At 42.2% G+C, this 270,847-nt stretch overlaps 8 protein-coding genes and 3 pseudogenes across 17 annotated transcripts; all 11 read right to left on the reverse strand.

Annotated features, from left to right (window-relative positions):
* Positions 1 to 10,000: 10,000 nt before the first annotated feature.
* Positions 10,001 to 25,238, reverse strand: LOC129039050 (glutathione S-transferase A5-like). Its single transcript, XM_063666922.1, has 9 exons — positions 25,235 to 25,238; positions 22,650 to 22,703; positions 21,639 to 21,771; positions 19,578 to 19,771; positions 17,648 to 17,847; positions 15,219 to 15,250; positions 13,212 to 13,339; positions 10,388 to 10,479; positions 10,001 to 10,126 (listed from the first exon to the last, which is right to left on the reverse strand). Exons 1-9 carry the CDS (start codon positions 25,236 to 25,238, stop codon positions 10,001 to 10,003), a joined length of 963 nt encoding a protein of 320 aa, XP_063522992.1.
* Positions 25,239 to 28,304: 3,066 nt separating this feature from the next.
* On the reverse strand, positions 28,305 to 41,568 carry LOC129038789 (glutathione S-transferase A2). Of its 3 annotated transcripts, XM_054492199.2 has the most exons (7): positions 41,432 to 41,568; positions 35,855 to 35,971; positions 34,245 to 34,296; positions 32,924 to 33,056; positions 30,854 to 30,995; positions 29,572 to 29,703; positions 28,305 to 28,695 (listed from the first exon to the last, which is right to left on the reverse strand). In XM_054492199.2, the coding sequence occupies exons 2-7, from the start codon at positions 35,939 to 35,941 to the stop codon at positions 28,573 to 28,575; spliced, it is 669 nt and encodes a 222-aa protein (XP_054348174.2). In that variant the 5' UTR covers positions 35,942 to 35,971; positions 41,432 to 41,568; the 3' UTR covers positions 28,305 to 28,572. The 3 variants fall into 3 exon arrangements, with proteins under 3 accessions (XP_054348174.2, XP_054348176.2, XP_054348175.2); XM_054492201.2 differs by lacking the exons at positions 32,924 to 33,056; positions 35,855 to 35,971; positions 41,432 to 41,568; XM_054492200.2 differs by lacking the exons at positions 32,924 to 33,056; positions 34,245 to 34,296; positions 35,855 to 35,971; positions 41,432 to 41,568 and adding an exon at positions 32,810 to 32,919.
* Positions 41,569 to 43,258: 1,690 nt separating this feature from the next.
* LOC129038562 (glutathione S-transferase A1-like) lies at positions 43,259 to 55,973 on the reverse strand. Its single transcript, XM_054491727.2, has 5 exons — positions 55,846 to 55,973; positions 48,193 to 48,197; positions 47,120 to 47,261; positions 44,271 to 44,402; positions 43,259 to 43,402 (listed from the first exon to the last, which is right to left on the reverse strand). The coding sequence occupies exons 1-5, from the start codon at positions 55,960 to 55,962 to the stop codon at positions 43,259 to 43,261; spliced, it is 540 nt and encodes a 179-aa protein (XP_054347702.2). The 5' UTR covers positions 55,963 to 55,973.
* Positions 55,974 to 68,873: 12,900 nt separating this feature from the next.
* Positions 68,874 to 81,065, reverse strand: LOC129039292 (glutathione S-transferase A1). Its single transcript, XM_054492961.2, has 7 exons — positions 80,946 to 81,065; positions 76,380 to 76,496; positions 74,786 to 74,837; positions 73,465 to 73,597; positions 71,404 to 71,545; positions 70,131 to 70,262; positions 68,874 to 69,259 (listed from the first exon to the last, which is right to left on the reverse strand). The coding sequence occupies exons 2-7, from the start codon at positions 76,464 to 76,466 to the stop codon at positions 69,137 to 69,139; spliced, it is 669 nt and encodes a 222-aa protein (XP_054348936.1). The 5' UTR covers positions 76,467 to 76,496; positions 80,946 to 81,065; the 3' UTR covers positions 68,874 to 69,136.
* A 1,643-nt stretch (positions 81,066 to 82,708) lies between these two features.
* On the reverse strand, positions 82,709 to 90,598 carry LOC129039051 (glutathione S-transferase A1-like). Its single transcript, XM_054492595.2, has 6 exons — positions 90,526 to 90,598; positions 89,410 to 89,537; positions 87,636 to 87,640; positions 86,582 to 86,723; positions 83,721 to 83,852; positions 82,709 to 82,852 (listed from the first exon to the last, which is right to left on the reverse strand). Exons 1-6 carry the CDS (start codon positions 90,596 to 90,598, stop codon positions 82,709 to 82,711), a joined length of 624 nt encoding a protein of 207 aa, XP_054348570.2.
* Positions 90,599 to 107,824: 17,226 nt separating this feature from the next.
* On the reverse strand, positions 107,825 to 122,281 carry LOC129038374 (glutathione S-transferase A5). Of its 4 annotated transcripts, XM_054491301.2 has the most exons (8): positions 122,200 to 122,281; positions 117,119 to 117,252; positions 116,907 to 117,023; positions 113,740 to 113,791; positions 112,416 to 112,548; positions 110,356 to 110,497; positions 109,105 to 109,236; positions 107,825 to 108,216 (listed from the first exon to the last, which is right to left on the reverse strand). In XM_054491301.2, the coding sequence occupies exons 3-8, from the start codon at positions 116,946 to 116,948 to the stop codon at positions 108,094 to 108,096; spliced, it is 624 nt and encodes a 207-aa protein (XP_054347276.2). In that variant the 5' UTR covers positions 116,949 to 117,023; positions 117,119 to 117,252; positions 122,200 to 122,281; the 3' UTR covers positions 107,825 to 108,093. The 4 variants fall into 4 exon arrangements, with proteins under 4 accessions (XP_054347276.2, XP_054347278.2, XP_054347281.2 ...); XM_054491303.2 differs by lacking the exons at positions 113,740 to 113,791; positions 117,119 to 117,252 and having other exon boundaries at positions 122,200 to 122,218; XM_054491306.2 differs by lacking the exons at positions 113,740 to 113,791; positions 122,200 to 122,281 and having other exon boundaries at positions 117,119 to 117,135.
* A 1,766-nt stretch (positions 122,282 to 124,047) lies between these two features.
* LOC129038958 (glutathione S-transferase A1-like) lies at positions 124,048 to 146,391 on the reverse strand (annotated as a pseudogene).
* Positions 146,392 to 149,040: 2,649 nt separating this feature from the next.
* LOC129039052 (glutathione S-transferase A3-like) lies at positions 149,041 to 166,781 on the reverse strand (annotated as a pseudogene).
* A 5,852-nt stretch (positions 166,782 to 172,633) lies between these two features.
* LOC129038957 (glutathione S-transferase A3) lies at positions 172,634 to 184,113 on the reverse strand. 3 transcript variants are annotated; one of them, XM_054492506.2, is made up of 7 exons: positions 183,965 to 184,113; positions 181,684 to 181,791; positions 179,600 to 179,651; positions 178,266 to 178,398; positions 175,864 to 176,005; positions 173,821 to 173,952; positions 172,634 to 172,923 (listed from the first exon to the last, which is right to left on the reverse strand). In XM_054492506.2, exons 2-7 carry the CDS (start codon positions 181,768 to 181,770, stop codon positions 172,801 to 172,803), a joined length of 669 nt encoding a protein of 222 aa, XP_054348481.2. In that variant the 5' UTR covers positions 181,771 to 181,791; positions 183,965 to 184,113; the 3' UTR covers positions 172,634 to 172,800. The 3 variants fall into 3 exon arrangements, with proteins under 3 accessions (XP_054348481.2, XP_054348483.2, XP_054348482.2); XM_054492508.2 differs by lacking the exons at positions 178,266 to 178,398; positions 179,600 to 179,651; XM_054492507.2 differs by lacking the exons at positions 179,600 to 179,651; positions 183,965 to 184,113 and having other exon boundaries at positions 181,684 to 181,787.
* A 29,191-nt stretch (positions 184,114 to 213,304) lies between these two features.
* On the reverse strand, positions 213,305 to 229,487 carry LOC129039053 (glutathione S-transferase alpha-4-like; annotated as a pseudogene).
* A 20,756-nt stretch (positions 229,488 to 250,243) lies between these two features.
* On the reverse strand, positions 250,244 to 267,577 carry LOC129038800 (glutathione S-transferase A4). 3 transcript variants are annotated; one of them, XM_054492224.2, is made up of 7 exons: positions 267,446 to 267,577; positions 266,357 to 266,461; positions 259,571 to 259,622; positions 257,703 to 257,835; positions 256,718 to 256,859; positions 254,856 to 254,987; positions 250,244 to 250,848 (listed from the first exon to the last, which is right to left on the reverse strand). In XM_054492224.2, the coding sequence occupies exons 2-7, from the start codon at positions 266,441 to 266,443 to the stop codon at positions 250,726 to 250,728; spliced, it is 669 nt and encodes a 222-aa protein (XP_054348199.1). In that variant the 5' UTR covers positions 266,444 to 266,461; positions 267,446 to 267,577; the 3' UTR covers positions 250,244 to 250,725. The 3 variants fall into 3 exon arrangements, with proteins under 3 accessions (XP_054348199.1, XP_054348201.1, XP_054348200.1); XM_054492226.2 differs by having other exon boundaries at positions 266,357 to 266,521; positions 267,446 to 267,558; XM_054492225.2 differs by having other exon boundaries at positions 267,177 to 267,461.
* Positions 267,578 to 270,847: the final 3,270 nt, after the last annotated feature.

Consider the following 270,847-nt stretch of genomic DNA (forward strand, 5'->3'; position numbering starts at 1 on the left):
TGTAATCCCAGCTACTTGGGAGGCTGAGGCAGGCGAATCACTTGAACCTGGGAGAGGGAGGTTGCAGTGAGCTGAGATCAGGCCACTGCACTCCAGTCTGGGCCACAAGAGCTAGACACTGTCTCAAAAAAAACAAAGTGTACACAGTTAAGTGTACAACTGGTTAAGTTTTTCAGTTTTGTTTTTGTTTTTGAGACGAGACTCACTCTGTTGTCCCCAGGCTGGAATGCAGTGGTGTGACCTCGGCTCACTACAACCTCCACCTCCTGAGTTCAAGTGATTCTCATGCCTCAGCCTCCCAAGTAGCTGGGACTACAAGAGTGTGCCATCACACCTGGTTAATTTTTGTATTTTTAGTAGAAATGGGGTTTTGCCATGTTGGCAAGGCTGGTCTTGAACTCCTGGCCTCAAGTGATCCGTCTGCTTCGGCTTCCCAAAGTACTAGGATTACAGGAGTGAGCCACCATGCCCAGCCTCAATTGGATAAGTTTTAACATACATATACACCTATGAGACTATCATCATGATCATGATAATGAACTTATTGACATCCTCATGCCCTTTGGAAATCCCTTTCTCCTGCCTGGCCCCATACCACTCATCTGCTTTTTGTCACAATGAGTTAGTTTGCATTTTCTAGAAGTTTATATAATTAGAAGCATACAGCAGGTATTTTGTTTGTTTGGTGTCTTTCACACAGCACAATTATTTTGAAATTCATCTATGCTTTTGTATGTATTCATTCCTTTTTTTATTGCAAAGTAGTTGAATTCTTTTCCTGTGGCCACTCTAACAAATTACCACAAACTGGGTGGCTTAGACAGCAGAAATTATTCTTGCACAAGTCTAGACGCTAGAAGTCCGGAATCCAGATGTCAGCAAAGCTGGTTCTTTCTGGAAGCTCTAAGGGAGAATCTGTTCCCAGCCTCTCTCCTGGTTTCTGGTGGCTGCCAGCAATCTTTGGTGTTTCTTGGCTTATAGTTGCATCGTTAGATTCTGCATCATAGAAACGGACAGTGGAAAAGGAAACACAGAGAGACTCATGGATTAAGGTGAAGAGGATGAGGGAATAAGAAAGACAAAATGGAATAAATTGGAAGGGGTTAAAAGGAAGTGAGGAGAACTTTGCACCTCTGCCTTTCAGTCAGCATTTTTTAGTTGTTCTTTTGGCAATTTACTCCAACTTGGATTTAAAATTTATGAGAAAAAAATCTCTGTTCCAGCAAAGGGATTGCCGAACCTACTGTCAGTCTAACGCTGACTCCATGACTGAGCACCAGATGGCGCACTGCCCAGAGCCAAAGGACCTCCCGGTGGTGGCTGTAAAGAGTTCAGTGCACAGCCTCAGCCACTCTTAGGTGACTTTCCACAATTGCAAATGAAACTGAGCCCAGCCTACTCAACCTTCCCTTCCTCTTTTAGATCACTGAGAAAGTCTACTGTCCCAACCATATGCCCTTTTTCGGAGCAAAAGTTCTCAAAACGGCTGTCAGTAGCTGCTCTCTCCTCTACCTCACGTCCCATTTTCTCCTCAACCCACTCCAGTCAGGCTTGTGTCCCCATCTTCTCTCCTCGGGTCAGCAGTAGCCTCCGTGGTACCAAATTCAATGTCCACTCTTCCATCCTCTTGCTGGACTGTTGACCTCATGATGCCACACTTTCTTGGACTTCCTTCTACTTCACTGACCCCTCCTCCTCAGACGCCTTGGCTGGCTCCACCCAGCCTTCTCTTCTCCAACTGCTCTCTCCCCCGAGGCGAAGTCCTCAGCCCTTCTCTATCATCAGAGGTGTAACTTCCAATACTAGGTCATAAAAGACATTGTAGTTTCCCTCTTGCTTACATGCTCCAGGGGAAGTTAGCTGCCATGTCCTGAGGACACTCAAGCAGTCCTACAGAGAAGCAGGCATGCCAAAGAAGTGAGATGTATTGTCAACTTTCAGAGAGGAACTGAGGCCTCTGCCAACAGCCATGTGAGTGAGCCATCGTGGAAACAGATCCCAGTCAAGCCCTCAGCTGACGCAGCCTGTTAGTGACTTGATTGCAGCGTCCTGAGAAATGCTGATTCAGAACCACCCGGCTAAGCTGCTCCCAGATTCCTGACCTTCAGATAATAAATATTTGTTGCTTTAAGTCCCTAAACTTCGGGGTGAGTTGGTATACAACAATTGATAACTAATACACCCATGCTGCCCTCATCTTTCAATACTTCCTCACCATGTTCCCACAACACTAGTGTACCTAAAACACACCCAACTTGTTCCTGACCAACACCCTGTCTCATTGTTCCCTCTGACTAAGATCCTCTCACACTGGATCTTCTGGTTCCTGTCATTCAGGACTTAGTCTTTCTGGCATTCTCTGTGCCTAAAACAATTTGGGGAACAAAGTAGGTGCTTTATAAACTTTTATTGAATAGAACTATGAATAAAATACTTGAAACAGTATTTATTGGAACCATAATCCTTGAGAAGATTTTGTCAATTTCTGAGGTTAAAGTCTAATTTTTCTGCTAGATATGCTTAGCTGCCCTGTTAACTTAGAATGTTGCAACTGTATTCAAAGTTTCAAAGGACAAATATATTGAAACATAGCTGCTGAGTGCAGAGGGAAGGTAAAGATTGGAGAAAGGTAGGAGGCAAGGCAGAGCAAAGTCAACACAGATTAAATTTGTGCTGACTCACAGCTGCCTCATCTAAGCAGCTCTGATTGGCAGAATGTTGCTAAAACATATTTGTTCTTCAAGAATATCCCAGAAAACTGGCAAGTCAATATACCTAATGGCTCAAATATTGACCCAATTCCCCCAGTGCAGAGAAATTAATATCCACTTCAGTTATATATACACACACACATATATATATAAACTCACTATGAAAATGGTGGATGGTGCAAGTGTTAAATACCAAATGTTAATTACTTCTTAACAAAAATCTTCATACTTTTATGTCACAGACTACCCAGGAGTGATAGAATGTTTAACATCTGGTATGGTAAATATAATATATAAATCTGTATATATACCCAAAATTAAAAATAATTTCCCTTTATTTTCTAGCTATGCTAAACTATATATAGCATAAAATGGATAACACTTTACAGCAAATCAGTAGTAAATTATTGTCATAATGTCCAGTCATTTATAAACTGACCGTGTCTTCAGGGCTACTTAGGTTGACAGTGGATCTCTCTCTGTGAAAGCCATCAGCTCCTGTTGGTGCAGACTTTTCCTGCAGCTGTGACTCTCAGTGTTTTCCTAGATCCCTGTACTGCTTTCTGCTCTTGTCTCAATGAGGGCCGGGGGAAGGAGAGCCTCAGAGTGCTTCATCATCTGTTGTAATAGCTTAACCCTTCCCCAGTTTGTAAATAGGTGATATGGTTTGGCTGTGTCCCCACCCAAATCTCAGCTTGACTTGTAGTTCTCATAATCCCCATGTGTCATGGGAAGGACCATGTGGAGATAATTGGATCATGGGGGCAGTTTCCCCCATTCTGTTCTCATGATAGTGAGTTAGTTCTCACGAGATCTGATGGTTTTATAAGGGGCTTCCCCATTCTCTGAGCATTCATTCTCTCCCCTGCCGCCCTGTAAAGAGGTGACTTCTACCATGATTCTAAGTTTCCTGAGGCCTCTCCAGCCATGTGAAACTGTGAGTCAATTAAACCTCTTTCCCTCATAAATTACCTAGTCTTGGGTATTTCTTCATAGCAGCATGAGGACAGACTAATACAATAGATATTTCATTAAACTTTCTTCAGCCACTCTTTTTGTGTGTTTGGTTGGTCTTTTTTGAGATGGTGTCTTGCTCTGTCACCCACGCTGGAGTGCAGTGGCACAATCTTGGTTCATTGCAACCTCCACCTCCTGGCTCAAGCGATTCTTTGCCTCAGCCTCCAGAATAGCTGAGAGTAGAGGTGTGTGGCACCATGCCGGGTAATTTTTGTATTTTTAGTAGAGACAGGGTTTTGCCATGTTGGTCAGGGTGATCTCAAACTCCTAACCTCAACTTATCCACTTGCCTCGGCCTCCCAAAGTGCTGCGATTACAGGCATGAGCTACTGCACCTGGCCTCTTCAGCCACTCTTTTTGAGTGGTCATTTTGCCCCCTGCAGGAACCTTCTTTAATAAAAATTTACATATTGACTCGTAATTCTTTATATGCAAATCTTTTTCCTCGGGGTTAGTTATGCACCCCTCAAAGTCTAGGATTATTATACCTTATTCATCTTGTATTCCCAGCAGCAACCATTGTGAGGTAAATCTTATAAAGTTCACTTCAGGATGACAATAATAATAATAAATTATAAAATATCTGTTGTAAACTGGGGAAGGCTAGGTATGATCAGGTTGAAAACTCTATTGCAGAGTGAGAGTATAAGAGTCTACCTTTGGGATATTTGTCTGCTGAAGAGGGAGCAGGTAAATGTGCAAAGGGAACTGGGAACCTCTTAGGAAAATATCTTGGAATATCTTGGTTGAGCTGAATTGACCTAACCCTTAGTAGATGTAAAAGACATGAGCCATGAGTCCCATGTCTCTTTCTGCCCTAACACACCCAATTGTGGCAAAGCTCACATTATGAAAATGTGCAATCGGGACCAGTGCCCTGGGTCTAACCTCCTAGATCTTAGATTTTCTGGGGAAGCATAAGTTATGGGCTCAGTATACGGCTGAAGCTAGAAATTGCTCCATCCTCATCTCTCCTGGACAGTGGCATGCCAGAGAAAAATGACTCTATATATCCACCTACATTTTGAGATCCCAGGCCTGAGGGATAGCAGGGAGGGAGACTTCCTCTTTCTTCTTGTGACGGGACAGAGAATGAAGATTCTGGGACTCATGTGGACAAATTGTGGCCAGTGTTTCAACCAAACCACCTCAGATCATGAAGTCTATGGGACAACAGGAACTCCATGTGGCAGATAGCAGCAGAGACTGATAGAATTTTCTACTGGTCTCAGGGCTACTTGACTCCTTGAATGGAATTAGCCCCTACGTTGTTGGATTTAATGTGGGTATTAATTAATTAGGAGGCCAGTAGGCTGAGATGTCCCCAATGCCTTGAGTCTTATGTAAGCAAGCTAAAGCTCAACTCAGCATGAAGGTCATATCCTAGGAAAACAAGAAACTTAAACTTAACCTATCAGAAACTGCCAACTAACTTCTAACTAGTGACTTTTCACCTTAACCAAGCAAATATTTTCTTTGTTTTGCTTCCGTAAACACGTTATCAAAGTTCTCCCCTCACATCCCCTCAGTGAAGTCCAAATTGCTTGTGGTTTGGCACTGCCCGATTCATGAATGTCTCTCTGCTCAAAATAAACTCTTTAAAATTTTAATGTGCCTAAGTTTATCTTTTAACATAGGAAAGAGACTCCCAGAGGGAAAGAATGTTCTTGCTATTCTGAGATGGATGCTTAAGTGACTGAAAATGAATATTTAAAAGCTTTGATTTTATTTTATTGATGCCATTGTGGCAAAGCAAGGTGTATACTTCCACAGCTCCCTCTTTTCTCAGGACAAAATCCAAACTTCTTGTCATGGCCTTCAAAGTCCTTAGGCCTGCGGGCCTTGTTCCCGGATCCTACCTCATCATCACTCCTGCTACCTCCTGCTTTAATGCTTCACTCAGACTGAGTGTCTTCTCTATCTTTGAATACACCTTGCTCAGTCTCTCTCTTTTACACCATTAACCGTGCCGAGCCTCCATCAGGATTCCACCCCTGCTGCCCAACTATAGCTCTGCCTCACAACTGCAACTTGTCTTGCCTGCAAATCTCAAGTCAGATATGACTGCCCTTCCTGAGAATCCACCTCTGACCCGTGAAGTCCAGCTGAGGTGGCCTGACCAGGTGCACCCCCAGCATTGTCTCATCCCTTAGCATGGAGTTGTAGGTTAAATTTTGTTCCCCAAGAAGAGTATGTTGAGTATCTTCAAGTCCTAACCCCAGATACAAATAAGGTCTCTGGAGGTGTAATCTAGTTAAGATGAAGTCACACTGGATAAGGGTGGCTCCTAATCCAATTCCTGATGTCCTTATAAGGAGATCATTTCTTATTACTACTTATTTTTTCATCCCACCAAACTGAAGGCTGGACTACCCCAAAAGTGGCAGAGGAGAATTCCCACAATTTCATTCTGAGGTGGGCCAGTTGGGATTCCCAAGAAAGAAGCACTAAATGCTAAGGTGATCAGTCCAATGCATTTACTAGGGGAACTTACAGTACTGCAGCAGTCCTCATGACAGATGAGAGAAAAGGCATGTTCTACCAAGAAATGTCTGCAGTGAGGGGGTCAGGGTATGGAATCCATGTGAAAGTTTAAGGAGTTTGGCTCAGAACCAGGATCAGTTTCTTTTCGTATTTGGAGCAACAACCTAGATATCTTTATCAGTGTCTGGAAATGTTCAAGGCCCTGGTTTAGCTTTAAGCCTGCTGGGAAAAACCTGCAGCTGGTTGGGTCATGGAGGGGCCAAGGCACTCTGATTTGCAGTCAGGAAACAGAAAGAAAGTGAGGGAACTGGAGGACCCTACAATCTACCTCTCTGACTGGCTCTTACAATTTCACAGGGCCACCGTTTTTGTGATGTTTCCTAAGCAGGCAGAAAAGGGTGGAATCTCCTATAAGGTCCTTTTCCCCTAAGTTTATGAAACACTGCCAACAAAACCTACACCAACAGTAAATACAGATGCACATGACAAGACCTAAAATCACAATTCCCAAAAGGCTTACTAGGAGGGCTTTCCACCAAGGACTGCATCCCCCAAACCATGATATAGACCACTAGGAGTCATCCACCCTGTGGCCGATTAGCTGTAATTGCTTTTGTAAATGAGAGATGAATTTATTAACTTCAGCTTCTTTAGGATGCATACACAACATTCAGTTTTTAAAAGGGCACAGGTCTTGTGGTCAGTAAAGAATGTCACGTTCTAACAGGTCTGAAAGCTCCGAGTTTATCTTGGGACCTCAAGTGGAGAGGATCACCCAACTCACAGGTATTTGAGGACACAAACCCATGACTGGGTTCAGCTTTAAAAGTCTTATCTCTTGGGAGGCCAAGGTGGGCAGATCACGAGGTCAGGAGATCGAGACCATCCTGGCTAACACGGTGAAACCCTGTCTCTACTAAAAATACAAAAAATTAGCCAGGCTTAGTGGTGGGCACCTGTAGTCCCAGCTACTTGGGTGGCTGAGGCAGGAGAATGGCATGAGCCTGGGAGGTGGAGGTTACAGTGAGTGGAGATTGCACCAGTGCACTCCAGCCTGGGTGACAGAGCAAGACTCCATCTCAAAAAAAAAAAAAAAGTCTTATCTGAAATTCCTTGTGGAACAGAATTTCATCAAAGCCAATCCAAAAGGCCTATGTAGAAATAACCATTCTTGCTGCACTTTATGCAAATCATTAGGCCAAGTAGGAGACTAAAGTTTATTCTACGAACAACATATACGGTCCTATCATAATTTGTTTTTACCAAAAATGAGGACTGGAGAGAAAAATTGTACTCCAAAGCTTATCATACATTTGTCATTAAATCCTAGTCTCATTAATTGTTTTTAAGCCTTTTGCCTACATTTTAGACTAACCCTGCTTATTCCTGTCAATCAAGTGGTGATTTCCTGCAGCTTGGAAGAAAGAAAAAGGGATGGGTAATGTAAAAAATCTGGATTAATATGCTAGTTCTGGGCAATTATCCTGCAAATTTTGCCAGGTAATGAAAGAGGAGGGTGCCCATAACCCAGAGGTTTCTTTGGGAAAATAAAACCAAGGAACTTCATAGACCCCCAAAGGGAAATTCTATATCTTGGATTAACACCTCTAGTAAAGTAGAGGACAATCTACAGGCACTTAAAGATCAAATCAAAATCATTGACAGGCTCAGGGAAAATGCAGGCTTCAGCCCTGGGTGCCTACAATCCCTCCTTAATGAATTCCAGTCTTCTTTATGGAATTGGTTAACCCCTTTATTAAGCCCTCTCTTGCTTATATGTCTCGTATTGATATTTGGACCCTGTATACTCAATACTATAACTTGAATTGTTTCTTCTCGCCTAGGGGCAATCAAACTCCAAATGGTGCTGCAAACTGAACCACACATGAACATGGCATTCTTCTGAGGACCCTTAGATAGACCCCAGGAGAAGCCCTAGCTGCTGTTCCTTACTCGACACTCCTTTTCAGCAGGAAGTAGCCAGAAAGAGTCATTGCCCACCTAGCTGCTGTTCCTTACTCGACACCCCTTTTCAGCAGGAAGTAGCCAGAAAGAGTCATCGCCCAAAACCCCCTAACAGCAGTTAGTGTGACATCTCCACAGAGGGGAATGTTGTAGGAGTTATTAAGAAATTATTTTAGGCAGATAGAGAGGAAAAGGGGTCCTTGAGAAGTGTTTATTTTTAAAGCTGCTCTGGAAATGTTTCTTGTAAAGCCCTGGCAGAGCCAGGCAGGCAACCTTTGATATGCAAATGCAGGCCATTAGAAACTAGGTCCACTCAAACACAGCAATTCCTGCCTTCTTCTTGCCCTTGCTCCATGATGTGCCTAGCAGCATGGTTGCCCCCACGTATCCCCATGTGTGTAGAACATCATGGTGCCCTGTATTTGCATATTAAAAGGTTAGGGTGGGAGGGCCAGCTTTTTCCACAGGCTACGTGAATGACATGCCTGGTCAAACCAATCCCCTGAGCCCTGTGCAAATCAGCACTACCTCCTCCAGACAACTCATAAAAATGGCTGGTATCTGTGGCACTTGGGGCCTCCTCTTTCAGCTTTGGAGACCTTCTCCCTCTGTCTCTGTACAGGGGAGCCTCTTCCTTCTGCCTGCTCTTTTCTTTCTTGCCTATTAATCTCTCTGCTCCTTAAAACCAAAAAAAAAAAAAAAAAAAAAAGACACAAATGCCTCCTTGCACGGCTGTTAGCATGTCTAGAGCTACTCCCCTCTGTAGACCACTTTCCTCATTGCAGCTGTCTCAATGTTCAAGGCCTTCTAACCACGCTCAGTGTCATTCAAAGCTATGGAGACAAATCTTTGAAGGGTTTCCATCTTCTGCATGATATCAGTAGAGCCTCTTGGAGGCACAAGAGGTACAGTCAATAAGTAATACCATAAAGAAAAAATAGACCTATTCCATTAAACCTTCCAGATGGGCTGACTGAGGGGGATGGGTATGGTGTGAATCTGGAGTGCACCCATGGGAAGCCAAGGGTACACCATCTAAGCCATCCCCGGGGGAAGCCAGGACCAAAAGTGAGTAGCACAGAGCCACTGGGAGCCATTTGGGGCAATTCAATACATTCCTGGCCTAGGAGACCAGTCTGTAACAGACCAATCAGTGTCTCTAAGTGTGAAGATGTGTTGGCATTGGGCAGTTGGGAGGAACGCTAGGTACCTGTGTGCTCTTAGAGGAACTATGTTATTCCCAATAGAGCTCTGCCACCCAGGAGAGCATTCGTGTTATAGGGGTGAGCCATAGAAAGCCATCCCGCACTTGCCGGCATGATCCCCATTGCTGGGTTGTGTGTTTTTCAGGGCAGTTCTGACTTTGGTGCTTGCCTCCCTGCAGGATATGTTTAGAGAAAACCTTACATTATGTCCAGGATTGCTCAGTGTCACATCCCATGTTTGAGTGTGTGATGTCAGAGGTGTCTAGGAAACCCCTTTCCTTACATTGTTCAGTTATCCACATTTGCGGAGATCCAGTTTTCACTCAGTAGCAATTCAATCCACCATGGAGTTTCTCCTTGGCTGCTTAGGGATATAAGACCACATACCCAGCAGTTAGATTGGGCTTGCATACAGGCTGGGTGATGGGCCTAGCCCAGGAAAATGTCCTCTGAGGATATCCAAGCTCTAGTGGGAATGATATAACAGAAAAGGAGAAGGCTGCTGAAGCTAATAGCAAAAATATAAGGCTGCTGAGATTATTGCAGAGGGAAGGTCTGGTACTAGTTTTGTTATACAGGTGGGACACGAGGCTGTGGGAATCTCTCCTGGAGGCTGTACTAGACCTCTGTCCCAGTGTGGGAGGAGCTACTGACTCCACAGTGACAGGGCTGGGTGAGATCCACCGGACTAGTGCCCATCAGTATGGGGTACTGCGTGCCCACTGCCAGTGCATCTACCAGGGCCTTTATCATAAAGGAAAGTGGGGGTCAGGTTTAGGGAAAGGGTGCTCCCTACCTCAAGGAAAGAAGGACACCAGTCTAGCCTGGTGGCACTTTCTACACTTGATCTTAGCCAAAAGGCCAAGAAGCGATGGCACTTTCTATCCCAGGTCTAATCTCAAAGTTCCCTGGATCAGGTGTTATGGGACAAGAGGAGTGCAAAATCAGGGCATTCTGTGTGGAACTGAGTTCTGTTCTGAAGACAATGTCTGATTTTCTCCATACCTGCACGGCTTGCACCAGGTTCTTTACATCTTCCTGATGTTCATAAGCAGACATTTTTCCCACAACAGGGGCCACACTCAAGGCACGAACAGCTTCCATGAAAACCACAACCCAACTTCTCAGTGAGGAGAGTCCTATCAAGAGCTTAAAATTGTTCCTTTAGGAGGCCATTTTTTTCTCTCTATAAATCCCACTCCCTGTTGGTGGTAGGGCAGATAAAGTTGCCTCTTTTTCAGTTCCATCTTGGATTAGGGAGGCTGTGCAGTGTGTTCTTTGATCACTGGTGATGGTTCTTGGGGTACCATACATGAGTTGCAAGCGTTGCAAACACTGTATAGTCCATGTCTGATTTACTTTTCCACAGGGGAACGCGTGCAAGAGGCCACTCACAGTGTCTGTGCTTGTGAGTGCATATCGATATCCCTTACTCTTAGGGAATGAGCCAATATAATCTATTTGCCATGTGTCCATGGCTTTCTCCCTTCTTGTTATGTTTCTGGTGGCCCCTGGCACTTGCCAAGGTTGGGCTTGGCAATTTTGTATTATCTTTTCTATTTCTTGTGTGGACACTGGCAAACCAGCTTGTTGGGCCAGTTTCCAAGTAGTATGCAGCCTGCTATGACCTCCCCTCCAATGTATCCAATGTGCTACATCTGCATCTTCAGAGGTGACCACTGACCTGGCTTGGGCGAGAGTATCTGCATCTATATTTCCACTGGGGGATGATTGTTGGTGAGATGCTATGTGGAACACTGTGACTTCAGCCCCTGGTTGGTGTAATTGATCCCAAATGCTTGCCCATAGTTCTGCCTCCCACAACAGCTTTCCATGTATGGACCATTGATCCTTTTCCCATTGGTTATCCACAGTGTCAATCCCTTCATGACTGCCTGGGAATCAACATACAGGGCTACTGGGTATGACTATCTCTTTATAGCAATGCCATTCTTGCATTGCTATAAAGAAACACCTGAGACTGGGTAACTTATACAGAAAAGAGGTTTAATTGGCCCATGTTTCTGCAGGCTGTACAGGAGGAATAGCACCAACATCTGCTTCTGGGGAGGCCTCAGGAAGCTTTTACTCATGGCAGAGGGTAAAGGGGGAGCTTACCTGCCACGTGGCAAAAGTAGGAGCAAGAGACAGAGTTTGGTTGTAGGGAGTGGAGGTGTTATATACTATGTGAACTCAGAGTGAGAGCTCACTTATCACCAGGGAGATGGCCCACGCCATTTGTAATTATGTCAAAGTTGATTGGATTGAAGGATGCCTAGATAGCTGGGAAAGTATTATTTCTGGGTGTGTCTGTGAGGGTGTTGCCGGAGGAGATTCACAGTTGAATCAGTAGGACTGGCAGAGGAAGACCCATCTTCAATGTGGGCGGGGGGGCACCATCACTTTGGCTGCCAGCATGGCTAGAACGAAGCCAGTAGAAAAAGGTGGGATAATCTTGCTTGCTGAGTCCTCTGGCTGCCTTCTTTCTCCCGTGCTGGATTTTTCCTCGTGCTCCTCTTGCCGTTGTCATTAGACTCCAGGTTCTTTGGCCTTTGGACTCTGGGACTTGCACCAGTGGCTTGCTGGGAGCTCTCGGGCTTTTGGTCACAGACTGAAGGCTGCACTGTTGGCTTCCCTGGTGTGAGGCTTTCAGACTCAGACTGAGCCACTACTGGTTCTCTCTTCCCCAGCTTGCAGGTGGCCTATTGTGGGACTTAGCCTGTAATTATGTGAGCCAACTCTCCCTAATAGACTCATATATAGGAGATGTATATCTATCTCTCTACCTTACCAGTTCTGTCCCTCTAGAGAACCCCAACTAATACACCATTCATGAGGGATCTGCCCACAAGACCCAGATACCTCCCACCAGGCTCCACTTCCGACATTGGGGATTACAGTTCAACATGAGTTTGGGCAGGGACAAATATCCAAACTATATCAGGCTTTTCCATAACCACTAACTGGGTATCTTGTAACTCTGCCCACCCCATTCCAGGTTCCACCTGCATCATATCAGTGGCTAGTTGAATTGCCACTGCAGTCCACCTGGGTGGCTGACCCACGCTGGAGCCATCTCTGTACCTAGCATCCTTGGGTGGGTTCCTATCTCTGTCCTTTATTTGATGGGGTTTCTCTGGGGGCAGTGTTGGGATTGATTTGAAATCTATCAGTATGTTGTGCAGGTCCCAGCAGGACCTGTAGTTCTATAGACAGAGGGCTGGCTGGAAGGTGTCTTCTCTGCTCAAGATATGCATACCATCTATGCATACTATCTAAACAGAATCCTGTTTTTCTATGGCTGATGTAGGTCTGGCAAATAGACCATCAATCCAACCCCTAATAGGATAGTCTGTTTTTACTTCCACTGGCATATCTCCAGGTAGGGGCTCTGTTTGCAAGAGGACTTGGAAAACTGCAAGGAGTTTTCATTTTTTCCAACAGGGTATAGTATTGCTGGGATCCTCTTAACAATCATGACCAAAAGCCAATGGGCATTTGTTGGTTACCCTCCCTCTGCCAGAGGGTCCAACCCATTGTTTTCCTCAGTCACAGAAACATTGAATTCAAATGGTCTCTCAGGGGTGACCATTTACAGGGCTTGTGCTTGCATCACTAAGGCCTTTGCCTGAGTAAATGAGGCTTCTTTAGTGCCCCAGACCCCATGTGCTCCCTTCTTTATCAGGAGCTATAATGGTCTGAGACATTGGGCCAAGAGGGGAACACAGGTCCGCCAATATTCCAACAGGCCTTCAAACGGTAGTAATTCCATAATGGTGTGAGGCCATGGGTATACCTGTATCTTGTCAATCATGGCTGTTGGTCTTACCCAACCAGATCACATCCAGGAATTTTACAGTGCTCCCTGGCCCCTGGACTTTCTTTGGGTTGCTAGTCCATCCTCTTGATTGCAGGTACTCTGGAGTCTTTTGGGCACCTTCTGCAAAGGACTCAAATCTGTAGAAGTTAGCAAAATATCTCCACATAATGATTTCAGAGACTGCCAGACATACCACTCAAAATGGCCAGGTCTCTGGGTACCAAGCCATGGCAGATAGTGGGACTATGCAAGTACCCCTGGGGGAACACCTGAAAGGTCCTCCCAGGTGAAGAAAATCATGTTCTGGGACTTTGGGTCTAAGGGTGCTAAAGAAAGCATTTGCTAAATCCGGGACAGTATGCCATATACCTAAACAAGTAGCCAGCCTTTCCAGTATTTGAGCCACATTTGGAACAGTGTCATGTCTGGCAAAAGTCATCTTATTTAGTTCCCAGCAATCAGCCATCATCCTCCAGGTCCCATCAGGCTTTTCTGCCCACCATACAGGGCTGTTGTATGAGCTCTGTGTAGAATGCACAAACCCCATTCTCTCCAGTCCTTGAAGAGTAGCTGTTGTCTCTTTGTGCCCACCTGGGAGAAGAAAGAGTTGGCAGCACCAGCACACTCCTCCTGCTGATGCCACCTGTGGGAGTTCCACAGCCCCTCATTCTCAGCCTGCAGGAGCCAGCCCCCACCCAGCTGCCCCACCAGTGCCCCGCCTGGCCTGCCTGTCCACACCATGGCGGTGACTGCTGCTGCTGACTCCACTTCTGTCCAGCACAACCTGACCATGTGTGATGGTTAATACTGAGTGTCAACTTGATTGGCTCAAAGGATGTAAAGTATTATTCCTGGGTGTGTCTGTGAGGCTGTTGCCAGAGGAGATTCACATTTGAGTCAGTGGACTGGGAGAGGAAGACCCATCCTCAATGTGGTTGGGCACCAGCGAATCAGCTGCCAGCACAGCTATCAAAAGACTGGCTTTCTGAGTCTTCTGGCCTTCATCTTTCTCCTGTGCTGGATGCTTCCTTGAACATCACACTCCAGGATCTTCAGCCTTTGGACTCTTGGACTTATATCAGTGGTCGCTGGCAAACCACTGAAGGCTGCACTGTCTGCTTCCCTACTTTTGAGGTTTTGGGACTTGGACTGAGCCACTACTGGCTTCCTAGCTCTTCAGCTTGCAGATGGCCTATCGTGGGACTTCACCTTATGATCGTGTGAGTCAGTTCTCTTTAATAAATTCCCTTTCATATGTACATCTATCCTATTAGTTCTTTCCCTCTGGAGAACCCTGACTAATACGCCAGGCCACTACTGTAGCCACTATCCACCCCTGGCCACTAACGAGTGGGTCTCCTGGCACCTCCTCTTTTCCCTTTTTTTCTTTTATTTTCTTCTCTGACTCTCCACCACCTGCAGGTGGGACTCAGAGCTGCCACCACACCCAAAGCTCCCGTGGTGGCAAAACTGAGACTGCAGACTCCTCAGGCACTTCTCTGCAGAGTGCCCTTTCTCCATTTTTTCCCATTGGGTGTGTATGTAACTAACAGAGTGGTGGTGCTGTGCATGCCTCTTTCCAGCTGTAATTCCTCCTCTACCTTGGGATCCTTGCTTGGCTGCCAGCTGAGCCTCTGTTGCCAGCCAGACTGCCCTATCCCCACCACTATGCCATGATTTTTTTTTTTTTTTTGAAGACGGAGTCTCGCTTTTTCACCCAGGCCAGAGTACAGTGGCACAATCTCGGCTCACGGCAACCTCTACCTCCCAGGTTTAAGCGATTCCCCTGCCTCAGCCTCCCGAGCAGCTGGGATTACAGGCACGCACCATCACACCTGGGTAATGTTTGTATTTTTGGTGCTAATGTTTGTATTTTTGCTAGGGACGAGGTTTTACCATGTTGGCCAGGCTGATCTCAAACTCCTGACCTCAAGTGATCTGCCTGCTTCAGCCTCCCAAAGTGCTGGAATTACAGGTGTGAGCCACCAGGCCCAGCCTAGCACCGGACTTCTTTACCCAATATTTGCAATTTTAAGCCCTCCATCAGCCTAGGAGGTGTGGGGCAAGCATTTAGCAAGCTGACCACAAAGCTCCACATAGAGCTCTGTGGCCATCCTGGGACTTCCCTAGTCAGTTCCTCTTCCTCAGCCCATTTCTTTTGAATCCTCCTGATGATGCCAATTGTTTCATTCCAATGAACTCTTGGCTTGGAAATTCCCACAAGGGAGTGCCCCAAACCTTCTCAAGATGGGACCGGTTGGGATTCTAAAGAACCAGCACTAAACACCAGAGTGATGAGTCCAAAGCATTTATGAGGGAAACATAACAATGGGCTGCAGTAATGCTCACGACAGACAGTGAGAGAAAAGGGCTGTTCTACCTAGGTATGTCTGCAGCAAGGAGCTTAGGATATGAGGTTCACATGAGGGTTTAAGGAGTCTGGCTCAAGGCCAGGGCCAGTTTCTTTCAATGTTTTGGGCAACAACCAAGACACCTTTATCAGTGCCTGGAAATGTTCAAGGCCTCCGTTTGGGTTCAAGCCTGCTGGGAAAAAACTAAAGCTTGGCTGGGTCAGAGTGGTCAAGACACTATGATTTTCAGTCAGGACCCAGAAAGAAAACAGGAAAACTGGAGGACAAAACGCTTGTTATTATTTATAATGCTATTACTAGTGTCCTTAGAGGAAAATTTGGATGGAGACACACACAGGGAGAATGACCTGTGATGATGGAGGCATAGATTAGAGTGATGCATGAAACAAACCAAAGAATGGCAACGATGGCCAAGAACCATCAGAGGAAAGAAAAACAAAGAAGAATTCCCTAAGGCCTTCAGAGAGAACACCACCCTGCTCACACCTCAATTTTGGATTCATAGCCTCCAGAACTGTGAAAGAATAAATTTCTATTGTTTTAAGTCACCAAGTTTGTAGTAATTTTTTCTAGCAGTCCTAGGAATGGGATACTTATGGTATGCATGACTTTTTATTAGAGTTACCTATTTTTGTGTCTCTCTCACTAAAGTAACCCGATTATGGCTTGTTAATCATTATTTATCCAGCTCCTGGAACATTGAGTATTTTATATTAGATAAAAATAGATATTGTTTCCCTAATTAAACAGGAAAAATATTGGGTGCCCGGAGGAAAATGGTTCTTAAAAAAAGCTTTTCAAAACACAAAAGGAAAAGCCTATTTTTGTATAACCCAAATAGTTATATGAAAATTTCTATGTAATTCTTTGACAAGCTATGTAACAGTTGTTGTATGATGACTGTCTTTTGTTAACAGGTCAGAGTCCAAGTAACTTTCTCACCTGTTATTTAAATCCAAAGTGACATTCTAGGCATGATTTTACATTTGGTCAATGCCAAGTAAGACTGCATTGCAACCACATCTGCATAGTTGAGCTTTAACTAAATTAGCATATACTTTGGAAAACTTTATTGGCCTCACAATAATCAGAATCAACACTTAAGTAAATCACTTCATTGTTGCAGAACTTTAGAAAATTGGTCTTGCAAAATGCTCATCATCACTGGCCATCAGAGAAATGCAAATCAAAACCACAATGAGATACCAGCTCACACCAGTTAGAATGGCAATCATTAAAAAGTCAGGAAACAACAGGTGCTGGAGAGGATGTGGAGAAATAGGAACACTTTTACACTGTTGGTGGGACTGTAAACGAGTTCAAGCATTGTGGAAGTCAGTGTGGCGATTCCTCAGGGATCTAGAACTAGAAATACCATTTGACCCAGCCATCCCATTACTGGGTACATACCCAAAGGACTATAAATCATGCTGCTATAAAGACACATGCACACGTATGTTTATTGAGGCACTATTCACAATAGCAAAGACTTGGAACCAACCCAAATGTCCAACAATGATAGACTGGATTAAGAAAATGTGGCACATATACACCATGGAATACTATGCAGCCATAAAAAATGATGAGTTCATGTCCTTTGTAGGGACATGGATGAAATTGGAAACCATCATCCTCAGTAAACTATCGCAAAGAAGAAAAACCAAACACCGCATGTTCTCACTCACAGATGGGAATTGAACAATGAGAACACATGGACACAGGAAGGGGAACATCACACTCGGGGGACAGTTGTGGGGTGGGGGCAGGGGGGAGGGATAGCATTAGGAGATATACTTAATGCTAAATGATGAGTTAATGGGTGCAGCACACCAGCATGGCACATGTATACATACGTAACTAACCTGCACATTGTGCACATGTACCCTAAAACTTAAAGTATAATAATAAAAAAAACCAAAAAACCCAAAAAGGAGTAGATCATGCAAAAAATAAAAATAAAAAAATAAAATAAAATTGGGTCACATCGTACATCGTACACCAAAAAAAAAAAAAAAAAAAAAAAAAGAAAATTGGTCTTGCATGTGCTTGGCCTCGATGGCTTCTTTTTCAAACCTTGAAAGTCTTCCTTGCTTCTTCTAAAGCTTTCACATCTATGGGAGGCCTCCTCTGGCTGCCAGGCTGCAGAAACTTCTTCACTGTGGGGAGGTTGCTGATTCTGGTTTTCAGGGCCTGCAATGCATGATAATGCAGCCTCAGAGTGAAGCCAAGGGCCAACACCATCATAAACACAACCCAGGAAATCTGAGTCCCTCCTACACAAAGACCAGCTGAGTCCCCTCCATCAACACCAGTGTAGAGACAGGGAAACAGACACCCAGCTGGAAGCAAAGATAAGAGGAAGAACATGTAGCTCGCTAGCATTTTCCCCAAAGATGTCTTTAAGACTACTCAATTCAGTCTCCCTACACACTTCCTTACACATTAATCCTGTAAATTCATGGCTTTTGTATAAGACAAGAAAAAACCATGTGCCTGTGAGATATAAGCACAGATCAGTCTCTAGGCAGAAGTGAAACTACAGGAAAATTGAGTCAGAAATGAAGATAGGAAATATTAAAGGCAAATTATGAGGCTACTTTTTCCCACTGAGGGATACAAGGTTGGAGGCAGTGTGTTGGGAGAGCTGTGCAGAGAGAAACGCAATGTCTGACAGTGGGAGCTGAAGCCCAGGGAGAAAACCAGATGGAAAGGGCCCTGCTCAGACATACTCGGTGTGGGAAGACAAGGGCACATCTGGGATAAAGGGCATCACAGAGAACTCAGGAACAGAAACCACAGGGGAATAGAGGGATGGGGAGAGATGCTGGGCCCTGGGTCCTTTCCATGATAAGAGGCAAAATGCTCTTCCTGAGGTAGCAGAGATCCTGAACTTTGTTTATGGTCTCTGATTCAATGACAGAGTGAGAACTAGGGCTCTGCTCATTCCTTACTTGGACTCCAGGCTCCCATTTTCTCTTCTTATTCCACATCACTGTGGCATCCACACCACCCACCCAGCTTACATCTTCCACAAGGGCCAGGGGCCCGGCACCTGCTGCTGCATGTTCGGTTTGCCCCAGGCTCAACAGCATGCAGCCGTGACGTTCAGGACGTGGCTCTATGCTCTGCACTGTCCCTCTCCAATCTCTCTTGGGCAGTGACTCCACCTTCATGACAGCACTCCTCCCCCAGGAGTAGACTATTTCAGAGTCATTTCTTCTTGTCTGCTCTCCTCATTTCCTGCTCTCTCTGAGATCTGAAGTAAACCTCGGTGAACTTGAATTCATCATCTTTCTTGCAACGTTGGCTCTGACTCCTAACCTACAGTTATAATCTGCAAATTGAAGTGTCTAGGGGGAACTGCACTGATGTCTGCAACTTTGAAATGGGTAAAAATATCTTCCTCTCCATCCCACTGCCACCCTCCCTTTTTGGATACTTATCCCTGAAACACCCCACAGTAACAAACACCCCACAATAACAAAACAATGGGCAGATGGTCTCGTGTCTTCCTATGCATGGTGCCAGAATATTTTCTGATGTATTCCATTCATCATGTTCCTTTTAAATCAAATCCAGTGTTGTTCTGAAGACTGTAGACCAAATTCTACTGTGGCTCAGAGCCTCTCACAGCCCATGTTCTAATTATGAACATGAAATTTTATTAAATAAAGAATTTATATTGGAGTCTAGTGAATTGTAATTTTACGATAACAGCCTGGGCAACATTGAGAGACTTCATCTCTTAAAAAATTCTAAAAATTAGACAGGCACAGTGGGGCATGCCTGTAATCTTAGCTACTCGGAAGGTGGCTAAGGTGGGAGGATCACATAAGCCCAGGAGTTCCAGGCTGCAGTGATCTACTGCACTAAAGCCTGGGAGACAGAAGAAGATATCATCTCCTAAAAAATAAAGAAAAATAAAACAAAACTTTGCTGGAAAATTATAGCTTGGGTGTAAGTGGTACAATTGTTGGCCAGTGCCCCAGGAATGCCAAGCCACTGTTATTGTCCTCAAAATGAAGTGTTCCAAAACGCTGAATGACTTCACTTACTTTCTCAAAGGTAGGGAAATAGCAATTTTTCATTCTCTCTTTGATCAAGGCAAGTTTGACATCTTTTTCCTCAGGTTGACATATGGGCAGAAGAAGGATCATTTCATTCAAATCTGCCATACCTTCTATATACATATCAATCCTGAAAGATAAAAACAACCAAACTATCTAATGCCTTTTGCCTTAGATTTTATAGCTTAAAAATCTAAGAGGATAGAGCATCAGGTGGTGGTAAAGCAATTTACCTCCAGTGAGTGCCTTTCATAGTCTAGTCATTATGCTCTGATTTTTACAGGTACATTAACATTTATTTTTTTAAAACAACCTATTGAGGTAGATAGATCTCTAAATTTTGTTACACTCATGACCTAATACAGGTAAAAAGAGCGTTGGTGATCACAGTCATGACAGAAACTGGTGGAATCACTGCCAGTACCTACTGATGCTATGCCAGGACTGACCATCTCTACTGTGGTTTGTTCTGTGCATGAACTTAGTGTGAGTCAAATGGCCAAAGACCTGCCTCCTAAGTAATCCCAAGAGAGTCCCTGGCACAGCCATCTCAGTCATGTTCCTTGTTCTGTCTCATCATTTTACATCTTCCAGGCCCACTTCTATGCCCAGTATTAGCAGTTTTTCCAGTTACTCCCATGAAACATAATTCTACAGCCCTCTCCATGTGCTGTTGCCTGACTCTAGCCACATGTGCCTTACTTGAGACCCCACCTAAAAGATCCCCTTCCTTGGTGAAATTATTTATACGGTTACAACCAGTGCAAACTTTTCCTTTTGTGTCAAACTCAGGTTTCACAATACTTTTTAAAACAACAGCTTATTGACATACAGCCACATTCAGTGCTTTTTAGCACATTCACAGAACTCTGCAAAAATCATCACATTCTAATTCTAGAATATTTTTTATGACCCCAATAAGGACATCTGTACCATTAGCAGTGTTCTTCATTTTTCTCCAGGCCCCACTCCTTTAGCCCCAGGCAACACTAATCTACTTTCTGCCTCTATGGATTTGCACATTCTGGATGTTTCATATGAAAAGAATCCTATAATATGTGGCTTTCTGTGTCTTGTTTCTTTTATGTAACGTCTTTATGGTTTAGCCATCTTGTAGCATGCATCAGTACTTCATTCTGTTTCATGACAGTATCATTCCATCACATGGCTAAAGCATATTTTGCCCCTCCATTTATTGATTGATGGATATTTGCCTTGTTTCCACTTTTTGAATACTATGAATATTGTTATTTGCATTGTACATTTATGTTCAATATTTAGTGTGGTTGTATTTTTTATTCTTTTGGGAATATATCTAGTTGAGGAATTGTTGGGTCATTGGTAATACTGCAGGAAAATTTTGGAGGGGCTGCCAACAGTTCCATTCAGGATTTATCTGGAATCATGCAGTTTTATCACAATAGTGAGGAAACCCTTTGGCTTTGCTGGTATTGAATCAATCTGGCTGTTTCAGCCTTGTATCCACGTGTCAAGATAATCCCAGCATCCTTGGTGCTAGCCTCTACTAGCCCTGCTTCTACTAGCCCAGCCATATAATTGGCTGGTAACTTAGGTCCCTCGTCATCATTCTTGGATTTACTGGAACCTGAGATTCAGCTCCTTTGTAACCTTTTCTCCCCAGGCTTTCACCCACAGACTCTCAAACATTCTATGCCTTGTCCTAAGCTGTTGGCTGCAGTCCAGCATCTGAAGGCCTGAGCACCTGGAGTCATGATTCCCCATCCTCCTCAGTTCATGGTTCATCTGTGTTTGGAAACCTCTGTCAGGGTGCTGGATCCATGGACTAGATCCTCTTCTAGAATCCCCATCGCCTGAGCCCACCTCATGTTCACTGTTCCCTCATCTCCATGAGACTCTGCAATGCTAGACCTTAGCGTACATGCCGAAGGCCCCTACCATGTCCCACCCACTCAGGGAAGGATCTAAATCATTCCTGTGTTAAATCTGTTGATGGAAGAACAGAAACTATACCATACAGGGCTCTCTCCTTTGTGTCTTTCCCATAAAGGTTGTATTTGCTGGCAATGTAGTTGAGAATGGCTCTGGTCTGCACCAGCTTCATCCTGTCAATCTCAACGATTGACACTAGCTGGAACATCAAACTCCCATCTTTACGAAGAAGGAAAAAAAAGGAAAGTGAAATGACTATGAATCCCACTCTTTCAGGATGAAAAAAATGGTTGTGAAAATGACTAAATTTGTACATGAAAAAGAAATTATTGCCTGGTAAGATTTCACTTGAAAGTGCATTTTTAAAAAGCTTCCTGTAGTCCTTCTTTTTGTTAATAAGCTTCTTTCTACTTTTTATCATGTTGCTTCATTTTTGTTTTTATTTCTCCTCCAGATACATAGTAGAACTCTTGTCTTTTTTTTGTGTTGATTTATGTTCATGGATACTTCAGGAAGATGTTGGGATAGGTTACAACAGGACTGCCAACACGATGTCATTTAAAATGAGAAGTTCCCAGAATAAGTCTCATATTTGTGACATTTAAGGCAGGTTCTGAGAGGTTTTTATGTAAGTGTCCCTTTCTGTGCTCTTCAAAGCCTGCAATATTGCTACAATATTACCTTGTCCACCGCCCATGAAAGAACAAAGACTCAAGACAATGGTCACATCTATTTCTCCTCCTTTCATCTAATCTATGTCCTTGAGTGTCCTTGGATGGGGAGGCCTGTATGGGATCCTGAGCTGATCAACACAGCTCATTCATCATGCCCAAAGCATGAAAATAAGGATAGGGCATTCTCAGGGAGCTGGGGATGGTTCCTCTAGCAAATACTCTGAGAAGTCTAGTTATTTTAGCCTGGAGAGAGTTGCCAGACCTGATCAAGGAGCCACATCCCTTCCATTTTAACCACTTTCTCCCTCTACACCATGCCCAAATACCACCCCCCACACACATAGGCATTGCTTGCTGTTCAAAATTCCTTGTGTGCCTTCTATTAGATACCCGCATCAGAGGTACTTACAGACTTCATCTTACCATTTCTTAACTTGTCCAATTCTTCTGTAGATTCTACAAATTTCTCATCAAACTCTAGACAGAAAGAGTAAATGAGTTTTTGTTAGTTCATTCCATAGCATTATAAACTTCTGACTTTGAATAGCCCCTATCTGGTGCATCATTTGGAGAATATAAGATTTCTGAGTTTGGCAGTGCGCACAGAGGGACTGGTTGGGGCCATTTGTAAATTTAGACTAGATTCATCAGGGGAATGGCATGGGTAACAGCACATAGCTTCTCAGTCTTCTAGTTCACTTCATCTCCACCCTGATCTCATGACTATGATTAAGTCATGTTTTGAGAGGGGATGTCAGTGGAGAGACGGCACTGAGCAGTTCTTCTACTTATGGTGTTGTCATATCTTAGGAAAGCCTGTGTCTCCAAGTGAGATCAGACCGCAACCTTGTGTGACCCCAGCATGGGGTATGCCATGGGCTAATGGCCATCAAAGATTCTGCCACCAAGAGGCCTCTTCTGTAATTTACCTCACCCCACTTTTTAGAATCCTGCTAAGGGTGAAATAGGTCATAGCTATTGCAAAGCTTTAACTCTTGCAACTATAATTTCCTTTTTCTGGGGTAAATGGGACACCATGGGGTAGAATCTCAATTTAAGAAAGGAATTAGAGTCCCCACACTAACATTATTTTTAACCACAATCTCTGGTTTCTGAACTGGTTTTGTGGGTTCAATATCACCATTTTCATATATTGGCTTCTTGGCTTTGGACACATTACTGAATCTCTCTGTGACTGAGTATTCTAATCTATGAAATGGACATACTTGTGGTACCTATGGTACAGATTGGTAGGTTGGTATGAAGATTAAATTGCAAAGTCATGCAAAGCACTTAGAAAAGTAGCAGGTCTCTAGTAAGTGCTCATTAAATATAACTAATCATTAGAAGTTTGAGAGATAGCTGCTATTTCAGCATGACATCCTTTAAAAAAATCTAAATCAATCTAATATTGATCAAACTATTCTTTGTTATTGATCTACATCCAGTAACTTAAACCTTGGAGTAAATTACACCTTGTCCTGAGACAAGGGACATTGGTTGGAATGGCAGCCAGCAACAAGGCTGTCTCAATTTGATCAGAAGCTCGGAGTGGATGCAGGTATTTAATATAAATAGGAAAATCAGTTGTTACACAACCTTTTACAAAGGTCATCAAAACCTTTCACAAAAAATACTCCTGAAAGGGCATCTGTCCAGCAACTGCCTGTTCAAACTTGGCCTGGTGTCACCCTTGTTATTGATGTTTGTAGTGAATGATAAGTATTTCAAACCATTTACTTAATCCTTCGTATTCTCTTGCTTTAAAAGCCTTTTTCTTCCTTTGTCTCCCTAAGGACATACATGGTTTACTATGGTACACACATACCCATTACAAAACTTTGTTCCCATATAAAGAGTCTCTTTCTGTTTATTGAGTTGACACAATATATCCAAAAGCAGCTGAATGCACAACTCAAACTGTCATCCAAGCACACAAAGAAGGCATTGATGTGAGTATTAAACAGTTTTTTTTATTGTACTAAGGACACATTTAAAAATATTTTTCTGGTGACCTAGATGAGATGGTGTGGGGCAGTGTAGAAAGATTTCTAAGATCAGTACTTACTTTGTTAAAGGTTGTCACCCTCATGGCTCAACAACTTAATTTGAGGTCCTAATGTGGTTTATAAACTACACATTCATTTCAGTAGCTCCCTCCCATTGAAAGGAATAGACTCAAGTTAAAAACAGCCACTCCCACATGTGTCAGGGCCGCAGGACTGCCTACTAGATTCTAAGAAAAATGGCAAGTCATCCTCTTATCACAAGGTAAGTTGCAATAAAAGTTTAACCAAAAATTTCAGCAGATTTTGCTCTCTTTATAAGTCAGTAGAAACTGGCTTTTTGAAGAAACTCACTTTTCGTGATTTGGATGTAAGGACTAAGGCAGATGAGAAATCTCTGCTGGGAGCATAGCTGGGAGGGGATGTCTGTGAAGGGCAGGCTGATGGCACTCTGGAAGGCACTGGGTTGCCACATAAAATACAGGGCACCCAGGTAAATGTGAATTCCAGGCAAAGGATCAGTCACTTTTCAGTATAAGTATGTCCCAAACACTGTAGGAAACATGTTTATACTAAAAAAGTATTGCTTGTTTATCTAAAATTCTCATTTATTTTGCTGTTCTGTATCTTATCCGCCAAATCTGGCAACCCTATTTTTATGTTCTTTCCTCTCTGCATTGCTCAAATCACCCTTCCTGGCCTCTGGGCCTTTGCACATGGCATTTGTCCTGACTGGAATATTCTATTTTCAGCTCCTACTGTATTTTCTCTATTGTGTCTTTCCCTACATTAATTTGACATGACATATTCAATATCAGATTTCCCCTTAGACCTTGAGTTCTTGAGAGCAGAGCCTTCTTCTTGTTTGAGTCCAGTCCTTATTGTCTGGGACAAAACATGGACATCATAGGAGCTCCTAAAATAAGATAGTTTTAAAATTTACATGGAAAAATTCTAGCAAATACAAAAGTAGAGGGAATAATATAACAAGCTTGAAGGTACCCATGACCAGGATTCATCAATTGCCAGCAACATTTCTTCATCTATACCAGGCAGTGGATTAAGTTATGTTGGCTCCCAAGAAAGAGAGGTCCATGTCCAAATCCTTGAGTCCTTTAAATGTGACCTTATTTGGAAAACGGCTCTTTGCAGATGAGGTCAAGGAATTGAGATGAGATCATCCTGGTATATCCAGATAGGCCCTACATCCAATGACAAATGTCCCTGCAACATAGAGAACAGAAGACACAGACACACAGAGGGTGAGGTGCTGGAAGCACCAGGCAGAAAGTAGAGTGATGTGGCCACGATCCATGAAAGTGCAGAAATGCCAAGAGCCCCCAGAAGCTGTAGGAGGCAGGGAACGATTGTTCTCTAGTACTTCCAGGGGAATGTGGCCCTACTCACACCCTGACTTCAGACTTCTGGCCTTCAGAATTGTAAGAAAACGCATTTCTGATGTTTCAAGTCACCCAGTTTGTAGGAATCTGTGACAGGAGCTACAAGAAAATGATACAAACTCCCATGTACTCCCTCCGCTACCAGGGGATTCTTTTCAAGCAAATCCCAGACAGCATATCATTTCATCTGTAAATACTAGTATTCATCTCTAGAAAGGAAGAACTTCTTTTCTAAACACAATCACACTATGATTGTGTTTAATATGATAATCTCTTATCATATTAAAATTCAATAATTCCCTAATTTCATCAAAGCTTCAGCATTCTAGTTCATGTAAGTGTCCCATAAAAATTTCTTAGCAGTTTGTTTATTTTGGTCAGCATGCAAGCAGAGTCCTTATAAAGCATGTGAGGGATATGAGTCCATTTTTTAAAGAAATTAATGAATGAATAGAGACAGGTAGAGAGTGTGGGGGTTTGTGAGTTCTCAAAGCCCAGTCTCATATACCCAGGTTCTGGAGGTGCATAGAGCTGTGCATGGGTCTGTGCAGATGTCATTGTCCATTGGTGATGAAGCACTGGGGACCCAGCAGGCCAAGCCCCACACCATGAGCTCACAGTACAGGGGAGCAGACACAGTGGCCCTCAGGTGTTATTAGAGGTGAAGGGGTGGCCTGCTCCTCCACACCTGCGGGTATTTCTAGTCGGGTGGGATGAGAGACTGAGAAAAGAAATAAGACACAGAGACAAAGTATAGAGAAACAATAGCAGGCCCAGGGGACCGGTGCTCAGCATACCAAGGACCTGAGCTGGCACCGACCTCTGAGTTCCCTCAGTTTTTATTGATTTTTATTTTCATTATTTCAGCAAAAAGGAATGTAGTGGGAGAGCAGGGTGATAATAAGAAGGTCAGCAAAAAACATGTGAGCAAAAGAATATATGTCATAATTAAATTCAAGGGAAGGTTCTATGACTGGACGTGCACGTAAGCCAGATTTATGTTTCTCTCCACCCAAACATCTCAGTGGAGTAAAGAATAACAAAGCAGCATTACTGCAAACATGTCTCACCTCCCACCATAGGGCGGTTTTTCTCTTATCTCAGAATTGAACAAATGTGCAATCGGGTTTTATACCGAGATATTCAGTTCCCAGGGGCAGGCAGGAGACAATGGCCTTCCTCTATCTCAACTGCAAGAGGCTTTCCTCTTTTACTAATCCACCTCAGCACAGACCCTTTACGAGTGTCAGGCTGGGGGATGGTCAGGTCTTTCTCATCCCATGAGGCCATATTTCAGACTATCACATGGGGAGAAACCTTGGACAATACCCTGCTTTCAAGGGCAGAGGTCCCTGTGGCTTTCCACAGTGCATTGTGCCGCTGGTTTATTGAGACTAGAGAATGGCAATGACTTTTACCAAGTATACTGCTTGTAAACATTTTGTTAACAAGGCACATCCTGCACAGCCCTAGATCCCTTAAACCTTGATTTCATACAACACATGTTTTTGTGAGCTCCAGGTTGGGTCAAAGTGGCTGGGGCAAAGCTACAAATTAACAACATCTCAGCAAAGCAATTGTTTAAAGTACAGGTCTTTTCAAAATGGAGTCTCTTATGTCTTCCCTTTCTACATAGACACAGTAACAGTCTGATCTCTCTTTCTTTTCCCTACAAGAAGCTCACTGGGGCTCTGTGGAGGGCAGAGGACAGCCCAGCGCTCCTGGGAAGCAATGAGGTAGTGTGAAGTGTGTCCACTGCTAAGGAGCTTGCCAGGCAGGGCTAGCAAATGCACCCAGGCAGGAAGGCAAGAGGCCCCACCATGCTCAGAGAGTTGACTGGGCTGAAGATCAAGGGGTGAGGACAGGTGTGAGGATGCATTTTATATGCAGTCAGGATTCACTGAAGAATTCTGTCATTTTTTTTTCCAATTTGCATTTTAGAAAAACTACTCTGGTTGTAAATGGAGAAGAGACTAGAGCAAAGTGAAGCTGCAGGTAGGAAGCCTGTGTGTCTGTCTGCTCCCTCAGCCACCTCTGCCAGCTGTAGGGAAGCTCCCTCTAAGAGAAGGAGAGCTCAAATTGTGGAAGCCCAGGTGTCCTGGGAGAGATTAGCATTACAGGACCAGTATGGGGGTGGAGCTAGAAAGCACTCCTCATCTAAGCACTCTGGCACAATGACACACCAGGGAAAAATGATTTTGCATATAGTTATATGTATGTAATTCACATATACCATCTGTATCTTGGCAGCCCATGCCTGAGTGGCACTGAGGGAGCTGAGAGAAGGCTCATGCCTGGGACCCCACGGCGACTTAAGGAGCAGAGTGAGGATGAGCCAGGAGCACACACACTGTAAGGGACAACAAGGTGGCCTGAGAGAAGAGGGTGAGTCTGTTTGCTCTTCAATATTTCCTCATCTGCTAGAAAACTGAGGAATCCACAGCAGACAGAATCATTGTTTTGCAAATGCATCAGAAAGAATGCTTTTATCAGAAATAAAATGACTGTTCAGGAAAAGAAAAAAATGTCTTTATGCCATTACCCAGGATGGTAACTCTTCTCCTGTGCATACCTGAAAATGTCAGGAGTGCATTTCTACATTGACATTTTAATAGATTGTATGACAAATGTTACAGGACAATTCTTGAAAAAGTCAAACAAACCACACAATGTATAGTTTCCATTTTTACTGAATTTGTAATTCCAAGAAAATTGTTGGCTAGGAGGAGATTGGAAATCTGAATTCACATCAGATCCTAATGAGAAGAAATCAATTTTAACTAAGTGGGCAAATAGGAGTTGTATTATTTAATTAGCATATAATTTGAAAGAGTTCATTAGCTTCACAACAGGCACAATCAACACTTAGGTAAAGCACTTTATTGTTGCAAAACTTTAGAATATTGGTCTTGCATGTTCTTGACCTCTATGGCTGCTTTATTAAAACCTGAAAATCTTCCTTGATTCTTCTAAAGATTTTGCATCCATGGGAGGCTTCCTTGGACTGCCAGGCTGTAGAAACTTCTTCACCGTGGGCAGGTTGCTGATTCTGGTTTTCAGGGCCTGTAATCCACAAAGCACAGCCTCACTAAAACAACAAGTCAAGGGCTGACACCACCATTAACATGACCCAGGGAATCTGAGTCCCTCCTGCCAAAGACCAAGTGAGTCGCTTCCACTTGGGTGAAGGCAGAAACAGACACCCAGTGAGAAATGAAGAGAAGAGGAAGAACATGTAGCTCACTTTATTTTCCCCAAAGATGTCTTGAAGTTTTAATCAGTTCAGTCATCTCTATCTTTCTTCTTACATATTAATCCTGTAGATTAGTGACTCTTGTATAAGACAAGAAAAACTAATGTGCTTGTGTGATATCAGCACAGACCAGTCTCTAAGCAGAAGTGAAAATATGGGAAAATGAATTGGAAAGGAAAATGTTATAGAAAATAGTAAAGACAAACCATGGGACCACCTTTTCTCAGTGAGAGATACATTGTGGGGGGCAGAGTGCTGGAGAGCTGTGCAGAGAAGAACACAATGTCATACAGCAGGAGCCAGAGCCCAGGGAAGAAACCAGATGGAAAGGGCTCTGCTCAGACTGACTCAATGTGGGCACATATGGGATAAAGGACATCACAGAGAACTCAGGAACAAAAACCACATTGAAATAGAGGGATAGGGAGCCATACTGGGCCCTGGGTCCTTTCCATAATAAAAGGCAAAATACTCTTTGGGGGCAGCATGCACCACGAATTTCCTTTCCATAACAAAAGTGTTTTCATTCCTCAAAATTGGAGCCTGGAAGCTCATTTTGGAGAGCTTGGGGCACTGAAGGCCTGGAGAAGGCTGGGGTCAAAACTTGTTCAGTTGTAGGGCCCAGATACAAGATCCCAAGATGGGAGATGTGGGGCTGCCTCTCTGAGGACTGTGAAATGGGTCACCTTCAGCAGAGGGAAGCTGGAAATAAGGCTAGAGTCAAGCTCTTCCACATAGTAGAGGAGTTCCACCAGGTGAATGTCAGCCCGGCTCAGCTTGTTGCCAACAAGGTAGTCTTGTCCATGGCTCTTTAAAATCTGGAGAATGGGAGGAATCAGATCAGGAACACATGCCCACCCAGGCTGGGACCCCTGCTTCTTTCAGAGTCTCTCCACCCTGACTTTCCCCACCTCTGTTGCCTTACTGCATGGGTGCAGAAATCCCAAGCTTTCTCCACGTTATCTGAATGAATGAGATAGTAAAAAGTGTAACTCTACTCACTCCTCAGTTGTAGCTCAGGCTCCCATTTTCTCTTTTCATCCACATCACTGTGGCATCTACACCACCCATGCAGCTTGCTTCTTCCACATGGGCCAAGGGCTTAGCACCTGCCACTGCATGTTCTGTCTGCCCCAGGCCCTACAGTGTGGAGCCCTCACATTCAGGACATGGCTTTACATTCTGCTGTCTCCCTCTCCAATCTCCCTTGGGCAGCGACTCCACCTTCATGACAACACTCTTCTCCCAGAAGGAGACTATTTCAGAGTCTTCATTTCTCCTTCTCTGCTCTGCTCATTCCCTGCTCTATCTCCCTGGGATCTGTAGGAAACCTGGGTGAACCTGAATTCATCATCTTTCTTACAGCATCGACTCTGGTTCCTAAACAGCATTATGTTATAATCTGCAAGCTGAAGCATTTAGGAGTGAATTGCACTGATGTCTGCAACTTACTAAAAAATGCATTTTATAGAATCTTCCTGTGCATCCCACAGTCACTCTCCTTTTATAAAATACCCATCCCTGAAACACTGCAATATTCTCTGGTTGGGCAATTGGTCTCCTGTCTTCCTGCATATGGTGCCAGAATGTTTTCTGATGGATCACTTTCATCACGCCCCTGATCAATCAAAGTCCATGGAGTTCCATAGACTGAACAGCAACCTCTAGTGTGGTCCAGAGCCTTCCACAGCCCACATTCTACTTATGAACATGAAGTTTTGTTGAACAGATAATTCCATGTTGGGGTTCAGTAAATTAAAATTTTACTGGAAAATTATAGCTTGGGTATAAGTGATACAATTGTTTCTCCAAGTCTATTTTCATAAAATGCCTTGAGAGTCAGAGTGCTGCATTGGTGTTCAGGAAGTCTCACTGAAAGTGAAGGTCAGTGCCCCAGGAATGCCCAGCCACTATTTTTCTACTGCCCTCTAAACTCAGTTCCCCAAAACACTGAACAGCTTCACTTACTTTTTCAAAGGCAGGGAAGTAGCGATTTTTTGTTTTTTCTTTGATCAAGGCAAGGTTGGCACCTTGTTCCTCAGGTTGACTAAAGGGCAGAAGAAGGATCATTTCACCCAAATCTGCTATACCTTCTATATACATATCAATCCTGAAAGACAAAAATAACCAAATGGTCAAATATCTTTTGCCCTAGATTTTATAGGTTTATAAAAACCTAACAGAGTAGAGTATCAGGTGATGGCAAAATAATTCACCTCCGGTGAGTGCCTTTTATAGTCTAGTCATTATGCTCTGAGTTTTACAGGTATATTAACATTTATCTCTTAAAACAACCTATCAAGGTAGATAGATCTCCAAATTGTGTTACATGCATGACCTAATACAGGTAAAAAGAGCATCGGTGGTCACAGTCAACAGAGAAATTGGCAGAATCACTGCCAGTGCCTACTGATGCTGTGCCAAGATTTATCATCTCCATTGTGGTTTGTTCTGTGCATGAACTTAGTGTGAGTCAAATGGCCAAAGACCTGCTTCCTAAGTAATCCTAACAGAGTCCGTGGCACAGCCATCTCAGTCATATTCCTTGTCCTCTCTCATCATTTTACACCATCCAGGGCTGCTTCTATGCCCCATATTTGCAGTTCTTCCAATTACACCCATGAAACACATTTCCACAGCCCTCTCCATGTGCTGTTGCCCAACTCTAGCCATGTGTGCCTTTCCTGAGACCCCACCTAAGAATCCCCTTCCCTGGTGAAATTCTCTATAAAGTTACAACCAGTGCAAACTTTTCTTCTTTTGTGTCAAACTGGAGTTTCACAATACTTTTTAAAAAAAAGAGCTTTATTGATGCATATTCACATACTATAATTGCCACCAGTTATATTATACTATTGAGTGGTTTTTAGTGCACTCACAGAAATCTGTAAAAATAACTACAGTCTAATTCCAGAATTATTTTGGTCACCCTGATAAGGACATCTGTACCATTAGCAGTATTCTTCATTTTTCTCCAAGCCCCACTCCTTTAGCCCCAGGCAACCACTAATCTACTTTCTACCTCTATGGATTTGAATATCTGGACATTTCATATGAAAAGAATCCTATAATATGTGGCCTTCTGTGTCTTGTGTATTTTATGTAACATATCTTTATGGTTTAACCGTCTTGTAGCATGCATTCGTACTTCATTCCTTTTCGTGACCAAATATCTTTCCATTGCATGGCTAAGGCGCATTTTTCTCCTCCCTTTATTGATTGATGGATATTTGGGTTGTTTCCACTTTTTGAATTCTATGAATATTGTTATTTGCATTATTCACTTATGTAAAATACATAGTGTGGATGTATTTTTGATTGTTTGGGGATATACCTCTTAGAGGAACTGCTGGGTCATTGGTAATACCATATTAAAGTTTTTGAGGAGCTGCCAGCAGTTTCATTCAGGATTTATTTGGAATCATGCAGTCTCATCACAACAGCAAGGAGACCCCTTGGCTTTGCTGGTATTGAATCCATCTGGCTGTTTCGGCCTTCTATCCATGTGTCAAGGTAACCCTAGCATCCTTGGTGCCAGCTTCTACTAGCGCTGCTCAAGTATTCCAGTTGATATAATTGATTGGTAATTTAGGTTCCTGGTCATCATACTTGGAATTACTGGGACCTTAGACTCGGCTTCTTTGCAGCTTTCCCTCCCCAGTCCTTCATCTACAGACTCTCACATATTCTACACCTCTCCTAAGCCATTGGCCAGGGTCCAGCCTCTGAAATCCTGAGCACCTGGAAACATGATTCCCCATCTTCCTCAGTTCATTGGGTTTATGAGTATTTGGAAACCTTTGTCAGGGTGCTGTGTCCATGGACTGCATCCTCTTCTAGACTCACCCTCACCTGAACCCTCCCCATGTTCACTGTTCCCTCATCTCCATGGGACTCTGCAATACTGAACCTCAGCATACATACCCAAGGCCCAGCCTGCTGCTGGTCTTGATGCCCTGCCATGGTCCTACCCACTCAAGGAAGGACCTAAATCACTCTGTTTTCTCTGTGGATGGAAGAACAGAAAATATACCGTACAGGGCTCTCTCCTTTATGTCTTTCCCATAGAGATTGTATTTGCTGGCAATGTAGTTGAGAATGGCTCTGGTCTGCACCAGCTTCATCCCGTCAATCTCAACCATTGGCACTTGCTGGAACATCAAACATCCATCTTTAGAAGGGAGAAAAAAAAGGAGAGTGAAATGTCTATGAAACTCACCCTTTCAGGATGAAAAAAATGGTTGTTGAAATGACTAAATTTGTAAAACGAAAAAGAAATTACTGCTTGGTAAGATTTCACTTGAAACAACTTTTTTTTTTTTTTTTTTTTTTTTTTTTTAGGCAGAGTATCATTCTGTTGTCCAGGCTGGAGTGGAGTGGCATGATCTTGGCTCACTGTAACCTCTGCCTCCCAGGTTCAAGCGATTCTCCTACCTCAGCCTCTCAATAGCTGAGATTACAGGCATGCACCACTGCACATGGCTAATTTTTGTATTTTTGAAGAGATGGGGTCTCACCTTGGCCAAACTGGTCTTGAATTCCTGAACTGAAATCATCCACCCACCTCAGCCTCCCAAATTGGGATTACAGGAGTGAGCCACTGCACCCAGTCCAAACAACATGTTTATAAGGCTTCCTGTAGTTCTTCTTTTTCTTAAGAAGCTTCCTTTTACTTTTTATCCATTTATTTCATGTATTTTTTATTGCCCCACCAGATACATAGTGGGACTCTTGAATTTTTTGTGTTGATTTATCTTCATGGATATTTTAGGAAGAGGTTGGGACAAGTTACAGTAGGATGGGCAACAAGATGCCATTTAAAACAGGACGTCCCCAGAGTAAGTCTCATGGTGTTTGTGACATTTAAGGCAGGTTCTGAGAGGTTTTTATGTAAGGGTCCCTTTCTGTGCTCTTCAAAGTCTGCGATATTGCTACAGTGTTACCTTGTCCCACCCCCCACATGAAAGAAAAAACTCAAGACAGTGGCCACTTCTATTCCTCCTCCTTTTGTCTAATGCATGTTCTTGCATGTGCTTGGATGGGGAGGGCTGTATGGGATCCTGTGCTGATGACCACCGCTCATTCACGGTGCCCCAAGCATGAAAACAAAGAAGGGGCTTTCTCAGGGTGTGGGAGATGATTCATCTAGCAAATACTCTGAGAGGTCTGGTCCTTTTAGCCTGGAGAGAGTTGCCAGACTTGATCAAGGAACCACATCCCTTCCATTTTAACCACTTTCTCCCTCTGCACCATGTACAAATACCACACCCCACACACATAGACATTGCTGGCTGCACAAACCTCCCTGTGTACCTTCTGCTAGATACCCTCATCAGAGGAACTTAGAGATTGATCTTACCATTTCTTAACTTGTCCAAATCTTCTGCAGATTTTATAAATTTCTCTTCAAACTGGAAGCAGAAACAGTAAATATGTTCTTGTTAGTTCATTCTATTACAGAGTTGTGAACTTCAATGGCCTCTATCTGGTGCATCATTTGGAGAATATAAGATTTCTGAGTTTGGCAGGGTACACAGAGGGGGCTGGTCACGGCCATTTGGAAATTTAGACCTAATTCATTCAGAAAAGTGCATGGGTCACAGCACACAGCTGCTCAATCTTCTAGTTCACTTCACCTCCACCCTGATATGAATGTCTATGATTAGGTCATGTTTTGAGAGGGGACATCACTGGAGAAAAGGCACTGAGTAGTTAGTTCTTCTAGTTATGGTGTTGTCATATCTTAGGAAAGCCTGTGTCTCCAAGTGAGATCAGACCACAGCCTTCTGTGTCCCCAGCATGAGGCATGACATGGGCTAATGTCCATCAAATATTCTGCCACCAAGGAGCCTCTACTGTAATTTGTATCACCCCACTTCTCAGGAACCCTGCTAAGGGTGAAATAGGTCGCTGCTGTTGCACAGCTTTCACACTTGCAACTATAATTTTCTCTTCTGAAGTACATGAGACACAATAGGGTAAAATTCTCAATTTAATAAAGGAATTAGAGTCCCACACTAACATTATTTTTAAGGAAAACCTCTGGTTTCTGATGTGGTTTTGTGGCATTGGGGAATGCTTGTGTGTTCTAGAAGCCTCCTCCCATCATTTTAACCATGTGTTTATTTCTCTGCATCCTCATAGACACGTAGGCTGCCCCAGGGCAGGGACTGTGTCTGTCTTGCTCACTATATCCATGACCGAGTACAGAACATGGAATTAATAAGTGCTCAAGCAAATAATTGCTGTGAATGTAGTCAATCTTCAATAGGTAGTTTGTTACAATCCACTCCCTTCCATCTCTCATTTGTAGTTTGCATTTTACTTCTAATTACAACCATTTTTTAATATTATGCATTTTTATTTTTTTATTGTGGAAATTATGAACATGAATAAATATAATCAGAAAAGCATAATGATTCTCCTTATACTTCTCACCTAGAATCAATAATTATCAATCAAAATCAATATGGTTTCATCTATATGCCCACCTACTTCTCCTCTTGTAATAATTCCAAAGAAATCCCAGATCCATATGATTAATCCTTAAATACTTCAATGTGTTTTCCTAAAACACATTAACTATTCTAAAGACAGCCATAGTACATTATCACACATGAAATATTAACAATAATTATTTCATGTTCTCAAATATTCAATCGATATTCATGTTTCTAATTGTTGTATAAATGCCATAAATTATTTTTTACAGTTTGTTTAAATTCTAATCCACTTAAGTTCTATGCACTTTGTGATTAGTGTCTTAAATGTATTTTAATATGTATGCTTTTAGAAGAGAAGAAATTTTAAGAATTACTAGGTCAAATCTGTTCATCTTTTTCTTAATTACAGTCCATTTTTATTTAAGGCACAATGCTTCAGTAAGTAATCATCTCATAGTTTCTGTGGGAAAAGTATGTGATAATGCTATTGTAAATCCAACTTAGGATGACCTAACTCAGAACCTACCTCTACTCCAGCTGCAGCCAGGAGCCACCGGGTGGACTCCATTCTGCCCCGTATATTGGAGTAGTGGAGCTTGGGCTTCTCTGCCATGGTAGCAGTTTCCTGGAGGTTTCTCTAAGCCTGAATGAATGAATGAATGAATGAATGAATGAATGAATAATTTAACCCTAGAATCAAAAATGTACTTTAGGATGTATGATTGAAAACCACAAACAATGCTGAAGAAGAACCTGCCTTCTTCATGACTGTGTTGGAGGAGTTCCCAGAACGTTTTCTTGGCTCAAATTGTTACCCATCAGTGGCCACCCTCAGATTCCAGCAAACCAGTCTCAAGTTTTCACTGTTTAACTCTGAATTTTCTTGGCAGCCTAAGAGGTGAGAGTATGTGGTGATAATACATGTATAGGAGTTGATGGGAAGAGGAAGAATTCAAGAACTAATATTTATTGAAAACTTCCTAGTGATCCTTCCCCAATGCTAGTTGCTTTCAATATTTTATATCTTTAACCCTCCTTATAGTCCTATGAAATGGTTATTATCTCCATTTTTTAGTTAATGAAATGGAACATCGGAGAAATACAATGTTCACAGTCACACTCCAGTTGGTGATGGACGTGAATATCTATACCAAGGACTAAAATGAAGTCACGTCTGGAAGCCAGCTGGGTGAAGGCCCTGGGAACTCATGAACTGGCCATGAAACCACAGGATGTCACTGACAGGGAGGACCAGCTGGGAGATAAGTCACTCTTCAGCTCTTGGGCTGTGAGACTGCATTTGATCAAAACCAGAAATTAGGCCTCAGACTTGTTTAACTGTAGCTAGAAGATCCAAATTCTTTCAACAGACAGAGATTGTTAATCCCTTGCTTCTTTTGGAATTCTGTATCCTAACTCTATGGGGTGCATTTTGTTTTATAAGCTGGAAGAAGAGATGTTGCTGCATTAATTTTGCAATATGGAAGGAGCTAGCATTTGTTCAACGTCAGTCACACACTGGTCATTCTTCTAAACTTCTCTTTGTTTTATCCTACAAAAATCACCTAAGGTTATTGTGGTTGTTATTCTCATTTTACATTTGAGGATACTGAGGTTTTTAAAGTAACTTGCTCAGGGTAAATGATAGATCTGGGATGCAGGCTCACTGCTGTTAAAAACCAAAGACTGAGTCTTAATTTCTATGTTAGTGTTTTTCAAATATGCATGGTAATCTTTCAGCAGATTATGAAATCCCATTACTTTAAAAAATAAATAGAAAAGAAAAGAATAGAAAATATCAGTGAGCATGACATGTTGAAGGGTAAGTAATGTTTCATGAGTTGTTAGTTTCAGTTATTTGTATACTGTGTGTATGGAGGTTTGCATGTGTGCATGCTCACTTGGTCATTGTAAATGGTTAGAGACTGGGCTCATCAGTGAAGTTTGATAGCCCTTGCTCTATCCCAGGCTGTTTGGGAGGTGGAATATAGCAGAGTATCAGAGAATGAAAACCAGTGGCTGCAGGGACAGATGCAATTAATTGTATCATGAATGTGAATGGAAAGACACAGGACTCATTGAAAGAAGGAGTTCCAGTGCCAGGACTTAGGAACAGTTGCATTTTCTCACCAAACCCCCAGCTCTGTTATTAAACATTAAGATTCTTCTTGCAAGTTTTGTGGTTGTTGAGTGTGGAACAAAAATATGCTTGCCTTTAACAACTAATGTATTTATTTGTTATTATTATTATTTTTTGAGACAGAGTTTTGCTGTTTTTGCCCAGGCTGCAGTGCAATGGCGCAATCTTGGCTTACTACAACCTCACCTTCCCAGGTTCAAGTGATTCTCCTGCCTCAGCATCCTGAGTAGCTGGGATTACAGGCACATGCCACCGCACCCGGATAATTTTGCATTTTTGGTGGAGACAGGGTTTCAGCATTTTGGCCAGTCTGGTCTCAAAAGCCTGACCTCAGGTGATCCACTCACCTCAGCCTCCCAAAATGCTGGGATTACAGGCATGAGCCACTGCACCCGGCCTCACCTAATGTATTTCTAAAAAAGTATGCATGATTTAAATTAGGCATCAAAATCTTTTAAATGTCTACATTTTAAAATATGGGAGTCAATAGTTTAACCTTTGGAAAGTAAAGAATTCTTTGAAATCATACTGAATCAACTCACCTGTTTTGTAATGAGATATTTTGACATTGTACTTTTTATGATAACTCCAGGAGTAAATTAAAGTAACTTGGGAAATGGAAATAGCATAATTCGGCAGAATGGAAGGGAGAGTGAAGTTCACATGAAAGTGTACGGTGTGCTTGTTTAATTGTTATGGACTAGAGTTCACAGTGTTGTAATTCCAATCCCCAAAATAAACTCTCTTAGCCATTGATTGAGGATCATGTTTCAAAAGGAAGTGAAATTTTATCTTACATAATGTTTTATCACAACACTCCTGCTGATAACTAACATATCACTTTCTCAATGTGAGGTTTCCAAGGTCAGGCTAAGACTGAGACATAGGTTACCATTGAGCTTTGTTGGGTCAACAGAAAATGAGAACCAGAGAGCTCAAGGATTTGCCATGGGTCATACACACATGCTCCTCATTCATGGTCAATATCTAGGGAGTGTGTTTACCTTCTGCAACAACCCTGGGAAATGGTTTCTATTATCCTAATTAAAGATGGGCACACTGAATTTCAGAGAGCTAAAACACCTGTCTCATGGTGCACACTTGGTGAGTGTTGGGTCAGCCTGAACTTCTGATTGCAGGTCCAGAGCTTTTCCACTCCACCTCGTAACCTGGCTCTCAGCTCCTGTCTGAGAAGTTGTTTTATATTTTCCTATTCAATGTATATTAGCCAAATAAATGTTGGAAAGAGAGGACAAGAGGAGAACATCTAATTCCTGAGTTCCTCCTGTTAGCAACTTTTCAGGGGCTTGCTTGGAAGAAAAAATTAATAAAAGCATGCCTTTCTCTACTTTGACAACCTAAAAACCAGAGTGAGTTGAGGACTAGTATAATTACTTTACATAAATAATTAATTTACATCAATTAAAAAATGGGCTTGTTTTGAAAGGAATATAAGCTCTCATATTTCCAGGAGTAAATTAAAGGGGTTACATCTCTGAGGTGGTCCCAATGACACTGTTTCTTATCGGAGAGAAGGGAGAATGAGATAAACCATGACTCCTCCCATTATCAGATTCATAAACACAGTAGATTGTTTAATCTCTGAGCCTCAATTTTCTCTTCTTAGAATAGAGATAGTTATTTCCACTTTTGAGGGTTGTTGAGAAAGTTAAGTGAGATAATGTACAAAAAATTCATAGTAGGAACTCAACAATGGGTGTTTGCTATGGTCCTAGTGCTTGGAAGATGGGTGAGTCTCTGGACACACTGAGTAGCCCATGGATCCTCTTTCTTTGATCTATCTATCCATCAGTTATTTTACCTATAGGCAATCTATGTATATGTATCTATTTATAATCCCTGTCTACCCATCCATGTATGTATTATTTTATATATCAATTGTTCTATGTATCTATGTATCTGTAATCTGTCTCTTCGTCATCTATTATCTATCTTCTATCCATTTCTCTAGTTCTCTATATTTTGTCCATAGAACTCTAGTAGGAATAAATTTTTATATGAATCCAGACTTATATCAAATCTGTCAAATGATGGCTCTCTGTTTCTCTCTCTCTTTGGTTTTTAGCCCCTGTACAGAGGTCAATGATATTCACTAATGAATCCACCTGGATTAACAGGAAGTTTTCAGTGAATGTCCAAGCAGTGGGGCACATCAGTAACAACACCTTGCTTAGCCCCATGAGGTCATGTAGTCCCATGGTTCTCAACCAGGGGGATTTCGCTCCTCTGCTCCAGAGGACATTGAGCAAGGGATAGAGACATTTTGGATTGTTACATCTGCAGAGAGGGAGAGGGGGCTACAAATCAGATAGGTAGAGGGCAGGGATGTGTGGGGAAAAGAAAGAGAGATCAGACTGGTACTATGTCTATGTAGAAAGAAGTAGACATAAGAGACCCCATTTTGTTCTGTACTAAGAGAAATTCTTCTGCTTTGAGATGCTGTTAATCTGTAACCCTACCCCCAGCCCTGTGCTCACAGAAATATGTGCTGTGTTGACTCAAGGTTTAATGGATTTAGGGCTATGCAGGATGTGCTTTGTTAAACAAATGCTTGAAGGCAGTATGCTTGTTAAATGTCATCACCACTCCGTAATCTCAAGTACCCAGGGACACAAAACACTGCGGAAGGCCACAGGGACCTCTGCCTAGGAAAGCCAGTTATTGTCCAAGGTTTCTCCCCATGTGATAGTCTGAAATATGGCCTCATGGGAAGGGAAAGACCTGACAGTCCCCCAGCCTGACATCCATAAAGGGTCTGTGCTGAGGAGGATTAGTAAAAGAGGAAGGCCTCTTTGCCATTGAGATAAGAGGAAGGCATCTGTCTCCTGCTCGTCCCTGGGCAATGGAATGTCTTGGTGTAAAACCCAGTTGTGTGTTCCATCTACTGAGATAGGAGAAAACTGCCTTAAGGCTGGAGGTGAGACATGCTGGCTGCAATACTGCTCTTTAATGCACCAGATATGTTTATGTATGTGCACATCAAAACACAGCACATTTTCTAACCTTGTTTATGACACAGAGACGTTTGTTCACATGTTTTCCTGCTGACCCTCTCCCCACTATTATCCTATTGTCCTGCCACATCCCCCTCTCTGAGATGGTAGAGATAATGATCACTAAATACTGAGGGAACTCAGAACTGGTGCCAGCGCCGGTCCTCCATATGCTGAGTGCCGGTTCCCTGGACCCACTTTTCTTTCTCTATACTTTGTCTCTGTGTCTCTTTCTTTTCTCAGTCTCCCATCCCACCCAACAAGAAACACCCACAGGTGTGGAGGGGCAGGCCACATCTTCAGGGATGCTTAGAAATATCCTAGAGTGGGCAGGACAGATCTCCATTCAAAGAATTACACAGTTCACAGCAACAGTCAGAGCCTCTTTCTTAGCTATCCTCTAGATTTGCCATGAGTTGGTAGTACTCCAGAGACAGAATATGACTTGTCATCAAGCTAATTAGTGGCAGAGGCTCAACTAGAATCTAGTCCTTCTAACATTCAAACTAATTTATTCTAATTATAATAAACCTTAGTTTTGAATTTTCACAGCCAATATAGAATTACAGTGTCACAATTTACAATTGTGTGTTGACTATATATATATAAAGAAATTTTTGCATACATTGCCACTTCTTCCAGCACTGATTGTTCTCAGATTGTTTAAACTGCTACCATTTCTTTTTTCTCCTCATGTCATTGTTTCCCATACCATTAAATGCAGAGGCCCTGGTTTTCTAAATTCTTCATTTTTACATTTCTGTAAAGATGTATCCAACAGAAAAGAAATAAACAATTCTTGAACTGTCACCCAAACACACCAAGATGGCACGATATGAGTAAAAACAGATTTTTCCTTGTGCTAAGGACACATATTAGCATATTTTTCTAGGAGGATAGAGAGGAGGGTGTGAGGCAATGTAGAGAGATTTATAAGATCAGTACTTACTTTGTTAAACGCTGTCACCGTCCTGGCTCGACAACTGAATTCCAGTTCCTAATGTATTTATAAGCACTTTGTTCCTCTCAATAGTTCCCTCCCACTGAAAGAAGCATCAGGTTAGGGAAAAGCAACTCCCACACATTTCATGGCCAAGGGGCCACCTACTGGATTCTAAGACATGAGGCAAGTGATCTGTTTATCAGAAGAAACTGGTCAATATGTTCCTTTTCAAGGTTGGCAATTAAAGTTTAAACAACACACTTCACCCAGATTTTGCTCTTTTTGCAAGTCAGCAGAAACTGGCTTTTTAAAGATGCTTTTTTTCACGAGTTGGATGCAAAGACTAGGGCAACTGAAAAATCTCTATTGTGAGCATAGCTGGGAGGGGATGTCTGTGAAGGGCAAGCTGATGCCACCCTTTTCTTACTGGGTTGCCAAATAAAATATAGGACATCCATGTAAATGTGAATTTCAGGCAAACAATCAATAATTTTTAGTTATAGCTATGTTCCAAACACAGTATGGAACCTGATTATACTGAAATATTATTTATTGTTTATCTGAAAATCACATTTAGGTGGGTACCGTGTATTTTATCTGCCAAATCCAGAGACCCTATTTGCATATGCTATCCTCTTTGTGTCACTCAAATTGCCCATAATATAACAAGTCTGAAAGTATCTATCACCTGGATTCATCAATTGCAAATAATCTTTCTTCATCTATACCACGTAGGGGGTTATGTTGGCCCCCAAGAAAGACAGGTCCATATAGAAATCCCTAGATCCTGTGAACTTGATCTTATTTGGAAAAAGGCTCTTTGCAGATGTAATGAAGTAAAAGAATTTGAGATGAGATCATCTTGGTATATCTGGATAGGCCCCAAATCCAATAACAATTGTCCTCACAGCAGAGAGAAGACACAACACACAGAGGGTGAGGTGCTGGAACACAGAGGCAGAAATTAGAGTGATGTGGTCATGATCCATGAAAGTCCAGAAAGGCCAAGAACCCCCAGAAGCTAGAAGACGCAGGGAAGGATTCCTGGAAATCACTTCTAATTCAAACACGCTGGCACAATGACACACCAGGGAAAAATAATTTTACATATAGTTACTTATATGTAATTCACATATACCATCTGTATCTTAGAAGCCAGGCCTGAGTGGCACTGAAGGAACTGAGGGAAGGCTCATGCCTGGGATCACACAGAGCCTTAAGGAGGAGAGTGAGAATGAGCCAGGAGCACATGCACCGTAAGGGACAACAAGATGGCCTGAGAGCAGAGGGTGGGTTTGTTTGCTCTTCAATATTTCCTCACCTCCTAGAAAACTGAAGGATCCATAGCAGGCAGAATGGTTGTTTGAAAATGCATAAGAAAAAGTGTTTTCATCAGAAATAAAATGGATGTCAAGGAAGAAAAAGAAAATTTCATTTTGCCATTCCCCAGAATGATAACCCTTTTCTTGTGCAAAATATCAGAAGTAAATTTCTATACCTGACTTTTTGATAGGCCATGTGACAAATGCTGCAGGACAATTCTTGAAAAAGTCAAACAAACCACACAGTCTACATTTTACTTTTTTAGTAAATTTTTAATTCCAAGAAAATTTATGGGGAGTTTGGAAATCTGATTTCATATCAGATACTAATGAAAAGAAATCAATTTTAACTAAATCTGGTCATAGGCGTTTTACTATGTAATTAGCATATAATTTTTAAAAAGTTTATTAACTTCACAATAGCCACAACCAACATTTAGATAAAGCAATTTATTGTTGCAAAACTTTAGAATATTGGTATTGCATGTTCTTGGCATCCATGCCTGCTTTATTAAACCTTGAAAATCTTCGTTGCTTCTTCTAAACCTTTTGCATCTGTGGGAAGCTTCCTCAGGCTGCCAGGCTGCAAAAACTTCCTCACTGTGGGGAGTTTGCTGATTCTGAGTTTCAGGGCCCACAATGCACAAAGCACAGCCTCAGAGTGAAGCCAAGGGCTGACACCGCCATTAACACAACCCAGGGAATCTGCGCCCCTCCTACACAAAGACCAACTGAGTTCCCTCTATCAGCACCAGTAGGGAGGCAGAAAGAGACACTAATTGAGAAATGAAGATAAGAGGAAGAACATGCAGCTCACTAGCCTTTTCCCAAACAATGTCTTTAAGACTTTATTCAGTTCAGTCTTCCTACCCTCTTTCTTACACATGAATCTTGTAGATTCATGGCTCTTGTAGAAGATGAGAAAGAACAATGTGCCTGTGAGATATCAGCACAGATCAGTCTCTAAGCAGAAGAAGTGAAGATATGAGAAAATTGAGTTAGAAATGAAAATAGAAAGTGTTAAAGACAAACCAAGGGGCCACTTTTTCCCATAGAGAAATATAGCTTTGAGGGGCAGCGTGTTGGGAGAGCTGTGCACAAGGAACTCAATTATCTGACAGCAGGAGCCAGAGCATAAGGAAGGAACCAGATGGAAAGGGCCCTGCTCAGACACACTTGGTGTGGGAAGATAAGGGCATATTGAGATAAAGGGCATCACAGAGAACCCAGGAACAGAAACCACAGTGAAATAGAAGGATGAGGAGAGATGCTGGGCCCTGGGTCCTTGGCGTTATAAAAAGTGAAATATTCTTGGGGTAGCATGCACATCAAATTTCCTTGGCATAACAAGAAGGCATTTCCATGCCTCGGGATCAGGACTTGGAAGCTCATTTTGGAGACTTGGGGGGTCCTGAAGACCTGGAGAAGGCTGAGGTCAGAATGTGGCCAGTTCAAGGGCCCAGATACTAGGTCCCAAGATGGGCGATGAGGAGCTGCCTCTTGAGGACTGGGAAATGGGTCACCTTCAGCAGAGGGAAGTTGGAGATGAGGCTGGAGTCAAGCTCTTCCATGTGGTAGAGAAGTTCGACCAGGTGAATGTCAGCCTGGCTCAGCTTATTGCCAAAGAGGTAGTCTTGTTCATGGCTCTTCAACACCTGGAGAATCGGAGGAATCGGATCAGGAACACATGTGCAGTGAGGCTGGGGCCTCTGCTTCTCCCTGAGTTTGTCCAGCCTGACTCTCCCTCTCCCACCTCTGCTTCCTTACTGGGCAGGTGCAAAGATCCAGACCTTTCTCCATGTTACCTGATTCAATGAGAGAGTAAAAACTGTGGCTCTGCTCACTCCTTGTTTGGAGCCCAGGGTCCCATTTTCTCTTCTCATTCCACATCACTGTGGCATCCACAGCACCCACCCAGCTTGCATCTTCCACATGGGCCAGGGGCTTATCCCCTGCTGCAGCATGTTCTGTCTGCCCCAGGCCCTACAGTGTGCAGCCCTGATGTTCAGTGGCTCTACACACCCTCTCTCTCCAGTCTCTCTTGGGCAGTGACTCCACCTTCATAACAGCACTCTTCTCCCAGGAGTAGACTATTTCAGAATCCTCATTTCTCCTCATCTGCTCTCCTCATTTCCTGCTCTGGGATCTGAAATAAGTCTGGGTGAACTTTAATTCATCCTCTTTCTTGCAATGGTGGTTCTTACTGCTTTGACTGTGTTATAATCTGCTTGCCACTGTGTCCCGGGGTGAACTGCAAAGATGTCTGCAACTTACTTTGAAATGCAAAAATAATCAATAATAGTAATAATAATATGTTTGAGTGAGGCAAACAGGGGTGGAGTGACTGACTTGTGATAAAGCAAAGATAAAAGGTTAACTTTGCTCTTTAGATCCTTGGTGTATATATGTTCATAAAACATTTCTTTGGACTACACTAGATCTATACATTTGTAATAATAAAATTTTTGAGTGGTACATAATATTTATTAAAATATCTCAGCCCATTGACATCATAACTAATAAAAAGAGAAAACACATGGCAACATTGATTTAAGATAATATTTTGGCAAATACATTTTCACACTATGTATACATACAAATGTATGGATAATTACTTGGTACACAAACAAAACAACTTCAATGTTATATTGTAATATACATTGTTCAAATGCACATATCAAGGGGTATTTGGTAGAACTGGTAGAATTCTTATTCATAGTCTATTTTTATACCATGCCTTGAGAGTCAGGTGCTCCATTAACATCAAGGAAAGCTTTTTGGAAGTGAAGGTCAATGCCCCCAAAATACACAGGCACTATTTTATTTTTCTGTTGCCTTGTGTTATGGACTGAATGTTTATGTTTCCCAAAAATTCAAATGTTGAGATCCTGACCCCCAAATCTGTAGAAGAGATCCCTAAAAATATATTCTTTCAAGCCATTAGTAGGTGGGGGTTTCAGGAGTTGATCAAGTCATGAGGGTGGAGCTCTCATGAATGACATTAGTCCCCTTATAAAAGGGATCTTAGAGAACTCCCTTGGCATGTTTGCCATGTGAGGACACAGCCAGAGATTGGCTGTCTATGCACCAAGGAACAGGTGCTCCCCAGATGTGAAATCTGCTGGCACATTGATCTTGTACTTCCCAGCCTGCAGAGCTGTGAGATAGAAATATCTGTTCTTTAAGCTACCCAGTCTATGGTATTTTGTTATTGCAGCCAAACTGCTAAGAAACCCTTTAAACTGTTAGTGCCTTTATTGACTAAACAGCTTCTATCATGACCTTTACAACAGTCAGTCAAATACACCAGCATTTGGTCAATAACTGCCAGCTTCCCTAATTTTTGCCTCTATTTTCAATTTATGACCAACCACAGAAAGCAAAATACGGATCTCTGACTAATCCCATAGAAATCCACGCTTCTAGTTAGCCAGCTTACAGCATCCCTAGGCCAGCAACCTGCAATCAGGACATAACTTTTTCTACCATGAATCTCTCAGACTTTCCTGCCTACCTCTGAATCTCTGACAAATGCAAGTGATGGTGGCTGACTTCCTTTCTATAGCAAGCTCTGTATAAACACCTTTTGCTTATTCTCATTTGGATTGTCTTCACTTCCACAGTTTTTTTGGAGGTTCCAACAAGACATGGTCTATGTTGCCCATTTCCACGGACCCCAGCCATCAAACAGGTGCAGTATCCACAAAGGCTCCTTGTGCCTTGTGGCAAGCCCACACCTGGGTGGAACTCTTTTCTCTTTGCATTGAGCTCTTTTACTTTATTCTCAGGTTGGTCCTTGGTTTTGGTATTGGTTCTCATCTGCTTAGCATCCTTTGTAGAATCAGGACTTTCTTTTCATTTCTTTTGTAGTCTTTTTTGTTACTGTTTTTTGTCATGTGATCTAAAGGTGTTGTCATAAAAGAAGCAGCATAAGAGCAGAAGCCCAGAAGCCTGTTTTTCAAGATAGCCTCACAGTACATTAAGTTTGAGGTTCTCACTGGACCTCTTTCCATTTGTCAAACTTTGCTGTGGGTCACCTCTAAAACCGAATGAAGTTCTTCTCTGTTGTTTTTTGGTTCTTGTTGTTCTGCAAACTTGGCAGTGATCCAGACAGAAACATCACAGTTTCCACTTGGGACAGAGTATTGACTATGACTTTAGATTTAATTTATCCTTGTTAGGTGATAATCCATATAACTGACTGAATAATTCTCTATTGTAGTTTTGAGGCTTAAATCATATAGCCACTAAAAAGCTGAAGAAATGCCTAGCACGAGATCTGGGGAAGGGGCATGGAGCTTCCATGCCTTCCCTGGACAGGCCACCCTCCAAGAAGCTCCGTGTGTTCAGCTATCCAGAAGCTCCCAGGTACAGTTTCAAAGACAGGAAAATAATGGCTTGTTGTTCCCTCTTTGATCAGGGCAAGCTTTGCATCTTTTTCCTCAGGTGGATGCAATGAGTAATGAAGAAGCTTTTCACTCAAACCTGCCATACGTTCTATATACAAATCGACCCTGTAAGACAAAAATAACCAAACTGCTAAGTGCCTTCTGCCTTAGATTTTTATGGTTTAAACACTTGAGACAATGGAGCATTAGGTGATAGGAAAGTAATTCAGCTCCATTGGGTGCCTTTTATATGATTTTTATATATATATTTATATTTTTATAAAATATATTTTTATAAATTAGGCTATGATTTTTATAAATATATTTACATTTATTTCTCAGAACACTCTACTGTGGTAGATTTATATCTAAAATGTTTGTTATACACATGACCAAATACAGGTACAAGAAACATTGGTGACCTGTCCAGCGTCCCAGTCATGACAGAAATTAGTGGAATCACTGCAAGTAACCACTGATGCTACAAATAGGGTTTGCTCACTCTGCTGTGGTTTGTTCTATACATAAGCTTAGTGTGATTCGTATGGCTAAAGATCTGCCATTTACATAATCCCAAGGCAGCCTCCCCAGCACAGTCATCTCGAATGTGTCCGTTTTCCTCTCTCATCATACTACACATCCCAGGCTCACTTTTATGCCCAATATTAGAAGTTCTTAAAAAAGAAAAAATTAAAATAAATAAATGAAAAACTAGGAAATAAGGTATGTCTTTAAAAGATATCCCTAAAAAATATATTGTTTCAAGCAAGCTAGTAATTTTCAAAAAAAAAGAGGGAGTTCTCTCAATTGTTTTCCATAAAACATTGTTCCATTACATTCTCTACATGATATTGGCCAATTCTAGTCATGATTGTGTATCAAGACCTCACCTAATATTCCCATAGTAACATGGGAAAATTGTTTACATGGTAAAATTGTTAAACATGGTAAAATTATTCATATAGTTAAAGCCAGTGCATACCATAGGACATCTTCTTTCTTCTCATTTCAAACTGTATTTCCTACAAAACTTTTGTTTGCTTGTTTGTTTTGAGACAGAGCCTCTTTCTGTCACCAGGCCAGAGTGCAGTGGCGCGATCTCCTCTCACTGCAACCTCCACCTCCCAGATTCAAGCGATTCTCCTACCTCAGCCTCCCGAGTAGCTGGGATTACAGACACCTGCCACTACGCCTGGCTAATTTTTGTATTTTGAGTAGAGATGGGGTTTCGCCATGTTGGCCAGGCAGGTCTTGAACTCCTGACCTCAGGTGATCTGCCTGCTTCGGCCTCCCAATGTGCTGGGATTACAAGCGTGAGCCACTGTACCTGGTGAATACTTTTAAAATAACAGCTGTATTGACAAGTATTCACATACCATAATTGCCACCCCTTTATAGAATATTATTCAGTAATTTGTAGTACATTTACAGAATTCTGCAAATACTATCACTGTCTAATTCCAGAACATTTTTATCACCTGGGAAAGCAGTAGCACATACTTTGGCAGCCATTCCCCATTGCCCCCTTTCTCCATACCCTGTCAACAACTGATTTTCTTTCTGGACTCAAATGGTCTGGATGGTTCATACAAAAGAATTCATGTCGCATGTGGCCTTTGGTGTCTGGTTTCTTTTACAGCACATGTTTTCAAGGCTCATCCATGTTGGAGCATGCATCAGTACTTCATCCCCTTTTTTAAAAAAATTTATTATTATTATAATACTTTAAGTTTTAGGGTACATGTGCACAACGTGCATGTTTGTTACATATGTATACATGTGCCATGTTGATGTGCTGCACCCATTACCTCATCATTTAGCATTAGGTATATCTCCTAATGCTATCCCTCTACCATCCCCCCACCCCATAACAGGCCCCAGTGTGTGATGCTCCCCTTCCTGTATCCATGTGTTCTCATTGTTCAATTCCCACCTCTGAGTGAGAACATGCGGTGTTTGGTTTTTTGTCCTTGTGATGGTTTGCTGAGAATGATAGTTTCCAGCTTCATCTATGTCCCTACAAAGGAAATGAACTCATCATTTTTTGTGGCTGCATAGTATTCCATGGTGTATATGTGCCACATGTTCTTAATCCAGCTTATCATTGTTGGACATTTGGGTTGGTTCCAAGTCTTTGCTATTGTGAATAGTGCTGCAATAAACATACGTGTGCATGTGTCTTTATAGTAGCATGATTTATAATCCTTTGGGTATATACCCAGTAATGGGATGGCTGGGTCAAATGATATTTCTAGTTCTAGATCCCTGAGGAATCACCACACTGACTTCCACAATGGTTGAACTAGTTTACAGTCCCACCAGCAGTGTAAAAGTGTTCCTATTTCTCCACATCCTCTCCAGCACCTGTTGTTTCCTGACTTTTTAATGATCACCATTCTAACTGGTGTGTGATGGTATCTCATTGTGGTTTTGATTTGCATTTCTCTGACGGTCAGTGATGATGAGCATTTTTTCATGTGTTTTTTTTTTTTGGCTGCATAAATGTCTTCTTTTGAGAAGTGTCTGTTCATATCCCTCATCCACTTTTTGATGGGGTTGTTTGTTTTTTTCTTGTAAATTTGTTGGAGTTCATTGTAGATTCTGGATATTACCCCTTTGTCAGATGAGTAGGTTGCAAAAATTTTCTCCCATTCTGTAGGTTGCCTGCTCACTCTGGTGGTAGTTTGTTTTGCTGTGCAGAAGCTCTTTAGTTTAATTAGATCTCTTTTGTCAATTTTGGCTTTTGTTGCCATTGCTTTTGGTGTTTTAGACATGAAGTCCTTGCCCATGCCTATGTCCTGAATGGTATTGCCTAGGTTTTCTTCTAGAGTTTTTATGGTTTTAGGTCTAACATGTAAGCCTTTAATCCATCTTGAATTAATTTTTGTATAAGGTGTAAGGAAAGGATCCAGATTCAGCTTTCTACATATGGCTAGCCAGTTTCCCCAGCACCATTTATTAAATAGGGAATCTTTCCCCATTGCTTGTTTTTGTCAGGTTTGTCAAAGATCAGATAGTTGTAGATATGCAGCATTATTTCTGAGGGCTCTGTTCTATTCCATTCGTCTATATCTCTGTTTTGGTACCAGTACCATGCTGTTTTGGTTACTGTAGCCTTGTAGTATAGTTTGAAGACAGGTGGCGTGATGCCTCCAGCTTTGTTCACTTGGCTTAGATTTGACTTGGCAATGCAGGCTCTTTTTTGGTGCCATAGGAACTTTAAAGTAGTTTTTTCCAATTCTGTGAAGAAAGTCATTGGTAGCTTGATGGGGATGGCATTGAATCTATAAATTACCTTGGGCAGTATGGCCATTTTCACGATATAGATTTTTCCTACACATGAGCATGGAATGTTCTTCCATTTGTTTGTATCCTCTTTTACTTTATTGAGCAGTGGTTTGTAGTTCTCTTTGTAGATGTCCTTCACCTCTCTTGTAAGTTAGATTCCTAGGTATTTTATTCTCTTTGAAGCAATTGTGAATGGGAGTTCACTCATGGTTTGGCTCTCTGTCTGTTATTGGTGTATAAGAATGCTTGTGATTTTGGCACATTGATTTTGTATCCTGAGACTTTGCTGAAGTTGCTTATCAGCTTAAGGAGATTTTGGGCTGAGACAATGGGGTTTTCTAGATATACAATCATGTCATCTGCAAACAGGGACAATTTGACTTCATCTTTTCCTAACTGAATGCCCTTTATTTCCTTCTCCTGCCTGATTGCCCTGGCCAGAACTTCCAACACTATGTTGAATAGGAGTGATAAGAGAGGGCATCCCTGTCTTGTGCCAGTTTTCAAAGGGAATGCGTCCAGTTTTTGTCCATTCAATACGATATTGGCTGTGGGTTTTGTCATAGATAGCTCTTATTATTTTGAGATACATCCCATCAATACCTAATTTATTGAGAGTTTTTAGCATGAAGTGTTGTTGAATTTTGTCAAAGGCCTTTTCTGCATCTATTGAGATAATCATGTGGTTTTTGTCTTTGGTTCTGTTTTTATGCTGGATTACATTGATTGATTTCTGTATGTTGAACCAGCCTTGCATCCCAGGGATGAAGCCCACTTGATCATGGTGGATAAGCTTTTTGATGTGCTGCTGGATTTGGTTTGCCAGTATTTTACTGAGGATTTTTGCATCAATATTCATCAAGGATATTAGTCTAAAATTCTCTTTTTTTGTTGTGTCTCTGCCAGGCTTTGGTATCAGGATGATGCTGGCCTCATAAAATGAGTTAGGGAGGATTCCCTCTTTTTCTATTGATTGGAATAGTTTCAGAAGGAATGGTACCAGTTCCTCCTTGTACCTCTGGTAGAATTCGGCTGTGAATCCATCTGGTCCTGGACTTTTTTTTGTTGGTAACCTATTAATTATTGCCTCAATTTCAGAGCCTGTTATTGGCCTATTCAGAGATTCAACTTCTTCCTGGTTTAGTCTTGGGAGAGTGTATGTGTCAAAGAATATATCCATTTCTTCTAGATTTTCTAGTTTATTTGCATAGAGGTGTTTATAGTATTCTCTGATGGTAGGTTGTATTTCTGTGGGATCGGTGGTGATATCCCCTTTATCATTTTTTATTGCATCTATTTGATTCTTCTCTCTTTTCTTCTTTATTAGTCCTGCTAGCAGTCTATCAATTTTGTTGATCCTTTCAAAAAACCAGCTCCTGGATTCATTGATTTTTTGAAGGGTTTTTTGTGTCTCTATTTCCTTCAGTTCTGCTCTGATCTTAGTTATTTCTTGCCTTCTGCTAGCTTTGGAATGTGTTTGCTCTTGCTTCTCTAGTTCTTTTAATTGTGATAATAGGGTGTCAATTTTAGATCTTTCCTGCTTTCTCTTGTAGGCATTTAGTGCTATAAATTTCCCTGTACACACTTCTTTGAATGTGTCCCAGAGATTCTGCTATGTTGTGTCTTTGTTCTCATTGGTTTCAAAGAACATCTTTATTTCTGCCTTCATTTTTTTATGTACCCAGTAGTCTTTGAGGAGCAGGTTGTTCAGTTTCCATGTAGTTGAGTGGTTTTGAGTGAGTTTCTTAATCCTGAGTTCTAGTTTGATTGCACTGTGGTCTGAGAGACAGTTTGTTATAATTTCTGTTCTTTTACATTTGCTGAGGAATACTTTACTTCCAACTATGTAGTCAATTTTGGAATAGGTGTGGTGTGGTGCTGAAAACAATGTATATTCTGTTGATTTGGGGTGGAGAGTTCTGTAGATGCCTATTAGGTCCACTTGGTGCAGAGCTGAGTTCAATTCCTGGATATCCTTGTTAACTTCCTGTCTCAATGATCTGTCTAATGTTGACAGTGGGGTGATAAAGACTCCCATTATTATTGTATGGGAGTCTAAGTCTCTTTGTAGGTCACTAAAGAATTGCTTTATGAATCTGGGTGCTCCTGTATTGGGTGCATATATATTTAGGATAGTTAGTTCTTCTTGTTGAATTGATCCCTTTACCATTATGTAATGCCCTTCTTTGTCTCTTTTGATCTTTGTTGGTTTAAAGTCTGTTTTATCAGAGACTAGGATTGCAACCCCTGCCTTTTTTTTGTTTTCCATTTGCTTGGTGGATCTTCCTCCATCCCTTTATTTTGAGCCTATATGTGTCTCTGCACCTGAGATGGGTTTCCTGAATACAGCACACTGATGGATCTTGACTCTTTATCCAATTTGCCAGTCTGTGTCTTTTAATTGGAGCATTTAGCCCATTTACGTTTATGGTTAATATTGTTATGTGTGAATTTGATCCTGTCTTTATGATGTTAGCTGGTTATTTTGCTCGTTAGTTGATGCAGTTTCTTCCTAGCCTTGATGGTCTTCACGATTTGGCATGTTTCTGCAGTGGCTGGTACTGGTTGTTCCTTTCCATGTTTAGTGCTTCCTTCAGGAGCTCTTGTAGGGCAGGCCTGGTGGTGACAAAACCTCTCAGCACTTGCTTGTCTGTGAAGGATTTTATTTCTCCTTCACTTATGAAGCTTAGTTTGGCTGGATATGAAATTCTGGGTTGAAAATCATTTTCTTTAAGAATGTTGAATATTGGCCCCCACTCTTTTCTGGCTGTAGAGTTTCTGCCGAGACATCAGCAGTTAGTCTGATGGGCTTCCCTTTGTGGGTAACCTGACCTTTCTCTCTGGCTGCCCTTAACATTTTTTCCTTCGTTTCAACTTTGGTGAATCTGACAATTATGTGTCTTGGAGGTGCTCTTCTTGAGGAGTATCTTTGTGTTGTTCTCTGCATTTCCTAAATTTGAATGTTGGCCTGCCTTGCTAGATTGGGGAAGTTCTCCTGGATAATATCCTGCAGAGTGTTTTCCAACTTGGTTCCATTCTCCCCGTGACTTTCAGGTACACCAATCAGATGTAGATTTGGTCTTTTCACATAGTCCCATATTTCTTGGAGGCTTTGTACATTTCTTTTTATTCCTTTTTCTCTAAACTTCTCTTCTCACTTCATTTCGTTCATTTCATCTTCCATCGCTGATACCCTTTCTTCCAGTTGATTGCATTGGCTACTGAGGCTTGTGGTTTAGTCACATAGTTCTCGTGCCATGGTTTTCAGCTCCATCAGGTACTTTAAGAACTTCTCTGCATTGGTTATTTTAGTTAGCCATTCATCTAATTTTTTTCAAGGTTTTTAACTTCTTTGCCATTGGTTCAAATTTCCTCCTTTAGCTCAGAGTAATTTGATCTTCTGAAGCCTTTTTCTCTCAACTCATCAAAGTTATTCTCCATCCAGCTTTGTTCTGTTGCTGGTGAGGAGGTGCATTCCTTTGGAGGTGGAGAGGAGCTCTGATTTTTAGAGTTTCTGGTTTTTCTGTACTGTTTTTTCCCCAACTTTTTGGTTTTATCTACCTTTGGTCTTTGATGATTGTGACATACAGATGGGTTTTTGGTATGGATGTCCTTTCTGTTTGTTAGTTTTCCTTCTAACAATCAGGACCCTCAGATGCAAGTCTGTTGGAGTTTGCTGGAGGTCCACTCCAGACCCTGTTTGCCTGAGTATCAGCAGCGGTGGCTGCTGAACAGCAGTTATTGGTGAACCGCAAATGCTGCTGCCTGATCATTCCTCTGGAAGTTTTGTCTCAGAAGAGTACCTGGATCTGTGAGGTGTCAGACCACCCCTACTGGGGGGTGCCTCCCAGTTAGGCTACTCGGGGGTCAGGGACCCACTTGAGAAGGCAGTCTGACTGTTTTCAGATCTCAAGCTGCATGCTGGGAGAACCACTACTCTCTTCAAAGCTGTCAGACAGGGACATTTAAGTCTGCAAAGGTTACTCTTCCTTTTGTTTGTCTGTGCCCTGCCCCCAGAGGTGGAGCCTATGGAGGCAGGCAGGCCTCCTTGAGCTGTGGTGGGCGCCACCCAGTTCTAGCTTGGGTTGCTTTGTTTACCTACTCAATCCTGGGCAATGGTGGGCGCCCCTCCCCCAGCCTTGCTGCCACCTTGCAGTTTGATCTCAGACTGCTGTGCTAGCAATGAGTGAGGTTCTGTGGGTGTAGGACCCTCTGAGCCAGGTGCAGGATAAAATCTCCTAGTGTGCTGTTTGTTAAGCCCATTGGAAAAGTTCAGTATTAGGGTGGGAGTGACCCGATTTTCCAGGTGCTGTCTGTCACTGCTTTCTTTGACTAGGAAAGGGAATTCCCTGACCCCTTGCACTTCCCGGGTGAGGTGATGCCTCTCCCTGCTTTGGCTTATGCATGGTGCACTGCACCCACTGTCCTGCACCCACTGTCTGGCACTCCCCAGTGAGATGAACCTGGTACCTCATTTGGAAATGCAGAAATCACCTGTCTTCTGCACTGCTCATGCTGGGAGCTGTAGACTGGAGCTGTTCCTATTCAGCCATCTTGGCTCCACCCCTTCATCCCTTTTCATAGCCCAAGAATATTCCATTGTCTCCTATAGCACATCTTGTTCCTCCATTCATCCATGGGTGGACATTTGGGTTGTTTCCACCTTTTGCATATCATGAATAATTCTCCTATGAACGTTTCTGTGCATGGATTAGTAAGGATGTGTTTTCCTTTCTCCTGGATGTAGACCTGGTAGTGGAATTGCTAGGTCATTTGTAACTCTATGTTGGACTTTTCAAGGAACTGCCAACAAGGGAGAAGACCCCTCCTCCCAGCTTTGCTGATGCAAAATCAGTCTGGCTGCTTAGGTCTGTATCAAATGTTTCACTTTAGGTAAGCCTAGTATCTTGGGCATCAGCTTCTCAAACCTTAGTCAAGTTGACCAGTTCATATAATTGGCTGGAAACTTAGGTTCCTGGTCATCATTCTTGGAATTACTGGAACCTGAGATTCAGCTCCTTTGCAGCATTCTCTCCCCAGGCCTTCATCTACAGACTCTCAAGCATTCTATGCCTTGTCCTAAGCTGTTGGCTGGAGTCCGGCCTCTGAAGTCCTGAGCACCTGGAATCATGATTCCCCATCCTCCTGAGTTCATGGTTCATCAGCGTTTGGAAACCTCTGTCAGGGTGCTAGATCCATAGGCTGCATTGTCTTCTAGAATCACATTCGCCTGAACCCTCCCCATATTTACTCTTTTCTCATCTCCATGGGACTCTGCAATACTGGACACCAGCATATAGGCCCAAGGCCCAGCCTGCTGCTAGTTATGATGCTCCTTCCGCAGTCCTGCCCATTCACAGAAGGACCTAAATCACTCTGTGTTCTGTGTTGATTGAAGAACAGAAAATATACTATATGGGGCTCTCTCCTTTATGTCTTTCCCACAGAGGTTGTATTTGCTGGCAATGTAGTTGAGAATGGCTCTGGTCAGCACCAGCTTCATCCTGTCAATCTCAACCATTGGCATTTGCTGGAACATAAAACTCTCATCTTTAGAAAATAGAAAAAAAAAGGCAGAGTGAAATTTCTATGAATCCCACCCTTTCAGGATGAAAAAGTGTTTGTGGAAATGACTAAATGTATAAAATGAAAAAAAATTACCTGGAAACTGTTCAAATGAAATAGGAATTTGTTTTTAGCTTCTGGAAGTGCTTTTTTTTCATTTACAAATGTTTATTAAATGTCAGTAATTTTTACAAAGCAAATATTAACAACAAGAGGCAAATGTTTTGCAAAATATGTAGAAAAGTAAAAAGCTGTAATGAACTAGCAACTCATTTTATAAAATCAAACCATTCTCTCCAATTTTAGACCTCCTTTAGAAATAATTTATTGCCCATCCTGAACTAAAGCACTGACAAAAAAATGTACAATTATCAGATAATGTGCTGAGTTCCTGGAAAGTTATAAAAAGATATATGTAAAAAAAAAAAAAACCCTAAACCACAAATATTTTATAGAGCTAATACAAATCATGTTTTGTTAGGTACAGTATCTATGGGGTTATTACAAAATATACTTTTTTATAAGGCTTCTTGTGCTAAATTAGCTCCCACCAGAGTAGTACAGAAAAGCCATTTCAAACGTTTTGTGATTCTGCCTTTAAGTAAGAGGTAAATGGCATAGTTTGTTGCACTGTTGCATATACTTTGCAAGAATTATTCTCTACCCCTTTCTTTCCTAGTGCCATCAAATAGGCATGATTAAGGACAAATTTATCACTTACTATGGCAAGAAATATTATAAACAAATCAAATATTATAAACAAACCAAACATTATAAAACAAACCAAAGTCACATACCAAGTGAGTAGTACATGACTTTCAGTGATATTCACCGACTGAAACATTTATGCATAGTGAGTTCCAGCATACTCTGATCCATCTGTAAACTTTCATCAACAGCAGAATTGTATAGGTCACAAAACTCTCCTTATCAAGACATAAAATATTGACATATCATTCATGCTTTCAAAACAATGATCCATATAAGCTCTTGCATTTGAAACCAGGTGGTTAGACCTGAATGCTGCAAAAGTGAACATAATTTAAATGCTAACTATACATTCAAGTACAGACATGAGTGCTGATGGTAGTAACACTGTACTTCAAATAATGTTGTTAATCACCTACCAGCCTAAGGCTAGTATCTACTTGATGGAACTTGAAAAAGCTACAAAGTCCAACTTGTTTAAAATGTTCAGACTTAGACTTATACTTCAAGCTCTAGTATACATTTATTAAGCCCTAACCTTGTACCATAAAAAAATGGGCATCTGCTATATTTGGGACGTGCAGACACACCCACACCCACCCACAATCTCTCCCTCCTCCTGTTCACTAGACTGAAAAGCCACCCTGTATCCTATCATTAAAAAAAAACAAAACTGTGCTTTTAGTCAAGCAGCACAACACAAGGATGGATCATCTGTGATTAACAGAAGCGAACACCTTAAAATGATGGGGGAGAGACAAATTAACCAGGTACTAAGTCAGATTTCCAAGTGAAAAAGACATGAGCAAAACTTCTGGTCTTAATTCCTCAAATAAAACTAAAATAAATAAAATGGTAACAGAGTGACTTTCTCTAAATTTTTTAGGGAGTTTGTTACAAACCTTTGGGGCTTTACAGGCATGATTTCATGGATTCAAACAAGAAATTAACACTGATATTTAGCCTTCTCATGACACACACGAAAATATCATCGCTACAAATTGCAATGGAGGGAATCTTGTTTCAAATGGCTTAGTTTGGGGTTTTGTCTAAATGTATCATTACATAATGAAAGCACCAACTAGAGGGTTTCTCAAATAGTGATTTGAATTTTAGGACATAACAGTATAACATGGTACCTTTATTGTTCATATAAAAATAAGGCATAATTGGATGTGTAATAATGCTGAAAATACATTTTATCAAAAGCATAAATACAAGTATTTGGGTACACATTGATCCTGTTATTTCATTTATGTTTTTATCCCCCCATCCAGCTACAAAATAGGTCACTTGTATTGTCTGTGTTGATTTATCTTCATGATATCTTAGGAAGAAGTTGTGAGAGACTGCAACAGGCCACCAGCCAGATACCATTTAACATGGGAATTTCTCAAAGTAAGTCTCATGCTGTTGAAGACATTAAATACAGTTCTGAGAGAAGTTTCCATGTAGGCTCTTTGTGTGCTCTTCAATACCTCCATTAGACAGTGTGTGCAGGGCAGGCTCTGTGTCTCTTACCCCATGGCTGCTACCCTGAATCATGTCCCTCTTCACCCTCTGACCTGCACATCCAACCAATTCAACACTGTCTCGTTATCTAAGTGTACAACATTGAAAAAATATCACCTTGTCAAACTTATAAGAGAAACAAATTCAAAATGGACCTATTTCAACTCCTTTTGTCTAAAATCTGTCCTTGCATGTCCTTGAATGGGGTGGGCTATATGGGATCCTGAGCTGATGACCACAGCTCACTCATGGTGCCAAAAGCAGGAAAGCAAGAAAAGGGCATCTGCAGGGTGCTACAGATGGTTCTCCAGCAAATACAAAGAGAAGTCTGGCCCTTTTTAGCCTGGAAAGAGTTGCCAGACCTGGTCTAAGAGCCCACCCTTTCCATTTTATTGATTTTCTCCCTCTCCACCATCACCAACTACAACCTTACATACACAAAGCATTGCCTGGCTGTTCAAACCTCCCTGTGTACCTTCTACTAGATACCTTCCTTAGAGGCACTTAGAGGATTGATCTTACCATTTCTTAACTTTTCCAAATCTTTTGCAGATTCCAGAAATTTCTCTTCAAACTGGAAGCAGAAACAGTAAATGGGCTCTTGTTAATTCATTCCATAGCATTGTAGACCTTTAACCTTGAATGGCTTCTGTCTGGTACATAATTTGGAAAATATAACACTTCGGGGCTTGGCAGAGCACACAGAGGAGGCTGGTGGTGGCCATTTTGAAATTTACACTAGATCATTAAGAAAAGGGCATGGATCACAGCACATAGTCGCTCAATATTCTAGTTCACTTTACTTCCACCTTGATCGCTCCCATGTCCATGATTAGGTCATGATTTGACAGGGGATGTCACTGGAGTTAAGGGATCAGGCAGTTCTTCTAATTATGATGTTGTCATATCTTAGGAAAGCATATGTCTTTGAGTGAGATCAGACCACAACCTTTGGGTCCCCAGCATGGGCATGCCATCGGCCAATGGCCACCAAAGATTCTGCCACCAAGGGCCCTCTGCTATAATTTACATCAGCTCAGTTTGTAGGAGCCCTGCTAAGGGTGAAATAGGTCATAGCTGTTGCACAGTTATAACTCTTGCAATTATAATTTCCCCTCCTGGAGTACATGGGACACAATAGAACAGAATTCTTAATTTTAGGAAGGAATGAAAGTCCCCACAGTAACATTATTTTTAATGAAAATCTCTGGCATGTGACATGGCTGTGTGGGTTTAATATCCTGTCATGTCCTGGCTTCTTGACTTTGGACACATTGTAGACTCCCTCTGTGTCTTAGTATCCTAACCTATGAAGTGGGTATACCTATGGTACCTATGTTACAGGTTGTATGAAGATTAAATTACAAAGTTATGCAAAGCACTCAGAAAAGTAGCAAGTGTATAAGTGCTCATTAAATAGACACTATTAGGATTCTGAGAGATGGCTGCTATTTCATATCATCATTAAAAAATTAAATCAATCTAATATAGATGATAATATATTCCATTGCTGATCTATATCCAGTGATTTAAACTTTGAAATAAATCACACCTTGTCCTGAGTGTAGTTACTTTGGTTGGAATGGCAGCCAGCAATAAGGCTGTCTCAATCTGATCAGAAGCTCTGAGTGGATGCAAGTATTTAATACAAATATGAAAACCAGTTATTGCATAACAATGCAGTTGACTTAATAGGCAGAATCTATAAAAATAAAAGTCAAAGTAGACACTTATCAAGATTTTCTGTATTTCACTGTTGATATGATCTGGTACCAATCTTAACTCTGCCTCAAAATAGCTGTGTGATCTGGGAATCATCACTTAACATCTTCAAGCCTTAGTTTCCTCATCTGCAAAATGGGGATAGAACATTTTCTTAAACAGAATATTGCAATGTTTTCAAAATGCATGATACAGGGCCTGACACACATACATCAAGTAATAAATGGTAGTTGTGTTTGCTGTGGTTACTTATAGTTTAATGGAGTTCTTTATGGTGAAAGCTCAAGAATTTGGGGGTTTCTAGCTTGCTCCATGGAACAGAGTTTGTTGTGGATCTATGATTGCACAGGAGCAGGATCTAGAGATCATGGGGGGTGTGTGCCAGCAATTAATAAAGCGTCCAATTCAGGACAAACCTAAGGAATGGTAGCTGGTCCTGGCAGGAGGGTAACTGAGGTGGGGTTGGATTGGCAAGTGGGATGTGCTTGTGAGGCTGAGGACTGGGTTGTGATCATCAGCCTTAGGGCACTGAGACCCCAGAATCCTGAGTAAGGTCTGCAGTCAGCCCTGCCCCTGCCTTCAGTCAAGCTGGATGGAGGCCAGGGAGCCTGGGTTCCTCTCAGCCTTGCCCCTCCCTCCCTCCTGCTGAACTCTTCCTACCTGGGCTCTGAACACATCCCTGAGCTGCAGAGCTGATGTCTGGGTGACAGTGAAACAGGGTATTCATTTGTACAAAGAAAACAACCTGGAATGGCAGTGTTTGGATTTCTTGTGTGCTTATTTCCTCATAGGATTGAGAAAGGGTGAGGCTAAAGGGTCTGGCCCACAAAATCATTATTCTCTCCCAGGCCTCTAGACCTATGATGCAAGGGGCTGTCACGAAGCCATGGGCATGCCCTGGAGACATTTTCCCCATTGCCTTTGCTGTTAACATTTGGCTACTTTTGCAAATTTCCAAACTTTTGCAAAAGGAGCAGTATGTTAATAACCGAGACTTTTCAAATTTCTGCTGCTGGCTTGATTTCATCCCCTGAAAGTGGGGTTTCCTTTTCTACCACATGATCAGACTGCAAATTTTCCAAACTTTTATCCTCTTCTTCCCTTTTAAATATTAAGTTTCAATTTCACATTGATTCATTTGGATTCAATGACAGATTTCAGATCATGTCTTTGTGAACACATATGAACATGTGCTGTTAGAAACAGCCAGGCTAAATCTTGAATGCTTTGCAGCTTAGAAATTTCTTCTACCAGATACCCTAAATCATCTCTCAAGTAAAAAGTCTCAGATCTCTAGAGCAGAGGCACAATGCCACCAGTCTTTTTGCTAAGGCATAGCAAGAGTGACTTTCACTCCCATTCCCAAAAACTTTCTCATCTCCATCTGAGACCTCAGCCTGGACTTCACTGTCCAAATCACTATCAGCATTTTGATCACAACCTTTCAACTAGTTTCTAGGAAGTTCCAAGCTTACCCTCATTTTCCTGCCTTCTTCTGAGCCCTCCAAACTGTTCCAGCCTCTGCTACTTACCCAATTTTAAAGCTGCTTCCACATTTTCAGGTATCTTCATAGGAATGTCCCACTTTTCTGGTACCAGTTTCTTGTATTAGTCCATTCTCATACTGCTATAAAGACATACCTGAAACTGGGTAATTGATAAAGAAAAGAGGTTTAATCAGCTCACAGTTCTGCAGGCTGTATAGGCTTCTGCTTCTGTGGAGGCCTTAGGAAGCTTACAATCATGATGGAAGGCAAATGGGAAGCAAGCACATATTTACACGGCTGGCAGGAGAAAGAGAGAGTGAACAGGAAGGTGCTATACACTCTCAAACAACCATATCTCATGAAAACTCTATCAGAAGACAGCACTAGGGTGATGATGCAAAACCATTAGAAAACACCCCATGGTCCAATCACCTCCCACCAGGCCCCACCTCCAACACTGGGGATAACAATTCAGCATGAGATTTGGGTGGGGACACAGAGCTAAACTATATCAGGTGTCATATTTTTTTCCTGTGAATTATTTCATAGCCTGGACAGGTCTCACATCTGGATCCAAAAGGAGGACATCACTGAAGCTCCTAATCTTTCCTTCACATTTTTCCCCACTATTAAACATTTATTCTGGGACATTGTTGACTTATATTCTAATGGCACCATACATATTAGCTGGGTTCCTTTAGGTGCATTTTAAAAACTAGTTATAAAGGCTGGGTATGGTCACTCACACCTGTAATCCCAGCACTTTGGGAGACAGCGGTGGGAGGATCACTTGAGCCAGGAGCTTGAGTGCAGCATGAGCAACCTAGCAGACCACGTCTCTACAAAAAAAACCAAATTAGTCAGGTGCAATAGCGTGCACCTGTGGTCCCAGCTACTCAGTAGACTGAGCTGGGAGGACTGATTGAGCCCAGGAGGTGGTGATTGCAGTGAGCCATGATTGTGCCACTGCCCTCCAGCCTGGGCCATGGAGCAAGACCCTGTCTCTAAAACAAAGAAAAACAAAGCTAGTTATATGCTGCAGTAATTATTTAGTTATTCTATCAGCTTCTGAATTTTAATACTTGAGAAGTCATGTAGTCTGCAGATTCCAAACCAGAAAACATTTTGCTCCCATACCCCAGAAGACATTCAGAATATCTGGAGACATTCTTGGTTGTCACATCAAGGCAGAAGGTGGTGGGTAGTGCTTCAACATAGGTAGGTGGAGGCCGGTGATGCCTTGGAACATCCTATCCTGAACAGGACAGCCCCTGCACCCAAAGAATTACCCATCCCAAGGGGTGCCAAGGGTAAGATGAGAGACTTTTCCTTAGCCATTTTCAAGGTTTGCTGTGAGTTGGTTGAACCCTAGATAGACAATGTGACTTGTCGTTTAGCTAATTAGTGGGAAAGACTGATTCAGATTCTAGTTTTCCTGACATTCAGAAACTAATTTTTTCCTATTATAAATCAACCTTAATTTTGAATTTTCACAGCTATAAAGTATTACAGTTACTTATACACACATTGTGTCCCTACTAAATTGTGAGGTTCCCAAAGAGCAGAGAAGTCTCACAGTATGTTTTAGCACAGTGTATTGCACATGGTAGTATCACAATATCACTGATACTTGGATAGGTCACACAGCAATGCTAGACATTTTAGCAGTCACAGAGATTTCTATAATTTCATCTTTTGAACTTCCTTGAGAAAATCAAATGATAAAGAAAAAATTAAATACAAAAGTTAAATAATAGATTCAAGATAATGGATCAGCCAATCCTGATTATCAGACTCAATTTTCTACAATTTTACAGAATTAATAAAGATATGGGTGTGGCTCACTGAGTAGACCCAGAAGGACTAAGGAAAGAGGAATCTGGAAAGAGCAAGGTTATCATGCAAGTGTTTAATTGGGCAAAGGACAAGATTAACAGATATTTGTTGACTCAGGAATCTGAAAATTCACAAGAGAGAAGGGCATTATTGTTTTTAATTTTGTTAATCATTAATCTAGGTCATCTTGCTTTATAGAACTAAAAGTTCTAAAGACTTAGATTCACCTGTAAGTTCTAGAAAATTGCTCTCAAAACATTCTGCCTGCCTTTTGGAGCATAACAACCTTAAAGAAATATTGAAAAGCCAATGGCATCAACACTTGACAACGAATCACAAAGCACTTCCTGAAGGAAGCATTAATGCGTGATATCTACCATCAAGTTGTAAATTAGAATTGTGCTTGGCAGGTGTCGATGGCTCTCTGCTCAGCAGGAGATGGAGGTTTGGAGAAGCAACTGCAGACACGGAACTGCCCAGTTGTATGTCCCTTTTACCAGTCACTGGGAATTCCCAAGTCTGTGATCTTGCCAAATGTAAGTTCACAATAATTGTGTGTTGATTACTTGTCTAGAAACTGTCACTTTAGCATAAACACGTACCTTTCCTCTGGCAATGATCATATTCTGATGACCTAAAATGACATTGAGTGGTGACAGTGTGCTGGCAGCCCCTCGCAGCCCTGGGCGCCTCCTCGGCCTTGGCGCCCACTCTGGCCATGCTTGAGGAGCCCTTCAGCCCGCGGCTGCACTGTGGGAGCCCCTTTTTGGGCTGGCCAAGGCGGAAGCCGGCTCCCTTAGCTTGCAGAGAGGTGTGGAGGGAGAGGCACGGGCGAGAACCTGGGCTGCAGGCCAGGCTTTCAGGCCAGCGCGAGTTCCAGGTGGGCGTGGGCTCGGCGGGCCAGCACTCCAAGCAGCTGGCCGGCCCTGCTGGCCCTGGGCAGTGAGGGGCTTAGCACCTGGGTCAGCAGCTGCTGTGCTCGACTTCTCACCGGGCCTTAGCTGCCTCCCGTGGGGCAGGGCTCGGGACCTGCAGCCACCATGCCTGAGCCTCTCCCCCTAACCCCCGGACCCTGGGCTCCTGCATGGCCCGAGCCTCCCCGACGAGCGTTGCCCCCTGCTCCAGGGCGCGGAGTCCCACCAACCGCCCAAGGGCTGAGGAATGCAGGCGCACACACGGGACTGGCAGGCAGCTCCACCTGCAGCCCCAGTGCCCGATCCACTGGGTGAAGCCAGCTGGGTTCCTGAGTCTGGTGGGGACTTGGAGAATCTTTATGTCTAGCTAAGGGATCGTAAATACACCAATCAGCACTCTGTATCCAGCTCAAGGTTTGTAAACACACCAATCAGCACCCTGTGTCTAGCTCAGGGTTTGTAAATACACCAATCAACACTCTGCATCTAGCTAATCTAGTGGGGACCTGGAGAACTTTTGTGTCTAGCTCAGGGATTGTAAACGCACCAATCAGCTCTCTGTAAAACAGACCAATCGGCTCTCTGTAAAATGGACCAATCAGCAGGATGTGGGTGGGGCCCAATAAGAGAATAGAAGCAGGCTGTCCCAGCCTGCAGTGGCAACAGGCTGGGGTTCCAGGTTCCCTTCCACACTGTGGAAGCTTTGTTCTTTCACTCTTTGCAATAAATCTTGCTGCTGCTCACTCTTTGGGTCCACATTGCCTTTATGAGCTGTAACACTCACCGCAAAGGTCTGCAGCTTCACTCCTGAGCCAGCGAGACCACGAACCCACCAGAAGGAAGAAACTCTGAACACATCCGGACATCAGAAGGAACAAACTCTGGACACGCCTCCTTTAAGAACTGTGACACCGCAAGGGTCCACGGCTTCATTCTTGAAGTCAGTGAGACCAAGAACCCACCAATTCTGGACACAACATCGTGACTATTTTTTCCCCTCATGGTATTACTTTTTCTACTATAATTCTCATAGTCTAGTTTTCTAAATTCTTCATTTTTGCATTTCTTTAATGATTGTGAGAGTTGTCAGAGTCAAAAGGAGTCACAATGTTAGGAAAACTCTGACAACGGAGCTGAAAAAGGCCATAAAGAGAATGTTCTTACTCTTTATCTGATAACAAAACAAACTAGGAAAAACAACTTTGAACAAAGGCCATCGCAATCTTATAAAAGAATCTGTTAGGACACTTGCCCAGCAACTACCTGTTTAAACTTGGCCTGGCATTACCCTTGTTGTTGATATTTGTAGTGACTGATAAGTATTTCAAAACGTTTATTTGATCCTCATTTTTTTCTATGAAAAACTTTGTCTTCCTTAACTTCCCTGAATACATACATAGTTTACTATGACAAACACATACCCATTACAACACTTAATTCTCAAATAAATATCTATTATTTGAAAGGGTCTCTGTTTATTATTTAAGTTGAAACAATGTATCCAAAAGCAGGTGAATGCAGAACTTTTAAACTGTCATCCAAGCACACAGAGAAGGCACTAATATGAGTATAAAACAGATTTTTCTTGTGCCAAGGACACATTTTAAAGTATTTTTCTAGTGACCTAGATGGGATGACATGAGGTAATGTAGGCAGATTTCTAAGATCAGTATTTACTTTGTTAAAGGCTGTCACCCTTGTGGCTCAACAACTTAATTTGAGGTCCTAATGTGGTGTATAAACTACCTGTTCATTTCAATAGCTTCCTCCCACTGAAAGGAATAGAGTCAAGTTAAAAACAGCCACTCCCACACGTTTCAGGGCCACAGGACTGCCTACTAGATTCTAAGAAAAATGGCAAGTCATCCTCTTATCACAAGGTAACTGGTTAATATGTTCCTTTTCAAGGTTGGCAATAAAAATCTAATCACAAATTTCAGCAGATTTTGCTTTCTTTACAGTAAGTCGGTAGAAACTGGCTTTTTGAAGATGCTCATTTTTAATGACTTGGATGTAAGGACTAAGCCAGATGAGAAATCTCTGCTGGGAGCATAGCTGGGAGGGGATGTCTGTGAAGGGCAGGCTGATGGCACTCTGGAAGGCTTCTCTTACTGGGTTGCCACACAAAATACAGGGCACCCAGGTAAATATGAATTCCAGGCAAAGGATCAGTCATTTCTTAGTATAAGTATGTCCCAAACACTGCAGGAAACATGTTTATACTAAAAAAGTATTGCTTGTTTATCTAAAAATTCACATTTATTTGGGTGTCCTGTATCTTATCCGCCAAATCCGGCCACCCTGTTTTTATGTTCTTTCCTCTCTGCATTGCTCTAATCACCCTTCCTGGCCTCTGGGCCTTTGCACATGGCATTTGTCCTGACTGGAATATTCTACTTTCAGCTCCTACTGTATTTTCTCTATTGTGTCTTTCCCTACATTAATTTACATGATGTATTCAATATCAGATTTCTCCCTAGACCTTGAGCTCCTGAGAGCAGAGCCTTCTTCTTGTTTGAGTCCAGTCCTTATTGTCTGGGACAAAACATGGACATCATAGGAGCTCCTAAAATAAGATAGTTTTAAAATTTACATGGAAAAATTCTAGCAAATACAAAAGTAGAGGGAATAATATAACAAGCTTGAAGGTACCCATGACCAGGATTCATCAATTGCCAGCAACATTTCTTCATCTATACCAGGTAGTGAATTAAGTTATGTTGGCTCCCAAGAAAGAGAGGTCCATGTCCAAATCCTTGAGTCCTTTAAATGTGACCTTATTTGGAAAAAGGCTCTTTGCAGATGAGATTAAGGAACTTCAGATGAGATCATCCTGGTATATCCAGATAGGCCCTACATCCAAAGACAAATGTCCCTGCAACATAGAGAATAGAAGACACAGACACGCAGAGGGTGAGGTGCTGGAAGCACCAGGCAGAAAGTAGAGTGATGTGGCCATGATCCATGAAAGTGCAGAAATGCCAAGAGCCCCCAGAAGCTGTAGGAGGCAGGGAAGGATTGTTCTCTAGTACTTCCAGGGGATGTGGCCCTACTCACACCCTGACTTCAGACTTCTGGCCTTCAGAATTGTAAGAAAATGCATTTCTGATGTTTCAAGTCACCCAGTTTGTAGGAATCTGTGACAGGAGCTACAAGAAAATGATACAAACTCCCATGTACTCCCTCCGCTACCGGGGGATTCTTTTCAAGCAAATCCCAGACAGCATATCATTTCATCTGTAAATACTAGTATTCATCTCTAGAAAGGAAGAACTTCTTTTCTAAACATAATCACACTATGATTATGTTTAATATGATACTCTCTTATCGTATGAAAATTCTATAATTCCCTAATTTCATCAAAGCTTCAGCATTCTAGTTCATGTAAGTGTCCCATAAAAATTTCTTAGCAATTTGTCTTTTTTGGTCAGCATGCAAGCAGGGTCCTTACAAAGCATTTGAGGGATATGAGCCAATTTTTTTTTTTTTAGAAATTAATGAATGGAGACAGATAGAGAGTGTGGGGGTTTGTGAGTTCTCAAAGCCCAGTCTCATATACCCAGGTTCTGGAGGTGCATAGAGCTGTGCATGGGTCTGTGCAGATGTCATTGTCCATTGGTGATGAAGCACTGGGGACCCAGCAGGCCAAGCCCCACACCACAAGCTCACGGTACAGGGGAGCAGACACAGTGGCCCTCAGGTGTTATTAGAGGCTCACTGGGACTCTGTGGAGGGCAGAGGACAGCCCAGCGCTCCTGGGAAGCAATGAGATAGTGTGAAGTGTGTCCACTGGGAAGGAGCTTGCCAGGCAGGGCTAGCAAGTGCACCCAGACAGGAAGGCAAGAGGCCCCACCATGCTCAGAGAGTGACTGGGCTGGAGACCAAGGAGTGAGGACAGGTGTGAGGATGCATTCTATATGCAGTCAGGACTCACTGAAGAATTCTGTGATTTTTTTCCAATTTGCATTTTAGAAAAACTACTCTGGTTGTAAGTGGAGAAGAGACTAGAGCAAAGTGAAGCTGCAGGTAGGAAGCCTGTGTGTCTGTCTGCTCCCTCAACCACCTCTGCCAACTGTGGGGAAACTCCTTCTAAGAGGAGAGCGCAAATTGCAGAAGCCCTGCTGTCCTGGGAGAGATTAGCATTATAGGACCAGTATGGGGGTGGAGCTAGAAAGCACTCATAATCTAAGCATTCTGGCACAGTGACACACCAGGGAAAAATGATTTTGCATATAGTTATTTGTAATTCACATATACCATCTGTATCTTGGCAACCCAGGCCTGAGTGGCACTGAAGGAACTAAGAGAAGGCTCATGCCTGGGACCCCACAGAGCCTTGTGGAGCAGAGTGAAGATGAGCCAGGAGCATACACACTGTAAGGGACAACAGGGTGGCCTGAGAGCAGAGGGTGGGTCTGTTTGCTCTTCAATATTTCCTCACCTCCTAGAAAACTGAGGAATCCACAGCAGACAGAATCATTGTTTTGCAAATGCATCAGAAAGAATGCTTTTATCAGAAATAAAATGACTGTCCAGGAAAAGAAGAAAATGTCTTTATGCCATTATCCAGGATGGTAACTCTTCTCCTGTGCATACCTGAAAATGTCAGAAGCGCATTTCTACATTGACATTTTAATAGATTATATGACAAATTGTATGTTACAGGACAATTCTTCGAAAAGTCAAACAAACCACATAATCTATAGTTTCCTTTTTTACTGAATTTTTAATTCCCAGAAAATGGTTGGCTAGGAGGAGATTGGATATCTGAATTCACATCAGATCCTAATGAAAACAAATCAATTTTAACTAAGTCAGCAAATAGGAGTTGTATTATTTAATTAGTATATAATCTGAAAGAGTTCATTAGCTTCACAACAGGCACAATCAACACTTAGGTAAAGCCATTTACTGTCACAAAACCTTAGAATATTGGTCTTGCAAGTTCTTGGCCTCCATGACTGCGTTATTAAAACCTGAAAATCTTCCTTGCTTCTTCTAAAGATTTCGCATCCATGGGAGGCTTCCTTGGGCTGCCAGGCTGTAGAAACTTCTTCACCGTGGGCAGGTTGCTGATTCTGGTTTTCAGGGCCTGTAATTCATAAAGCACAGCCTCAGAGTGAAGCCAAGGGCTGAAACCACCATTAACATGACCCAGGGAATATGAGCTCCTCCTGCAAAGACCAAGTGAGTCCGTTCCATCAGCACAAGCATGGAGGCAGAAAGAGACACCCAGTGAGAAATGAAGATAAGAGGAAGAACATGTAGCTCACTTTATTTTCCCCAAAGATGTCTTGAAGTTTTAATCAGTTCAGTCATCTCTATCTTTCTCCTTACATACTAATCCTATAATGACTCTTGTATAAGACAAGAAAAAATAATGTACCTGTGAGATATCAACACAGATGAGTCTCTAAGCAGAAGTGAAAATATGGGGAAATTAGTTTGGAAGGGAATAGTTATAGAAAATATTGAAGACAAACCATGGGACCACCTTTACTCAGTGAGAGATACAGTGTGGGGGGCCAGTGTGCTGGAGAGCTGTGCAGAGAGGAACACAATGTCAGACAACAGGAGCCGGAGCCCAGGGAGGAAACCAAATGGAAAGGGCTCTGCTCAGACTGGCTCAATGTGGGCACATATGGGATAAAGGACATCACAGAGAACTCGGGAACAGAAACCACATTGAAATAGAGGGATGGGGAGAGATGCTGGGCCCTGGGTTCTTTCCATAATAAAGGGCAAAATACTCTTTGTGGGGTAGCATGCACCACAAATTTCCTTTCCAAAACAAAAGTGTTTTCGTTCTTCAAAATTGGAGCCTGCAAGCTCATTTTGGAGACCTCGGGGCACTGAAGGCCTGGAGAAGGCTGGGGTCAAAACGTGGTCAGTTGCAGGGCCCAGATACAAGATCCCAAGATGGGAGATGTGGGGCTGGCTCTCTGGGCTGTGAAATGCGTCACCTTCAGCAGAGGGAAGCTGGAAATAAGGCTAGAGTCAAGCTCTTCCACGTAGTAGAGAAGTTCCACTAGATGAATGTCAGCCCGGCTCAGCTTGTTGCCAACAAGGTAGTCTTGTCCATGGCTCTTTAAGACCTGGGGAATGGGAGGAATCAGATCAGGAACACATACACAACCAGGCTAGGACTCCTGCTTCTTTCAGAGCCTCTCCACCCTGACTTTCCCCACCTCTGCTGCCTTACTACATGGGTGCAGAAATCCAGAGCTTTCTCCACATTTTCTGAATGAATGAGAGAGTAAGAACTGTAACTCTACTCACTCCTCAGTTGTAGCTCAGGCTCCCATTTTCTCTTCTCATTCTACATCACTGTGGCATCTACAACACCCACACAGCTTGCTTCTTCCACATGGGCCAGGGGCTTAGCACCTGCCGCCATGTGTTCTGTCTGCCCCAGGCCCTACAGCATGGAGCCCTCACATTCAGGACATGGCTCTACATTCTGCTTTCTCCCTCTCCAATCTCCCTTGGGCAGCGACTCCACCTTCATGACAACACTCTTCCCCCAGGAGGAGACTATTTCAGAGTCCTCATTTCTCCTTCTCTGCTCTCCTCATTCCCTGCTCTATCTCCCTGTGATCTGTAGGAAACCTGGGTGAACCTGAATTCATCATCTTTCTTACAGCATTGACTCTCACTCCCAACTGGCACTATGTTATAATCTGCAAGCTGAACAGTTTAGGGGTGAACTGCACTGATGTCTACAACTTACTATAAAATCCATTTTACAAAATCTTCCTCTGCATCCCACAATCACTCTCCTTTTAAAAAATACCCATCCCTGAATCACTACAGTATTCTCTGGTTGGGCAGTTGGTCTCCTATTTTCCTGCACATGGTGCCAGAATGTTTTCTGATGGATGGCTTTCATCACGCCCCTGTTCAGTCAAAATCCATGGGGTTCCATAGACTCAACAGCAACCTCCAGTGTGGTCCAGAGCCCACATTCTACTTATGAACATGAAATTTTGTTGAACAGGTAATTCCATGTTGGGGTCCAGTAAATTAAAATTTTACTGGAAAATTATAGCTTGCGTATAAGTGATACAATTGTTTCTCCAAGTCTATTTTCATAAAATGCCTTGAGAATCAGAGTGCTGCATTGGTGTTCAGGAAGTCTCACTGAAAGTGAAGGTCAGTGCTCCAGGAATGCCCAGCCACTATTTTTCTACTGGCCTCTAAACTCAGTTCCCCAAAACACTGAACAGCTTCACTTACTTTTTCGAAGGCAGGGAAGTAGCGATTTATTATTTTCTCTTTGATCAAGGCAATCTTGGCATCTTTTTCCTCAGGTGGACATATGGGCAGAAGGAGGATCATTTCACCCAAATCTGCTATACCTTCTGTATACATATCAATCCTGGAAGACAGAAACAACCAAATGGTCAAATACCTTTTGCCTTAGATTTTATAGGTTTATAAAAACCTAACAGAGTAGAGTATCAGGTGATGGCAAAATAATTCACCTCCAGTGAGTGCCTTTTATAGTCTAGTCATTATGCTCTGAGTTTTACAGGTATATTAACATTTATCTCTTAAAACAACCTATCAAGGTAGATAGATCTCCAAATTGTGTTACATGCATGACCTAATACAGGTAAAAAGAGCATCGGTGGTCACAGTCAACAGAGAAATTGGCGGAATCACTGCCAGTGCCTACTGATGCTGTGCCAAGATTTATCATCTCCATTGTGGTTTGTTCTGTGCATGAACTTAGTGTGAGTCAAATGGCCAAAGACCTGCTTCCTAAGTAATCCTAAGAGAGTCCGTGGCAGAGCCATCTCAGTCATATTCCTTGTCCTCTCTCATCATTTTACACCTTCCAGGGCTGCTTCTATGCCCCATATTTGCAGTTCTTCCAATTACACCCATGAAACACATTTCCACAGCCCTCTCCATGTGCTGTTGCCCAACTCTAGCCATGTGTGCCTTTCCTGAGACCCCACCTAAGAATCCCCTTCCCTGGTGAAATTCTCTATAAAGTTACAACCAGTGCAAACTTTTCTTCTTTTGTGTCAAACTGGAGTTTCACAATACTTTTTAAAAAAAGAGCTTTATTGATGCATATTCACATACTATAATTGCCACCAGTTATATTATACTATTGAGTGGTTTTTAGTGCACTCACAGAAATCTGTAAAAATAACTACAGTCTAATTCCAGAATTATTTTGGTCACCCTGATAAGGACATCTGTACCATTAGCAGTATTCTTCATTTTTCTCCAAGCCCCACTCCTTTAGCCCCAGGCAACCACTAATCTACTTTCTACCTCTATGGATTTGAATATCTGGACATTTCATATGAAAAGAATCCTATAATATGTGGCCTTCTGTGTCTTGTGTATTTTATGTAACATGTCTTATGGTTTAACCCTCTTGTAGCATGCATTGGTACTTCATTCTTTTTCGTGACCAAATATCTTTCCATTGCATGGCTAAGGCACATTTTTCTCCTCCATTTATTGATCGATGGATATTTGGGTTGTTTCCACTTTTTGAATTCTATGAATATTGTTATTTGCATTATTCACTTATGTAAAGTATATAGTGTGGATGTATTTTCGATTGTTTGGGGATATACCTGTTAGAGGAACTGCTGGGTCATTGGTAATACCATATTAAAGTTTTTGAGGAGCTGCCAGCAGTTTCATTCAGGATTTATTTGGAATCATGCAGTCTCATCACAACAGCAAGGAGACCCCTTGGCTTTGCTGGTATGGAATCAATCTGGCTGTTTTGGCCTTCTATCCATGTGTCAAGGTAACCCCAGGATCCTTGGTGCCAGCCTCTAATAGCCCTGCTCAAGTATTCCAGTTGATATAATTGGTTGGTAATTTAGGTTCCTGGTCATCTTTCTTGGAATTACTGGGATCTTAGATTCGGCTTCTTTGCAGCTTTCCCTCCCCAGTCCTTCATCTACAGACTCTCACATATTCTATGCCTGTCCTAAACTGTTGGCCAGAGTCCAGCCTCTGAAGTCCTGAGCACCTGGAATCATGATTCCCCATCCTCCTGAGTTCATGGTTCGTCAATATTTGGAAACCTCTGTCAGGGTGCTGGATCCATGGACTGCATCCTCTTCTAGACTCACCCTCACCTGAACCCTCCCCATGTTCACTGTTCCCTCATCTCCATGGGACTGTGCAATACTGGACCTCAGCGTGCATGCCCAAGGCCCAGCCTGCTGCATGATGCTCTGCCATGGTCCCACCCACTCAAGGAAGGACCTAAATCACTCTGTGTTCTCTGTGGATGGAAGAACAGAAAATATACCGTACAGGGCTCTCTCCTTTATGTCTTTCCCATAGAGATTGTATTTGCTGGCAATGTAGTTGAGAATGGCTCTGGTCTGCACCAGCTTCATCCCATCAATCTCAACCATTGGCACTTGCTGGAACATCAAATATCCATCTTTAGAAGGAAGAAAAAAAAGGAGAGTGAAGTGTCTCTGAAACTCACCCTTTTGGGATGAACAAAATGGTTGTGGAAATGACTAAATTTGTAAAATGAAAATGAAATTACTGCCTGGTAAGATTTCACTTGAAACAAAAACTTTTTTTTTTTTTTTTTTTTTGGGCAGAGTATCATTCTGTCACCCAGGCTGGAGTGGAGTGGCCTGATCCTGGCTCACTGTAACCTCTGCCTCCCAGGTTCAAGTGATTCTCCTACCTCAGCCTCCCAATAGCTGGGATTACAGCCATGCACCACTGCACATGGCTAATTTTTGTATTTTTACAAGCGATAGGGTCTCACCATGTTGGCCAAACTGGTTTTGAATTCCTGAACTGAAATGATCTACCCACCTCAGCCTCCCAAATTGAGATTACAGGCGTGAGCCACTGCACCCAGTCCAAACAACATGTTTAAAAAGCTTCCTGTAGTTCTTCTTTTTCTTAAGAAGCTTCCTTTTACTTTTTATACATTTATTTCATATATGTTTTTATTGCCCCTCCAGATACATAGTGGGACTCTTGAATTTTTTGTGTTGATTTATCTTCATGGTTATTTTAGGAAGAGGTTGGGACAAGTTACAATAGGACTGGCAACAAGGTGCCATTTAAAACAGAAAGTTCCCAGAGTAAGTTTCATGGTGTTTGTGACATTTAAGGCAGGTTCTGAGAGGTTTTTATGTAAGGGTCCCTTTCTGTGCTCTTCAAAGTCTGCGATATTGCTACAGTGTTACCTTGTCACACTCCCCACATGAAAGAAAAAACTCGAGACAGTGGCCACATCTATTTCTCCTCCTTTTGTCTAATGCATGTTCTTGCATGTGCTTGGATGGGGAGGGCTGTGTGGGATCCTGTGCTGATGACCACCACTCATTCACAATGCCCCAAGCATGAAAACAAAGAAAGGGCTTTCTCAGGGCGTGGGAGATGATTCCTCTAGCAAATACTCTGAGAGGTCTGGTCCTTTTAGCCTGGAGAGAGTTGCCAGACTTGATCAAGGAGCCACATCCCTTCCATTTTAACCACTTTCTCCCTCTGCACCATGTACAAATACCACACCCCACACACATAGACATTGCCAGCTGTGCAAAGCTCCCCGTGTACCTTCTACTAGATACCCTCATCAGAGGAACTTAGAGATTGATCTTACCATTTCTTAACTTGTCCAAATCTTCTGCAGATTTCATAAATTTCTCTTCAAACTGGAAGCAGAAACAGTAAACGAGTTCTTGTTAATTCATTCTGTTATAGACTTGTGGCCTTGAATGGCCCCATCTGGTGCATCATTTGGAGAATATAAGATTTCTGAGTTTGGCAGAGTACACAGAGGGGGCTGGTCATGGCCATTTGGAAATTTAGACCTAATTCATTGAGAAAAGTGCATGAGTCACAGCACACAGCTGCTCAATCTTCTAGTTCACTTCACCTCCACCCTGATATGAATGTCTATGATTAGGTCATGTTTTGAGAGGGGACATCACTGGAGAAAAGGCACAAAGCAGTTCTTCTAGTTATGGTGTTGTCATATCTTAGGAAAGCCTGTGTCTCCAAGTGAGATCAGACCACAGCCTTGTGTGTTCCCAGCATGGGGCATGCCATGGGCTAATGGATATCAAATATTCTGCCACCAAGGAGCCTCTGCTATAATTTGTATCGCCCCACTTCTCAGGAACCCTGCTAAGGGTGAAATAGGTCGCTGCTGTTGCACAGCTTTCACACTTGCAACTATAATTTTCTCTTCTGAAGTACGTGAGACACAATAGGGTAAAATTCTCAATTTAATAAAGGAATTAGAGTCCCACACTAACATTATTTTTAAGGAAAACCTCTGGTTTCTGATGTGGTTTTGTGGCATTGGGGAATGCTTGTGTGTTCTAGAAGCCTCCTCCCATCATTTTAACCATGTGTTTATTTCCCTGCATCCTCATAGACATGTAGGCTGCCCCAGGGCAGGGACTGTGTCTGTCTTGTTCACTATTTCCATGACCGAGTACAGAACCTGGAATTAATAAGTGCTCAAGCAAATAATTGCTGTGAATGTAGTCAATCTTTAATAGGTAGTTTATTACAATCCACTCCCTTCCGTCTCTCATTTGTAGTTTGCATTTTACCTCTAATTACAACCATTTTTTAATATTATGCATTTTTATTTTTTTATTGTGGAAATTATGAACATGAATAATATAAACAGAAAAGCATAATGATTCTCCTTATACTTGTTGCATAGAATCAATAATTATCAATCAAAATCAATATGGTTTCATCTATATGCCCACCTACTTCTCCTCTTGTAATAATTCCAAGGAAATCCCAGATCTATATGATTAATCCTTAAATACTTCAGTGTGTTTTCCTAAAACACATTAACTATTCCAAAGACAGCCATAGTACATTATCACACATGAAATATTAACAATAATTATTTAATGTCCTCAAATATTCAGTTTCATGTTTCTAATTGTATAAATGCTATAAATTATTTTTTACAGTTTGTTTAAATTCTAATCCACTTAAGTTCTGCACTTTGTGATTAGTGTCTTAATTGTATTTTAATATGTTTGCTTTTAGATGAGAAGACATTTTAAGAATTACTAGGTCAAATCTGTTCATCTTTTTCTTAATTATAGTCCATTTTTATTTAAGGCACAATGCTTCAGTAAGCAATCATCTCATAGTTTCTGTGGGAAAAGTATGTGATAATGCAATCGTAAATCCGACTTAAGATGACCTAACTCAGAACCTACCTCTACTCCAGCTGCAGCCAGGAGCCACCGGGTGGACTCCATTCTGCCCCGTGCATTGAAGTAATGGAGCCTGGGCTTCTCTGCCATGATAGCAGTCTCCTGGAGGTTTCTCTAAGCCTGAATGAATGAATGAATGAATAATTGAAACCATAGAATCAAAAATGTACTTTAGGATGTGTAGCTGAAAACCACGAAAAATACCGAAGAAGAACCTGCCTTCTTCATGACTGTGTTGAAAGAGTTCCTGGAATGTTTTCTTGGCTCAAATTGTTACCCATCAGTGACCACCCTCAGATTCCAGCAAACCAGTCTCAAGTCTTCATTGGCTAACTGTGACTTTTCTTGGCAGCATAAGAGGTGAGAGTATGTGATAATAATATATGTATATAGGAGTTAATGGAAGAGGAAGAATTCAAGAACGAATATTTATTGAAAACTTCCTAGTGATCCTTCCTCAATGCTAGTCCCTTTCAATATCTTATATCTTTAATCCTCCTTATAGTCCCATGAAATGACTGTTATCTCCATTTTTTAGTTAATGAAATGGAACATCAGAGAAATACAATGTTCACAGTCATACTCCGGTTGGTGATGGACATGAATATCTACACCAAGGACTAAAATGAAGTCATGCCTGGAAGCCAGCTGGGTGAAGGCCCTGGGAACCCATGAACTGGCCGTGGAACCAGAGGATGTCTCTGACAGGGAGGACTGGCTGGGAGCTAAGTCACTCTTCAGCTCTTTGGCTGTGAGACTGCATTTGATCAAAACCAGAAATTAGGCCTCAGACTTGGTTAACTGTAGCTAGAAGATCCAAAATCTATCAACAGACAGAGAATGTTAATCCCTTGCAGCTTTTGGAATTCTGTATTCTAACTCTGTGGGGTGCATTTTGTTATATAAGCTGGAAGAAGAGATGTTGCTGCATTAATTTTGCAATATGGAAGGAGCTAGCATTTGTTCAACATCAGTTACACACTGGTCATTCTTCTAAATTTCTCTTTGTTTTATCCCACAAAAATCACCTAAGATGAATGCAGTTGTTATTCTCATTTTACATTTGAAAATACTGAGGTTTTTAAAGTAACTTGCTCAGAGTAAATGATGGATCTGGGATGCAGACTCACTGCTATTAAAAACCAAGGACTGAGTCTTATTTTCTATGTTAGTGTTTCTCAAATATGCATGGTAACCTTTCAGCAGATTGTGAAAGCCCATTACTCTTAAAAATAAAATAGAAAAGAATAGAAAATATCAGTGAGCATGACATGTTGAAGGGTAAGTAATGTTTGATGAGTTGTTAGTTTCAGTTATTTGTATATTGTGTGTATGCATGTTTGCATGTGTGCATGCTCACTTGCTCATTGTAAATGGTTAGAGATAAATTGACTGGGCTCATCAGTGAAGTTTGATAGCCCTTGCTCTATCCCAGGCTGTTTGGAAGGTGGAACATAGCAAAGTATCAGAGAATGAAAACCAGTGGCTGCAGGGACAGATGCAACTAATTGTATTATGAATGTGAATGGAAGGACTCAGAACTCATTGAAAGCAGAAGTTCCAGTGCCAAGACTTTGGAACGGTTGCATTTTCTCTCCAAACCCCCAGCTCTGATATTAAACATTCAGATTCTTCTTGCAAAGTTTTGTGGTTGTTGAGTGTGGAACAAAAATATATTTGCCTTTAACAACCAATTTATTTATTTATTTATTTATTTATCATTAATTTTGAGATGGAGTTTCACTGTTTTTGCCCAGGCTGGAGTGCAATGGTGCAATCTTGGCTCACTGCAACCTCAGCTTCCCAGGTTCTAGTGATTCTCCTCCCTCAGCCTCCTGAGTAGCTGGGATAACAGGCACATGCCACCACACCCGGATAATTTTGTATTTTTAGTGGAGAAAGGGTTTCAGCGTGTTGTCCAGTCTGGTCTCGAACACCTGACCTCAGCCTCAGCCTCCCAAAGTGTTGGGATTACAGGAGTGAGCCACCGCACCCAGCCTCAACTAATGTATTTCTAAAAAGGTATGTATGACTAAAATTAGGCATCAAAATCTTTTAAATGTCTCATTTTAAAATATGGGAGTAAATAATTAACCTTTGGAAAGTAAAGAATTCTTTGAAATCATACTGAATCAACTCACCTGTTTTGTAATGAGATATTTTGACATTGTACTTTCTATGATAACTCCAGGAGTAAATTAAAGTAACTTGCGAAATGGAAATAGCATAATTCGGCAGAATGAAAGGGAGAGTGAAGTTCACATGAAAGCATGGGGTGTGCTTGTTTAATTGTTATGGACTAGAGTTCACAGTGTCATAATTCCAATCCCCAAAGTAAACTCTGTTAGCCATTGATTGAGGATCATGTTTCAAAAGGAAGTGAAATTTTATCTTACATAATATTTTATCACAACACTTCTGCTGATAACTAACATATCACTTTCTCAATGTGAGATTTCCAAGGGTCGGGCTAAGACTGAGACATAGGTTACCATTGAGCTTTGTTGGGTCAACAGAAAATGAAAACTAGAGAGATCAAGGATTTGCCATGGGTCACATACACATGCTCCTCATTCATAGTCAATATCTAGGGAATGTGTCTACCTTCTGCAACAACCCTGGGAAATGGCTCCTATTATCTGAATTAAAGATGGGCACACTGAATTTCAGAGAGCTAAAGCCTGTCTCATGCTGCACACTTGGTGAGTGTTGGGTCAGCCTGAACTTCTGATTGCAGGTCCAGAGCTTTTCCACTCCACCTCGTAACCTGGCTCTCAGCTCCTGTCTGAGAAGTTGTTTTATATTTTCCTATTCAATGTATATTAGCCAAATAAATGTTGGAAAGAGAGGGCAAGAGGAGAACATCTAATTCCTGAGTTCCTCCTGTTAGCAACTTTTCAGGGGCTTGCTTGGAAGAAAAAATTAATACAAGTGTGCCTTTCTCTGATTTGACAACCTAAAAACCAGAGTGAGTTGAGGACTAGTATAACTGCATTTACATCAATCAAAAAATGGGCTTGGTTTGTAAGAAATATAAGCTCTCATAATTCCAGGAGTAAATTAAAGGAGTTACATTTACATCTCTGAGGTGGTCCCAATGACACTGCTTCTTATCAGAGAGAAGGGAGAATGAGATAAACCATGACTCCTTCCATTACAAGATTCATAAATGCAGTAGGTTGTTTAATCTCTGAGCCTCAATTTTCTCTTCTTAGAATAGAGATAGTTATTTCTACTTTTGAGGGTTGTTGAGAAAGTTAAGTGAGATAATGTATAAAAAATTCATAGTAGGAACACAGCAATGGGTGTTTGCTCTTTTCCCAGTGCTTGGAAGATGGATGAGTCTCTGGACACATTGAGTAGCCCATGGATCTTCTTTCTTTGATCTATCTATCCATCAATTATTTTACCTACCAACAATCTATGTATATGTATCTATTTACAATCTCTGTCTACCCATCCATGTATGTATTATTTTAACTATCAATCGTTCTTCGTATCTATCTCTCTGTAATCTGTCTCTTCGTCATCTATTATCTATCTTGTATCCATTTCTCTGGTTGTCTATATTTTATCCATAGAACTCTAGTAGGAATAAGATTTTATATGAATCCAGACTTAAATCTGTCATATGATGGCTCTCTGTTTCTCTATCTCTTTCCTTTTTAGTTCCTGTACAGAGGTTATTGATATTCACTAATCAGTCCACCTGGATTAACAGGAAATTTTCAGTGAATGTCCAAGCAGTGGGGCACATCAGTAACACAGCCTTGCTTAGCCCCATGAAGTCATGTAGTCCCATGGTTCTCAACCAGGGGGATTTTTCTCCTCTGCTCCAGAGGACATTCAGCAAGGTCTAGAGATATTTTGGGTTGTTACATCTGCAGAGAGGGAGAGGGGGCTACAAATCAGATAGGTAGAGGCCAGGGATGCCTAGAAACATCCTAGAGTGGGCAGGACAGATCTCCCTTCAAAGAATTACACAATTTGAAGGGCAGCAACAGTCAGAGCCTCTTTCTTAGCTATCCTCTATATTGGCCATGAGTTGGTAGAACTCCAGAGACAGAATATGACTTGTCTTTGAGCTAACTAGTGGTAAAGGCTCAACTAGAATCTAGTCCTCCTGACATTCAAACTAATTTATTCTAATTATAATAAACCTGAGTTTTGTATTTTCACAGCCAATATAGAATTACAGTGTCACAGTTTACAATTGTGTGTTGACTACTTACACAGAGAAAGAAATTTTTGCATACATTGCCACTTCTTCCAGCACTGATTATTGTTCAAAATGCTACCATTTCTTTTTTCTCTTGTCATTATTTCCCATACCATTAAATGCTGAAGCCCTGGTTTTCTAAATTCTTCATTTTTACATTTCTGTAAAGATGTATCCAACAGAAAAGAAATAAACAATTCTTGAAGTGTCACCCAAACACACCAAGATGGCACAATATGAGTAAAAACAGATTTTTCCTTGTGCTAAGGATACATATTAGCATATTTTTCTAGGAGGCTAGAGAGGAGCGTGTGAGGCAACGTAGAGAGATTTATAAGATCAGTACTTACTTTGTTAAACGCTGTCACTGTCCGGGCTCGACAACTGAATTCCAGGTCCTAATGTATTTATAAGCACTTTGTTCCTTTCAATAGTTGCCTCCCACTGGAAGAAGGGTCAAGTTAGGGAAAAGCAACTCCCACACATTTCATGGCCAAGGGGCCACCTACTGGATTCTAAGACATGAGGCAAGTGATCTGCTTATCAGAAGAAACTAGTTAATATGTTCCTTTTCAAGGTTGGCAATTAAAGTTCAAACAATATATTTCACCCAGATTTTGCTCTTTTTGCAAGTCATCAGAAACTGGCTTTTTAAAGATGCTTTTTTTCACGAGTTGGATGCAAAGATTAGGGCAACTGAAAAATCTCTATTGTGAGCATAGCTGGGAGGGGATGTCTGTGAAGGGCAAGCTGATGCCACCCTTTTCTTACTGGGTTGCCAAATAAAATATAGGACATCCATGTAAATGTGAATTTCAGGCAAACAATCAATAATTTTTTAGTTATAGCTATGTTCCAAACACAGTATGAAACCAGATTATATTGAAATATTATTTATCGTTTATCTGAAATTCACATTTAGGTGAGTATCCTGTATTTTATCTGCCAAATCCAGAGACCCTATTTGCATATGCTATCCTCTTTGTGTCACTCAAATTGCCCATAATATAGCAAATCAGAAGGTATTCATCACCTGGATTCATCAACTGCAAATAATCTTTCTTCATAGATGAAGATAGATACCAGGTAGGGGGTTATGTTGGCCCCCAAGAAAGACAGGTCCATATAGAAATCCCTAGATCCTGTGAACTTGATCTTATTTGGAAAAAGGCTCTTTGCAGATGTAATGAAGTAAAAGAATTTGAGATGAGATCATCTTGGTATATCTGGATAGGCCCCAAATCCAATAACAATTGTCCTCACAGCAGAGAGAAGAGAAGACACAGCACACAGGGGGTGAGGTGCTGGAACACAGAGGCAGAAATTAGAGTGATGTGGTCACGATCCATGAAAGTCCAGAAAGGCCAAGAGCCCAGAAGCTAGAAGACGCAGGGAAAGATTCCTGGAAAACACTTAATCCAAACCCGATGGCAGCCCAGGCCTGAGTAGCACTGAAGGAACTGATGGAAGGCTCATACCCGGGGCCCCACAGAGCCTTAAGGAGGAGAGTGAGGATGAGCCAGGAGCACATGCACTGTAAGGGACAATAAGATGGCCTGAGAGCAGAGGGGTGGGTCTGTTTGCACTTCAATATTTCCTCACCTCCTAGAAAACTGAGGGATCCATAGCAGACAGAATGGTTGTTTGAAAATGCATAAGAAAAAGTGTTTTCATCAGAAATAAAATGGATGTCAAGGAAAAAAAGAAAATTTCATTTTGCCATTCCCCAGAATGATAACTGTTTTCTTGTGCAGAATGTCAGAAGTAAATTTCTATACCTGACTTTTTGATAGGCCATGTGACAAATGCTGCAGGACAATTCTTGAAAAAGTCAAACAAATCACACAGTCTACATTTTACTTTTTTACTAAATTTTTAATTCCAAGAAAATTTATGGGGAGTTTGGAAATCTGATTTCATATCAGATACTAATGAAAAGAAATCAATTTTAACTAAATCTGGTCATAGGCGTTTTACTATGTAATTAGCATATAATTTTTAAAAAGTTTATTAACTTCACAATAGCCACAACCAACATTTAGATAAAGCAATTTATTGTTGCAAAACTTTAGAATATTGGTATTGCATGTTCTTGGCATCCATGCCTGCTTTATTAAACCTTGAAAATCTTCGTTGCTTCTTCTAAACCTTTCGCATCTGTGGGAAGCTTCCTCAGGCTGCCAGGCTGCAAAAACTTCTTCACTGTGGGGAGTTTGCTGATTCTGATTTTCAGGGCCCACAATGCACAAAGCACAGCCTCAGAGTGAAGCCAAGGGCTGACACCACCATTAACACAACCCAGGGAATCTGCGCCCCTCCTACACAAAGACCAACTGAGTTCCCTCTATCAGCACCAGTAGGGAGGCAGAAAGAGACACTAAGTGAGAAATGAAGATAGGAGGAAGAACATGCAGCTCACTAGCCGTTTCCCAAACAATGTCTTTAAGACTTTATTCAGTTCAGTCTTCCTACCCTCTTTCTTACACATGAATCTTGTAGATTCATGGCTCTTGTAGAAGATGAGAAAGAACAATGTGCCTGTGAGATATCAGCACAGATCAGTCTCTAAGCAGAAGAAGTGAAGATATGAGAAAATTGAGTTAGAAATGAAAATAGAAAGTGTTAAAGACAAACCAAGGGGCCACTTTTTCCCATAGAGAAATATAGCTTTGGGGGGTAGTGTGTTGGGAGAGCTGTGCACAAGGAACTCAATTATCTGACAGCAGGAGCCAGAGCATAAGGAAGGAACCAGATGGAAAGGGCCCTGCTCAGACACACTTGGTGTGGGAAGATAAGGGCATATTGGGATAAAGGGCATCACAGAGAACTCAGGAACAGAAACCACAGTGAAATAGAGGGATGAGGAGAGATGCTGGGCCCTGGGTCCTTGGTGTTATAAAAAGTGAAATATTCTTGGGGTAGCATGCACATCAAATTTCCTTGGCATAATAAGAAGGAATTTCCATGCCTCAGAATGAGGACCTGGAAGCTCAATTTGGAGACCTGGGGGGCCCTGAAGACCTGGAGAAGGCTGAGGTCAGAATGTGGCCAGTTCAAGGGCCCAGATACTAGGTCCCAAGATGGGCGATGAGGAGCTGCCTCTTGAGGACTGGGAAATGGGTCACCTTCAGCAGAGGGAAGTTGGAGATGAGGCTGGAGTCAAGCTCTTCCATGTGGTAGAGAAGTTTGACCAGGTGAATGTCAGCCTGGCTCAGCTTGTTGCCAAAGAGGTAGTCTTGTTCATGGCTCTTCAACACCTGGAGAATCGGAGGAATCGGATCAGGAACACATGTGTAGTGAGGCTGGGGCCTCTGCTTCTCCCTGAGTTTGTCCAGCCTGACTCTCCCTCTCCCACCTCTGCTTCCTTACTGGGCAGGTGCAAAGATCCAGACCTTTCTCCATGTTACCTGATTCAGTGAGAGAGTAAGAAGTGTGGCCCTGCTCATTCCTTGTTTGCATCCCAGGCTCCCATTTTCTCCTCTCATTCCACATCACTGTGGCATCCACAGCACCCACCCAGCTTGCATCTTCCACATGGGCCAGGGGCTTATCCCCTGCTGCAGCATGTTTTGTCTGCCCCAGGCCCTACAGTGTGCAGCCCTGATGTTCAGTGGCTCTACACACCCTCTCTCTCCAGTCTCTCTTGGGCAGCGACTCCACTTTCATGGCAGCACTCCTCTCCCAGGAGTAAACTATTTCAGAATCCTCATTTCTCCTCATCTGCTCTCCTCATTTCCTGCTCTGGGATCTGAAATAAGCCTGGGTGAACTTTAATTCATCCTCTTTCTTGCAATGGTGGTTCTTACTGCTTTGACTGTGTTATAATCTGCATGCCACTGTGTCCCGGGGTGAACTGCAAAGATGTCTGCAACTTACTTTGAAATGCAATAATAATAATAATAATAATAATAATAATAATAATAATAATGTGTTTGAGTGAGGCAAACAGGGGTGGAGTGAGTGACTTGTGATAAAGCAAAGATAAAAGGTTAACTTTGCTCTTTAGATCCTTGGTGTATATATGTTCATAAAACATTTCTTTGGACTACACTAGATCTATACATTTGTAATAATAAAATTTTTGACTGATATATGATATTTATTAAAATATCTCAGCACATTGACATCATAAATAATAAAAAGAGAAAACATATGGCAACATTGATTTGAGATAATATTTTGACAAGTACATTTTCACACTATGTATACATACAAATGTATGGATAATTACTTGGTACACAAACAAAACAACTTCAATGCTATATTGTAATATACATTGTTCAAATGCACATATCATGGGCTCTTTGGTAGAACTGGTAGAATTCTTATTCACAGTCTATTTTTATACAGTGCCTTGAGAGTCAGGTGCTCCATTAACATCAAAGAAAGCTTTTTGGAAGTGAAGGTCAATGCCCCCAAAATACACAGGCACTATTTTATTTTTCTGTTGCCTTGTGTTATGGACTGACTGTTTATGTTTCCCAAAAATTCATATGTTGAGATCCTGACCCCCAAATCTGTAGAAGAGATCCCTAAGAAATATATTCTTTCAAGCCATTGGTAGGTGGGGGTTTCAGGAGTTGATCAAGTCATGAGGGTGGAGCTCTCATGAATGACATTAGTCCCCTTATAAAAGGGATCTTAGAGAACTCCCTTGGCATGTTTGCCATGTGAGGACACAGCCAGGGTTTGGCTGTCTATGAACCAAGGAACAGGTGCTCCCCAGATGTGAAATCTGCTGGCACATTGATCTTGTACTTCCCAGCCTGCAGAGCTGTGAGATAGAAACATCTGTTCTTTAAGCTACCCAGTCTATGGTATTTTGTTATTGCAGCCAAACTGCTAAGAAACCTTCTAAACTCTTAGTGCCCTTATAGACTAAACAGCTTCTATCATGACCTTTACAACAGTCAGTCAAATACACCAGCATTTGGTCAATAACTGCCAGCTTCCCTAATTTTTGCCTCTATTTTCAATTTATGACCAACCACAGAAAGCAAAATACGGATCTCTGACTAATCCCATAGAAATCCACGCTTCTAGTTAGCCAGCTTACAGCATCCCTAGGCCAGCAACCTGCAATCAGGACATAACTTTTTCTACCATGAATCTCTCAGACTTTCCTGCCTACCTCTGAATCTCTGACAAATGCAAGTGATGGTGGCTGACTTCCTTTCTATAGCAAGCTCTGTATAAACACCTTTTGCTTATTCTCATTTGGATTGTCTTCACTTCCACAGTTTTTCTGGAAGTTGCAACAAGACATGATCTATGTTGCCAATTGCCATGGACTCCAGCCGTCAACCAGGTGCAGTATCCACAAAGGCTCCTTGTGTCTTGTGGCAAGTCAGCACCTGGGCTGAACTCTCTTCTCTTTGCATTGAGCTCTTTCACTTTTTATTCTCAGGTTGGTCCTTGGTTTTGGTATCGGTTCTCATCTGCTTAGCATCCTTTGTAGAATCAGGACTTTCTTTTCATTCCTTTTGTGTTACTTATTTTTGTTGTGCGATCTAAAGGTGTTGTTTGTCATAAAAGAAGCAGCATAAGAGCAGAGGCCCAGGAGCCTGTTTTTCAAGATAGCCTCACAGTACATTAAGTTTGAGGTTCTCACTGGACCTCTTTCCATTTGTACAAACTTTGCTGTGGGTCACCTCTAAAACCGAATGAAGTTCTTCTCTGTTGATTTTTGGTTATTGTTGTTCTGCAAACTTGGCAGTGATCCAGACAGAAACATCACAGTTTCCACTTGGGGCAGAGTATTGACAATGACTTTAGATTTACTTTATCCTTGTTAGGTGGTAATCCATATAACTGACTGAATAATTCTCTATTGTAGTTTTGAGGCTTAAATCATGTAGCCACCAAAAAGCTGAAGAAATGCCTAGGGTGAGATCTGGGGAAGGGGCATGAAGCTTCCATGCCTTCCCTGGACAGGCCACCCTCCAAGAAGCTCCATGTGTTCAGCTATCCAGAAGCTCCCAGGTACAGCTTCAAAGACAGGAAAATAATGGCTTGTTGTTCCTTCTTTGATCAGGGCAAGCTTTGTATCTTTTTCCTCAGGTGGATGCAATGAGTAATGCAGAAGCTTTTCACTCAAACCTGCCCTACCTTCCATATACATATTGACCCTGTAAGACAAAAATAACCAAACTGCTAAGTGTCTTCTGCCTTAGAGTTTATGTTTAAACACTTGAGACAATGGAGCATTAGGTGACAGGAAAGTAATTCAGCTCCATTGGGTGACTTTTATATGCCAGTCGTTAGGCTATGATTTGTATATTTACATTTATTTCTCAGAACACTCTACTGTGGTAGATCTATATCTAAAATGTTTGTTATACACGTGACCAAATACAGGTACAAGAAACATCGGTGACCTGTCCAGCGTCACAGTCATGAGAGAAATTAGTGGAATCACTGCAAGTAACCACTGATGCTACAAATAGGATTTGCTCACTCTGCTGTGGTTTGTTCTATACATAAGCTTAGCTTGATTCATATGGCTAAAGACCTGCCATTTACATAATCCCAAGACAGCCTCCCCAGCAGCCATCTCGAACGTGTCCGTTTTCCTCTCTCATCACACTATACATCCCAGGCTCATTTTTATGCCCAATATTAGAAGTTCTTAAAAAAGAAAAAAATAAAATTAATAAAGGAAAAACTAGGAAATAAGGTATGTCTTTAAAAGATATCCCTAAATAATATATTGTTTCAAGTAAGCTAGTAATTTTCAAAAAAAAACAAACAAAAAAAAGAAGCTCTCTCAATTATTTTCCATAAAACATTGTTCCATTACCTTCTCCATATGATGTTGGCCAATTCTAGTCATGATTGTGTTTCAAGACCTCACCTAATATTCCCATGGTAACATGGGAAAATTGTTTACATGGTAAAATTGGTAAACATGGTAAAATTATTCATATAGTTAAAGCCAGTGCATACCATAGGACATCTTCTTTCTTCTCATTTCAAACTGTGTTTCCTACAAAACTTTTATTTATTCATTTATTTATTTATTTATTTATTTATTTTGAGACAGAGCCTCACTCTGTCACCAGGCTGGAGTGCAGTGGGGCAATCTCGGCTCACTGCAACCTGTGCTTCCTGGGTTCAGGTGATTCTCCTGCCTCAGCCTCCCGAGTAGCTGGGACCTTAGGTGCACGCCACCACACCTGGCTAATTTTTGTAATTTTAGTAGAGACTGGGTTTCACCATGATGGCCAGGAGGGTCTTGATCTCTTGACCTGGTGATCCACTTGCCTCGGCCTCTCAAAGTGCTGGGATTACAGGCATGAGCCACTGTGCCTGGCCCTGTATTTTATTTTTCTTTGAGACAGAGTCTTGCTCTGTCACCCAGGCTGGAGTGCAGTGGTGCGATCCTGGCTCACTGCAACTTTTGCCTCCCATATTCATGTGATTCTCTTGCCTCAGCCTCCCAAGTAGCTGGGATTACAGACACCCGCCACTACGCCTGGCTAATTTTTGTATGAGTAGAGATAGGGTTTTGCCATGTTGGCCAGGCTGGTCTTGAACTCCTGACCTCAGGTGATCTGCCTGCCTCAGCCTCCCAAAGTGCTGATTATAGGTGTGAGCCACCATACCTGGTGAATACTTTTAAATAACAGCTTTATTGACATGTATTCACATACCATAATTGCCACCCCTTAACAGAATATTATTCAGTAATTTTTAGTACATTTACAAAATTCTGCAAATACTATCACTGTCTAATTCCAGAATATTTTTATCACCTGGGAAAGCAGTAGCACATGCTTTGGCAGCCATTCCCCATTGTCCCCTTTCTCCAGCCCCTGTCAACAACTGATTTCCTCTCTGGACTCAAATGGTCTGGATGGTTCATACAAAAGAATTCATGTCACATGTGGACTTTGGTGTCTGGTTTCTTTTATAGCACATGTTTTCAAGGCTCACCCATGTTGTAACATGCATTAGTACTTCATTCCTTTTCATAGCCCAAGAATATTCCATTGTCTGCTACAGCACATCTTATTCCTCCATTCATCCATGTGTGGACATTTGGGTTGTTTCCACCTTTTGCATATCATGAATAATTCTCCTATGAACATTTCTGTGCATGGATTAGTAAGGATGTGTTTTCCTTTCTCCTGGATGTAGACCTGGTAGTGGAATTGCTAGGTCATTGGTAACTCTATGTTGGACTTTTCAAGGAACTGCAAGCAAAGGAGAAGACCCCTCCTCCCAGCTTTGCTGATGCAAAATCAGTCTGACTGCTTAGGTCTGCATCAAATGCTCCACTTTAGGTAACCCTGGTATCTTGGGCACCAGCCTCTCAAACCTTAATCAAGTTGACCAGTTCATATAATTGGCTGGAAACTTAGGTTCCTGGTCACCATTCTTGGAATTAATGGAATCTGAGATTCAACTCCTCTGCAGCATTCTCTCCCCAGGCCTTCATCTACAGACTCTCAAGCATTCTATGCCTTGTCCTAAGCTGTTGGCTGCAGTCTGGCCTCTGAAGTCCTGAGCACCTGGAATCATGATTCCCCATCCTCCTGAGTTCATGGTTCATCAGCGTTTGGAAACCTCTGTCAGGGTGCTGGATCTATAGGCTGCATTGTCTTCTAGAATCGCACTCGCCTGAACCCTCCCCATATTCACTGTTTCCTCATCTCCATGGGACTCTGCAATACTGGACACCAGCGTATATGCCCAAGGCCCAGGCTGCTGCTAGTCGTAATGCTCCTTCCATGGTCCCGCCCACTCACAGAAGGACATAAATCACTCTGTGTTCTCTGTTGATTGAAGAACAGAAAATATACTATATGGGGCTCTCTCCTTTATGTCTTTCCCACAGAGGTTGTATTTGCTGGCAATGTAGTTGAGAATGGCTCTGGTCAGCACCAGCTTCATCCTGTCAATCTCAACCATTGGCACTTGGTGGAACAACAAACTCCCATCTTTAGAAAATAGAAAAAAAAAAAAGGCAGGTGAAATTTCTATGAATTCCACCCTTTCAGGATGAAAAAGTGGTTGTGGAAATGACTAAATGTATAAAAGGAAAAAAAAATTACCTGGCAACTCTTCAAATGAAATAGGAATTTGTTTTTAGCTTCTGGAAGTGCTTTTTCTTACCAAGCTTTCTTTTACTTTTTATACTGTTATTTCATTTATGTTTTTATTCCCCATCCAGCTACAAAGTAGGTCACTTGTATTGTCTGTGTTGATTTATCTTCATGATATCTTAGGAAGAAGTTGGGAGAGACTGCAACAGGCCACCAGCCAGATGCCATTTAACATGGGAATTTCTCAAAGTAAGTCTCATGCTGTTGAAGACATTAAATACAGTTCTGAGAGAAGTTTCTGTGTAGGTTGTTTGTGTGCTCTTCAATACCCCCATTAGACAGTGTGTGCAGGGCAGGCTCTGTGTTTCTTACCCCATGGCTGCTACCCTGGCTCATGTCCCTCCTCACCCTCTGACCTGGACTTCCAACCAATTCAACACTGTCTCGTTATCTAAGTGGACAATATTGCAAAGATATCACCTTGTCAAACTTAAAAGAGAAACAATTCAAAATGGACCTATTTCAACTCCTTTTGTCTAAAACATGTCCTTGCGTGTCTTTGGATGGGGTGGTCTATATGAGATCCTGAGCTGATGACCACAGCTCACTCATGATGCCAAAAGTAGGAAAACAAGAAAAGAGATCCTCAGGGTGCTGGAGATGGTTCTCCAGCAAATACAAAGAGAAGACTAGCCCTTTTTAGCCTGGAAAGAGTTGCCAGACCTGCTTTAGGAGCCCATCCTTTCCATTTTATGATTTTCTCCCTCTCCACCATCACCAACTACAACCCTACACACATGTAAGCATTGCCTGGCTGTTCAAACCTCCCTGTGTACCTTCTACTAGATACCCTCCTCAGCGGCACTTAGAGGCTTGATCTTACCATTTCTTAACTTTTCCAAATCTTTTGCAGATTCCAGAAATTTCTCTTCAAACTGGAAGCAGAAACAGTACATGGGCTCTTGTTAATTCATTCCATAGCATTGTAGACCTTTAACCTTGAATGGCTTCTGTCTGGTACATAATTTGGAAAATATAACACTTCGGGGCTTGGCAGAGCACACAGAGGAGGCTGGTGGTGGCCATTTTGAAATTTACACTAGATCATCAAGAAAAAGGCATGGATCACAGCACATAGTTGCTCGATCTTCTAGTTCACTTTACTTCCACCTTGATCGCTCCCATGTCCCTGATTAGGTCATGATTTGACAGGGGATGTCACTGGAGTTAAGGGATCAGGCAGTTCTTCTAATTATGATGTTGTCATATCTTAGGAAAGCATATGTCTCTGAGTGACATCAGACCACAACCTTTGTGTCTCCAGCATGGGTATGCCATGGGCCAATGGCCACCAAAGATTCTGCCACCAAGGGCCCTCTGCTATAATTTACATCAGTTCAGTTTGTAGGAGCCCTGCTAAGGGTGAAATAGGTCATAGCTGTTGCACAGTTATAACTCTTGCAATTACAATTTCCCTCCTGGAGTATATGGGACACAATAGAATAGAATTCTCAATTTCAGGAAGGAATGAAAGTCCCCAAAGTAACATTACTTTTAGTGAAAATCTCTGGCTCGTGACATGGCTGTGTGGGTTTAATATCACTGTTGTCACATCCTGGCTTCTTGACTTTGGACACATTGTTAAATCTCTCTGTGTCTCAGTATCCTAATCTATGAAATGGGTATACTTATGGTACCTATGTTATAGGTTGGTATGAAGATTAAATTACAAAGTCATGCAAAGCACTCAGAAAAGTAGCAAGTGTATAAGTACTCATTAAACATACACTATTAGGATTCTGAGGTATGGCTATTTCATATCATCCTTAAAAAAATTAAATCAATCTAATATTCATGAAAATATACTGTACTGTTGATCTATATCCAGTGATTTAAACTTTGAAATAAATCACACCCTGTCCTGAGAGTAGTCACTTTGGTTGGAATGACAGCCAGCAATAAGGCTGTCTCAATCTGATGAGAAGCTCTGAGTGGATGCGGGTATTTAATACAAATATGAAAACCAGTTATTGCATAACAATGCAGTTGACTTAATAGGCAGAATCTGTAAAAAACAAAAGTCAAAGTAGACACTTATCAACATTTCCTGTATTTCACTGTTGATATGATCTGGTACCAATCTTAACTCTGCCTCAAAATAGCTGTGTGATCTGGGAATCATCACTTAACATCTTCAAGCCTTAGTTTCCTCATCTGCAAAATGGGGATAGAACATTTTCTTAAACAGAATATTGTAATGTTTTCAAAATGCGTGATACAGGGCCTGACCCGCATGCATCAACATCAAGTAATAAATGGTAGTTGTGTTTGCAGTGGTTACTTACAGTTTAATGGAGTTCTTTATGGTGAAAATTCAGGAATTTGGGGGTATCTACCTTGCTCCATGGAACAGACTTTGTTGTGGATCTATGATCACACAGTACCAGGATCTAGAGATCATGGGGGGTGTGTGCCAGCAATTAATAAAGTGTCCAATTCAGGACAAATCTAAGAAATGGTGAGTGGTCCTGGCAGGAGGATGATCGAGGTGGGTTGGGGTTGGCAAGTGAGATGTGCTTGTGAGGCTGAGGACTGGGTTGTGATCATCAGCCTTAGGGCACTGAGACCCCAGAATCCTGAGTAAGGTCTGCAGTCAGCCCTGCCCCCGCCTTCAGTCAGGCTGGATGGAGGCCAGGGAGCCTGGGTTCCTCCCAGCCTTGACCCTCCCTCCCTCCTGCTGAACTCTTCCTACCCGGGCTCTGAACACATCCTTGAGCTGCAGAGCTGATGTCTAGGTGACAGTGAAACAGGATATTCATTTGTACAAAGAAAACAACCTGGAAAGGCAGTGTTTGGATTTCTTGTGTGCTTATTTCCTCACAGGATTGAGAAAGGGTGAGGCTAAAGTCCCACGCCCTCGTGAAGCAATGGACAAAGTGCCGTCCCGAGGTTCAGGTCCACACGGCGCTGTGAGGCGGAAGGAGCACGCTAGAAGTTCCCTTCACAGGATGCTACCTCGCCTGAAACCTTCCTTTTCTGCTGCCACCCGAGGGACAAGATTTGCTGAGTTTATCCATGAGTTACCCCCGAGGAAAACCCTCAGGCAGTTACTGAGGGACTCTGGTCTGGACTGGGAAGTGTTTTTCTCAGTGACACCTCTACAGGGCAGCACTTAGCAGAGTTCCACTGACATCTTCCAGCATTTCCTGCTCAAACACTAGAATAATGACCTGGTAAAGTTGGGGAATGCTTGGGTGTTCTCCTGGAAGCTCCTGATTTTAATCACCTGTTTACTTGTCTCCATTTTTATAGGTATGTAGGCTACTCGAGAGCAGGAACTGAGTCTGTCTTGTTCACCATCAGAACCTCACACAGTACCTGGCACTTACTAGGTGCACAACAAAATAATCATCGAATTAATATACTCAGTCTTTAACAGGTTATTTGTTAGAATCCACTGTCTTCCACCTTTCATGTGTGGTATGCATTTTAACTTTACGTTCACTTACTGATATACATTTTATCCCCTTATTATATAAATTTCTAACATGTATCAAAATAACACAAAAGTATCATAACCTTCCTTGTATTCCTCTCATAGAATCAGTAACTACCAATGTTAGTGAAAAGAGCCAAACTTTGTAAAATATTTGAAGATTTATTCTGGGCCAAATATGAGTGTCCAGTGCCTGAGATACAGCCCTCAGGAGATTCTGAGAACGTGTGGTCAAGGTGGTGAGGGTACAGCTTAATTTTACACATTTTAGGGATACATGAGACATCAATCAAATATATATAGATGTACATTGGTTTGGTCTGGAAAGGGGGGACAACTGGAAGTGTGGGCTTCCAGGTTGTGTGTAGATTTAAAATTTGTGTGATTGGCAATTGGTTGAAAGGGTTAAGTTACTATCTAACCACCTGGAATCAATAGAAAGGAATGTCTAGTTTAGGATAATAAGTGGTTGTAGAGAACAAAGTTTTATCCTGCAAAGGAAGACACCTGGTAGCAAGTTTCAGCGAAAATGATTGTACATGTTTCTTATCAGGCTAAAAGAGTTTGTTCTGTTAGTAATTCCAAAAGAGATGAGGTATAATGAGGCTTATCCACCCCCATCCCTTTCCCGTCATGGCCTGAATTCGTTTTTCAGGTTAGTTTTGGAATGGCCTTGCTGAAAAGAGAGGTCCATTCAGATGGTCAGAGTGAGGGAGGGGGCTTAGAATTTTATATTTGGTTTACACCAACTAAAGCCAATGTGTTTTCATATACATGCCCACCCACTTCCCCCATCTTGTAATAATGTAAGGAAATCCCAAATACCATATATTCCATCCTTACATCCTTCAAAGAGTTTCCCTAAAACATAAAAACTATGATTCCAGCAAACCAGTCTCAGATTCCAGCAAACCAGTCTCATGTGCCCATTGGTTAAATGTGACCATTCTCGCCATGCTAAGAGGTGAGAGTGTGTGGTAATAATGAATGTACAGAAGTTAGTGGGAAGAGGAAGAATTCAAGAACTAATATTTATTGAAAACTTTCGACTGATCCTTCCTTCCCCAATGCTAGTCTCTTTCAATATGTTGTATCTTGACTCCTCCTTATAGTCCCATGAAATGCTTGTTATTATCTCCATTCCTTAGTTAGTGAAATGGAACATCAGAAAAGTTAAATGCAATGTCTGCTATCACACTCCACGTGGTGATGAACTTGAAAATCTACACCCAGGACGAAAATGAAGGTAGGCCTAGAACCCACCCAGGTAAAGGCCTGGGGAACCCATGAAGTGGCTGTGAAACCAGAGGATGTCACTGGCAAGGAGGACCACCTCTTTGGCTGTTTGGCTGAATTTGATGAAAAGCAGAAATTAGGCCTCAGGCTTGCTTAAATGTAGCTCAAAAAACCAAATTCTTTCAACAGACAGAGGACCCTAATTTCTTGCTTCTTTTGGTTTTCTGTATTCTACCTCTTTGGGGTACATTTTGTTTTATAACCTGGAAAAACATATGTTGCCTCATCAACTTTGCAGGCTTGAAAAGGAGATAGTATTTATTCAGCATCAGTCACACACTGGCCATTCCTCCAAATTTATCTTCATTTTATCTTACAAAAATCACCTAAGTTGAATGTTATTATTATTCTCATTTTACAACTGGTGATACTGAGATTTTTAAAGCAACTCGTTCAGAGTAAGTGGTGGATCTGGGATTCAAACCCATTGCTATTCAAAACCAATGACTGAGCCTTATTTTCTGTTAGTGTTTCTCAAATATGTATGCTAATTTTTCAGCAAATTGTGAAATCTACATATTTTTTAAAGAAAATAGGAAAGAATAAAAAATACCAGAGAGCATGACATGCTGGAGAGTAAGTAATGTTTCATGAGTTTTTAGTTTCAGTTACATGTATGTTTTGTGTATGGATATTTGCATGTGTGCACGTTCATTTGGCCATTGCAAATGGTTAGAGATAAATTCACCAGGGATCAACAAGGAAGTTTGATGGCCCTTGCTCTATCCCAGCCTGCTTGGGAGGTAGAACATAGCAGAGAACCAGAAAATGAAAACCAAGTGTACAGGGACAGGCCATAAATAATTGTATCATGAATGTGAGTGGAAACACACAGGACTCATTGAAAGCAGGAGTTCCAAGACTTAGGAACAGTGGCATTTTCTCTCCAAACTCCCAACTCTGTTATAACATATTAAGATTCTTCTTGCAAAGTTTTGTGGTCATTGAGGTTGATACATTTGTACAAAAATATACTTGTCTTTACCAACAGATGTATTTCTAAGAAAGTATGTATGACTTGAATTTACACATTAAAATATTTTAAAAGTCTACATTTTAAAATGTGGAATGCAACAGTCTAACTTTTAGAAAGTAAATAATTATTTGAAACATACTTAATCAACTCATCTGTCTTGTAATTAGAGACTTTGCACATTGCACTTTCCTCTCATTGGAAATGGAAATAGCATGATTCAGCAGAAGGAAAGGGAGAGTGAACCTCACAGAGAGTGGGGTGTGCTTCTTTAATTGTTATGGACTAGAGTGCACAAAGTGATTCAAATCGCACACTTGCACCCTTAGCCATTACCAAGGATCATGTTTCAAAGGGAAATGAATTATTATTATCTCACATAACATTTTATAATAATGCTCTCGCTTATATGTAACATACCACCTTCACTATATGAGGTTTCCAAAGGCCAGGCCAACACTGAGGCAAAGGTTACCACTGAGCTTTGTTGGGTCAACAGAAAATGAGAACCAGAGAGGCTCAAAGATTTACCATGGGTCACACACACATTCTCCTCATTCATGGTCAATATCTAGGGAGTGTGTCTACCTTCTGCAATAACCCTGGGAAACGGCTCCTAATATCCTAATTAAAGATGGGCACACTGAGGTTCAGAGAGCTAAAGTGACTGGCCCACGCTGCACACTTGGTGAGTGTTGAGTCAGCCTGAACTCCTTCTGATTGCAGGTCCAGAGCTTTTCTACTCCACCCTGTAAGCTTGGCTCTGCTTCTATCTCAGAAATTGTTTCATATTTTCCCATACAGACTCCATTAACCAACTAAAGATTGGAAGGGAAGGGTGAGAAGGGGACATCTGAATCTTGAGTTCCTTTCTGTTAGCAACTTTTTAGGAGCGTGATTGGAGAAAATGATAATAATAAAAATGTTTCTTTCTCTACTTTGGCAACCTAAAAACTTGAGTGAGTTGAGGACTAGTATAACTGTATTTTCCTCAACTAGAAAATGGGCTTGTTTTGAAAGGAATATAAGTGGTGAAATTCCAGTAGTAAATTAGAGTTAATTTACTCTTGGTCCCTGGGTGGTCCTAATTACTGTTTCTTATCAGAGAGAAGGGAGACTGAGATAAATCACAACTCCTTCCATTATGAGGTTCATAAACTCAGTAGGCTCTTTAAATTCTGAGTTCAAGTTTCTCCTTTCAAAATAGGGATAGTTATATCTATCTTTGAGGGCTGTTGAGAAAGTTAAATGAAATATTGTATATAAAATTTATAATAGGAACTGAATAATGAGAGTGACCTCCTGCCCCCACTTCTTGGGATGTGGATGAGTCTCTCTGAACACACTGGGTAGCACATGAGTCTCCTCTCTCTCTTTCTCTCTTAACCCATCAAGCTCTGGTAAAAATAAGATTTTATGTACATCTAGATTTCTTTTCTAATAAGTCATATAATGAGTCTCTTTTTTAAAGCTCCTGTATAGAGGTTAATGATAGTCCCTGATACAGTCAACCTGGGTTAACAAAGTTTTCAGTGAAGGTTCAGGGAGGCCTGACCCATCGTTAACACAGCCTTACTTAACTCCTAGACTGCAGCAGACCTGGTTCCCAGATTGTTTTATAACCTGGAAAAACAGACATTTTATAACCCAGAAAAAGGCTCCCATACCCTGCACCTGGTGGGCCTCTCTCCTCAGGCCAGGCCCAGCTACCACCCACTCCCTGCTCTGAGCACTGTGAATCTATCCTGTTCTCAGGCCCACTTTGCATGAACTCCAGCAGAGTGAGAGCGAGCCTCACTGCTTTTCTCTACAGCTATTTATAGCTCTTGGGCAGGGTCTCACTCTCAATACTTGATGAAAACGGTTGCTCCTCTATAGCATCCTGTTCCTTACCTGAAAATGCAGACATTTTGCTAATCTTTCTTCTATTTCTTGTTTTCAGCATATTTCCTTCTTTTAAAAAGTTTCATTCAAACTGCCTAACATTGATTGAGCTGTTTCGGTGTCTCAAGCAATGGTGATGGCTTGTAGCAAAAAAATATTTGGTTGGATTTGGTCTCTGCCCTAAAGTGGTTTAGATCTAGTCAGAATAACAGGCTTCTGGCCAACTGACAGAACAGAATGTGCGCAGCAGTGATTTCACTTTAAAGGATTCCTAGAAATTTCAACCCGGGAATCATGATTCTGTTAATCAAGCAAATCAGAGAAAGGGGAGAAGGCTGCCAGGCTGAGAAAACTGAGGACTCTTGCCCTTCTGCCCAGGTGGGCTCCTTCTTTCCAGGGTAGCATCTCAATCTGCAGGTTCAGTAGATTTTGTACCTCCCAAATGTCTGCCTTCCTACCCTTCAAATTAGTATCAATCCTCATTCTTGTGCAAACATTGCCTTGCAACATGCATTTCTTGTCATTTCAGTATCTTCTCACATGGGTGTTGTATTAGTTCATTTTCACACTGCTATAGGGACCTACCTGAGACTGGTAATTGATAAAGAAAAGAGGTTTAATCCACTCATAGTTCTGCAGGCTGTACAGGCTTCTGCTTCTGGGGAGGCTTCAGGAAAGTGACAATCATGGCAGAAGGTGAAGGGGAAACAAGCACATCTTCACATGGCTGCCAGGAGAGAGAGAATGAGGGAGTGAGTGCCACATGCTTTCAAACAATCAGATCTCATGAGAACGCTATCACAAGACAGCAGTAGGAGAATGGTGTTAAACCACTGAAACCACCCTCATGATACAATCACCTCCCACCAGGCCCCACCTCCAACACTGGGGATCATAATTCAACATGAGATTTGGGTAGGGACATAGAGTTACACAATATCATTCCACCCCTGGCCCCTAACATTTCAAAACACAACCATGCCTTCCCAATAGTCCCCCAAAGTCTTAACTCATTCCAGCATTAACTCAAAAGCCCAAGTCCAAAGTGTCATCTGAGACTAGGTAAGTCCCTTCTGCCTACAAGCCTGTAAAATCAAGAACAAGTTAGTTAATTCCAAGATACCATAGGAGTACAGGCATTGGGTAAATGGTCTCATTTCAGAAGGGAGAAGTCAGTTAAAATAAAAGAGCTGCCAGCTGCATGCAAATCCAAAATCCAGCAGGGACGTCATTACATCTTAAAGCTTCACAATAGTCTTCTTTGACTTCTTTGACTCTTTGTCTCACATCCAGGCCATACTGATGCAAGGGGTGGGCTCCCAAGGCCTTGGGCAGCTCTGCACCTGTGGCTGTGCATGATACATTCCCTAGGCTCCTTTGACTGGCTGGTGTTGAGCACCTGCAGCTTTTCCAGATGCATTGTGCGAGCTGTTGGTGGATCTATCATTCTGGAGTCTGGGGTACAATGGCCCTCTTCTCATAGCTCCACCAGGCAGTGCCCCATTGGAGACTCTGTGTGGGGGCTCCAACTTTTCCCTTCCCCACTGCCCTAGTAGAAGTTCTACATGAGGGCTCCACGCCTGCTGCAGGCATCTGCCTGGCCATCGAGGTGTTTCCTTAAATCTTATGAAATCTAGGCAAAGGCTCCCAAGCCTCAACTCTTGCTCTCTGTGCACATGCAGGCTTAACACACATGGAAGCTGCCAAAGCTTCTTACAGCTTGAACCCTCTGGAGCAGTGGCCTGAGATGTATCTGGGGCCCTTTATAGCCATGGTTAGAGCTGAAGCAGCTGGGACACAGGATGCCATGTCTCGAGGCTGCACAGAGCAGCAGGGCCCTGGGTTTGGCTCACAAAACCAGTTTTCTCTCCTAGGCCTCTAGGCCTGTGATGGGAGGGGCTGTCACAAAGCCCTGGACATGCCCTGGAGACATTTTCCCCATTGTCTTTGCTGTTAACATTTAGCTACTTTTGCAAATTTCCAAACTTTTGCAAAAGGAACAGTATGTTAACAACTAAGACTTTTGCAAATTTCTGCCGCTGGCTTGATTTCACCCCCTGAATGTGGGATTTTTTTTTCTACCACGTTATCAGACTGCAAATTTTCCAAACTTTTATGCTCTGCTTCCCTTTTAAATATTAAGTTTCAATTTCACATTGATTCATTCAGATTCAATGACAGATTTCAGATCATGTCTTTGTGAACACATATGAACATGTGCTGTTAGAAACAGCAGGCTAAATCTTGAATGCTTTGCAGGTTAGAATTTTCTTCTACCAGATACCCTAAATCATCTCTCAAGTTAAAAGTCTCACACAACTCTAGAGCAGAGGCACAATATTACCAGTCTCTTTGCTAAGGCATAGCAAGAGTGACTTTCACTCCCATTCCCAAAAAGTTCTCATCTCCGTCTGAGACCTCAGCCTGGACTTCACTGTCCAAATCACTATCAGCATTTTGATCACAACCTTTCAACTAGTTTCTAGGAAGTTCCAAGCTTACCCTCATTTTCCTGCCTTCTTCTGAGCCCTCCAAACTGTTCCAGCCTCTGCTCCTTACCCAATTTTAAAGCTGCTTCCACATTTTCAGGTATCTTCATAGGAATGTCCCACTTTTCTGGTACCAGTTTCTTGTATTAGTCCATTCTCACACTGCTATAAAGACATACCTGAAACTGGGTAATTGATAAAGAAAAGAGGTTTAATCAGCTCACAGTTCTGCAGGCTGTACAGGCTTCTGCTTCTGTGGAGGCCTTAGGAAACTTACGATTCATGATGGAAGGCAAACGGGAAGCAAGCACATATTTACATGGCTGGCAGGAGAGAGAGAGAGTGAACAGGAAGGTGCTACACACTCTCAAACAACCATATCTCATGAAAACTCTATCAGAAGACAGCACTAGGGTGATGATGCAAAACCATTAGAAAACACCCCATGGTCCAATCACCTTCCACCAGGCCCCACCTCCAACACTGGGGATAACAATTCAGCATGAGATTTGGGTGGGGACACAGAGCCAAACTATATCAGGTGTCACATTTTTTTCCTGTGAATTATTTTATAGCCTGGACAGGTCTCACATTTGGATCCAAAAGGAGGGCATCACTGAAGCTCCTAATCTTTCCTTTACATTTTTCCCCACTATTAAACATTTATTCCGGGACATTGTTGACTTATATTCTAACGGCACCATACATATTAGCTGGATTCCTTTCGGTGCATTTTAAAAACTAGTTATAAAGGCTGGGTATGGTCACTCACACCTGTAATCCCAGCACTTTGGGAGACAGCGGTGGGAGGATCACTTGAGCCAGGAGCTTGAGTGCAGCATGAGCAACCTAGCAGACCACGTCTCTACAAAAAAAACCAAATTAGTCAGGTGCAATAGCGTGCACCTGTGGTCCCAGCTACTCAGTAGACTGAGCTGGGAGAACTGATTGAGCCCAGGAGGTGGTGATTGCAGTGAGCCATGATTGTGCCACTGCCCTCCAGCCTGGGCCATGGAGCAAGACCCTGTCTCTAAAACAAAGAAAAACAAAGCTAGTTATATGCTGCAGTAATTATTTAGTTATTCTATCAGCTTCTGAATTTTAATACTTGAGAAGTCATGTAGTCTGCAGATTCCAAACCAGAAAATATTTTGCTCCCATACCCCAGAGGACATTCAGAATATCTGGAGACATTCTTGGTTGTCACATCAAGGCAGAAGGTGGTGGGTAGTGCTTCAACATAGGTAGGTGGAGGCCGGTGATGCCTTGGAACATCCTATCCTGAACAGGACAGCCCCTGCACCCAAAGAATTACCCATCCCAAGGGGTGCCAAGGGTAAGATGAGAGACTTTTCCTTAGCCATTTTCAAGGTTTGCTGTGAGTTGGTTGAACCCTAGATAGACAATGTGACTTGTCGTTTAGCTAATTAGTGGGAAAGACTGATTCAGATTCTAGTTTTCCTGACATTCAGAAACTAATTTTTTCCTATTATAAATCAACCTTAATTTTGAATTTTCACAGCTACAAAGTATTACAGTTACTTATACACACATTGTGTCCCTACTAAATTGTGAGGTTCCCAAAGAGCAGAGAGGTCTCACAGTATGTTTTAGCACAGTGTATTGCACATGGTAGTATCACAGCATCACTGATACCTGGATAGGTCACACAGCAATGCTAGACATTTTAGCAGTCACAGAGATTTCTATAATTTCATCTTTTGAACTTCCTTGAGAAAATCAAGTGATATAGAAAAAATTAAATACAAAAATCAAATAATAGATTCAAGATAATGGATCAGCCAATCCTGATTATCAGACTCAATTTTCTACAATTTTACAGAATTAATAAAGATATGGGTGTGGCTCACTGAGTAGACCCAGAAGGACTAAGGAAGGAGGAATCTGGAAAGAGCAAGGTTACCAGGCAAGTGTTTAATTGGGCAAAGGACAAGGATTAACAGATATTTGTTGACTCAGGAATCTGAAAATTCACAAGAAGGGCATTATTGTTTTTAATTTTGTTAGTCATTAATCTAGGTCATCTTCCTTTATAGAACTAAAAGTTCTAAAGACTTAGATTCACCTGTAAGTTCTAGAAAATTGCTCTCAAAACATTCTGCCTGCCTTTTGGAGCATAGCAACCTTAAAGAAATATTGAAAAGCCAATGGCATCAACACTTGACAACAAATCACAAAGCACTTCCTGAAGGAAGCATTAATGCGTGATATCTACCATCAAATTGTAAATTAGAATTGTGTTTGGCAGGTGTTGGTGTCTCTTTGCTGAGCAGGAGATGGAGGTTTGGAGAAGCAACTGCAGACATGGAACTGTCCAGTTGTATGTCCCTTTTACCAGTCATCGGGAATTCCCAAGTCTGTGATCTTGCCAAACGTAAATTCACAATAATTGTGTGTTGATTACTTGTCTAGAGAATGTAACTTTAGCATAAACACCTACCTTCCCTCTGGCAATGATCATATTCTTATATTACGTAAAATGACATCATGACTATTTTTTCCCCTCATGACATTAATTTTTCTACTATCATTAAATTCTCACTGTCTAGTTTTCTAAATTCTTCATTTTTGCATTTGTGAGAGTTGTCAGAGTCGAAAGGAGTCACAATGTTAGGGAAACTCTGACAAACATAGCTGAAAAAGGCCATAAAGAAAACGTTCTGGCCGCGCACGGTGGCTCACGCCTATAATCCCAGCACTTTGGGAGGCTGAGGCGGGTGGATCACGAGGTCAGGAGATTGAGACCATCCTGGCTAACATGATGAAACCCTGTCTCTACTAAAAATACAAAAAATTAGCCAGATGTGGTGGCTGGCGCCTGTAGTCCCAGCTACTCGGGAGGCTGAGGCAGGAGAATGGCATGAACTTGAGAGGTGGAGCTTGGGGTGAGCAGAGGTGGTGCCACTGCACTCCAGTCTGGGCGACAGGGCAAGACTCCGTCTCAAAAAAAAAAAAAAAAAAAAAAAAAAGAGAATGTTCTTACTCTTTATCTGATAACAAAACAAACTACAAAAAACACAACCTTGAACAAAGGCCATCACAATCTTAGAATACTTCTGTTAGGACACTTGCCCATCAACTGCTTGTTTAAACTTGGCCTGGCATTACCCTTGTTATTGATATTTGCAGTGACTGATGAGTATTTCAAAACGTTTATTTAATCCTTATTTTTTCATATAAAAACCTTTTTCTTCCTTAACTTCCCTGAATACATACGTAATTTACTATGACAAACATATACCCATTACAACACTTAGCTCTCAAATAAATCTCTTTTATTTGAAAGGGTCTCTGTTTATTATTTAAGTTAAAACAATGTATCCAAAAGCAAGTGAATGCAGAACTTTTAAACTATCATTCAAGCACACAGAGAAGGCATTAATATGAGTATAAAACAGATTTTTCTTGTGCCAAGGACACATTTTAAAGTATTTTTCTAGTGACTCAGATGGGAGGTCATGAGGTAATATAGGGAGATTTCTAAGATCGGTATTTGCTTTGTTAAAGGCTGTCACCCTTGGGGCTCAACAACTTAATTTAAGGTCCTAATGTAGTTTATAAACCACATGTTCATTTCAATAGCTTCCTCCCACTGAAAGGAATAGAGTCAAGTTAAAAAACAGCCACTCCCACACATTTCAGGGCCGCAGGACTGCCTACTAGATTCTAAGAAAAATGGCAAGTCATCCTCTTATCACAAGGTAACTGGTTAATATGTTCCTTCTGAAGGTTGGCAATAAAAGTCTAACCACAAATTTCAGCAGATTTTGCTTTCTTTACAATAAGTAGAAACTGGCTTTTTGAAGATGCTCATTTTTAATGACTTGGATGTAAGGACTAAGACAGATGAAAAATCTCTACTGGGAGCATAGCTGGGAGGGGATGTTTCTGAAGGGCAGGCTGATGGCACTCTGGAAGGCTTCTCTTACTGGGTTGCCACACAAAATACACGGCACCCAGGTAAATATGAATTCTAGGCAAAGGATCAGTCTTTTGTTAGTATAAGTATGTCCCAAACACTGTAGGAAACATGTTTATACTAATACAGTATTCATTATCTATCTAAAAATTTACATTTATTTGGGTGTCCTGTATCTTATCCGCCAAATCTGACCACCCCATTTTTATAGTGTTTCCTCTCTGCATTGCTCAAAACACCCTTCCTGGCCTCTGGGCCTTTGCACATGGTATTTGTCTTGACTGGAATATTCTTTCAGCTCCTAGTGTATTTTCTCTATTGTGTCTTTCCCTACATTAATTTGACATGATGTATTCAATATCAGATTTCTCTCTAGACCTTGAGCTCCTGAGAGCAGAGCTGCCTTCTTATTTGAGTCCAGTCCTTATTGTCTGGGACAAAACCTGGACATTGTGAGAACTCCTAAAATAAGATAGTTTTAAAACTTACATGGAAAAATTCTAGCAAATACTAAAGTAGAGAGAGTAATATAACAAGCCTGAAGGTACCCATGACCTGGATTCATCAATTGCCAGCAACATTTCTTCATCGATACAAGGTAGTGGGTTAAGTTATGTTGGCTCCCAAGAAAGGTATGTTCATGTCCAAATACTTGAGTCCTTCAGATGCAACCTGATTTGGAAAAAGGCTCTTTGCAGATGAAGTTAAGGAACTTGAGACGAGATCATCCTGGTATATCCAGATATACCCTACGTCCAATGACAAGTGTCCCTGTGTCCAGAATTGGTAGGTTCATGGTGTCGTTGACTTCAATAACGAAGCCGCAGACCCTCGTGGGAGAGTGTTACAGCTCTTAAAAATGGTATGTCCGGAGTTTATTCCTTCAGATGTTCAGATGTGTCTGGAGTTTCTTCCTTCTGCTGGGTTCGTGGTCTCACTGGCTTCAAGAGTGAAGCTGCATACCTTCGCCTTGAGTATCACAAGTGGCGCCTCTGGAGTTGTTTCAAGGTCTCGCTGGCTTCAAGAGTGAAGCTACAGATTTTCGTGGTGAGTGTTACAGCTCACAAAGGTGGTGCAGACCCAAGAAATAAGCAGCAGCAAAATCTACTGCAAACAGCAAAAAAAAAAAATCCAAGCTTCCAAAGCCTGGAAACAAACCGCAGGGGGCTTGCCACTCCTCGCAGGGCAACCCGCTTTTATTCCCTTATCTGACCCCACCCACATCCTGCTGATTGGTCCATTTTACAGAGAGCTGATTGGCCCATTTTACAGAGAGTTGATTGGTCCGTTTTGACAGGGTGCTGATTGGTGCGTTTACAAACCTTGAGCTAGACACAGAATGCTGATTGGTGCATTTACAATCCTTTAGCTAGACATAAAAGTTCTCCAAGTCCCCACCAGATTAGCTAGATACAGAGTGCTGATTGGGGCGTTTACAATCCCCTAGCTAGACATAAAAGTTCTTCAAGTCCCCACCAGATTAGCTAGATACAGAGTGCTGATGGGTGCATCCACAAACCTTGAGCTAGACAGAGTGCTTATTGGTGCATATACAGTCCTCCAGCTAGACATAAAAGTTCTCCAAGTCCCCTAGCTAGACATAAAAGTTCTCTAAGTCCCCACACGACTCAGGAGCCCAGCTGGCTTCCCCTAGTGGATCCTGCACTGGGGCCTTGGGCGGAGCTGCCTGCCAGTCCTGCGCCCTGTGCCCTGCGCCGGCAGTCCTCAGCCCTTGGGCGGTCGATGTGACTGGGAGCCACGGAGCAGGGAGCTGTGCCCATCAGGGAGGCTCCGGGGTCATGGGAGCCAGTGGGGGCGGGGCGCTGGAGGGGGGTTCAGGCAGGGCGGGCTGCAGGTCCGAGCCCTGCCCTGCGGGGAGGTGGCTGAGGCCCGGCGAGAAATCAAGTGCAGCACGGGCGGGCCGGCACTGTTGGGGGACCTGGCGCACCCTCTGCAGCTGCTGGCCCGGGTGCTATGCCCCTCACTGCCCGGGGCCAGGTGGCCACTCTGAGTGCGGGGCCTGCCGAGGCTGCCCCCACCGGGAACTCGGGCTGGCCAGAGAGCGCTGCATGCAGCCCTGGTTTCCACCTGCGCCTCCCCCTCCACACTTCCCTTCAAGCAAAGGGAGCCGGCTCCGGCCTTGGCCAGCCCAGGGAAGGGCTCCCACAGTTCAGCAGCAGGCTGAAGAGCTCCTCAAGGGTGGCCAGAGTGGACGCAGAGGCCCAAGAGGTGCTGAGAGCAAGCGAGGGCTGCTAGCACGTTGTCACCTCTCACCTGCAACATAGAGAACAGAAAACACAGACAGGCAGGGGGTGAGGTGCTGGAAGCCCAGGGCAGAAAGTAGAATGATGTGGCCACGACCCATGAAAGTCCAGAAATGCCAGGAGCTCCCAGAAGTTATAGGAGGCAGGGAAGGATTATTCCCTAGAACTTTCAGGGGATGTGGCCCTACTCGCACCCTGACTTCAGACTTCTGGCCTTCAGAATTGTAAGAAAATGCATTTCTGTTGTTTCAAGCCACCCAGTTTGTAGTTTGTAGGAATCTGTGAGAAGAGCCACAAGAAAATGATGCAAACTCCCATGTACTCCCTCCACTACCAGGGGATTCTTTTAAAGCAAATCCCAGATAGCATATCATTTCATCTGTAAATACTAGTATTCATCTCTAGCAAGGAAGAATTTCCTTTCTGAACACAATCACACTATGATTATGTTTATTATGATAATCCTTTATCATATTAAAATTCTATAATTTCTTAATTTCATCAAAGTTTCAGCATTCTAGTTCACGTGTCCCATAAAAATTTCTTAGCAGTTTGTTTATTTTGGTCAGCATCCAAGCAAGGTCCTTACAAAACATTTGAAGGATATGAGTCCATTTTTTAGAGATTAATGAAAGAATAGAGACAGGTAGAGTGTGTGGGGGTTTGTGAGTTCTCAAAGCCCAGTCTCATATACCCAGGTTCTGGAGGTGCATAGAGCTGTGTATGGGTCTGTGCAGATGTCATTGTCCATTGGTGATGAAGCACTGGGGACCCAGCAGGCCAAGCCCCACACCACGAGCAGTACAGGGGAGCAAACACAGTGGCCCTCAGGTGTTATTAGAGGCTCACTGGGGCTCTGTGGAGGGCAGAGGACGGCCCAGCACTCCTGGGAAGCAATGAGGTAGTGTTAAGTGTGTCCACTGGGAAGGAGCTTGCCAGGCAGGGCTAGCAAATGCACCCAGGCAGGAAGGCAAGAGGCCCCACCATGCTCAGAGGGTGGATTGGGCTGGAGATCAAGGAGCAAGGATGGGTGTGAGAATACCTTCTATATGCAGTCAGGACTCACTGCAGAATTCTGTGATTTTTTTTTTTCCAATTTGTATTTTAGAAAAGCTATGCTGGTTGTAAGTGGAGAAGAGACTAGAGCAAAGTGAAGCTGCAGGTAGGAAGCCTGTGTGTGTCTGCTCCCTCAACCACCTCTGCCAACTGTGGGGAAGCTCATTCTAACAGGAGAGCTCAAATTGCAGAAGCCCAGGTGTTCCAGGGGAGATTAACATTATAGGCCCAGTATGTGGGTGGAGCTAGAAAGTACTCCTCATCTAAGCACTCTGGCACAATGACACACCACAGAAAAATGATTTTGCATATAGTAGTTACTTATATGTAATTCACATATACCATCTGTATCTTGGCAGCCCAGGCCTGAGTGGCACTGAGGGAACTGAGGGAATGTTCATGACAGTGGCCCCCACGGTGCCTTAAGGAGCAGAGTGAGGATGAGCCAGGAGCACACGCACTGTAAGGGACAACAGGGGGGCCTGAGAGCAGAGGGTGGGTCTGTTTGCTCTTCAATATTTCCTCACCTCCTAGAAAACTGAGGAATCCACAGCAGATAGAATCGTAGTTTTGCAAATGCATCAGAAAGAATGCTTTTATCACAAATAAAATGACTGTTCAGGAAAAGAAGAAAATGTCTTTATGCCATTATCCAGGATGGTAACTCTTCTCCTGTGCGTACCTGAAAATGTCAGAAGTGCATTTCTACATTGACATTTTAATAGATTGTATGACAAATGTTACAGGACAATTCTTCGAAAAGTCAAACAAACCACATAATCTATAGTTTCTTCTTTTTTACCAAATTTTTAATTCCAAAAAAGTGGTAGGTTAGGAGGAGATTGGAAATCTGAATTCATATCAGATCCTAATGAAAACAAATCAATTTTAGCTAAGTCGACAAATAAGAGTTATTCATTCTTTAATTAGCATGTAATTGGGAAGAGCTTATTAGCTTTACAAGAGGCACAATCCACACTTAGGTAAAGCACTTCATTGTTGCAAACTTTAGAATATTGGTTTGGCATGTTCTTGGCCTCCATGGCTGCTTTATTAAAACCTGAAAATCTTCCTTGCTTCTTCTAAATATTTCGCATCCATGGGAGGCTTTCTCTGGCTGCCAGGCTGCAGAAACTTCTTCACCGTGGGCAGGTTGCTGATTCTGGTTTTCAGGGCCTGTAATCCACAAAGCACAGCCTCAGAGTGAAGCCAAGGCCTGCCACCACCATTAAGATGACCCAGGGAATCTGAGCCCCTCATGCCAAAGACCAAGCGAGTCCCCTCCATGAGTACCAGCATGGAGGCAGAAACAGACACCCAGTGAGAAATGAAGATAAGAGGAATAACATGTAGCTCACTTTATTTTCCCCAAAGATGTCTTGAAGTTTTAATCAGTTTAGTCATCCCTATCTTTCTCCTTACGTATTAATCCTGTAGATTTGTGGCTCTTGTATAAGACAAGAAAAATCAATGTGCCTGTGAGATGCTAACACAGATCAGTCTCTAAGCAGAAGTAAAACTATGGGGAAATGAGTTGGAAAGGAAAACGTTATAGAAAACATTAAACACAAACCATGGGACCACCTTTTCTCAGTGAGAGATACAGTGTGGGGGGCAGAGTGCTAGGAGAGCTGTGCAGAGAGGAACACAATGTCTGACAAAAGGAGCCGGAGCCCAGGCAGGAAACCAGATGGAAAGGGCTCTGCTCAGACCGACTCAATGCGGGAAGACAAGGGCACATGTGGGATAAAGGACATCACAGAGAACTCAGGAACAGAAACCACATTGAAATAGAGGGATGGGGAGAGCTGCTGGGCGCTGGGTCCTTTCCATGATAAAAGGCAAAATACTCTTCATGGGGTAGCATGCATCACAAATTTCCTTTCCAGAACAAAAGTGTTTTCATTCCTCAAAATTGGAGCCTGGAAGCTGATTTTGGAGACCTTGGGGGCACTGAAGGGCTGGAGAAGGGTGGGGTCAAAACGTGGTCAGTCCCAGGGCCCAGATATGAAATCCCAATATAAAAGATATGGGGCTGCCTCTCTGGGCTGTGAAATGGGTCACCTTCAGCAGAGGGAAGCTGGAGATAAGACTCGAGTCAAGCTCTTCCAGGTAGTAGAGGAGTTCCACCAGGTGAATGTCAGCCCGGCTCAGCTTGTTGCCAACAAGGTAGTCTTGTCCATGGCTCTTTAAGACCTGGAGAATGGGAGGAATCAGATCAGGAACACATGCCCACCTAGGCTGGGACCCCTGCTTCTTTCAGAGCCCCTCCACCCTGACTTTCCCCACCTCTGTTGCCTTATTGCATGGGTTCAGAAATCCCAAGCTTTCTCCACATTATCTGAATGAATGAGAGAGTAAGAACTGTAACTCTGCTCACTGCTTGGTTGGAGCCCAGGCTACCATTTTCTCTTCTCATCCACATCACTGTGGCGTCTACACGACCCACCCAGCTTGCTTCTTCCACATGCACCAAGGACTTAGCACCTGCCACCACATGTTCTGTTTGCCCCAGGCCCTACAGCGTGGAGCCCTCACATTCAGGACATGGCTCTACATTCTGCTCCCTCCCTCTCCAATCTCCCTTGGGCAGTGACTCCACCTTCACGACAACACTCCTCCCCCAGAAGGAGACTATTTCAGAGTCCTCGTTTCTCCTTGTCTGCTCTCCTCATTCCCTGCTCTATCTCCCTGGGTTCTGAAGTAAACCTGGGTGAACCTGAATTCATCATGTTTCTTACAGCATCGACTCTGGTTCCTAACCGGCACTCTGTTATAATTTGCAAGCTGAAGCGTTTAGGGGTGAACTGCACTGATATCTGCAACTTACTATAAAATGCATTTTACAGAATCTTCCTCTGCATCCCACAGTCACTCTCCTTTTAAAAAATACTGATCCCTGAAACACTGCAATATTCTCTGGTTGGGCAATTGGTTTCCTGTCTTCCTACACAGGGTGCCCGAATATTTTCTGATGGATCACTTTCATCATGTTCTTCTTCCATCAAAGTCCATGGGGTTCCAGAGCCTTCCACAGCCCATGTTCTACTTATGAATATGAAATTTTGTTGAACACAGAATTTAATGTTGGGGTCTGTGAATTAAAATTTTACTGGAAAATCGTAGCTTGGGTATAAGTGGTGCAATTGTTCCTCCAAGTCTATTTGCATAAGATGCCTTGAGAGTCAGAGTGCTGCCTTGGTGCTCAGGAAGTCTCACTGAAAGTGAAGGTCAGTGGCCCCAGGAATGCCCAGCCACTATTTTTCTACTGGCCTCTAAATTCAGTTCCCCAAAACACTGAACAGCTTCACTTACTTTTTCAAAGGCAGGGAAATAGCGATTTTTTATTTTCTCTTTGGCCAAGGCAGTCTTGGCATCTCTTTCCTCAGGTGGACATATGAGCAGAAGAAGGATCATTTCAGTCAAATCTACTATGCCTTCTGTGTACATATCAATCCTGAAAGACAAAAACAACCAAGCCGTCAAATGCCTTTTACCTTAGATTTTATAGGTTTATAAAAACCTAAGAGAATAGAGGGTCAGATGGTGGCAAAGTAATTCACCTCCAGTGAGTGCCTTTTATACTCTAGTCATTATGTTCTCATTTTTACATGTATATTAACATTTATTTTTTAAAACAACCTATCAAGGTAGATAGATCTCTAAATTTTGTTACACACATGACCAATACAGGTACCAAGAGCATCAGTGGTCACGGTCATGACAGAAATTGGTGGAATCACTGCCGGTACCCACTGATGCTGTGCCAGGATTTATCATCTCAATTGTGGCTTGTTCTGTGCATGAACTTAGTGTGAGTCAAATGGCCAAAGACCTGCCCTCTAAGTAATCCTAAAAGAATCCCTGGCACAGCCATCTCAGCCATATTTCTTGTCCTCTCTCATCATTTTACAGTTCCCAGGGCTCCTGTGCCCTATATTAGCAGTTCTTCCAATTACACCCATGAAACACGTTTCCACAGCCCTCTCCATGTGCTGTTGCCTAACTCTAGCCATGTGTGCCTTTTCTGAGACCCCACCTAAGAATCCCCTTCCCTGGTGAAATTCTCTGTACAGTTACAACCAGTGCAAACTTTTCTTCTTTTGTGTCAAACTAGAGTTTCAGAATACTTTTTAAAACAAGACCTTTATTGACGTATGTTCACATACTGTAATTGCAACCTGGTAAATTACACTATTGAGTGGTTTTTGGTGGATTCACAGAATTCTGTAAAAATCATCGCAGTCTAATTCTAGAATTATTCTTATCACCCTGATAAGGACATCTGTACCATTAGTGGTATTCTTCATTTATCTCCAAGCCCCACTCCTTTACCTCCAGGCAACCACTAATCTACTTTCTACCTCTATGGATTTGAATATCTGGACATTTCATATGAAAAGAAACCTATAATACGTGGCCTTCTGTGTCTCATTTCTTTTATGTAACATGTCTTTATGGTTTAACCGTCTTGTAGCATGCATTGGTACTTCATTCCTTTTCATGACCAAATATCTTTCCATTGCATGGCTAAGGCATGTTTTCTCCTCCGTTGATTGATTGATGGATATTTGGGTTGTTTCCACTTTTTGAATACTATGAATATTGTTATTTGCATTGTTCATTTATGTAAAAAATTTAGTGTGGATGTATTTTTGATTGGGGATATGCCTACTAGAGCAACTGCTGGGTCATTGGTAATACTATGTTAAAGTTTTTGTGGAGCTGCCAACAGTTCCATTCAGGATTTATTTGGAATTATGCGGTCTCATCAAAACAGAGAGGAGACCCCAGGGCTTTGTTGGTATTGAATCAACCTGGCTGTTTCAGCCTTCTATCCATGTGTCAAGGTAACCCCATTATCCTGGGCACCAGCCTCTACTAGCCCTACTCAAGTGTTCTAGTCCATATAATTGGTTGGTAATTTAGGTTCCTGGTCATGATTCTTGGAATTACTGGGACCTGAGATTCAGCTTATTTGCAACCTTCCCTCCCCAGGCCTTCATCTACAGACTCTCAGACATTCTATGCCTTGCCCTACTCTGTTGGCTAGAGTCTAGTCTCTGAAGGTCTGAGTACCTGAATCATGATTCCCCATCCTCCTCAGTTCATAGGGTTTATAAGTGTTTGGAAACCTCTGTCAGGTTTCAGGATCCATGGACTGTATCCTCTTCTAGAATCACCCTTGCCTGAACCCTCCCCATGTTCACTGTTCCCACATCTCCATGGGACTCTACAATACTGGACCTCAGCGTGCATGCCCAAGACCCAGCCTGCTGCTGGTCATGATGCCCTGCCATGGTCCCACCCACTCAAGGAAGGACTTAAATCACTCTGTGTTCCCTGTGGATGGAAGAACAGAAAATATACTGTACAGGGCTCTCTCCTTCATGTCTTTCCCATAAAGGTTGTATTTGCTGGCAATGTAGTTAAGAATGGCTCTGGTCTGCAGCAGCTTCATCCTGTCAATCTCAACCATTGGTACTTGCTGGAACAGCAAACTCCCATCTTAGAAAGAAGGAAAAAAAAGGAGAATGAAATGTCTATCAAACTCACCCTTTCAGGATGAAAAAAATGGTTATGGAAATGACTAAATTTGTGAAATGAAAAAGAAATTATTGCCTGGTAAGATTTCACTCGAAACAACTTTTTTCCTTGTTTTGTTTTTTGAGACAGAGTCTCATTCTGTCACCCTGGCTGGAGTGCAGTGGGACGATCTCAGCTCACTGTAACCTCCGCCTCCTGGGTTCAAGCAATTCTCCTACCTCAGCCTCCTGAGTAGCTGGGATTACAGGCGTGCGCCAACATACCTGTCTAATTTTTGTGTTTTTAGTAGAGATGTGATTTCATCATGTTGGCCAAACTGGTCTCAAACTCTTGACCTCAAAAGATCCACCTGCCTCAGCCTCCCAAAGAGCTGGGATTACAGGCGTGAGCCACCACACCCGGCCCAAACAACATTTTTTAAAAGTTTCCTGTAGTTCTTCTTTTTCTTAAGAAGCTTCCTTTTACTTTTTATCCTGTTACTTCATTTTTGTTTTTATTTCCCCTCCAGATACATAGTAGGACTCTTGTATTTTTTGTGTTGATTTATCTTCATGGATATTTTAGGAAGAGGTTGGGACAAGTTACAATAGGACTGGCAACAGGGTGCCATTTAAAATGGGAAGTTCGCAGGGTAAGTCTCATGGTGTTTGTGACATTTAAGGCAGGTTCTGAGAGGTTTTTAATGTAAGGGTCTATTTTTCTGCTCTTCAAAGCCTGCAATAGTGCCGCAGTGTTACTTTGTCATGCCCCCCGATGAAAGAGAAACCTCAAGGCAATGGCCACGTCGATTTCTCCTCCTTTCATCTAGTGCATGTTCTTGCGTGTGCTTGGATGGGGAGGGCTGTATGGGATCCTGTGCTGATAACCACAGCTCACTGATGGTGCCCCAAGCATGAAAACAAAGAAAGGGCTTTCCCCCGGGGGTGGGATATCATTCCTCTAACAAATACTCTGAGAGGTCTGGTCCTTTTAGCTTGGAAAGAGTCGCCACACCTGATCAAGGAGCCACATCCCTTCCATTTTAACCACTTTCTCTCTCTCCACCATGACTAAATATCACCCCCCACACACATAGGCATTCCCGGCTCCTCAACGTTCCTCCATACCTTCTACTAGATACCCTCATCAGAGTTACTTAGAGATTGATCTTACCATTTCTTAACTTATCCAAATCTTCTGCAGATTCTAGAAATTTCTCTTCAAACTGGAAGCAGAAACAGTAAATGGGTTCTTCTTAGTTAATTCTATTATGGACTTGTGACCTTGAATGGCCCCTATCTGGTGCATGATTTGGAGAATATAAGATTTCTGAGTTTTGCAGGATACATAGAGGGGGCTGGTCATGGCCATTTGGAAGTTTAGACCTAATTCATTGAGAAAAGTGAATGGGACACAGCACATAGCTGCTCAATCTTTTAGTTCACCGCCACCCTGATCTCATGAATGTCTATGATTAGGTCATGTTTTGAGAGGGGACATCACTGGAGAGAAGGCACTGAGCAGTTCTCCTAGTTATGGTGTTGTCATATCTTAGGAAAGCCTGTGTCTCCGGGTGAGATCAGACCACAGCCTTGTGTCTCCCTAGTGTGGGGTATGCCATGGGCTAATGGCCATCAAATATTCTGCCACCAAAGAGCCTTTGCTATAATTTATATCACCCCACTTTTCAGGAACCCTGCTAAGGGTGAAATAAGTTGCAGCAGTTGCACAGCTTTAACACTTGCAACTATAATTTTCTCTTCTGAAGTACATGGGACCAATAGGGTAAAATTCTCAATTTAATAAAGGAATTAGAGTCCCACACTAACTTATTTTTCATGAAAACCTCTGGTTTCTGATGTGGTTTTGTGGGTTCAATATCACCATTTTCATGTACTGGCTTCTTGACTTTGGACATGTTACCAAAACTCTCTGTGTCTGAGTATGCTAATCTATGAAATGGGTATACTTAACGGTACCTATGGTATAGGTTGATATCAAGATTAAATCACAAGGTCACGCAAAGCACTTAGAAAAGTAGCAGGTGTATAGTAACTTCTCATTAAATATAAGTTATGTTTAGAATTTTGAAACTATACTTAGTTCTTGATCTACATCCAGTAACTTAAACCTTGGAGTAAATTCCACCTTGTCCTGAGACAAGTCACTTTGGTGGAAATGGCAGCCAGCAACGATGCTGTCTCAATCTGACCAGAAGCTATAAGTGGAAGCAGGTATTTAATACAGATATGAAATTCAGTTATTACATAATGATGCAGTTGACTTAAATAGGCAGAATCTATCAAACCAAAAGTCTAAGCAAAAGTTATCAAGGTTTTCTGGATTTCAATGTTGTTATGATCTGGTTCCAATCTTGACTCTGCCTCAAAATAGCTGTATGATCTAGGAATTATTGCTTGAAATCTTCAAGCCTTAGATTTTTAATCTGCAAAATGGGAATATAATATTTTCTTAAATGGAATTTTGTAATGTTTCAAAATGCATGATACAGGTCCTGACCCACATACATCAAGTAATAAATAGTAGCGGTGTTTGCAGTGGCTAATTATACTTTCATGGAGTTCTTTATGGTGAAAGATCAGGAATTTGGGCGTTTCTGGGTTGCTCAATGGAACAGAATTTGTTGTGGATCTATGATCACACAGGACCAGGATCTGGAGGTCATGGGGGTGTGTGCCAGCAATTAATAAGGCATCCAGTTCAGGACAAACCTAAGGAACGGTGGGTGGTTCAGGCAGGAGGGTAGCCGAGGTGGGGTGGGGTTGGCAAGTGGGATGTGAGGACTGGGTTGTAATCATCAGCCTTAGGGCGCTGAGACCCCCGAAGCCTGAGCAAGGTCTGCAGTCAGCCCTGCCCCCGCCTTCAGTCAGGCTGGATGGAGACCTGGGATCCTGGGTTCCTCCCAGCCTTGCCCCGCCCTCCCTCCTGCTGAACTCTTCCTACCTGGGCTCTGACCACATCCCTGAGCTGCAGAGCTGATGTCTGGGTGACAGTGAAACAGGGTATTCATTTGTACAAAGGAAACAACCTAGAATGGTAGTGTTTGGATTTCTTATGTGCTTATTTCTTCATAGAACTGAGAAAGGGTGAGGCTAAAGTCCCAAGCCTTCGTGAAGCAATGCACAAAGTACCGTTCGGAGACTCAGGTCCACACGGCGCTGTGAGGCTGAAGGGGCGCGCTAGAAGTTCCCTTCACAGGACGCCACCTCACCTGAAACCCTCCTTTTCTGCTGTCACCCGAGGGACAAGATTTCCTGAGTTTGTCCATGACTCACTTCCCAGGAAAACCCTGAGGCAGTCGCTGAAGGACTCTGGTCTGGACTGGGAAGTGTTTTTCTCAGTGACACCTCTAGAGGGCAGCACTCAGCGGAGTCCCACAGACACCTCCCAGCATTTCCTACTCATACACTGGGAGGATGACCAGGTAACACTGGGGAATGCTTGGGTGTTCTGGAAACCTCCACCCTCATTTTAACCACGTGTTTACTTGTCTGCATCCTCATAGACATGTAGGCCGCCCCAGGGCAGGGACTGTGTCTGTCTTGTTCACCGTCTATCTCCATGACCTAGTACAGAACCTGGAATTAATAAGTGCTCAACAAATAATTGCTGTGAATGTAGCCAATCTTTAATAGGTAGTTTGTTACAATCCACTCCCTTACACCTCTCATTTATAGTTTGCATTTTATGTCTAACTACAGCCATTTTTTAATATTATGTATTTTTATTTTTTTATTGTGGAAATTATGAACATGAATAAAAATAAACAGAAAAGCATAAAAATTCTCCTTATACTTCTCACCTAGAATCAATAATTATCAACCAAAACCAATGTGGTGTTATATTTATGCCCACCTACTTCTCCTCTTGTAATAATTCCGAAGAAATCCCAGATCCATATGATTAATCCTTAAATACTTCAATGTGTTTTCCTAAAACACATAAACTATTCTAAAGATAACCACAGTACATTATCACACATGAAATATTAACAATAATTATTTCGTGTCATCGAATATTCAGTCAATATTCATGTTTCTAATGCCATAAATTATTTTGCACAGTTTGTTTAAATTTTAATCCACTTAATTTGTACACTTTTTGATTAGTTTCTTAATTGTATTTTAATATGTATGCTCTTAGATGAGAATAAATTTTAACAATTTTTAGGTCAAATCTATTCATCTTTTTCTTAATTACAGTCCATGTTTATTTAAGGCATAATGCTTCAGTATTTAATCATCGCATAGTTTCTGTAGGAAAAGTATGTGATAATGCAATTTTAAATCCAACTTAAGATGACCTAACTCAGAACCTACCTCTACTCCAGCTGCAGCCAGGAGCCACCGGATGGCCTCCATTCAGCCCCGTGCATTGGAGTAGTGGAGCTTGGGCTTCTCTGCCATGATAGCAGTCTCCTGGAGGTTTCTCTAAGCCTGAATGAATGAATGAATAATTGAAACCATAGAATCAAAAATGTACTTTAGGATGTGTGGTTGAAAACCACAAAAAATGCTAAAGAAGAACCTGCCTTCTTCATGACTGGGTTGAAGGAGTTCCTGGAATGTTTTCTTGGCTCAAATTGTTACCCATCAGTGGCCACCCTCAGATTCCAGCAAACCAGTCTCAAGTCTTCATTGTTTAACTGTGACTTTTCTTGGCAACCTAAGAAGTGAGAGTATGTGGTAATAATACATGTATAGGAGTTAATGGGAAGAGGAAGAATTCAAGAACTAATATTTATTGAAAACTTCCTAATGATTCTTCCTCAATGCTAGTCCCTTTCAATATTTTATATCTTTAACCCTCCTTATAGTCCCATGAAATGGTTGTTTTCTCCATTTTTTAGTTAATGAAATGGAACATCAGAGAAATACAATGTTCACAGTCACACTCTGGTTGGTGATGGACATGAATATCTACACCAAGGACTAAAATGAAGTCACTCCTGGAAGCCAGCTGGGTGAAGGCCCTGGGAACCCATGAACTGGCCATGAAACCAGAGGATGTCACTGACAGGGAGGACAGGCTGGGAGCTAAGTCACTCTTCAGCTCTTTGGCTGTGAGACTGCATTTGATCAAAATGAGAAATTAGGCCTCAGACTTGTTTAACTGTAGCTAGAAGATCCAAATTCTTTCAACAGACAGAGATTGTTAATCCCTTGCTTCTTTTGGAATTCTGTATCCTAACTCTATGGGGTGCATTTTGTTTTATAAGCTGGAAGAAGAGATGTTGCTGCATTAATTTTGCAATATAGAAGGAGCTAGCATTTGTTCAACGTCAGTCACACCCTGGCCATTCTTCTAAACTTCTCTCATTTTGTCCTACAAAAATCACCTAAGGTGAAAGGCTGTTGCTATTCTCATTTTACAGTTGAGGACACTGAGGTTTTTAAAGTAACTTACCCAGATTAAGTGGTGGATCTGGGATGCAGACTCACTGCTGTTAAAAACTAAAGACCGAGTCTTATTTTCTATGTTAGCGTTTCTCAAATATGCATGGTAATCTTTCAGCAGATTGTGAAACCTCGCTACTTTTTAAAATAAAATAGAAAAGAATAGAAAATATCAGCGAGCATGACATGTTGAAGGGTAAGTAATGTTTCACGAGTTGTTAGTTTCAGTTATTTGTGTGTTGTGTGTATGGATGTTTGCATGTGTGCACGCTCACTTGGTCATTGTAAATGGTTAGAGATAAATTGACTGGGCTCATCAGTGAAGTTTGATAGCCCTTGCTCGACCCCAGGCTGTTTGGGAGGTGGAACATAGCAGAGTATCAGAGAATGAAAACCAATGGCTGCACGGACAGATGCAACTAATTGTATCATGAATGTGAATGGAAGGACACAGGACTCATTGAAAGCAGGAGTTCCAGTGTCAGGACTTAGGAACAGTTGCATTTTTTCTCCAACCCCCCAGCTCTGTTATTAAACATTAAGATTCTTCTTGCAAAGTTTTATGGTTGTTGAGTTTAGAAGAAAAATATACTTGCCTTTAAAAACTAATGTAATTCTTTTTTTTTTTTTTTTTGAGATGGAGTTTCACTGTTTTTTCCCCAGCGTGGAGTGCTATGGCGCAATCTCAGCTCATGCAACCTCAGCCTCCCAGTTTCAAGTGATTCTCCTGCCTCAGCCTCCCAAGTAACTTGGATTACCAGCACATGCCACCACACCCGGCTAATTTTGTATTTTTTTTTAGAGACAGGGCTTCAGCATGTTGGCCAGGCTAGTCTCAAACACCTGACCTCAGGAGATCCACTTGCCTCAGCCTTCCAAAGTGCTGGAATTACAGGCGTGAGCCACTGCACCCGCCGTCAACTGATGTACTTCTACAAAAGTATGTATGACTTAAATTTAGACATCAAAATCTTTTTTTTATACTTTAAATTCTGGGGTACATGTGCAGATCGTGCAGCTTTGTTACATAGGTATGCACATGCCATGCTGGTTTGCTGCACCCTTCAACCCGTCATCTACATTAGGTATTTCTCCTAATGCTATCACTTCCCTAGCCCCCCACCCCACTATAGGTCCCAGTGTGTGATGTTACCCTCCCTGTGACCATGTGTTCTCCTTGGTCAACTCCACTTATGAGTGAGAACATGCGGTGTTTCGTTTTCTGTTCTTGTGATAGCTTACTGAGAATGATGGTTTCCAGCATCATCCATGTCCCTGCAAAGGACATGAACTCATCCTTTTTTATGGCTGCATAGTATTCCATGGTGTATATGTGCCACGTTTTCTTTATCCAGTCTATAATTGATGGGCATTTGGGTTGGTTCCAAGTCTTTGCTATTGTGAACAGGGCTGTAGTAAACATACATGTGCATGTGTCTTTGTAGTAGAATGATTTATAATCCTTTGGGTATATATCCAGTAATAGGATTGCTAGGTCAAATAGTATTTCTAGTTCTAGATCCTTGAGGAATCGCCACACTGTCTTCCACAATGGTTGAACTAATTTACACTCCCACCAACAGTGTAAAAGTGTTGCTATTTCTCCACATCCTCTCCAGCATCTGTTGTTTCCTGACTTTTTAATGATCACCATTCTAACTGGCATGAGATGGTATCTCATTGGGATTTTGATTTGCATTTCTCTAATGACCAGTGATGATGAGCTTTTTTTATATGTTTGTTGGCTGCATAAATAGACATCAAAATCTTTTAAATGTCTACATTTTAAAATGTGGCAACTCACCTGTTCTGTGATTAGATATTTTGATGTTGCACTTTCCTAACTTGGGAAATGGAAATAGCATTATTCAGCAGAAAGAAAGGGAGAGTGAAGTTCACACAAAAGTGTGGGGTGTGGTTGTTTAATTGTTATGGACTAGAGTTCACAGTGTCGTGATTCCAATCCCCACACTAAGCTCCCTTAGCCATTGATTGAGGATCATGTTTCAAAAGGAAATGAATTTTTATCTTACATAACATTTTATTACAACACTCCTGCTGATAACTAACATATCGCCTCTCAGTACGAGGTTTCCAAGGGTCAGGCTAAGACTGGGGCAGAGGTTACCATTGAACTTTGTTGGGTCAACAGAAAATGAGAACCAGAGAGCTCAAGGATTTGCTATGGGTCACACACACATGCTCCTCATTCATGGTCAGTATCTAGGGAGTGTGTCTACCTTCTGCAACAATCCTGGGAAATGGCTCCTAATAGCCATTCAATGGGCACATTGAGTTTCAGAAAGCTAAAGCACCTGTCTCATGCTGCACACTTAGTGAGTGTTGGATCAGCCTGAACTCCTTCTGATTGCAGGTCCAGAGCTTTTCCACTCCACCCCATAATCTGGCTCTCTGCTCCTGTCTGAGAAGTTGTTTTATATTTTTCTATTCAGAGTATATTAGCCAACTAAATGTTGGAAGGAGAGGGTGAGAGGGGAACATCTAATTCATGAGTTCTTACTTTTAGCAACTTTTCAGGGGCTTGCTTGGAAGAAAAAAAGTAATAAAAGTGTGTCTTTCTCTACTTTGACAACCTAAAATCCAGAGTGAGTTGAAGACTAGTATAACTGTATTTACATCAATTAAAAATGGGCTTAATTTGAAAGGAATATAAGCAATGGTAATTCCAGGAGTAAATTAAAAGAGTTACGTCTCTGAGTTGGTCCCAGTGACACTGTTTCTTATCGGAGAGAAGAGAGAATGAGATAAACCATGACTCCTCCCATTACAAGGTTCATAAAAGCTGTAGGTTGTTTAGTCTCTGAGCCTCAATTTTCTCTTCTTAGAGTAGAGGTAGTTATTTCTGCTTTTGAGGGCTGTTGAGAAAGTTAAATGAGATAATGTACAAAAAATTCATAGTAGGAACTCAGCAATGGGTGTTTGCTCTTGTCCCAGTGCTTGGAAGATGGGTGAGTCTCTGGACACATTGAGTAGCCCATGGATCCTCTTTCTTTGATCTATCTATCCATCAATTATTTTACCTATCAACAATCTATGTATATGTATCTATTTATAATCCTTATCTGTCTACCCATCCATGTATGTATTATTTTATCTATCAATCGTTCTACGCATCTGTCTGTAATCTGTCTCTTCATCATCTATTATCTATCTATCCATATTTCTAGATCTCTATATTTTGTCCATAGAACTCTAGTAGGAATAAATTTTTATATGAATCCAGACTTATATCAAATCTGTCATATGGTGGCTCTCTGTTTCTCTATCTCTTTCCTTTTTAGCTCCTGTACAGAGGTTAATGATATTCACTAATCAGTCCACCTGGATTAACAGGAAGTTTTCAGTGACTGTCCAAGCAGTGGGGCACATCAGTAACACAGCCTTGCTTAGCCCCATGAAGTCATGTAGTCCCATGGTTCTCAACCAGGGGGATTTTGCTCCTCTGCTCCAGAGGACATTGAGCAAGGTCTAGAGACATTTTGGGTTGTCACATCTGCGGGGATGGAGAGGGGGCTACAAATCAGATAGGTGGAGGCCAGGGATGCCTAGAAACATCCTAGAGTGGGCGGGACAGATCTCCATTCAAAGAATTACACAGTTCAAAGGGCATCAACAGTCAGAGCCTCTTTCTTAGCTATCCTCTAGATTTGCCATGAGTTGGTAGTACTCCAGAGACAGAATATGACTTGTCGTCAAGCTAATTAGTGGCAGAGGCTCAACTAGAATCTAGTCCTCCTGATATTCAAACTAATTTATTCTAGTTATAATAAACCTTAGTTTTGAATTTTCACAGCCAATATAGTATTACAGTATCACAACTTACAACACTTGTGTTTTGACTACTTATATAGAGAAAGAAATTTTTGCATACATTGCCACTTCTTCCAGCACTGATTATTCTCAGATTGTTTAAAATGCTACCATTTCTTTTTTCTCCTCATGCCATTGTTTCCCATACCATTAAATTCTGAGGCCCTGGTTTTCTAAATTCTTCATTTTTACATTTCTGTAAAGATATATCCAACAGAAAAGAAATAAACAATTCTTGAACTGTCACCCAAACACACCAAGATGGCACGATATGAGTAAAAACAGACTTTTCCTTGTGCTAAGGATACATATTAGCATATTTTTCTAGGAGGATAGAGAGGAGCATGTGAGGCAATGTAGAGAGATTTATAAGATCAGTACTTACTTTGTTAAACGCTGCCACCGTCCTGGCTTGGCAACTGAATTCCAGGTCCTAATGTATTTATAAGCACTTTGTTCCTTTCAATAGTTCCCTCCCACTGGAAGAAGGGTCAAGTTAGGGAAAAGCAACTCCCACATATTTCATGGCCAAGGGGCCACCTACTGGATTCTAAGACATGAGGCAAGTGATCTGCTTATCAGAAGAAACTGGTTAATATGTTCCTTTTCAAGGTTGGCAATTAAAGTTTAAACAATACATTTCACCCAGATTTGGCTCTTTTTGCAAGTCAGCAGAAGCTGGCTTTTTAAAGATGCTTTTTTTCATGAGTTGGATGCAAAGACTAGGGCAACTGAAAAATCTCTATTGTGAGCATAGCTGGGAGGGGATGTCTGTGAAGGGCAAGCTGATGCCACCCTTTTCTTACTGGGTTGCCAAATAAAATATAGGACATCCATGTAAATGTGAATTTCAGGCAAACAATCAATAATTTTTTAGTTATAGCTATGTTCCAAACACAGTATGAAACCAGATTATACTGAAATATTATTTACTGTTTATCTGAAATTCACATTTAGGTGGGTATCCTGTATTTTATCTGCCAAATCCGGAAACCCTATTTGCATATGCTTTCCTCTTTGCGTCACTCAAATTGCCCATAATATAACAAATCTGAAAGCATCCATTACCTGGATTCATCAATTGCAAATAATCTTTCTTCATCTATACCATATAGGGGGTTATGTTGGCCCCCTAGAAAGATAGGTCCATACAGAAATCCCTAGATCCTGTGAACGTGATCTTATTTGGAAAAAGGTTTTTTGCAGATGTAATGAAGTAAAAGAATTTGAGATGAGATCATCTTGGTATATCTGGAAAGGCCCTGAATCCAATGACGATTGTCCTCACAGCAGAGAGAAGAGAAGACACAACACACAGAGGGTGAGGTGCAGGAAGACAGAGGCAGAAATTAGAGTGATGTGGTCATGATCCATGAAAGTCCAGAAAGGCCAAGATCCCCCAGAAGCTAGAAGACGCAGGGAAGGATTCCTGGAAATCACTCCTAATCCAAGCACGCTGGCACAATGACACACCAGGGAAAAATAATTTTGCATATAGTTACTTATATGTAATTCGCATATACCATCTGTATCTTGGCAGCCCAGGCCTGAGTGGCACTGAAGGAACTGAGGGAAGGCTCATGCCTGGGGCCTCACACAGCCTTAAGGAGCAGAGTGAGGATGAGCCAGGAGCACACATACTGTAAGGGAAAACAGGGTGGCCTGAGAGCAGACGATGGGTCTGTTTGCTCTTCAATATTTCCTCACCTCCTAGAAAACTGAGGAATCCACAGCAGAAAGAATGGTTGTGTTGCAAATGGATAAGGAAGAATGCTTTTATCAGAAATAAAATGACGGTCCAAGAAGAGAAGAAAATGTCTTTATGCCATTACCCAGAATGGTAACTCTTTTCCTGTGCATACCTGAAAATGTCAGAAGTATATTTCTACGTTGACATTTTAATAGATTGTATGACAAATTGAATGTTGCAGGGCAATTCTTGGAAAAGTCAAACAAAACACATAACCTACATTATTTTTTTACTAAACTTTTAATTCCAAGAAAGTGGTAGGTTAGGAGGAGATTGGAAATCTTAATTCATATCAGATCCTAATGAAAAGAAATTAATTTTAACCAAGTTGACAAATAGGAGATTTATTATTTAATTAGTATGTAATTGGAAAGAGTTCATTAGCTTCACAACAGGCACAATCCACACTTAGGTAAAGTACTTTATTGTTGCAAAACTTTAGAATGTTGGTCTTGCATGTTCTTGGCCTCCATGGCTGCTTTATTAAAACCTGAAAATCTTTCTTGCTTCTTCTAAAGATTTCTCATCCATGGGAGGCTTCCTTGGGCTGCCAGGCTGTAGAAACTTCTTCACCGTGGGCAGGTTGCTGATTCTGGTTTTCAGGGCCTGTAATTCACAATGCACAGCCTCAGAGTGAAGCCAAGGCCTGCCACCACCATTTACACCACCCAGAAAATCTGAGACCCTTCTACACAAAGACCAAGCAAGTCTGCGCCATCAGCACCAGCATGGAGGCAGAAACAGACACTGAGCAAGAAATGAAGATGAGAAGAATAACATGTAGCTCACTTGTATTTTCCCAAAAGATGTCTTTCAGATTTTAATCAGTTCAGCAATCCCTTTCTTCTTACATAATAATCCTATAGATTAGTGACTCTTGTATAAGACAAGAAAAAACAATGTGCCTGTGAGATATCAACACAGATGAGTCTCTAAGCAGAAGTGAAAATATGGGGAAATGAGTTGGAAAGGAAAATGTTACAGAAAACATTAAAGACAAACCATGGGACCACCTTTTCTCAGTGAGAGATACAGTGTAGGGGGCCAGTGTGCTGGAGAGCTGTGCAGAAAGGAACATAATGTCAGACAGCAGGAGCCAGAGCCTAGGGAGGAAACCAGATGGAAAGGGCTCTGCTCAGACCGACTCAATGCGGGAAGACAAGGGCACATATGGGATAAAGGACATCCCAGAGAACTCAGGAACAGAAACCACATTGAAATAGAGGGATGAGGAGACATGCTGGGCCCTGGGGCATTTCCATGATAAAAGGCAAAATACTCTTCATGGGGTAGCAAGCACCACAAATTTCCTTTCCATAACAAAAGTGTTTTCATTCTTCAAAATTGGAGCCTGGAAGCTCATTTTGGAGACTTTGGGGCACTGAAGGCCTGGTGAAGGTTGGGGTCAAAACATGCTCAGTCCCAGGTACCAGATACAAGATCCCAAGATGGAAGATATGGGTCTGCCTCTCTGAGGACTGTGAAATGGGTCACCTTCAGCAGAGGGAAGCTGAAGATAAGGCTAGAGTCAAGCTCTTCCATGTAGTAGAGAAGTTCCACCAGGTGAACGTCAGCGCAGCTCAGCTTGTTGCCAACAAGGTAGTCTTGTCCATTGCTCTTTAAGACGTGGAGAATTGGAGGAATCAAATCAGGATCACATGGGCAGTAAGGCTGGGACCCCTGCTTCTCCATCACATGTGCAGTAAGGCTGGGACCCCTGCTTCTCCCCGAGTCTTTCCAGTCTGACTCTCCCATTTCTGCTGCCTCACTGCACAGGTGCAGAGATCCAGACCTTTCTCCACATTCCCTATTTCACTGAGGGAGTAAGAAGTGTAGCCCTGCTCACTCCTCGCTTGGAGCTCAAGCTCTCATTTTCTCTTCTGGTCCACATCACTATGGCATCTACACCACCCGCCCAGCTTGCTTCTTCCACATGGGCCAGGGGCTTAGCACCTGCCGCCACATACATATTCTGTCTGCCCCAGGCCCTACAGTGTGGAGCCCTCACATTTAGGACGTGGCTCTACATTCTGCTCTCTCTGTCTCCAATCTCCCTTGGGCAGCGACTCCACCTTCATGACAACACTCTTCCCCCAGGAGGAGACTATTTCAGAGTCCTCATTTCTCCTTCTCCGCTCTCCTCATTCACTGCTCTATCTCCCTTGGATCTGAAGTAAACCTGGGTGAACCTGAATTCATCATCTTTCTTACAACATTGACTCTGACTCCTAACCAGCACTATGTTATAATTTGCAAGCTGAAGCGTTTAGGGGTGAACTGCACTGATGTCTGCAACTTATTATAAAATACAAAATCTTCCTCTGCATCCCACAGTCACTCTCCTTTTAATAAATACCCATCCCTGAAACTACAATATTCTCTGGTTGGGCAATTGGTCTTGTGTCTTCCTACACAGGGTGCCAGAATATTTTCTGATGGATCACTTTCATCATGTTCGTCTTCAATAAAAGTCCGTGGAGTTCCATAGACTCAACAGCAACCTCTAGTGTGGTCCAGAGCCTTCCACAGCCCATGTTCTACTTATGAACATGAAATTTTGTTCAACAGAGAATTTCATGTTGGGGTCTAGTAAATTAAAATTTTGTTGGAAAATTATAGCTTGTGTATAAGTGTTACAATTGTTCCTCCAAGTCTATTTGCATAAAAAGCCTTGAGAGTCAGAGTGCTGCATTGGTGTTCAGGAAGTCTCACTGAAAGTGAAGGTCAGTGCCCCAGGAATGCCCAGCCACTATTTTTCTACTGGCCTCTAAACTGAGTGATGCAAAACGCTGAACAGCTTCACTTATTTTTTCAAAGGCAGGGAAATAGCGATTTTTTGTTCTCTGTTGGATCAAGGCAAGCTTGGCATCTTTTTCCTCAGGTTGTCATATGGGCAGAGGAAGGATCATTTCACCCAAATCTGCTATACCTTCTGTATACATATCAATCCTGAAAGATAGAAACAACCAAATGGTCAAATGTCTTCTGCCTTAGATTTTATAGGTTTATAAAAAACCTAAGAGAATACAGTGTCAGGTGGTGGCAAAGTAATTCACCTCCAGTGGGTGCCTTTTATATTCTAGTCATTATGCTCCGATTTTTACAGGTATATTAACATTTATTTCTTAAAACAACCTATCAAGGTAGATATATCTCTAAATTTTGTTACACACATGACCAATACAGGTACCAAGAGCATCGGTGGTCACAGTCATGAGATAATTGGTGGAATCACTGCCAGTACCCATTGGTGCTTTGCCAGGACTGACCATCTCTATTGTGGTTTGCTCTGTGCATGAACTTAGTGTGAGTCAAATGGCCAAAGACCTGCCTCCTACAATTTTAAAAGAGTCCCTGGCACAGCCATCTCAGCCATGTTCCTCATCCTCTCTCATCATTTTACAGCTCCCAGGGCTGCTTCTATGCCTCATATTAGCAGTTCCTCCAATTACATCCATGAAACATATTTCCACAGCCCTCTCCATGTGCTGTTACCCAACTCTAGCCATGTATGCCTTTCTTGAGACCCCACCTAAAAGATTGTCTTCCTTGGTGAAATTCTCTATATAGTTACAACCAATGCAAACTTTTCCTCTTTTGTGTCAAACTGAGGTTTCACAATCCTTTATTTTTTATTATACTTTAAGTCCTGGGGTACATGTGCAGAAAGTGCAGTTTTGTTACATAGGTATACAAAACCATGGTGGTTTGCTGCACCCATAAACCTGTCATCTACATTAGGTATTTCTCCTAATGCTATCCCTCCCCTAACCCCCCACACCCTGACAGGCCCTGGTGTGTGATGTTCCCCTCCCTGTGTCCATGTGTTCCCCTTGTTCAACTCCCAGTTATGAATGAGAACATGTGGTGTTTGGTTTTCTGTTCTTGAGTTAGTTTGCTGAGAATGATGGTTTCCGGCTTCATCCATGTCCCTGCAAAGGACATGAACTCATCCTTTTTATGGCTGCATAGTATTCCATGGTGTATATGTGCCACGTTTTCTTTATCAAGTCTATCATTGATGGGCATTTGGGTTGGTTCCAAGTCTTTGCTATTGTGAACAGTGCCGCAATAAACATACATGTGCATGAGTCTTTATAGTAGAATAATTTATAATCCTTTGGGTATATACCCAGTAATGGGATGGCTGGGTCAAATGGTATTTCTAGTTCTAGATCCTTGAGGAATCACCACACTGTCTTCCACAATGGTTGAACTAATTTACACTCCCACCAACAGTGTATAAGCATTCCTATTTCTCCACATCCTCTCCGGCATCTATTGTTGCCTGACTTTTTAATGATCACCATTCTAACTGGCTTGAGATGGTATCTCAATGTGGTTTTGATTTGCATTTCTCTAATGGCCAGTGATGATAAGCTTTTTTTCGTATGTTTTTTGGCTGTATAAATGTCTTCTTTTGAGAAGTGTCTGTTCATATCCTTCACCCACTTTTTGATGGGGTTTTTTTTTTTTCTTGTAAATTTGTTTAAGTTCTTTGTAGATTCTGGATTTTAGCCCTTTGTCAGCTGGATAGATTGCAAAAATTTTCTCCCATTCTGTAGGTTGCCTGTTCACTCTGATGACAGTTTCTTTTGCTGTTCAGAAGCTCTTTAGTTTAATTATATCCTATTTGTCAATTTTAACTTCTGTTGCCATTGCTTTTGGTGTTTTAGTCACAAAGTCTTTGTCCATACCTATGTCCTGAATGGTATTGCCAAGGTTTCCTTCTAGGGTTTTTATGGTTTTAGGTCTTACATTTAAGTCTTTAATCCAACTTGAGTTAATTTTTGTATAAGGTGTAAGGAAGGGATCCAGTTTCAGCTTTCTGCATATGGCTAGCCAGTTTTCCCAACACCATTTATTAAATAGGGAATCCTTTCCCCATTGCTTGTTTTTGTTGGGTTTATCAAAGATCAGATGGTGTAGATGTGTGGTGTTATTTCTGAGGCCTCTGTTCTGTTCCATTGGTCTTTATATCTGTTTTGGTACCAGTAACTTGCTGTTTTGGCTACTGTAGACTTGTAGTATATTTTGAAGTCAGGTAGCGTGATGCCTCCAGTTTTGTTCTTTTTGCTTAGGATTGTCTTGGCTATGCAGGCTCTTTTTTGGTTCCATATAAAATGTAAAGTAGTTTTCTCCAATTCTGTGAAGAAAGTCACTGGTAGCTTGATGGGGATAGCATTGAATCTATAAATTACTTTGGGCAGTATGGCCATTTTTATGATATTGATTCTTCCTATCTATGAGCGTGGAATGTTTTTCCATTGGTTTGTGTCCTCTCTTATTTCCTTGAGCAGTGGTTTGTAGTTCTCCTTGAAGAGGTCTTCCACATCCCTTGTAAGTTGTATTCCTATTTATTTTATGCTCTTTGTAGCAATTGTGAATGGTAGCTCACTCATGATTTGGCTTCCTGTTTGTCTGTTATTGGTATATAGGAATGCTTGTGATTTCTGCACATCGATTTTGTATCCTGAGACTGCTGAAGCTGCTTATCAGCTTAAGGAGATTTGGGGCTGAAACGATGGGGTTTTCTAAATATACAACCATGTCATCTGCAAACAGAGACAATTTGACTTCCTCTTTTCCTAATTGAACATTCTTTATTTCTTTCTCTTGCCTTATTGCCCTGGCCAGAATCCCCAATACTATGGGAGTGGTGAGTGAGGGCATCCATGTCTTATGCCAATTTTCCAAGGGAATGCTTCCAGTTTTGCCCATTCAGTATGATATTGGCTGTGAGTATGTCATAAATTGCTCTTATTATTTTGAGATAGGTCTCATCAATACCTAGTTTATTTTATTAAGAGTTTTTATCATGAAGGGGTGTTGAATTTTGTCAAAGACCTTTTCTGCATCTATTGAGATAATCACGTGGTTTTTTCATTGGTTCTGTTTATGTGATGGATTACATTTATTGATTTGCATAGGTTGAACCAGCCTTGCATCCCAGGGATGAAACCCACTTGATTGTGGTGGATAAGCTTTTTGACATACTGCTGGATTCGGTTTGCTAGTATTTTATTGAGGATTTTTGCATCGATGTTCATCAGGGATATTGGCCTGAAATTTTCTTTTTTTGTTGTGTCTCTGCCAGACTTTAGTATCAGGATGATACTGGCCTCATAAAATGAGTTAGGGAGGAGTCCCTCTTTTTCTATTGATTGGAATAGTTTCAGAAGGAATGGTACCAGCTCCTCTTTGTACCTCTGGTAGAATTTGGCTGTGAATCCATCTGGTCCTGGACTTTTTTTGGTTGGTAGGCTATTAATTATTGCCTCAATTTCAGAACTTGTTCTTAGTCTATTCGGGGATTCGACTTTTTCCTGGTTTAGTTTGGAAGGGTTTATGTGTCCAGGAATTTATCCATTTCTTCCAGATTTTCTAGTTTATTTGAGTAGAGATGTTTATAGTATTCTCTGATGGTAGATGGTATTTCTGTGGGATTGGTAGTGATATCCCCTTTAGGATTTTTTATTGCATCTTTTTTATTCTTCTCTCTTTTCTTCTTTATTCATCTGGCTAGTGGTCTATCTATTTTGTTGATCTTTCCAAAAAAACCAGCTCCTGGATTCCTTGATTTTTTGAAGGGTTTTTCATGTCTCTATCTCCTTCAGTTCTGCTCTGATCTTAGTTATTTCTAGTCTTCAGCTCACTTTTGAGTTTGTTTCCTCTTGCTTCTCTAGTTCTTTGAATTGTGACATCAAGGTGTCGATTTTAGATCTTTCCTGCTTTCTCTTGTGGGCATTTAGTGCTATAAATTTCCCTCTACATACTGCTTTAAATGTGTCAGAGAGATTCTGGTACGTTGTGTCTTTGTTCTTATTGGTTTCAAAGAACATCTTTATTTCTGCCTTCATTTCTTTACTTACCCAGTAGTCATTCAGGAGCAGGTTGTTCAGTTTCCATGTAGTTGTGCAGTTTTTGAGTGAGTTTCTTAATCCTGAGTTCTAGTTTGATTGCACTGTGGTCTAACAGACTGGTTCTTATGATTTCCATTCTTTTGCATTTGCTGAGGAGTGTTTTACTTCCAATTATGTGGTCAATTTTAGAATGAGTGTGATGTGGTGATGAGAAGAATGTATATTCTGTTGATTTGGGGTGGAGAGTTCTGTAAATGTCTATTAGGTCCACTTGGTACAGAGCTGAGTTCAAGTCTTGGATATCCTTGTTAATTTTCTGTCTTGTTGATCTGTCTAATATTGACAGTGGGGTTTTAAAGTCTCCCACTATTATTGTGTGGGAGTCTAAGTCTCTTTGTAGGTCTCTAAGAACTCGCTTTATGAATCTGGGTGCTCCTGAATTGGGTGCATATATATTTAGGATAGTTAGATCTTATTGCATTGATCCCTTTACCATTATGTAATGCCCTTCTTTGTCTGCTTTGATCTTTGTTGGTTTAAAGTCTGTTTTATCAGAAACTGAGATTGCAACCCCTGCTTTTTTTTGCTTTCCATTTTGCTTGGTAAATATTCCTCCTTCCCTTTATTTTGAGCCTATGTGTGTCTTTCCATGTGAGATGGGACTTCTGAATACAGCACAGCAATGGGTCTTGTCTCTTTATCCAATTTGCCAGTCTGTGTCTTTTAATTGGGGCATTTAACCCATTTACATTTAAGGTTAATATTGTTATGTGTGAATTTGATCCTGTCATTATGATGCTAGCTGGTTATTTTGCCCATTAGTTGAGGCAGTTTCTTCATGGCATCGATGGTCTTTGCAATTTGGTATGTTTTTGCAGTGGCTGGTACCAGTCACTTTCAAATACACCAATCAAATGCAGATTTGGTCTTTTCACATAGTCCCATATGTCTTGGAGGCTGTTCATTTCTTTTCACTCTTGTTTCCCTAATCTTGTCTTCTCACTTTATTTCATTGAGTTGATCTTCAATCTCTGATATCCTTTATTCTGCTTGATTGATTCGGCTATTGCTACTTGTATATGCTTCATGAAGTTCTCATTCTGTTTTTCAGCTCCATCAGGTCATTTATGTTCTTCTTTAAACTGGTTATTCTAGTTAGCAATTCATCTAACCTTTTTTCAAGGTTCTTAGCTTCTTTGCATTGGGTTAGAACATGCTCCTTTAGCTCAGAGGAGTTTGTTATTACCTACCTTCTGAATCCTACTTCTGTCAATTTGTCAAACTCATTCTCTGTTCAGTTTTGTTCACTTGCTGGTGAGGAGTTGTGATCCTTTGGAGGAGAGGAGGTGCTCTGGTTTTTGGAATTTTCAGCCTTTTTCACTGTGTTCTTCCCATCTTCGTGGATTTATCTATGTTTTGTCTTTGATGTTGGTGACCTTCAGATAGGGTCTCTGAGTGGACATCCTTTTGGTTGATGCTGATACTACTCCTTTCTGTTTGTTAGTTTTCCTTCTATCAGTCAGGCACCTCTGCTGCAGGTCTGCTGGAGTTTGCTGGAAGTCCACTCCAGACCCTCTTTGCCTGGGTATCACAAGCGGAGGCTGCAGAACAGCAAAGATTGCTGCCTGTTCCTTCCTCTGGAAGCTTCGTCCCAGAGGGACACCCAGTGGATGCCAGCCAGAGCTCTCCTGTATAAGGTGTCTGTCGGCCTCTACTGGGAGGTGTCTCCCAGTCAGGAGACACGGGGATCAGGGATCCACTTGAGGAGGCAGTCTGTCCCTTATCAGAGCTTGAACGTTGTGCTGGGAGAACCACTGCTGTCTTCAGAGCTGCCAGGCAGGGATGTTTAAGTCTGCTGAAGCTGTGCCCATAGCCACCCCTTCCCCCAGGTGCTCTGTCTCAGGGAGATGGGGGTTTTATCTGTAAGTCCCTGACTGAGGCTGCTGCCTTTTTTTCAGAGATGCCCTTCCCAGAGAGGAGGAGTCTAGAGAGGCAGTCTGGCCACAGAGGCCTTGCTGAGCTGCAGTGGGCTCTGCCCATTTCGAGCTTCCTGGTGGCTTTGTTTACACTGTGAGGGGAAAACCGCCTACTCAAGCCTCAGCAATGGCAGATGCCCCTCCCCCCACCAAACCCAAGCATCCCAGGTCGAGCTAAGACTGCTGTGCTGGCAGCAAGAATTTCAAGCCAGTGGATCTTAGCTTGCTGGGCTCCATGGAGGTGGGACCTGCTGAGCCAGACCACTTGGCTCCCTGGCTTCAGGCCCCTTTCCAGGGGAGTGAACAATTCTGTCTCGCTGGCATTCCAGGTGCCACTGGGGTATGAAAAAAAAAACACTCCTGCAGCTAGTTCAGTGTCTGCCCAAATGGGCGCCAAGGTTTGTGCTTGAAACCCAGGGCCCTGGTGGGGTAGGCACCGGAGGGAATCTCCTGGTCTGCCGGTTGCGAAGACCATGGGAAAAGTGCAGTATCTGGGCCGGTGTGCACTGTTCCTCCCAATACAGTCTGTCATGGCTTCCCTTGGCTAGGGGAGATAATTCCCCAACCCCCTGTGCTTCCCGGGTGAGGTGACACCCCACCCTGCTTCGGCTCACCCTCCAAGGGCTGCACCCACTGTCCAACCAGTCCCAATGAGATGAACTGGGTACCTCTGTTGGAAATGCAGAAATCACCCTCATTCTGCCTCAACCTCGCCGGGAGCTGCAGACTGGAGCTGTTCCTACTTGGCCATCTTGCAAGTCTCCCCACAATGCTTTTTAAAACAACAGCTTTATTGACATATAGCCACCTACTATAATTGTGACTTGTTAAATTATACTATTGAGTGGTTTTTAGTGCATTCAAAGATTTCTGCAAAAATCATGGCAGTCTAATTCCAGAATATTTTTTATCACTCTGATAAGGACATCTGTACCATTAGTGGTATTCCTCATTTTTCCCCAAGCCCCACTCCTTTACTTCCAGGCAACCTCTAGTCTACTCTCTGCCTCTACAGATTTGCATGTTCTGGACATTTCATATGAAAAGGATCCTATAATACGTGGCTTTCTGTGTCTTGTTTCTTTTATGTAACATATCTTTATGGTTTAACCATCTTGTAGCATGCATCAGTACTTCATTCCTTTTCATCACCAAATATCATTCCATTGCATGGCTAAGGTGCATTTTTCTCCTCCATTTATTGACTGATGGATATTTGGGTTGCTTCCACTTTTTGAATACTATGAATATTGTTATTTGCATGGTTCATTTATGTAAAAGATTTAGTGTGGATATAATTTTGATTATTTGGGGATACAGCTATTAGAGGAACTGTGGGGTCATTGGTAATACTATATTTAACTTTTTGAGGTGTTGCCAACAGTTCCATTCAGGATTTATTTTGAATCATGCAGTCTCATCACAACAGCAAGGAGACCCCTTGGCTTTGCTGGTATTGAATAAATCTGGCTGCTTCAGCCTTGTATCCATGTGTCAAGGTAACCCCAGCATCCTTGGCACCAGCCTCTACAGGCACTGCTCAGGTGTTCCAGTCCATATAATTGATTGGTAATTTAGGTTTCTGGTCATCATTCTTGGAATTACTGGGACCTGAGATTCAGCTTCTTTGCCACCTTCCCTCCCCAGTCCTTCATCTGCAGACTCTCAAACATTCTATGTCTGTCCTAAGCTATAGGCTGGAATCCAGTATCTGAAATCCTTAGCACCTGGAATCATGATTTGCCATCATCCTGAGTTCATCGTTCGTCAATATTTGGAAACCTCTGTCAGGGTGCTGGATCCATGGACTGCATCCTCTTCTAGAATCACCCTCGCCTGAACCCTCCCCATGGTCACTGTTCCTTCATCTCCGTGGAATTCTGCAATACTGGACCTCAGCATACATGCCCAAGGCCCAGCCTGCTGCTGGTCATGATGCTGCTGCCATAGTCCCACCCACTCAAGGAAGGACCTAAATCACTCTGTGTTCTCTGTTGATGGAAGAACAGAAAATATACCGTACAGGGCTCTCTCCTTTATGTCTTTCCCATAGAAGTTTTATTTGCTGGCAATGTAGTTGAGAATGGCTCTGGTCTGAACCAGCTTCATCCCATCAATCTCAACCATTGGCACTTGTTGGAGCATAAAACTCCCATCTTTAGAAAGAAGGAAAAAAGGAGAGTGAAATGTCTATGGAACCCACTCTTTCCATATGAAAAAATGGTATGGAAATTACTAAATTTGTGAAATGAAAAAGAAATTATTGCCTGGTAAGATTTCACTTGAAACAACTTTTTGTTTTGTTTTGTTTTTGAGACAGAGTTGCACTTTGTCACCCAGGCTGGAGTTCAGTGGCGTGATTTTGGCTCACTGTAACCTCCGCCTCCTGGGTTGAAGCGATTCTTCTACCTCAACCTCCTGAGTAGCCGGGATTACAGGTGTGCGCCAACGTGCCTGGCTAATTTTTATATTTTTAGTAGAGATGGGGTCTCACCATGTTGCCCTAACTGGTCTCATACTCCTGATCTCAAATGATCCACCCACCTCAGCCTCCCAAAGTCCTGGGATTATAGGCATGAGCAATTGCACCTGGCCCAAACAACATTTTTAAAAAGCTTCCTGTAGTTCTTCTTTTTCTTAAGAAGCTTCCTTTTACTTTTTATCAATTTATTTCATTCATGTTTTTATTTCCCCTCCAGATACATAGTAGGACTCTTGTATTTTTGTGTTGATTTATCTTCATGGATATTTTAGGAAGAGGTTGGGACAAGTTACAATAGGACTGGCAACAAGATGCCTTTTAAAATGGGAAGTTCCCAAAGTAAGTCTCATGGTGTTTGTGACATTTAAGGCAATTTCTGAGAGGTTTTTATGTAAGGGTCCCTTTCTCTGCTCTTCAAAGCCTGCAATAGTGCTGCAGTGTTACCTTGTCATGCTCCCCCATGAAAGAAAAAACTCAAGACGGTGGCCACATCGATTGCTCCTCCTTTAGTCTAATGCATGTTCTTGCATGTCCTTGGATGGGGAGCGTGTGGGATCCCGAGCTGATGACTGCAGCTCATTCACGGTGCCCCAAGCATGAAAACAAAGACAGGGCTTTCTCAGGGCGTGGGAGATGATTCCTCTAGCAAATACTCTGAGAGGTCTGGTCTTTTAGTCTGGAGAGAGTTGCCAGACTTGATCACGGAGCCACATCCCTTCCATTTTAACCACTTTCTCCCTCTGCACCATGTCCAAATACCACACCCCACACACACAGGCATTGCCGGCTGCTCAAACCTCCCCATGTACCTTCTAGTCGATACTATCATCAGAGGCACTTAGAGATTGATCTTACTTTTTTTTTTTTTTTTTTTTTGAGATGGAGTCTTGCTCTGTCACCCAGGCTGGAGTGCAGTGGTGCAATCTCAGCTCACTGCAACATACACCTCTATGGCTCAAGCGATTCTACTGCCTCAGCCTACTGAGTAGCTGGGATTACAGGTGCACACCATCATACCTGGCTAATTTTTTTATTTTTAGTAGAGACTGGGTTTCACCACATTGGTCAGGCTGGTCTCAAACTCCTGACCTCATGATCAGCCCGCCTTGGCTTCCCAAAGTGCTGGGATTACAGGCGGGAGCCACTGCACCTGGCCGATCTTACCATTTCTTAACTTTTCCAAATCTTCTGCAGATTCTAGAAATTTCTCTTCAAAATGCAAGCAGAAACAGTAAATGGGTTCTTGTTAGTTCATTCTATTATAGACTTGTAATGTTGAATGGCCCCTATCTGGTGCATGATTTGGAGAATAAAAGATTTCTGAGTTTGGCAGGGTACACAGAGGGGGCTGGTCATGGCCATTTGGAAATTTAGACCTGGTTTATCGAGAAAAGTGCATGGGTCACAGCACATAACTGCTCAAAATTCTAGTTCACTTCACCTCCAGCCTGATCTCATGAATGTCTATGATTAGGTCATGTTTTGAGAGGGGACATCACTGGAGAAAAGGCACTGAGCAGTTATTCTACTTATGGTGTTGTCATATCTTAGGAAAGCCTGTGTCTCCAGGTGAGATCAGACCACAACCTTGTGTCTCCCCAGTGTGGGGTATGCCATGGGCTAATGGCCACCAAATATTCTGCCACCAAAGAGCCTCTGCTATAATTTATATCACCCCACTTTTCAGGAACCCTGCTAAGGGTGAAATAGGTTGCAGCTGTTGCACAGCTTTAACACTTGCAACTACAATTTTCTCTTCTGAAGTACATGTGACCCAATAGGGTAAAATTCTCAATTTAATAAAGGAATTAGAGTCCCACACTAACTTATTTTTCATGAAAACCTCTGGTTTCTGATGTGATTTTGTGGGTTCAATATCACCATTTTCATGTACTGACTTCTTGACTTTGGACATGTTACCAAAACTCTCTGTGTCTGAGTATGCTAATCTATGAAATGGGTAAACTTATGGAACTTCTGGTATAGGTTGATATCAAGATTTAATTACAAGGTCACGCAAAGCACTTAGAAAAGTAGCAAGTGATAGTAACTTCTCATTAAATATAAATTATCGGGGGTGGAGCCAAGATGGCCAAATAGGAACAGCTCCAGTCAAGAGCTCCCAGTGTGAGCAACGCAGCAGACAGGTGATTTCTGCATTTCCAACTGAGGTACTGGGTTCATCTCACTGGGGAGTGTCAAATACTGGGTGCAGGGCAGCGGGTGCAGCACACCGAGTGTGAGCCAAAGCAGGGTGAGACATCGCCTCACCTGGGAAGCAAAAGGGGTCAGGGAATTCCCTTTCCTAGTCAAAGAAGGGTGTGACAGATGGCACCTGGAAAATTGGGTCACTCCCACCCTAATACTGTGCTTTTCCAACAGTCTTAGCAAACTGCACACCAGGAGATTATATCCTGTGCCTGGCTCAGAGGGTCCTACGCCCACAGAGCCTCTCGCTCATTGCTAGGACAGCAGTCTGAGATCAAACTGCAAGGCGGCAGTGAGGCTGGGGTAGGGGCACCCGCCATTGCCAAGGCTTGAGTAGGTAAACAAAATGGCTGGGAAGCTCGAACTGGGTGGAGCCCACCGCAGCTCAAGGAGGCCTGCCTACCTCTATAGACTCTACCTCTGGGGGCAGGGCATAACCGAACAAAAGGCAGCAGAAACCTCTGCAGACTTAAAAGTCCGTGTCTGACAGCTTTGAAGAGAATAGTGGTTCTCCCAGCATGCAGCTTGAGATCTGAGAACAGACAGAGTGCCTCCTCAAGTGGGTCCCTGACCCCTGAGTAGCCTAACTGGGAAGCACCCCACCATAGGGGCAGTCTGACACCTCACATGGCTGGGTACTACTCTGAGACAAAACTTCCAGAGGAACGATCAGGCAGCAACATTTGCTGTTCACCAATATCCACTGTTCTGCAGCCTCCGCTGCTGATACTCAGGCAAACAGGGTCTGGAGTGGACCTCTAGCAAACTCCAACAGACCTGCAGCTGAGGGTCCTGACTGTTAGAAGGTAAACTAACAAACAGAAAGGACATCCACACCAAAACCCCATCTGTACGTCACCATCATCAAAGACCAAAGGTAGATAAAACCACAAAGATGGGGAAAAAACAGAGCAGAAAAACTGGAAACTCTAAAAAGCAGAGCGCCTCTCCTCCTCCAAAGGAACGCAGCTCCTCACCAGCAACGGAACAAAGCTGGACAGAGAATGACTTTGACGGATTGAGAGAAGAAGGCTTCAGATGATCAAACTACTCTGAGCTAAAGGAGGAAGTTCGAACCCATGGCAAAGAAGTTAAAAACCTTGAAAAAAAAATTAGACGAATGGCTAACTAGAATAACCAATGCAGAGAAGTCCTTAAAGGACCTGATGGAGCTGAAACCCACGGCACAAGAACTAAATGACAAATGCACAAGCCTCAGTAGCCGATTCAATCAACTGGAAGAAAGGGTATCAGTGATGGAAGAGCAAATGAATGAAATGAAACAAGAAGAGACGTTTAGAGAAAAAAGAATAAAAAGAAATGAACAAAGCCTCCAAGAAATATGGGACTATGTGAAAAGACCAAATCTACGTCTGATTGGTGTGCCTGAAAGTGACGGGGAGAATGGAACCAAGTTGGAAAACACTCTGCAGGATATTATCCAGGAGAACTTCCCCAATCTAGCAAGGCAGGCCAACATTCAAATTCAGGAAATACAGAGAATGCCACAAAGATACTCCTTAAGAAGAGCAACTCCAAGACACATAATTGTCAGATTCACCAAAGTTGAAACGAAGGAAAAAATGTTAAGGGCAGCCAGAGGGAAAGGTTGGGTTATCCACAAAGGGAAGCCCATCAGACTAACAGCTGATCTCTCGGCAGAAACTCTACAAGCCAGAAGAGAGTGGGGGCCAATATTCAACATTCTTAAAGAAAAGAATTTTCAACCCAGAATTTCATATCCAGCCAAACTAAGCTTCATAAGTGAAGGAGAAATAAAATCCTTTACAGACAAGCAAATGCTGAGAGATTTTGTCACCACCAGGTCTGCCCTAAAAGAGTTCCTGAAGGAAGCACTAAACATGGAAAGGAACAACTGGTACCAGCCACTTCAAAATCATGCCAAATTGTAAAGATCATCGAGGCTAGGAAGAAAATGCATCAACTAACGAGCAAAATAACCAGCTAACATAATAATGACAGGATCAAATTCACACATAATAATATTAACCTTAAATGTAAATGGGCTAAATGCTCCAATTAAAAGACACAGACTGGCAAATTGGATAAAGAGTCAAGACCCATCAGTGTGCTGTATTCAGGAAACCCATCTCACATGCAGAGACACACATTGGCTCAAAATAAAGGAATTGAGGAAGATCTACCAAGCAAATGGAAAACAAAAAAGGCAGGAGTTGCATTTCTAGTCTCTGATAAAACAGACTTTAAACCAACAAAGATCAAAAGAGACAAAGAAGGCCGTTACATAATGGTAAAGGAATCAATTCAAAAGAAGAGCTAACTATCCTAAATATATATGCACCCAATGCAGGAGCACCCAGATTCATAAAGCAAGTTCTTAGAGACCTACAAAGAGACTTAGACTCCCACACAATAATAATGGGAGACTTTAACACCCCACTGTCAACATTAGACAGATCAACAAGACAGAAAGTTAACAAGGATATCCAGGAATTGAACTCAGCTCTGCACCAAGCAGACCTAATAGACATTTACAGAACTCTCCACCCCAAATCAACAGAATATACATTCTTTTCAGCACCACACCACACCTATTCCAAAATTGACCACATAGTTGGAAGTAAAGCACTCCTCAGCAAATGTAAAAGAACGGAAATTTTAACAAACTGTCTCTCAGACCACAGTGCAATCAAACTAGAACTCAGGATTAAGAAACTCACTCAAAACCGCTTAACTACATGGAAACTGAACAACCTGCTCCTGAGTGACTACTGGGTACATAACGAAATGAAAGCAGAAATAAAGATGTTCTTTGAAACCAATGAGAACAAAGACACAACATAGCAGAATCTCTGGGACACATTCAAAGCAGTGTGTAGAGGGAAATTTATAGCACTAAATGCCCACAAGAGAAAGCAGGAAAGATCTAAAATTGACACCCTATTATCACAATTAAAAGAACTAGAGAAGCAAGAGCAAACACATTCCAAAGCTAGCAGAAGGCAAGAAATCACTAAGATCAGAGCAGAACTGAAGGAAATAGAGACACAAAAATCCCTTCAAAAAATCAATGAATCCTGGAGCTGATTTTTTGAAAAGATCAACAAAATTGATAGACCACTGCAAGACTAATAAGGAAGAAAAGAGGGAAGAATAAAATAGATGCAATAAAAAATGATAAAGGGGATATCACCACCGATCCCACAGAAATACAAACTACCATCAGAGAACACTATAAACACCTCTATGCAAATAAGCTAGAAAATCTAGAAGAAATGGATATATTCCTTGACACATACACTCTCGCAAGACTAAACCAGGAAGAAGTTGAATCTCTGAATAGTCCAGTAATAGGCTCTGAAATTCAGGCAATAATTACTAGCTTACCAACCAAAAACGTCCAGGACCAGATGGATTCATAGCCGAATTCTACCAGAGGTACAAGGAGGAGCTGGTACCATTCCTTCTGAAACTATTCCAATCAATAGAAAAAGAGGGAATCCTCCCTAACTCATTTTATGAGGCCAGCATCATCCTGATACCAAAGCCTGGCAGAGACACAACAAAAAAAGAGAATTTTAGACCAATATCCTTGATGAACATCGATGCAAAAATCCTCAATAAAATACTGGCAAACCAAATCCAACAGCACATCAAAAAACTTACCCACCATGATCAAGTGGGCTTCATTGCTGGGATGCAAGGCTGGTTCAACATACACAAATCAATAAACGTAATCCAGCATATAAACAGAACCAATGACAAAAACCACATGATTTTCTCAATAGATGCAGAAAAGGCCTTTGACAAAATTCAACAACACTTCATGCTAAAAACTCTCAATAAATTAGGTATTGATGGGACGTATCTCAAAATAATAAGAGCTATCTATGACAAACCCACAGCCAATATCATACTGAATGGGCAAAAACTGGAAGCATTCCCTCTGAAAACTGGCACAAGACAGGGATGCCCTCTCTTACCACTCCTATTCAACATAGTGTTGGAAGTTCTGGCCAGGGCAATCAGGCAGGAGAAAGAAACAAAGAGTATTCAATTAGGAAAAGAGGAAGTCAAATTGTCCCTGTTTGCAGATGACATGATTGTATATCTAGAAAACTCTGTCATCTCAGCCCAAAATCTCCTTAAGCTGATAGGCAACTTCAGCAAAATCTCAGGATACAAAATGAATGTGCAAAAATCACAAGCATTCTTATACACCAATAACAGACAAACAGAGAGCCAAACCATGAGTGAACGCCCCTTCACAATTGCTTCAAAGAGAATAAAAGACCTAGGAATCCAACTTACAAGGGATGTGAAGGACCTCTTCAAGGAGAACTACAAATCGCTACTCAATGAAATAAAAGAGGATACAAACAAATGGAAGAATATTCCATGCTCATGAGTAGGAAGAATCAATATCATGAAAATGGCCATACTGCCCAAGGTAATTTATAGATTCAATGCCATCCCCATCAAGCTACCAATGACTTTCTTCACAGAATTGGAAAAAACTACTTTAAAGTTCATATGGAACCAAAAAAGAGCCCGCATTGCCAAGTCAATCCTAAGCCAAAAGAACAAAGCAGGAGGCATCACGCCACCTGACTTCAAACTATACTACAAGGCTACAGTAACCAAAACAGTGTGGTACTGGTACCAAAACAGAGATATAGACCAATGGAACACAACAGAGCCCTCAGAAAGAATGCCACATATCTACAATTATCTGATCTTTGACAAACCTGACAAAAACAAGAAATGGGGAAAGGATTCCCTATTTCATAAATGATGCTGGGAAAACTGGCTAGCCATATGTAGAAAGCTGAATCTGGATCACTTCCTTACACCTTATACTAAAATTAATTCAAGATGGATTAAAGACTTAAATATTAGATCTAAAACCATAAAAACCCTAGAAGAAAATCTAGGCAATACCATTCAGGACATAGGCATGGGCAAGGACTTCATGTCTAAAACACCAAAAGCAACGGCAACAAAAGCCAAAATTGACAAATGGGATCTAATTAAACTAAAGAGTTTCTGCACAGCAGAAGAAACTACTCTCACAGTGAACAGGCAACCCACAGAATGGGAGACAATGTTTGCAATCTACTCATCTGACCAAGGGCTAATATCCAGAATCTACAATGAACTCAAACAATTTTACAAGAAAAAAAAACAACCCCATCAGAAAGTGGGCAAAGGATATGAACAGACACTTCTCAAAAGAAGACATTTATGCAGCCAAAAGACACATGAAAAAATGCTCATCATCACTGGCCATCAGAGAAATGCAAATCAAACCACAATGAGATACCATCTCATACCAGTTAGAATGGCAATCATTAAAAAGTCAGGAAACAACAGGTGCTGGAGAGGATGTGGAGAAATAGGAACACTTTTACACTGCTGGTGGGACTGTAAACTAGTTCAACCATTGTGGAAGTCAGTGTGGCGATTCCTCAGGGATCTAGAACTAGAAATACCATTTGACCCAGCCATCCCATTACTGGGTATATACCCAAAGGATTATAAATCATGCTGCTATAAAGACACATGCACACGTATGTTTATTGTGGCACTATTCACAATAGCAAAGACTTGGAACCAAGCCAAATGTCCAACAATGATAGACTGGATTAAGAAAATGTGGCACATATACACCATGGAATACTATGCCACCATAAAAAAGGATGAGTTCATGTCCTTTGTAGGGACATGGATGAAGCTGGAAACCATCATTCTCAGCAAACTATCACAAGGACAAAAAACCAAACACCGCATGTTCTCACTCATAGGTGGGAATTGAACAATGAGAACACATGGACACAGGAAGGAGAGCATCACACACCAGGGCCTGTTGTGGGGTAGGGGGAGTGGGGAGGGATAGCATTAGGAGTTATACCCAATGCTAAATGACGAGTTAATGGGTGCAGCACACCAACATGGCACATGTATACATATGTAACAAACCTGCACGTTGTGCACATGTACCCTAAAACTTAAAGTATAATTTTTAAAAAATCAAATATGTAGAAAAAAATACACACCAGATTTTGAATACTTAGTATGAAAAACAGAATAATTTTAATATATTGACTACATGTTAAAATAACATTTTAGATATATTGGGTTAAATATATTATTAAAGTTAATTTCATCTGTTTCTTTTTACTTTTTAAAATGTGGCTACTTAGAAACTTTAAAATTACATACAGGGTTGTGGCCCCCAGCACATCTCTATCAGGTACCCTAGGCTATTAAACTCCAAATTACCTAACTGCCTTTGTTCTAATTCAGTGCTTACCAAGGAACCTTCTGATTACTTATCTGAGCTTATAAGTACACCTCAGTAACAAAAAAAGGAGTATCATACTTAACAGACTTATGTATTCTGGACCCTTTAGGATATCTCCTCTCCCAAATGTAAAATAATAAATACCATTCTGGTTTCCATTAAAAAAAAGATATCCAACCAAATGATTTTTATTAAATATGCATTAAAACTCAAAATAAATAAATAAATAAAAATTATCTTTAGAATTTTGAGATATAGCTGGCTATTTCATCATATCATCCTTAAAAAAATCTAAATCAATCTAAAATTGATGAAACTATACTTTCTTCTCGATCTACATCCAGTAATTTAAACCTTGGAGTAAATTACACCTTGTCCTGAGACAAGTCACTTTGGTGGAAATGGCAGCCAGCAACAAGGCTGTCTCAATCTGATCAGAAGCTATGAGTGGTTGCAGGTATTTAATACAGATATGAAATTCAGTTATTATGTAATGATGAAGTTGACTTAAATAGGCAGAATCTGTCAAACCAAAAGTCTAAGCAAAAGTTGTCAAGATTCACTGGATTTCACTGTTGATATGATCTGGTTCCAATCTTGACTCTGACTCATAATAGCTGTGTAATCTGGGAATCATCACTTAACATCTTCAAGCCTTAGTTTCCTCATCTGCAAAATGGGGAAAGAATATTTCCTTAATCAGAATTTTGTAATGTTTCAAAATGCATGATACAGGGCCTGACCCACATACATCAAGTAATAAATGGTAGTTGTGTTTGCAGTGACTAATTATACTTTAATGGAGTTCTTTATGGTGAAAATTCAAGAATTTGGGGGTTTCTAGCTTGCTCCGTGGTACAGAGTTTGTTGTGGATCTATGATCACACAGGACCAGGATCTAGAGGTCATGGTGGGTGTGTGCCAGCAATTAATATAGCATCCAGTTCAGGACAAACCTAAGGAACGGTGTGTGGTCCTGGCAGGAGGGTGATCGAGATGGGGTGGGATTGGCAAGTGGGATATGCTTGTGAGGCTGAGGACTGGGTTGTGATCATCAGCCTTAGGGCACTGAGACCCCAGAAGCCTGAGCAAGGTCTGCAGTCAGCCCTGCCCCCGCCTTCAGTCAGGCTGGATGGAGACCAGGGAGCCTGGTTTCCTCCCAGCCTTGCCCCTCCCTCCCTCCTGCTGAACTCTTCCTACCCGGGCCCTAAACACATCCCTGAGCTGTAGAGCTGATGTCTGGGTGACAGGGTATTCATTTGTACAAAGAAAACAACCTGGCATGGCAGTGTTTGGATTTCTTATGTGCTTGTTTCCTCGTAGGATTGAGAAAGGATGAGGCTAAAGTCCCAAGCCCTCTTGAAGCAATGGAGAAAGTGCCGTCCCGAGGTTCAGGTTCATAGGGCGCTGTGAGGCTGAAGGGGCGCGCTAGAAGTTCCCTTCACAGGACGCCACCTCACCTGAAATCCTCCTTTTCTGCTGCCACCCGTGGGACAAGATCTGAGTTTGTCCATGACTCACTTCCCAGGAAAACCCTCAGGCAGTCGCTGAAGGACTCTGGTCTGGATTGGGAAGTGTTTTTCTCAGTGACACCTCTAGAGGGCAGCACTCAGCGGAGTCCCACAGACACCTCCCAGCATTTCCTACTCAAACACTGGGAGGATGGCCTGGTAACACTGGGGAATGCTTGGGTGTTCTGGAAGCCTCCACGCCTCATTTTAACCACGTGTTTACTTGTCTGCATCCTCATAGACATGTAGGCTGCCCCAGGGCAGGGACTCTTGTCTTGTTCATTGTCTATCTCCACGACCTACAACAGAACCTGGAATTAATGTGTCCAACCAAATAATTGCTGTGAATGTAGTCAATCTTTAATAGGTAGTTTGTTACAATCCACTCCCTTCTGCCTCTCATTTATAGTTTGCATTGTACCTCGAATTATATACATTTTCTAATATTATGCGTCTTTATTGCTTTATCATGGAAATTACTAACTTGTATGAAAATAAATTAAAAAGCATAATGATTCTGCTTATACTTCTCACCTAGAATCAATAACTATCAATCAAAACCAGTGTGGTTTCATCTATATGTTCACCTACTTGTAATAATTCCAAGGAAATCACAGATCCATATGATTAATCCTTAAATACTTCAATGTGTTTTCCTAAAACATACTATTCTAAAGATAGACCTAGTACATTATCACACATGAAATATTAACAATAATTCTTTCATGTAATCAAATATTCAGTCAATATTCATATTTCTAATTGTATAAATACCATAATAATTATTATTATCATTTTATTTTTATTTTTTGAGACGGAGTTTCACTCTTGTTGCCCAGGCTGGAGTGCAATGGCGTGATTTCGGCTCACTGCAACCTCCGCCTCCCAGGTTTGAGCGATTCTCCTGCCTCAGCCTCCCGAGTAGCTGGGATTACAGGCATGCACCACCACACCTGACTAATTTTGTATTTTTAATAAAGACAGGGTTTCCCCATGTTGGTTAGGCTGGTGTCGATCTCCTGACACCCAGGACACCCCTGACACTCAGGTGATCTGCCCACCTCGACCCCTCAAAGTGCTGGGATTACAGGCATGAGCCACTGCACCTGGTCAATGCCATAATTATTTTTTATGGTTTGTTTAAATTCTAATCCACTTAAGTTCTACACTTTGTGATTAGTTTTTTAAATGTATTTTAATATTGAGGCTCTTAGATTACAAGAAATTTTAACAATTATTAGGTAAAATCTGTTCATCTTTTTCTTAATTATAGTCCATTTTTATTTAAGGCGCAATGCTTCAGTTAGTAATCATTTCATAGTTTCTGTGGGAAAAGTATGTGATAACACAATTTTAAATCCAACTTAAGATGACCTAACTCAGAACCTACCTCTACTCCAGCTGCAGCCAGGAGCCACCGGGTGGACTCCATTCTGCCCCGTGCATTGAAGTAATGGAGCCTGGGCTTCTCTGCCATGATAGCAGTCTCCTGGAGGTTTCTCTAAGCCTGAATGAATGAATGAATGAATGAATAATTGAAACCATAGAATCAAAAATGTACTTTAGGATGTGTAGTTGAAAACCACGAAAAATACTGAAGAAGAACCTGCCTTCTTCATGACTGTGTTGAAGGAGTTCCCAGAATGTTTTCTTGGCTCAAATTGTTACCCATCAGTGGGCACCCTCAGATTCCAGCAAACCAGTCTCAAGTCTTCATTGGCTAACTATGACTTTTCTTGGCAGCCTAAGAAGTGAGAGTATGTGGTAATAATACATGTATAGGAGTTAATGGGAAGAGGAAGAATTCAAGAACCAATATTTATTGAAAACTTCCTAATGATCCTTCCTCAATCTAGTCCTTTTCAATATTTTATATCTTTAACCCTCCTTATAGTCCCATGAAATGGTTGTTTTCTCCATTTTTTAGTTAATGAAATGGAACATCAGAGAAATGCAGTGTTCACAGTCACACCCTGGTTGGTGATGGACATGAATATCTACACCAAGGACTAAAATGAAATCATGCCTGGAAGCCACCCAATGAAGGCCCTGGGAACCCATGAACTGGCTGTGAAACCAGAGGATGTCACTGACAGGGAGGACAGGCAGGGAGCTAAGTCACTCTTCAAAACAAAAAGCAAAAATTAGGCCTCAGAGTTGTATAACTGTAGTTAGAAGACCAAATTCTTTCAACAGACAGAGAATGCTAATCCCTTGCTTCTTTTGGCATTCTATATTCTAACTCTGTGGGGTGCATTTTGTTTCATAACCTGGAATAAAAGATGTTGCTGCATTAACTTTGCAAGATATGGAAGGAGCTAGCATTTGTTCAACGTCAGTCACACAACTGGTTAGTTTTCTAAACTTCTCTTCATTTTATCCTACAAAAGTCACCTAAGGTGAATGAGGTTTTTATTCTTTTTTTTACAGTTGGGGATACGAGGTTTTTTAAAGTAACTTGCCCAGATTAAGTGGTGGATCTGGGATTCAAACTCACTGCTATTAAAAACTAAAGACCGAGTCTTATTTTCTATGTTAGTGTTTCTCAAATATGCATGGTAATCTTTCAGCAGATTGTGAAACCTCACTACTTTTTAAAATAAAATAGAAAAGAATAGAAAATATCAGCGAGCATGACATGTTGAAGGGTAAGTAATGTTTCACGAGTTGTTAGTTTCAGTTATTTGTGTGTTGTGTGTATGGATGTTTGCATGTGTGCACGCTCACTTGGTCATTGTAAATGGTTAGAGATAAATTGACTGGGCTCATCAGTGAAGTTTGATAGCCCTTGCTCTATCCCAGGCTGTTTGGGAGGTGGAACATAGCAGAGTATCAGAGAATGAAAACCAATGGCTGCACGGACAGATGCAACTAATTGTATCATGAATGTGAATGGAAGGACACAGGACTCATTGAAAGCAGGAGTTCCAGTGCCAGGACTTAGGAACAGTTGCATTTTCTCTCCAAACGCTCAGCTCTGTCATTAAACATTAAGATTCTTCTTGCAAAGTTTTGTGGTTGTTGAGTTTGGAACAAAAATGTACTTGTCTTTGCCAACTAACGTATTTCTTAAAAAGTTTGTATGACTTGAATTTAGACATCAAAATCTTTTAAATGTCTACGTTTTAAAATGTGGGAGTCAAGAGTTTAACCTTTGGAAAATGAAGAATTCTTAGAAACCATACTGAATCAACTCACCTGTTTTGTAATTAGAAATTTTGACACTGCACTTTTCTATCTTGGGAAATGGAAATAGCATTATTCAGCAGAAAGAAGGGGAGCGTGAAGTTCACACGGAAGTGTGGGGTGTGGTTGTTTAATTGCTATGGATTAGAGTTCACAGTGTCGTAATTCTAATCTCCACACTAAGCTCCCTTAGCCATTGATTGAGGATCATGTTTCAACAGGAAAGAATTTTTATCTTACATAACATTTTATCACAACACTACTGCTGGTAACTAACATGTCACCTTCTCAATATGAGGTTTCCTAAGGTCCGGCTAAGACTGGGACGAAGGTTACCGTTGAACTTTGTTGGGTCAACAGAAAATGAGAAGCAGAGAGCTCAAGGATTTGCCATGGGTCATGCACATATGCTCCTCACTCATGATCAATATCTAGGGAGTGTGTCTACCTTCTGCAACAACCCTGGGAAATGGCTCCTAACATCCTAATTATAAATGGGCACACTGAGGTTCAGAGAGCTAAAGTGACTGGCCCACGCTGCACACTTGGTGAGTGTTGGGTCAGCCTGAACTCCTTCTGATTGCAGGTCCAGAGCTGTCCAGAGCTTTTCCACTCCACCCCATAACCTGGCTCTCAGCTCCTGTCTGAGAAGTTGTTTTATATTTTCCTATTCAGAGTCCATTAGCTAACTAAATGGTGGAAGGCAAGGGCAAGAGGGGAACATCTAATTCTTGAGTTCTTTCTGTTAGCAACTTTTCAGGGGACTTTCAGAAAGTGTGCCTTTCTCTACTTTGATAAACTAAAATCCAGAGTGAGTTGAGGACTAGTATAACTGTATTTATATCAATAAAAAAAAATGGGCTTAACATCACAAAAGCCACAATTAACATTTAGGTAAAGTACTTCATCGTGTAAAAGGTTAGAATATTGGTCTTGCTTGTTCTTGGCCTCCATGGCTGCTTTATCAAATCTTCAAAATCTCTCTTGCTTCTTCTAAAAGTTTTGCCTTTGTGGGAGGCTTCCTCTGGCTGCCAGGCTGCAGAAACTTCTTCACCGTGGGCAGTTTGCTGATTGGGTTTTCAGGGCCTGCAATGCACAAAGCACAGCCTCAGAGTGAAGCCAAGGACTGACACCACTATTAATACCACCCAGGGAATCTGAGCCCCTCCTACACAAAGACCAAATGAGGCCCCTCCATCAGCACCAGTATGAAGGCTGGGAAACAGACTCTGAGCGAGAAATAAGAGATAAGAGGAATATGAGAGAAAGAAGAGAAAAAAGATAAGAGAAAGAATATAAGAGGGAGAACAAGAAGCTCACTAGCATTTTCCCAAAGATGTATTTTAGATTTTATTTGGTTCAGTCTCCCTACTCTCTTCTTTATACATCAATCCTGAGGATTCATGGCTTTTGTGTAAGTCAAGAAAAAACAATGTGCCTGTGAGATATCGACACAGATCAGCCTCTAGGCAGAAGTGAAAATATGGGAAAAGTGAGTTAGAAATGAAAATAGAAAATGTTAAAGACAAACCATGGGGCCACACCCACTGAGGTATACAGGGCTGGGGGCAGTGTACTCGGAGAGCTGTGCAGAGAGGAACGCAATCAATGTCTGATAGCGGGAGCCAGAGCCCAGGGAAGGAAACCAGATGGAAAGGGCCCTGCTCAGACAGACTTGGTGTGGGAAGACAAGGGCACATATGGGATAAAGGACATCACAGAGAATTCAGGAACAGAAACCACATTGAAATAGAGGGATGGAGAGAGATGCTGGGCCCTGGGTCCTTTCCATGATAAAATGCTCTTCATGAGGTAGCATGCACCACACATTTCACTGACATAACAAGAATCTTTCCCTGATTGTGAGGAATCAGGGCCTGGAAGCTCACTTTGGAGACCTGAGGGCACTGAAGGCCTGGAGAAGGCTGGGGTCAGAACATGGCCAGTCCCAGGACCCAGATATGAGATCCCATGATGGGAGATGTGGGGCTGCCTCTCTGGGCTACGAAATGGGTCACCTTCAGCAGAGGGAAGTTGGAGATAAGGCTGGAGTCAAGCTCTTCCACATAGTAGAGAATTTCCACCAGGTGAATATCAGCCCGGCTCAGCTTGTTGCCAACAACGTAATCTTGTCCGCAGCTCTTTCACACCTGGATAATTGGAGGAATCAGACCAGGAACACATGCGCAATCAGGCTGGGGCCCCTGCTTCTTCCTGAGTTTCTCCAGCCTGGCTCCCCCACCTCTGCTGCCTCACTGCATGGGTGCAGAGACCCGGACCTTTCTCCATGTTCCCTGACTCGTTGAGAGAGTAAGAAGTGTAGCTCTGCTCATTCCTTGGTTGGAGCCCAGGCTCTCATTTTCTCTTCATTCCACCTAAATGCGGTGTCCACAACACCCACTCGGCTTGCATCTTCCACATGGGCCAGAGGCTTAGCACCTGCTATATGTTCTGTCTTTCCCAGACCCTACAGCATGCAGCCCTGACGTTCAGGGCATGATTCTACACTCTGCTATCTCTCTCCAATCTCTCTTGGGCAGTGACTCTACCTTCATGACAGCACTCTTCCCCCAGGAGGAGACTATATCACAGTCCTCATTTCTCCTTGTATGCGCTCATTTCCTGCTCTAGGATCTGAAGTAAACCTGGGTGAACTTGAATTCATCCCCTTTCTTGCAACATTGGCACTTACTGAGTTCCTGTGTTATAATCTGCATGCCACAGTATCCAGGGTGAACTGCACTGATGTCTGCAACTTACTTTGAAATGCAAAAAAAAAAAAAAAATGTGTTTGACTGAGGGAGACAGAAGTGGAGTGACTGACACATGTGGTACAGCCCAGATGAGGAGATGTTAATTTTGCTCTCTAGGTGGTTGGTGTATATATGTTCATAAAATATTTCTTTCAACTATTGTGAATGTATAAAATGTTTCATAACAAAATTTTTAGTGATATGTGGTATTTATTAAAATATTTTAGCACATTCACACCATAAATAATAACATGAGAAAACATACAGCATTACTGATTTAAGGTAATATTTTGGCAAATACCCTTTCAGACTGTGTATACATATATAAGTGTAAATAATTACTTGGTACATAAAGAAAATGCAACATCAAATGCTATATTGTAGCATACATAGTTCAAATTCATGTATCATGGGACTCTGGTAGAACTGGTGAAATTCTTCCTCACAGTCTATTTTTATACCTTGCCTTGAGAGTCAAGAGCTCAATTAACATCAAGGAAGGCTTTTTGGACCTGAAGGTCAGTGCCCCAAAAATGCGCAGGCACTATTTTTCTGTTGCCTTATGTTATGGACTGAATGTTTAGGTTTCCCCAAAATTCATATGTTGGGATCCTGACCCCCGATGTGATGCTGTTAGTAGGTGGGGCTTCCACGAGACGATCAAGTCATGGGGGTGGAGTTCTCATGAATGACATTAGTCCCCTTTTATAAAAAGGGACCTTAGAGAACTCCTTTGGCATGTTTGCCGTGTGAGGACACAGCCAGAGATTGGCTGTCTATGAACCAAGGAATAGGAGCTCCCCAGATATGAAAACTGCTGGCACATTGATCTTGTACTTCCCAGCCTACTGAGCTGTGAGATAGAAACATCTGTTCTTTAAGCTACCCAGTCTGTGGTATTTTTGTTATAGCAGCCAAACTGCTAAGAAACCCTCTAAACTCTTAGTGTCCTTATAGACTAAACAGCTTCTATCATGACCTCTACAACAGTGAAATATGCCAGCATTTGGTCAATAACTGCCAGCTTTCCTAATTTTTGCCTCCACTTTCAGTTTATGACCAAACACACAAAGTAAAATATCGATCTCTGAACAATCACATAGAAATTCACATTTCTAGCTAGCCAGCTTACAGCATCTTCATGCCAACAACCTGCAATCAGGGCATAAGTTTTTCCACCATAAATCTCTCAGACTTTCCCGCCTGCCTCTGAATCTCTGGCAAACGCAAGTGATGGTGCCTGACTTCCTTACTATAGCAAGCTCGAAATAAACACCTTTTGCTTTTTCTCATTTGGGTTGTCTTCATTCACTTTCACAGTTTTTCTGGAGGTTGCAACAAGACATGGTCTATGTTGCCCATTGCCATGAACTCCAGCTGTCAACCAGGTGCAGTATCCACAAAGGTTCCTTGTGCCTTGTGGCAAGTCCGCACCTGGGCTGAACTCTTTTCTCTTTGCTTTGCACTCTTTCACTTTTTATTCTCAGTTTGGACCTTGGTTTTGTATTGGTTCCCATCTGCTTACCATCCTTAATAGAACCAGGCCTTTTTTGCCTGTTTGTTTCTTTTCAGTCTTTTGTGGTACTGCTTTGTGTCATGCTATCAAGAAGTGTTGTTTGTCATTAAAAAAAAAAAGAGGCAGCATATAGGCATAGGCCCAAAAGCCTGTTTTTCAAGACAGCCTCACAGTACACTGAGTTTGAGGTTATCACCGGATCTCTGTCCATGTGTACAAACTTTGCTGTGGGTCATCCCTAAAACTAAATGAAATTCTTCACTGTTGGTTTTTGTTCTTGTTGTTCTTTGAACTTGGCAGTGATCCAGGCAGAAGATTATAGCTTCCACTTGGGGCAGAGTAGTGACTGTGACTTTAGGTTTCCTTTATCCCTGTTAGGTGGTAATCCATATAGTTGGGTGAAAAAAATCTCTTTTGTAGTTTGGGGGCTTAAATCATGTAGCCGCTGAACAGATAAAGACATGCCTAGGGCGAGATATGGGGAAGGGGCATGGCGCTTCCATGCCTTCCCTGGACATGCCACCCTCCAAGAAGCTCCATGCATGTGTTCAGGTATACAGAAGCTCCCAGGTACAGTTTCAAAGACAGGAAAATAATGGCTTCTTGTTCCCCCTTTGATCAGGGCAAGCTTTGCATCTTTTTCCTTAAGTGGAGGTAATACGTAATGAAGAATCTTTTCACTCAAACCTGCCCTACCTTCTACATGTATCCTTCTACATTCGTCCTGAAAGATAAAAAGAACCAAACTGTCAAAATGCCTTCTGCCTTAGATTTTATGGTTTAAACACCTGAGACAGTAGAGCCTCAGATGGTGACAAAGTAATTCAGCTCCAGTGGGTGCCTTTTATATGCCAGTCATGCTGTTAGTTATACACATATATTACATTTATTTCTCAGAACATGCTACAGGGGTAGATATATGTCCAAAATGTTTGTCCTACACATGACCAAATACAGGTACAGAGAACATCAACATCAGTGACCTGTCTAGAGTCACAGTCATGAGAGGAATTAGTGGAATCGCTGCAAGTAACCACTGATGCTACAAATAGGGTTTGCTATCTCCGCTGTGGTTTCCTTTATGCATGAGCTTAGCATGATTCATATAGCTAAAGACCTACCATTTAAGTAATCCCAAGGCAGAGTCCATGGAACAGCCATCTCGAACATTTCTGTCTCCTTTTCTCACCATACTACATATCTCAGGCTCATTTTTATGCTCAATATTTGAAGTTCTAAAAAAATTAAAAATAACAATAAATAAATAGGAAATAAAGCATATCTCTAAAAGCTATCTCTAAAGATATATACTTTCAAGCAAGCTAGTAATTTTCAACAGCAACAAAAAAAGAAGCTCTCCCAATTATTTTCTAATCACCTGGGAAAGCTGTAGCACTTTGGCAGCCACTCCCCTTAGCCCAGCCCCCTCCATCCAGCCCCTTGCAATGACTGATTTACTTTCTAGATTTGAATGGTCTTGATAGTTCACACAAAAGCAATCATGTAACATGTGGCCTCTGGTGTCTGGTTTCTTTTATGGAACATGTTTTCAAGGCTTACCCATGTTGTAGCATGCATCAGTACTTTGTCTCTTTTCATAGTTCAAGAATATTCCATTGTCTGCTATAGCACATCTTGTTCCTCCATTCATCCATGGGTGGACATTTGGGTAGTTTCCACCTTTTGCATATCATGAATAACTCTCCTATGAACATTTCTGTGCATGGATTAGTGAGGCTGTGTTTTCCTTTCTCCTGGTGGTAGACCTGGTAGTGGAATTGCTAGGTCATTGGTAACTCCATCTTGGACTTTTCAAGGAAGTGCCAACAGGGGAGGAGATCCCTCCTCCCAGCTTTGCTGGTGCAAAATCATTGTGGCTGCTTAGGTCTGTATCAAAGGCTTCACTTTAGGTAATCCTGGTATCTTGGGCACCAGCCTCTGCTAATCTTAGTCAAGTTGACCAGTTCATATAATTAGTTGGTAACATAGGTTCCTGGTCATCATTCTTGGAATTATTGGAACCTGAGATTCAGCTTCTTTAGAGCCTTCTCTCCCCAGGCCTTCATCTACCGACTCTCAAACATTCTATGCCTTGTCCTAAGCTGTTGTTGGCGCCCAGTCTCTGAAGGCCTGAGCACCTGGAATCATGATTTGCCATCCTCCTGAGTTCATGGTTCCTCAGTGTTTGGAAATCTCTGTCAGGGTGCTCGATCCATGGACTGCATCCTTTTCTAGAATCACCCTCACCTGAACCCACCCCATGTTCACTGTTTCCTCATTTCCATGGGACTCTGCAATACTGCAACTCAGCATACACACCCAAGGCCCAGCCTGATGCTGACCATAATGCCCCTGCCACGGTCCTGCCCACTCAAGGAAGGACCTAAATCACTCTGTATTCTCTGTTAATGGAAGAATAGAAAATATACCATACAGGACTCTCTCCTTTATGTCTTTCTCATAGAGATTGTATTTGCTGGCAATGTAGTTGAGAATGGCTCTGGTCTGCACCAGCTTCATCCTGTCAATCTCAACTATTGGCACTCGCTGGAACATCAAACTCCCATCTTTAGAAAGAAGGAAAAAAAGGAGAGTGAGATGTCTATGAATCCCAGTCTTTCAGCATGAAAAAATGTTTGCTGAAATGACTAAATTTATAAAATAGAAAAGAAATTATTGCCTGGTATAACCTCTCAAAGGAAATAGAAATTTGTTTTTAGCTTCCTTAGTCCTTCTTTTTCTTATCAAGCTTCCTCTTACCTTGTAGCCTGTTATTTCATTTATGTTTTTGTTCCTCATCCAGATACATAATAGGTTCCTTGTATTTTTTGTGTTGATATATCTTCATGGATATTTTAGGAAGAAGTTGGGAGAGGCTGCTGCAGTCTCACCAGCCACATGCCATTTAAGATGGGAATATACCAAAGTAAATCTCATGATGTGAAGACATTAAAGACAGTTCTGAGAGAAGTTTCTATGTAGGCCCTTTGTATACTCTTCAATACCCCCACTGGACAGTGTGTGCAGGGTGGGTGCTGTGTTCCTCACTCTACTGCTGCTACCCTGGCTCATGTCCCTCCTCACCCTCTGACCTGGACTTCCAACCAATTCAACACTATCTCATTATCTAAGCCTACAATGTTGCAAGAATATCACCTTGTCAAATTCATAAGAGAAATGAATTCAAGATGGACCTATTCCAACTCCTTCCCTCTGATGCATGTCCGTGTGTGTCCTTGGATGGGGAGGGCTGTATGGGATCCCGAACCAACCACAGCTCATTCACAGTGTTGAAAGAATGAAAGCAAGGAAAGGCCATTCTCAGGGTGTGGGGGATGGCTCCGCTAGCAAATACTCTAAGAGATCTGGCCCTTTTAGCCTGGAGAGAGTTGACAGAACTGCTCAAGGAGCCCCACCCTTTCTACTTTAACCACATTTTTCCCTCTCCACCACCCCAACTACCACCCTTCACACACATAGACACGGCCTGGTGTTAAAACCTTCAAGTGTACCTTCTACTAGATACCTTCATCAGAGACACGTAGAGACTTGATCTTACCATTTCTTAACTTTTCCAAATCTTCTGCAGATTCTAGAAATTTCTCTTCAAACCGAAAGCAGAATCAGTAAATGGGCTCCTGATAAGTCATTCCATAGCATTATAGACTTTTAACCTTGAATGGCTACTGTCTGATACATAATTTGGAGAATATAAGATTTCTGAGTTTGGCAGTGCACACAGAGGAGTCTGGTCATGGCCATTTGGAAATTTAGACTAGATTCATCAAGAAAAAGGCATGGATCACAGCACATAGCCACTCAATCTTTCAGTTCACTTCATCTACACCCTGATCTCTCCCATGTCCATGATTAGGTCATGATTTGAGAGGGGATGTCACTGGCTTTAAGGGATCAAGCAGTTCTTCTAGTTATGGTGTCATCATATCATAGGAAAGCGTGTGTCTCCAGATGAGATCAGACCACAGCCTTTGTGTCCCCAGTGTGGGGTATGCAATGGGCTAATGACCATCAAAGATTCTTCCACCAAGGAACCTCTGCTGTAATTTATATCACCCCACTTGTTAGGAGCCCTACGGTGCATGAGACAGGTCCTGCTATTGCAGAGCTTTAACTCTTGCAAGGATAATTTCCCCTCCTGGAGTAAATGGAACACAACAGAGTAGAATTCTCAATTTGAGGAAGGAATTAGGGTCCCCAGACTAATGTTATTTTTATCGAAAATCTCTGGTTTATGATATGGCTGTGTGGGTTTAATATCACTATTTTCATGTCCTGGCTTCTTGATTTTGGACACATTGTTTAATCTCTCTGTGTCTCAGTATCCTAACCTGTGAAATGGACATACTTATGATGCTTTTTTTAAAGACTGGTATGAAAGGTCAGGCGCAGTGGCTCACGCCTGTAATCCCAGCACTTTGGTAGGCCGAGGCGGGCGGATCCCCTAAGGTCGGGAGTTCAAGACCAGCCTGTCCAATATGGAGAAACCCCATCTCTACTAAAAATACAAAAATTAGCCAGGTGTGGTGGCACATGCCTGTAATCCCAGCTACTCAGGAAGCTGAGACAGGAGAATCGCTTGAACCTGGGAGGTGGAGGTTGCGGTGAGCTGAGATTGCACCACTACTCTCCAGCCTGGGAGACAAAGTGAGACTCTGCCTCAACAACAACAACAAAAAAAGATTGGTATGAAAATTAAATTTCAAAGTCATGCAAAGCACTTGGAAAGGTAGCAGGTATATAATAAATGCTCATTAAATATATATTTTGGGACTCTGAGAGATGGCTGCTATTTCATAGCATCCTTTTCAAAAAACTTAAGTCAATCTAAAATCACTGAATGTATACTTTCTTGTTGACCTATATCCAGTAATTTAAACTTTGAAATAAATTACACCTTGTCCTGAGAGTAGTTGGAATGGCAGCAAGCAAGGTTGTCTAAATCTGATCAGAAACTCTGAGTAGATGCATTTATTTAATATAAATGTGAAAATCAGTTATTACATAATGATGCAGTTGACTTAATAGGCAGAATCTATAAAAATAAAAGTTAAAGCAGACTCTTACAAAGATTTTCAGGATTTCACTGTTAATACGATCCGGTTCCAATCTTGGCTCTGCCTCATAATAGCTGTGTGATCTGGGAATCATCACTTAACATCTTTAAACATTAGTTCCCTCATCTGCAAAATGGGCATAGAACATTTTCTTAACAGAATGTTTTAATGTTTTCAAAATGCATCATACAGGGCCTGACCCACATACATCAAGTAATAAATAGTAGCTGTGTTTGCAGTGGCTAAGTATACTTTAATAGAGTTCTTTATTGTGAAATGTCAGGAATTTGGGGGTTTCTAGCTTGCTCCATGGAACAGAGTTTGTTGTGGATCTATGATCACACAGGACCAGGATCTAGAGATCATGGTTGGGGGTGGGGGAGGTGGGGGCAGGAAGGGTGTGCCAGCAATTAATACTGTGTCCAGTTGAGGACAAACCTAAGGAACGTTGTGTGGTCCAGGCAGGAGGGTGACCGAGGTGGTGGGACTGGCAAGTGGGATGTGCTTGTGAGGCCGAGGACTGGGTTGTGATCATCAGCTTTAGGGCATTGAGACCCCAGAAGCCTGAGCAAGGTCTGCAGTCAGCCCTGCCCCCGCCTTCAGTCAAGCTGGATGGAGACCAGGGAGCCTGGGTTGCTCCCAGCCTTGCCCCTCCCTCCCTCCTGCTGAACTCTTCCTGCCCAGGCTCTGAACACATCCCTGAGCTGCAGAGCTGACGTCTGGGTGACAGTGAAACGGGGTATTCATTTGTGCCAAAACAAACAAACAAACAAACAAAACCTGGAATGACAGTGTGTGGATTTCTTGTGTGCTTATTCGTAGGATTGAGAAAGGGTAAGGCTAAGGTCCCAAGCCTTCGTGAAGCAACGGAGAAAGTGCCTCCCAAGGCTCAGTTCCACACGGCGTTGTGAGGCTGAAGGGGCTCACTGGAAGTTCCCCTCACAGGACGCCACCTCACCTGAAACCCTCTTTTTCTGCTACCATCCAAGGGACAAGATCTCCTAAGTTAGTCCAAGACTCACTCCGGAAGAAAACCCTCTCAGGCAGTTACTGAGGGACTGTGGTCTGGCTAGGACGTGTTTTTCTCAGTGACACCTCTAGAGGGCAGCACTCAACGGAGTCCCATAGACACCTCCCTGCATTTCCTCCTCAGACACTGGGTGGATGATCTGGTAACACTGGGAAATGCTTGAGTGTTCTCCTGGAAGCTCCTGATTTTAATCACCTGTTTACTTGTCTGCATTCTTATAGATATGTAGGCTACCCGAGGGCAGAGACTGAGTCTGTCTTGTTCACTGTCTACCTCCAGAACCTCACACAGAATCTGGCACTTAGTAGGTGCACAACAAAATAATCATTTAATTAGTATACTGAGTCTTTAACAGGTGAGTATGCAGTTTGACTTTACATTCTCTTTCTAATCTTATGCCTTTTTATCCTCTTATTGTATAAATTTCTAACATGTATAAAAATAACACAAAAGTATAATGACCTTTCTTTTATTCCTCACATAGAATCAATAATTACCAATATTAAGGAAAAGAGTGAAACGCTGTAAAATATGTGAAGAGATTTATTCTGAGCCAAATATGAGTGACCAATGGCCCGTGATACAGCCCTCAGGAGATTCTGGGAACATGTGCTTAAGGTGGTTGGGATATAGTTTAATTTTAGGGAGACATGAGACATCAATCAAATATATAGAGATGTACATTGGTTCAGTCTAGAAAGGCAGGACAACTGGAGGTGTGGACTTCCAGATTTTGTGTAGATTATAAAATTTTCCAATTGGCAGTTGATTGAAAGAGTTATGATCTAAAGACCTGGGTGTAGGGAAAAGAAAGAGAGAACAGACTGTTACTGTGTCTATGTAGAAAGGGAAGACATAAGAGACTCCATTTTGAAAAAGACCTGTACTTTAAACAATTGCTTTGCTGAGATGTTGTTAATTTGTAGTTTTGCCTCAGCCACTTTGACCCAACCTGAAGCTCACAAAAACATGTGTTGTATGAAATCAAGTTTTAAGGGATCCAGGGCTGTGCAGGACGTGCCTTGTTAACAAAATGTTTACAAGCAGTATACTTGGTAAAAGTCATCGCCATTCTCTAGTCTCAATAAACCAGGGGCACAATGTACTGTGGAAAGCCGCAGGGACCTCTGCCCTTGAAAGTGGGGTATTGTCCAAGGTTTCTCACCATGTGATAGTCTGAAATATGGCCTCATGGGATCAGAAAGACCTGACCATCCCCCAGCCCGACACCCGTAAAGGGTCTATGCTGAGGTGGATTAGTAAAAGAGGAAAGCCTCTTGCAGTTGAGATAGAGGAAGGCCACTGTCTCCTGCCTGCCCCTGGGAACTGAATGTCTCAGTATAAAACCCAATTGTACATTTGTTCAGTTCTGAGATATGAGAAAAACCGCCCTGTGGTGGGAGGCGAGACATGTTTGCAGTAATGCTGCTTTGTTATCCTTTACTCCACTGAGATGTTTGGGTGGAGAGAAACATAAATCTGGCTTACATGCACGTCCAGTCATAGTACCTTCCCTTGAACTTAATTATGACATAGATTCTTTTGCTCACATGTTTTTTGCTGACCTTCTCCTTATTATCACCCTGCTCTCCTACTACATTCCTTTTTGCTGAAATAATGAAAATAATAATCAATAAAAACTGAGGGAACTCAGAGGCTGGTGCTAGTGCAGGTCCTTGGTGTGCTGAGTGCCGGTCCCCTGGGCCCACTGTTGTTTCTCTATACTTTGTCTCTGTGTCTTATTTCTTTTCTCAGTCTCTTGTCCCACCCGACTAGAAATACCCACAGGTGTGGAGGAGCAGGCCACCCCTTCACCTGGGATCAATAGAAAGGAATATCTGGGTTAGGATAATAAGGAGGTACGGAGACCAAAGTTTTATCATGCATATGAAGCATCCAGGTAGCAGGCTTCAGAGAAAATAAATTGTATTAGGTTGGTGCAAAAGTAATTGCGGTTTTTGCCATTGAAAGTAATGTTTCTTATCAGACTTAGAGTCTGTTTTATCAGTAATTCCAAAAGAGAGGAGGGCATGTCCAACTTCCCACTTCCCATCATGGCCTAAATTAGTTTTTCAGGTTAGCTTAGTAATGCCCTTGCTGAGAAGAGGGTTCATTCAGATGGTTGGGGCTGGGGAAGAGGCTTAGAATTTTATATTTGGTTTACACCAGCTAAAGCCAATGTGTTTTCATCTACATGCCCACCCACTTTCTCCTTGTAATAATGTGAGGAAATCCCAGATACCATATATTTTATTCTTAGATACCTCAGTGTGTTTCCCTAAAACAGAAGAACGATTTTAAATATAGCCATAGTACATTATCACACATGAAACATTAACAATAATTTTTTCATGACATCAAATATTCAATCAATACGTATGTTTCTGTTACACAAATGCCATAAATTATTTTTTATGGTTTGTTTAAATCCAAGTTCAGTTAATCCACACATTCTGATTAGTTTCTTAAATGTATCTTAATGTTTATGCTCTTAGATGAGAAGATATTTTAACAATTTATTAGATCAAATTCATCATCCCTTTTTTAATAACTGCTAATTTTCCTTAAGGTACAACACTTGACAAGTCATTTAGTAAGAAATGTCTTATAGTTTCTGAGGGAAAAGTATCTGGTAAGGTCAATTTTAGATCCAACTTAAGATGACCTCTCAGGACCTACCTGTACTCCAGCTGCAGCTAGGAGCCACTGGATGGACTCCATTCTGCCGTGTCCATTGTTGTAGCAGAGCTTGGGTTTCCCACCAAGATAGCAGATTCCTGGAGTTTTCTCTAAGCATGAGTGAAAGAATGAATGAATGAACGAATAATTGAAGCCATAGAATCAAAAATGTTCATTAGGATGTATGGTTGAAAACCACCAACAATACTGAAGAAGAATCTCCCTTCTTCATGACTGGGTTGGAGGAGTTCCTGGAATATTTTCTTGGCCCAAATTGTTACCCATCGGTGGCCACCCTCAGATTCTAGCAAACCAGTCTCACGTGCCCATTGGTTAAATGTAACCATTCTCGCCATGCTAAGAGGTGAGAGTTTGTGGTAATAATGCATATATGGAAGGTAGTGGGAAGAGGAAGAATTCAAGAACTAATATTTATTAAAAACATCCTGGTGATACTTCCCCAACGCTAGTCCCTTTTAATATGTTATATCTTTAATCCTCCAAAGTCCCATGAAATGCCTATTATTATTTATTTTTATTTTTTTTTACTTTTTTGAGACGGAGTCTCGCTTTGTCACCCAGGCTGCGGTGGCACAATCTCAGCTCACTGCAAGCGCCGCCTCCCAGGTTCAAGCCATTCTCCTGCCTCAGCCTCCTGAGTAGCTGGGACTACAGGCGCCCGCCACCAAGACCAGCTAATTTTTTGTATTTTTAGTAGAGACAGGGTTTCACCGTGTTAGCCAGGTTGGTCTCGATCTCCTGACCTAGTGATCTGCCTGCCTCAGCCTCCCAAAGTGCTGGGATTACAGGCATGAGCCACTGCGCCTGGCCGAAATGCCTATTATTATCTCCATTTTTTTGGTTAATGAAATGGAACATCAGAGAAGTGAAATGCAATGTTCACAATCACACTCTAGCTGGTGATGAACATGAAAATCCACACCCAGGACTAAAATGAAGGCAGTCCTGGAACCCACCTAGGTGAAGGCCCTGGGAATCCAGTAAGCGACCAAGAAACCAGAGGATATCATGACAGGGAGGACCAGGAAGGAGCAAAGTCACTCTTCAGCTCTTTGGCTGTTAGGCTACTGATATGGTTTGGCTCTGTGTCCCCACCTAAATCTCATCTCGAATTGTAATCCCCATAATCCCCACATGTTGCGGGATGGACCTGGTGGGAGATTATTGGATCATGGAGGTGGTTTCCCCCATGCTGTTCTCCTGACAGTGAGTTCTCAGGAGATCTGATGGTTTTATGAAGGGCAGTTCCCCCTTCTCTCTCTCTCTCTCTCTGCTGCTGCCTTGTGAAGAAGACGCCTGCTTCCCCTTCACCTTCCACCATGACTGTAAGTTTCCTGAAACCTCCCAGCCATATGGAACTGTGAGTCAGTTAAAATTCTTTCCTTTATAAATTACTCAGGTTCAGGGAAGTTCTTTATAGCAGCGTGAAAATGGACTAATACAGCTATGTTTGATCAAATGGAGAAATAGGGCCTCAGACTTGCTTAACTGTAGCTACGAGATCCAAATTCTTTAAACATATAGAGAATCATAATTTCTTGATTCTCTTGGAATTCTGTTTTCTACCTCTATAGGGTGCATTTTGTTTTATAACCTGGAAAAAGAGATGCTGCATTAATTTTGCAGGGAATGGAAGGAGTTAGAATTTGTTCAATGTCAGTCGCACACTGATCATTCTTCCAAATTTATCTTCATTTTATTCTACAAAAATCACCTAAAGTGAGTGCTGTTGTTAATCTCATTTTACAGTTAAGAATACTGAGATTTTTTGAGTAACTTGCCCAAAGTAAGTGGTGGATCTGGGATTCAAACCCACTGCTATTCAAAATCAAAGACTGGCCGGGTGCAGTGGCTCACACCTGTAATCCCAGCACTTTGGGAGGCCAAGGCAGGTGGATCACCTGAAGTCAGGAGTTCAAGACCAGCCTGGCCACACTGGTGAAACCTCGTCTCTACTAAAAATACCAAAAAATTATCCAGGCATGGTGGTGCACGCCTATAATCCCAGCTACTAGGGAGGCTGACGCACAAGAACCGCTTGAACCCAGGAGGTAGAGGTTGCAGTGAGCCAAGATCGCACTGCTGTCATCCAACCTAGGCGACAGAGCGAGACTCTGTCTCAAAAACAAAAACAAAAAACAAAGACTGGGCCTTATTTTTTATGTTAATGTTTCTGAAATACGCATGGTAATCTTTCAGCAGATTGTGAAACCCAATACTTTAAAAATAAGATATAAAAGAATAAAAAATACCATGACATGCTGGAGAGTAAGTAATGTTTCATGAGTTTTTAGTTTCAGTTATATGTATGTTATGTGTATGGATGTTTGCATGCATGCACACTCATTTGGCCATTGCAAATGGTTAGAGATAAATTGATTGGGGCTCATTAAGGAAGTTTGATAGCCTTTGCTCTATCCCAGCCTGCTTGGGAGGTGGAACATAGCAGAGTATCAGAGAATGAAAACCAAGTCTACCAGGACAGACCATAAATAATCGTATCACGAATTTGAATAGAAACACACAAGACATTGAAAGCAGGCATTCCAGTGCCAGGACCTAGGAACAGTGGCATTTTCTCTCCAAACTCCCAGCTCTGTTATAAAATATTAAGATTCTTCCTGCAAAATTTTGTAGTCATTGAGGTTGATATATTGGTACAAAAATATACTTGTGTTTACCAACAGTTGTATTTCTAGAAAAGTATGTATGACTTGAATTTAGAAATCAAAATCTCTTAAATATCTACATTTTAAAATGTGGAACTCAATAGTCTAACTTTTAGAAAGTAAAGAATTCTTTGAACATACTTAATCAACTCATCTGTCTTGTAATTAGAGACTCTGCACATTGCACTTTCCTCTCATTGGAAATGGAAATAGCGTGATTCAGCAGAAGGAAAGGGAGAGTGAACCTCACAGAGAGTGGGTGTGCTTGTTTAATTGTTATTAACTAGAGATCACAGAGTGATTCAAATCGCACACTTGCACCCTTAGCCATTACTGAGGATCATGTTTCAAAGGGAAATGAATTGTTATCTTATATAGCATTTTATCACAATGCTCCCGCTTATAAGTAACGTATCACCTTCACCTTCACAATATGAGGTTTCCAAAGGCCAGACCAAGACTGGGACAAAGTTTACCACAGAGCTTTGCTGGGTTAACAGAATTTGAGAACCAGAGAGCTCAAAGATTTGCCATGAGTCACACACACGTGCTCCTCATTCACGGTCAATATCAAGGGAGTGTGTCTACCTTCTGCAACAACCCTGGGAAATGGCTCCTAATATCCTAATTAAAGATGGACACACTGAGGTTCAGAGAGATAAAGCGACTGGCCCACGCTGCACACTTGGTGAATGTTGGGTCAACCTGAACTCTTTCGGATTGCAGGTCCAGAGCTTTTCCACTCCACCCTGTAAGATGCCTCTGCTTCTGTCTGAGAAATTGTTTCATATTTTCCCATTCAGACTCCATTAGCCAGCTAAACGTTTAAAGACGAAGGCAAGAGGCGAATATCTGAATCTTGAGTTCCTTTCTGTTAGCAGCTTTTCAGGAGCCTGATTAGAAGAAAAAATTAATAAAAGTTTGCCTTTCTCTTATTTGACAACCTAAAAACCTGAGTGAGTTGAGGACTAGTATATTTACCTCAATTAGAAAACGAGCTTGTATTGAAAGGAATATAACCTATGATAATCCCAGTAGTAAATTAAGAGTTAGGTCTCTGAGTGGTCCTAATTACACTGTTTCTTATCAGAGAGAAGGGAGACTGAGATAAATCACAACTCCTTCCATTATGAGGTTCATAAACTCAGGCTCTCTAAATTCTGAGCTCAAGTTTCTCTTTTCAAAATAGGGACTGTTAGCCAGGTGTGGTGGCTCATGCCTGTAATCCCAGCACTTTGGGAGGCCGAGATGGGCAGATCATTTGAGATCAGGAGTTCGAGACCAGCCCAGGCAACATGGCGAAACCACGTCTCTACTAAAAATAAAAAAATCAGCCGGATGTGGTGGCAGGCTCCTGTAGTCCCAGCTACTAGGGAGGCTGAGGCAGGTGAATGTCTTGAACCCAGGAGATGGAGGTTACAGAGAACTGAGATCACGCCACTGCACTCCAGCCTGGATGACACAGAGAGATTCTGTCTAAAATAAACAAACCAAAAATAGGAATTTCCATACCTACTTTTGAGGGCTGTTGAGAAAGTTAAATGAAATAATTGATCTGGTTTGGCTCTGTGTCCCCACCCAAATCTCATCTCAAATTGTAATCTCTATAATCCCCTCATGTTGAGGAAGAGACCTGGTGGAGGTGGTTGGATCATGGGGGCGGTTTCCCCCAAGCTGATCTCATGATAGTGAGTGAGTTCTCATGAGATCTGGTGGTTTTATAAGCAGTGGTTTCTCCTGCTTTCTCCTTTTCCTGCTGCGTTGTGAAGAAGGTACTTCCTTCTCCTTCACCTTCCACCACGATTGTTAAGTTTCCTTAGGCCTCCCCAGCCATGCAGAATTGTGAGTCAATTAAACCACTTTTCTTTATAAATTACCCAGTCTCGGGTTTTTTTAATAGCAGTGTGAAAACAGACTAATAAAATAATGTACATAAAATTCATAATAGGAACTCAGTAATGAGAGTGTCCTCCAACCCTCACTTCTTGGGATGTGGATGAGTCTTTCTGAACACATTGGGTAGTACATGGGTCTCCTGTCTGTCTCTCTCTCTCTCTCTCTTAACCCATCAAGCTCTGGTAAAAATAAGATTTTATGTATATCCAGATTTTTTTTTCAAAGAAGTCATACAGTGGGTCTTTTCTATAAAGCTCCTGTGCAGAGGTTAATGATATTCACTAATCCAGTCAACCTGGGTGATATGGTTTGGCTGTGTCTCCATCCAAATTTCATCTTGAACTGTAGCTCTCATAATTCCCACGTGTCACAGGAGGGACCCAGAGAGAGGTAATTGAATCATGGGGGTGGGTCTTTCCGTGCTGTTCTTCTGATAGTGAGTAAGCCTCACGAGATCTGTAGGTTTTATAAAGGGGAGTTCCCCTGTACACACTCTCTTGCCTGCTGCCATGTAAGAGGTCCCTTTGCTCTTCCGTCGTCTTCTGCCATGATTGTGAGGCCTCCCCAGCCACGTGAAACTATGAGTCCATTAAACCTTTTTTACTTTATAAGTTACTCAGTCTCAGGTATGTCTTTATTAGCAGCATGAGAACAGACTAATACACTGGATTAACAGGAAGTTTTCAGTGAAAGTTCAGGGAGGCCTGACCCATCGTTAACACAGTCTTGCTTAACTCCTAGACTACAGCAGATCCCTGGTTCCCAGGTTATTTTATAACCTCGAAAAAGAGATGATTTATATCCCAGAAAAAGCCTCCCATACCCTGCACCTGGTGGGCCTTTCTCCTCAGACCAGGCCCAGCTACTACTACTCATCCCCTGCTCAGGGCAGTCTGAGCCTTTCCTATTGCCAGGCCCCCTTTGCATGAACTCCAGCCATGCATGTGGGAGCCCCACTGCCTCTCTCCAGCCATTCATAGCTCTTGGGCAGGGTCTCACTCTTAACACTTGATGAAAACAGTCACTTCTCTACACCATCCTGTTACTTACCTGAAAATGCAGACATTTTGCTGATTCTTCCTCAATTCCTTGTTTCTGGAGTATTCACCTATTAAAAGCAGTTTCGGTGTCTCAAGCAATGATGATGGCTTGTAGCAAAAAATATTTGGTCTGATTTGGTCCTTGCTCTAAAGGGTTTAAATCTAGTCAGAAAAATAGCCTTGTGGGGCTGGGTGTGGTGGCTCATGCCTCTAATCCCAGCACTTTCAGAGGCCGAGACATGTGACCACTTGAGCCCAGGAGTTCAAGACCAGCCTGGGCAACATGGTGAAACCTCATCTCTACCAAAAATGCCAAAAAAAAAAAAAAAAATTACCTGGCATGGTGGCATGTGCCTGTAGTCCCAGCTACTAGGGAGGGTGAAGTGGGAGAATCACTTGAATCCAGGAGGTGGAGATTAAAGTGAGCCTAAATCATGCCATTGTACCCCACCCTGGGTGACAGAGCAAGACTCTGTCACCAAAAAAAAAAAAAAGAAAAGAAAAGAAAAAAAAGAGAAAAGAAAAAAGAAAAACAGGCTTGTGGACAACTAACGGAGCAGAATGTGCTCAGCAGTGACTTCACTTTAATGGGTTCCTGGAAATTCCAACCCAAGAATCATAATTCTCTTAGCCAAGCAAATCAGAGCAAGGGGAGAAGGCTGCCAGACTCAGAAAAAGCTGAGGAACCTGTCTCTTCTGCCCAGGTGGGCTCCCTTTTTCCACAGTAGCATCTCAATCTGTGGGTTCAGCGGATTTTGTACCTCCCAAATGTCTGCTTTCCTACCCTTCAAAGTAGGATCATTCATCTGTATTTAAACATTGCTCTCTGTAATCTCTTGCAACTCTCATTTCAGTATCTTCTCACATGGGTGCTATATTTCCTTCCTGTGAATTCTTTTATAGCTTGCATAGCTCTCAGATCTGGATCCAAAAAGAGGATCTCACTGAAACTCCTGGTCTTCCTTTTATAACATTTCCTGCCCCTCAATATTAAACACTTATTCCAGGCCATCGTCAACTCTTATAATCTAATGACATCATACATTCTAGTCAGATGCCTTTCGGTGCTTCTTAAAAACTAGTTGTATGCTCGAATGACTATGTAGTTCTCCTATCAGGACTTCTGACTTTTAACACTTAGAGAAGTCATGTAGTCAAGTGATTCTCAACCAGGAGAGATTTTACTCCCCTATCCCATTCAGCAATGTCTGCAGACATTTTTGGTTTTCACAACCTAGGGGTACATAGTGCTACAAGATCAGGTAGGTAGAGGCCAGTGATGCCTTGAAATGTCCTCTTATGAACAAGGCAGCCCCTGCACACAAATAATTCCCCAACCCAAGGGGTGCCAAGGGTGAGAGACTTTTTCTTAGCTATTTTCTCGGTTTGTCATGAGTTGGTTGAACCCCAGAGAGAGAATGTGACTTGTCATCCAGCTAATTAGCAGCAAAGACTAAATTAGATTCTAGTTTTCCTGACATTCAGAGACTAATTTATTCTAATAGGAATAGCACTGCTATACGTTTATTCTAATAGGAACAGCACTGCTATACATTTTAGTGGTCACAGAGATTTCTCCAATTTCCACTTTTGAGCTTGCTTTATGTGAAAATTAAATAATATAGAAAAAAAATAATAGAATCACAACAATGGGTCAACCAATCCTGATTATCAGACTCAATTTTCTGCAGTTTAAGCAGAATTAATAAAGAAATGGGACCATTCCACTAAGTAGACACAGAAGGAGGAAAGAAGGAGGAATTTGGAAAGAGCAGGGTTTTCGGACAAATGTTCAACTGGGCAAAGGACAAGGATTAACAAATAATCATTGAATCAGGAATGTAAAAATTCACAAGAAGGGCATTCTTGCTCTTAATTTTTTCATAATAAATCTAGGTCACTTGCTTTATAAAACCAAAAGTTCTACAGACTTAGATATTAACCTGCAAGTTCTACACAGTGGCTCACAAAAGATTTTACCTGCCCTTTGGAGCATAACAACCTTAAAGTAATATTGAAAAGTCAGTGGCGTCAACACTTGGCAACAAATCACAAAGCACTTCCTGAAGGAAGCACGAATGTGTGTGATATCTAACATCAAGTTGTGAATTAGAATTGTGTTTGGTAGGTATTGGTGGCTCTTTCCTCAGCAGGAGATGGAGGTTTGGAGAAACAACTGCAGACATGGAACTGTGCAGATATATGTCCCTTTCATTGGTCACTGGGAATCCCAAGTCTGTGATCTTGCCAAATTTTCATTCACAATAATTGTATATTGACTACGTGTCTAGAGAAAGCAACTTTGGCACAAACACCTATGTTTCCTCTGGCACTGCTCATATTCTCAGTTGATCTAAAATGGCACCATCACTTTTTTTTTTTTACCTTAGATCATTAACTTTTTTCCTGTTATTATATATCATGCCCTAGTTTTATAAATTCTTCATTTTTACATTTCTATAATGATTGTGAATGTTATCAGAAACAAAATGAAGTTACTAATGTTAAGAAAACCTTGACAAACAGAGCTGGAAAACCATGAAGAGAAGGTTTTCATTCTTTCATGTCGGATAAGAAAAAAAGTTACAAAAAACATAATCTTGCACAAAGGTTATCACAACATTATACAAAAAACTTCTGCAAGGACATCTGACCAGCAACTGCCAGTTCATACTTGGCCTGACGTCACCCTTGTTATTGATGTTTGTAGTGAATGATAAGTATTTTAAAAATTTATTTAATCCTTTTCATTTTTTTCTTAAAAAACCTTTGTCTTCCTTTAACTCCCTAAGCACATATGTGGTTTACTATGGTACACACATACCCATTACAAAACTGTATTCCCAAATAAATATCTTTTATTTTAGAGTCTCTTTGTTTATTGAGTTGACACGATGTATCCAAAAGCAGCTGAATGCACAACTCAAACTGTCATCCAAGCACACAAAGAAGGCATTGATGTGAGTATTAAACTGATTTGTTTTTATTATGTTAAGGATACATTTAAAAGTATTTTTCTAGTGACCTAGATGAAAGGGTATGAGGCAGAATCAGAAGATTTACAAGATCAGTGCTTAGTTTATTAAAGACTGTCACGCTTGTGGTTCAACAACTTAATTTAAGGTCCTAATGCATTTATAAGCTACATGGTCCTTTCCATAGCTCCCTCCCATTGAAAGAGGTACAGTCAGTTTAGCAAAAAGCCACTCCCACACGTTTCAGGGCCACAGGACTGCCTACTAGACTCTAAGAAAAATGGCAAGTCATCCTCTTATCACAGGGTAACTGCTTAATATGTTCCTTTTCAAGGTCGGCAATAAGTTTAACAAAACATTTCAGCAGATTTTGCTCTCTTTACAAGTCAGTAGAAACTGGCTTTTTGAAGACGCTCACTTTTCATGACTTGGATGTAAGGACTAAAGCAGATGAGAAATCTCTGGTGGGAACATAGATGGGAGGGGATGTCTGTGAAGGGCAGGCTGATGGCACTCTGGAAGGCTTCTCTTACTGGGTTGCCACATAAAATGCAGGCAACCCAGGAAAAGGTGAAATTCAGGCAAAGAATCAATATCTTTTTTGTATAAGTATGTCTCAAGCACTGTAGATAACATGATTATACAAAAAGTATTGATTGTTCATCTGAATTTCGTATTTACTTGGGTGTCTTGTATTTTATCTGCCAAATCTAGCCACGCTATTTGCATACTTTTTCCTCTCTGGGTCACTCAGGTTACCCTTCCTGACCTCTGGGCCTTTGCACATGGTAATTGACTTGACTGGAATGCACTACTTTCACCTATTACGGTATTTTCTCTACTGTGTCTTCTTTCCCTACACTGTTTTGACATGATGTATTCAATATCAGCTTCCCCACTAGACCCTGAGCTCCTGAGGGGAAAGCCTTCTTCTTGTTTGATTCCAGTCCTCATTGTCTGGCACAAAACCTGGTCATCATAAGAGCTCCTAAAATAAGATAGTTTTTAAATTTACGTGGAAGAATTCTAGCAAATATAAAAGTACACAGAATAATATAACAAAGTGGAAAGTACCCATGACCTGGATTCACCAATTGACAAAAGCCTTTCTTCATCTACACCATGCAGTGGGTTATGTTGGCCCCCACAGAAGATAGGTCCATATCCAAACCCCTGGATCCTGTAAATGTGACCTTATTTGGAAAAAAGCTCTTTGCAGATGAAATTAAGGAACTTGAGATGAGACCATACTGGTATATTTAAACAGGCCCTAAATCCAATGAGAAGTGTACCCACAACAGAGAAGACACAGATACAAAGAGGGTGAGGTGCTGGAAGCCCAAGGCAGAAAGTAGAGTGATGTGGCCAAGATCCCAGAAAGTTCAGAAATGCCAAGAGCCCCCAGAAGCTGTAGGAGGCAGGGAAGGATTGTTCTCTAGAGCTTCCAGGGGAATGTGGGCCTCACAACTTGACTTCAGACTTCTGGCCTTCAGAATTTCTATTGTTTCAAGCCACGTTGTTTGTAGGAATCTGTGACAGAAGCCACAAGAAAACAGTACAAACTTCTACTCCCCCCGCTACCAACGGATTCTTTTGAAACAAATTCCAGACAGCATATCATTTCTTCTGTACATACTACATTTATCTCTAGAAAGGAAGAACTACCTGTTGAAACATAATCACACTATTCTCTTATCATATTAAAATTCTATAATTCCTTAGTTTCATCAAAGCTTCAGCATTCTAGTTCATGTAAGTGTCCCATACCCGTACTCACAGCACAGGAGAGCAGACACAGTGGCCCTCAGGTGTTATTAGAGGCTCAATGGGGCTCTGAGGAGGGCACAGAGGACAGCCCAATGCTCCTGAGAAGCAATGGGGTAGACTTAATTGTGACCACTGGGAAGGAGCTTGCCAGGCAGGGCTAGCAAATGCACCCAGGCAGGAAGGCAAGAGGCCCCACCATGCTCAGAGGGTTGATGGGGCTGAAGATCAGGGAGTGAGGATGGGTGTGAGGATGCATTTTATATGCAGTCAGGACTCACTGAAGAATTCTGTGATATTCAGATTTGCATTTCAGAAGAACTACTCTGGTTGTAAGTAGGGAAGAGACTAGAGCAAAGTGAAGCTGCAGGTAGGAAGCCTGTGTGTCTGTCTGCTCTCTCACCCACCTCTGCCAACTGTGGGGAAGCTCCCTCTAAGAGGAGAACTCAAATTGCAGAAGCCCAGGTGTCCTAGGGGAGATTAACATTGTAGGCCCAGTAGGGGCTGAAACTAGAAAGCACTCCTAATCTAAGCACTCTGGCACAATGACACACCAGGGAAAAATAATTTTGCATATAGTTATTTGTATGTAATTCACATATACCATCTGTATCTTGGCAGCCCAGGCCTGAGTGGCACTGAGGGAAGTGAGGGAAGGTTCATGCCTGGGATCCCACAGAGCCTTAAGGAGCAGAGTGAGGATGAGCCAGGAGCACACGCATCGTAAGGGACAACAGGGTGGCCTGAGAGCAGAGGATGGGTCTGTTTGCTCTTCAATATTTCCTCACCTCTTAGAAAACTGAGGAATCCACAGCAGACAGAATCATTGTTTTGAAAATGCAGGAGAAAGAACGCTTTTACCAGAAATAAAATGACAGTCCAGGAAAAGAAGAAAATGTCTTTATGCCATTACCCAGAATGGTAACTCTTCTCCTGTGCATACCTGAAAATGTCAGAAGCGCATTTCTACATTGACATTTTAATAGATTGTATGACAAATGTTACAGGATAATTCTTGCTGAAAGTCAAACCATATAACCTACATTTCCCATTTTTACTAAATTTTTAATTTCAAGAAAGAGACAGGTTAGGAGATTAGAAATCTGAATTCATATCAGATCTTAATGAAAAGGCTTAAATTTTAACTAAGTTGGCAAATAGGAGTTTTTATTATTTAATTAGCATATAATTGGAAAGGGTTCATTAGCTTTACAACAGGCACAATCAACACTTAAGTAAAGCACTTCATTGTTGCAAAACTTTAGAATATTAGTCTTGCATGTTCTTGGCCTCCATGGCTGCTTTATTAAAACCTGAAAATCTTTCTGGCTTCTTCTAAAGCTTTTGCATCTGCGGGAGGCTTCCTTGGGCTGCCAGGCTGTAGAAACTTCTTCACCATGGGCAGGTTGCTGATTCTGGTTTTCAGGGCCTGTAATTCACAAAGCACAGCCTCAGAGTGAAGCCAAGGTCTGCCACCACCATTAATACCACCCAGGGAATCTGACCCCTCCTGCCAAAGACCAAGCGAGTCCCCTCCATCAGCACCAGCATGGAGGCAGAAACAGACACCCAGTGAGAAATGAAGATAAGAGGAAGAACATGTAGCTCACTTTATTTTCCCCAAAGATGTCTTAAAGTTTTAATCAGTTCAGTCATCCCTATCTTTCTCCTTACATATTAATCCTGTAGATTAGTGACTCTTGTATAAGACAAGAAAAAATAATGTGCCCTTGAGATATCAACACAGGTCAGTCTCTAAGCCGAAGTGAAAATATGGAGAAATGAGTTGGAAAGGAAAATGTTATAGAAAATATTAAAGTCAAACCATGGGACTACCTTTTCTCAGTGAGAGATACAGGGTTGGGGGCAGTGTGTTGGGTGTGCTGTGCACAGAGGAACACAATTATCTGACAGCTCCTGCTGGCCACCATGGCCAGAGCCTAAGGAAGGAACCAGATGAAAAGGGCCCTGCTTAGACCAATTCAGTGCGGGAACACAAGGACAGTCCTGGGATAAAGGGAATCACAGAACTCAGGAACAGACCACAGAGGAATGGGGGAGGAAGGAAGATGCTGGGCCCTGGGTCCTTCCCATGATAAAAGGCAAAATACTTTTCATGGGGTAGCATGCACCACAAATTTCCTTTCCAGAACAAGAGTCTTTTCATGCCTCAAAATTGGAGTCTGGAAGCTCATTTTGGAGACCTGGGGGTAGTGAAGGCCTGAAAAAGGCTGGGGTCAGAACATGGCCAGTCCAAGGGCCCAGATACTAGATCCCAAGATGGGACATGTGGGGCTGCCTCTCTGAGGGCTGTGAAATGGGTCACCTTCAGCAGAGGGAAGCTGGAGATAAGGCTGGAGTCAAGCTCTTCCACATAGTAGAGAAGTTCCACCAGGCTAATGTCAGCCCGGCTCAGCTTGTTGCCAACAAGGTAGTCTTGTCCATGGCTCTGTAACACCTGGAGAATTTGAGGAATCAGATCACGAACACATGCGCACCCAGGCTGGGACCCCTGCTTCTCCCTGAGTGTTTCCAGCCTGACATTCCCACCTGTGTTGCCTAACTGGATGGTGTGAAGGTCCAGGCCTTTGTTTTTGTTCCCTGATTGAGTGAGGGAGCAAGAATGTGGCTCTGCTCACCCCTCGGTTGGAGCTCAGGCTCCCATTTTCTCTTCTCATTCCACATCACTGTGGCATCCACACCATCCACCTGCTTGCATTTTCCACATGGGCCAGGGGTTTAGCACCTGCTACTTCATGTTCTGTCTGCCCCAGGCCCTACAGCGTGTAGCCTTGACATTCAGGATGTGGCTCTACAATCTGCTCTCTCCCTCTCCAATCTCCCTTGGGCAGAGACTCCACCTTCATGACAGCACTCTTCCTCCAGGAGTAGACTATTTCAGAGTCTTCATTTCTCCATATGTTACATAGACTCAACAGCAACCTCTAGTGTGATTCAGAGCCTTCAGCCCACGTTCTACTTAAAAACATAAAATTTTGTTGAATAGAGAATTCTATATTGGGGTCTAGTAAATTGAAATTTTGCTGGAAAATTATAACTTGGGTATAAGTGGTATCATTGTTCCTCCAAGTCTATCTTCATAAAATGACTTGTCTGCTTTCCTCATTTCCTGCTCTATCTCCCTGGGATCTGAAGTAAACCTGGGTTGTTATATATAAAGTTTCAGTGACGCAAAAAGAATAGCACTTGAATATAAAATTTTCTTTTTAATTCTCAGCAAGGCAAGGTACTTCTGTATAGAAGGGTATACAGTTGGAACAATGGTGAGCGCACACTTGGACAAAGGAGGGGAAGGGTTTCTTATCCCTGAGGCACGTGGCCCATGCTGCTGTGTCTTTCCCCCTGGGCTGTGTCGTTCCCCTATTGGCTAGGGTTAGACCGCACAGGCTAAACGAATTCTGATTGGCTAATTTAAAGAGAATGACGGGGTGAGTGCTTTGGCGGGAGTCAAGGCAGAGCAGGTAGCCGGTAATCGGAATGAGTTAGGAGGAGCAGGTAATCGGAATGAGTTAGGGTACAGCAGGTAATCCGAATGGGTCAGGGTGGAGCAGGTGTTCGGAATGAGTTAGGGTGGAGCAGGTGATCGGAATGAGTCAGGGTGGAGTAGGTAATCGAAAAAGATTGCTTTACGAGGTAGTTAAGTTTAAAAGTAGAAGACAAAGAATTGAATATACTGACATATTAATTCTTTGAAAAGAAATTTAGAACTCATATCTAACAGGGTGAACTTGAATTCATCATCTTTCTTGCAATATCGGCTCTGACTCCTAAACTGCTCTGTTATAATCTGCAAGCTGAAGTGTCTAGGAGGGAACTGCACTGACGTCTGCAACTTACTTTAAAATGAGTTTTAAAAAATCTTCCTCTCCACCCCACTGTCACTATCCTTTTAAGAAATATCCATCTCTGAAACACTACAATATTCTCTGGTTGGGAAATTGGTCTCCTGTCTTCCTACACATGGTGCCAGAATAGTTTCTAATGGATGGCTTTCATCATGTTCGTCTTCAGACAAAGCCTGTGTTCCACAGACTCAACAGCAACCTCTAGTGTGGTTCAGAGCCTTCCACAGCTCATGTTCTACTTATGAACATAAAATTGTTGAATAGAGAATTCTATACTGGGGTCTAGTAAATTGAAATTTTGCTGGAAAATTATAACTTGGGAATAAGTGGTATCACTGTTCCTCTAAGTCAATTTTCATAAAATGCCTTGAGAGTCAGAGAGCTGAATTGGTGTTCAGGAAGTCTCACTGAAAGTGAAGGTCAGTGCCCCAGGAATGCCCAGCCACTATTTTTCTACTGGCCTCTAAACTCAGTGCCCCAAAATGCTGAACAGCTTCACCTACTTTTTCGAAGGCAGGGAAATAGCGACTTTTTGTTTTCTCTTTGATCAAGGCAATCTTGGCATCTTTTTCCTCAGGTCGACATAAGGGCAGAAGAAGGATCATTTCATTCAAATCTGCCATACCTTCTGCATACATATCAATTCTGAAAGACAAAAACAGCCAAAGCACCAAATGCCTCTTGCCTTAGATTTTGTAGGTTTATAAAAACCTAAGAGAATAGAGGGTCAGATGGTGGCAAAGTAATTCATCTCTAGTGGGTACCTTTTATATTCTAGTCATTATTCTCTGATTTTTGCATGTATGTTGACATTTCCTTCTTTCTTTTTTTTTTTTTTTTGAGATGGAGTTTCCCTCATTCTCCCAAGCCAGAGTAAAGTTACACAATCTTGGCTCACTGCAACCTTTGCCTCCAGGGTTCAAGTGATTCTCCTGCCTCAGCCTCCAGAGTAGCTGGGATTATAGATGCCTGCCAATACGGCCAGATAATTTTTGTACTTTTAGTAGAGATAGGGTTTCACCATGTTGGCCAGGCTGGTCTCGAACTCCTGACCTCACATGATCCACCCGCCTTGGCCTCCCAAAGTGCTAGGATTACAGGCATGAGCCACCATGCCTGGTTGCCATTTATTTCTTAAAACAACTTATTGAGGTAGATATATCTCTAAAATCTTTGTTATGCACATGACCAAATACAGGTACGAAGAGCATCGGTGACCTGTCTACAGTCACAGTCATGAGAGAAATTGGTGGAATCACTGTCAGTACCCACTGATGCTGCACCAGGATTTATCATCTCTATTGTGGTTTGTTCTGTGCATAAACTTTGTGTGAGTCAAATGGCCAAAGACCTGCCTCCTAAGTAATCCCAACAGAGTCCCTGGCACAGCCATCTTAGTCATGTTCCTTTTCCTGTCTCATCATTTTACATCTCCCAGGCCCACTTCTATGCCCAATATTGGCAGTTTTTCCAATTACTCCCATGAAACAATTCTACAGCACTCTCCATGTGCTATTGCCTGACTCTAGCCACGGGTGCCTTACTTGAGACCCCACCTAAAAGATCCCCTTCCTTGGTGAAATTCTTTACACAGTTACAACCAGGACATATTTTAGGAGACCTTTTTTTCTTTTGTGTTTAACTGGGCTTTCCACAGTACTTTTTAAAACAATAGTTTCATTGATGTATAGTCACATATTATAGCTGTCACCCATTAAATTATACTATTCAGTCACTTTTAGTACATTTACAGAATTCTGCAAATATCATCACACTCTAATTCTAGAATATTTTTATCACCCTGATAAGGACATCTGTACCCATTGAGTATTCATTTTCCCCAAACCCCAAACCCTTTAGCTTCAGGCAACCACTAGTCTACTTGCTGCCTCTATGGGTTTGAATATTCTAGACATTTCATACACACAATCCTACAATATGTGGCCTTCTGTGTCTAATTTCTTTTATGTAACATGTCTTTAAGGAGCAACTTTCTTGTAGCATGCATCAGTACTTCATTTCTTTTCATGACTAAATATTGTTCCATTGCATGGCTAAGGCACACTTTGTTCCTCCATTTATTGGTTGATGGATATTTGGGTTGTTTCTACTTTTTGAATACCATGAAAATTGCTGTTATTTGCACTGTACGTTTATGTACAAGATTTGGTGTGGAAGTATTTTGATTCTTTTGGTGTATACCTAGTAGAGGAATTGCTGGGTCATTGGTAACTCTACACTAAACTTTTTGAAGAACTGCCAACAGTTTCACATAGGATGTTATTTAGAATCAGGCAGCCCAATTGCAACAGTGAGGAGACCCCATGGCTTTGCTGGTATTCGATAAATCTAGCTGCTTCAGCCTTGAATCAATGTTTCAAGGTAACCCCAGAGTTCTGGGTGCCAGCCTCTACTAGCTCTGCTCAAGTTGACCAGTCCATATAATTGGCTGGTAACTTGGGTTCCTGGTCATCATTCTTGGAATTACTGGGACCTGAGATTCAGCTTCTTTGCAGTCTTCCCTCCCCAGGCCTTCATCTACAGACTCTCAAACATTCTATGCCTGTCCTAAGCTGTTGGCTGGAGTCCAGCCTCTGAAGGCCTCAGCACCTGGAATCATGATTCCCCATCCTCCTGAGTTCATGGTTCATCAGTGTCTGGAAACCTCTGTCAGAGTGCTGGATCCATGGATTGCATCCTCTTCTAGAATCACCCTCGCCTGAACCCTCCCCATGTTCACTGTTCCCTCATCTCCATGGGACTCAGCAATACCGGACCTCAGTATACACACCCAAGGCCCAGCCTGGTCCTGGTCATGATGCCCTGCCATGGTCCCACTCACTCAAGGAAGAACCTAAATCACTCTGTGTTCTCTGTGGGTGGAAGAACAGAAAATGTACCGTACAGGGCTCTCTCCTTTATGTCTTTTCCATAGAGGTTGTATTTGCTGGCAATGTAGTTGAGAATGGCTCTGGTCTGTACCAGCTTCATCTCATCAATCTCAACCATTGGTACTTGCTGGAACATCAAACTCCCATCTTTAGAAAGAAGGGAAAAAAAGGAGCATGAAATTTCTATGAATCCCACCATTTCAGGAAGAAAAATGATGGTTGAAATGACTGAGGTTATAAAATGAAAAAGAAATTATTGCCTGTTAACCTCCAAAATGAAGTAGTATTTTGATTTTAGCTGCCTGTATTTCTTTTTCTGACCTGATTCCTTTTACCTTTTAGCCTGTTATTTCATTTATGTTTTTATTTCCCATCCAGGTACACAGTAGGTCCCTTGTATTTTTCTTGGGTTGATTTATCTTCATGATATTTACGAAAAAGCTGAGACAGTTTACAACGGGAGTGCCAGAGAGATGTCATTTAAAACGAGAACTTCCCAGGGTAAGTCTCATGGTGTTCATGGCCTTTAAAGTAGGTTCTGAGACACGATTTTATGTAGAGGTCCCTTTCTGTGTTCTTCCAAGCCTACAATATTACTACAGTATGACCTTATCACATGACCCAAGAAAGAAAACAACTCAAGGTAATGGCCACATCTATTTCCATTCTTTTCGTCTTATTCATGTTCTTGTGTGTCCTTGGGTGGGGAAGGCTGTGTGGGATCCTGAGCTGATGACACAGCTCATTCACGGTGCCCCAAGCATGAAAACAAGGAAAGGGCATTCTCAGGGCACTGGGGATTGTTCCTCTAGCAAACTGGCCTTTTAGCCTGGAGAGAGTTGCCAGACCTGTTCAGGGAGCCACATCCCTTCCACTTTAACCACTTTCTCCCTCTCCACCACCACAACTACCACCCTACACACACATAGGCATCGCCTGGTGTTAAAATCTTCAACTGTGGCCCGTCGCGGTGGCTCACGCCTGTAATCCCAGCACTTTGGGAGGCCGAAGCGGGCGGATCACGAGGTCAGGAGATTGAGACCATCCTGGCTAACACAGTGAAACCCCGTCTCTACTAAAAATACAAAAAAAAAAAAAAAAAAAAAAAAAAAAACTAGCCTGATGTGGTGTCGGGCGCCTGTAGTCCCAGCTACTTGGGAGGCTGAGGCAGGAGAATGGCATGAACGCGGGAGGCAGAGCTTGCAGTAAGCCGAGATCGCGCCACTGTACTCCAGCCTGGGCGACACAGCGAGACTCCGTCTCAAAAAAAAAAAAAAAAAAATCAATCTTCAACTCTACCTTCTCTACTAGATACCCTCATCAGAGGCACTTAGAGACTTGATCTTACCATTTCTTAACTTTTCCAAATCTTCTGGAGATTCTATAAATTTCTCTTCAAACTGGAAGCAGAAACAGTAAATGGTTCTTGTTAGTTCATTCCATAGCATTACAGACTTGTGACCTTGAATGGCCCCCATCTGGTACATAATTTGGATAACATAAGATTTCTGAGTTTGGCAGGGGACACAGAAGAAGCTGGTCATGGCCGCTTGGAAATTTAGATTAGATCCCTCAAGAAACAGGCATGGGTCAGACCATGCTCATGCTCATGGGTCTGACCATGGGTCAGAACTGCTCAATCTTCTTTTTTACTTTTTTTTTTTTATTTTTTTTTTGAGACAGAGTCTTACTTTGTTGCCCAGGCTTAAGTACAGCGGTGTGATCACGGCTCATTGCAGCCTTGATCTACCAGGCCCAAGTGACCCTCCTACCTCAGCCACCTGAGTAGCTGGGACTATAGGCATGCACCATCACATCCTGCTAATTTTTTATTTCTATTTTGTAGTGCTGGGGTCTCGCTGTGTTGCCTAGACTCATCTTGAACTCGTGGGCTCAAGCAATCCTCCCCCATTGGCCTCCCAAAGTGCTGGGATTAACGGTGTGCCACTGCTCCTGGCCTGGTCCGTCTTTTAGTTCACTTCACCTCTCCACGATCTCACAAATGTCCATGATTAAGGAGGGAACGTCACTGGAGAAAAGGCACATGAGCTGCAGAGCTGATGTCTGGGTGACAGTGAAACAGGGTATTCATTTTTACAAAGAAAACAACCTGGAATGGCAGTGTGAGGATTTCTTCTGTGCTTATTTCCTCATAGGTTTGAGAAAGGGTGAGGCTAAAGTCCCAAGCCCTCGTGAAGCAATGGAGAAAGTGCCGTCCAGAGGGTCAGGTCCACACGGCGCTGAGAGGCTGAAGGGATGCGCTAGAAGTTCCCTTCACAGGACGCCACCTCACCTGAAACCATCCTTTTCTGCTGACACCCGAGGGACAAGATCTTCTGAGATTTTCCCATTACTTACTCTGGAGGAAAACCCTCAGGCAGTTACTGAGGGACTCTGGTCTGGACTGGGAAGTGTTTTTCTCAGTGACACCTCTAGAGGGCAGCACTTAGCGGAGTCCCACAGACACCTCCCAGCGTCTCCTGCTCAAACACTGGGAGGATGGCCTGGTAACACTGGGGAATGCTTGGGTGTTCTAGAAGCCCCCACCCCTGATTTTAACCACGTGTTTTCTTATCTGAGTCCTCGTAGACATGTATGTAGTCTGCCTTAGGGCAGGAATTGTGTCTACCTTGTTTACTGCCAATCTTCAGGACAGAACCTAGCACTTAAAAGGTGCATAACAAAATAACCACTGACTGAATATACTCAGTCTTTAACAGGCAGTTTGTTACAATCCACTCCCTCCCTGACCTCATTGTGGTTTATAGTTTATGTTTAATGACATTTAGTTTCCATGTACTTAGCATTTTACTGTATAAATTTCTCATATATATAAAAAATACACATAAAATACAACAGTCCTCTTTGTTTCAATCATCTAGCTGCAATAATCACCAACCCAAGCCAGTCTTTCATTTGTATGCCCAGCTTCTCTCCTCCTCTGTCATAATATGAAACAAATCTGAGGTATCATATTATCTCATCCTAAATACTTCAGTGTGTATCTCTGAAACATAACAGAAACATTATGCCTAACATCACAAAATCACACTAAAAAATTTAACAATAATTCTTTAATATTATCTAATATTCAATCAATATTCAGGTTCCTAATTGTTATGTGTCATAAGTTCTATTTTATAGTTTGTTTAAATCCTAATGCAAATAAGGTCCACTCATTGTGATTAGTTGATGATTCTTTTCAAAATATATTTTAATTATTCATGCGTTATTTTTCATGTGCTCTTTGATGGACAGATGTTTAAAATTTCATTGGGTAAAACTTGTCCATTTTTAAAAAAATAACTGGGGATGTTTTTATTTGAGGCCAAAATATTCACAGGTCATCTAGTATGGAAGTCTCTTGGTTTATTAAAATATTTTGATACAATCAATTAGGTCCAACTTAAGATGACCTAACTCAGAACATACCTCCACTCCAGCTGCAGCCAAGAGCCACCGGATGGGCTCCATTCTGCCCCGTCCATTGAAGTAGTGAAGCTTGGGCTTCCCTGCCATGGTAACAGTCTCTTGGTTTCTCTAAAATGAATGAATGAACGCATGAATGGATGAATGAATAAGTCTGGAGAAGCAAAATGCATGCTAGTATATGTATGTTTGAACAACAGGATTGTCTTCCTTCTTCATAGCAGGATTGTTTCCACCTGTGAATTCTGTTTGCACTAGACAGATCCAACACCAAGGTGACTTCACAGGGTCCCTCTGAGATTCTGAGGCTTTCCTGTGCAAGACGTTTGTTTTCATTTATTTATTTTTATGTTGGTAATTATTCCAGGCACTACTGACTTGCATTATGTTCCAACCTACTTGGTGACTTCATGTGCCTTATAAAAACTATATGTTCTATTGATATATCTAGTTCTCCCCTCAAGACTTCCCAAATTATAGAGCTAGAAGGCATTTAGCTAGCCCTTCCTCCAGGTTTGTAATGAATACGTTGAACCCCAAAGAAAGTATGTGCAATTTGCCAACTAGCTAGTTAGTGTCAAAGTCTGGATTAGAACCTAGGTCATCTGACATTCAGACTAGTTTCTTCCTGTTATGCCTTATTACTGAATATTTACAGCCTGCAGAAGTTACCATTTTTGTGTCCCCCACCCCTCAAACTGTGAGCTCCTGGGAAGCAGAGAAGTTGTCATAGTCTTTAAGCACAATGTAGTGCATTGCTCAAAGTTCAGTCGGTGCTTCATAGGATATAACATGGCTAGATATCTCAAGAGCAATTTTTTTTTTTTTTTTTGCCATTTGCCTCATAGGGCTTGCTGTTTTAGAATACAGTAGTATAGAGTAATTAAAAAACAAACTAGGGCTGGGCATGGTGGCTCATACTTATAATTCCAACACTTCGGAGGGTTGAGGAGGGAAGATTGCTTGAGCTCAGGAGTTCAGGACTGGCCTGGGCAATTAAATAAAGTCTCTATTAAAGAAAAAATTAGCCAGGATTGGTGTTCCACACCTGTAGTCCCACATACTCAGGAGGCTGAGGCAGGAAGATCACTTGAGCCCAAGATGTTAAGGCTGCAGTGAAACATGGTCGCACCACTGCATTCCAGCCTGGGTGACAGAATGAGACTGTCTCAAAACAAACAAACAAAAAGCATGAAAAAAACCAAGCTAGGATTATGGCAATAAAATAACCAATCCTAATGATGAAACCCACCAATCTGCTGTTTAAAAAGAATTATCAAAGCAACCAAACTCTCCCACATAGTAGAAACATCATGACTACACACAAAAAATTTTTTTAATTGGATAAGTGCTTTGGCAGGGTAGCCCAGGGTAATATTTCATTTGGCAAATAGAAAGAACTTGCATATAGAAGGAATGTGCATGTTCTGTTGGACAGGGAATATAACAGCTTAAGAGGGGGTTATTATTATTCTTAGATCTACTTGCCTACTACCCTAAAAGTCCTATATATTTAGATTCACTTGCAATTTTGAGACTTTAAACCCTGCTCGCACTTTGGTCCCAGATACTTTGAACAAGGAGGAGGAGGAGGAAGAAGAAGCAGAAGAGGAAAAAGAGGGAGAGGAAGAAGAAAGAGGGCAAAGAGAACAAAGAGGAGGGAAGAAGGAGAAGAAGAAGGAAAAATAGCATGCTACTTGGTGCTCAATCATAAAGTCACTTATATGAGCAATAAACTAATCTGTGTAAAATCAATGATGGAAGTGTAAATTTAGATCCTGATTGTCAAGCATTGATGATTGGTTTCCCATTTGGAAGTGCCAGCTCTAGAGGAATACAACCATCCAGATGTATTTTCTTTTCATTGATCAAGTGGTGCCCCCAAATATGTGACTCTGCCAACTTTAAATCTAGTACAATTGTGTGTTGACTCCTGTATGAATCACATGAATACATGTTTTTAATAAACAGCTTTACCATAAGCAAGCTTCGGCATGTGGCCTGGCACCGATGTGGTTGTATTTTCACATTGCTCACAATGATACCACTCTTACTTTTCTCATATCATCAAATTCTTTACCCTTGTTTTCTAAATTGTTGAATATTATTTTTCTTTACCGACCTGTCCTTCAGGAACTAACAAACAATGCTTAAATTGTCTCCTAAGCACACAGAAAAACAGCAAGAACATAAAGTACTCACACAAACTAACACATTTAAATTTGTTTTTCTTAGTGAAGTAGACATGAGAATATTTATGAAGATGTTTAAGGTCAATACTAACCTGATTAAAGTCCAGCTGGTCTCCGCTCAGCTTCTCAAGGCCGCCTCCTGATGTATATGTTAGCTGTTTTAACACTATGACAACTCCTGCCTTCTGAAGGGGGTGGAGTGTAGTTGGGAGCGGCCACTCCCACACCACTTTAGTCTCCAGAGTTCCATGCTCTGCTAGGAAGAAAATGACAGCAATTAATTTCAAGGCTATCCATAAATGCACAAAAAGATTTCATATCTATTTGGCTGCCTCAGAAGGTCACTGGGGACCGGTATCCTGTGAACACTGCTTAAGGAGGATCTTGTGAAATAGGCTGCAGATTTATGACGATGAGAAAACATTGTGGGGAGGAGGAAAGTGTCATAGGAGAGTCATAGGAGATGTCAGGGAAGGGGACTTGATAAAGAGCATAGGGAGATTGCCTTCTAAATTTGTTTAAAAAGACTAAATTACAAATAATGTCACAAAGTTTTATAGGCCCAAAGAATCTGGCTGAGTTGTCCTTGCCCTGGGCAGACAAAAGACCTCAGCTGCATTCCCTGAGGTCGTTTGCAGATATTTCTCCGTGACTTACGAGTTAGCCTTTCTCCCTAGCCCAAGGCTCTGCATGCTGTTTCTTCCATTTGGAGCACTCTTTTCTCCCCTGCTCCCAGGCATCCTGTGCTTCCTCTATCACATCACTCTTTCTACATTCCGTGCATCGTGTCTGCTTTCCCCCTGTTGACTGTGAGCTCCTTGAGGCAGGGCCTCAAGTCCTGGTGGTTAACCAAGTCCCCATGGCTAACCACAGTGCCTGGCATGTAGAAAGGGCTTAATACATGTATGTGTAATTTCTACTTTTCTAAAGGAAATTGTCAGACATACATAAATCTAGAAAGAACACTACGAAGCTTTGATGTACCCATCACCTTGCTTCAAAAATTATTGACAATATTTGAAGCAAATCTCAGACTTAGTTTTTTCGTCTATAATCTAATGTGTATCTTTTAGACTTGTGGGGGGGGGGAATTATTTATGTAACAGAAAAATTGCAAAACTAGTACAAGTTTCCCAAATACCCCTCACCCAGCGTCCTCTAATGTGAACATCTTATGTAACCATAGTACAATGATCGAAACCAGGAATTTAACATTGATACACTATCGACTGAACTCCAGGCCTTACTTGAATTTCACCAGTTTTTCAATCAGTATCTTTTTTCTAGCCCAGGATCCCATCCAGGACCCCAGCACTGCATTTCGTTGTCACATCTCCTTAGTTACCTCCAAACTATGGCAGTTCCTCAGTCTTTTCTTGTCTTTCATGATGGTGGCATTTTTGAAGAGTAATGGTCAATTATTTTGTGGAATGTACCTCAATTTGGGTCTATCTGATGTTTTCTCATGACTCGATTGACGACATACATTTTTTGCAAAATGTCACAGTAGTTGTTCCAGTCTCAGCTTATCATTTCCACCCATAATTTCATATCTGAGACATGGTATGTCTTATTAATTTTGATCTTAATCTTAATCCCTTGATTAAAGTAGCATCTGCCAGGTTCATCAACTGTAATATTACTATTTATCCCTTTGGAATTCATAAATATCTTGTGGAAGATACTTTGTGACTATAAAAATATTCAGTTTCAAAATAAGCTTCTACTCACTAACTTTAGCATCCATTATGGATCTTGCCTACAGCAAATATTACTATAGTGTTTGTCTAACAGTGACTTTCTATTTCCCTCATTCCATCTACATTTAATAATTGGAATTCTTCTGTAAAGAAAAGCTGTCTCTTCTCCTTTATTTATCCTTCCATTCATTCAATTATTTTCTTAGTACAGATTTATAGATATTTTATTCTAAAGGTTACAATCTAATACCATTGATATCTGTTTTATTGCTCAAATTGATCCAGCTTTAGCCTGTGGGCGCTCCTTCAGATTGGCTTCTGTGTCTTTTATGACAAACCTCCTCTCTTATTGTGAGCATTTTCAGGTACTTTCTGTGCCAAAGATGTTCCAGGCTTATCTTGTCTTGTCTGTGCCCCAGCCTTGAAGTCAACCATTTCTCCAAAGATCCTTTTTTCCTTTTATTGGGGAAGGTATTTGAAAACTAGGATCTCGGAACTCATTGCTTCTGGGTTTTCAATGCTTCTAGGCTGTCCCCAGTGGGAAATATATGTATGTATATTAACCCACACATACATACACTTCTGTATGTATTTATATAGCTATCTGTATAAATATGATAAAAAACCATGAGTTCATACAGATACCTACTATTTCAATTCAATAGATTCATTTAGCCATCTCCTTTCCTTATTTCTAGCCTCTCTGACAAGTGAGAAACCTGGCTATGATTATCTAAAATATACAATATTTGCATATTTGTTTAATCCTAGTACACGTAAAATAGTTGCAGAATTGCCACTGCATACCTCTGTGAAAAACAAATCTACTAACAAGAGTACAGTATTTTTCTTTCCCTCCTTTTTTTTTTATTTTTGGTCTTAAGCCTTACAATATCCAGTCAAAATGTGGTTTTCTATGGTTATTTAGGTCAGTTCTTTTCCCCCCCTACCTCCTTCAGTTTGGTAATCTATTCATTGAAATGCTGTTAGGTTGTTAGTGTTTGTATACTCCACTTTGGGGTTTCCTTACATCCTGGTTGGTTTTAATTAATTACTTAGTTTTCTGGTATGCAAAACTTTACCATGATTCTAAGAGCCAGAGTTATATGAAAAAGTGTCTTTGGAGACACTGTCTTTCTCTGTCCCTAATTCCTCATTCCTAGTCCCTCTTTTTCCCACCCCTTTCTCACTCATCCCCCTGTAGATGACAAATCTCACTAATTTCTAACTTTCCCCTTTTGTTTTTCTTTTGCTCAAGTACATATTTTCTTACAACCCCTTCTTTGTTACATAAAGGGCAGCATACCATAATACTTTTTTGCTCTTTGTTTTGTGTGGTTATTGGTTCCCCCACCCTTCACTTAATGATAGGTCCTAGAAATCACCTCCATCTAAGTTTATAGATGCCTTCCTTTATTTGCTACAGCTGCCAAATACTCCATCGTATGAATGCATCATAGTTTATGCAAGCACTCTTTATTTATTTATTCATTTTTTTGAGACAGAGTCTCACTCTGTCACCCAGGCTGGAGTCCAGTGGCATGATCTCGGCTGTCGGCAACCTCTGCCTCCCAGATTCAAGTGATTCTTCTGCCTCAGCCTCCCAAGTAGCTGGGACTATGGACTACAGGTGCGCACCACCACGTCTGGCTAATTTTTGTATTTTTATTAGAGACAGGATTTCACCATATTTGGCCAGGCTGTTCTTGAACTCCTCATGATCCGCCCACCTCGGCCTCCCAAAGTGCTGGGATTACAGGTGTAAGCCACCGTGCCTGGCCTGCAAACACTCATATATGTGTGGACATTTAGGTTGTTTCTAATGGTTTGGAATTACAAACAATGCTGCAATGAATAACACTGTGCATATGCATTTTAGTATTGCTGGAGGTATACTTTAGTATGTTTCTTTAAAATGTAAGTGCTTTTTTTCTAGACATCACCATTCTATTCTAACACTAAAAATTTATGTTCCTTAATTTTGTCAGATAACTGCATACACACTTCCTCAATTGTCTCATAAAAATTTCTTTGCCATTGGTTTATTTTTGTCATGACCCACGAGGTCCATACATAGCATTTGAGGGACACGTGTCAGTATGTTTTGCAGAAATGGATGAGATACAGAGTAGGGCAGAGGGTGTGGGGATTTGTGAGATCTCAAAGCCCAGCCTCATATCCTCAGTTCCTCAAAATATGCGTGGAGCTGTGCAGGTGTTATTGTTCATTGGTGGTGCAGGAATGGGGACCCAGCAGGCCATGCCCCGCACCATGAGGTCACAGGACTATTGTGCAGACACAGTGTCCCTCAGGTGTTATTAGAGGCTCACCAGGACTCTGTGGAGGGCACAGAGAAGAGGCCAAAGCTCCCAGAAAGCAATGAGATAGGAGTTAGATGTGGCCAGTGGGAAGGAGCTTGCCAGGCAGGGCTAGCAAATGCACCCAGGCTGGGAGAAAGGAGACCCTGCTGTTCTCAAGGGGATTATTGAGCTGGAGATGAGAGAGTGAGGACTGTGGTGAGGATGCATCCTGCATGACATGGAGACTCACTGAAGAATTTAAAGAAAGACAGTGATATTCAGATTTGTGTTTGAGCAAACCTACTGTGGTTGTAAGTGAAGAAGAGACTAGAGTGAAGTGAAGCTGCCAGCAGGGAGACCCACTGGGAGGACCCTGTGGTGGTGGAGATGAGAAACCATGAGGCTCTGACCCATGCAGTGGAAGGAGATGGGACAAGGAAAGAGATACGTGAGGTAGTTAGGAGGTAGAGTTGCCATGGCTTGTGTCCTATTCTGTGGGGGGTGCGAGGAGAGAAAGTGGAGAGTGTGTCCTAGTCACTGGGTAGGACTCCTATAACACAGGCACATCCCACTCATGGAGTGAGACAGGTTGGTGTCAACTTCCATACCTGGAGCCAGCCCTGGGAAGAGCCACTCAGATCCGTTTTCCTCTGGGACAGCAATCCCTCCCACGTCTCTCTGAGATAGAGAAAGGTCTGGGCAACTCTAGTTGGGCACATCAACTCTGTTAGGTGTGGCCAGAAGAGTTTAGTGAAATCAGCAACTGAACTGAAGGACAGGTTTCTGGGAAGACACGCTGCACAGACCTTTTTCCTGGGCATCAGACCCCCGATCCTTTACATCTGCCTTCTGGCATGTTCACCTACCCACCCCTCAGGCAACTCCAACTGACCCTGTCCCAAACCGAAATCAGGTTTCAAATCTCAGAGATTAAAGCTCCACACTGTTGGTCCACCCAGTTGCCCAGGCTGGAAATCTGCCATCAACTCTTACTCCCCCATCTCCCTGTGTGTCTTTCCATTTCCTTCTCAATCTCTGTCCAGTCAGCAGGTTGCTCTCTCTTCTGGCCCCATTGCTGCAGTGTCCTGCACACTGGACTTGGTGTTCTTGGGCCTTCTGCATGATTTTCTGGCTCAAAACCTTCAGTGGGCCATTAAATGCCCTCAGGATGAAATCCAAACTCAACAGAGTTTACAAAGCCCTGCATAACCCACCTTCTTTATTTGTCCAGCCTCATGTTGGCCACTATTCCTCCCTCACCTAGCCATGCTCACTTTCAGACTTTCTAGCCCTCTTGCCCTCACTGCCTTTACTTTACTACCTGATTGGTTGGGTGTGAGCTAAGTTGCAAGCCCCGTGTTTAAAGGTGGATACACTCAACTTCCCAGATAGGCTTAGGGATTCTTAGTCGGCCTAGGAAATCCAGCCAGTCCTGTCTCTCAGTACCCCCTCTCAACAGGAAAACCCAAGTGCTGTTGGGGAGGTTGGCTGACAACCGCTCTAACTGCTTCCTACTGAATTGGGGCATAGTAGGGGTTGTGCAGTTGAGATTTCTTCAAGAGGGGTGCCTTCAATGTCATTAACATTGGAGCATTGGCTAGCAGGCCAGTCCAGAGGTCCGCAGTAGATTTTAGTCATGGATTGCATCTGGAGCTCCATTTGAAGAACAATTTGTAGTTTTACAGCTTTGATTCTGGAAGAGACAAACTTAACAAGGCGGTTAAAGATATAGGGATTGAAATGTATGGCCTGCAGTGCAGGGGATTATTTCTTTGGCACACTTCACAGGCCCTGACTATCTGCTTGATAGATTTGAAAAGGCCTGGTCCAGTAAATAATAATTTGGCCATCTGATGGGTGCTATCAATGCCTAAGTGAAAGGTTTAGTGAAGGGTTTTAAGTAATTTCCGTTGGTTAGCTGCAGGCAAAAGTATTTTTCCTTCTTTGGTGGCTAGCCATCCTGAGGGGAGGAAACTATGTCCTTGCAAGGTTCCCCATTCTATTTCTTCTTCTGAATACTGGGGCTTGGTTTCACAGAGGGGATTATCCCATACTAGGGGTCTTTCTATAAGCATTTCTAATGGAGGGTCCTGCCTTGCAGCTCTTTTGGCTTCAATATCTGCTTGGTGGTTCCCTTCTGTTTCCCTTTCCTTTCCTTTCTGATGACCCTGGCAGTGTGAAACTGCCACCTGTTTAGGTTTCTGTACAGCCAATAATAATCTCCTAATGGCTTCCTGATGTTTGATAGGTGTTCCCTTGGAAGTTAGGAATTCCCTTTCTCTCCATATTGCTTCATGGGCATGGAGGACTAGGTAAGCATACTTAGATCCTGTATATATATTTACACTTTCTCTTTCTTCTAATGCTAGTGCCCAAGTGAGGGCTATTAGTTCTGCCAGCTGAGCACTAGTTCCTGGAGTGAGGGGATTACTTTCAAGTATTGCATTGTCACTGACCACTGATACCCTGCTTTTCAAAGTCCTTTTTCTACAAAGGAACTTCCATCAGTATACAAGTTGAGGTCGGGATCAGTCAAGGGAACCTCTAAAAGGTCCCCTCAAGTGGCATATGTTTGAGCAATTACTTGTTGACAGTTACGTTCTATCTTTTCTTCATTGTCTGGAAGAAATGTGGCTGGGTTAAGAGTTGCACAAGTGCACAGTCACAGCAATGGCCCTTCAAGTAATAGAGCCTGATATTTAAGTAAACAGTTGTCTGACAGCCACAAGTCTCCTTTAGCAGTGAGTATGACATTCACATCATGAGATGTCCACACAGATCTCTTCCTTGTATTATTTTAACTGCTTCAGGTACTAAGACTGCTACTGCCACCACTACCCATAAACAATGAGGCCAACCCTTTGTCACAACATCAATTTCCTTATTCAGGTATGCCACGGATTGCAAGCTCATCCCTTGGACCTGTGTAAGGCCTCCTAGAGCTATTCCTGTTCTTTCTGTGACATATAAAGAAAAGTCTTGCCCTGTTGGCAAGCTTAACTGGGGCTTGGGTTAGGGCCTTCTTTAGGGCCTGGAAAGCCAATTCTGCTTCAGGTGTCCATCTTACTAAATGGGTATTAGTTTTCTGAGTTTTCCTAATTAGTGTGTATAATGGCCTGGCTATTTCGCTGTACCTGGGAATCCATATTTGGCAGAAGCCTGTAATGCCAAGGAACCCTCTTAGTTGCTTTAGTGTTTTGGGATAAGGATAAGCCAGTATAGGCTGAATACATTTCTCACTGAGGGCCCTGGTGCCTTTGGATAATTTTAGCCCTAAGTATTTAACCTGCTGTGAGCAGAGCTGAGCCTTTGGTTTGGAAACCTTGTAGCCACAGGTGGCAAGGAAATTTAAAAGCACTTGGGTGGGGCTGGGCACGGTGGCTCACACCTGTAATCCCAGCACTTTGGGAGGCTGAGGCAGGCAGATCACAAAGTCAGGAGATCAAGACCATCCTGGCTAACACGGTGAAAACCCATCTCTACTAAAAATACAAAAAATTAGCCAGGTGTGGTGGTGGATGCCTGTAGTCCCAGCTACTTGGGAGGCTGAGGCAGGACAATGGCATGAACCCAGGAGGCAGAGGTTGCAGTGAGCCGAGATTGCACCACTGCACTCCAGCCTGGGTGAGACTCCATCGCAAAAAAAAAAAAAAAAAAAGAGCGCTTGGGTGGCTTGATGGCACAAGGTTTCTGAATGGGCGGCTAAAAGTAAACCATCCATGTACTGAAGGACAAGAGGGTCCAGGTATAAGAACTGGCTCAAGTCTTGGGCTAATGCCTGGCCAAATAGATGGGGGCTACCTCTGAACTCTTGGGGTAAAACAGTCCAGGTGAGTTGAGATGTTGGGTTCAAAGGATCTTCAAAGGCAAACAAGAATTGAGAGTCAGGATGTACAGGGATGCAGAAAAAGTCATCCTTAAGGTCCAGGACTGTAAACCACTCTGCTTCCTCTGGTATTTGGGAAAGCAGATAGTATAAGTGTTAGGTACAGCTGGTTATAGAGGGACAACGGCCTCATTTATAATCCTGAGATCTTGCAGTAACCTTCACTGTCCGTTGGGTTTCTGTACTCCTAAAATTGGATTATTGCATGGGTATTGCATGGTTTTACTAGGCCTTGGGCTTTTACGTCCTTAACAATCTTTTGGAGTCCTTGTTGGGCCACGGGTCTAAGGGGGTACTGCCTTTGGTAGGGAAAGGAGGTGGAATCCTTTAGTTTAACTTGAACAGGATGGGCATTCTTTGCTGATCCATAGTGTCCTTCTGTTGCCCAGACTTCAGGATTAATTCCTTCCTCAAGCAGGGAACAGCAAACAGGTGTTCCTTCTCCTATGTATGTTCAGGTGTATAATGGCCCCTGCTTTTGCTAGAATGTCTCTCCCTAACAAGGGAGTGGGGCTTTCAGACATAATTAGAAAAGCATGTGAAAAGAGTGAAGTTCCCCAGTCACAACTTAGTGGCTGGGAGAAGTATCTAGTGACTGCCTGTCCTAGGACCCCTCGGAGAGTGACAGATCTGGAGGACAGTTGTCTGGAACAGGACAGTAAGACTGAGAAGGCTGCACCAGTGTCCAGGAGACAGTTAACCTCCTGGCCCTCAATGGTCACGCATACCCGGGGCTCTGTGAGGGTGACGGCATGGGCTGGCACTTGCCCCAGGCACCCTCAGTCCTGCTGCTGGATCTTCTGGTTAGTGGCTTCTGACTCAGAGGACCTTCATCCCCTGGGGCAGTAGGCCTTCCAGTGATTCTCTTGACATAAGGGGCATGGACAAGGGGGAGGCTTATTTCTACTTGGACAATCTTCTTTAAAGTGTCCTTGTAGATTGCACTGGAAGCAAGCCCTATTAGGCATTTGATTTGCCCAGCTTTTCCCCTTTCCAGAGCTTCCAAAGTCCGCTTGCCTGAGGGCCATGACTAAAGCAGTGGCCTTTTGTTTATCCCATTTGTCCCATTCCGCCTGCTCCTCCTGATCTCTATTATAAAAAACTGAGGTTGCCAAGTTCAATAGTGTTTCTAAATTTTGCTCCAGGCCTAAGGCAGACTTTTAAAGTTTTTTTTCTAATGTCTGCGGCTGACTTAAAGGATAAACTTATCCTTTAAGATTAGCTGGTCTTCAATAGAGTCAGGCGACAGAGAGGTATGCTTCCTCAATGCCTCCCTTAGTCTCTCCAGAAAGGCAGTAGGATTTTCTTCCTCTCCCTGTGTTATAGTGGACATCATTGAATAATTCATAGGCTTCTTCCTAGTTTTCCTTAGTCCTTCTAGCACGCAAGGTAGCAAATGTCTGCGGCACCGATCTCCATGTTCTGATTCTGTGTCCCAGTGTGGGTCTACACTGGGAACTGCCGGCTGGCCTGTGGGGAATTGTTGTCTTTCCTCTGTTGTCATCCTGTCATTGACCTGACTGAGATACCAGAGATCACCAAACTCTCAGGCTGCAGTTTTGGTGTTACTTCTCTCATTTGGGGCTAGTGTTTGATCTAGCAGTAACATTATATGTCTCCATGTCAGATCAAAGGATTGTCCTAACCCTTGTAAAACATTAATATAGCCATCAGGGTTATCTGAGAATTTACCTAGGTCTATTTTAATTTGCTTCAAGTCTGAGAGGGAAAAAGGTGCATACACTCTGACTGGGCTGAATTCTCCAGAATACATCTTAGGGGCGTTTTTGCCTTGGGGGAAATGTTTCACATCTGAAAAAAGAACATAGAGATGACAGCACCCCAGTCATTTTCCGATGAGCATTAGTCATAGAGAGTCCTCTATGGTCCTAATGCTTATTCCTTTCCAGGGTGCGTAACCACCCATGGACCTCTGCTTATTGGATTAGTTAAGCCCACTGATGTGGCATTCCTGTACCTGTTTTCCCACCTTTCTTGACCACAAAGAAAGGGGTCTGGGCTGCTGGATTCTAGTGGTCCTTTACAGCATGCCCAACATTGCCTTTATGCTCAGAGGTGAGTCCTAGAGCTGGGCTGGGTTCTTGAGTATTTCATAACAACCCAGCTGCCCCATCAAGATGCATTCCCATAAACAACAGTTCTTACGCAAATTCATTTCAGAGAGGGTGTAGGTAACTTTTTGAGTCAGGATTGAGTAAGTACTTGATTCTGTAAGTACTTTAAGGCTTGGCTGAGTGCAAACAGCTTGCATGTTTGAGCAGAGCAGTTAGGCAATTTTTCTAACTCTGCTTCCACAAAAGTCTCCCTGTCAGTTACTGAATACCCATTGTATCCTCAATCACCTGGGAGGAAACATCTATCTTCTTGTCCTGAAGGGAGTTCCTCCTAGATCTGGTTGGACCTTTGTATGGTAATTAAGATTTAAATCCCCTGTTAGGAAATCTGCTGGGTTAAGGGAATTATCAGTGGTTGGAGTTACATTACCTTTTTCTAACAGAATAGCCCCATACTTTAAGATTTTTGAGTTAGTAACCTTTTTCCTTTTTTGACTTAGAATAATTCTGAACTGGTGAGGTGTGCTCACAATGAGGTTTCCTCTAAAGGTTACTTTTCTACTTTCTTCTGTTAGCAAAGCAATTGCCGCTACAGACTGAATGCACCCATGGGTTACTGGGTTAAGGATTTTTGATAGGAAAGCTACTGGTTGTCTGTGGTCTCAGTGTTTTCAGGCTACGCCCTTGTTTACACTGACAACAAGGTAGTATTGGAGTGTTATAGGGTCATGGAGAAGACCTTCAATGATCAATTATAGGTTTTAAATTTATGCTGGCTTTTAAAGGAGTATGGCGCACTTTTTTTTTTTTTTTTTACTATTTCTATCTTTCTTTTTGACTCCCTCTGTCTCTCTCTCTCTCTCCTCTGTGTCTCTCTCTCCTCCATCTCTCTTTCTCTCCCCTCCAACTCTCTCTATCTCCTCCATCTCTTTCTCTCTCTCCTTCTCTTAGCCATTACAAACTTGGGGCCCTGGCAAGAGTGGTAGGGAACAGGTCCTTCATAACTGCCAATGTTGAAAGCTGTATACCTAAATCAGGAGGGACACCAGGGATAAGACTCCCTGGGTTTATAGCCTAGATGCCTAAGGATGCAGCATAGAGCTTCCTTAGACCCCTTTGGAGATAGAACTTGCTAGAGGAAATGAAAGTATGAACCTTTGTACCTAGGAGGCAGGGATCAGAGGAAGTAGATTCAGAGGTAAGGAGAATTTTGGGACTACTCTTTCAAGAAAGTCTTGGTCAGGACCCAGGAGGTATGGGTCAGAAGGAAAGATAGGGGCGCACACATGGGTGACTGTTGAATAGAGACTTCTGGCTGCACCATGATCTCAACCAGCTAAAGCTGGGAGTTCAGGACATCAGCTTTCTGCCTCTAGTCAGCTCTCAGCTTCCCCAAGAAAATTGAAAGCAGAAGCTGGTTCTAGGCAGGTGAATGTTCCCAACCCAGAAGGGTTGGGGGTTGTTAGAAAGACCTTCCTTCCCGAGACAGCATCACACCTGAGTCTGAAGTCTGGTGGCCATGCTAATCATTTTTAACTGGCTGACAGGTGCCTGGTATTTTCCTCCAATTCTAAGGAAGGATAGGACAGAATAGCAAGGGAAAGTGTTCCAATATTGCCACTTTGGAGGTCCCATCTGGGTCACCAAATGTTACCGGGGGGTCCTTGCTCCTGGAGCTCCCAAGATGGTGGTGGGCCGCTTCCAAGATGGTGACAAGCCTTGTGTTCTCTGACCTGGGGTTCTTGGCCTCATGGAATCCAAGGAATGGAATCTTGGGCCATACAGTGAGTGTTATAGCTCTATTAGAAGCTGTGGGTCATGGAAGAGAACCGTGGAACCCAGTGACTAGTGTTCAGCTCTATTAGGATGAAGCCAGGCACTTAGCCATGCAGGAACAATGGCTAGCCTTTAGCCCAATCGGGAGTGGCAATGGGCCCCTCACTGGATCAGGAGCACAGTGGACACCCTGCGGGATCCAGAGGGATGGAAGTCAGTGGCGGGTCTGCAACAGCGGCAAACAGCAGTGGTGGATGGTGAGCAAAAGCTCAGCTCAAGCCGTAACAAACATGGAATGGAAGAGTGTGCAGTTGCAAGATTTAATAGAGTGAAAACAGAGCTCCCATAAAATGGGACAGAACCCAAAGGGGGTTACCGGTGGGGGCTCGAATGCCTGGGTTTATATCCCTATCATTGTCCCTCCCGCTGTGCTGTCAGGTGATAGATGATTGGCTATTTCTTTACCTCCTGTTTTTGCCTGATTAGCATTTTGGTGAGCTCTCTTTACTACCTGATTGGTAGAGCATGAGCTAAGTTGCAAGCCCCATGTTTAAAGGTGGATGGGGTCACCTTTCCAGCTAGGCTTAGGGATTCCTAGTCGGCCTAGGAAATCCAGCTAGTCCTGTCTCTCAGTGACAGGGGTCAGAGGACAGCCAGTGTACCTGGACCAAATTCCTTTATATTGACTCATGGTTACATATAATATAGACAAAACTGGCATAAATTTAGGCCTGTTTAACAGCTTATTGCAAAAAAGCCAAAGTAAAAGTACAAGCAGTTTTGCCAGCAGACACAGAGTTAAAAAGGGAGTCCAAGAAACAGCAAGAGAAGCCAGTTTTGCAGGAGCCACCAGAGATAATAGAAATTCTTTTATGTCCCAGCCTATGCCACTTTACTGAGGCCAACAGCCCCCTCAGAAACCAGATTCAGGAGCCAATACGCCCCAGGTCTCACCTCGAAGGGGAGGATTGGAACCTGGAGAGGCCAAGGATGGAAGTCAAGATAGTCAAGTGGGCCCTCTCAGATCTGGTCTTGCTGGAGCTATGCAAATGCCTCTCAGGGAGATGTGAGGACCTGTCTATTATAATGACCAGGCCCACATCTGGGGCGGGGGCAACAGACTTTCATCTATCAGCCCTTTTCAACCATTGATCTACTAAACTGGAATCACCCTGAACCTGCCACCTTGCTGCCGGTGGCTAGAGCCCTGTCGAGCATAACTGTGTAGAGGTGTTGGACTCAGTTTACTCTCGCAGACCTGACCTCTGGGACCAGCCTTGAGCATCAGTAGACTGGGAGCTATACGTGAATGGGAGCAGCTTCATCAACCCACAATGAGAGACATGTGCAGGATATGCGGTGATAACCCTGGACACTGTCGTTAAGCTGAGCTCATTGCTTTAATTTGGGCCTTAGAACTCAGTGAAGGTAAGACTGTAAACATTTACACTGACTCTCGGTAGGCCTGTTTAACCCTCCAAGTGCGTGGAGAATTATATAAGAAAAGGGCCTGTTAAACTCTAGGAAAAAGAGGAGAAAGATCCAGAGAATGCAACTCAGCTTCAGCGTTTTCAGAGGTACCGAGAGGCACTTCTGCAGAGGCTAAGAGTTAGTAGAAAAAAAAGCAATTAATATAAAAAAGATTGCAGAAGTGCTTCAAGGAGCTGACAAGAGTCTAAGTCAGTTTTATAAGAGACTCTATAAAGCATTCTGACTTTACACCCCATTTAACCCTGAGGCTGCTGAAAATCAGTATACAGTGAATACTTCATTTGTAAAGCAAGCCCAGGGTAACATCAAGCAGAAGCTCCAGGCATGAATACCACCTAGCCTTTAAAAGTGGCCACCAAGGTGTATGTTAACTGTGACCAAGGAACAAAACTGGAAAGAGCAAAAGCAACAAGTGTGGCAGCTAGGCATGCCAAGGATTAAGTCTCTCTCCCCAACCTGGCTCTAAAAAAGGAGCCAGGGACTGGAGCCAGGAAAAGAGCAAAAGAAAAAGAAAGACTAAGAGTAAGTGTGAAAAAGAGAATCAGCAGAAAACAGGAGAGACAGACAGCAGTGCGCGGGGACAGGGCCCGTGCCATTGCCCGGCCCCACCACCTGGCTGTAGGATCAGGAAGGAAAAAAAAAATTAATTAAAGGCTTAAGAAAAAAAAGAAAGCCAATCTGTTGGCAACAGCTCTTATAAAAAGAGAGATTAGCAATGTGAGGGGATGTGGACATGGATGTAGATGTGGAAGAAGTCAAGTTAGGCAAGGATTCAAGAGCCAGACAAGGCTAGAGAGAGATTAATGTGTGAGATGCAAAAAGAAAGGACACAAGAAAGATAAATGTTCGGAAGACAATGAGGAAAATGGCCAAGGCCACAAGACAAAGAGGCCATTGGCCAAGGACTGCCGCACCTTGGAGGAACCAAATACTGATCTGGTCAGGCTGGCAGGAGCTGAAGAATGTAAAGACTAGATCAGGCCAGGCAGGGTGGCTGCCGCCTGTAATCTCAGCACTTTGGGAGGCCGAGGTGGGTGGATCACGAGGTCAGGAGATCGAGACCATCCTGGCTAACACGGTGAAACCCCGTCTCTACTAAAAATACAAAAAATTAGCCAGGCATGGTGGTGGGTGCCTGTAGTCCCAGGTACTTGGGAGGCTGGGGCAGAAGAATGGTGTGGACCCGGGAAGCGGAGCTTGCAGTGAGCCAAGATTGTGCCACTGCACTCCAGCCTGGGCAACAGACTGAGGCTCCATCTCAAAAAAAAAAAAAAAAAAAAAAAGACTAGATCAGACCAGGCAGACCAGACACCTTCTCATTAGGCTCCCAGGAGTCCATGGTCATATTAAAAGTTAAAAGCAGCAAGATTCTACGGTATCTAGATTCCAATTTCTCAATGATGGCTAAGCTACTAGATAGAGTTACAAAGTGGGGGAAGAAAAAGAACCCCTCCTCTAAGAAACTTAAACAGGAGAAAGAGCCATACCTTGTGAAAACTTGTCTATAGACACTACAGAACTGCCCCATGCTGGAGGCTATTGGTACATGCTAGTGCTTGTTTGCACCTTTTCAGGCTCAGTTAAAGCTTTCCCCACCAGGACAGAAAAAGTACAAGAAGTAATTAAAGTACTTTTAAAAGACATTATCCCCAGGTTTAGACTGCCTCTAACTTTAAAGTCAGACAATAGGCCAGCATTTGTAGCTAAAACAGTGCAAGATTTAACAAGACTGTTAAAAATAAAATAGAAGTTACACACAGCCTATCGGCTGCAAAGTTCAAGAAAAGGTGGAAAGTATGAACCGGACACTCAAGCAGCTACTGAAGAAATATTGCCAGGAAATTCATTTAAGATAAAATCAGGTTTTTGCCTATGGTCCTCCTCCGAGTCAGGTGCACCTCCACCAAACAAACTAGGTATTTGTCCTATAAGATTTTGTTCGGTCGGCCACCCCCAAATCATAGGTCAAATTAAAGGTGACCTCCAGGAACTAAAGGAATTAACCTTAAGAAAGCAAATGCAGGCTTTAGAAATAGCCATACAAAGTGTTCATAATTAAATAAATAAAAATGCCTATAAGCCTGACACCCCTTTAAATCTAGTGACTCTGTTTAAGTTAAAAAGTAAAATCTAATTTTTCTAGGACCCATACAGGATGGGCCCTTTACTGTAATCTTGTCCTCTCCCACTGCTGTTAAAGTTGCAGGTGTTGTGTCTTAGATCCATCACAGTCAGCTAACACCAGCAGCTCAGGACAAGTAGATCAGCCAGCAGGACACAGATCATCCAACCCAGCTGATCCTGAGATGAGACCAAGCTGCTGCTGAGGATGACAGCCCTGCTCTGGTCACTCTGGAGGCTGACTAGTCTACGCACGGCTGAAGCTTGAAGAAACAATAAGCCCTGCTCTAGTCACACACCGGCAGCTGACTAGTCTATGCATGGCCAAAGCTTGAAGAGCTTGAAGACTCATCAAGCAAGTAAATGTAGTTAAAAATCTTAAGATTAATAGTTTTTCTGTAATACTAACTGTTTTCCTGTTGTTCTGTCACTGTATTCAACCTTTTTCCCAGTTAAGGACCTCTTTTGTCCTTGCTGGATATGAATATGCTGTATATTGTTTTGTTGTTGTTACCCCCATAACCATGCTAGAAGAAACACCTATATAAGGTTTCCCCACTGTACACATACTACTTAGTCAGGAAACCCAGACCCGTCCAGCCCAGGAACAATTCCGAGTCTTTAAGTCATTCTTTAAACATATAAACCAGAAGTTACCAGAGCCTCTTCCTTTAGCAAAAAAAAAAAAAAAAAAAAAAAAAAAAAACAACCTATTTGCTCAGCTGGCTGAAAACATTGCTGGCAGCCTAGTCATTTCCTCATGTTATGTTTATTAAAAGGCTAACATGAGAGACCAACAGTCTTGAGAAGTAAAAGAGTAAATGCCTCAAGATAACTTTGCTTTAACTGACTCTTTCCCTAAACAGACACCCACCAGTTCAAGCATCTGGCTCTTAAAAACTTCTATTATTAAAAAATACTGTGTTGCTCACTAGGAAAAAAGCTTTTAAGACCCAGTAAAAGAACTAACCTGCTTAGGACATGACAAAGTTGGCACATGTGCCTGTACAGGTTTAGCACAGGTTTAACCCTAGGTCTTTATTTAGAAAATAGTTTCCATCTATAAGATAATTTAAAACCCTCATTGTAAGTGTATTACTAGTAATAGACACTTGCTTGCTGCTCCCCCATGTATTACGCTTGCTCCTTCAAATAATAAAAGGTTTTGTAGCGACCATCGTTTGTCAGAAAACTTCAGCACAAGTGTATTACATAAAACACTATCACTCTGTCTCAGAAAGAGACTCAGAAAGTAAAAATAAAGGTGAGAACTCCCACTAATTAGTGAAATTCTCAAAGGGGGGGATAAGGAAGGAGACCACTACTACTCCTGCTGCCCTCCTCCCCCAACCTTGCCTAGTTCACAAGACAGGAGGAAAGAGAGAAAGCAAAAAGTTGGAAAAAAACAAAAGTAAGATAAATAGCCAGACAATCTTGGCACCACCACCTGGCCCTAGGAGTTAAAAAACTAATAATAATAATAACATCAACCCCTGACCTAAGCTACTTGTGTTATCTGTAAATTCCAGACATTGTATGAAAAAGCATTGCAAACTTTCTGTTCTGTTAGCTGATGCACGTAGCCCCCAGTCACGTTCCTCACACTTGCTTGATTTATCACGACTTTTCACGTGGACCCCTTAGAGTTGTAAGCCTTTAAAAAGGCCAAGAATTTCTTTTTCAGAGAGCTTGGCCCTTAAGACACAAGTCTGCAGATGCTCCCGGCCGAATAAACCTCTTCCTTCTTTAATCCAGTGTCTGAGGAGTTTTGTCTGCAGCTTGTCCTGCTACAGTTCTACTTTGAAAATGCACCATATTAAATGCTTTAATGATTAAGTTAGTATCTCTATTAAGGCCAACTCCCAGATGGCTTTATGTTGAGACTGTCTGAGCTCTCCCACACCAGATCTGAAACATCAGAGAGAAACTCTCTCTCCTTAGAACAAAATGTTTAGAATTACACAGGGTGAAAGAGACCTATCAACCCTAAAGGAATGAATTAGTGAAGATTAGGAATAGACACCCCAGGATAAAAAATATCTATGTTGATAAACAAAAAAAGCAATCTAAGAAGCAAAACATCTTGGCTGAGAAAATACAAGCAGATGTAATTTTTAATCCAAGCTGTTCATTCTTATTATTTTAAAATATTGTTTCTTTAACTGGAACCTTGACCCCTAAACTTTATGTGCAATATTAGCGGTTGGTACTGGGACTTGCTGATAATTCAATTTTAAAATCAAATGAAGGCCAGATGCAGTGGCTCATGCCTGTAATCCCAGCACTTTGGGAGGCCAAGGTGTGCAGATCACGAGGTCAGGAGATCAAGACCATCCTACCCAACATGGTGAAACCCCGTCTCTACTAAAAATACAAAAATCAGCTGGGCATGGTGGCGGGCACCTGTAGTCCCAGCTACTTGGGAGGCTGAGGCAGGAAAATCACTTGAACCCAGGAAGCAGAGGTTGCAGTGAGCTGAGATTGCAGTGAGCTGAGATTGCATCACTGTACTCCAGCCTGGGCGACAAGAGCAAAAACTTTGCCTCAAAAAACAAAATCAAATGAAACCTTTAAAAAACCATACTTCAAAATGGACACCTCACTTCTTTAATGTTTTTACTATTCAATTATTATCAAATATATAGCTTGTATAATATACCTAGTTAGAACAAAGATTTGATGTATAAATCAGTTTCAGCTTTTTTTTTCACCATTTGGAAAAAATAAGATACTCCAGAAAAATTTAACTTTCCCTCCCACTGAGATACCAAAGGGGGGAAAAATTGATTAGAATGTGTCTTCTTGCTTCTGCTGACCTCTAATAGCATCAGAAACAGTGTTTTTATTTTATTTTATTTTTTAATTTACTTATTTTGAGATAGAGTCTCACTCTGTCACCAAGGTTGGTGTGATCTCAGCTCACTGCAACCTCTACCTCCTGAGTTCAAGCAATTCTCCTGCCTCAGCCTCCCAAGTTGCTGGGATTACGGGTGCCCACCACCACATTTGGCTAATTTTTGTATTTTTAGTAGAGACGAGGTTTCACTGTTTTGGCAATGCTGGTCTTGAACTCCTGATCTTGATTGATCCTCCAACCTCGGCCTATCAAAATTCTGGGATTACAGGTGTGAGCCATCGTGCCTAGCCAGGAACAGTGTCTTTAAAAGAAGCAAAGGAAACAAGTAAAATGCAAGAAGGAAAAAACAAAAGTACCTGCTCTTTGTAGAATGAATGTAATTCATAGTACCCCAAACATGTTTTAATTAAAAATGAATTTTTTTACCACCAAAACTGTAACTTTTTGAATGGTGATAAAAATGTATCGTATCCTCTCAAACAAAAGGTTGCTATAATTGCAAAAATAATAATCACATTTTGTTTAGAAACAACTTGAGTAAAAGATCTCATCCTAAATTTGCAAACTGGGAACTGCCCAAATCAGAGCTGAATTCATGGCAGACCAGGAAGAAGTGCTGTTCACATCCAGTTCTCTGGAGCCACTAATGGAGAGGGGTATGGGCCCAAGGATAACAAGGCCATCCCTGCCAGGGCTGCTCAATATCTGATTATCAAGAGATGGCCAAGGGCCAGCCATGTAGCCAGGAAGGCTGAGCAAGCAGATGAGTCATATGCCATGCAATATCTGTATAATGTGGAGGGTACTAATGTCTTCATTTTAGAAATGAGGGTCACACAGATAAAAACTTGCTTAGTCATCCGTCTGATAAGTGACAGAGCCAGATCCCACATCTTTCCAATGTCAAAGTCCATGCTTTTTTTACTATATCATATGCCTCTTCCCTAGAGTAAAAGGGAAGAAGCAAATTGTGATCTGGGGCTTGAAGAGAACATGAACAAAAGACACCATTCCCGGAAGTGAGTGAGGGTCTCAAATCTGAAGCAGACAGAGATGGGGGGTAAGGATCCTATGGTACAGAGAGCAAACAGGGGATGCAAGATCATAGAACATTCTCACACCTGGAGAGGACCTGAGACTGTGTTTGGAAAGATGAGTGATAACACAAGGCAGTGTTGCAAACTTTAATGGGTACACAAGTCACCTGGGGATCTTGCCAAAATGCAGATGCTGATTCAGTAGGGCTGGGGTGGGACCTGAAACTGCATTTCTAACAAGTTCCTGGGTGCTGCCCATGCTGCTCGTCCAGGGCCACACTGTGAGTAATGAGTGTAAACAATGTAAGCCAAATGGGTGGTTCAGACACAAGTGCTCTCTGCAGGTGAAGCCCTCCACACCAGGTGGAGGACAGAAGGCGCTTGTGGACAGCAGCTAAGGAATCACAGCCATCAGTGCTTCAGACACAAAGGCCTGCAGAATGCCTGTGATTCTGTGTTGCTGTTATAGTTCAACTGTGGTTCACACTGGTTTACTTAGCAAAAGACATGCAGTGGTACCTTTGACCAGAATTGTTGACCTGGGAGTGTTATCTCTTTTCTACTGGCTGAAATGTTTTAAAATTTCTAATCATGGTTAAACTAGCCATGAGGCTGCAGAGTGTTTATTTACTTGTAGGCATTTGTGTTAAAGGATGGAGAGGCTCTCACTCTGCCTCTCTTTCTCCAGAGTAAAGGAACTCTTTCCCCACAATTCCACTTTTCACAGCTTAGTTCTTTGTGAATTACAAGCAGCAGGACTGAACTGTGGGACCAGACATGGAGAGGCTGGTAAGAAGAAAATCCCAACTGGACCAGGCCTGAGCACATATTCAGGAGGAGGGAGGCTTTCCTGCCCAGGACCAGCAATGAGGCTTCTATTGAATGTACCTCTGTTCCTGATTTGAAGGACTTCGGCATCCTATTTGATGGCTCAGAGGCAGATACAGTCTTCAGGGCTGCCAGTAAAAGTCTCTGCTCCTCCTTTCTAGGTTTGGAAGGAAAGGGGAAGAACTGCAATTTATTGAAGGTCTGCTGTGTGCCAGGCATTGTGTCTAATCCACCACTTGATTAACAGACACACACACAGACACACCCACACATGTACATGTTGAAGAAAGAGCCAGAAAGCAGCCTCCAGTTTTTCATTGTGGTTGAACTCATTACATTTGAGGGCATCAATGTCTGTCCTTAGAGTCTACAGATAAACCAGACCCTTCAAGGACATCTTTTTGTCTTTTTTGATGTGGATGCCCTGATTAAACTGGAGATTATTTTGGAAATTGCTCATGAAAATTTACTTGGAAGAGGCTTTGTAATTTCATTCCCGGAAGAGGCTGAGGGCTGCACCCCCCTTAGAGGTATCTCCACTGTGTCTCCAGGGTATCACCTGATTCGATGAGCTCTGGCTTCCCTTCCAGTCCTGGGGCTCCCCTGTCTGTATGTTTTATACTTCACAGGGCTATTTATCACTACACAGAGCTACTCTCTATGATGCCTTCTGAGAAGAAGAAATGTAACTAAATTATAGTTTTAAATTCACCCACAAAGACCTGAAAAGAAAACGGAATTAACTAGATTATTGGATTCTTTTGCAATTGTAAAGGGAAATGGGGGCATTTAGAATTCTGGGAAATAGCAGCTACTTTTAAGTGTACATTACAGCTCTATGAACACGTAACATGGCTTAAGTAAGACTTGAGAATTCTCCACATCCCCCCTCCCATTTGTACTGGCATCTTTGTTATGCACAGTTCAGTAACAATGCAGATCCTTCCTGGACCTTCCTCTGCTAGAGTAATTGACAACAGGCACCTGGATCCAGGCCGACCTGTGCTCAAACCTTCTTTCAAGCACATACTGGATCTATGATTGTGGAAAGTTACTTAACATCTTTGGGACCTACTTTATAAGGTACTTGTGAAGATTAAGTAAGAGGCAAAAGCTGCTTAGTGCAAACCTAGGCACAGATCAGGCCCTCAAAAACTGTAGCCATGAGGCTTATTGTTTCATTAACAATGGAAGAGGCCGGGGAAAGAGAATTTGAGAGTACACACTGAAGAGTGGAAATGGAAAGTGTGAAAAAGATAAACATGACAGTCAAAATTTTAAATTAGAATTCTTTTTATATGTATTTTCAAAAAATTTAAATGAGATCACTTAAATATAGTTAACATCTCAAATTTTAATTTTTGAAAAGTTAACTAAACCTTACTATATTTTTAAATTTTTATTTCTTTATTTAAATTCTTTGCATGAAAATACATTCAGCTTTTGTATATTTGGAATACAATTAATTTTTTTTTTTTCATGAGACAGAGTTTCGCTCTTGTTACCCAGGCTGGAGTGCAAAGACACGATCTCGGCTCACTGCAACCTCCGCCTCCTGGGTTCAAGTGATTCTCCAGCCTCAGCCTCCCAAGTAGCTGAGATTACAGGCACCCACCACCACTCCCAGCTAATTTTTGTATTTTTAGTAAAGATGGGGTTTCACCATGTTCACCACGCTGGTCTCGAAATCCTGACCTCAGGCAATCCACCCGCCTCGGCCTCCCAAAGTGCTGGCATTATAGGCTTGAGCCACCATGCCCAGCCTCAATTAGATTTTTAATCCTTTAGATGATCACTATAAATAGGACCCAAATTATGTGAAAATAAGGTAATTAATTATTTTTGCTGAAGTTAGAATAAATTTTGTGGAATAAAAAAAGAGACAACTAATGTATTAATTTGGTTAATAAATATTTTTAAAATTAAAAAACAAGGTAATCTAAGTTTAAAAAATGAAATATAATAAAGATTTTTATACTTAAAAAAAGAAAATAGAAAGTGTGGATGAGAGAGGTGCACAGGTTGCCTCCACAGACCCTGGAATGGCTACTGTCTCAGAAGTTAGAAGTCTGGCCAGGAAGCCAGCCTGAGTGCACCTGGCAGGTCCTGGGGATGCTGTGAAGGAGAATGGGGCCACACACGCAGATCTACCACCTGAGGACTCTTGAAGTTATCCACCACCACTACCTGGAAAGCAAACTGCTCCTCTGGCCCCTTTCTGGGCTGCTGGCCTGGTGGCCCTGGCTGGTTAGAACACTCTTACCTGGGCTGAGCCAAGCAGGGAGGTCCTTGCAGGACTGGATTCTTGAATGTTATTGGAGGTGGTGCTGGGAAACAAGGTGAAATACTCTCTCTCCTCAGCTGGCATCTGGATCTTTCTAAAGTCTTGTGCTTTACAGATGAGATTCGGCATGTTCAGGGTGGTATGGCCATAGACAAAGCCTTGTGCTTTACAAATATTTGCTCTTACCCCTGGAAGACAAAGCTATCTGGGGCCTGGCATGAGTAGGCCTGGCTTCTTGCCCTAGTCGTGGTCACATCTCTGGGAACCTAGGTCCCCAGCTTCTCAGGGCCTCAATTTCCTCACCTGTACAAACTATAATGATCACATGTCTCTTGGAGGGTTATTGAAAGGATTAAATTATATAATGGATATAGAGTACCTAGAAGAGAGCCTGGACTGTAGAAAGTGCCCAACAAATATTACTTTTCTCCATGGCATTTGTCTAAAACAATCTCTATGTTGTGTAATTAAAGCATGAAGGACCCTTTATTCCTGATACAACCATACCTATTTCCTGGTATCTGAAATTCCTTTTAGAAAAGACAAAGTTGTTTTTTTGGGGGGGGGGGTTTGTTTTTTACAAATAAATATGAGGTACAAACAACAAATTGTTCAGAGAGGTTCCATAAATCTGAGAACTAATCATGAAGGGGAAGAGCACTACAGTTAAAGAAGCCAGAAAGAACAGACTCCCAAATAGCATCTCAGGCAAAGATGGCCACATCCCGTTGGGCTGTCGAGTTCAGGGACTGTGTGTCAGCTCTGCAGGTCCCAAAACACAATGGGACAAAGTGCTTCTGGGGGTAACACAACAGAAGGAAACTTACTTCCATTAAAAACATCCAAAACAGACTTAAAGAGGAATACAATTCTATTACATGCCACAACATGGATGAACCTTGAAAACATGCCGAGTGAAATAAGCCAGACACAAAAGGACAAATATTGTATGTTTCCACTTACACTAGCTACCTACAATAGGCAAATTCACAGAGATCACAACTAGTCCCTGGTCTCCACCAGGGGCTGTGGGGAGGAGAAAATGGGGAGCCATTGTTTAATGGGTATAGAGTTTTAATCTGATGAGATGAAATTGTTCTGGAGATAGATGGGAACGGTGGTGATAATTGCACAATAATGTCAATGTACTTAATACCACTTACTGTACACTTGAAAATGGTTAAAATGGTAAATTTTATGTTATGTATATTTTATCACAATCACATACATACATACACACTAGGCATATACAAATAGTGATATCAGTTGTTTAACAAGAAAAGCATAATTGCCCAGAAAATAAGAGTGCACCTGAGGACCAGCTAACACACTCTCAACCCTGGAGAAAACTCTACAAGTGAGGCTGTGATAAGTACAGAATCCAAACTAGGAAAGTGGCAGGATGTTGAGAGCTGGCTTGACTCATGAAATGATGAACTCGGGGCCCACCATCAGCCCTGCAAGAGCAAATTCCCAACCTTTCACAAATTGGCAGAGACCAGAAATGGTAATATGTGTAAGTCCTGGATGTAAACCAGGAGGCTGCTCCAGCTTCCCCAAGGACTGAGATGGTTGATACCTTGGCCCTCTGCAACCCTTCCAGGACACACAAGTTCTGTGGTAGGAGCCCAGAATATTCATTATGTGCAAGTGCTAGAACAGTCTGCAAATTCCTGCCCTTTAGCCCCTTTTCATGGCACACTGCTGTACAAAACTGTTAATTGAAGTATAGCTTACTTTTGCATTAAATCCTGTTTTCTTGAGGTCATACCTCAGAGTACTTAACTGATCTAGGAGTCTCTGAAATCTTTTCCACAACACCTTGGTGATATGGTTTAGAGCTGTGTCCCCACCAAATCTCATGTTGAATCATAACCTCCATTGTTGGAGGTGGGGCCTGGTGGGAGGAGAATGGATCCTGGGAGTGGATTTCTCATGAATGGTTTAGCACCATTCCCTTGGTTCTGTCCTCATCATGGTGAGGGAGTTCTCAAGAGATCTGGTCATTTAAAGGTGTGTGGCACCTCCCCCCTCCCTTTCTTGGTCCCACTCTGGCCATATGAGGTGGACCCCTTCCGTCTTCTACCATGATTGTAAGTTTCCTAAGGCCTCCCCAGAAGCTGAGCAGATGCCATCATGCTGTCCATACAGCCTGCAGGTAGGAATGTGAGCCAATTAAACCACTTTTCTTTATAGATTACCCAGTATCAGGTACTTCTTTATAGCAATGTGAGAACGGACTAATACACTTGGTGAACTCTGTTTGGCTGGTGATGTCTGTGATGCCTTATTTCATTTGCCGGTGAGAGATGGAGCTACAGGGTTAGGAGAGAAATTCTGCTGGACCTTCCTGATTCAGGAAGAAAAAGCCACAAGAAGAAGGCCCAGGAGCACTGTCTTGGCATTGTGGGCTCAAGCCAGTGCTACTGTGCAGAAGTAAAATAGACTGGGACCAGAAGATCAGTGACTGCCTGGGGCCGGGGATGGGAGCAGCAGTTGGCAAGAACAAGGACACTTTGGTGGGGGTGAGGAGACTGTTCCAAAACTGGAGTGAAGTGATGGCTGCACAAATATATACATTTACTAAAAATCATGAAATACTGTATAATAAATAAATAAATTGTACCTCAAAAATACTGTTTAAAAAATAGACATGTGGTCGGGCGTGGTGGCTCATGCCTGTAATCCCAGCACTTTGGGAGGCTGAGGTGGAAGGATCCCTTGAGCCTAGGACGTTGAGACCAGCCTGGGCAACCTAGGGAGGCCCTGTCTCTACAAATAAAAAATAAAATTAGCCAGGCATGGTGGTGCATGCCTGTCATCCCAGCTACTTGGGAGGTTGAGGTGAGAGGATCACATGAGCTGGGAAAGTTAAGGTTGCAGTGAGCCATGATTGAGACACTGCACTCCAGCCTGGGCAACAGAGCAAGATCCTGAAAAAAAAAAAAAAAGAAAGAAAGAAAGAGAGAAAGAAAGAAAGATGACATGTGTAAAAACAAAAACAACATTGAGCTATAAACTTAAGATGTGTCCCCTTTACTGTATGTTTGTTTTACTTTGACGAAAAATTTGTCAGAAAAATTCATAAGTTCCAAAGGTGTTATAATTTGAAAGAAAAAAAGTTCTATTCCTTGCAAGGTTTTTTGTTTTGTTTTGTTTTGTTTTGTTTTGAGACAGGGTCTTGCTCTGTTGTCCAGGCTGGAGAGCAGTGGCGCAATCACACCATGTCCCAGGCTCAAGCAATCTTCCCATCTTAGCCTCCCAAGTAGCTGGGATTACAGGCATGTGTCACCATGCCTAGCTAATTTTTGTATTTTTTGGTAGAGATGGGGTTTCACCAGGTTGCCCAGGCTGGTCTCAGACTCCTGAGCTCAAGCAATCCTCCTGCCTTGGCCTCCCAAATTGCTGGGATTACAGGAAATGGGCTTAGGGGAAAAATAGATATATTATAAATCATAGCATTAAAACGGCTGCAATAGCCAGGTGCAGTGGCTCACCCCTGTAATCCCAGCACTTTGGGAGGCGAAGGCCGGCAGATCACTTGAGGTCAGGAGTTTGCGACCAGCCTGGTCAACATAGTGAAACCTTGTCTCTACTAAAAATACAAAAATTAGCCAGGCATGGTGGTGTGCGCCTGTAATCCCAGCTACTCAGGAAGCTGAGGCAGGAGAATTGCTTGAACCCGGGAGGCGGAGGTTGCAGTGAGCTGAGATCACGCCACTGTGCCACTGTGCTCTAGCCTGGGCAACAGAGAGAGACTCCATCTCAAAACAAAACAAAACAAACAAACAGACAAACAAAAATGGCTGCAAGGACTCTGAGTGGAAACACCATTTTCATATTTGCCACCCCTTAGAAACAGGGGAGACCTATTTACTAGCTATTTCAAGTCTCCCAAGCTAAACAACAGGTTGCTGCCATATATATTTTAAAACCTTGAGTCCTGACTTCTAGATCCAGGCTCTGTTTCAGCCACTCATTAACCTATGATCTTAGGCAAATTTGCCTTCTTCCTTTTGGTCTAAATTTTCCCTTCCCTAAGAATGTGATCCCCACTGGCAACACCATACAGTAGGATTATGGCTCATATGGTAAGGCACTCTCTGAGCCTCACTCTCCTAACTGGAAACTGAGGAGACAGTAGATCTTTGTGGTTCTGTTGGCCCCTCCTCTCTCCTCCTCTTCCTCTGGTAATACCAGCCTTACTCTTTTGAGGAACTTCTCCTGCCTCCTCCATGTGGTTACTTTTGGCTGCTTCAGGACCTCCATGGCAGCAGCAGGGGCACCAAGGAAAAGGTGAGCCAACAACAGAACCACAAAAGGACGTGAGGCCAACACAGATGTCAGAATGAGTTATGGGCCATCCTGACTGTCTGAATGTCCCTGAATTCACACTCATCTTTTCAAATGTGTGTATTAATAAACCCCCTTCTTTGCTTGAAAGTAATAACTACAACTCACCTCTGACCCCCGCACTCCTGATAAAGAAAATCAAAGACCAAAATCAAAGCCAAACTTCTTTCTCTCATTTTGCTCAGGGCCGGCAGTCAATGGAAGCAAACCATCTCTGGCTTGGTCTTAACCCTCCCTCTAGCCCTGTAGCAAGAAACTCATGTAGCAATCACACATTTAAAGTTTAGAGAGGAGTCTAAAGGGAGGAGTAATTACCAATATCAAGGGGTCTTTGTGGGGGCCACTGCTCAGGTTTGAAATATTTGTACACTGATGTCCAAACAATGACAAAAATAGGCTTTCATTGAAACAGGAGAGATTTATAGCCACCAAGAAAAGAAAAGAAATTTTCACTTGCCAGAGTGCTAAATGGAGGACTAAGACTAGTAGTAGTGTTTCTATCCCAGTATCTTCTGGAATAAAGAACCAAGGCCCTTTTAAGCCCCCAGCCCTCCATTTTGATGAGTATGTTGAGCTAGATGTTTTCACTTGCCTTTCTCTCTCTGTCCAAAAGTAAGGCTCTCTGGTGACGGGGAGCGTCATAGTGGGGCCTTGAATGTTTGCTGTGTGCTATTGGGGTCTCTGAGGCTCACTTTTCCTTGGGCACCCATGGTTAACTCTACTGATTTGGGTGAGACCCCAACCAAGAAGCTAGGGAACAGGCTCAAATAAAACCACACAGGGAAGAATGAAGAGATGAAGACTATTACAAGAAAGACATCAACTTGTACTTACGAGATGACTAAACAATGAAACATGCTTCTGGCATCAACTGGCTGGTTGGCTGTGTCTGTAGTGACTTTGGGGAATTCTGTGAGAGCATGCCAGCATGCCAGGTTGAGGTCAGGCCTAAGGGTTTGTTTTCAAAACCTATGAAGTAGAACCGAAGGAAAAGTGGCTTGGAGCATTGGGAACTCAATCACACAGCACTTGGAGACCCAAGGGAGGCATTAGAGCAAGGAGTAAAGGCCCAGAAGTGGTTGTTTTGAAAGCAATTCAGAGAAAGGAGGATTTCCTTTTTCACTGTATAGTCTTTTATACTGTCTGAATTATTAACCAAGGCCATGTAATTATAACAAAAAGAAATTGGTTTACAGTTTTGAATTATTAAAAATGAATTTTTCTTTTCCACTCAATTCCTACAAGTTCAGATCCTTGGCTTTGCTGGAGGTCAGGGGGAAAAGTCATCCCACACAGGAAGCAGGCACAGGGTTTCCAGTGAAAAACCTCTTCTCCCAATCCATGTTACTCTGTCTTTTTCATCATCTGGTAGCTGGCTGGCAATGGCTTGCTTAGGGTAGGGAATGAGGTGGGACGACAAGCTGAATACTAATCTCCAGGTTGGGATTTGACCACTCTGGGAGCTGGAGCTCAGGTATACATGGACTGGGTTGGGGGATGCTGAATGGCCTGGGTTATCAGAAAAAACCCTGTTGCTCAGTCCATCATCTGAAGAGAAGAAGAAGAATGAATGGGGCAGAAGGTAATGTAGGGAATGGTTATGCCGTGTAGTGGCCCTGAGGAAATGGCATGAAGTCTGGTGGTCATTAAGTCATTTCACAAGGAAGGACATATACCTGGATACACATTCAGCTGTTAAAAAAGTGTGCAACCCAGGACGGAATGTCCCAGCAGGAGTTGGAAGCTGGTAGAGTTGTGTGCCCCAAACCATTGGCAGATCAGAGACCTTGCTTCAGACCAGAGACCACCAGGAACTACAACTATGCCTACAACATCATCCTGAATAGATGCTCCGTGACAAAGTCAGCTCTTCCATCTCCCATCAAACAAGCCCCAACATGAGGCTGAGCTTCAAATTTTACAGTTTAGAACATAATAGGTACCCTTAAAGAAAGTGTATCAGAGTTCAAGGTTGCAGAGAGCTATGATTGCACCACTGCACTCCAGCCTGGGTGACAGAGGACCCTGTATCTTTAAAAAAAAAAAAATGTATCAAGGCTGGGGAGTCTTTTGTTCAGCTTGTATAAGTAGTGTTTGTCAGTTATATTATTATATCTTAATCTCAGTGCTACTTGGAATTGTTTCATCTTAGCAAAACTCAGTCTTGGGTGGCTCTATTAGGTGGAAGAGTGTTTTCTAAATATCCAACTTTTTTTCAGGGTTTCAGAATGAACATTCTCTGTTCCCCACACATCCCTGTAAAATTTACTAGCATCAGCCAATGTGTAACTCCTAATTTGTCATTTGCCACTTTTTTTCTTACCCCAAGTACTCAGCAATTAGGGTGGGTGTTGGAGAGATCCTTCCCTGCAAATTGCTGGTCCCTCTTCCCTCAATGGTCTCAATCTTGATGCAGACAGAAGAACAGGGTTATATGGGGGCCCCTGCCCTACATATATCTGGCTCCTATTTATTTATACAGAACATTTATTTCATAAAAGTTGTAGACTATCATCCACAACTGACAAACTTTAAAAAGCCACAACACATCCGAATGATTTTATACTACATTTAATCAGTGTTGCTGTTAATGGCAGCATGGTTTGGTTCTTTTCAGATACTTTACTCCTGGGATCTACAGTTTGCTTCTATTATCCTCTGCAGACAGCACATGCTGGTGCTGCGACCGAATCATAATGTTTGCCATCACGCAACCTGCTGCCATTAGAGCAGCACTATCTTCCTGGCAAGGTCAACATAGTGGGTATCAAGGGGTGGCTTCCTCTGACTCTCAGGCTGCAGGAACTTTTTAATTGTAGGGATGTTGCTGATTCTTGTTTTAAATGCCTGAAATGAGAAACAGTAAAATCAGGGCCTCAATAGCAGTCACAACCTTTAAGAAAAATCTCAACTTTGTCATGAATGAAGGGTGCTTAGACCTCAGTTTATGGAGTCCAGTGTGCTGAATCTGCATTAATCCCTCAACAAGTGTTTGCTGGATATTTCTGGGATGGATAATAATTCAACTGCTGACATGTTTAGCATGAGTTATATTATCTATTAAAAAGTCACAATCAGGCAGTGCATACCCCTAAAATAGTCATATTCTTTTTTTTTTTTTTTTTGAGATGGAGTCTCACTCTGTTGCCCAGACTGGCATGCAGTGGCACAATCTCAGCTCACTGCAACCTCCACCTCCTGAGTTCAAGCAATTCTCCCACCTCAGCCTCCCAAGTAGCTGGGATTACAGGCACGCATCACCACACCTGGCTAATTTTTGTATTTTTAGTAGAGACAGGGTCTCACCATGTTAACCAAGCTAGTCTTGAACTCCTGACCTCTAGTGATCCACCTGCCTCAGCCTCCCAAAGTGCTAGGATTACAGGCATGAGCCACCAGGTCTGGTCACATTCATATTCTTGACCTATCAATTCTTGTTTTAGGAATTATTATAAAGGAATAAGTAAGGGTGTGAACAAAGAAATAGCTATAAGAGGCCAAGTGTGGTGGCTCACACCTGTAATCCTAGTACTTTGGGAGGCTGAGGTGGGAGAATCGTTTGAGCTCAGTAGTTCAAGACCAGCCCAGACAACCGAGTGAGACCCCCATCTCTACAAAACTTTTTTTTAAAAAAGAAATAGCTATAAGAATGTTAACAGGGGCCAGGCGCGGTGGCTCTCACCTGTAATTCCAGCACTTTCGGAGGCTAAGGTGGACGGATCATGAGATCAGCGACATGGCGAAACCCTGTCTCTACTAAAAATACAAAAATTAGCCAGACATGGTGGCATGAGCCTCTAATCCCAGCTACTCAGCAAGCTGAGGCAAGAGAATCGCTTGAACCCAGGAGACAGAGGTTGCAGTGAGCCGAGATTGCGCCACTGCACTCTAGCCTGGGTGACAGAGCAAGATTCTGTCCCCCACCTAAAAATAAAAAAAAGGATGTTAACATGGTAAAAACTGGAAAGAACCTGTGTTTCTAGGAAAAGGAGACTGGTTATGTAAATTATGGTACTTCTCTGCAAGGAGTATAAACTAGTAATTTAAAATGCTCTTATGTAATCGGAAAGAGGAAGGTCCTTGTATTGACAAGGAAAGATCTCTAAAATGCATTAATAATAATAATAATAATAATAATAATAATAATAATAAGCCAGGGGCAGAACAGAATATACACTATTTTCTATTTTGCGCAAGAAAGTTGGGAGTGGCAAAGAATACAACTATATATTCCGATTTGCTTTCATCTGCATAAATAGGAACACTGGAAGTATACATAGGATGCCAATAAAGTGATTATGGGAGCAGAATGGTGGCGGGGAAGGGGTGGGAATGAGAATTCTGAATTTATGCTCTTTTAATATAGCTCTGAATTTTTTTTTTTTAGATGAAGTCTCACTCTGTCGCCTAGGCTGGAGTACAATGGCGTGATCTTGGCTTACTACAATCTCCACCTCCCGGGTGCAAGTGATTCTCCTGCCTCAGCCTCCTGAGTAGCTGGGATTACAGGTGAACACCACCACACCTGGCTAATTTTTTATATTTTTAGTAGAGACAGGTTCTCAGTATGTTGGCCAGGCTGGTCTCAAACTCCTGACCTCTAGTGATCTGCCTGCTTCAGCCTCCCAAAATGCTGGGATTATAGGCATGAACCATCACACACGGCCATAGCTCTGAGTTTTTTAAGAAGACGTGATTCTATTGATTAATGAAAATAAAATAGCATACTATTTCAAAAGAATATTTGTTGACCTGTAAATATACTCATGATAATTGAAAAGAATGTTAAATGCAGGCCACAAAACAATCTTTCATATGACCCTATTTGGAGGGAAAATGCAAAATAATAGGTCAGGAAATCTCATGCAGATAGCATTTGGCTGGTGAGATTATAGGTCTTTTTTCTTTTCTTTTTTGAGACAGAGTCTTGCTCTGTAGCCCAAGCTGGAATGCAGTGGTGCGATCTTGGCTCACTGAAACCTCCACCTCTCAGGTTCAAGCAATTCTCCTGCCTCAGCCTCCCGAGGAGCTGGGATTACAGGCATCCACCACCACGCCCAGCTAATTTTTGTATTTTTAGTAGAGATAGGGTTTCACCATGTTGGCCAGACTGGTCTCGAACTCCTGACCTGAGGTGATCTGCCTGCCTCGCGCTCCTAAAATGCTGGGATTACAGGCATGAGCCACTGTGCCCAGCCAGTCTTTTTTCTTTTCGTCTTTTGGTTTACACAAATGTCTAACGTAACTACATGAACTTGCATTTCTTTTGTAATAAGAAAAATTGCTAATTCTTAAACCACAAGATCCATGGTTACCTATTAGATAAAATGTTTCTCAGGAACTGGAACAGAGGCCAGGTAAGGTCTGGCAGGAGTGGAATTCTGTCTGAGGGCTGGGGCAGTGCAACAGGAGGCTGACAGTGCCCCCTAAGCAGATGCTCTGAACAATGCAGGAACTGTGTGGGGCCCCACAATCAGGGGGACTAAAAGCAGGCAGGGTTGTCTGGTAGGACCTAGAGGGAAAAGCAACAAAGACAGATTTGTCAGCTTTGCTTTGTCAGGAAGAAAAGCTTTAAAAGCACTAAAAACAGGAAAGTACTAAATGTTCATGCTAGACATCAAAGTAATCAATTCTTTTCCCCCTTCATAAACTTTTATTTCCTAACAGATCCTGTAGATAAGCAAGAGAAAAATAACCAAAATGAAGAAAAGAATGATTTTTTACTTACTTATTTTTTTTTGAGAAGAGTCTCGCTCTGTCTCCAGGCTGGAGTGCAGTGGCACAATCTCAGCTCACTGCAACCTCCACCTCCCGGGTTCAAGTGACTCCCCTGCCTCAGCTTCCCGAGTAGCTTGGATTACAGGCACACGTCACCACGCCAAGCTAATTTTTGTATTTTTAGTAGAGACAGGGTTTCACCATGTTGGCCAGGATGGTCTCGATCTATTGACCTCGTGATCCACCTGCCTTGGCTTCCCAAAGTGTTGGGATTACACCGTGAGGCGTGAGCCACTATGCCGGGCCAAGAATGATTTTTTTTTCGAGACGGAGTCTCACTATGTCACCAGGCGGGAGTGCAGTGGTGCTATCTCAGCTCACTGCAACCTCTGCCTCCTGGGTTCAAGTGATTCTCCCGCCTCAGCCTCCCGAGTAGCTGGGATTACAGGCACGCACCACCATGCCCAGCTAATTTTGGTATTGTTAGTAGAGACGGGTTTTCACCATGTTGGCCAGGATGGTCTCGATCTCCTGACCTCATGATCTACCTGCCTCGACCTCCCAAAGTGCTGGGATTGCAGGCTTGAGTCACCATGCCCAGCCAGAATGATTTTTAAAACAGTGTTCTTGGGCCAGGCATGGTGGCTTATGCCTGTAATCCCAACACTTTGGTGGGCCAAGGCCAGGGGACTGCTTGAGGCCAGGTGTTTGAGGCCATCTGGGTAACATAGAGAAACCCCCATCTCCATCAAAAAAAAAAAAAAAAAAAAAAAAGCCAGGTGTGGTGGCACATGCCTGTGGTCCCAGGTACTCTGGAGGATGAGGTGGGAGGATCGCTTGAGCCCAAGAGGTCAAGTCTGCAGTGAGCCATGATCATGCCACTGCACGCTAACCTAGGCAACAGAGTGAAACCTTGCCTCAAAAAAGCAAACAACAACAACAAAACCCCACCACACACACACACACACACACACACACACACACACACACCAGTGTTCTTAAGTTGCTTTTGAGATTGGCCTAAAGGCACATTTTGCTTTAGTCTTTTTTTATTTTTTTCTGGGCTTTGTGTGGATGTTAATACACTACCTTTAGCAGAGGGAAGTCAGAAAGAACAGAAGCATTGAGTTCTTCCACCATTAAAATAGCTTCTAACAGCTGTATGTCTGCCCAGCTGAATTTGTTGCCAACAAGAAAATCCTCTCCATGGTCTTTCAAAATCTACAGAAAGAAAAATAATAAAGAATATCAAATGAGAGTAAAAACCATTTTGCATGGCTAAATACTTAACGACAGCATGAAGCCTTTGTACTGATTAGATTTAATAAAGAATCTTAACAACAACAACAACAACAAAAACAAATCTCCAGTGCTGGTAAGAATAGGATGAAACCAACACTCTTAACACATGCTGTAAACTGGCACAATTTTTTTGGGGAAATTTTTGTCAGTGATTATCGAGTCCTTTTGGCTGGTGAAATGCTAGTACTGGGCTCCTGTTATAAACCTGGAGGTGGCTAAGTAAAATTGTATCCACCAGTGTAGAGAGACACAAAAGTTACAACTAGCTTGAACCTGCTGGCTATACCACCAGTAAAAACAAGTGACCAATGTGATACCACAAGTCCAAACCAGAGCCACATAGAAAGCTAATTTTTCACTATCCAGTGAAGAGTGAATATTTAGAAATCTCTCAGGTGCATCTTTGAGTACCAGATGCATTAAATATGGGTTTACTTGATAAATAAGGAGCAAAGGTAAATTCAAGTGCTATGTGTCATCTTGTGATACATGCAAGAATAAAAATAAACGTTAGTGTGGATGGGGAAAAATTGCCAGAATCAGTGAATTCTATAGTATAAACACTTGATGGGCTATATCAAATAAATGAAACGGGACTCCTGCTAAAGACAAACTCACAGCTAAAAATTACACAGCATATAAGGAAACCCAAAGTCATCTATGAGACAGGTAACAAACTGATGAAAAAGGAGAATTTTGAGCCACAGAGCCAAAAATAAGAGTCAATTCTTTAAAGGGTTAAAAATGTTTTCAAATGTTCAAAGAGATGATAAAAAGGTGTTGTGGGTGAGCAATGACTATCTGGGCTGGTGGCACCGGGGTAAAAGAATTTACCAAGATAGTTGTAAAGAAAGGCAGATTTGTTCAAGAAAGTAGGAAACTATGTTGTGAGGAGGCAATGGGCAGGATCTGCAGAAGAGAAGCTGACTGCAAAGAAACAAAGGCTTGCTGGAGATTTTATAGATAGTGTCTATGCTGTCTGCAAAAGAGGGCTTTGTGCAGTACTGATAACACCATGATTGAAGTGAGCTAACTTGCAGGTGTCTGGTGATAGTTGGGCACGGGAAGATTATGAGTTATTTGCACAGGAGTACTATGTGTCTTGGACCATGAAGAAAGACAGACTTGTAGCTTACTGCTTTCTCTTTTTGCTTTTCCCTGCTCCCACTTTTCCCTAAGTAGTACTCCACAAAAGGCATACAGAAAGAAAGAGCATATGGATTTGAAGAAGATACAAATAAAGTTTTGAAATGAAAAATATAAACATTAATATAATAAAAACTCCATGGAGAAAGTGAAAAAAATCAGTAATTTGACACACACATCTAAGGAGGCAGAGATAAAAAATATGAAAGAAGGTAAGAGACAAGGAACACAGAATGAAGCTTCAACATAAAGCTAACAGGAGCCCAGAAGGACAAAATAGAATAGGAAAGTGGTGATTTTCAATGCTATTTGTTAGAGAATTTTCCAGAACGAAAAAAAGAAACGAGAATCCTCAGATTGAAAAAGGAACACTAAGCAGATAAACACAAACCTAGAAGTAAATACACAGTGTTGAATGTGTATCAAACAGCCTGGGCAACACGGCAAAACCCCATCTTTACAACACACACACACACAAAATAGCTTGGTGTGGTGACTCACACCTGTAATCCCAGAACATTGGGAGGCCTAGGTGGGTGAATCTTTTGAGCCCAGGAGTTTGAGACCAGCCTGGGCAACATGGAGAAACCCCATCTACACACACCCACACCCACACACACACACACATTAGCCTGGCTCAGTGGCATGCGCCTTAGTCCCAGTTACTCAGGAGGCTGAGGTGGATTTTTAGGTCCAGGAGGTTGAGGCTAAAGTCAGCTATGATCACTCCAGCCTGGGCAACAGAGTGAAACCGTGTGTGTGTGTGTGAGAGAGAGAGAAAGGGAGGGAGGGAGAGAGGGAGGAAGGTGAAGGGGTGGCCTGCCCCTCCACACCTGTGGGTATTTCTAGTCAGGTGGGATGAGATACTGAGAAAAGAAATAAGACACAAAGTATAGAGAAACAACAGTGGGCCCAGGGGACAGGCGCTTAGCATACCAAGGACCTGCACCGGCACCAGTCTCTGAGTTCCCTCAGTTTTTATTGATTATTATCTTCATTATTTCAGCAAAAAGGAAAGTAGTAGGAGGGCAGGGTGATAATAAGGAGAAGGTCAGCAACAAACACGTGAGCAAAAGAATCTACGTCATAATTAAGTTCAAGGGAAGGTACTATGACTGGACGTGCATGTAAGCCAGATTTATGTTTCTCTCCACCCAAACATCTCAGTGGAGTAAAGAATAACAAGGCAGCATTGCTGCAAACATGTCTCGCCTCCCACCATAGGGTGGTTTTTCTCTCATCTCAGAATTGAACAAATGTACAATCAGGTTTTATACCGAGACATTCAGTTCCCAGGGGCAGGCAGGAGACAGTGGCCTTCCTCTATCTCAACTGCAAGAGGCTTTCCTCTTTTACTAATCCACCTCAGCACAGACCGTTTACGGGTGTCGGGCTGGGGGACGGTCAGGTCTTTCTGATCCCATGAGGCCATATTTCAGACTATCACATGGGGAGGAACCTTGGACAATACCCCCCTTTTAAGGGCAGAGGTCCCTGCGGCTTTCCGCAGTGCTTTGTGCCCCTGGTTTATTGAGACTAGAGAATGGCGATGACTTTTACCAACTATACTACTTGTAAACATTTTGTTAACAAGGCACATCCTGCACAGCCCTAGATCCCTTAAACCTTGATTTCATACAACACATGTTTTTGTGAGCTCCAGGTTGAGTCAAAGTGGCTGGGGCAAAGCTACAAATTAACAACATCTCAGCAAAGCAATTGTTCAAAGTATAGGTCTTTTTCAAAATGGAGTCTCTTATGTCTTCCCTTTCTACATAGACACAGTAACAGTCTGATCTCTCTTTCTTTTCCCTACAGGAAGGGAGGGAAGGAAGGAAGGAAAAGAAAGAAAAGGAAAGAAAGGAAAGAAAGAAAGAAGAAAGTATACCATATACCAGACAAGGAGAAAATCTAAAATGAGAAAAAAGATAAATATAATGCCATCAAAAGAAAAATAACCACACTAATGGAAGGCTTCTAAAAAGCAACAATCTAGGCCAGAAGACATAATAACATCTTTGGAGTGCTGAAGTAAAATAATTATTAATCTAGAATTCTATAACAATCTAAATAATTATTTTAGTGTAAAGGTAAAAATAAAGATATTTTCTAGCAAAGACTGAAAAAGTTAACCACTTACAGACCTTTCCTGAAAGAACTCAAAAAAAAAACGTTCTTCCCTTAGAAGGAAAAAGCACCCAGAAGAAAGGTGTGAAAAGCAAGGAGCAATGGTGAGTCAAGGAATCAGTTAAATGTGTTGATAAATATACATAAGTAGTGGCTTAAAAAAATTAGAAGAAGTTTAAAAACACATTGTATTTAAAATATATTTAACAAAAACAGAAACAGAAAGAAAAGTTTGGAGAAAAGTTGAATCTTTGTCCTATCAAGGGAAGGATAAATATTAATAGTTTCAGAAAGAAATGTTTACCTTCTGAACCACAGAAGAAAAGTTGGGAATAAAGAAAACCAGATCATCTACCAGGATCTAGAAAAACAGAGGAAAACTCAAAGAAAAGTTTTATTTTTTTAAATAGAATAAATAAAATAAAGCAAAAGGGGTAAATACAAATGTATTAGCAATGACAAGATATTTGCCTATAAGACTCAAAAACATAAAGTTGGTTGATAAAAACAAGTAGTAGAATAAACTTATAGTATGATGCTATGTGCATAAAAATATTTTAAGATCCACACATGTAAACACTTTTAAAACAGCTCAAAGCCAGGTCTCCATTTTTAAAAATGAAGAGAAAGAACTTACATCAGATTTCTGATAGCAGTTGCCTCTGAGAAGGGAGACAGGAAGGGTATAATGTTTGAGTACAGTTCAAAGGAGGCTTTAGCTATCTATATACATTTGTTTTAAGGAGAAAGTAAAGCTCCTAAGCAAGAAAATAAAAGTACTGACATTTGTTACTGCCAAGTAGTAGGTGCATAGCAGTTCTGCTTCTGAAAATATTTTAAATACAGTTGACCCTTGAACAACACAGGTTTGAACTATACAGGTCCACTAATACATGAATTTTCTTCCACTTCTGCAACCCCTGAGACAGCAAGACCAACCCCTCCTCTTTGTCCTCTTCAGCCTACTCCATGTGAAGACGATGAGGATGAAGACCTTTATGATGATCCATTTCCACTTAATGAATAGTAAATATATTTTCTCTTTGTTATGATTTTCTTAATAAAGTTTTTTCTTTAGCTTACTTTGAATACAGTACTTAATACATATAGCTACAAAATATGTGTTAATCCACTGTTTGTGTTATCAGTAAGGCTTCCATTCAATCAGTAAGGCTTCCATTCAACAAATGGAAGTAAGGCTTCCATTCAACAGGCTTCCATTCAACAGTAAGGCTTCCATTCAACAGGCTATTCATAGTTTTTGAGAAGTCAAAATTATATGCCCCAACTCCCATGTTGATCAGGGGTTAATTGTAATGGAATACCAGGCAAAATTGTCTTCTGTATAATCATAATTATCTAAAAGTCCAAAAAACTAATAAAAATGAATTTATAGGGGAAAGACTAGGAGGAACTATATAAAAATAATACTGAGACTTATCTTTGGGTGGTGAGGATAGTAGTGGTTTCTTTCTACATTCTACAGTTCTGTATTGTCTAATTTTTTATGTAATGAACATCTACTTCTTATAAAATAATTTTTAAAACTCATTTCATTTTCAGAAATAAAATTTGACATCCAAATACAAAAACTTGGACTTAACATATTTCAAAATACAGCATCTACATTATTGAATTGAAGTATTATGTTGAAGTACAGTGTTCTTTGATTTGGAAAAAGCAGTTTGGTTATCTAGTAATAGGTGAATCAGAGAAGCAGGGTTTGTTTTCTGCTCAGTATAATTCTCTTCACACAGAGAAAAGGTCTATCCCAAAGCCCCAGAGAGAATGCTTGGTTTGAAACAGCAGCCTCCAGGATATATTCTCTTGATCAGAAGGAATATCATGAAAAGATGGTTTGGCAACTAAAAAAATAACACAAGCCCAAGTCTCAATGGCAAGGGAGGGTGACATCGCATTTTGAATAGTTCCCAGTTCTTTGACTCAACATAAGGAAATTAGTAACTTTGCATTTAAGTCCAAAACACAATCAAAATTATTTAGTACATCATGTCTTACAGAATAGAAGTAACAGTCCTGGCCAAAGACCAGACCCAAGTATTTAGCATCTACTTATTTCAGAAATAACAACTATGATATAAATGAATCATACAGTTCCACTTTCTTAAAAGATTCTCTGGGAACAAACTATAATAGACACTAAGGTACATTTCCAAAACTATTATATCCAACTCCAAGTTAAATAAAATAGTCTTATAAATGAGTGTTCTTTTAAATAATCCAACATCTGATTAAGGAGGGTTATTTGGGCCAGAATGCACTACCCAGGTGCCACACTTCACTGCTGTGTGTCAATAACAGAGAAATTTTTTTTTTTTTTGAGATGGAGTCTTGCTCTATTGCACAGGCTGGAGTGCAATGGTGCAATCTCAGCTCACTGCAACCTCCACCTCCTGGGTTCCAGCGATTCTCCTGCCTCAGCCTCCTGAGTAACTGGGACTACAGGAGCCTGCCAACACACCCGTCTAATTTTTTGTATTTTTGGTAGAGACGGGGTTTCACCATGTTGGCCAGGCTGGTCTCAAACTCCTGACCTCAGGTGATCCACTCGCCTTGGCCTCCCAAAGTGCTGGGATTACAGGTGTGAGCCACTGCGCCTGGCCAATAAGACAGAATTTGAACTGCAAGCTCTTGAGGTTGTCAAAAGAGGCTTGGAGTGATGGAGCCCCTAAAGCTGTCTCTTCCAGCTGCCAGCTGCTTTGCCTGTTTGTGCCAATGCCATGCAAATATCATCATTCTCTAGGACTACTATGGCAGGAAAAGGTAAACATAAAAGAAACCAGAGCGCCTTAAAAAAATGGCTGATTGCCGGGTGCAGTGGCTCACACCCATAATGCCAGCACTTTGGGAGGCTGAAGCCAGCGGATCATCTGAGGTCGGGAGTTTGAGACCAGGAGTTTGAGACCAAGGCCAACATGGTGAAATCCTGTCTCTACTAAAAATAGAAAAATTAGCCATACGTGGTGGCATGTGCCTGTAATCCCAGCTACTTGGGAGGCTGAGGCAGGAGAATCGCTTGAACCGGGAAGGCAGAGGTTGCAGTGAGCCGAGATCACGCCACTGCACTCCAGCCTGGGTGACAGAGTGAGACTCTGTCTTAAAAAAAAAAAAAAAAAAGGGAGAGAGAGAGAGACTTTATCTTTTGATTGAGGCATGATTAGCCTCTAGTATTAGACCTAAAAAAGTACCTGACAGTATTCAAGGTGGTCACACCTTGGGCTGATGTCTTAATTTAAAAGACAGAACAGAAATGCTATATACTTTCATTGTACTTGGTATATTCCAACTCTATTTTGTTGGAGGTTCCATAATTTTACCTGTAATTTGTTCTGGAATCCTTTTTAAAGTTTTGATCCAAAAGCAGTAAAGCTCTAACATGGCCTCTGTGTGTCTTTTCAGATATTCACTCTTGAAATATTCTCAGAAACAGAAAATGTAAAAGCCCTGGATCCCTGAAGCCTACCTTTTCAAAGGCAGGCAAGTACCGAGTTTTAGCTTTCTACATGTTGGAAGCAAGGGTCTCCTGTTTTTCCTCAGGGGATTTGAAGGGGGCCACCATTATCATCATCATCAGGTCCAGGGTGCCATCAACCTACAAGTTGATCCTGACAAAACAACCATTTGACCCTCAGGCAGAGAGCTTTTGAGTACAGGGTTCTTAATCCAACACTTCTCTAGTACAAATAGATGCAGGAACAAATAATTTTTATTTTTCCTCTTAAGCTTCCACTCTCATGAATGATTTCTAGCTCCAGAACCAGCCAAGTGCCCAGGATATAGTAGAGTCTCTGGAAATGCTTATTGAATAAAAGGATGTATGAAAGAATTCATGAATGCCCTTAAGTTGAAATCTGCCATAAACAAATAATTGATTATTATGACTTTAAAAACTAAACTCCATGAAGTTTATGAAAACTACAAAACAATTAGTACCAGAACATTTTCACTTACTTAGAGAAGACAGATAATTTAACAGGTCTTCTGTTGACCTGGCAACTGAGAAAGAACAGTTTAATTTCCTAGTCAGGTCAAACTGATGTATTTCCTTTCCTTTAAAGTTTTCCTTTCCTTGCCAAGCACTAAATAAATAAATAAAAAAACAAACCATAGTATCTATATTGCCATTATTTATTGGCCTATTAGTACATTCATGCTGTGCTAGTTATCTCTTCAAGAGTGTCTTTGTATTCCCCCATTATATGCTAATTGCTTAATGAATTTGTTTTAATGGTCTTCTGTAGTCTTTTTCTTTTTAACAGCATATAAAGAATAATGGAGCCAGGCTTAGTGGCACATCTATGGCCCAACTATGCGGGACGCTGAGACGGGAGGATTGCTTAAGCCCAGCAGTTTGAGTCTGGCCTGGGCAACATAGTGAGATGCCATCTCTTAAAAATTTTTAAAAAAAGGCCTGGCATGGTAGCTCACACCTGTAATCCCAGCGCTTTGGGAGGCCAAGGTGGGTGGATCACTTGAGGCCAGGAGTTTGAGACCAGCCTGGCCAAAATGGTGAAACCTGTCTCTACTGAAAATACGAAAGTCAGCAGGGCATGGTGGCACATGCATGTAGTCTCAGCTGTTTGGGTGGCTGAGGCAGGAGAATCACTTGAACTCAGGAGGCAGAAGTTGCAGTGAGCCGAGATCATGCTAGTACACTGCAGCCTGGGTAAGAGAGCATGACTCTGTCTCAAAAAAAAAAAAAAGAGAGAGAAAGAAAAAGAAAAAGAAAAAATTGAGTAATATACTCTCATTGTCCCATTTGAATTACAAATAATTTTTCTTTCATGTTAGTGTCACCTAGCCCACTTGCTTTAGTTTACTACAATTTATGGCTAACCCAAAGAAAAAGAATATTAACAACACCATCTGTAGCTCAGAGCATGTCTTAGAAAAAAACCAAGGAGATTTTTAAAAACCAATTAAAAACTTTGCATCAAAACAATAAGAAACAGACTGCGTTTGCATATTTGTACTTATTTACAAAAGTGTCATGTTCACATACTGTTTGACATTGCTTTTCTTGCCATATACCTTCGGAATTACAGGTTGGAATGACTAAGGCTGTTTTAAAGATGAAGATATGGGAAAGTTGGCATGGGCTGCTATTTTTTATGGACCTTGCTCATTCCTATGTTATGCTCTTTCTCCTTTTTCTGAACAATTGAGCCCTGGGCTTTCTCCCACAGCATCTTCCATGCATGCTGACCACCCACACTGTGTCTGTGCTCATAGTGATGACTGTTTAGGGACCTCTGAAAAGGCCCCATGACCCAAATGCAGGTAAGAGTTTATAGTTGCAAGTATTTGTTTTGTCTTAAGCCTAGTTATTTCTTATGAAACTAAACTATCCCCGTGAATAATTACCCAATCATTTTCTGCCAGGCCTAGCACAGTGCCCAGTGTAGCATATATGTTTGTGGTATACAGAGGTCAAAAAAAGGCCAAAAAACTTCACCTTCCTGTATTTGTGATGAAACTTGGCAGCTCCTCCCATCAATAGATGGGGTCTATTTCCCAGTCTATTTGTGGTTTCCTTTAATGAGTGGAATGAGGTAGAAATGATGAGGTGCCAATTCTGAACCCAGAACTTAGGAGGCCAGTATGCTTTCACTCTCACTCTCAGAACTCTGCCTCACTGCCATGAGAACAAGCTCAGGATGAGAGGATGAGAGATACATGGTCTCTTCATATCCCAATTGATAGTCAGCCAACACCCACGACCAGAGCTACCTGGCTAACTACAGACACGAGTGAGTGCAGTCTAGCTAAGTCAAACTTGATCCAGATGGGCCACTCAGATACTTGCTCACCCATAGACAGGTGAGCAATAACAAATGCTTGCTGATTTAAGTCACTGTGTTTCAAGGTGATATGTTTTAGAGCATTATTTATAGTCAACAGATCATTGATACAATGCTCAGTATGTGTGTGATGAATCAGTCATTTCTACCTTCATGTAGAATAACTTACCAGTTTAATTTTCTAAGAACATATTTTGTTAGGAGTGGGGAGAGAATATGAGAATGTTGAATGCAGCATTCAGTGCACTATGAGTAGTACACAGAGAAGGGGGATGTGGAGTAGTTATTACGAGTAAGTACAAGGTGGCCAGGCATGGTGGCTCATGCCTATAATCCCAGCACTTTGGGAGACCAAGGCAGGTGGATCGCTTGAGGCCAGGAGTTCAAAACCAGCCTGGCCAACATGGCATAACCCTGTCTCTACTAAAAATACAAGATTTAGCTGAGCATGGTGGCACATGCCTGTGGTCCCAGCTACTCATGAAGCTGAGGCATGAGAACTGCTTGAACCCAGGAGGTGGTAGTTGCAGTGAGCTGACATCACACCACTGCACTCCAGCCTGGCAACAGAGCAAGACCTGTCTCAAAAGAAAAATAAAAGAATAAGTACAAGGCATGCCAGGTCTAGCAAGTCATTTCCCCTTTGTCCCATTTGTCTTTTTTTCTCAATCCAGATTGAAAGGTACACCTGAGCCAGGTCTCAGTTGGTGGACTGAAGAAGCTTGTCTAAGAATCAAGTAGAGTAATGAACACTATGGTACCTGACTTTTTCCTTCAGGTCCTTCCCATAGAATTTGTACTTTGCAGCAAGGTAGTTGAGGATGGCTCTAATCTGTGTCAGCACCATTCCATCCATTTCAACCAAAGGCACTTGGCCGAAAAGCAAGCGTCCATCTATGGTTTGAGCAAAGAGAGGTTAAGATACCATTGTTCAGTGGTTGCAGTAAATCTAAGGATGGTTCACTTCTAATTTCTATCTGTGATTTTTAGGTTCTATCCAAAGTGATGAATTAAAGACCCCAGTTGTTGAGGAAATGGCTATCATTTGCTTCATGTTAAATCTGAGATTCCTTTGGCAGTCTCATGCACTTTTGTGTGTTGGTTAACATGATTATTTAAGATTTTCTACATTTACTGTTAACTATGTTATAACATAAGCGCTTCTGATTCTCAAAGTTTAGGGTGTTGACTGGGTGCAGTGGCTCACGCCTGTAATCACAGCACTTTGGGAGGCCGAGGTGGGTGGATCACTTGAGGTCAGGAGTTTGAGACAAGCCTGGCTAACATTGCTGGGGTTGGGGGGGTGCGGGGGTGTGGGGATTCTTAAAGGATTCTTCAGTGAGATGGGAAGAATTAAACCAATTAGCTCTGACACATACGAGTTTCATTCTATCCTCTTAACCGAAGTCACCGTCATGACCAACTTGATAAGAGTTTCTGAAGGCTAATTGGTGTGGCCTTTGCTGATGCAAATTAAGTTGTGTGTCAGGAACATGACAAACAGCCAATCAATGTTAGCAGTCATGCTATGTGCTTGCCTTTTCTAGCAGTAGCCATTCTAGAGCTCTGTCTCTTTTATCAAAACTAATACTTCCCAAAGCAAGTTTTCCATTTTTCTCTAATAAGACAATATTGAACAAATCTAGGCTTACCCTTCTGCAACTTTTCATATTGTTCTCTTGTCTCAAGAAATTCTTTTTCAAACTAAATAAAAGATAAAGAGACATTATTCCAACTTTAAAGTCCTCAAGAAAACAAAGAGATTTTGTTTTTTGTTGATTTTTTAAATTTTTGCTCCCATTCCTCTTTTTCCTTTTCTTCACCTAAGTTCTTCCTTCCTTCCAAACTTATGTCCTTTCTCCAACTTCCCCAATGATTTTTCCTCTTCTCTTTCTTCTTCCTCTTGTTATTTTCCCTTCATATAAAGACAAGTTAAATTTCTCTTTAATGCTCATATATTCAATGAAAGGAATCCAGAGATCTTTAATCAGGTGAGATTATCATGATTTGTTGATGATGTTTCTAAAGCTTTTGTGAGAAAGATTGATTTTTTTGGTCCCCCCAAACCTTGAGATGTGGGTAAGCTGTTTAAGTGGAGATGTCCCTAAAAGGGAATAGAGAAAAACAAACAAAGTAATGAGTCCTTGCTCTAGAGAAGTTGACATTCAGATAGGGAAAAGGAAGCCTACACCTGCATAAAATAATTCCAAGGCACTTGTGAAAATCTATGGAAAAGTCAGTGTGGAGGGAATTCAGAGTTAAGGAAAGATCCCATGAGGTAGATCTTTCAGGGAGGAGTTAAGGGGGAGGCCAGACTGCAGCTGGGTCTAACATTCCAGCTGGCAGCCATGAGTACTACATGACTGGGGTGCTGAGGCAGAGCTGAAAGACCCCAGAAAATCAGCCGGTCCCAATGGAGAGAATGAGGCAGATGTGGGTCTCCTCTCTCTTCTTTGTCTTGTGATCCACAGAAATCTTTTTAGCCCCTATGAAGCTTCTAGAACACCACCTCGCCCGACAGCTCCCCAAATCCTCCATCATCCTGTGATCCCTCCCTCACCTCTTACAAAGGAAGACAATTGGAAAGGAAAATAATAGATACAGCCTGTAGGCACCATTCTGAAGCTTGAAGGGGAAAGGAAGTCACTTCATTCCCACCCAGATTACCATCCTTCCCAATCCCAGTCAGGAACCAACCTCCCCTCCAGCTGCAGCCAGCAGCCAGCAGCCAGAGGGATGAACTCCATCTTGCCCCTGCCATGAAAGTAGTAGAGCTTGGGTCTGGTTGCCATGATTCTTGGCTCAAAGTTTTCTAAAGGATTTAAAAAAAAAATTAAACAATATACTGACAAGCTATATGGTATTTCTTCCCCATTTATAGCAATTCCAAAACAGGTAAAATAAAACTAGTGTTGAGGGATGCATACATAGGAGGTAAAACTATGAAGAAAAGCAAGAAAATAATTACCAAGGAAGCAGGATAATGGTTACTTCTAGTGAGGAGAATGGGGTTGTTATTGGGGAGGAGCATTTAAGGTTTCTGGGATGCCAACAATGTTCTATTTCTTAAGCAGAATTAGTGGTCTTTATAATTAGTCTTAAAATTGCACATAAATGCATTTGCACTCTACACTATAAATGCTCTACCTCACAATTTAAGAAAAAAGAAAGAACAAATTATGTATATTGTTTCAAAAAAAACCTCAAACCATATTTTTCCTCTGCTGGAAACACAAAAGCAATCAATACAGAAGACTTCTGTGACCCCAGAATATGTGGGGATTTCTCCTCACTGACAAGCAAGCAATTAATTCTGCAGCAGACACCAGCTGAGTGTCCTCCAATTTAATTCTGACACTATCCACCTGGAGACAGCATCAGATCCCAGAGAGTGAGGGCTCTGTCCCCAAACTGACTCCATTTCAGACACCAGTCATAAGTCCAGGCCTCCAGAACTTCTGACCAACCAGCTTCAAGTTGGGATTCCCATAAACCCCTCTTTGGGTTTAATTAATTTGCTGGAGCAGCTCACAGAACTCAGAAAAACACTTAAGTTTACCAGTTTACTATAAAGGGTATTACCAAGGATATAGATGAAGAGAGGTATAGGGTGAGTTGTGGGGAAGAGGCACGGAGCTTTCATATACTCCCTAGGCCTGCCACCCTCCAGGAACCTTTACCTGTTCAGCTGTCCTCAAACTCCAGGAATCCAGTCCTGGGTTTTTATTGGGCTTCATTATGTAGGCATGATTCATTAAGCCATTGACCCTCTTCGCTACATAGAGGTTGGGGTTTGGGGCTGAAAGTCCCAACCCTTTAACCATGTCTTTGTCCTTCCAATTGAACAGCCCCATCCTGCAGCTATCAGTCAACATTAGCATACAAAAGACAGCACTGTAGAGATTCCATGAATTTAGGAGTTGTATGCCAGAAAAGCAGAGGAAGACCAAAGCACAGGCTACCCTCCCCCACCTTTGAACACCAAGATATTTGAACATTAAAAGGACATACAACTTAAAAAGTACTGCCACATTACTAGAATCACATTCAATCAGTAATAATTAGTCGAGTCCATCATATTGTATTAATATGTCCAGAGTTGGTGGGTTCTTGGTTTCACTGGGGCAGTGCACCTTTGTCCTCTGGGGCAGTGCACCTTCCAGTGATTGCCTCGGCATAGTGGACATGGACGAGAGGGCAGCTTGTTTCTCATTGGACAATCTTTTTTAAAGTGTCCTAGTAAACCACACTGATAACTAGCCCTACCGGGTGATTGGCCTGCTCCATTTTCTGTCCTCTCTGAACCACCAAGATTTGTTTGCCTGAGGGCCGTGACTAAGGCTGCGGCCTTTCTCTGATCTTGCTTTTCCTTTTTGGGCCTGTTCCTCTTGGTCCCTATTATAGAACACTGAGGTTGCCAGGTTTAATAATGCCTCCAAATTTTCTTCAGGGCCCAGGGCTTGCTTTTGGAGCTTTCTCCTGATATCTGCAGCTGTGGCTGATTGGGTAATAAACTTATGTTTTAGAGTCAATTGACCCTCGAGTGATGCGGGTGACGGAGAGTATATTTTCTTAAGGCCTCCCATAGCCGCTCGAGGAAGGCAGAAGGATTTTCTTCCTTTCCCTGAGTTATGGTGGACATCATTGAATAATTCATGGGCTTTTTTCTAATTCTCCTTAGTCCTTCCAGAACACAGGTCAACAAATGTTTATGACTCCAGTCCCCATGATCTGAGTCAAGGTCCCAGTGGGGATCCATACTGGGGATGGCTTGCTGATCGGTAGGGAATTTGTCCCTTTCTTCAGCTGTCTTTCTGTCATTTACTTGACTAAGATACCAGGTATCTCCAAACTCTTGGGCTACAGCTAAAGCCACATTCTTTTCATTAAAGGCCAGGGTTTGATCTAACAGTAGCATGACATCTCTCTAAGTGAGGTTGAAGGTTTGCCCTAGACCTTGTAGGACATCTCTGTACCTATCAGGATCATCTGAAAACTTCCCCAGGTCTGCCTTGATCTGCTTTAAGTCAGAGAGGGAGAATGGGACATGTACCCGGGTTAGGCCAAATTCCCCTCCACCTACAGCTTGAAGGGGACATAACAAATAGCCTGGGGAGATCTGTGGTCCTTTGGAGATTTCTTTACTTATTTCCTTCTGGGCAGTAGAGATTAGAGGAGGATTATCATTAATAGGAAGGGGAGCTATAGGGAGGCTAGGATATGGGGGTAAGCTGAGCGGTCCTCCTGTGGGATGTAAATTGTAAGCTTTGCATTGTTGTGTATTCTCCATCAATGAAAAGAAAGCTTGGACATAAGGTATTTCACTCTATTTGCCTTCCCTCTTACAGCAAAGGTCAAGCTGCAGGATAGTATTGTAATTTGTATTTCCCTCAGGTGGCCATTTTTCCCCATCAGAGAGAGAATATTGGGGCCAGGCTGTAGTGCAGAAAAAAATGAGCCACCTCTTTTTCAGGGTTTGTGGGTCAAATTGGTCCCAATGGCTTAGGATGCATTTCAAGGGTGAACCTGTTGATGCCTGAGTGTTTCCCATCTGAAAGACAAAACTGCCTGCCATTTTGGTTTGTTTTGTTTCTCCCCCTGCCCAAGAACCCGCAACAGTCCCTGGACCCTGCTGATCAGAATAGTTGCGCTCACTGATGCCCCAGCAGAAACAACCCCTGCCCAAGAACCGACAACGTTCCCTGGGCCCTGCTGATCAGAACAGTTGCGCTCACCAACTCAGCAGCAGAAACACTAATTTTCCTCCCAGACCCTATGGAGGACCAAGGAAGGTCAGATTTAGTGGCCCTTACTGACGCATTCTCGAAAACCTGCACCATTGCCTGTCCTCCTAGACCACAAGGAGGGCTGAGAAAAATCGGATTTAGTGGCACTTACCGACACATTCTCGAAAACCTGTTAGAGTCCTAAGCATTCACCTGTTAGTATTGGGACCTTACCCATGTCCTATAAAGATGTTATGCCCCAAAAATGAAGTGGAGGGCCATACCCTGAGGGAGGGAAGGGATCTCCAGGGTTGGAATAGTGACACCTTTTGTCCTCACTTATATGAATAGGAAGGATACAATTTCTGAGGCTCCCCATATCCTAGCTTCAGGAACAGCTTTTATTAGGCCTGTTAGTCTGAGGAGGGATCCTAAAATTCCAGGTCGTCCCCCCTACGACAGGGCTTTGGGCAATAATTACGTCTTTCTGATTGGTGAGACAAGGTGTCTAAAGAAGGTAACAGAGTCTTGGAGTTTATACTAGAAGTCATTCTTATAGGAGAAACTAGAAAAGCACCAGAGACAGGGAGCAATTTTTAGAAGCGGGACTAACCTCAGAGAACAGAGGCAAGAGGAAGTTTGTCTGGCAGACATTAGGACCCAGGGGGCAAGGGTCAGGATAGACAGGATAGATGGGCAAGTCTCGCTTGAGTGACTTGCCTTTGAGAGTTCTGCTCATGACTGCAGGGTCAACCAACTTGTCGGGACCCCGGAGCTGAATGGCTTTCCTCTCTGTCGACCCTCAGCTCAGCCCGGAAGTACAGGAAAAGCAGAAGCTGGTTCCAGGCAAACCAATGCTCTCAACTCCGAAGAGTCAGGTTTGTTAGAGAGCCCTTTCCCAGAAAGCCTGACACCTGTGTCTTTAGCCCAGTGGCCATGCTAGTAGCTTTTAACTGGTGGACAGGTGCCCAGTATTTAACCCCCAAATTCTAAGGAAAAATAGGACAGAATAGCAAGCAAAAACGGTCCAATGGTACTCACTGCTTGGCGATAGGTGACAGTCTCACTGCTCAGTGATAGGCAATGGTCTCACCAGTTGGCGATAGTCTTACCGCTTGGTGATAGGTGATAGTCCCATCTGGGTCGCCAAAATGTGTCCGGAATTGGTGGGTTCTTGGTCTCACTGACTTCAAGAATGAAGCCGTGGACACTTGCAGTGAGTGTTACAGTTCTTAAAGATGGCACGTCTGGAGTTTGTTCATTCTGATGTTCGGACGTGTTTGGAGTTTGTTCCTTCTGGTGGGTTCATGGTTTCACTGGCTTCAGGAGTGAAGCTGCAGACCTTCGCGGTGAGTGTTACAGCTCTTAAGGCAGCACGTCTGGAGTTGTTCGTTCCTCCTGTCTGGAGTTGTTCATTCCTCCTGGTGGGTTCATGGTTTCACTGGCTTCAGGAGTGAAGCTGCAGAACTTCGCGGTGAGTGTTACAGCTCTTAAGGCAGCATGTCTGGAGTTGTTCGTTCCTCCTGTCTGGAGTTGTTCATTCCTCCTGTCTGGAGTTGTTCATTTCTCCTGGTGGGTTCGTGGTCTCGCTGGCCTCAGGAGTGAAGCTGCAGACCTTCACGGTGAGTGTTATAGCTCATAAAGGTAGTGCGGAGCCAACGAGTGAGCAGCAGCAAGATTTATTGCAAAGAGTGAAAGAGCAAAGCTTCCACAGTGTGTAAGGGGACCCGAGCAGGTTGCCACTGCTGGTTGGGGCAGCCTGTTTTTATTCCCTTATCTGGCCCCACCCACATCCTGCTGATTGGTCCATTTTACAGAGAGCTGATTGGCCCGTTTTGACAGGGTGCTGATTGGTGTGTTTACAAACCTTTAGCTAGACACAAAAGTTCTCCAAGTCCCCACTAGATGAGCTAGACACAGAGCACTGATTGGTGCATTTACAAACCTTGAGCTAGACACAGGGTGCTGATTGGTGCATTTACAAACTTGAGCTAGACACAGAGCACTGATTGGTGCATTTACAATCCTTTAGCTAGACATAAAAGCCCTCCAAGTCTCCACCAGATTAGCTAGATACAGAGGGCTGATCGGTGCATCCATGAACCCCAAGCTAGACACAAAGAGTGCTGATTGGTGCATATACAATTCTCTGGCTAGACATAAAAGTTTTCCAAGTCCCCATCAGATTCAGGAGCCCAGCTGGCTTCATCTAGTGGATCCTGCACCGAGGCCACATGGGTGGAGGTGCCCGCCAGTCCCGCACTGTGCGCCCACACCCCTCAGCCCTTAGGCGGTCAATGGGACCAGGCACCGTTGAGCAGGGGGCAGCACCTGTCAGGGAGGCTCGGGCGGCACGGGAGCCCACAGGGTGGGGGGGGAGCCTGCACCCACCCAGAATTCATGCTGGCCCATGAGCACCGTGTGCAGCCCTGGTTCCTGCCCATACGTCTCCCTCCACACCTCCCCACAAGCAGAGGGAGCCAGCTCCAGCCTAGGCCAGCCCAGAGAGGGGCTGCCACAGTGCAGCAGCGGGCTGAAGGGCTCCTCAAGCGTGGCCAGAGTGTGCGCCGAGGCCGAGGAGGCACCAAGAGCGAGCAAGGGCTGCCAGCACACTGTCACCTCTAATTAATGTCTTCAGAGGGAGGTCACTCAGGTTTGCAGATTTCCTTTCAATCAGTTCCAAAAGTAGGAGCAAACATATAGCTGCACCCTTTCAGACATCTGTTATAATTGAGCTAAGAAACATGTCATCTCTTGCTCTGAGCCCCTTTCAAGGTGTTAATGTAATGTTGGATTTCCCTCCATTTATAACCCATTTATTCATTCCATTACACTCAGCTACTTCTCCCCTGCTCCATTAATACCTAAACTTTTTCACCTTTGGGAAGAATATTAGAACTGCCACTGCACTGGTCTAGATTGCAGGCAGCAATACTAGTCTAGCAAGTACCTCCTCCTCAGTCCACTGCCATTCAGGTGGGGTACAGTTCCATAGGTGGAGAACTAGTGAGCTATTTCTATCACCAGGCAATATAGCTGCATTCATTCAGCCCCAATTTTGCTAGACAGGATGAAGGTACAACTCTTCCCCATCAGGCCCTTAGGAATTCTGACATAAGGTCTGAAAAACACTGACAGTTTCTTGCTTAGAAGTCCCTGCTTCCAGCACTTGTAGTTGCAGCCCCAGTCCTAGGACCATTGCATCATGTTGGCAATAGGCCCCCAAAATCTGGCCATAAACTGGCCCCAAAACTGGCCATAAACAAAATCTCTGCAGCACTGTGACATGTTCATGAGGGCCATGATGCCCACGCTGGAAGGTTGTGGGCTTACCAGAATGAGGGCAAGGAACACCTGGCCCACCCAGGGCAGAAAACCACTTAAAGGCATTCTTAAACCACAAACAATAGCATGAGCAATCTGTGCCTGTTCTAATGTTCCTCCAAAAGGTGAAAAAGTTTAGGTATTAATGGAGCCGGGGAGAAGTAGCTGAGCGTAAAGGAGCTGCAGATAACTAGCCCAACCCATCCCTTTATTTTGACCCATCCCTTTGTTTCCCATAAGGAATACTTTTAATCTATAATCTATAGAAACAATGCTTATCACTGGCTTACTGTCAATAAATATGTGCGTAAATCTCTGTTTAAGGCTCTCAGCTCTGAAGGCTGTGAGACCCCTGATTTTCTACTCCACATCTCTATATTTTTGTGTGTGTGTCTTTAATTCCTCTAGCGCTGCTGGGTTAGGGTCTCCCCGACTGAGCTGGTCTCGGCAGCATCAGGTAGGTGAGAAGTAAAACGTTTTTGAGATGATTTGGGAAAGACAGAAAAAATTATAGTTGTTACACAAGTGTACTCTTTCCTTGGCAAAAATTGCATAGTCATGTCACTGAAATGTGGGTTAGTTGCCACATGTAGAGTTCAATTAACAAGAGCGAGGTCTGATACCAAGAAAAGTTAACTTATCCCTTTCTTGCCACAGTCTTGTCACCCTCTGGGCACCATCTCTACTGAGTTGCTATTAAGAGTCAGTCCTTTTACATTGACTCTTGAGCTATTGCGTGTTGAAAATTGCAGGAACTTCCTAAAAATTTATCACTTTACTGTCTTGGGAGACACCATGATAAAAAGGCACTTTGTTAACCCACATGCCCTGATGAGAGAAACCATGTAGTGGTTCAGTGACTCAATCCTAACAAACCTTAACATGAACCTTACAATAAAATGAATGTGGAGAAAACATGAGAAGAGGGAGAGGAGAAACTGTGCCTTGTGAATCTCTCCTTAACAAGAGAACTCATCAATTCCCTGGCCCCCTCCAGTGATCCAAGCAGGATGCTAAAGGAGTTACCACACTTTTAGAGGTCAAAAGCGGGGTGGCTAAGGAGTTCACAGACATGCCAGAAGCACCACGGGACAGCATACCCAGTGACTTCTAGCACTGGCAAAGTCACCATGTAAATGGGCCATGTTCCAGGTACTGACCAGATGACAGGCAACCAGCAAAGCAAAAGCCACTGGACCATTGACAAGCGATGCCTCACTCAAAGGACCCCCTTCCCCAGCCCAGTCTCCACCTGGCTGCCTTCTGAGAAAGATAAAGCAGCACTGGGCCCAGCGCAGTGGCTTATGCCTATAATCCCAGCACCTTGGGCGGCCGAGGCGGGCAGATCACCTGAGGTCAGGAGTTCAAGACCTGGCCAACATGGTGAAACCCAGTCTCTACTAATAAAAAAATTAGCCGGGCATGGTGGAGTGTGCCTGTAATCCCAGCTATTCAGCAGGCTGAGGCAGGAGAATCGCTTGAACCCAGTAGGCTGAGGCTGCAGTGAGCAGAGATCACGCTACTGCAATCCAGCCCGGGCGACAAGAGCGAAACTCCATCTCAAACAAAACAAAAAAGATAAAGCAGCAGTGTTGAAGTTCAGTATCAGGGGCGCACTTGGGAAGTGCCACCTCTCCACTGTCCTTTTAGTGCACAGAGCTCTGATCCATTTGACCCCTCTCCACCTGCTCTGAGAGACCGGATAAAGCTGTAAAGCTGGTGGGGGCTGGTCTGGTTAATTCATGTGGTTCTGTCTCACTAAAACCTTTATCAGACCAAATTGTATTTGAAACTAATCCTGGGTGAAAGAACATGGGCACAGGAACTACTGTTAAAACCCTTTATACAATGGTTCTATTCTGCTCCCCCAGTTAGACACGCTGACTGTTGCCTTTTGGTTTGTCCTGTGAATCCAGATAAGGTCACTTCTAGTATCCGCCAGAAAGCTGTGGAGTTTTTTTTCTTTTTTTTTTTTTTTTTTGAGGCAGAGTCTCACTCTGTTGCCCAGGCTGGAGTGCAGTGGTGTGATCTCAGCTCACTGCAACCACTGCCTCCCAGGCTCAAGCAGTTCTCCTGCCTCAGCCTACAAGTAGCTGGGATTACAGGAGCGTGCCACCATGCCTGGCTAATTTTTGGTATTTTAGTACAGACAGGGTTTTACCATGTTGCCTGGGGTGGTCTCAAACTCCTGAGCTCAGGCAATCCACCCACCTCAGCCTCCCAGAGTGCTGGGATTACAGGTGTAAGCCTCCGCTCCCGGTCAGAAAGCTGTTTCTAGGCAGTGGTCACTTAAAATGCAGGCTGGCTGGTCCTTCTTCTGTCTAGTTATTCTCTTAGTAATTAAAACTCAGCTCTGGGTTGCCCACAGGAGATGGGTCCCTAATGTAACACTGAGTGTCATGATTTTCTGGCTCTAGGTATTCTGTCTTTCCCAGAGACCTGGTCAAGATGGTGAGACAGCAATGGCTGTACTTCATGCCAATGATAGTAAAATCTCCCAGATGATAGGAGCGGCAGCAAAATGCCATTCTCAAATGAGAAAAATAGGGCAAGCTTCTTGCTGGCATTGCAGAGCCAACATTCAAAGGGATGCAGAGATATGGGCCCTTGGGTATGCTGGAATAAAGCAGTGCAATATCAGAAAAGTGGACACCAGTCTGGGTACTAGAGATGGGATGCAGTTTTTCCTTTGGGAGAGCTGGAGTCACAGGGTGAAAGGGGAAACCTCTGCTCCTTGGAACATAACCTTCTGGATGTGGGCTGACAGCTGTTGTGACCTCACCAAGGGAATGAACACTGAGAAACCCAGGTGTGGATCCACTCCTGTTCATCTGCTCCACGCAAGTACAGGACCATGTTCTGTACAATTCTCAAATGGAAGTGATAAGTGAGTGTTAATATCCCCGTCTTTCAAAGGCAGGGGTTCTGGGGCCTCAGGGGCACGAGTCCTCACTATAGTGACACAAGCTTATTCCATCTAAGCCTCAGTCTCCTAATCCTTAAAATGGGGGTGGTGGTTGAACTACCCACCTTAAACGGTTATTGTGGGGCCTGAGGATGGAAGCAAGCAATAGATAAAATACGTGCTGCACTCTGTGACCTATTATCAAGTAGAGTCCTCCATGCCTCTTTAAAGGAATTACAAACCGATGTAGTGTCTTCTAGAGTATCTTTTACTAAGATTAGCTCATCTGTTAGTTCTCCATGTCTTTTGAAAAATGTTTGTTGTAAATGCAATTGATGTTTTGTAAAAGGAAGCTAAAACTATTGTAAATTTGACTCAGTATTGCAATAAAAGGTGTGTTAAAAGAAAGATCTGGAGTGGCTTTTGCCTTCATTTTGTGATTTATGAACGTAATTGGAGAATTTTCATTGTTTGGTGCTTTGTGGTAGTGAATTTTGGAATTTTGTGTGACGCCTTTGGGCCAGCATAGTTTTCCCCACTTCACTCCTGCCTGCCCCCTGCATGTTCTTAACGCACGTGGGAGATAGAAGGATGTAACTTTGAAGGCCAGCACCTCAAATGATAAGCAGTTACCACTTCTTGTAAAAATCTCAGCAAATGTTTGTATGCCCCATAAATAGCTGGCTCTGGCCAAGTAGTCACCGTACCTGGTCTCTTAGCCTCGGCTCCATGGGATTCTAAATTAGGCTCTCAGATTGCTTGAACCCGAAGGCAGAGGTTGCAGTGAGCCGAGATCGCACCACTGCACTCCAGCCTGGGTGATGGAGGCAGACTCTGTCACAAAATAAATAAATAAAAATAAATAAACTAGGCTCTCAGGAGGCATGATGATGGACTGAACTAGAGGGTGTCCAAAAAGCCTCAGCAGGACTCCATTCCCCATCCTGAGCTCCTCCCAGGAGGAGCTCTTCCTTGTAGAACGGCTGAGTGCAGAGAAGGGGCCCCATACATCTCACAATCTCACGCCCAGCCAAAAGCCAACTTCTGTCGCTGGATTCTACACTGCAAAATTCCGAGGAGGTGGTAAACTCCTGGAAGGCAGGGTCAGGTCATGTTTCATCCATCCCCCTGTGCTATATTGCACATCGGCAGTGCAATATATGTGGTGGATACTGTCAATGTACTATTTTAGGATACCAGTTTCTAAACTTGATAATATTCCTGTGTTCAGTCTTTTATTCTTTCTTTCAATATCAACATTTATTAAGTTCCTTTTATTTATTAACTTTTTTTTTTTTTTTTTTTTGAAACAGAGTACCACTCTGTCACCCAGGCTGGAGTGCAGTAGCACGATCTCTGCTTACTGCAACCTCTGCCTCCTGGGTTCAGTGATTCTCGTGCCGCAGCCTCCCAAGTAGCTGGGATTACAGGCGTGTACCACCACGATTGGCTAATTTTTGTATTTTTAGTAGAGATAGGTTTTCGCCATGTTGGCTAGGCTGGTCTCAAACTCCTGGCCTCAAGCAATCCGCCCGCCTCAGCCTCGCAAAGTGCTGGGATTATAGGCGTGAGCCACTGCCCCTGGCTGAGCTATGGATAAAGTGCTAGGTTAGGTACTCTGGGCACTGAAAGATAAATAAGGTGTAGTTCCTGCCATCAAAAACATCCAGACTACTATACAGTAAGTCAGAATTAAATAAATGTTTAATAAAAGTACAATATGGTATTAAGAATTGAACAGAGCCTTTCTGAATAAGTACAAATAGATATAAATTTGTTTGTCTGACCTCTCATCCTTCTCTTCCTCATGGCATTATAAGTTCAGGGCCTAAACTAGGTCCTTTAATCCTTTTTCCTTGATCTCTAATGAATTTCAACAAAGATTAGGCTAAATCACAGCTTAGTAATATAGAAGAGCAAGTTTGTTTATGCTTCAAAAAGTAAACCTAGTTATTCTGATTGTTTAAAAGTATACTGTCAAAGCTTAAAAGAACATGTGCAACGGAAATATATACCCCCATCTGTGGGAAATGAAGAAGCAGGGAACGAAGGAGCAGTGCTTTCTGGATTTCATCCAAAATGCAAACACTCTGAGAACTCCGCTGCTGGAAGGTCCAGAATCTTAGAAGTTAAGATGAGCAGACACTCAAGCCCATCTCCTCACCTCTGGTTTTTCTGATGCTGATATCAGCCAACAGGTGTGTCCTGACATGGGTCTTATAACATTGGAAATTAAGTCCTATCTCTCAGGGCTTGAAAACTTCACCTGTGTGCAGCTTCACCTGAGATGAGCCAGCTGTGGGGATGCATTCCCCTACCCACAGCCCTGAGTACATATCTAAGGTGGGCTGAGCAGAAAGGAGTGAAGACAGCATGATGACCTTTGGCTAGTTGGAGAATAGTCTTTGATTTAACAAAAAAAAAAAAAAAATAGGCCCGCGGCCGGGCGCAGTGGCTCACTCCTGTAATCCCAGCACTTTAGGAGGCTAAGGAGGGTGGATCACCTGAAGTCGGGAGTTTGAGACCAGCCTGAACAACAATGGAGAAACCCCGTCTACTACTAAAAATACAAAATTAGCTGGGCGTGGTGGCACATGATTGTAACCCCAGCTACTCGGGAGGCTGAAGGAGGAGAACCGCTTGAACCCGGGAGGCGGAGGTTGTGGTGAGCCAAGATCGCGCCATTGCACGCCAGCCTGGGCAACAAGAGCGAAACTTCATCTCAAAAAAAAAAAAAAAAAAAAAAGCCCAAGATATTTTAGAAAATGTGGACGAGCACATTTACCCAAACACATTAATCTGAATTAGGCTCTGGGTACTGGAAAAAAGACCCAGGTTCAAATCTCAGCTCTCTCTCTCTCACGTGAACAGGTTTCTTAATCTCTCTGAGCTTCAGTTTCCTTAGCTGCACAATGAGGCTAATAGTGCGTAATTCATTTGGTTATGAGGTTGAAATGAGATAATGTGTGCAAACTGTTGAACATAGCAAGGACTCAAAAAATGCCACATACACACACATACATCTCCAGATTGCAGCAACATTCACAAGTAAGAAAAGCAGTCAAACTTGCTTCTGATAGAAGTGCAGGGCATTCTCTGGAAGTGTGATTTTGGACCGGCAGCAGTGGTGCTTGAGAGCCTTTTAGAAATACAGGATCTCCGTCCCTGAGCCAGGCCTACTGAGTTAGAGCCTGCGTTTTTAACACTATCTGCTGGAGATTCATACGTATAAGAAAATTAAATTTAAGAAGCTGGGCTAGAGTGAAAACCATTAACCTGCCTCTGGGGCTTAGTGTGCTGCCCTGGGTTGTTTTCCCCAGGGACTGCTGGGCAGGCATACATTGCAGGACATGATGTTTAAAAAGGGGGCTGAATAAATAAAGTGCTGGAGTTGTATGTGGCTATGGATAGAGAAAGGAGAGGAAAGACTAGAGAATTATAAGTAAATTCCTCAACGTTAGATCATCTGCATTAACCCTCTTTTAAGATAAGAACTCCTAGAATTCAAGGCCCCACTTCTTTTTCTCCCCACCTTGAGAAACAAAGGTTTGTGTTTATTAACCAAGGGGAGGGAAGTCAGAGCAGTGCAGCCTACTAACCATTCCCTCCTGTAGTCTACCCACCTAGGCCAGCTGGACTAGGAAGGATTGGAAAAAGCAATAGATAGGCCCCCTCCTCCCTGCCCCAACCCAAAGTGAGTTCCCAGGGAGCCAGAGCCTGCTAAGTAAGGAGGAGGAAGTCAGCAAAGATCAGAGGCCAAGGAAGGAAGAAACAAAGCCACCAGGGAGACAGCCTTGGGGAGATCCCTTGGGCCTTCACTCTCAGTGGGCGGGGGCAAAGCACCCCAAATGCAGCCCCACAAGAGGAACTAAGCAGAGGTACACTCATGTCAAAAACATTGTATGTGGGGATGGGGGGGTGAGGATGTCCAAAGTCAAGAACAGCTCCCTCCAGGGTCAGTCCTTGCCCAAGGAGGCTGGTTCAGCCTCCAAGGCTTTGTCTCCACACCAAGTTTACACCAGGGAGCAGCCTCTGACATGCCCAGATCCAGGGAATGGATGCGAGAGAGGACAAGGGGCCAATTGCTTCTTTAAGATCTGTCCTGTGGCAAATTCCGAGTCCAGTGGAAGTCCAGCCTTCAGCTGCTGGGGTCTCCTGTGACTTCCTTAATTCATACAACCACTTGATCATGGGTGTGTTACACTCCACCACCGACACACCACAGGGGACTTGCTCCTGGGCCCGCTCCCCAACAGTAGCCAAGCTGAGGCGGGAGCAGCTTCCCTTGGAGTTGCCCCCGCCCAGCACTGGGCCCAGCCGGGGACATGATGTCCAAGTTGGCAAGGCCCCCCTTTGATTCCCAAATTTAACAACACCCAAGATGTGTGTGTTCCAGCCCTGAGGCAGGGTCACAAAGAGATGTCAGTTTCCTCAACTATAAAATGAGGAATTGGTTTAGAATCAGATTGTCTCCTTAGTTTCTTCCAGTTTCAACCACCACCTCCCCCAGCCTTTTTTTTTTTTTTTTTATTTTTGAGACAGGGTTTTGCTCTGTTGCCCAGGCTGCAATGCAATGGTGTGATCATGGCTTACTGGGCCCTTGACCTCTTGGGTTCAAGGGATCTTCCCATCTCAGCCTCCCAAGTAGCTGGGACCACAGGTGCGTGTCACCACACCAGGTTAATTTTTCTATTTTTTGTAAAGATAGGGTCTCCCTATGTTGCTCAGACTGGTCTTGAACTCCTGGGCTCAAGCCATCCTCCCGCCTTGGCCTCCCAAAGTGCCAGGATTACAGGTGTGAGCCATCACACCTAGACTTCAAGGGTCTTTATAATCTCGTTTCTCTTTCCATGCATTCATACTTTGCCCTATGGTCTTATCTGCTGAATACACCTTGGAAAGGGAGCCAATCTTTTTGCAGTGACATTCTATGGACAATGTTAACAGTCATTCTGGATCATTGAGGCAAAACAAGCACGTTTTTCTTAATTACTTGAATAGTTAGGCAAAAGCAGGTTTTCAGTGAGTTTTCTGGATAATAAAAATTATAAGGAGCTAATTTAGGAGACCGCCAGTTTTAGTGATGTTTTGGGCCAGGATATAAGATGTCAATTCTAAATATATTATCAATAGAAATATCCTTAACATTTACCTTAGCTTCACTAATGGATCAGAATGGCCTATCTTTATTACAACCAGCAGATAAGAATGTGTCACTGGAACTCAAAACTCTCCTGGCTAGCCCTGAATTTCAATTTGCTGGTTTAGAAAGATGTAGCATCACTTTTGCTTTAAGTGTATAATACAACAGAGAAAGAATATTTTAAAGTTGGAAGATAACAATGATAATAATACAACCAAGGGTTCCAGTAGAGCTTTAAAGTATAGCTTTATTGTAACTTCAGTATAACTTTAAATTTACAGTGACTGGTTATAAATTATTTCTCTCTACTTTTCTAACATATGACATGTTAGCAAAAGACTGAATTAGTTGAGTTTGACATGTTACCAGCAAACATGGTCTCCTACATGGAACCAGCCCTTCCAAAAAAGATCTCAAGTATTTACATGGCACTTTTAGTACACAACCAACCAAACAATATTACTGTGGAGGAGGTGATGGTCACTTACATTGTAAAATGATTAAGGAGGGAGGTCTATTGCAAGCTTGTATAAAAAGCATCTTCCCCAGAGAGCCCTATATTTCATTTTCGGAAACTAAATTTCCTTTCAACTAGGGCCTAATGGATTGATTGATGTTTCCAAAACTCACAAGAGATTGATTTATACCTCCAAGGCTTACAAACGTATTTACATTAAAAATATATCTGAGTCAAGAAAGAGACTTTTATCTACCCAGGTTTTTGAGACTTCTTGGAGAATAAATAAAGTAAGCCATCACATGGCTCATTGCTGTCGAAAGACTGGGGCGAGTCCTAGAAAAATTTGTGTGAGAACTTTTGAGTTCTCATCTTGGCACAGTTCCCTGGGGCTGTAGAACCCTGAAGGAAGACCCCAGGGTCAGATCATTTGAATTAAATCTTCCAAGCATACATGGAGTAGATCTGTAGGTGCAGGAAGACTTAGTTTACCCATTAGACACCATGGCACAATGTGGCTGGGGCGTATGTCCTTTTCAACTGGGTACAAAATTATCTGACATTTGCTTGAGATGGAAAAAATGTAATGGTCCAAATAATAAGTATTTTTAAATTCTACTAAGCATATCATGTCAACCAATCAACTGGAACACCACTTAACTCTTAAATACTTATTTTTAAAATTACATGTAATGTGTGATGCAGGTGTGGGGATATTTTAATATGTCTGATAGTATGTATATTATGCATAGACAATAAAAACCTTCAAAAGACCTTGTCTACACGTACATTTGCTGTTTTTCATTTACATTATCTACTCCGCAGAAAACAATATCTGTTTATTTTATTTGATAGATGCAGGCTTGGAAATACTAAGCATTAAATTAAACACAAAGTTAAAACAGTTGCTGAGTATAAGTTGAAAATTGGGCAGCAAAATATTATAACTATCCAACCAGGCCCCAAAAAGAGTATATAAGAACTTCACCACTCACCTTATCTCTCCTAGGCTCTTATCTCCAGGGTGCTGAGGGGAGATTACGTGAGGGTTTATAACCCTCTCCTTTCCTATTGAAAGCTCTGCCCACTCAAAATATCAACCAACAGTCATTCCAGTTTGGGCCACACCTCTGGGGTTTCACTTTACATTCATTTTTTAAAAAATATTTTATAGCACATTGAGCTAACTAAGAAGAAAGTAACATTCCACTGGCTCATTCAACAATTGTTTGCTGAATACCCTTTTCTGCCAGACATTGTTTTAGGATTTGGCTCTATAAAGGTAGGTATGACAGCATTTCCCCACCTATGGTGCTTACATTCTAGAGGAGGACAAACAGTACATATATATATTTTTTAATGTGGTTTGTTCAAAATAATAGCAACAATGTATTGGATGATTATAACTTGTGTATGAGTTAATGTATGAAAGCAAAGTTACAAAGTATGGGAAGGGGCAATTAGGAGCACTGTGTTATGAGGTAGCTGCACTATTTGAGAAGTAATATAGTGTTACTTGAAAGTGGTCAAGATTAGTTGTTAATATATACTGCAAATTCTAGGGCAACCACTAAAAACATGTTTTAAAAAAGTATAATTGATTTGCCAAGAGAGGAGAGAAAATGGAATCATATAAATAATATAACCATATGTGATGGTTAATACTGAGTGTCAACTTAATTGGATTGAAGGATGCAAAGTATTAATGCTGGGTGTGTCTGTGAGGGTGTTACCAAAGAAGATTAACATTTGAGTCAGTGGGCTGGGAAAGCCAGACCCACCCTTAATCTGGGTGGGCACATCTAATCAGCTGCCCACCCAGATTATAAAACAGGCAGAAAAATGTGAAAAGACCAGACTAGCCTAGCCTCCCAGCCTACATCTTTCTGCCACGCTAGATGCTTCCTGCCCTCAGACATCAGACTCCAAGTTCTTCAGTTTTAGTGCTCGGACTGGCTTTTCTTGCTCCTCAGCTTGCAGATGGCCTATTGTGGGACCTTGAGATCATGTGAGTTAATACTTAATATTAACTACCCTTTATATATATATATATCCTATCAGTTCTGTCCCTCTAGACGAATACACCATACAAATGGAAGAAAAAAAAGAAATAAAGGAGCAACAATAGGAAACAGCTACAAACATGGTAGGTTTACATCCAACTACATCAATAATTACTTCAAGTGTGAATGGTCTTAAATGCACCAATTAAAAGACAAAGACTATCATGAGTAGATTAAAAAAACAAGACTTAACTGTGCATATACAAGCAAACCACTTCATATATAGAGACACAGATTGATTAAACAAATAAGCATGCCAGAGGGTGCTGAGTGCTATGAAGAAAATAAAACAAGAGGATAAGAAAGAGGTATGTGGGGGCTGGGTGCAGTGGCTCACTCCTGTAATCTCAGCCCTTTGCGAGACTGAGGCAGGCAGATCACTTGAGGTCAGGAGTTCAAGACCAGCCTGGCCAACATGGTGAAACCCCGTGCCTACTTAAAGTACAAAATTGGCTAGGCGTGGTGGTGCATGCCTGTAATTCCAGTTACTCGGGAGACTGAGGCACAAGAATGGCTTGAACCTGGGAGGCGGAGGTTGTAGTGAGCCAAGATCGCACCATCGCACTCCAGTTTGGGTGACAGAGTGAGACTCTATCTCAAAAAAAGAGAGAGAGAGGTATATGGGTATATGGGGGTGGGGGTGGGGGTGTGGGAAGCTCTGTAGATCTTATGGTCAGAAAAGGATTCCCTCACGTGGGGATATTAGCACTAAAGGAATAAGACAGAGCCTGCCATGCAATGTTCTGAGGCTTGTTATTTGGGTTAAAGGAATAAAACGCACATTCAGCCATGAGGGAACATCAGCAAATACAAAAGCCCCTACTGGTTATTGTCTGTTGCAGCCCCTGTCGCGTGGGATTCACTTTCTGCTCTGTTCCATCCCTTAGGGAGGTTGGCCCCTGCAGAACTGCCTCGGCCGGGTGAGGACAGGAGGAGAGTCACAGTCAAGTGTTTCTTCAGGCACTCTATCTGCCAAAACCTCTCTGAAAGTGTGGCTTTATTCTGGGTCCCTTGGCACTTCTGTCCTAGACACCAAGGTCCCATACTGTCCATTTTTCCTCTTTTGTTCCTGACACTGAAGCCTCTGCAACTGCCCCACTTAGGCATGGCTGTGCACTTTAACCCCGTTGGTTCACCTGTCGTGGCTTTTACTCAGTGAACCTGTTGTCTTCCTTCTGCTCTTTCTTGCACCCTGTCTCATTCATGCTGACTTTGGGTTTAGCCTTGAATGCTCAGCATGTTGATATTTTTTGAGGATAAACAATCCTGTCCCTGACTTCCGACTCTATTATCAAAGTCTGGTAACTCGTGAAAATTGTGGGGGGTAATGGTGATGGCGGTGGTTGGAGGTTTGAGACTAAAGGGTGGGAGCCTGCACCAAAAAAGGAAATGATGAAACTGGGGTAATGCCACCTGAGGCAGAACAGGGCAGGAGGGTGCTGGTTTCCAATATGGACAGCGAATTGCACAATTTAAGGTCATGCAACCATGAACACGAGAAACATGGAAACCTCTTTTTGTTGGAGACAGCCTGGTCTCTTGTTTTTATTTCTCTAATCCTTTAATTCAATGCAGAAGCCAAACTTCCTCCCTGGTTTTTTCCTCAAAGAACCAGATTCAGGGGCCCCCTTGTGTCTAAGAGAATTAAAACCCAAACAGCAAGTACTTGCAAAATGGCTTAAGGTCTATATAGCCAGCCCTTGATTAAAATTATCAGGCAGTGGCACTGAGTAGTAAAAATAGCAACACAGTAATATTAACTAGCCCAAATTTGCTGCCATCCCACAAAACTCAGTACAGGTTGAGTATCCCTTATCCGAAATGCTTGGGACCAGAAGTGTTTTTGACTTCAGAACATTTTTGGACTTCGGAATATTTGCATTATACTTACTGGCTGAGTATCCCAAACCAAAAAATCCCAAATCCAAAATGCTCCAATGAAGATTTCCTTTGAGCGCCATGTCAGCACTCAGTTTCAGATTTTAAAGCATTTTGAATTTCTGAGCATTTCAGATTTCAGATTTGGGTTGCTCCACCTGTAATACAGACCCCTGAGGATTGTCAAGTCAACTGTCTGTTCCCATATATAAATTAGTGTGTAAAATGTTTATCTTCCCTGAAGAGTTTAGAGGGAAGTTTGAGCGGAACCACCCTTAGGTTGGATGATTCATTCGAAGGACTTACAGAACTCACTGAAAGCTGTGATACCCACGGCTATGGTTTATTACAGGGAAAGGATACAGATGAAAACCAGCCAAGGAAAGAGGTGCATGGGGCAGAGTCCAGGAGGGATCCAAACACGGGCCTTCCAGATGTCCTCCTGTGGAGCCATGGCAGCGTTCACTCCTTTTGGCAACACTGTGTCAATACCCATGGTGTACTGTCAACTGGGGAAATTTACCCAAGCCTTGGAGCCTAGGTTTTTTACTGGGGGGTCCATCAGGTAGGCCTGGCTGACTGCCCAACAGGTGATCTGTTTTCACTCCCTCCAGAGTTGAGCTGATACCACGTGACCCAGAGCTCTCACCCAGTATCACATTGCTGGTGTGGCTCAAAGCTCTCACCCTAAATCACATTGTTACTAGCTGGGTGGCCCGAGACCCCCAGGCAAACAAAGACACTCCTGTCAGGTCTAGCATTCAAAGGACTTAGAGACTGCCTTCCAGAAGCAAAGGCCAGACCTCTGTTGGGGCAGGGTGAAAGTCTTTACCACACACTTCCCATTTTCTTTTTTTGTTGTTGGCTACTGCACTCAGGCACCTGGCCAGGGCTGGGCCTCTTTCTCAGAACAGCAGCCTAGGTCAGCATTGTTCCTCAGGCCTGCCTCGGGGCTCCACCTGCCACCAGGCTTTTGCTCTTGCAGGAATTTTAAATATCAGGGTGATAACAGAGTGCTCACATTGTGAAAATATGAAGGCAAATCACTGCCTTGATGTTTGCGCTTGATTTTCTTCTAATGAAAACAGTATTGATTGCATCAGAAAATGATCACCTCCCACTTGTCTTTTCTTCGTTTCCACTGAGCAAAAAATCCCTTCTGTAGCGAGAGATAAATGAGTGAGACTCTCATAAAAAACTTGCCTTTCCTTGGTTTTAAAACTTCTGAGTAGTAGATACTCCAAAAGCGGCAATTCTTTCCTTTTTAAAATTACTTCTGCTGTTTACATGTGTGTCTCCCCCTACCCTATGCTGAATTCTTCTAAAGCAGGGGCTTTGCTCTACGATTCTGCCTCCTGGCAGTCTGCCTGGCATGTAATAGGTGCTTGATTAGTATTTTTTTTTTCTCTTTTTGAGATAAGGTCCCACTCTGTTGCCCAGGCTGGAGTGCAGTGGCGTGATCTCAGCTCACTGCAGCCTCCGCCTCCCAGGTTCAAGCAATTCTCCTACCTCAGGCTCCCAAGTAACTGGGATTACAGGGGTGTGCCACCATGCCTGGCTACTTTTTGCAGTTTTAGTAGAGACGAGGTTTCACCATTTTGGCCAGGCTGGTCTCAAACTCCTGACCTCAGGTGATCTACCCACCTTGGCCTCCTAAAGTGCTGGGATTACAGGCATGAGCCCCTGTGCCCAGCTGATGCTTGATGAGTATTTGAGACATGAATCAACACCAGTTTAACAGCAGCATTATATTAACAGACCATACTTTTAGCTCTGAAATGCAAAAAATTAGAAGCCTACGAATAACCATTTGGGTAGTAAGAAGATAAAAATAACGTATATTTGCATTTTCTTATACATGTGTCAGATGTAACTGGAAGGGTACACAAATAGTAACTGCGTTTGCCTGTGAGAAGCAGGATTCAGTTGCGGGGAAGCAGGGTTGAAAAGACTTCCAAGACTGTAGACCCTTTTATACTTTTTTGATTTTTGAACTGTGCAAATGTATTCTATATTTAAAAAAAAAATTAAAAAATTCTAGCAACAAGACAATGAGCAATGACTCATAAATTCTTTATTTTGACTAATACTGATTGCATTCATTAATACCATTTTATTTATTACAGCTCAGAGGAGAGTCGTTTACTGGACATTCGGTTGTTGTTAAACACTAAAAATTAGGCAGAGACTGGAGGGGATAAAGATAAGAGAACAAGATAAGGAGAGCAGAAAGACGCTCAGGAGAGAACAAGAGATGCTGCCCATTCTTATTAGGAGGATGAACTGGCTACAGTACATGAGTAGCCCGATACCAGCCTCTCCAAAAAAGTTTTCCAAAAAAGATCCCCTAACAATTATTTACTGGACAAAAAAGGTTGATATTTCTAGAAGAGATGATCTCTTTGACACAAAAGACCCAACTTAGGACCCAACTTAATACATAGCACCATGACAGAGCTGGGATCCATTAAGACATGACCGTAGACAGAACCATCTCTAGGAACACGCTCTCACTCACACATGGATGCGTTGTTTTACGGCCTAAAGATGTTGTAGACAGTTCTCACGTAAATTTCATCAGGGGGAGGCTTCTTCTTGCTGCCAGGTTCAAGGAATCTCTTAATTGTAGGGATATTACTTAGTTTCACTGTGTACTCCTGAAAAAGGAAAATCCAAAAGTTTAAGGCTAACAAAAAAGGTATTAGATACTACGAAGATATGGTTATGCAAAATGGCCCATCAAAATTTGTTCAATAAATACTTGTTGAAGGGTTCCAAGCAGAACTGAAATCTAGCATTTGTTTAGCAGGGGTGTCCAATCTTTTGGCTTCACTGGGCCACACATAAAATACACTAACACTAAAGGTAGCTAATGAGCTGAAAAAAAAACTCAAAATATCTCATAATGTTATAAGAAAGTTTATGAATTTATGTTGGGCCACATTCAAAGTTGTCTTGAGCCACATGCAGCCCGCGGGCCGTGGGTTGAACAAGGCTAGGTTAGGACCTGATCTCTATGATTATTTACAATCTCTGTCATCAATCACCGGTATCAAGATAAGGGTTTACACAAATCTCCAGGTTCACAAAAAGATAAGAACTCTTTACAGAAATGGCAAAAGTAAAAACATACTCAAAATAGAATTATGACACTTAAGGTGAAAAAAAAGGAAGGGGAAAACTCACTGAAAACACCTCCAGTGTATTGTTTTGTATTGTTTTTTAATGGTAGTCAATTTGAAGCAGTGGGAGTGGGGAAGGAACAAAGAAATCTGTAACTGGTTGTGATCAATTAGCTGTAAACACCACTCGGACTAGCCACCTGAAGTGCACTGATCTGCTGGGAGAAAATGCATGAGCCACTTAAGTAAAGGTGCTTTAAAAAGTCACCAGATGGTACAATTTATATCTTAAGATTCAGCTTCTTCAGAGTTTTTACTCCTATCAGTAAATGAATCCTCTTTCTGGCTATGTGCAGGAAATAGCCAGTTGCATTTCTTCATAGCCTCTGGCTCAGATACCAGATATTTATATAAACTGGAATGGAAGAAAAAAACTGTATTTTTCATTCACAGAATCAAATCTTACCAATTCTCAGTAACTGAGAAGAAAAGCCCATTTGATCTAGTGAAAAATCTGAACTATATGAATAAGCATATGCTCATCATATATAATTATTCTAATAAAACCTTTTAAAGCTATTTAAATAAAGCCATTTATTTAAAAGTGAAGAGATCATTTTAAATAGCTACTATTTGTTAATTGCCTATTATGTGCAAGGCACAGCCTTAATTAAGCACACACACAAACATACATACACACGTCACTAATAGTAACAAAAACCCTAATAATGATACCAATTAATTATACATAAATATGACAATTTTCTCTTTTCATTACGTACTTAAGCTCTACTTGTATGATTTTAAATATTATACCAAAATTTAGAATCTTGTTCCAAATGATGTATTGTTTCAAGATTTATCTGGGGTTCATAGTTATCAAGTATAGTAAAACTTTTGTGACTTTTTAAATCCATTAATCAACACAGGAATAACCCTTTAAATTCAACACAGATCTGGTGTCCGATTCTGAAGTTTTAAAATATTGATGCTCAATCTGATCACAGATTAAAACTGTATTTACACAGATAATGCTTGGGGCTTAAAAAAGGGTTGTTATTATAGTATCATCAGTGTAAAATACCAATAGGTCCTGGTGCTACAGTTTACCAAAAAACCTTGATCTCTATTATTTACCCTAGACTTTTTAAATCTTTTGTATCCATTCAATGAAAAGTACTTTACTGCCTGTAAGGTGTGTGTGTATGTGTACACAAGCATGTATATATATATGCATGCCTGGAAAGATTTCACTTTTTTTTTTTTTTTTTTTTTTGAGACACAGTTTTGCTCTGTCACCCAGGCTGGAGTGCAGTGGCATGATCTCGGCTCACTGCAACCTCCGCCTCCCCAGTTCAAGCGATTCTCCTGCCTCAACCTCCCAGTAGCTGGGATTACAGGCGCATGCCACCACGCTCAGCTAATTGTTTTATTTTTACTAGAGACGGGGTTTCACCATGTTGGCCAGGCTGGTCTTGAACTCCTGACCTCAAGTGATCTACCCGCCTCGGCCTCCCAAAGTGCTGGGATTACAGGTGTGAGCCACTGCGCCCGGCCTAGATTTCACCTTTAATAAGCTTAGCATTCTACCTACTTCTGGGTTCAGCATCCCACCTATTTGGAGCCATAGGTACTTCTAGTACTTCTAAATGTGTTTTTCAGAAACCACATAGTCTAGTGGAAAGAGTGCAGACTTAGATCCCAGACTCCTCTGTGGCTCCCAACTCAGTCATCCACAGTCTTGCAACTTTATGCAGAATGTAATGTTTCCAAGCTGGTAATTTTCATCTGTAAAATGGAGATAGTGAAGCCCATCTCCTAGGGTTATTGGGGTGGGGTTGACAGGACAGATGAGCAAATGCATGTAAGTGCCTAGCAGACTGACTGGAACGAAGCTGGCACTCAACAAGTTGCAGATCCCTTCCTCTGATTTCCCTTCTCTGCTAAACAAGTAACTTTTTTAACAGTGCAAAAGAATACTTCAGGTGAAAAGTATCCTAAGTTCTGAATGAATAAAATCAAATTAAGGAAAGTCAATCTCTGTGTCTGCAAAAGTAAATGAAAAAAAATTGAAAAAAATATATAAACTATAACATAAATGATATGGGGGTTTATTGCCTTGTTGAAGATCTTTATTCTCATTTTCTGGGTGTACTTATTGAACTGGTGGTAATTGCTCTCATTAGTATATCAAAATATTTAATAGACTTGGCAAAAAATTGTTTTCAAGTATGTGTGTTACTCTTTGGGGAGTTAGTGTATCTCTCTTGGCTTTTGATAACTTGGTCAAACATATAGCAATTTGGTCTGTATCCAGGCTGTTCCAGGGATTGGCAAGCTTTTTCTATAAAGGACCAGTCAGCAAATATTTTAAGTTCTGCAGGCCATATGGTCTCCATCAGATCTACTTAACTCTGCTGTAGAAACACAAAAGCAACCTTGACATTGTATAAATGAGTGGGCATGGCTTTGTACCAATGAAATTTATGAATACTAGAATTTGAATTTCATATAATTTTTATGTGTCATGAAATATTATTCCACATTTTTTTTCAACCATTTAAAAATGTAAAAACTATTCTTAACTCACAAGCTGTATAAAAACAGGTGGCAGGCCAGGTTTGGCCCAGGAGTTACAGTCTGCACATTAGACTTGGAGATAAAAGGCTAAGGTTCTAGATAAAACTCAAGCATCCACTGGCTAAGCCAGCTTGGCTGCTGATTTCTTTATCCTGGGTCTCTACTTCCTCAAGTGAATATTGAAGTCATTAAATGAGTTTTTTTTTTAAAGGCCCTTCTCTCCTTTAAAGTTCTATGATCAATCCTGCCAGAATAACCCTGAGGGATAATTTGAACCACACAAGTCTTTCCTTGGAATTCTCAGAAGGAGAATGGTAGGAATCCTATGGTGTGATGTTTAGGGTGCTAACATCTCTCATTTGCTCTCAGAGCTCAGGCTTAGAATTTCCTAACTTGAGACCATACTATTTCTAAGAAAGGGGGTCATAGCCTGATGAATGAGACTGTTTTGATGTTTATCTCGTCCACTATCCCATCAGTAGATACATGTGAGTGTGAGAGCACCTCATCTCTATGGTTATTTCTATGGAAAGTCCCCAGAGGCAAACTCCCTGTGCATGGAGTTTTTTCCGGGAGTGCAGTTACGGAACAAAATTAAGATGAAAATTTCTGAGCTGGGTGTGCTGGCACATGCCTACAGTCCCTGCTACTCAGGAGACTGACGTGGGAGGATCTCTTGAGCCCAGGAGTTCAAGACCATTCTGGGCAACATAGTAAGATCCCATCTTAAAAAAAAAAATCTTTTACACTTCAATGATCTTTCAACTTGAAGGATTTAAGGAGCAGAAAAATAACTTTGGGTCCTTACTTTCATTTCATTTGCCAAACTAGAATCTTAAAAATATTACACATACACACACACACACACACACACACACACTCCCCAAAGCCAACCAAACAATAGGCACTGAAGGGAGGCCCAAGAGTTCTAGGCCAATCTTCTAATACATAGTTTTATTTACCTGGAGGAAAGGAAATGCAGACAGGATATTAGGAATTTTCTCTTCTAGAGCTAAAATGGTTTGGAGTAAAATCACATCTGCAAGGCTCAGCTGATTACCAACAAGAAAGCTTTGTCCATGACCCCTTAAAATCTGTAAGGAAATGGTGTGCATCAGTTATAATATTCCACACGGAGAGACTGATGAGGCTACTGAATCAGTGCAGTATCTGAGAAGAGGTGAAACTATGACTTTGTCATTTCATGCTTTCATAAATAACATCAATTAAGAGAACGCACCCCATATCTGACAGAGAGAGCGAGAGAGAGGGGGAGAGAGAGAGAGCAAGAGAGAGAGAGAAAGTACAAAAAAGGTGTGGAAATGAAAGCATCCTTAAATATCTGCTGTGGATCTGAATGAGACATCGAAGTGGGGAAGGGAAAATTCCTTATTTCTGGATTTAGCATCTGGTGTTTTGAAAGGATATATCTATTCCAAAAATGTATCTACAGAAATGCATACAGGAGGCTTGGGGAAGGGCGGGGTGATTTAAGAAATCTAAGTGATAGATCATCTTCAAGGGGCCCACTCTTATTTCCCAGTTCTGTTGCTAGAACATCAAGACGTGTAGTCATAAACTCAACCCAATTATAAAATTAGACTTCCTCTTACATGTCCCAAAACAGAGAAAATTAAAAGCTTGAGTTCATCTTGACTCCCATTCTGAGGGTAACGTATAGGTATGGGGCTTTTTAGAATAGATTGTGATTAGGGAGAGGCAAGAAGCAGTGGTAGCAAAGGGGAGATCCCCTTCACAGTCAACTCTTGGATGCCCATGGGTGTCTGCATGTGCACAAGTGCACTCCGAACACAATTCCGAGTCAAATATAGCTACTGGAGCCAGAGTGGCATAGTACAATGCATCCTGAATTTGTAGTCAGAGGCCAGAGTTCCAACCCTGCTCTCCATTTTCTGGCCATGTTACCTTGGACAGGTCACTGAATCGCTTCATGACTTCATTTCATTATGTGTAAAAGGGACAACAGTTCTCACCTCATAGGCGTGTTGCAAGAAACCCTGACACAGTCTGGGCCCTTGGGACCTAAGAATGAGCAGTGACCCTTTGCGAAAGCACCAGGTCCTCTGTGCCCTTTCCAGACCACATTTCTGCATTATCCTCTTTTACATTCACAAAGTGCCTGTGGCACAGATACCATAAAACCTAGCTACAGAAACCCCAGAAAATACCTCTCCTTTTTCCTAAATCTAGTTCCATAAAGATGGTCAGAGGAAGCTTGCCAAATAGGCCTTCCCATATTTTCACATCCTCTTCTTTAGTGCTTGCACTGAAACACTAAAAAAGTTCCTCCCAGTTCAGGAATAAAGAATTTGAAGCTCAGAAAAGCAGATATAACAAGAAGAGAAAAACAAAACCAAAAACAAAAAGAGCAAAGGGAAGATAAATAAAATGGAAATGGTTCTTCTCCTCATATCAAATTATCAGGGAGGATGTCAGCTATGAGATAGCTGTTCAACAACTTTTGCTGAATGAATGAATGAGGTAGTTTTTGTTTTCTGTATCTTCTGAAGTTTCTGCTGTATCCACACAAGGTGGGAACTTGGTGAATGCAAGGAACAATAAGGAACAAAGGCAGGGAGCACATACTTTTTCTAGACTTCTGAATCATGTGGTCCTAGCAGAGTCCGAGGGGCTCTAAGACGCCAGCTTTGTGCTGTGGCTACTAGTAGCTCTTAGGAGTCCATTAGCTCTTAGGTTAGTCCCACTGGGATCAGTTTTAAAATGCCTTGGACAGAAAAGGGTGTTTGTGGCAGCTTCTTTGTGGTTTGGTTACTCTGTGTATGTAGGCATCTCTGCCACCTACCTTTTCAAACACAGGAAAGTATCTAATTATAGCCTTCTGGGCCATGTTAACCACTTCCTTTTGTTGATCATCTGGTTTTAAGAAAGGATGCATGATAAGCAGTTCCAGCAGATCCAGCGTCCCCTCCACGTACATGTCAATCCTTAAAACAAAAAAGCAGTTGTCTCAGTTTCTCCTCTCTTTGAAGCCATCAGTTTCCACACTAAGAATTCAGAGTGCTTTTTTTTTTTTTTTTTAAGATGCTGGCAACTTAAGTCCCTAGAAGCATTTACCTATACCTGTCTCTTAAGAGCAAAGATATAAGGTCAATTCTAGTTGTAACTCAGAAAAATCTATCGCAGATCAGACAGCTTGACAGTCATGAGTGCTCTCTCTCCCAGCATCCTACTCCTCCACTTTTACCCCAGCATCCATGTTTTGGTCTCTTCGTATGGGTCAAACTTCATCTTTATAAAAACAGTGAATACCACTTATTGAGTGCTTAGAGCGTACCAGGCATGGTGCTAAACACTCTCTATCCATTATCTCATTAAATCACATGACACTATGAGAAATGTACTATTCTTATATCCACGTTGCCCAGGGTCATACATCTAAGGGGTGCAAGGACCAGGCTTTCATTTCAAATTATAATCTAATTCTCACTCTCCCAGGCCTTGAATGTCACAGCAGCTCCTCATTCCTAATACTTAACAATAGTGAATGTGCAAGAAAGGGAAAAAGCAGTATCAAAGCATTTAAAAATGTTGAAATCTGAAACAACACCCTAGATATAGTATTCAATATCTGAATCCAATTCTTTTGTTTTACTCAGACTCTCTCTACTGAAGTTCCAGCTGGTCTTTGTGACCTTCTTGGGTTTTTGTTCCCTGATCTCACTAACTATGTAAGACATAAAGTAAATGTGGTATGATACAGAGGGTTGCTAATCAGCTAAGGCATCAGTAAGCTGACAAGTGACAACACTCGAGAGGGGCCGCAGTACAGGGTTCTCTCCTTGAGGTTCTTGCCAAAGAGATTGTGCTTGTCTGCTATGTAGTGGAGAATGCTTCGGGTCTGTACCAACTTCATCCCGTCAATTTCAACCATGGGCACTTGTTGGAACAGCAGGTGGTTACCTGAGAATGGAAGCTCAGAGTTAGAAGTGATCTTTTCTTCTCTGTCCCCCAATCCCTAAAAAATGCTCTGTGGAATGAAAAGAAGTGGTGGAATCATGGCCTTAGGAAATAGTGTAAAGCTTCCAGATGACAGATAACCTTAACTTCATCCAGGAGAGCAGACTTAGCCACAAAAGAAGCCTGAAGGGGCCAGGCATGGTGGCTCAAGCCTGTAATCCCAGCACTTTGGGAGGCCAAGGCAGGCAGATCATGAGGTCAAGAGTTCGAGACCAGCCTGGCCAACATGGTGAAACCCCGCCTCTACTAGATATACAAAAATTAGCCGGTTACGGTAGCGGATGCCTGTTATCCCAGCTACTTGGGAGGCTGAGGCAGGAGAATTGCTTGAACCTGGGAGACGGAGGTTGCAATGAGCCGAGATCGCGCCATTGCACGCCTGGGCAACAGAGCAAGACTCTATCTCGAAAAAAAAAAAAAAAAAGCCTGAAAACTAGCATTGTTATAAACGTTCCCTTTTCATTTTCACTCCAGGAAAAATACCTATCCACAGTGATAAGGGATTGAGGGGAATGTAGTGAAGATATTTCTTCAGTGCTACACTGGCCAATATAGCAGTCACCAGCTACATGCAGCTATGTAAATCTAAATTTAAATTAATTACAATTTTTAAAACTTAAAATTCAGTTCCTAAGTTGCACTAGACATATTTCATGTGCTCAACAGTCACATGTGCCTAGTGGCTACCATATTGGACGACAGCACTGTTTCCAGAGAATCTGATCATGAAACCTAAGTAACTAGCTGAGACTCATGTATACTCTTTGGCTCATGTATACTCTGTGGCTACTCTGTAGCCACAGAACAGACCATTTACTACCAAGTTTGCTGTCACTAGTTAAAAAAACAACCCATTGTTTTATTTAACAAACCTGAATCCAACATTTTCCACATACCAAACCCTGGGGAGAGATGCCAGTATAGGGTACAGCTTGGCCCTTGAGGGTTTAGGCATTCGGAGCAGGTGAGGGGAGAGGCGAGAGGAGTACTTAGCACATGCCTAGTGGCTTCCAGCCACCGTCACACACAAAAGGTGACCTTACAGCCCTGGAGAGCTGGTACCACACAAGGGAGCCTCCAGCTGGGCCTGAGGACCTTGCTGTTGGCTGGGAGGGAGGCTGCTCACAGGGTTGATGGGTGCATTCTTTATGGGTCTGCTGGTGGCTCCTGCTATAATGGATGGGCGAGGGAGCAGGGCTGACCAGGAATTAAAGGTGAAGGGAGGGGGCAGTTCGTTGATTTCACTTCTGTGTAGTATTTACTTCAGAAAGTATCCCCATGTAAATGGGGATATTTATTTGCATACTTCAAGCAGGCCAGGATGCCTCAGATAGTGTGAAGGAAGCAGGGAAAGATGAGAAGGAGGGAAGGGGCAAGGGAGAGAAAGAAAGGGGGAGGAAGAGATTGGAGGGGAGAGAGGGGAGAAGAAAGGGATGGAGAAGAGCTATTCACTTGGATGGGGAAGGAACTGCTCACCCCCTTCAGCCAGCTTTTATGGAACTATTGAATAAGAAGTGATTTCCTGGCAATTTCAACTATTTATTCCCTCTTGCTTTTTTTGGTTTTAGGATACTGTTCTGAACGTCCAGTGTCATTGAATACTTTTGCCCTTCCACATAAACAGCAGTTCTTAAAGGAAAATCAGTATTAGAGGCAGTTGTTTCATTTTCATACTCACCATCCTGCAACTTGTACAACTGTTCTTTTGTTTCCAGAAATTCTTCATCAAACTAAATTTTTAAAAAAGAAATGTATATATACATAGTGGAATATTATTCAGCCATTAAGAAAACAAAATCCTGTCATTTTAAGCAACATGAACAGAAACAGAGGTCATTACGTTAAGTGAAATAAGCCAGGCACAGAAAGACAAAGACTGCATGTTCTGATTCATATGTGGGAGCTAAAAAAGTGGATCTCATGGAAATAGAAAGTTGATTGGTGCTTACTAGAGGCTGGGAAGTGTAGAGAGGAAGGGGATGTGAAAAGAGGTTGGTCAATGGTACATAAATATAGCTAGACAGAAGAAATAAAACCTAGTATTCAATAGCACAGTAGGCTATAGTTAACAATAACATATTACACAGTTCAAAATGGCTAGAAGAGAATTGGAATGTTCTGCCATAAAGGAAAGATAAATGTTTGAGGTGGGTGATGGATATCCTAATTACCCTGATTTGATCACTACACATGATATACATGTATCAAAATATCAAATGTATTCCCCAAATATGTACATTATGCATCAATTTTTTAAAAAGATATCCTCACCCTCCAAAAGGAGATAAATATCATACAGGCTCAGGACTAAAAATACCAAGTTAAACAGTCTTAAGAAGCAGAGAGAAAGAGCAGACTTAGCATCCACATCTTGGTTTCTAAATATCACTGCCCCCTAAAAGGAACCAGGGCTCCTATAAGAGAAGGTTGATTTTGTTATGGCAGAAAGCAAGGAAGTGCTCAAATGTGAAAGAGAAAGGCATGGAGGGCCCTGTGAGGGGAATTCCCTACCAAATTTGGGAAAATTTAAGCATCAAAAAGAATGATGTCAATTATGGATTATAACACCCAACAACAAAATCTCTATGTCCATAAATGATGATGCTAAAAAAAAAAGGTAGGGGAAAGGAAAAGCTCTTTTTTACAGAAGACTTAATTAAGTTACTTAATTATGATAAAGGGAAAGTGTCAATTTATAATGGAGAGATAGGGAGATCTCTCACCCTCTGTCTCACCAAACAATCAAACTTGGCTCCCCAGTGGAGAACACTCTGACATCCTGAGGCTTCTGTTGTAACACAGTGAGAAGGGCACAGTCACACCTGCTAAAACACCACCAAAAATATTTACCCTGAATCTACACACAAGGTGAAAATCAGGTATATTCAGGATGTGGGACCTTACGAACATAATGGCCTGGACTTCTCAAGAGTCGAGGGCATGAAAAAAAAGTCAGGTCCTGTTGATGAAAATCAACTAAAGAGACTTAACAACCAAATTGGAAGTAGATTTCAGAGGAGACGAAACTGTTATAACTGCTAAACAGACGTGTAACCATTATATAGACATTTGGGGGAAAATAGGGAAAATTTGAATATGGATTGCATATTAGATGTTGTGAAGGCAGTGTTAATTTTCTTGGTGGTGACAATGCTATTGTGGTTATTAGGACAATTATTTATTTTGCCTTGGTGTCAGAGGCGTGTGAACCAGGGCAACTCCATCTTGAACAGGAGCTGGGTAAAATGAGGCTGAGACCTACTGTGGGGGCTGTATTCCCAGACAGTTAAGGCATTGTAAGCCAATGGATGAGACAGGAGGTCAGTGCAAGATACAGGTCATAAAGACCTTGCTGATAAAACAGGTTGCATTAAAGAAGCCAGCTAAATCCCACCAAAACCAAGATGGTGATGAAAGTGACCTCTGGTCGTCCTCATTGCCACACTCCCACCAGCACCATGACAGTTTACACAGGCCACGGCAATGTCAGGAAGTTACCCTATATGATCTAGAAAGGGGAGGCATGAATAATTCACCCCATTGTTTAGCATATTATCAAGAAATGACTACAAAAATGGGCAACCAGCAGCCCTTGGGGCTGCTCTATGGAGTAGCCATTCTTTTATTCCTTTACTTTCCTAATAAACTTGCTTCTGCTTTGCACTGTGGACTCGCCTGAAATTCTTTCTTCTGTGAGATCCAAGAACCCTCAGTTGGGGTCTGGATCAGGACCCCTTTCCTGTAACATTGGGAGGAAGACACATGCTGATGTCTGCAACTACTTTGAAACAATTCAGAAAAAAAAGGAAGGGAGAAAGCAAATGTAGCAAAATGTTAACAACTGGTGAATTTAGTTGAAAAACATTCAACTTGGAGGGGTGGGGGAGAATCAGGATCATAGGCTTGGCTTCTGCTACTTGCCAAAGTGGGTGCTCATGGTGTGAGGAAAGGCGCCTCAATGCTCCCAGAGGATCTCCATCTAATGCTCATGAACAGTACCCTTGGGGCAACAATGCTCGAAGCCTAGATGGTCAGATGTGGTGCAGACAGTACTCCCGGATCAATTGACAATTTGTCTCTCAGATAGATTCAGCTGAGGAATTTGTCCCTGGATATTTGTACTACAACATACTAAAATCAAAAGTCAAAACATCATATTAGTTAACAGAAAGGGTTATTTATTTATTTTTTCTTAGAGGTCTGTCACACAGGCTGGAGTGCAGTGGCTCAATCACAGTTCACTGCAGCCTCAACCTCCTGGGCTCAAGGGATCCTGCCACCCTCAGCCTCCCAAGAAGCCGAGATTATAGGCTCAAGCCACCACATTTGGCTCAGAAAGTTTATATGATATATGCAGGGACAAGGTGCTCAACTGATGCTCCTAGTTAATGGTAGAAATGGTGTAAATCCTCCACGTCTCAAGGGGGATTTGCCTGGGTTTTAAGGGGTCTTTGGGCAAATAAAGTTCCAAGCATGGAAGAAACTACCAACGTAGAGCAATGTCAATGATGACTCAAATTAAGTGACTGACCAACATTGAGGACTCCCTGAATTAGAACAGGCTGTTTTTCAGTAGGTTTTAGTGACCTAGTTACTCAGATGTGTGTGCTTCAACTTTAGGTTCAACCCAGTCGTGGGATATTGAGAATCATGGACTTGTCTGGTGGCTGCCAGCTGGTCCCTCCCAACTGTCTCAGATCTATGTGAGCACAAACTTAACTGGCAAAGAGATGGGGAGGGGCCCCCTCCCCATCACCTTGTAAACCATGTGGTCACCCTGGGAGAGAGACCAATCTAGCTTCCTCCAGTCTGGTCTGAGGAGTGGGCTCATTACTCTACCTGATCAGCCTGTTCCTGTGATTGGACTGGGGTAGGTGGGTCAGATGACTCATGTTCTTTTTTTGTTTAATGTATTTAGGGTTGAGTTTTTATTACTGTAACTAAAAATGTTGACTCATAGGTGAGTAGGAGGAGCAGGGCAGAACGAAGAAAGAGAGAAGATTTGACAAAGGGTTATATTGCATACATATATAAGACATCCATTCAAAACCTATGAAATACATCAAGAATTACAAACTCAGAAGCCTGTGGGGGTTAGAAAAATGACAGACACAAGTGAAGTCGAGCAGGTTCAGGGGACCATGAATGTTTTTCACTTTCCTCTTAACAATTAGCAGACACACCCTGAGACAAGAGGGCGAGGTGGGGCAGTCCTTATTCAGATCCAACAATTGCTGCCCTGTGAAAATGAGCTCAGGATCACCACATCTTCCAATTTCTGAAGACAAGTCAGAAATCAGAATTTGCATATGAAAATGATGTCAACTCATTTAGAAAATTGTAAAACACCATGTGGCAAGTTGTCACAGGCAAAAAATAAAAACTAAAAACAAACACAAAACCCATAACCCAACAACTCACATTTGCATCTTTGGAGGTTGCTAGGGTAACGCATTAAAGTGAAAATTTATAATCAAGCATTTACCTTGCCTTTCCTATATGAAGCATATTTTAAAGTAATTAAATAGTTAATGAGTGACAAGTACTCTCTTAGAAGAGAATCATAGTTCATAAACATAGGTGAAATGATGGAAATTAAAAGAATTGCCATTTTGTAGTCCCTAACAATGATGATGATCAATAGCTGCTAAAACCACAAGTTGGAAAGAAAACGGGAGAAACTATAATGTGTGGATTGGGGTTGACATCACAGGAACATACCGATGAAGCTCGGCATCACTGAAAACGAGACAACCCCTGATGTGATACAATAGAAGTGTGTTCACAGTATCTCTTCTGACATAGTCTGGCAGGAAAAAAAAGTTAGAAAGAAAAAAGGAGCCTTAAGTGATCATGCCTCTGGGTCCAGCTAGTAATTTATGGGAAGTACAGAGAATAGAGGAGCATGTTAAAATAAAGGTATCCTCACTTTACCATGTTACCTCAAGGCAACACCTGGAGGGTAAGTAAACCAAACCCAGAATAGGGAAAATTCTACAGGGCAGTTTCTTCCACAAATAAATGGCACTAGAAACAAACATAGACATCTAGCACCCAGATCTTGGCTATTAACACCTTTTTTTTTTTTTTTTTTTTTTTTGTGATGGAGTCTCATTCTGTTGTACAGGCTGGAATGCAGTGGCGTGATCTCGGCTCACTGCGACCCCCGCCTCCCAGTTCAAGCCATTCTTCTGCTTCAGCCTCCTGAATAGCTGGGATGACAGGCACGTGCCACCATACCCAGCTAATTTTTGTATTTTTGGGAGAGACGGGGTTTCACCATGTTGGTCAGGCTGGTCTCGAACTCCTGACCTCGTGATTTGCCCACCTCAGCCTCCCAAAGTACTGGGATTACAGGTGTGAGCCACCGTGCCGGCCTGTTAATACTATTTTTCTATTGAAGAAATTCCTGATTCTAGGGCTAGGGCAGGGAAAATATTAATACAAGATGAGCACAGAACATTTTACACTGTCAGAAAGTGCTGAGAACAAAAAAGAGGCCAATGTGAAATAAAAAAAGGTAAACCTGAAAGAGCACCAGTGGCTAAAGCTGAAACAATTTAGGCAATTTAGGTCATCAGACTATAATCTAAAGTATAAAATCAATATACTTAGGTCTATAGGGACACAAAGAATTGAATAACTAAAGAAATGAGTGGAGACAAATCTTCCTTATATAAAAATTCCAAATGTAGATACTCCCTCATCCAGGAGGTAGAGCTTAATTCTCATCATTTTGAATGTGGGCTGGACTTCATGATCTGCTTCAGAAGAATACAAGGAAACATAGTAACTTTACAATGCAGCAACTTGGCAGAGACTACCTTAACCATGTGATCCAGGTTAATATTGCCAATGACAACTCATGTTGATAGGTAACCCCTAATATGATGACGTGAACATACTTCACCTCTGTGGCATTCTTTCCCCAAACCCATAACCTCAGTCTAATCACGAAAAAAAACAAGATAAACCCAATTTGTAGAGGATTCTACAAAAATATCTGACCAGTGCTTTTCAAAACTGTTAAGAAGGTAAAATGAAGGAAAAGACTGGGAAATTGTCATGGATTGTTGGCAACTATGGAAACAGGATGAATAAATATAATGTTGGATCCTGGGATAGTAAAAGGACATTAGCAAAGTGCCGGGCGTGGTGGTTCACACCTGTAATCCCAGTACTTTGAGAGGCCGAGGTGGGCGGATCACTTGAGGTCTGGAGTTCGAGATCAGCCTGGCCAACATGGAGAAACCCTGTCTCTACTAAATACAAAAATTAGCTGGTCATGGTGGTGTGCACCTGTAGTCCCAGCTACTAGGTAGGCTGAGGCAGTGGAATTGCTTGATCCTGGGAGGCGGAGGTTGCAGTGAGATCGCACCACTGCACTCCAGCCTGGGCTACAGAGCCAGACTCCGTCAAAAAAAAAACCCAGAGCATTAGTAGAAAAAACAGTGAAATCTGAATAAAGTCTGTAGTTTAGTTAGTCATGCACCAATGTTAATTTCGTAATATGACATGGTGATGTAAGATGTCATCATTAAGGGAGACTGAATGAGGGACTGTATTATTTTACAACTTTTCTATAAATCTGAAATATTCCCAAATATAAATTTGTAAAAAATGAAGAGGAAACTTACAGATTTTTAAAATACCGAAAGAAACATAACCATTTTAAATGTAATGCGTAGACCGATGTTTAGATCCAAACTAAAACAAACTATAAAAACAAACAAATAAAACACCTGTTTGAGACAATCAGACTGAAGGTTAGATGACAAAGAATTGCTAATTTTGTTGGATGTGATAATATCGTTACATTTTAAAATCCTCATCTGTTAGAGAAAAATGTTGAGGAACTCCCAGATGAAATGTTATGATGTTTGGATTTTGCTTTAAAATACTCCCACAAAACAAGGGGAGGGAGGTGATAGATGAAACAAGATTAGCATAAAGCTGATGATTGCTGAAGTCGGGTGATGAGTACATAGAATTCACAGCAATGTTCTCTCTACATTTATTTGTATTTGAAAATTTCCATAATAAGAAGCTAAAAGAACAGAACAAAAACAAAAACAAACACACACATATATAAGCAAGATACCAAGGCTGCCAGTTTGAAGCCACTGAAGAAAACACGAAATTTACCCTAAGAATGCATAATTAATAAGAGCTCAGAGTAACTGACAATTTTCAGGTAAATTTCCTTTCTTCTTATTAATAAATACTCATTGGTGCTACATCAGAAGCCAATCATTAAGTAAAAGTCAAAAGGAAAATAGAATTCCATCAACTACATTCTAATTATAAAGAAAAATCCCTTCAGGGATGGAATCTGACTCAGTGAAGCGTGCCTGTGATTTTGGTGGACGAGAACTAGAACTGAACGGTGCTTCAAAACGTATTTTTCTTTCAAAGGTCTCAAAAGCTGTATGACAAATCTGTGAAGAAACAGCATATAAGGTACCTCGACTCCGGCGGCAGCTAAAACCCATCTCACGGACTCCATCCGGCCTCTTCCGTTGGGATAGTGAAGCTTGGGCCTTGCTGCCATGATAGCTTTTCAGGCTTTCTGAAAAACAAATGCAGCAGCTCGTCGCAGACCAACAGTCCCAATTTCGCGTCTTCAACCCTGTGCTCAGGGGCGAAATGAATATTCAGGATTTTGGCACGGGAAACTGTTCTTTATTTTTGTTGCTGCATTTTCCCTCACTCAAGAAAAAAAATACCACCATTTTAAAACATGGAGAAAAAAAACCTTGGCTTTTATATGATTTCTATTTATGACTTCTTATCCTGGATCTTGGGAAGCTGGGGCCATTTGTTGTAAAAACATATGTGCTAGCAGTACGGGATTTCACAAATTCAGAATATTACATATTTTGACCTCGAGAATCTCAGATTTTCCAAATTCAGCTTGGGGATAGGGGGTGGCAAGCGTTGAAGAGGGTCGCGAAGGAAAATCGCACAGCCACTGGAAGCTCTTCAAGTATTCATGCTTTTACATACATCATCATATTTTATTATCAGGGCAACTGGAAGGTGAACAGGCCGAGTACTACTATTGTCTGCAAAATGTGCGTCCACCGTCACGCATCCGGTGGCTGCCCCCCGGGTCCCGCGTGTCCACCACCCCTCCTGGGAGATGAGCCCCTCGCCTTGTAAAACGAGCCGGGGGCCAGGGCTTGGCCATCTGAGATCTCACTCTCCCATGCTCGTCTTCCCCGCTCAGCCCACGCAGGGGCGTAGCGGCAGCCCAGCCAGGCCGGGGGACGATCCGAACCCACCTTCCACCAATGCATTCAGACTCCAGAGAAGGGGTTTAAAAAAAAATACGCACACTGAGCCAAGAAGGACCCCAGCTCCAGCCAAGGGGCCCACCTCTGCCCAGACTGGAGCAGGAGGGCAAAGGACAAGAGGGAGAAAAGACAAGAGAAGGACTGAATTGGGCGGCTGAGGGAAGAATGCGAGAGTGAGACTCAAGAGAGTAGAGGGGAGGGAAAAAAAAGAAGAGAGAAAGGGCAGGGAAGGGGGCGACCACAGGAGGGAGACAGACCTGGAGTCCACTCGGAGGCCTGGAGCCGCACAAAGCGCAAGGTCAGCAGTCCCGGCTAGGCGAGACCAGCAGGCGGCTCTAGCGCGCGGGAGCTGGGAGAGGCTCCGGTTCGACCTCACCAATGGAGACTGCAGTATTTAGCATGCTCCACCCATCTGCAAGGCATTCTGGATAGTGTCAAAACAGCCAGAAATCAAGTCCGTTTCTCTCAAACTTTAGCATTTTGGGAATAAATGATATTTGCTGTGCGGGTTAAATTTGATTTTAGTTAAAATTTCCTGCTGAAGCTCTAAGTACGATAAACAACTTGACCTAAGTGTAAAGTTAGGATTTCCTTCAGGTTTATATAGCTTGTGCGCCGTTTATGATTCTCGGATGTGAGGGCGATCTGGCTGCGACATCTGTCACCCCATTGATCGCCAGGGTTGATTCGGCTGATCTGGCTGGCTAGGCGGGTGTCCCCTTCCTCCCTCACCGCTCCATGTGCGTCCCTCCCGAAGCTGCGCGCTCGGTCGAAGAGGACGACCATCCCCGATAGAGGAGGACCGGTCTTCGGTCAAGGGTATACGAGTAGCTGCGCTCCCCTGCTAGAACCTCCAAACAAGCTCTCAAGGTCCATTTGTAGGAGAACGTAGGGTAGTCAAGCTTCCAAGACTCCAGACACATCCAAATGAGGCGCTGCATGTGGCAGTCTGCCTTTCTTTTGACCCTGCATGTGGCAGTCTGCCTTTCTTTTGACCCATTACCCATCTAAGTCAGATGCTTTTTTTAATGTTTTCTAATTTTTAAATTTTTTATTTTTTTCATTTTTTATTTTTATTTTTATTTTTGAGACGGATCTCGGCTCACTGTAACCTCCACCTCCCAGGTTCAAGCGATTCTCCTGACTCAGCCTCCCGAGTAGCTGGGATTACAGGCGCGCGCCACCATGCCCGGCTAATTTTTGTATTTTTAGTAAAGACGGGGTTTCGCCATGTTGACCAGGATGGTCTTGAACTCCTGACGTCAGGTGATCCTCCTGCCTCTTCCTCCCAAAGTGCTGGGATTGCAGGCGTGAGCCACCGCTCCCGGCCCTTAGATGCTTTTTAATCAGCAAGTACGCAATGCTTTCCTGACAGGAATGTCAAGTCCTCCCGAGTAGCTGGGATTACAGGCGCGCGCCACCATGCCCGGCTAATTTTTGTATTTTTAGTAAAGACGGGGTTTCGCCATGTTGACCAGGATGGTCTTGAACTCCTGACGTCAGGTGATCCTCCTGCCTCTTCCTCCCAAAGTGCTGGGATTGCAGGCGTGAGCCACCGCTCCCGGCCCTTAGATGCTTTTTAATCAGCAAGTACGCAATGCTTTCCTGACAGGAATGTCAAGTCCTTCAGGAAATCCACATAAGGGTGTTAACTAGGCAAAGTACCACATACAGATTAAAATCAAAAGCACTGTCAAACCCTTATTTAATTTATACAGTAGACCCTAACTTTTCTAATTTTGTGTATACATGTATATACATGTATACATACATGCATATTTTCTTCTTCCTTTCTTCATCTCAGTGAGACATCTTGAGATTTCTCTTCCTTTTGTACATTTTAGAGACAAGTGCTCTATAGTCATCGTCTCAAGTCAGCACCTGTTTGGAAGGGGTCTTTGGGGTTGGGGGTGGTGCTAAAAGAATAATTTGGCTGGCAAGTTAGTTAAAACATTAAAAATATATTAGAACTATCAGGGCTATATTATGGAACAATTGCAAAATTCACATGGATTTCAAAGTTTGATAATCTATGCCTTCGAAAATAAATCTTGTTTTTAGAGGCAGCTTCTGCTATTTCTCAGGCTATAGATGTTGTTATTTTCTTCACCCACGGGGGGCGCTCGAGAGTACCTTCCTTGACAAGCCAGTGTGCTGAACAATTGCAGCCGCTAACATGATCAGATTTTATTTTCAGTAGGTTTCTCTGGCCTAAGTGAGGCGAATGAATTGGGGTAGTAGGGGTAGAGAAAGCAACCTCTTGTGTCTGTGTAAATTAAAGTAGCACCATGAGTTTGAAGAATATGGGTAAGAAAAGGCGAAATACTATGGAGGTAGGTGGTAAAGGATTTACTAATCAGATCAAAGGGAAGGGAGGAGGAAGAAAAGTCTAGAATGATGCCCTGTCTAACACACACACATACACATACACACACATACACACACACACTTCCTGTCTTTTTTTTATAACATGTATTGTCATCTAACACGACATTTTTTATTTATTTGTCTGTAGATTCCTAGAATGTAACTTCCACGAGATCAAGGATTTTTGCGCTTTTGGTTTTCCTTTTGTACATCCTGGTTAGTATAGAGTAGCTATTCAGAGAACACTTGTTGAATGAATGAATGAGCAATGCTTTGGTTTCTAGTTCCATAAAGAGCAGAGAAGGAAGACAAAGTTTGGGGAAAATGGGTTGACTTGTCTTTTGTTGCTATGAACCATCCAGCTGGAAATGCCCACTAGACAGTTGAAAAAGCCAATGAGGGCTGGGCACAGTGGCTCACGCCTGTAATCCCAGCACTTTGAGAGGCTGAGGCAAGTGGATCACCTGAGGTCAGGAGTTCAAGACCAGCGTGGCCAACATGGTGAAACCCTGTTTCTATACTAAAAATACAAAATTAGCCGGGTGTGGTGGCCTGTTCCTGTAGTCCCAGCTATTCAGGAGGCTGAGGCGGGAGAATCTCTTGAACCTGGAAGGCGGAGGTTGCAGTGAGCCGTGATCATGCCCCTGCAGTACAAGCTGGGTGAGAGAGTAAGACTCCCTATCAAAACAAAAAAACAAAAAGACAAAAACCAACCCAGTGAGGACTCAGTAGAGAGAACTGAAATGGGTTGAATTGGTGGCAAAAGAATGAGCTCATCCAGAGAAGGTATGCAGGGTAAGAAGACAGGTAAGTCAAGGACCACTGGGCACCCCAAGAGTCAGAAAAGTCGCTTTCAAAAAAGACTTAACAGTGTATATCTAATCATATTTCTAGTTCTGATTTAACAGCAATTACTCAGTTTAACATGAGTAGGAAGCCATATTTTCCAGCCTTGCTGAAAGTGGTCATTCTTTTTTTCTTGCTTTTAGTTTATAATTAAGGAAGGTTTATTGAACATCTGTGCTGAGGTCTACTGGATTTATTGAGACATAAAAAATAAATTATAAAATCCAGTTCTTGCCCTCAATGAGCTTATTTTTTAATTGACAAATAAAATTGTATATTTTTATTGTGTGCAACATGATATTTTAAAGTACAGTCATCCCTCAGTATCTGTGGGGGATTGGTTTCAGAACCCCCTCAGCTACCAAAATCAGATCATGTGCCAGTCCCTTATATAAAACGGTGTAGTATTTGTATATAACTTAACACACATCCTTTGGTTTACTTTA

Source organism: Pongo pygmaeus, chromosome 5, assembly GCF_028885625.2.
Source record: "Pongo pygmaeus isolate AG05252 chromosome 5, NHGRI_mPonPyg2-v2.0_pri, whole genome shotgun sequence".
Taxonomy (NCBI): Eukaryota; Metazoa; Chordata; class Mammalia; order Primates; family Hominidae; genus Pongo; species Pongo pygmaeus.

Excerpts from the sequence above, each read along its gene's own strand:
- LOC129038957 (XM_054492506.2), bottom strand. The coding sequence starts at position 181,770 with ATGGCAGGGAAGCCCAAGCTTCACTACTTCAATGGACGGGGCAGAATG. Across the intron at positions 176,006-178,265 it reads GACATAAAGGAGAGAGCCCT|AATTGATATGTATGCAGAAG; the intron begins GTACGGTACATT and ends TTTGTCTTTCAG. Across the intron at positions 173,953-175,863 it reads ATTTCCCTGCCTTCGAAAAA|GTGTTACAGAGCCATGGACA; the intron begins GTAGGTGAAGCT and ends CAAATTCTCCAG.
- LOC129038374 (XM_054491301.2), bottom strand. The coding sequence starts at position 116,948 with ATGGAGGCCATCCGGTGGCTCCTGGCTGCAGCTGGAGTAGAG. Across the intron at positions 113,792-116,906 it reads TGGCTGCAGCTGGAGTAGAG|TTTGAAGAGAAATTTCTAGA; the intron begins GTAGGTTCTGAG and ends TTCTGCTTCCAG. Across the intron at positions 110,498-112,415 it reads GACATGAAGGAGAGAGCCCT|GATTGATATGTACACAGAAG; the intron begins GTACAGTATATT and ends TTTGTCTTTCAG.
- LOC129038789 (XM_054492199.2), bottom strand. The coding sequence starts at position 35,941 with ATGGCAGAGAAGCCCAAGCTCCACTACTCCAATATACGGGGCAGAATG. Across the intron at positions 30,996-32,923 it reads GACATAAAGGAGAGAGCCCT|GATTGATATGTATATAGAAG; the intron begins GTACGGTATATT and ends TTTGTCTTTCAG. Across the intron at positions 29,704-30,853 it reads ACTTCCCTGCCTTTGAAAAA|ATTTTAAAGAGCCATGGACA; the intron begins GTAAGTGAAGCT and ends CCCATTCTCCAG.
- LOC129039051 (XM_054492595.2), bottom strand. The coding sequence starts at position 90,598 with ATGTACTGTTTCTGCTTCCAGTTTGAAGAGAAATTTCTGGAATCTGCA. Across the intron at positions 89,538-90,525 it reads TTTGGAAAAGTTAAGAAATG|ATGGGAGTTTGTTGTTCCAC; the intron begins GTAAGATCAAGC and ends TATTTTCTAAAG. Across the intron at positions 82,853-83,720 it reads CCAACTTCCCTCTGCTGAAG|GCTGTGCTTTGTGCATTGTG; the intron begins GTGACCCATTTC and ends CTTCACTCTGAG.
- LOC129038800 (XM_054492224.2), bottom strand. The coding sequence starts at position 266,443 with ATGGCAGCAAGGCCCAAGCTTCACTATCCCAACGGAAGAGGCCGGATG. Across the intron at positions 256,860-257,702 it reads AACCTCAAGGAGAGAACCCT|GATTGACATGTACGTGGAGG; the intron begins GTACTGCGGCCC and ends TTTTGTTTTAAG. Across the intron at positions 250,849-254,855 it reads CTGCATTTCCTTTCCTCCAG|GAGTACACAGTGAAACTAAG; the intron begins GTAAATAAAACT and ends TTCCTTTTTCAG.
- LOC129038562 (XM_054491727.2), bottom strand. The coding sequence starts at position 55,962 with ATGTTCCAGCAAATGCCAATGGTTGAGATTGACAGGATGAAGCTGGTG. Across the intron at positions 44,403-47,119 it reads ATTTTCCTGTCTTTGAAACT|GTGTTGAAGAGCCATGAACA; the intron begins GTACCTGGGAGC and ends CCGATTCTCCAG. Across the intron at positions 43,403-44,270 it reads CCAACTTCCCTCTGCTGAAG|GCTGTGCTTTGTGCATTGTG; the intron begins GTGACCCATTTC and ends CTTCACTCTGAG.
- LOC129039292 (XM_054492961.2), bottom strand. The coding sequence starts at position 76,466 with ATGGCAGAGAAGCCCAGGCTCCATTACTTCAATGCACGGGGCAGAATG. Across the intron at positions 74,838-76,379 it reads TGGCTGCAGCTGGAGTAGAG|TTTGAAGAGAAATTTATGAA; the intron begins GTAGGTTCTGAG and ends TTCTGCTTCCAG. Across the intron at positions 70,263-71,403 it reads ACTTCCCTGCCTTCGAAAAA|GTCTTAAAGAGCCATGGACA; the intron begins GTAAGTGAAGCT and ends CCCATTCCCCAG.
- LOC129039050 (XM_063666922.1), bottom strand. Across the intron at positions 21,772-22,649 it reads ATTGGACAAGTTAAGAAATG|ATGGGAGTTTGATGTTCCAG; the intron begins GTAAGATGAAGT and ends TTCTTCGTAAAG. Across the intron at positions 15,251-17,647 it reads AAGCAAGGAAGACTTTCAAG|GCTGATGGAGGGCTTAAAAT; the intron begins GTTTGAAAAAGA and ends CACACCTCCTAG.